Here is a 288,358-nt window from a genome sequence, read left to right as displayed (position 1 = left end):
AGTGCACCATAGAGGGAGGCAGTGAAATAGAATCTTTAAAATAATAACACAAAGGACACCAGAGAAAGAATTCGGAACTTTAAAGGTTCAGAATAAAAAGAATTAAAACAAAGAGAAAGCTACAGAAATTTCAGAGGGATGGAAAGGGAACTTTAAAGGCACTGTGTTTGACTGTTAGCCAATTACACCAGTAAGTCCCGATCTTTAACTTGTGAAGACTTTGAAGACATAAAGCTCAAAGAGTTATTATCAGGCAACAAGTTACAGTTGCAAAGAAACAAAATATGAGATGGAAACATAGCATAAATAAATAATGGCCCTGAAATATAGATCAGTCTAAGCCTGAAAAGGATCAATAATTTAAAATGGAAGTAATTAATTCCATTTGTAAACAGAGGATATGATTTTATAGTAAGTGGTCTCCATGCTTTGCAGTTTCAAAATGGTAAACAAGCAGAAAAGTATACTACCTTTCAAATCAACATTAGTGTCAGGTGTTATGTAATCCTATGTATGTTGTTCACTTAGAAACTCAATAGGAATTACTCTATGCACAAGATTGCAGCATCAATATTCTAAAGCAAGATTAGTGTTCGCAAATGAACTCTCTCTGTCTCTGTCTGTCTGTCTCTCTCTCTCTCTCCAAATTGCCAATGAAGTTTTAGATAATTAAAGCCATTAATAGATTACCCATCCCCAGTACAGCTCAACTTTATGTACTAAATTGGGCCTGTTGTTCATAATAAAAAAGATAACCAGATGTTGAATAAATAAATATTAGTACTCTCTCTACATAATATTACTTGGAAATGGTGCTGCATAGGATGGCACCATCTGAAAGGAAAGATGGCACCCCTCCATCAGACTGAATATTGAATCTTACTTCAACACTGGCAATGGAACAGTTTCTTTTACCACACATGAGGGCAGCACGCTAGTTTAGGACACACAAGGCTGGTCACACGACACACAGCTGTGTCCCTAACAACTCATCACCACTCCTTAGCCACCAGGATCTGTTATTTGAGGTGGCTGACTCTACCTAATAGTAGCCCCAGCTTTATATCAAGGAGAGGATTCAAAGACACCTTATTCCATTGGACTCAGAGGAACTACACATAGGTAGTGACTGAATCATTATCTAGGGATTTTGGGTAACTGAAGTTCAAGGAATGGAGGTGTGAAGCTACTTAATAGAACTGTATTTGTTCTAGTAAAAGTGTATTCATTTCACTGTGGGGTGAATCCAATACAAATGCTAAAGTCAGTATAAAACACCCCATTTCAGAATTTGATTCCAACAATATTAAAGCTCTTTTCTATAAATATCTGTGTTAAAATAAACTGGATATTAAGCAAGAGATCCATGAATTCAGAAGTCAGATCTGTGGGATATCTTGAAAGAGTCTTCTCAATGATGGCCCTGGTTTGTGGAACAGGATTTCTCATAAAAGCCATCAGTGCTCAAACCTGTATGTATCTGGAACAATTTTTAGGGTCTTGCAAGTTCCATCATCACTGAGCATTCATGATTATGCTTTCATTATACTGCAGGCTGCAGCTTCTTTTCTAGCTTTATCCCATGTACCTGCTTCCCTCGGATTTTCCTCGTAGTGCTAAACTTTCGCTGTTGTTGTTGTTGTTTTGCTACAGACGACAGCGATCCTTTGCATACCAGGAAGTGAGTTTAAAGGAGGAAATGTAAAAAAAATCATTAAAAATCAACGGATGACCCAATTCAATTCAAATTTGGTAGGCTTAAAGCTCTCCCTAATATCTATTACTGTGCCAAGTTTGGTGTCTTTATCTTTAAAGTTTACGTAAATGTAAGCATTTCTTTAAAATCCTGCTCCTGCGCCCCAGCAGTGGCTCGGAAGATACGCTCAAAATGTAGGTGCTAAATCTTTTTGCTTTATTGCACAATTAAGGCAGGATGCATGGGAGCACTTCACAATCAAAGCAGATTATAAGGTGGAAAACTTCTGAGTCTTTTACATGCAATTCACAGTGATTGCACAGTATAATGCTGGTGTGATAAAGCTCTGAATCTAGTTACTGATTCTTGTTATGCATTTTTTCTACCTACATGTGAATATATATAAGCTTACATCATAATAACCTATTGCAGAGGGTGGCTAGTATAAAGCTTATCTTCAGATTTAATAGAACTGGAGATGTTATATTTTAACAAAAATAAAGGCTCTTAATCTGGCAAATAAAGCAGTGGATGTTCTCATTATCTCTATAACTGCCTAATCCCTTTACAATCCTCTTAAGCTTCAATGATATTGCATGTTCCTGAGATCCACAGCTTGATTACTTTCCGGGCAGTATTGTACTGCATTCAGCACATTTTATATTTGCTTCATCTTAGCTTTCTCAAATACTCCAGATGAATTCTTGATCTATCTTCTTCAGGATATTTCCTTTCCAGATCCCTGACACATACAAACTTGTTCCTACCTCTTACATTTATTCAAAAAGAATTGAGCAGGTATACTAGTTTGAATAACCCTAACTAAGAGAGAGAGCAAAAGCTGGAGATCTTTGGCTGGGAGCGCGAAGTTGTTTTAAAGGGATATTATCTTTGCATATTGTCTGTTTTTATGTTTTTTAATTCTTGTATATCAATTTTTAATGTTTAAATATTTTGAAAAACTGCCCAGAGAGCTTCAGCTATGTGTTGGAATAGAAATGTAATGGATTTATTTATTTATTTATTTATTTATTTATTTATTTATTTTTACACTTATATACCATCCCCATAGCCAGGGCTCTCTGGGCGGTTTACAGAAATTCTAAAATTGAGATAAAAACAAGTATACAAAATTTAAAATTTTAAAACACAGAACATGCACACATAAAGCATTAAAAACTGTTTAAAAAATGAAGAAGAAGAAGAAGAAGAAGAAGAAGAAGAAGAAGAAGAAGAAGAAGAAGAAGAAGAAGGGGGGAGGGGGAGGGGAGGGGGAGGAAAAGAAATAGACAAATGAATAAATAAAAGTAGCATTTGTCAAATAAGGAGAGCAAAGTGGAAATGGCAGATTGGGAAGCTGTGCAACCATGTGATCTTGGGTGCTGATGACAATAGTGGGCCATGGGAATGGGAATGGATGGAGTTAGGAGAAAAGGAAGAAAAATATAGCAGGAGCAGCAATAATTACTTACTTCAGAGTAAGCACTGAAGCATTCTAGTTGGATGACAAAAGTTTTTTTTAAAAAATACTGTGGGCACAGGTTCCACAGCTGTGGTTACAAATTCAAAAATGGGGTCAAATCTTCATTAGCCTTTTTAACAATGAGATGCACTTCATTGTCCACAGACATCTAAAATAAAAGCCTTTGGATGGGCAATGATGGAGGGATGGAAGGGAGTCTGAGGCCTTAGCTAGAGCTATGGTTTATCCCGGGATCATCCCAGGGTCGTCCCTGCTTGCTCCCGGGATCCCCTGTGTGTCATTTACATGAACAGGGATGACCCCAGGACAATCCCGGGATAAACCTTAGGTCTAGCTAAGGCCTAAGTCATTGAGCTCTATCACACCAGCATTTTATCACACTTTCGTCCTGCCTTGTTTACCATTTTGCCCCGTGACCGTCGCATGATGTCATCCCTATCCTGCAGTCATCTTGCCTCTTCCGCACCATTTTACATGTTTTTACTAGGGTAGGGAAAGTGCAATATTTTTTCTCCACACAAGATGAAACTGCTCTTCTGTCACCATGTTTTGATGTCCTCACGCTATGTCCAAATGTCCTGCTTTTGTGGGGCCATGTTCATTGAAGGGTGTTTTTGCTGATGAAAGAGGAGGGCAAGGGAGGTTCTCCTCCAGCACACCCTTTGAATTCCTTCTCTCATTCTGCTTGGGGATGCATGCTGAGTCAGTCAGATGAACGGACTTGTGCTGAGTTGGTCGAGCCGACTTTTGCTGCTCCAACCGACTCTCATTGCTCTCTCATCCACCTGTTAGACCACAAAACCAGAGCGAAAGGGGCATCCAGGTCCATGACAATGTCCATCACAACCACAACAACCGATAAACTGCAGGGGGAAGGAGAAAGGGCGGGGTGGGGCAGGTGCAATAGTGGGAGAGTGAACAAGTGAAAAGACATTTCACTGCCACAATGGCGATACAAGGAAGCACAAAACAGTGCAGGTGAACAAGGTAAACCAGGCAAAGTAGTGCAATGGAGCTCATTAGTGGTTCCAAAGCCACCACAATATTTTTTAAAAGAGAATTTGGAGACAAGGCCTTGAAATTGGTACTTATCCCTAGAATTCTTAACACAATTCAGACATCATGTGATGATCTTGAGACCTTTAGTAGACACTTCCCAATGTTTGAGATTCTCTTTTTGACTACCTCCACTCTTGGACTCAGAGCTTATAACTCACACATAGCTTGAAGTCCTCTGCAAGACAGCAGAATGGTGGAAGGGAGCTGGCAAATTGTGCTGCATTCTGTTTGGGTAAGCAAGGCAAATGGATCTCTCTGGGCAAATGCAACAAGGAAAGTGACTCTGGCCCAGGAAACATGGGATAGACACCAGAGTGGAGCAGAGAATTTTACTAGGGATGAGTTAATTTATATCTGGACAGCTATTCAGGGCCATAGCAGGACAGTACTCAAAATTAAAGGTGTAATCAAGGGTACTGCGTGACTTTACTGACCTGTTTGCAAGGCAGGGATGCTTCAGGATTGCACCAGATCTCCCACCAGGGCTCTCAATTGGTTAAAGGTACACTTGTGGGTTAGCTGACTGCGTAGTGATATGGCAATTTGCATGTTTCTGCAGTTTCAGGGAGCAACTCCCTTTAATCTAATCAATGAAGGAAGCACGTACACACTATGGCTCCTATGCCTCTGCGGCCATCCAGAGCCTTACTGATGATGTTCCTGGCAGCCTGCCACGCTGTTCCCTCAGAGCCAAAATAGATTATTGAGCCAAGGTGTCAGGGTAATGTCATTTAAATACATAGCACACGTCAGACAGGCAGCACATCTGAAACTCCTCCGTAACTGCATATCAGCTGTTGCAAGCACATGTTTTTTAAAAAAGGAAAACGTTATTTATTCTATTATTTTGAAATTAGTATAGACAGTAATTATTTTAACTGTAAGGAATGTTGCACTGTAATGCTTGCATTTTGCTCGGTTTTGTAACGCTCTTTCTTACTCATGTAGAAACATAGGCCAGATCTACACCAAGCTAGATGTGACACTTTGAAAACGTTTTGAAACTGTACATAGAGTGTGTCCTGGGCCCCAATTTATTTATTTATTTAAAACATTTGTATATCCCGCCCTATATCATTAAGATCTCAGAGCGGCGTACAGATAAAAACATACAGTATAAAACAATAAATATGCACAGTTAAAAACAAATTAAACCATGATCCAAGTTAAAACAATATATAATTTAAAAGCAGTAAAAGCAGTTAAATGGTTGTCACTACTGTTATGAACCGTTTTAAAGTAGTATTGTAGATCCTGCCATAGGCTCATCACAAAGTGAAATAAAATTATGTTCAATGCAGATCTGGAAAAGCAACTTAGGCAAGAAAGAACAATTATTTGGCATTGTTGTGACCTATAAAGAAACTGAGAGTTATTAATGTAAGGAGGAGGAAAACACATGTCCATCTCTTGAGGAGAGCCCATCCATGTTATGTGACTATGTATACACAATTCCTGCTATTTCTGTCCCCTGTTACCACCTGGTGCATTAGGCAGGACTCAGACACATCATTCAGCTCCTCTCTACTGCATTCTGCTTTGATGTCAGAGGAAATGAATTTCTCACTACAGCTCATCTGTTGATTCTGGATTTCAGCAGGAGGTGGTAATGGGTCCACCCCTATTCCCCGGACCAGTTTGGGACTTCTTTTGAGCTTCTGGTTCCAGTCACATTGTCTCATCCTCCTCTGCACGCTTCCCACACAGCTCTGGATAGCACATGTAGATCTTGCTGATTTCAAAGCTGTGAAGGGTGTCATCCATGCAACATCCTGGACTCTGGGAGCCAGGTTCAAAATAAGGCTTGATTGAGCCATGTGAAGAACATGCTTTGCCCTGTGGTCAACAGTGGGTTTGGTTTTGGGAAAGGAAATGGCATGTCTTGACATGGAGCTGTTCTTAGCCAGCCTTAATGAATTTCCTTCAGAAGCTGAGGGTGCCTCTGACAGAAATGTTGTCAAGAAGGGGTCCGTGCCCTTGTAGTGCCAAGATATCTAGAAGCTAGAAGCAATAAAGATTTGGCCTGTTTAACCCAGGCAAGTGTTACAATCAGTAGTCCCAGTCCATCTGCAATGTATCCTAAACGAAGTTTCCTTAAAATGGATGGGAATTGCTCAAAAGCATTGGTTTGTGTGCGGCTCCCTCAGAAGTGTTTCCTGATTCTTGCATTCTGTGAGTCTTTTATTAGGAGATCTGCCAGTTTGTTTCCCATCTATAAAATGGGTTCTAGATGCTTCACTCCATGCATTTTGAATCCTGCCATAGAATCACTGGATGAGGTTAAAAAACTGGTCACCATTTATTAAAAGGTGCAAATGCAACCTACAGCATCTTCTAAATGACATATATGCTTAATTGAATAATATGTTCTGAGTGATTGTGTATGTGTATGATGGTTTTCATTTTGCCTACAATCTGGGGCTTGGCTCATCTGTTGGTTTGGTTGACTTGAATTAGCTGCTTTGTGCCCTTTTTAATTTTCTGCTTGCAGTCTGAATTGCTCAAGCCACTAAAACCTGTCCCTATTTCCATCTGTTGAAAAGTTAGAAGGTATGAAAAATGTACCAGTTGAGTAAAGAAAGATCCACACACTTGCTCCTGCTTGCATGATCACATTCTTCACATAGGGTCTACTGCTGCAATGGATTGCATGACACAGAAGTGGTTCCAATGCAACCAACTGTGTGTGTGAAAGTAGGGTGACCATATGAAAAGGCAGACAGGGCTCCTGCAACTTTAACCTTTGTGATGAAGAGGGAATTTCACCAGGTGCTGCATGCATATAAAGGACACCTGCTGAAATTCCCTTTGCTATGCAACTGTTAGAGATACAGGAACCCTGTCCTCTTTTCCATGTGGTCACCTTACATAAAACTATTTCCCCAAAATTTGAGATCAACACATGTGTTCAGTTCAACAGGTTTAGCCTTCTGTGCAAGCATGGGCAAAATTATGCAGTGTGGTACAATTGATTCTTACTAAACACACACACACACACACACACACACACACACACACACACACACACACGGAAAAGCAAAATGTCTAGTTAACTGTCATCAACAAAAGACTGCATTGTGCCTGGTGTGGGAAGGAGGAGGAATAGAAGGGTCACAGGTTGCCACAGCCATCATGGCATGGTTCTATGCCTGTAGTTTATCCAGGCCACCACTTGTTTACCAGCTAATAGGCTTTGTGCAGGACAGCCAGGGGAAGGGGTCAACCAGGGTGGACTGGTCTGGAGACTTCGCTCTTCTGGTCCACTACTGGGAGAAGGGCTAATTGGGGATCTCTTAGTGCTCATTTTGTCTGCCTTTCACCCCAGCCTACCCTGATTATTACTTCAAGTACTCTTCATTCACCTTGGACCTTACGTTACCAGCTACGGTGGACACATGGCCTACTTTACTGAGGAAAATCTTCTATTTAAAGGGCTTTCAGTTAACAGTGCTTTAGGTTTGAAGGCCATTCTAAGTCCAATTTAAAGATAAAGAACTATGAGAATGCAGAGCAGGGGCCTTGAAGTTGCCCCCTCAACACCATCTGGACAGCAGATACACAGGTCACCTGTCCACCATTTTCCCCACTATGTTGAGATTTATTGTATTTCTAATTAGATTATAGTAATTATTTCTAAATTTGTGTCTATACATATAAATTAGCATCTACAGATTTTATAAAATCTGTGTTTTCTTCTGTCCTGGTTTCTTTTGGCAATGTGTGAGTGCCCAAGTCATTAGCTGCCAGACAAAGAGGTTATATTTAGGCCCCTGAGTGGCAATTGTAGGAGTAGGGTGTTTCCTTGTGGCAAACAATTCTGGCTGGACATTGCTCATGATTACATCTTTACATATGACACAACAGGAACTCAGCCACCGTTTGGAGGTAAGCAAGGGCAGGCTTATCTCAAGGAGACTCAAAGGCAAGGACTTATAATGCCAGCCATACTTCCCAGATGGTGGTGGTAGATGGAAGGCTGTTTGAAGCCAGTCTTCCTGAATTTCTTTCCCATGCTGAGAGTGCCACTAATAGCAGAAGTGATGTCAAGAAGGGCTCCATGCCCGTATAGCACTAAAGTATCTGGAAGCACTAAAGTTGTGGTTTGTTTAACCCAGTCAAGTGCTGGTTTTGTCCTTTCTCTTCCTTCCCCTGACTTGCTTTATTTTACTCACTGCCAGCACAAGATTAAACACAGGCTGACACTCTGTAGGTCATTGACTGTCCTCACAATTATCTCTTCTTTGCCTTCCTCTCCACATTCCAAATGATAATGCTGGCCAATCTGTGTATATATGAACTTGGGTTTTGCACTGGCACTTATGATGGTCAATAAACAAAACATTTTTTCCCTGAGGAAAAAAATGGCAATTATTTTAAAAGCATTCCATGGCTGAACTCTCTATTGGAACTTACAAACAGTAGCTGTTCCTCTTCTAATAAATTTGTGGAATACCACTGTGAGGAAATGCTGCTGAGAAAGCCCCACTAAAATCATAGACATAGCGGGCAATGGTAATCCCATATCATAAGAAAGGTGAAGGGAGAATTATCCCGAACAACCTCTTAAGACCCAATAGAACCTGGAGAAGGGAGACCCCATTGGGCACTGAGAATCTCATTGTCCCCAGGATTGCTGATTCAGGGACTCTTGGTGTTGGGCAGTGAAGAACAAAGATCAGTTATAGAATTTTCTGATGTTTGCCCATCCAATAAGACTAGCAGGAATGGCTGTTCCTAGCCCTCACTTTGGTAGCAAGTGCATCTGCACTGAGTTTCAGGAAGTTGGATTTAACTAATTTAAAGTGTGATCCTATATTTTTTTGTTTATTTATTTATTGCATTTCTATACCGCCCAATAGCCGAAGCTCTCTGGGCGGTTTATATGTCTACTCAGAAGTAAGTGCCCAAGTAAGTTGGTTTAGGATTGCAGCCTGAGAATCTTGCTGGTCCAACATGTAAAGTAATAAAACTGTGGCCCATTACCCTACCCATTCATTTATTCAACCCATTATTCAATCCATTGACTGTCTCGTGCCTTATATTCCAGAGGAACAGGGGCAAAAATCATCATAATTTTCAAAATAAAGCATTCCATGCCTCATAGGAATATACCAGCTGTGGTAGATCCTCTTTTAATAAAACACTCACTAACCCGCTAAGCCATGGTTAGGCTGCTAACCCTTTTGCAGCAAATGGTTAGTGAGGGTGTTTAAACCATAGTTATGTAGCCAGCATGGTAAGGAATGGTTCACATGATATGCTAAGTCATGGATCACATGACATGCTAAACCATCATGTTCAGCTCAAAATGCTTAACCACCGTGGCTTGGCATGTCATCTGAACAGGGTCACAGAATGTAAGTATCAAGAAATGCTACTGAGGAAGCCCCAACAAAGCCAGTACTTTTGAGCAATTTCCATTCGTTTTAGGGAAACTTGCTTAGGAAGCATTGCTGGCAGACTAGAGCCAAAGGCAAAAGTTGCAGGACCAACCCCCCACCCACCCCTGCAAATACCAGTATATTTGAGCTTAAAGCTCTTACTGCCAGTAACTAAGCCCTAAGAGAGACATTTCAATCATTTAGAATGGGAGAAAACCTGTACAAAATCTAGCAAACCATGAAATGAAAGAGGGGGGAAGGGTGTGGCCATAAGGGGAACCCCAGAGGGGCAGACTGGGACTCCAGGCATGCTGGATTTGGCCCCAAGGCCTGAGATTTACACCCCTGCTATTAAGCAGTCCCTTACAAATCAGGAACAGCTTCACAATAAATCATTTGTGGGTTGCAGCAAGAGCCTGCTTAAAAAGAAAACACAATTTCATTTTCCCTTTGAAGGAATACTCAGTGCTTTTCAACGGAAGAAACTGAGTTCAGACAATAAGTACCCTAACTTTTACCATCTTTTCCTAGAAAAAGTGAAAAGAGCATATGGTTATGATTTTCTGTCTTCTGCTGAGGTTTAGCTTCCGAAGATTGTTCCATGTCTGAAGATATTACGGTGACTAACTGATCGATCTTTTTGACAAATTTATTTAAAAAACATGGGGGGAGATCATGCTGTCAGCCTGATCTTCAAAACCAAGAAGCCTGCAATATTTGATTTAAGTCAAGTGAAGCATTAGTTTCAATCCACTAGTCATTGCAAACATGAATTTAAGTCAATTTGTGGCATGATCCACAACCCCTATTGCACTCATACCAGTGTTGTTTGTTGAAACTTTCCCACTGAACTAAAAGTTCTCAGAAGACCATTGTAGCTTGAATTGGGAGAGAAGGAAGAATTTTATGAAACTGCTCCATCACTCCCTAGATTTGCCTTTGTTAATTCAATCATTCTCAATGTGAATGTTGGCTACTTCTTCTTTTTTAAAAGATCCTTCCATTCCTCTCCCTCTCTTGACAGAAGGCACTGCTTCTTTCTCGTTCTGCCCTCACTCTGCTTTGACTTCAAAATAAACGCCATAAGAGTGAGGAAAGCGATAGGCAGTAATGCTTCCTGTGTGGAGATGCAGAGGACAGGGGAAATAAAATCACAACTAGTGAATGGGACAAAAAGGTTACTGTTTGCAACTCTCCCTTACCAAAATTCCCCCCACCCCAACTTTGTATCCTGCAAGTGGAATGTTGAACTTGGAGTGAACATTTCACCTCATTCCTAGCTCCTTGGTAGAGCTCTTGACAGGCTTATGACAGGGTTTCTCCTAATCTATGGGAAGAGAGTTAGGGCAGAATCTGGAGGGTGGGTTGTCCTACAGGAAACAGTGTGCTTTTAATTCCCTATATATCTTAGTAAAGCACAGGCCTTAGCAACGTTTTCTGAGATCTGCTATCCAAGTTCATATGAAGCTGCCTTATGTTGATGGAGGCCATTGCTTCTAGTTCAATCTTTTCTACACTGAATGGCAATGTAGATGTCAACACACATGATGGCTGGGCAAATGCTGGGGCCAAAAGGCCACTGTGGCGTTTCTTCATTCATTTTTTAATAACCCAATATTGAGTGGAAATGTGCAAGATGATTCTTCCAGGGGTCGAGCAATCTGTTGAAGAAGCACGCAGGATGGGAGCGGGAATTAAAATGGGGTCACTGAACAGTGAAGAGCGTTATTTATACTGGCTACTTTTAACTAAACAATGGAAGAAAATAAAATGTTCCTGACAGCCTAATGACAGAAGCTTTAGGACATATTATAGAGTACATTTACATGTCAAGGTCAATCAAGATCCATAAAAGGCAAATATTTGGCTTTTTATTAAAACGTAAGCCATTAAAATGAATCACCAAGGGAACGATCTAGTGCAAGTGAAAACCTGAACTGGAGCCACGTTAGGTGTGAACTGTTGTGACCCATCTGATGTTACAGATTTTGAATTGTCGATCCTGAATTTCCCTCTTGATTAGCTATTCACGGCTGCCTTTTGTCAAGGATGCCACATTTTGCTAAGAATTTATTTATTTATTTTATTACATTTATATACCGCCCCACAGCCGAAGCTCTCTGGGCGGTTTACAACAATTGAAAATGGTAAACATTAAAAGTATGTAAAATTTAAAAAACATCAAAAACAGTATAAAAACAACAGTATCCATTTAAAAACAACAGTTCTGGGGTCCATTAAAAACAAACTTAATGTTGTTAAATGCTGTTAAAAGAAAAACATGGCCACAGAACACTACAGTATGTTGACTGTCTATCTTCCATAAAATGTTAATGTGTACAGCCATATCCAATGTTAGAATTATTTTATATTTTGTGAAATGTTAATTTATGCACTACAGGGTTGTTGTTGTTTTTATCATATCACGATTTCAATGGCAACATTTTCCATACCAGTATGCCCATGTCTTAAGATCTTCTATAGAGACCATTTTCCATGTACCCTCTTTAACAGACATATTTACTTATTGGAGAAAGATTCATTGCTGTATTTGCTGCAATATTTGATTTTCCCAACAAAAGGCAGTCTCCAATGGCTGGTTCTCATCGAAACTGAGATATTCAGGACTCAGTTGAAATTATTCACATGCATTCGTTTTCACTATTGGCCACCACTTTTGACTCTGCAAATACAACACTGACTATTTTCTGAGAAAATCCAGCCTCAGATGACCAATTAGAATCAAAGTTGGATTCAGTACCCCAAAATCTATCAAATGAGAGATGGGTCAAACATATTTACACCACTCTTTCTATGAATTTACCCTGATTAATCAGTCAAAAAACCATCTACTTAATCTTTAGTAGGACAGAAAATGCCTTAGAGCTGTAGCCAATGATGACTCATGAACAACAATACTTGTGGAAGAAAACAGTGATAGGAATAACACTCTGAAGTAGAATTTAAAATGCAAGATTTTATATGGGGGATCTATCATTTTAGTCACTAATTCTAATGATTTCTATTTTACAAATTGGACAGATATATCACATTAATCTTTCAACCGTGCATGTTTGTTAACAATGAAAAAACAGATGGTAGGCAGCCATAATCTAAACATGGATTTCCCTGTTTCATTGGTCAAATGTTGAAAACTGTCTTTAGCCACTGAAGTTGAAAGCTACTATTTTCACTGTAATGCCTGAAGCTGAATGATATGTTCAGACTGTCCCACTATGAATGTCAATCGGAGCCTCATGGGCACATTGGCTCGGATCCAGAGTTCTGTGTATGCAGCACTGGGCTGCATGTGAAGATCTACCTACAAAAGAGATGGTTGTAGTCAGGGGTGCTACCAGGTTTAAGGGGGCCTAGGCAAGGTATTTTCTAGGGGTGGTGGTCCCCATGGTTAGCCATGGTCCCTTTTGCCCTGCCCTGTTTGTTTTGTTCTTACCTAGTGGCAGAGGGGAGACTTCTTTCCCTCCTGCTGTACTCCTGCCAAAACAAAGCACCATGGTAACACTGCCACCTCATGGCACTTTTTCTTTACTAAGCTGAACCAATCAGACACTGCCTTTGTGGGTTCATGACCAATGAGGGAACCGGATCCGCAAAGGGCTGGTCTTCTCGGTTCTCTGGTGTCCTTGTTGGCTGCAATCTTTCTCAAAAGTGTTATTCCACGTAATGTAAAATGGCACGTCATGAGGCTACAGCCTTGACCAGCTGCCACTGCTGTAGTACTTTCCTTTGGTAGCAGAATGGCAGGAGGAGGAGGAGCCAGAAGAGCAGCTGCTACCCCGCTGCCCTCTACCAACAGCAGCACCTGCACCCTATGGGCCAGTCCTAGTGGCACTAGTGATCACGCATTGTGGAGAAACATTGGGACTGTATGCAGTATCATTCCAACAGCTATGATAGCACTGACAGATGTGCACATGCCCAATTGCTAGATCTGCAAGCAGAGACAGGCAAAACTCTTGATTCTTCTCTGAAAGATTTGTTTGAGCCAATCCTCCTCCTCAGTCCTAGTGACTCAGGAGGATTTCCTGACATTGTAGGCTGCACCGCACATGCGCAGGGGCTTTCTCTGTTGGTGTGGCAGGATGATGCAAACATGCCATGTTGCTACAGGAGGCTTCTTCACATGCACAAGATGGCTTACAGCCTTGAAGACCTGCAGCTGAGCCCACCAGATTCTGGTTGAATGAATGAATGAATTCCTTTATTTGCATCAGCCACAGGCCTTAGCATTTGAAAGGAAATGTACAAAAGAATAAAAGCAAGATTGTACTTGACCAAAATTACCCAAGTTGCATTCTAAAAAATTACATTAAATACAAATTCCAGAATTAATACAAGTCTTTACACATAAAACAAGGGTAAGTAAATATAACAAAGTAAATATAACTTCTGTTCAGTCAAAGGAGCTATGAGAAATTAAGACTCTTATAAAATGATAGATCTTATTTTGATAGCACCTGCTAAAAAAATGCAGTTTTTGCTGTCACCTGCTTATTTTGGTCTGCAAGAAGGAAAGACAGAAGGAATAACTGATCACCCCTGACCAGATTTTGGTTATGCCTAACTCTAATCTAGTTCTGGTTCATCCCAAATCTGCTCCTGAGTTTCAGTTTGAGAGGAATCCATGCATACGTGGAAACCCGTTTTTATGTATGGATTGCCCTGTTAGATTGAGTCATTTACGGTTTATGCTTTATTTATACCCAGCCTTTTCACATTTGGTGCACAAGGCAACCCCTTCATTGCTATAGCAGAAAGTAATTATGGTGGTTATATTTAGGGCCAAAAACGACATTACTTTAAATGTGTGTTTAGCAACTACATCTTTTTTTCCCTTCATTTTTACTCTAGTTCAGGACCGTAGTGTGAAGTGTAGGGGGCGGGCGTTAAAAATCTGGATTGAAAGCCCTGTAACTGCCCTAGAGAAAAATGAAAAGAAGGTATAGGTGCTTGACACATATTTACAACTAGCTCTTACATAACTGGAAGCCCAATTCATAAGTAGTAGCTAAAGGTAGTTCTCTAGAAGTAGGCCAAAAAAAATTTATCAGGGGGGCTCTTTCAATCTCTCACTGAGTCAAGTTACTTTGGAGGAAAGGCAACAAAGTTATAATGTGTGGGGAAGCCTAGAAAATGTGAAAGGTGAATGTAAGTGAGAAACTAAGAGCATAATCAGACAAGCGTTTTATCTCACACTCATTACTGCCCACTCATGTGGGTCCTTTTGATGACGCCCTCTGCCTCCCATGCATCTCCCCCTCTTTCTGGTCTTCTTTCCATAACAAATAAGACTCCGGTCTTTTTTTCTTTTCTTTTTAGCAAAACATGCAGGAAAAGCAGGATGATAAAAACGGCCACTCAATGGGCCACATGGTCATTGTTTACTTCCTCTTTCTTCCCCTGTGTGAAGAAAGAGGAAGTATCATGAGACAGAAGTGGGGGGAAAGCCGTGGTAAGAAAATGTGATCCCTATCCCTACCCCTACCCCATCTGATGATGCTGTAAATCACAATGGGGTTTAATTCTATTCTGAAACAATAGTCTTACATGCAAGGACAGGGATGAGAAGGTTGTTTGGCAGAGGCCTCAATCTCTGCATGGCTGCTATATTTCGCCACATTTCACAACTTTACAAGCCAAAAGTATTCTGAATCATAACAAAATATTTATACAAACCTACTATATACTTACTATATTTTCAGGGTTTTCCCCCCATTCTATCAGTTCACATAACTCTGATACTAAACTGCCCAAGGCTGCAATCTGGAGCACGTTGACTACAGGGTACATCCCACTGAATGCAGTGGAATTTCCTTCTGAGTAGACATGCATAGGATTTGGCTGCACAAAATCTGAAGCTGTAAATTCTTTTTGTTTTGACTATGGGGTAGGAAAACATCATGCACACATGGTAAAGCTTAATCCCGATGACAGATCATATGAAATCTGGGCTCAGAACAATGCCAAGATGAGGAAACACAGAAGTGTATCAAGGGTTGTGCCTGTAGGACAAAAATCAGAAACAAAGTTGAGAAATCATCTGCTCCACTTTAGTCTTTAATAAATTATTGCAGAATGGGATCTGGGAATATTTTTGTGACGCTCAAAATGTGTTTTTAATCCTCTGCAACGAAGAGATTTGGATGTATGGCTTTAGCACTTCTGCAATGCTGATTTTATACTGACTAAATCTACTGATATCAGTAAGTTGGGGCAGGCTGTCCAATCCTCTAGGACAGCCTGCCCCAACCTGATGCCCTCCAGATGAACATAAAAAGAACCATGCTGGATCAGACCAAGGCTCCATCTAGTCCAGCACTCTGTTCACACAGTGGCCAGCCAGATGCACACAGGGAACCCACAAGCAGGTCATGAGTAAAACAGCATCCTCCCCCCATCTCCTCCAGCAACTGGTGTATATAGGCATACTGCCTATGATACTGGAGGTAGCACATAGCCATAAAGACCAGTAGCCATCGATAACTTTATTCTCTGAATTTGTCTAACACCCTTTTCAAGCCATCTAAATTGGTGGCCATCACTACATCTCGTGGTAGAGAATTCCATAGTTTAACTATGTGCTGTGTGAAGTACTTCCTTTTATCTGTCCTGAATCTCCCACTGATCATTTTCATGGGATGTCACCACATTGGGGAGAGGGAGAAAAATGACTCCCTATCCACTTTCTCCACACAATGTAGAATTACAAATAATTCCCATTGTGGGTCTAGTTCTCCTCACAGATTTTTGCGGGTCCTATTCACGACATTGTCCACCTCCCGTGCATCTCCCACCCCTTCTAGCCTTCTTACCATGATAAAAAAGACCCCAGTAAGTCCAAATTATTTTAGAGATGGAGCTTGCTGCTCGAAGTGGCATGATGAAAATGGCCCACTGAATGGGTCATGCGCACGTTGTTTATTTCCTCTTTTCTCTCTCTGAGAAAGAGGAAGTATTGAGCAACAAAAGTGAGATCAGAGAAGTGATAGTAGGGAAGCATGATTTCCCCATCTGATGGAGCTCTTAGTTTACACAGCCTTTGCCAACCTTCAAATGTTGGGGGGGCACAACTCCCATCATCTCCAGCAGTGAGTATTGTAGTGCAACACATCTGCAGGGTACCAGGTTAGGGAAGGCTTCTCTGGGACACTGATAACATATTTACATCTAGCATATATGAGACAGATCGTTACTTGTTAACAGATGAATCCTATCTCCTGCCTTCAACACAGGAAATGAGATCTTGGCAAAATCACTATTCTGCTGTTCTTTCTCCAGATGTTTATAAAGGCTTTTAGTACAGTAAGATGTTATATTCTTTTAATATTGCAGAAGTGCCTTTCCCATTTCCCAGCCAAAATGCATCAGCTGAATTAAAGAGATTTGCATTTACTATTATTGTAAAATTCTGCATAGTTTTTTGACTCAGCCCTCAGCAAAGCGACCTCTGATGGACCTCCTTCTACATAAAATGTCCCCAACCTAAATGGGTTAGCCATCACAAGATTACCTGGACAGCAGCACTAATCTCCAGTCAGTGTTGGCCATCTGGGAAACACCCTTTAAATTTCCCATAATGGTGCAGTTATGAGAAGAAGGTTGGAAGCTTTCACTCTGCTTTTAAAGTAACCACAGTTACTTCTTATGTCTGAACCCAGACACACTTTGATTAGCTGAAATATAGTTAATGATCCTGCACTGTTTTCCCATCAACCATAGACAACACTGGCCACAATTCTCAGTTTGGATAAAATGAGTAACCACGGAAAGCTTTTTATCTAATCCTCAGACATGTCAAATAAAGAGCAGGGAAAGGGAGCATTGGAATCTGAGGCCTGCCTAGGCTCATTCTGGAAGCCCTAAACTATGGTTTAGCATTATGTCCAAATGCTGCTCCTAGTTATCTGACAATTCAGAGATTAAATTTGGAAGTTATTATTGGCTGGAGCAAGACTAAAACCTTAGACCTTTTTCTTCCCAATTCTTTTCAGTTTCTGCCTAGTGTATTCCAGCAATGAACAACCAGTTTTCTTAGTAGTTTTACTGATACAATAAAAGATATTGCTATACAAAACACACAAAAAGTTAAGTCAATTTTTTTATATATGTACATAAAAAAGCTCACAACATTGCAAATATTTAAACCTTTTAAAATATATAAACAACACCCAGAACAGATAGAAATATGAAATATTAAAGTTAAAATCTGAAAACCATGGAGAAAAAGCAGGGAAGACAAGCCATTCCTTAAAAGTCAACTGGAGTCATAAGGCACTCAGGGAGATATCTTCCCCATTCAATGTCACCTGCCACATTTTACTGACACAGATTACCAATTTACCAAGTTGCAAAGGTGGGGAAGCCTTACCACTAGTAAACCTTCCCACAACCTTTACCAAACATTAACATACATGTCCGAATAAAAATCACATCACATTTTCATTAAAACAGATGATCCATCAGCCACCCTGTGTCATGGGAGGCAAAGGCTCTGGATGTAGCAATGGAAGGGAAGAGAACAGATCCCTTGACCACGTTGTCCTGAGTCCCTTGTCTAGAGTGACCATATGAAAAGGGGGACAGGGCTCCTGTATCTTTAAGAGTTGCATAGCAAAGGGAATTTCAGCAGGTGTCATTTGTATGCATGCAGCACCTGGTGAAATTCCCTCTTCATCACAAAGGTTAAAGCTGCAGGAGCTCTGCCCTCTTTTGTATCTGGTCCTGCTAGGCAGGGCTCCTGCAGCTTTAACTGTTGTGATGGAGAGGGAATTTCACCAAGTGCTACATGCATACAAATGACTCTGCTGAAATTGCCTTTTTTGTGCAACTGTTAAAGATAAAGGAGCCCTGTCCTCTTTTCATATGGTCACCCTACCTTTGGCACTTTGTTTTCTGTGTGTGCATGTGGAAGTGTGTGTGTGTGATACCAATGTCACCAGTTCACACAACCCATTGTGGGTTATTTATCCGACAGTGAGGTACCAGTGCATGTAGCTGCCATTTGGCACATCCAACCCTCATTTGGGGGTTATTGTATCATGAGAGCTTGGTTACACAACCCTCACATAATCCATAGTCTGTTCTAGAGTTATGCAAGTGTTGTTTAAGCTTCATGTAATCCATGCTCACTGCACTTACATGACAAAACAACCTCCAAGTAGGGGTTGGCTATGTAAAGCGGTACCCCCATGGGTGCCGCAGCTCATTGTGAGTTAGTAGGGAAGCCCATGGCGAGACATATCATCATGTAATGTGAACTATGCCAATATATGTGAAGAGGAACTCCTTCTTGGCCATTTCAATAAATGTCATGACAACTTCCCTTCCCTTTTTAACTAAAAAGAAGTGAAAGGGGGAGGCGGGAATTGATTAAGGTAAAAGTCAACAGGGAAGTAGTGACAGGTGGATGTTCAACAGATATGGGTGTAAGAAGGGGTTATTAATCATAAGTGGGTATTCAACAGGTACAGTGTGTGGGTTTCATCATTGGTATTAGTCACAGGTAGATATTCAAGCATTTCAGCTTGCTATTTAACCATTACAGTGTGTGTGGAGAGAGAGAGAGAGAGAGAGAGAGAGAGAGAGAGAGAGAGAGAGAGAGAGAGAGAGAGAGAGAGAGGGAGAAGAATTATGGGGCCAAAAAAGTTGTGTAGGAAAAGTGTGTTCTTAAGGAGCACCCGGTTGAGGGAACCCAAACTCATGGCTAGGATTAAGGAACTGGAGGAAAGATGACAGTAAAAAGAAGAAGCTGTGCAGTGAGCAGCTGTGCATTTGGAGGATGTTTGTGTGAAAGAAGGAGTACAAAGAGAGCTTAGGCCTTGGTTGAACTTTCAAGACAGATGAAGGCAACTGATGGATGTGACAGCTTTAAAGGAATATGGTCTGAGATGCCAAAGCACAGGATACACAAATTCAGTGACCCAAAATGGATGGTTGGGATGAGGAAGGAAACTAATAAGTTTATGCAAATATTTTTGTTTTTGTTGGGGGTGGAGTTATTTTTCCCCCTATATTTGTTTCTTGATAATGGGCAACACTTGTCTGTTGATGGATATAATGTGTTCTTGGGGTATCTGCAAGTGGTTTTTAGGGAGTGTTTTGTAGATGGGGAAAAGGAAATAAGCATGGACTACTCGTCCCTCTACCCCCATGGCCAGTGCAGTTCAGGAGTTTGGGACAGAAGGAAAATAACAATTTGGTGAATACTCTACCATATCTTTGAGAGTGAAAGTGAAGGGAGATTCCTCATACCTGTTCCTTTAAGGCTGTATGGCTAAGAGGGAGTCAGATAAATCTGACTCACCTATACAAGGCCTTAGGGCAGGGTAGGCAACTTGTGGCCCTTGGGATGTTTTGGCCTACAACCCCTTTCAACCCTAGTCAGCATGTCCAACAGTGAAGCATCATGGGAGTTGTAAAATAAAACATCTGAAGGGACACAAGTTTCCCACCCCTTACTCAGGGCTTGAGTAGGGTAGGCATGATGCAGGTGGGCCCCTCTTGGCACTTGTGAGGACTATGAAGAGTCATGGCTAGAAGAAATGCTTGCCACTGGCCCTGAGGCAGGGGAGCTTGTCCAGGAAAGACTGAGAAAGGAATACTGGTCATTCCTCCATCTGTTAGGGACATACAATAAAGAGAAGGAGTGAATTAGTCAGCAAGTTGAATTTTGAATATGCAGAACACCCTTGTAAACATGAATAAATTTTGTTGCTCATTTGAATTCCAGTGATTGACTTCTGCCTCTAGAATATACCCTTCCTAATAAAATACCAAGTGCCATGTCTTTGAAAAGGGTTGCCTGGTGTGACTGCTAGTGAATTGAGGCAAAGTATAACTCTCCCTTTAAAACCTAAAGAGATATGTTGTAAGAAATTCATCTTCTGACTTTTGTCATGCCCTGGTGTCCCATGAGAGTTTTATTTTCCGGCATGAATCGGGTTATGCACCAAGGCAAAGGAGTTCAGTCTTTTATTTTCCTGAGGAGAATGTTTGTGTGCTACAGCTTGTTTTTAGATATTAGCCAAGGAACACAGCGTTCTGCGGAGAGAGAAAGTAACACAAGGAGATCTGGATGAATTCTCTAAGTGAAGAGAAAAACAACGCTTCACAGAGAACTAACCTAATAAGAGTGCATTCACATAGAGCATGCACCTGTAACCATGCTCTTACTCATACTTCCATGTTACATAAGCGGAAATCCACATGAAATGATGGCAGTGTTTAGAGAAACTTGTCATAGTTTGGGAAGCTTCAATCGATCCATGTCAGTACTCATTAAAAATATACTCATGGAAGCAGAAAGCTAGAGGGGTCCCAATGGGATAAATTCACTGCCATAAGTCAGGTGCTATAAGTATCCATCACAACCCATTTCATGAAAATCTTAAAGAAACAAGATTCTGCGGCCTTCATATTCCATTGCTCAAGCAATCTTGAACATACTTTTTATTGTCAATAAACCACACTTTTAGCCTCTTGCCTATGTTGTTGTTATTATATATGCTTCATATGAAGTTCACTGGGCCTTGCTACATTTTGCTACCTTGTACAGTAACTACCAGTGCAAAGTGTAGTACTAGGCTCGATCTCCATCTTTATTTCCAAGCATGCCTCTGGGTGTCATGGGGGCTCTTAGAAAATGAAAATGGCGGATGGTACCAGCTTCCTGGGAAATGGGTGTTTATGCGGGATGTTCCAAGTTCAAACATTGGCATCTCCAGTTAAAAGGATCAGGTAGATGGTAATGGGAAAGAGGCCCTGGAGAATTGCTGCCAGTGAGAGCAGACAATACTGGGCTAGATTGACAGTCTTATCTGGTAGAAGGCAGCTTTCTGTGTTCCAAGACCATCGTCACCAAAGACCAACCCACTGCTACTAGTGGGCTGGGGTTTTTAATGTTGTTTGTTAAAACATACATAACCCAACTACATTTCAGGAATATGAGTGAAAAAATATTGGTTTGGATCCAGGTTTAGTCATGCTTGGGGGAGACCTACTGAAATCAATGGGATTTATTGGGTCTACTCTTAGTTTGACTAAAACTGGATACAATCCATTGTCTGCTAGTAATTCTGGTAGATGTTACAACACCAAAATGTGAACCAGTGTTCAGATTATGTCTAGATGCAACTACAACAAAGCATTTAACACTGTCCTATTTCCAATATATATCCCTACAGTGCTAAACAAACTTTCCATCACTGAAGCCAGTCTTGCCCAATTGGGAGCCCTCCAGATGTGTTGGACTACAACTCCCATCATTTCCAACCAGCTGGTTGGGTATATAGTCCAACACATCTGGAGGGCACCAGGTTAGGGCCTTTTAGGTGCTGCTCATCCTCCCTTTGTCAAACATCCATCCATTTCATAACATAGTTTCCAAATAAATTAATAGGATGGAAGTCCAAATGGCACTTCTCAATTGTGAACATTTTGTGCCATCATTTTAAATGAAACGTACAGATGAGTCATGCCTAAATTTCTATTTCCGCCTTAGAAAATTATTCAGGTGTACCACCTTTTAGAGGTGACGATTAACACTGATGCCCAATTAGTGTCCATGAAAGCTGAGTGTACACCACCTACAGAGGTTCCATTAGTCATCAAGTTAACCCTAAAGGAAGCAAAAAGTTGACAGTAGCATGATCAGTATATTTATAAGCTTAGGCATTAAGCAACAGAAGAATTGTGATCTATCAAATATTGCTGTTTGAAACAGATGAGTTGATTCATGGTCTGTATTAAAAAAAACCAGAATTGAATCCTCATTTGTGTAGCAATACACATGGTAATACATCTAGATTAGATAGATAAATAGATACTTTATTTCTTTGATTCCAAGACAAACTTTTTTCCCCATATAAACATCTCTAAAAATGGGGTGCGTCTTAGAATCGCGAGTGTGTCTTGGGGGGGGGGGTTCTGTTGGTGGTACTGAAATTAGTGTGTGTCTTACAATCGATGGTGTCTTACAATCAAAGAAATACGGTAGATAGATTTATTTATTTATTTATTTATTTATTACATTTCTATACCGCCCAATAGCCGGAGCTCTCTGGGCGGTTCACAAAAAAGATAGATAGATAGATAGATAGATAGATAGATAGATAGATAGATAGATAGACGTGTGTGGTTTGTGGATACATCCAGGTTTTTCACACATCCCATTTTTGTTTTGTTGAGCAGAGCAATCCTAAGAAGTGGGGAATGGAGTTCCATGGCAGACAATCCACCACTTCCCAAACCCTGCTTGCTCACTATGGCCAGTGTGGGTGGTGGGACATGCTCTTCTCTCTCTGTTTTTTTTAAGTGGCAGATCTTTGTATTTTCCCCTTTCATCAACACCAATGGGAGGCAAATTAACTACACCAGCTTCAGGCTGATGTAGGGATGAGATCCAGTCCAGAGACATGTTGGGAGAGTGAGGGAGCTTTAGTTCTGGTGGTTCCAAGGTCAACCCTGATACACACCCGCAATGCACAGAATTGCCCCCTAATGCCAGCAGGAACACTGTATTCCTTTGCCTGCAGAGGTTTCCATGAGTGTATTGGGAGCATTCAGAATGGACATGCCACCCCACCAGCAGAGCACTTCTCTACCATAGGTGGGACACTGCCACCCCATCCTATTCCTCCTGAATGAACCTCGGGCAGGGGCTAGGATTGCCCTCTGATTCAACCACAAACACCCACCCAAGACCCTTCTATTTGCTAACTGCTGGTCAGGAGCTAGCCCCAGTAGAAAACAATGGAATATCCAATGCTGCATTACTGTTGTGGCTTGAGAAACTACCATTTACTAGGTTTTTGACTGCTTGAAACTGAATTCCAGTGAACTAAATGTTAGCAGTGTGGTGCTAATAGAGCTAAGAATAAAAATGAAAATCCAAGTATCATGCAAAGGATCTTCTTCTTTTTACAAGATGAACAAGGGTTTGCTCATGAGAACAAACCAGTCCATTGTTTTCAAAAACTGTGTCAGAACTGAACTTCACATGGAGTAAGAGTAAGCAAATCTCATTAGGCAGCCATGTTATGTTTTTCTCAGAGCCCAAATGACACATTAAGTGTGCGTTGGGGAGGTGGGCTCTAAAACCTGCAACCATGGGTGGATTTGATCAGGACCAGGACCAGGACCATGATACATTGTGAGGTAAATTATCCTTTTAATTCTGTACTGTCGGCTCAATGAAAATCCCCCTTCCCAAGCTGCAATTGGCTCTGAAGAAAAGGTGCTATTGGTTCCAATGGAATTCTTCCTCCCACGGGGAATAGCAGTTTTTGTAGGGCAATTATTATTATTAGGCAACGAAGGTGGGAAGGATTGACTTCCTCACTTCTTACTTCATGATATAGTCCCAGTCCTGAGTCCCCCCAGGTATGGCCATATTAAATAAATAAGTCGGGGTGGACAATCCAACCTGAGTAAGGGGCAGTATGTTACATCAGCTTCACTTCTTAGAGTATAAGGGCATGTCTGCACCAGTCATATATCCCAGGATCGTTCCTGTGCATCCAAATTCCACACAGGGGATCCCAGGAGCAGGCAGAGGCAATCCCTCCATTTTCCTGAGATAACCCTTAGGTGTAGAAAGGGCCTAAGTTTCAGGAAGAGAGTGATTTGTAGGGTCACCAGGAGAGGGAGTAGAGACTCTTCTCTCCACTCCTTCCCCCAGTGATCCTGAGAGAGATCACCATTTCCCTGCCCTGAACAACAGTGGGGAAAGCAAGAGCAATTTGCATGCTTGGGGTGGGGGGTGGGGGTTCAGCACAGCAGCATGGGGTGAAGGGAGGCATGATTCTGCCCTTTGGGACCACGCATAGATTGTCCACCGCTGACTTATACTTTGCCCAGTTCTTCTCAGGTGTCTGTCCTCTGGCTTCAATCACTCTCTTTCCCATGTATATGGGATTCATAAACACCCTAGTGATTCGTTCCCCAAATCCAAATATATAATGGTGAGATTGGGATAACCTTTATTCCTATGAACAGAGGAATCTGCCTTAGAAACTAGGTCAGAGAGTTAGAACAGATTGCTTTCGTGGATATTCCATGTAAACAGTTACATTACAGCTTACACAGTGGCATGCTTTTTAGCGGACTTTTATTAATTCATTGATTTCATTGCATTGATTTCATTGCACTGACTTCATTTCATTTCTATAGCATGCAATAGTTATAGGTGATTATATCATCTTTGGGTGAGTCACAAAAATTAAAACAAGCTGGCAAAATTCTATGTCCAGGCATGCTCTATCAGGAATCAGATTATTAAATCCCATAATAATTCATTTTAACATCATCTGCTACCAATACCTACTGTTGCTGAAGTTAGCGTTGATTGAATTTTCTACGCTATGTATATTTTTGCATTTGTAGTTTGCATTTATATTTGTATCTGCTAGTTGTCCTCATATATTGAATTTTGAGTTGCCGGTCTGTGAGTGTAATTAAATAAAAGTTAAAACTCATAATTCAACATAATAAGAACATAATATAACATATTTAATATTGAATTGAGTTTGTCTGGATTGAGTTTCAGATTATTGATACACACACATATGTCAGTAGAAATTAAAGTAATTTTACCTACAGGAATAGTGGAAGCATATCTTTCTCTCTGGCATATTGGAGTATAGAATTGTTCTTCCCAATTGCAGCAGTACACCCATTTGCCAACAGAATAAGGCCTATTGAAATCATTCTGAGAGGACATGTATAGGACTGTGCTGTTAACTATTTGCATCCTAAACAAGTAAAATATAATGTGTTGGATCCAGACCCTGACAGAGTAGACCCATTGAACTGGGTCTACTCTAAGTATGACTAAGTCCAGATCCAACTAAATGTCTAAAACAAAAGACCGAATTCTAAAAAACAAAACAAAAAAACAGCTTGCTCTTGTAGGATGATGTCTGAGTAGAATTTCCAAAGAAAGACAGAACCATTGAAAACACTCATGACTTTTATTCAGTTTGTTCTAGTCCAAATGAAGGGGTGGGGGAGAAACCACAGGAATTTTTATAAGCCCTCACATTTTAATCTATCACATATGTGTTTAAGCATATAAAAATAGTTGCTTTAGGAGATGGAAATTTGTTCCTAACTTCCTTTTAGTTCAGAGAGAAAATTCCAACCAGGTCCTTTAATGAACTGGATCACTGCTAGTAAACCCACAACATGAATTTCTGCTACTGGATTTATGCTACCATCTTGCCCAAGAAGCACTTACATGTGCCAAAAATCTATAGGTTAAACAAACCAACCCCCCCCCCCTTGCTTATAAATGTAAGGGTACCTTACTTGTAAGTATGTGTTAAATCTACTGTTATTGGCACAATAACACTACTGTTGTGAGCTGAGCAGCATAGAAGTAAACTATAACTATACTTTTGTAAACCGCCCAGAGAGCTCTGGCTATGGGATGGTATATAAATGCAATAAATAAATAAATAAGGTCATACTCCAACATGGAGTGAACATGCTGAAGACCACTGCAGGTGGTATGCACTGAAGCATACTTACAGTGGGGTCCTGTGCATGTTTACTCAGAAGTAGGTCCCACTGTATTCAATAGGACTTACTACCTGTTGTGTTTAGAATTGAGCATATATTTTGGTGCATTGTGGACACTGTCTGGTTTGACAACCTTAGAAATAGCATAGCATTAATAAGAAGCATTTATTAATATATTAAGACCAGTTAAAACGTGAAGGCTGCTCAAAAACAGTGATTGTAGATACACCGCATGGCAGGCATAACATTTAAAAGGCTTCTCTCCCATGTGCCTGTCTATAGGAATGCACCATTTGACTCCAGCGTACTATGAGTCATGCAGAAGCCATGCTTGCATGCCCATTGGCTGGTACATTGTTTAAGAGAATTTTAAACATTATGTAACTATGTGAATGCTTACATGAATAAGTGTTTTTCAACAGCTTCTACATTGTGGCTGTCATTTTTTTTAAAAAAAACTCAAGTACGTAGAATACATGGATCAGACTTTTTTCTGGAGGAAAACCAGTGTACGTCCCGAGTACCCTGTAGAAATATTTCTAGAGAAGAAGGCTGTTGCAATAAGCTGCAATAAGCAATAACCCCTGCCACAAATGAGCAGCTAGGCTGGACCGTTGGGAGACTTTGGCAGAAAGAGAGAGAGGGAGATTGTTTGAGGCTAGAGGCTTTGGTTTGGTTAGGCCTTAGCTAGACCAGGCAAAATCCCAGGGCGAACTCTGGGATCATCCCTGTGCGTCCCCATGATCCCTCCCTTGCCCTGGGATCTCGCCCTCCACTTTGGCCCCCGGGCTGAGCCCGAGACTGCGGAATGTGTGGCCCATTGCCGTAGCTTGACCCAGGAGCGCTGCACCCATCGGGGGTAGGGTGGGGGGAGTGGGGAAATTAAATTAATTTTTTTTAAAAAAAAAAACTTACCTTTGCACACAACCTTTTGTGCACTCCGTCTTCTTTTTTAAAAAATGGCAGGCGCAACACCTCTCCTCCTGAGGTCATCACACCTTACGTGTAAACGGAGGAGGGATCTTGCGTTAATCACAATGCGAAATCTTCCCTCCTCCATCATGGGATAGAAGGTAGGTCTAGCTAAGGCCTTAGAGAGAGAGAGACAACAGAGGCTGCACAGACAACCCAGAGACACTTGTTGTAACTTAGCCCCACGGTGCTGGCATGCAATGCAGGGCATTAGAAAGAGGGTCTCAGAGTAATGTGTTTGTGCAAGAAGTAAACAGGAGTTCAAAGTCTCGATGTGCAAAGTGGTGCCAATGCACAAGCCTTGAGAAGCTAAAGTATATAAGTGAGAAGTGTGAATCAGCGAAGTAGTGTCCACCGCCCACAACACCCACCCTAATGTTCAAGCAGAGAAACTTGTGACAGTCATACACAACTTTTTTAAAAAAATTGGAATTTAAAAATAAAAAAGCCAGCAAGCCAGCCAGCTGGCAACAAACCCCATTAACAACCCCCATCAAAAACAGTAATGAGAATGACCAAATATTCAAGCATATTTGATCACAAATCGTGCAAATAAATAATTTGCAACTAGTATTCATCAAACAGTAGGAGTGTCATCAGAAGGGGGAAATCGCATTTCCTTACCATCGCTTTTCCTCCACTTCTGTCCCATGATACGTCCTCTTTCTTCACACAGGGGAAGAAAGAGGAAGTAAACAATGACCACGTGGCCCATTCAGTGGGCATTTTTATCGCACTGCTTTTCTTGCACACAGCAGGAAATGGCAGCACATTTCGCTTCCAAAAAAAAATGTATTTACCTATGGCAGGATCTACACTACTGCTTTAAAACGGTTTATAACAGTAGTGACAACTGTTGGGGCCCAGGACACATTCCATATACAGTTTTCAAACTGTTTTCAAAGTGTCATATTCTGCTTGGTATAGATCTGGTCGAAGTCTTATTTGTGGCAGAAAGAAGATCAGAAGGAGTGGGAGATGCGCAGAGGGCATTATCAAAAGGTCCCGTGAAAAACTGTGATTGGGCAGTAATGAACATGTGATAAAATGCTCATCTGATGATGCTCTAGATGTCCAAATTATTTGGTACTTCTCCATGAGGGTGCACTGCACACAGACAGAGAACAATGGCAAAAATGCCATTAAAGTTCTCAGGGCAATATAGGTTCTATTCTCCATCTGAGTTTCTGAAAAGGGCTTGTCTTGACTGTACTCTGTAAAATTAGAGACAGATCTCAGTCAGTAAATCCCAGGCCTTGTGTGGATTTTTTTTCTGCTGCTGGCTCAGCTGAGAGAGGTATTTTACCCCCTCCCTCTGTTATACAATAATAAACCAAACCATCCACCACACTAGTTTAATGGGTTTCTCAAATTATATATAAGATAGGCCTCAGCACAGTAATTCATTCACACTTGTATAACAAAATATTTTTACCCTTCTCTTTACAATATCATTAATAACAGCTTCTATGAAAGAGATCCTATTTAGTTCCTTATTTGGGGGCCTGAAAGGTAACTATAAAATTAGGGGACGTCTCAGTCAGTCAGTCACAACTTCTTCCCTTCTGATTCTGCCAGCTGGACTGTCTGAGCACCAAATTAAACATTCTCCAAATCATGCATAATAGAGCTATGCATGATTTTTTAAAAAAAAGTTTAGTTTCACCCTGGGGTATTTTGCTCACCATACAGAAGATGATGTGGAAGCAGCTTTAGCAGAGCTACTCACCCCTGGTTCCATCTCAAAAAAGAAAAGAAAAGATGCAGTGAGTCATATACAATCACTGAGTTGGAAAAGAACAGATGAATTTGAACCTACATGTATTTTCTGCTTTGTATATCATATAAAGATTATACCTGTCTAAGAGAAGTTCTGTTCTCTGCTATACTTTATACATCATACATCTGTTTCCCAGGGAATGTTTTGTACTTTGTATTTTAAACAATAGTGAGCAAGTCCCCAACATAACAAATCTATCATTAGATATCTATAAATCCATAGACAGCCTGTTGTACTTGTCATGCTTTCTTTGAAACACTTAGCATTTCACACATTCAGAGGATCATGTGTGAGTGTGTAAGCTCCCACATCAAAGCTAAGCTTAGTTCAGAGGAAGAAAAATCACTATATCAACCAGAAGGAAACAACATTCCTTAAAACTCATAAAAACTATGTCATTATTGGGAGAGAGCTGGGGTAAATTCAGGTGTTTGTGGGGGGGGGAGGGGAGTTCCCTCAAAGTGTCCATTTGGGATGGTGACAGTTACCTATCATATGGGTTGGTTAGTCTCTGCTTGAGGTCAGTAATTTACTAGAAATGATAAACAAGGAAAGACCCGTAGGGTGTTCTTGTCTGTAAATCTCAATTGAATGAAACAGTGGGTCTGATTCGGGGTTCAGTGTTAACCAGTCCCCAGTCCTGAAAGTCTTTGAAGAGTCTTTCCATGAGGCCTAGAGATTAGATGACTAATGACTGTTTACTTCATGTGCTGAAAAAGGATGTAGTAGGGGACAATAGATTAAAAATTATAATCAAACCAAGAGTGTGTGTTTTTATCACACTTACGTTCCGTCATGAATATGTGACCATAAGAATTGCCATGAAATGGCTGCCAACTTACCAGATGGGCCCCCATATTGTGAAGGCAGCTGGGCATGGGCTTAAGGGGAGTGATGAGGCCTGGGAAAGGAGCTGGGGCTGGGGGAGGAAAGACAATTGGTGTGCTGGGGATGGAATTTCAGGGTGGAGCAGAGGGAAGACTTTCTCCCTCTGATCACATTGGGCTCAGATAAGGAGTCTGAGCCACAGCATTGGTCATAGCCATTGCTGGTTTCCCTACATCTGTTACTGGTGTTTCATCTTGCTAGGGAAGTCTGTTAGCTGACAGTTTATGGAGCCAGGAAGATTTTTTTTTTACCTACACAAGCTATTAGCCTAACTATGCAGGGTTTCTGCCTTCCCCATAGCAAGTTTATAAGTTATTGCACTACAGTGTGGCAGATATTGTATCAATTTTCCTAATGGTCATTATGGCACAATGTGGGGTGTGGAAGGCATTGGGCTGGATCCCTTTGTTGGAGAGAGCAGAATTACCCTCATAGAGGAGAAGACTATCAATGTCTACTAGTCATGATGCCTATATGGTAACTCCAGTACACCTATGAACACCAGTTTCTTAGGATCATGGGAGGAAGGATGCTGTTGCATTCATATCCTGCTCATGGGCACCTGTTTGTCCAATGCTGGACTAGATGGACCCCTGGTCTGATCCAGCACGGCTCTTCTTATGTTCTTAAAATGATTTCAACTATAATAACAATACAAAGCAATTAAAGCAACAGTAAAATTGTGTATTTGAGCAATTAATTACAAGCCAGAGAAAATCTAGATAAGCAAGTATATTTTCAGGAGGCATTTTCTGCCTCCCGAATTGTACAGGACAGGCTGTTCCAGAGGGTGGGTACCACCACGGAGAAGGCCTGGGAGAGTTGGTGATAGCAGCTACCAGATGTGCTGTGCAATGGATCCTTATTCAAGCTGTAACCAATAAAGTTGTGGACAGTTTATTAACCCCTTCATAGCTCTGTGTTGTCCTATTGTCCCCACAATCAAGAAGAAGAAGAAGAAGAAGAAGAAGAAGAAGAAGAAGAAGAAGAAGAAGAAGAAGAAGAAGAAGAAGAGGTGGTGGTGTACTATTGTTCCCACAATGAAGGAGGAGGAGGAGCAGGAATTGCCCAGCGCTATGAAATCCAGATAGCGCAACTAAGTGGAATTTAAAAAATAAAGTACCACTGGAAACTAGCCAAGTGGGTTTTGGGATCATTGCACTCTAATCAGTGAAACAAATGCTAATACTTGACTTGTTATGTTTTCACAAGGTTTAGTACTCTTTGGAGAGGAAACCAGATAAAAAGAATCTGTTCCCCCCCCCTTTTTTTTTTTTTTTTTTTGTAAAAGAGGTTAATTAGGAGCCACTCCTTCATGGTTTTATTATTTTTAATTTTATTATTGTTATTGTTGTTACTGCTACTGTTATGCATCATGGCAACAGTTTTTGGAAATAGCATAAGCAAAAAACAAAAAAAGATAGATAGATCCATGCCCTGAGGTGTAGAACAAAACAAGTAACTGCAATACACACACAAAAAATCATAGGCAAAAATTTACCTTTGAGCTACAGGACAACAAGATTTAAGCCACACTGGACGGTGCCTCAAGAAAAGCAATGTAAATTGAAATGATGCTTCCTGGCTTGCAATGCATTACATGAAATCAGATGTAAAAACACACACAGAGAGACATGTGACTGCAGATCAGCATCCACGTGAGGGAAATCATTGCTGTGTCAAGTGCCATAATGGATATTGTGATAGAGTCTATCTGATATGACTGGGGGATATGTGACAAAGGCCTCACTAAACTAAAGAGCAGGATAGCATTTTATATGCACACACAAACACACACACATGGTGTGGAACTGGAGAGGCTGCACCTGCTCAGAGAACAGAGGGAAAGAAGTGAAAAAGCCAGAGCCCTGTAAGTTACAAGGGCACAATTCAGCAAAGTTAATTACAATTAAGTCCCACTGAAAGCAATGGAACAGAACTTGGACATAATTAAAGGCAGACATGGTCCCTGGCCAGAACTACACCAAGTAGGATATAACACTTTGAAAATGGTTTAAAAACAGTATATGAAATGTGTCTTGGGCCCGAACAGTTCTCAAATTTGTTATAAACCGTTATAAAGCAGTAGTGTAGATCCTGCCCCTGTTTCAGCCAGGGACAGGTCTCCTGTATCTTTAACAGTTCTCTATAAAAGGGAATTTCAGCAGGTGTCATCTGTGTGCAAGCAGCACCTGGTAAAATCCCCTCTTCATCACAACAGTTAAAGCTGCAGGAGCCCTGCTCTCTTTTGCATCTGGTCATGAGGGTAAGGCTCCTGCAGCTATAACTGTTGTGATGAAGAGGGAATTTCACTAGGTGCTGCATGCATACAAATAACACCTGCTGAAATTCCGTTTTCTATGCAACTGCTAAAGTTATAGGAGCCCTGACCTCCTTTTCATATGGTCACCCTAGCCAGGGTCCTCTCTTGTGGCCAGCACAAGGTGGAAGTGAGCAGAAGGATGGGGTTGCCTCGCATAGCCAATGGGCAGGAACTGGCTTGGTAGGCCATAAGTTGTGCAAGACAGTACTAGATACTAGTACCACAGTATTACAGAGTCCCCTAAACCAGCCTTCCCCTACCTGGGTCCCTCCAGTTGTTTTGGACTGCAACTCCCATAATCTCTAACCATTGACCATGCTGTCTAGGGCTAAATGGAATTGTAGTCCAAAGCATCTGGAGACACCCAGGTTGGGGAAGGCTGTTGTGCTGTATATTTCAATAATAAATCCACTGAGCTGTTACTTCACAAAAGCTCTAATTTTTTTATTATTTTTTTTTTTAAAAAAAGCTGGTTGTGAAGGAGCTATGCTTAGTGGCTTTCTGCCCTGTGAGTTTTGCTGTCCTGTGTTCACCGATCCAAATTCATTTAAACAAGGAAAAACCTGCCAATTTAAATGGATTTCACCACCTATTTACCTATCATCCCATGTTCTATGGTCCGCACTAACAGAATCCTAAGGATGAGGGTAGATGTGATGGAGTAGCCCTGCTTGTTTTTCAGGTGTCTGTCTGTTCAATTCACATATCAAGTGGAGGACGGGGGGGGGGGTCTACATTATAATTTTAGTGGTTAAATGATGCATTATGTTGGATTTGTCTTGCACCCACCTCTAATGGAGAGCTAATTGCTCGAAATGTATTTGGAAATATAATGTGACCTGGACTGCTATATAAAATAAATTAATATCAGCACCTTTGGCATTTGCCTGGTCTAATTTTTACACTGAACACTCTGCCACCTTATCTATCCACACTGTTACATAGTCTCCCAACGTTTCATCTAACTTAGTTCCAAAATAAAACTTGGACACTAAGAGCTTTTCAACACCTGGCTTTTATTATGCACTCGTGATTGGTCACTTTTTTTTGTGTGTGTGTGTGTGTGTGTGTGTGTGTGTGTGTGTGTGTGTGTGTGTGTGTGTGTGTACCTCTTACATGGTGTTGTCAATCTCCAGGGCCCCTCCCATCCCTTCTGGCCATTATAATGGCTTAATTCTCTACAGGGAAAACATGATAAAAGATTTCAAATTGCAATAACTTTCCAGTGCAGTGCCATCTAGTGACTGTCTAATGAAACATATAGAACTTGCCCAGAAAGAAATGAAACCACATAAAAAGGAGCTGAGCTTAATCTCACAATAAATACATAAACAGAAGTCCCAGTAATTCAGAAGCAGGAGCACCAGGATTTTAGCCTGGTGTAGAAATGCTCTACCTCACCCACTTCATTTTTTTTCTACACAGATGTCCTGCCTTTTTCTCAACAGAGCCCAAGGCTGCGTACATGACCCTTCTCCTCTTCATTTTATCTTCACAACAACCCTGTGATGTGGGACAGGCTGAAAATCAGTGACCAATCCAAAGTCACCCAGTCAGCTTCATGACTGAGTGGGTTCTAGAACCCGGATCTTCCGACTCCCAGTCCAACACTCTGGCCACCACACCACATTGGCTCTCTCACTTAGAACATTTATGCCTGCAATTTTGTGTAAATGGTACTATTTGCAGCTTCCTTTTTGCCCCCAGTTTTTCACAAAATGGGTAAACAGGGATCCCCAAGCTTGCCCAACCCTGCGTATGCTCAGCCAGACCACTGAACTTGAGCCCCAATCCAGATTCCTCTGACATCCCTACCTTAAACATCACTCATTCGCCCATCCCTGCTTCCTCCATTCAGAATATTCCAGAGTTAATATCAACCACATATCTTGAGCAATTAGCCAGCAATAATAATAATAATAATAATAATAATAATAATAATAATAATAATTCTTACCCGCCTCTCCATTTGGATCGAGGCGGGAACAAGAAGTATAAAATAGATAAAACTGAATTAAAAACATAGTATACATTATTAAAACATCCTAAAAACACCCTAATTTCCTTAACAATTAACACCCATAACAAAAACTTTCCCTGAAGAGCCCAGGTCTTTACTAATCAATTTGCTTGAATAAAGAGCAGCTATACTGGGCAGATATGGAGAGTAGAAACCAATCAAACTCAGTAGTGAGCATTTTTAATGCAACCATTCATACCTTTGTAAATATTGACAACAGTAGGGTGACAATATGAAAAGGAAGTGTGTGTGTGTGTGTGAAGGAGATGACTCATGTCCCATTCACAACCCCAAATGTGAGCAGGAGAGCATACTCTCAGAAAATGCTTGCAAATTATCAAAGTTGTGTTCATGCTCGGAAAAAAAACTCAGACTACCTGGCAATTGAATAAAGGGGAGACTAAAATGGTTTAATTTTTCCCCCTCTTTCTCAGGAAGGACTGGGTGTGTTGTTATTCCCCTTCATCACCCTTCTAAATGTTAGATCTTACCTCCAGATAGGGTTCCCGAGTGGTCAGGCGACATGGGGGGGGGGTGTTCCCTGAGACCTGGCCAGTCCCCTCCAAATGGTCAAATCCAATTGGTACGAAACAAACTTCATTAAGGAAGCAACAAGTGAACAAGACACATAGGGCAATGAAGCAAAACAAAGGATACATAAAAACAACAAAATAAACTTACAAGTTGCCTGCTTTTACCTAACGTGTACCTTTTCCACTTACATGCAGAACAGCTCTCCCAGGGATCAGTTCCTGGTCCAAAGTGGTGTAGGCTCGGTTTTCCATGGACCCACCCCTCCTATTCTGGTGACATGGGCTTTCAGCCCTGCGGCAAGGCAATCATGCTGGTTTGCGTGTACCCATACCTGCACCTGAATAACCAGGCCAGAAGGTAGTAAGGAAAGAGTATTTTGGCCCCCATTCTTCAACCAGACACACTTATAGGGGAAGTCGCAGATTTCTAGCAAGAAGAACACCTTCTCCCCACAGAGATCATATTGTTTTCTGCTGATTTCTTTAAAATGCAGAGGATATATACTAACATCCCATTTAGGGTGGCCATGTCTCCTCTTCCTCCTTTTTTACAGAGGACAATAATCTAATTGAAGGGGCTGCCAGAGGACTGTCCTCTATTTTGAAGCATCCTCTATTGGAATGGCTGTCCAGTATAAAGACAGAGAACCATCAAAAGGATGTGAATTTGCCCACCAACAATACCTGGAGAACAGATGGAGCAGGACACCTGGTCACAGTCTCCCACATTATAATGAGATGTACTGTGTTTCTATTTAAATAACAATAGTTATTTCTAAGATAATTAAATAATCATCTATGCATACAAATCAGCACATGCAATTTTTATGCAAATTGTTGTCTTCTTTTGTCCTCTTGTTTGGTGATGCATGTCCTCCTTTTGATTTATTTATTACTCAAATGCACATACTGCTTTCTATGGAGGTATCAAAACGGTGAACAGCAAGACAGCGATAAGATATAACAGTAAACAATACAATAAAAACATTAATTAACAGTAAAATCACAAACTCTGATTTATCCTAAAGACCAGAGTTGGGTGGGTTACACTTCAGGAAAAGCCTGTGTAAAGTGATGGGCCTTGATAAGATGTCAAAGTGTAAGAACTAAGTGGGACTGTTTAATGAAAGTTGGTAAAGGTGTTACAACACTAAATGCTCTACTACAAGTACTCCTGCGGTAAACCTTAACCTCTGGAAGATGAGGAGCCCCCAGAAATGCTCCTTCTGATGATTGGAGAGATTAGGCAGGGAAGTAAGGGATGACGTGATCCCTAAGGTAACCTGGTCCCAAGTTGTTTAGTTCTTTCTATGTTAACAACAATGCCTTAAAATTGGCCATGTAGTTTACTGGGAGCTGGTGCAGTTCTTTTCACAAGGGTGCAACTTGCTGTCAGAAAAAGGCCCAAGTTAGCAACCTTACCAATGCATTCTCCACCAGTTGTAGCTTGTGGACCAAGCAGAAGGATAGCACCTCATAGAACCCATTGCAATCTTGAGGTTACCAATGCTGACTTTGGTGATTCATAAGTGCCCACACTAAAGCCATTAAACAAGTTATATTCTTCTTTTGAAGGGGAGAACTTTGGCTAAAACTTTAAATGGTCATGTACAAAAATATAAAGCCTCTCGACTGTATTTTATGATTTTTTAAAAAAGATGAATGCGTCACCTATAATTACATTTCCCACAGTGAACAGGAAATATGTTCTTAGTGTTGGATGCTATTTTTATTTATGATTTTTTTTCATTTTCTTTCATTAACGGAGCCTCTAGATTACAGACAGCTGATGGACAACTTCCTTTTTAATCTCCCATAAGCATTAAAGGTCAGTGGTATAGTTTAGATCAACGAAGATCAAGGTTTCAGATCATGAGGCCAGTGCTAATAAAATGCATAATGTAAACAAGTGTACCAGATTGCTTTTCAAAGAGGGTACACTACAAAGTATAATATACAGAATTTAAAAAAAAAACTCACAGAATTGGCACCAAAAGCATCAGTAAGTATTCTTAGAGTTGCTAAATTAAAATTTAGAAATAAAGGACATTGCAGACTTGTGATTGTAGTTCTTGGAAGCCGTAGTGCAGTTTCAGTGAATTGTGGCCATCCAGATGTTCTTGGACTTCAACCACCATCATCCCTCATTAAGAGCTATGCTGGTTAGGGCTGATGGGAGTTGCAATCCAACAACATCTGTAGGGCCACAGGTTGCCCACCCCGGTCTAGTCTTCTAAATCAAAAGCTGTCTATATGTCAATGGCACTGTGATCATCGGGAATAAGGCCCACACTAGAGGCATTCAAGAGGCAGCTGGACAACCCTCTGTCAGGGATGCTTTAGGGTGGATTCCTGCATTGAGCAGGGGGTTGGACTCGATGGCCTTGTGGGCAATTCCAACTCTGCTATTCTATGATTCTATGAAATGGTATCGGAGAAGAGGAACATCTAAAAACAGTATTGTTACATGTTCCCCACTTTTCTAAAGTCGTGAGAAACTCTGGGACAGGATTTGGCTTCCTGGGAGGAGAGATCACTGGAGTCTTACGGATTTTTTTAAAAAAAATCTTGGCAATATTTGGGTTATATACAGATATACAAGTAGAACATCGAGGAAGGCAAATAATAGTATAGTACTCTAAGCAAGCAGTAGATCTGCCACCTCACATCAAATGCCAAGACAGAAATGCCTGCATGCCTCAACCCTATCTCATCGTTCTGTCTAGCTCTGTCCCTTCCGCTGTTTTTTTCAAAAGCTGCTTTTATTGTTACATACATATACCTGCCGCTCCGTTCAGCTAGAGGAGGTGTCCTATCCCCAAACGGACTGGCTTTCTCATAGGTATGTATGAGAATTTTATTTTTGTTCGCAAAACATGTAAGCATGCCCTGTTTGCAACTTCTAACACAAGCGTGAGCATATGTCCATCAAAACTGACACTTTACCAAACATGTGCTCATGTTCAATTGGTGCAATTTCACTAAATTTACACAAATATCATACTTTGCACAAATTTCCCCCATAGACTGAAACAGCCCCGCTTTAGTTTAAGTAGTAAAGTTAGGAAATTTGCATAAAATTTAGAAAAGTTGCACAAATTGAGCAGGGGAAGTTGGGCAAAATTCATGTTAAATCGCTGCTTGTTTTGTGCAGCGATTCCAAATGCAATTGGAAATCGGGCATAAGATGAGCGGCGAGCTGATGAGCAGAGAATCCTGGTGATCTCAAACTAGGGATGGATGAACTCACCCACACCCACCATGCACTCTGCTCACCAGACTCCTGCAATTTATTTATTTATTTATTTATTATTTTATTACATTTATGTCCTGCCTTTTTTCCTCCAAGGAACCCAAGGCGACGTACATAATCCTCCTCCTCTCCATTTTGTCTTCACAACACACATAAAGCAACCATGGTTGCCTCATTGTGTCCAGTTTAGCTCTTTGACAATAACGTCTTGTTCGTCTTATAAGTGCAATACTGCAATAAAAACCCTGCCTTCTCTGTTTATATTAAATATTTATGTTGCATCATTATCATATACTGAGTAATTAAATCACTTGTTTTGACAGATGGTGAGGTGTGTTTGGCAGTTCTCCATGGTTACCTCACAGGGTGAACTGTTCTGTACACTTGTGGTGAGTGCAAAGTACCAACAGAAGTGGGCTTGGATTCAACCAACCAGCCAGCTACTAAGCATGAGGGCAATCGAGCAGGATGCTAATTTGCTACTTTAAATCTCAGAAGGGTTATAAACAAGATCGCATTTTTAAAAAACCCTGCACATTGCATATTACATACATTGCAACACATGTGCTCAAATAATTTTCAGAGGGTGGTGTTTACAACCTGACTTACAGCCCAACAGGAAACAAATGAACAGTAAGGTCATCAGCGCAGCAGCTCAGTGGATGCTCCTTCTATTTAAGAGGATGTTCTGAGGGCCAAAGTAGATAATGTGTTGAATGCATGATCATATCTACGTATTTTTAATTTTAAAAAATTAGTTTGTGGAGTTTCATAAAATCATAGAATAGTAGAGTTGGAAGGGGCCTATAAAGCTATTGAGTCCAACCCCCTGCTAAATGCAGGAATCCACCTTAACGCATCCCCGACAGATGGTTGTCCAGCTGCCTCTTGAATGCCTCTAGTCTGGGAGAGCCCATGACCTCCCTAGGTAAGTGGTTCCATTGTCGTACTGCTCTGACAGTCAGGAAGTTTTTCCTGATGTCCAAACGGAATCTGGCTTCCTCTAACTTGAGCCCATTATTCCGTGTCCTGCACTCTGGGATGATTGAGAAGAGATCCTGGCCCTCCTCTGTGTTTCCCTTCCCTCCAGACATTTTCTATCACCACAAATATAGGAGTCTGCACCAAAAACAGGATTCCGTTTGGGCCCCAATTTGACAATTCAGAAACTAGCCCAATTCACCTCAGACCAATTTGGAAACATGCACAAAAACAAATATTTAAGGACAATGCACATGTCAGAGCCCATTTTGTACCCATGAGTGTGTGTAGGTAGGTGTGACCAAATTTATCTCAGGATTGGGGTGGAGAGTCAACATTGCAAGCACAATCCTGAGAAAATACATTTGAGTCCAGTTCAGGGCTGGCCCTAGCATTAGGCAGAGTGGAGCAGTTTCATCAGGCAGCAGATGCAAGGAGGGAGCAGTAAGTTGTTGAAGGAGAGAGCTCTGTGCTACACAGCTTGCCCTGCACCTTCTAAGCCTGTTGCCCTTAGCTATGGCAGAGGATGTTGTCCCATCAACAATGTTGAAAAAAACTTCAAGTGCCAATCTAGTCAGGTTTTGTACATGGAATAGGAGACGGCACTATCTTGTTCTTTACCTCAGGCAGAAAAGATTGGCTCTGCCCTGGCCCAGTTCAGGTCAATTGGACTAGATTTCATTCCGTTGAGACTGCATTTTGTTCCACTTGGTCATCTTACTATCCATAGAAAGACAAACTTAATATCTGTAGAAAGGCCCATTCTTCATCCCATGGAGCTATCCATTCACTTAATTTTGTTTTGGGTGTTTTTTAAGGCTCCAACATTCTTTTCCTGTCTCAGGTCTCCTCTAAAATGATTTTAATTGCATTTAACCAAAAGAAGGTATATTTATCACTATAGGAGGGAGAATAAAGTCAATCCAACCTTAGAATCTCAGAAGCAAACAGGTTAACTGAACACACCTGTTATTTTAAAACAGCCTAAGTACACAAACGCGATTTCCTGACACAATACCTGCCTCTTCTGAACATTTGCCACTTAATCAAATATGCAGGTGCTACCAATAATTTTGGAGCCACAGCTGTAACTTCCTAATGAACATATACCTTCCAACATATCCTTTGACTGCAACAGACAGAGAGAAGGAAGAGTTGGGTCCATTCCATGGGCTTAGCTGAGAGGCCAGTTCCGATTGGCTCCTCCTGTCCCTGCATTATTTCCATTTAAGCTGATTATAATATGACCTTGTAACTTTAAGAACCGATATTCCTTTTCCCCTTTTATGCCTTGTCTTTTAGATTGTAAACCTGCGGGTAGGGACTGTTTTGATTTTATTTAACTTACTGTACATTTAAACCACCCAATAACCAAAGTTCTCTAGGGTGGTGTACAATACACTTTAAACATATGGCATGTTTTAATCTGTGTACAGCACATAGTAAATTTTGGGCACTTTATAAATGATCAATGAAGGTGAGGGTGAGCATCCGTAACCTTTTCTATTGTAGGAGCATATGGACAAGGCAGGCAACATAAGCAATGGTGACACTAATTTTCAATATTTATTTATTCATTCATGCATTCATTTGATTTGTACCCTGCCTTTCTGCAAGGGAGCTGTTATTGTAGTTTTAGGGGAAAGATGTTTTATGGTAACCCTATGGAAGGAGGACAGGGCTCTTATATCTTTAACAGTTGTATAGAAAAGAGAAATTCAGCAGGTATCATTTGTATCTATGTAGCACCTGGTGAAATTCCCTCTTCATCACAACAGTTAAATCTGTAAGAGCCCTGCCCTCTTTTGTATCTGGTCAATAGGGTAGGGGCTCCTGCAGCTTTAACTGATGTAATGAAGAGGGAATTTCACCAGGTGCTGTATGCATATAAATGACACCTGCTGAAATTCCCTTTTCTGTACAACTTTTAAGGAGCCCTGTCCTCCTTTTCAGATGGTCACCCTAAGCTGGTTGAGCACAGATAACTAAACATTCAGAATGCACCATGGTATATTTCATTTACTTTACTGTCATTTACTGTGTTTATTCCTTCAAATATAAGGGTGCATCTAGAGTTTTTGACATGAACTGCTACTAATATTTATGTAAAGAGCTGGCACAATAATCACAACAGCCTATGATCTCACGCTATTTAAGAGTTCCACTTCTTGGGCTGGGTTTTGGTTTGCAAATGCTTGAAACTAATTAAAGAGATACAAACCTTCCTCCCTGTGATAGGCCTGGACAGAGTCTTTCACTGTTCTTCTTCCCTCTTAGTTCCACCCTGCCATGCCTAACAGTTTCAGGGTGCTGTTATAAGGCTCCTCTTTCTGGTGGTAGGTGAAGAAAACCAAGAGCAAGCTGGGTAAGTGGTACACTTCAATTCTTAAACTGACTGAATTTTATTTCCTCTCTCCTCCCTAATCATGCTACATCCCTGGCTACAACAGCAATGAATAATACATTTCCTAAAAATGTTCAACTTGCTTGATCCACCCACAGTCACTTTCCCCCACTCCTGTTCACATCCACTCGCAGTGTCTAACTTAGGTCTGATTGATTCCAATGGGTCTACTTTAAGTATGACTAAATCTTGATCCAGCCTTATTGCACTTTTTAAAATCACTTTTTTTTTCTTATCCAAAAATTAACTAGTTAAATCAGAATTTTCCTTCATGGTGTGTGCTCTCTCTCTCTCTCTCTCTTTCTTATTTGAACCAAAGGACAGAACACCTGGTTGTTGAATTACCTACCCATAGGCCATCTTCATCGATCAAAGAGCTAAGTTCAGGTCCTCTGGAAGAAACTAACTTTGTAAGCTTGATTCCAAGAAGACTAGATTTATGTTTCTGTCACAGCAGACAGGTGCATCTGCAGTAAGTGTAATTTGGGTTCTTTTAGAGGTTTCATCTGACAGCAGCACCCAATAATAGATTATCAAAATAGTTTCTGGTTCTTTGTGCTATCTACTTAAGCGGGAAATTTTGGAAGGAATTGTGACAACCATTCCATTTTCGTAATCCCAAGCAACAGATTTCCATGGAAAATCTGGCATCTTCATCAAAATGTAGGTAGTTCCATATGAGCTTTCATGGTTTAGGTAATTTCATAGTTCTTGATTTATGATGTAATCTTACCTGCTTGCAGTCTCATGGCATCATGGATTTTGTAGGCTTAAAGATATACAAACACAACCTCCAGATGTGATTACAACTCCAAAAATGAGGGGAGGGCTGTGACTCAGTGGTAGAGCACATGCTTTGCATGCAGAAGGTTCCAGATTCAATCCCTGGGATTTCCATGCAGGGCTGGAAATATTCTTGCCTCAAACCTTGGAGAGCTTTTGCAAGTCGGTGTCAACAATAGCGAGTGAGTAGAAACCAATCAAACTCAGTAGTGAACATTTTTAATGCAACCATTCCTATCTCTGTAAATCATTAATATCTCTTGGCAACAGTAGGGTGACCATATGGAAAGGAGGACAGGGCTCCTGTACCTTTAACAGTTGTATAGAAAAGGGAATTTCAGCAGGGGTCATTCGTATGCATGCAGCACCTGGTGAAATTCCTTCTTCATCACAACAGTGCAGGAGTCCTGCCTAGCATGACCAGATACAAAAGAGAGCAGAGGTCCTGCAGCTTTAACTGTTGTGATGAAGAAGGCATTTCACCAGGTGCTGCATGCATACAAATGATAACTGCTGAAATTTTTTTCTATATCCCCCATCAAAAAGAAAGTTATGGCAAGCCCATGCATTTATTTATTTATTTGTTTATTTACATTTATATACCGCCCCATAGCTGAAGCTCTCTGGGCAGTTTACAAAGATTAAAACAGTGAACATTCGAAACAAATATACAAAATTTAAAATCAGAAAAACAGACAATATCTATTTAAAATAATTATTCTGAGGTCAGTTAAAAGCTCAGCGTATGCTATTAAATGCCTATAAAGCCTTACACGGCTTGGGACCACAATACCTGACGGAACGCCTCTCCTGACGTGAATATACTCGGTCACTACGTTCAACATCTAAGGTCCTCCTCCGGGTGCCTACTCCGAGAGAGGCTCGGAGTGTGGCAACGAGGGATAGGGCCTTTTCGGTGGTGGCCCCCAGACTATGGAATGATCTCCCTGACAAGGCTCGCCTGGCACCAACGCTGCTATCTTTCCGGCGCCAGGTTAAGACTTTCCTCTTTGCCCAGGCATATGGCGGCACATCTTAATCACCCACATGTTTAGTTTTTAACGGTTTTTAATGCTTTATGTGTGTATGTTCTGTGTTTTAGAGTTTTAAATTTTGTATACTTGTTTTTATCTCAATTTTAGAATTTCTGTAAACCGCCCAAAGAGCCCTGGCTATGGGAGCGATATATAAGTGTAATAATAATAATAATAATAATAATAATAATAATAATAATAATAATAATATGCTTGGGAGAATAAAAAAATGTGGGTCACTGTGTCCTTTTGTACTTCACTTACCCTCTCAGAAGGAAGCTGTCTGCCAAGGGAGGCTTCCTGGAGCCACACTGCAAGAAAGAGGATGCCTGGCAGGACCCCAGCATGAGCAGAGTGGAAAATGGTCTGGAGCAGGCTCAGGTCAAGTCTGAAAGTAGCAGCTGTCCAAAGAGCCAGAGGCAAGCAGGGTGGCCTCAGGCAGGGAAATCAAGGCTATGATACAAGCCTAGAGCAGGCCAGGCAGCCTGCTTCTGGTTCCTTGGGTCACCTGATCCCTCTGGGCTGAAGTGCTGTAGTATCCCATTATATAAGTGGCACTGCAATGCCGCAAAGATAAAAACCAATCACTTCCTTGGCTTGAGAGTTGCTCCAGCAGTGCAGGTAGTAAGATGCTGGCCTTGCTGCCAAAGTCCACAGTTCATATCCTCTTGTGCCTTGCAATTAGGGATGTCTATCACAGGGAAATCCAGAACTTTTGGGGCTTCCCAGATTTTCCTGGAGTCTCCAGCTGAGCTTGCATTTGTGGGCATTTTCCAGAACTTTCTCAGAGTTTTCTTTTTCCTTAAATCATCATTTTGGCCATAATTTGCTGGGGGGGGGGTTTGCAAACTGCAACCATAATAGGCTTAATCTTGCATAAACTGCACCCACAATTTGTGTAAATTGCAGGTTCAATTTGTGCTAATTAAGCATACAACGGCCGCAATTTGCGCAAATTATGGCCAAAATGTGCATGAGTTACACAAATTGCATAATTGGCAATTTAAAGAGGAAAAATCCTTGAAAAGCTGGGTTATTACACATCCAGGCTTCTACTACAAAACTCTAAAACTGGCCAGCCGAGCCAGGGCCAGCCCAAAACCTTTTGCAGCCTGAGGCAAAGAGCAAGACAGGCATTTCCATGCTACTGAAAAGCCAAAAGCCAAACAAAGAAACCCCAAAACAAATATTTGGAAAAGAAAGCGAGAGTCAAAATTGAAGGGTATTGCCAGCCGAAGTTACTTGTCTGCTTTGTCAGAGATTGGTAAGCTACCAATTTAAACAGAAAAGAGTTTCCACAGAGAGGGAATTTGCTCTCACATTTTCTGAAGTAATTGACTAGGACATGTGTTTGAAGAAGTACATTAAAGACTTGTTGTGTCTGGAAGGGCTGACATCTAGGAATTAAGCTATTAGTTACTCCCTTCTCCTTCTACCCAAGAAGCTCAGCAATGCCAAAGTGTCAGGAACAGTTTACTGGTGTTACCCTCAAGAGGGTGTCCATGTTTTAAAAAAAGAAAGAAAGAAAAGAAACAATAATCACCCAGCTGTTATATAGTCAATGTTTTTATATGATTAATGTTGTATAGAAAATTGTAACTCCCCTTTGCAATGTTAATGAAGCTCTGTTTGGTAGAAACAGCTTGCGGGGGTTTCACAGCTGTTTACAGACTCATTACCCCGAGGTAGCTGTAGACTTCAGAAATTAAGCTTCCTTTCACCTCCACTTATGCTTTTGTAATCCCAATAAAGTCATTAGGCCGCATGCATTCCCCACACAGCTGTAACTGGGAACTGGAGGATATCCTCCTGTTTAATTCCCCCCCCCCCCTGCAAAATTGCCTCCTACTGAGTAAGGCATCAGCTTAGCATCTTCTTTTATTTCTCTAAATTGCCAGAGAGGGTGCTCTTGTGCTCAGGTCCTGCTTACAAGCTTCCCGTATGCATTTGATTGGCCATTGTGGGAATATTGGACTAGATAGGCCTTTGTTTTTCTGATCTCAAAACTACAAAAGAAAAGAAAAACCCATGTCTTCATTGGTCTTGTACTAATTGCTTATCTCTTGACCTCAGGGTTCCCCCACCTTTGACCAGGTCTTTCTGCAGCTCTGCTCAGGGCCAGCCCTTCCATAGGCAGAGGGAGGTAGCTGCCTCAGGCAGCAATTTCTGGGGGACAGGGAGCAATGGAAAAGCTTTGTTGGGTAAAGCAGGATGTGCCTACACCACCTGCCCTGTGCTCCCTATGCTACTCTGCTATCTTCAAAGGCAGTGGAGAATGCTGCCCTGTCACCAATGTTGAATTCAGGTTCAAATGCCATTCGTTAGCTTTTGTAGACAGACTGGAGGAGGGCACCAGCTTATCCTTTGCGTCAGCTAGCAAAATGTCTTGGGTCAACTGGCCAGGTTTTTGGTAGAAGCCCAGATCCATAGTAACCCTGATATAGATTTATGCTCATATATGCAGGTTGTCCCAGTGGAGCAATAGATAACTGATAGCCAAGCCATCATGGTTTTTATTTAAATCCACCCCCACTAAGACACTTTTTTCTCTGGCTAGTTCACCTTGGAATTCTAATAAAAAGTAGATTGCACAACTCTGAAGTCTACCCATCCCTGAAATACAGACCCTCAAAATGAAATCCATTAAAATTCCATGTAATGCCTGTTTCACCTAACTCTTCATCAGAGTTCTGGAAGATGCTCTGACTCTGACTTTGATAAAGGAATTCTTCAGTTATAGAATATCTATGTATAGAGAAGTTTGGGCAGATGAAATGCAGCTACAGGCTTTGCTTTTCTTCACCTTGATCAGCACTATATTTCTAATTCTTTTACTTTTAAAACCGCTGACGATTTACCTTATCAAAACAAATTCCAAAGTGTCTCTCTCTCTCTCTCTCTCTCTCTCTGCGCATGCTGTGCTGTGGCATCCCGGTTGTTGAATGAACTTCCCAGAGAGGCTTGCCTGCTGCCCACACTGGGCTAGTTCTGGCACCAGGTGAGGACCTTTTTATTTTTCCAGGCAATTTAATTTTCAGATTGTGTTTTAGATCTGGCATTGTATTTTAAATCTTTGCACTGTGGCTAGGCTCTCTTTGGTTATTATTTTTATTTTTATACTGTCATTTTAAACTTTTAAATTTTATCTTGTATTTTATGGTTTTAATTGTTGTGAACCACCCAGGCTGCTTTCACTATTGGGTGGTATAGAAGTGTAATAAATAAATTAAAGAAGTGTGTGTGTGTGTGTGTGTGTGTGTGTGTGTGTGTGTGTGTACGTGTACTGTCCAGATTTATATGAAGCAGGATATAGCACTATAAAAGCGGTATATGGTATGTGTCATGGCCCCCAACAGTTGTCAGTGCACTTCAATACCACTATAAAGCAGTACTGTGGCGCCTGCCTCTTATATACTGCTTTCATAGTGCAATATCCTGCTTGGTGTAGATCTGGCCCCTGTCTTATCTGCCAAATAAACATCATGACAACTATATAGAGAGAGATAAATATAGATATAGATACAGATATAGATAAACACATAGATAAAAACATACTCACTCACATACGTATACATGTATACACACGCAACATATATATACACACATGTATATATACATATATACAAAGCACATACATATTTAATATGTATATGTAATACATATTAAATATGTATGTACTTTGATTTGTAGAACAACAATAAAAGTTTGTTATGGGGTCCATCAAAAACTCCAACTATTTCAAAGTGGTCTGTGTGGGGGTGGGGGTAGGGAGTTTGGGAACTGCTGCTCTGGGAGACATTTGTGCTTGCATTGCCAGTATTTATTCATTAAGTGTTTGGCCTATTCATGAAAACCACCTCACTGTGTTACTATAGCAAGACTACATTTCTATCATTAAATGCCTCATCAAACGTGCAGCATCAAAAGTGGTTCCCCACCCCCCAATATTATTCATTCTCTTAGCTCCATGCAAACTTCCTTCCCTTGCAATTTGCAGATGGAAATGTGATTACACAACGTCACTATACAGTACTTTGGAGGTGAGAGCAAACATCATGAAGTGTAGAATAAATGTAGCAGAAATATGGCAGAGGCTTTTGCATTCCTAATGGTTGCTTGGAAGTAAAAGTGTGTGTGTGTGTTTGCTTGCAATGTAAAGATAGTATTTTATCTTCAGAGTCTCATGAGGAGCCTTCTATTCATGCAAAAGAAACATCATAGTGGTTATGAGAAACAACACCCCCCTATACTCTCTCTCTCTCTCTCTCTCTCTCTCTCTCTCTCTCTCTCTCTCTCTCTCTCTCTCTCTCAGATCTATGTTCACATCATCTGCCAAGAAACAGAGCTTTGCTAAAGGAACAAGATACTGGATACATGCAACACCATACAAATACATTCCTCTTCCTTGCCTAGCATCATGTTTAAATCAGGGCTAACTAATAGGTTTCATACATTGTTCATATACGTTGATTCTTCCAAATGACTGATAAGAAGATTCACCCAAATGTCCTCGATTTGATTTAAAGATCCAAATTTAACTGCCGAAGGCTTCTACGCATACAAGAAACAGGAGGAAAATAGTTGTGAAGTCTAGGCATTTGAGTTGTATTCAGAGATAAAACTAAAACTAAAGGGAAAGAAAGGTAATTCGCTCCAATATTAGGCCTAGAGGACTGTTACTATTGTTAAAGCATCAATGGGGCTGCTCCAAATATCACCCAATAGTGATTGCAGAATGAAGAAATAAATATTTTCCCCAAACTGAGAATATTCACATTTTTCCATACCTGTTCAGTACTAATGTTTTTCCAACATGCTTCTGTTCTGATGCCATTGTTTCACCATCTGGCTATTGCTTTTTCCTCATCCGGGATCAGTCACATAGGGGACCCTGCCTGTCAGGGATCACAAAGTCACCATGACAACTTCAATATGTAGCCAATCTGATTTTATAATGTGATAAACATGGCCAACTTGAGAATGAAGGCAATACTTCTTGGATAAAACACATAGCTATTCCCCTCCTCCTCCCTCCTCCTCCTCCTTCTTCTTGTGCTTTCTCCTATTAAAGGTTACTATCATTACAGCTATTTTTGCTTTAGGTACCTCTGCTCTTCTCTGAAGTTGTGTAACCATGATGTTATGTATTTTATACTTGCTGTTGTTCCCCACCTCGATCAAAATGGAGAGGCAGGTAAGAAATATGATGATGATGATGATGATGATGATGATGATGATGATGTTCGTCAATTTCGCCTTGTGTATTTTTCTCCTCGAATAATGTGACCAAGATATTACAATTTTCTTCTTTTGATCATATTTATTGATTCTGTTGATTTGTTTACCCTACGTAGTACATCCTCATTTGTTATTTGATCCATCCATGGTATCTTCAACATACATCGATAGACCCACATTTCCCAGCCAAGCAGAGGTTATACAGTGGAAAAGATAGTGTCACTACACTACATAGTCAACCCTGCTATCGCTACAGGCAAACATAATCAATTGAAAAGAACATCTTCCAGGACTTCCAGAACAAAACAACACCCAAAACAGTGGATATTTTTTATTCATCTCTAGATTACAACTACTAGTAGTATTTATAAAGTGATTTTTAAAGTTACAAAAACATTTCTCATTATGCTTCTTCTCGTCTTTCCCGATTGGTTTCCATTCATCATTCTGCGGCTAAGATTATTTTTCTGGCTCGTTCTTTTGATCACATCACCCCGCTTCTAAAATCCCTTCACTGGCTCCCTCTCTCCTACAGAATTCAATACAAGCTTCTCCGTTTGACTTTTAAAGCTTGTCATGGTCTGGCTCCTCCCTATCTCTCGTCTCTTATTTCACCTTACTATCCTGCTTGCACCCTTTGCTCTAATAACACCATGTCTCTTACTCGCCCAAGAGTTTCTACTTCTCTCGCTCGTCTTTGTCCGTTTTCGCTCGCTGCCCCCTATGCCTGGAATTCTCTTCCAGTGCATCTGCGAACCACGACGTCGATCAGTTTTTAAATCTTATTTGAAAACTTTTCTTTTCTCAAAAGCTTATAATCTGTAGTGTGATGATACTAGTTTTTATTATTTGTCGTATTGTCCCCCATGCTGGTTGGCCTTTCCCCTCCCTGTTTGTTTGTTACTGTGATTTTAGAATGTAAGCCATATGGCAGGGTGTTTTGTATTTTGTTTTATTTTGCTCTGTACAGCACCATGAAAATTGGTCGTGCTATATAAATAAATACAATAATAATAATAATGTCAGTAGCCTTTACAAGGACCCTGTAGAAACTAAGATAAAATGACTAATCTGGGACCATCTAGGGAGTTAATGGCTAAACTGAGATTTGCACGGTATACTTCTACCTCTTGATTCATGCTTATCAATATTCTGCTACACCAGGGCAGGATCTACACTACTGCTTTATATCAGGTTATAACGGCATTAACAACTGTTGAGGCGCAGAACACATTCCATGTACCATTTTCAAAGTGTTATATCCTGCTTAGTGTAGATCTGGCTCAGCTCTCTGCAAAAATGTGTGCCACAGTAGTGCGCTCTTAAACATAACACAGGGCACAACATAATTGAGGCTCTGATCTACAATGTTCTTAAGAGTAATGGTTAATCCAGGCCTCTGAAGAGGATGGCTTCAGACAACACATTTTATTGCTTAATTTCAAGGATTTGTTTGTTACAGTTATGGCAGTCAAGATGAGAAGTGCTTCAGCCCTTACCAGCACTGAAGCTGTCTAGATTCCAGTGTTGAATAAGGAATATTCAAGCCTCCAATACATTTAAAAAGTAATACATCAGTTGAGTTCCTTCCATACTCTACACTCAACATCTAAGGGCTCATCTACACCTAAAGGTATAGCAGGAGGGAGGGGGGAGAGTCTCGGACTTACCTGCTTCTGCTATCCTCCCCTCAGCTTCTATACGGCCGTGTGATGTCCCAAAACGGAAGAGGGATGTTGGGGCAGCATTTGTGGGGGGGGGGGGGGGTTATAGAAGAGAAGTTTAGAAGAGAAGTTTTTTTTAAAAAAAAAACAAAAAAAAACCTCTGTAGCCAACCCTGCCCCCCACCATCCCAGGGATGGCCAAATTGCTGCCTCCCCACCCCCAAAGAGCATGGAGCCCCTCCGAAAAGCTCCGTGCCTGTTTTGAAAGCCAGAGAAGGAAGGAAGAAGCTGGGATGTGCATCCACAACCCCGCGGACCTCGGGATTTTCCCATGGGAAAAATTGGGAACGTCTCTGCCCATCCCTGGTTGCCCACAGGATCCCCTGTGCATCATATGGACGCACAGGGAGGCTCCTTTGCTGATCCCAGAATAACTGCATGGTGTAGACATGGCCTTAGTTTCTCCTCAGAGTGCCTACACCAAGGGAAGCTCAGAAGGTGGCAACAAGGGAGAGGGCCTTCTCAGTGGAATGATCTTCCTGACAAGGCCTGCCTGGCATCAACATTGTTATCTTCTCAGCACCAGGTTAATGAGCCTCGTGTGGCGCAGAGCGGTAAAGCAGCAGTTTCTGCAGCCGAAACTCCCCACGGCCTGAGTTCGATCCCAGCGGAAGCTGGTTTCAGGCAGCCAGCTCGGGTCGACTCAGCCTTCCATCCTCCTGAGGTCGGTAAAATGAGTACCCAGTTAGCTGGGGGAAAGGTAATAATGGTTGGGGAAGGCAATGGCAAACCACCCCGCTATGAGGCCTGCCAAGAAAACGTCAGCAAAAGCTGGCATCCCTCCAAGAGTCAGTAATGACTCAGTGCTTGCACGAGAGGTTCCTTTCCTTTCCTTTTCAGCACCAGGTTAAGACCTATCATTTTTCTCAGGCATTTGGCAGCATATAATGACTTTTTTTAATGATTGACTGCTCAACGTTGTTTATAGATATACATTGTCTCTGTGTATACTGTTGGTTTCTCTGTTTATGTCAATGGCTTTTAGACTTTGTATACTGTATTTTAATGGTTTTCATCTTTGCAAAAGAGCTTCAGCTATGGAGCCATATAGAAATGCAATTCATCATCCTCATTTTCATGCATTTTGGGCCAACAACCAAACCTAGACCACTTTCCAACCTACACTAGGGTGACCATGTGAAAAGGATTACAGGGCTCCTGTATCTTTAACAGTTGTATTAAAAAGGGAATTTCAGCAGGTATCATTTGTATATATGGAGAACCTGGTGAAATTTCCTCTTCATCACAACAGTTAAAGCTGCAGGTGCTCTGCCCTCTTTTAAATCTGGTCACTGTAGTATAGCTCCTGCAGCTTTAACTGTGGTGATGAAGAGGGAATTTCACCAGGTTCTCCATATATACAAATGACACCTGCTGAAATTCCCTTTTCTATGCAACTGTTAAAGATACAGGAGCCCTGCCCTCCTTTTCATATGGTCACCCTACTCTACACGATCATCCACCTGAATTATTAAGTCATTCCTATTTAGCAGGTTAAGGAATCCTTTGGGGAGGGATTACTTCAGTGAGAGCAGTGTTTCAGCAAAATTGCAAATCACCACCTTCTTAAAAAACAAAAGCCCAGTGATTTTTCAGTTGGATAGGAATATGCTTTAGCCAGGGTGTTTGCAAGTAAGAGCTAAGACACTTTTGAAGCCCCATATGAATCAGAATAGTTGATAAGGATTGTGCTTTGAAGATCAGGACATCCCACCCTTTAGCCAGGAATCCTTCAGTCTGCATTACTGATTTTTCAAACTACAAGTAAAACTCATCCAGCTGCTGTCTTTCTGGCTGCCTCTTTAAAGAAGCAAACAATATTAGCAGCAGCAGCAGCTGAAATTAGCCTCTTCAAAATATTCATACTGGAGGGTTCTTATGAATGAATTAATGAATGCAGCGAATTATGAAGGTCTGATATGTCTGTTTTGCTTTGCCTTTCTTTCTGCTAATGAGATATAATCCAATAACCAGTTCTACCATTGCCAGAGTCTAATTCACTTAAGAGTCAAATGTCACATTAACTAAGAAATCTGTATTTTGGATTAATTTGGCAAACACACAAAAGCATATATAATACACACACAGTTGTGTTGCCTATATAGAAAAGATCAGATTTCGATTGCTTTAAAGAAAATGCTACACACACACACACACACACCACACACACACACACACACACATTCCACCCAGTGTGTGGTCTGAGTAAACACGTTTTCCAATACATTAGTATTACATGCAGCTTGTGGAAAGGATTTCATAGAAGGGTAATCATTATTTCATAAGAAAGTATTTGATTTATACCACAAATCATAATGCACAACACATGCTTTACACTGCAGTTCTTGGGAAGGGCTCAAGAAATGCTGGTGAATATAGAAAAGAATTCTATGCTGTGTCTACATGTTGTGAGATCATAATACAGACATGAAATCTCTGGCAAATGCCAAATATAACATTCAAAGATTTTCAGCTTTAAAGATCAAGTTCCTAGCCCTCACAGCCAGAAAAAAGAAATGGTTGAAAATTGATTGGCCAAGACAATGAAAGATTTTTTAAAAAACAAAACAAAACACCAGACCTTTGGATCCATCTTTTCCTGTCTGCCATGAACACTGTGAAGGCTCCCTAATACCCCTCACACAATACCGCCCCACCCTCTATCACCCCAGAGCACTTGCTCTCACTGTTCCCCTTTGATCTACATGCCTAACTTCGGGCAGGCAGGAAGAGGAAATTTTCCTCTGTTGGTCAATTCATCTTCTTCTTGGGGCATGGCTAGATGAGGGGGGGTAGAGGGGGATGATCTTGCAATTTTATGATCGCGAGATTGTCCCCCTCATTTACAGGCAGCACGTGATGTCTCAGGAAGAAGAGGACATTGCGCCTGCTATTTTGGATTTTTTTTTCTTTTTTTAAAAGGGAAAATGAGCGCACAAGCACTCGAATGGAACTGTGGCCAGATCTACACTAATCAGGATAAAACACTTTGAAAACGTTTTGAAAACTGTACATGGAGTATGTCATGAGCCTCAATATTTGTCAAAAGTATTTTAAACCATTTTAATGCAGTAGTGTAGATCCTGACTGTAAGTTGTCGTTTTTTAAAAAAAACAAAAAACTCGTGCTTCCTCCACCTCACCCCCAATGGGCAAAGAGCTCCAGAGGAGCTCCGTGCCGTGTTCCCGGCTCCTCGCAGGAAAAAATCAGAATGAAAGGGTAGGGCGATATCCCAGGCCAAAAAAGGGATGATCCCTCCCTGGTCCTGGGGTGCCCTGTGCTACATTGTGTGCTAGACTTGGAGCATTCCAAGAAACAACCTTGTGGGCTCCAATCTTTTTGGACACAGGGGACTGCACTGGGCCAGATCTATACCTTGTGTCAAATCATTACAATCCCATCATGGTACTGCCATATCCCTCTTGTGAATTTATACCTCATAGGACACACTATGACATTTGTTGTGGTATTTCGGATAATGTGGAATAAAAAGCAAGAAATAACATCATGAAAGTAGTACATGGAATGTTTAATGTGTCCCAACAGTTACCAATGCACTTCAATACTGCTATAAAGCAGTAGTGTAGATCTCACCCTGGTTCTACCTGATGATAAACAATGTATGTGCTGGCTGTGGTTTCTCATCCTACCTAAGCTGCCATTCTGCTAATAAAGTTACCACATGTTCGCCATGACACTGTGAGTTTCCAAGGAAAATAGACTTCCCCTGCAAAGACTGCCCAAACAACCCAATTCTAGCAGATGGAGGAGGAAACAGCATTATTTATTTTCACAGTTTGATGCTGGATTGGGCTGTGGAGCTGGCAGTAGCCTCGCCTCTATACAACTACCTATCATATTGCAGCGTTAGGTAATTGGTTGATCTAGGCTGGGACCCTGGGAACCTTCCTCTTGGCATTTCTGGGGAAATACCATGAAGCGACATGTATCCCTTATTTTGTCATTAGTTACATTCCCTTATGATCTAATGCTGTGTCCAGGCTTACTCTGGCCATTGTAGGCATTGCCCCTTGAGACACTATTGGCTGATGCAGAAGCTTTAGTATAAATTACTTGTGTTTCCTTTTCCTAATCTTCATTTTAGCACTGGGGTTTCTTGGAGCACAGCCTATTTACTCAGATCTTTGGAATGCATTCAGCAGTGGCAGATACTTTCTTATAGGATCTAAAGAGAAAATGAGGATCTCTTATGCCATGAAAAAAAAATTCAGCAACCCGGGCTCAGAGGTTTCTCACAGCTCTGTAACCCTCATTGATACCTACCAACATTATAATGATAATTTCTTAGACTTTATTCATTGTGCCTCCTTAGTTATAATGGTCTCCACCCCTCTATTTGAATAAACAAGCCTTCTTGCTCCACTCTGACTCATTTCATGTTAGCTGTTATTGAAACTGTGTACTGAAATCATTTTTAGCTATTTTAACTGTTTTAAATTTTGTAACCATCTTAGACTATGTTTTATTATAATATTGTATTATGTGATGTTGCGTAATGTTTATAATGTTGCAGTTTCGTGTGTGTGTGTGTGTGTGTGTGTGTGTGACAGAGAGAGAGAGAGAGAGAGAGTTAATTGATAAATTTATTTCAACCTTGCTGTTTTAAATTTGAATTTTAAATTTGTATTTTTGCATTGCTGCTGTTTTTATCTTGGTTGTGCTTTTATATTGTATTTTATATTATGGTTTTATACTGTTGTTTTGTTTTGAATTGTCTTAATTTTGTAAACTGCCCAGAGAGCTTCGGCTATTGGGCGGTATTAGGGTGACCATATTTTGGAAACCAAAAAGGAGGACAACATGGTCGCCCCCAAGGGGGCGTGTCTAGCACCAAGGGGGCGTGCCCACCCAAACATAGCCTTGGTCAGATATCTGGTTTTACAGCGCACATTTAAGACAAATCTGTTCTATATAACATCTTAACGTTAAAATCACTGAAATAAAGAACAAGTGAGAGATTCAATGTATCTGAAATTAACTTCACTCACTCCTACTTTTGTAGGTTTTGCTGTACTTTGAAGCTTTTGCTATACTCTGTGTGTTACATTCTCCCCTTCCCTCAAATATCTTTTCTGACTGTATCTTCACTCATTGCAAGCTGCTGTTGTTGATAACAGGATTTGCTACTGGCCCCAGATCTGTTTCAAATTTGGCATGGCTAAAGCTCTACCTAAAAGCTATCATGGTGCCAACTTTCAGCTCTTTATCTTTAAAAATGACAGTTTAAAAAATAATAATTTTAAAACCTCATTTTTAAAAACATTCCTAAAAAATCAATGGATGAACGGATCTGTTTCAAATTTGGTGTGGCTAAAGCTCTACCTAAATCCTATCATGGTACAAAGTTTCATCTCTTTATAGTTAAAAATGATGATTTTAAAACCTCATTTTTTAAAAAAAATCCTTAAAAATCAATGGATAAACGAATCTGTTTCAAATTTGGTATGACTAAAGCCCTTCCTAAGAGCTACCATTGTGCCAAGTTTCATGACTGTATCTTAAAAAATGACGGAGTTATAAGCATTTTTGTTAATTCCCATTAGAGCTGCTCTTTGAAAAAATCCGGATTTCCCCTCCCCTCCCGGATTTGCCGCCAAAAACCCGGACAAATCCAGGCAAATCCAGTCATATGGTCACCCTAGGCGGTATAGAAATGCAATAAATAAATAAATAAATAAATTGAACCAGGCAGCTATTAGGAGGTATAGAAATGAAATTATTATTATTATTATTATTATTATTATTATTATTATTATTATTATTATTATTCCTCCATAAAAAACCAGACAAGTGGGTGGGCAGCATACAAACAGCAGAGAAAGAAAGGTGAGGGACAGGCCACCACCATTTCAGGAACCAGACATGGTGACAGCATCACCAGTGGAAGAGGGAGTGCAGTGACAAGGGGGCAGCAGAGGACCAGCAGCAGCTGCCTGATGATACCACCTGGTGCTGCTGGGTCTGTAAGGGAGCAACCCAGAAGGCAACTGAGAGGAGAGAAGAAAATAAAGATGGCTAACAGGAAATGAATCAGAGTGGAGCAAGAAGGCTTGTAAGGGAGATGAAGGACGTTTATTCAAATAGAGGGGTGGAGACCATCATAACTAAGGAGGCACAATGAATAAAGTCCACAAAATTATCATTATAATATAAAAGTATCAGCACCTTAGGAGGAAGGTGGTATGTGGATACTTTGTTTTGGTTTTGACACTGGTCCTTTCTCCCATGCTCCAAACTGCTCTCCTGAATAAAACGTCTATTCCTTTGAAGCACTTAGGGCTCATCTACACCAAGCAGATTATTCCGCTATGAAAGCGGTATATAAAAGGCAGGAGCCACACCAAGCAGCATATAGCAGTATGAAAGCGGTTTATTTAGAATGTCTCAATGGGCCCCAGCACCGCTATAAAGCAGCAGTGTGGCTCCTGCCTTTTATATATCCCTTTCATAGTGGAATATCCTGCTTGGTGTAGATGAGCCCTTAGAAAAATATATACAAACTGTTTTATTAATTTTGCAGTGTGTGTGTGTGTGCCACAGCTGTAATCTATTGAGACCCACCACTGTTCGCAAGCTATTTTGTAAACATAGCAAAAGCATTGCTTATAGTAATTAGGATGGCTTTTTTCCCAGCTTCTCTTTCTACTTTCCTCCTAATTAAATTTTAGAGAGTACTGTAAATAATGTGCTTTCCAGGAAAACCAAAACACTTATCAAAAAAATAAAACACTTACTCTCAAATGAATAGCTGATTCTTCTTTTTTTACATCATAACAAGCTAAAATATCCAGCATTGTAGTATAAAGGTATTTTATTTTCCAAGGTATCCTTGCAGGTTAGGCCTAAAGGCATTGCTGGGCAGTTAAACTAGGGTACAGGACAATAGAAGAATGAGGAGATGGAGGTGGTGGTGGTGATGGAAAGTGCAAGAGACTACAATGTTGTTACATTAAAAGGCCATTGGGAGCTTATTTTCTTTTGTTCACCTTAAAGTCCTTGGCTTACACTGTACTTCCTAAAGTAATTGGCAAAAGACATCCCCTTCAGGTTGAAAACCCCCCACTGAATTAGCAAATATTTTCCCGGGGTTGCCAAATTCTGTATGACATCAGTGCATTCCAGGTGAGCATCACCTCCCACTGTGTGTTGCTAACACCTAAAAAATTGTCATGATTGCTGCATTCATCTACCAAGCCTCAAAATGATAGAATTTGAGATCACTCGTTGACTGGGAGCAGATTCAGAACAGACACCCCCACACACACACACACACACACAAAAGGAAAGAAACCCAGGTAGTTCTTCTATGTAATTTACTATTGCAAGATATAGTATGTATTAACATGTAATTTCCTACTGCAAGATGTAGTGGTGTCCAGTAGAGTAGATGCCTTGAACATATCTCAGAAGTTAAAAATACTGCATCCTTCAGGAAACAAGTATTCTTTAGACATGACTTAATAGTTACATTCTTATGTTTTTAAAGTATATATTTAAAAAACAAACAAAGAGAGAGTGTTGAAGAAGAGGGCAATGCTGATCCAGAATGAATAGCTGATTTGAGAGGGACCATTGTAGAATATATCTATCTATATATACATATAATCAGTTTCATTCATCTCTGAACCTTGAATGAAGTATGTGCGGTGCTAGCAATATCCAATCCACAGATAAGGAATTGGATCCAGAATCTGCCTTCTGTGAGAGGAAGGGTTCTGTTCATATTAGACTCCACCATCTGATCTTTGGGTGTTCCCCACACATCACAGCTCGCCACATTCAGCAGTGTTTCCTGCCTCTCTCTCTAGCATTTTAAGGGAGCTGGAGGAGGTGCTGTGGGAAAGTCCACTTATACCTGCGCAATTGACCCAGCATAAATCTGGATCCAATCCGAGATTCAGGCCATGGCTAGACCAGGCCTATATCCTGGGATTGTCCCAGGGTCATCCCTGTTCATGTAAATGACACACAGGGGATCCAGGGATCAGCCAGAGACGATCTTGGACGATCCCAGGATATAGGCCTGGTCTAGCAATGGCCATAAATGAGGGAGGTATGGATAATTGAAGGTTTCCATACTATTTAAAAGTGCAAGGAAGACCAAAATAATTGATTTCACCCTCATGGGCTCTGCATTTAGGAAACTGACTAAAGGCATCTTTAGCTGAAAATATCTAAATCAATTATTTCCTGGTTTAGCCTGCCTCAAAGGGATCATTTTAATTAGGGTACCAGCATTAGTAGAGATTGCAGATTGTATTTCATTTGAACTTTTTAACTTTATAAATCCCTTTTGGATATTATTATTATTTTGTGTTCTTATTTTTCCTCCAGTTTATGTTTTTGATATCAGACTTATTAAAATGTACAGTATTCAACACTGATTACAGCACATCTGATACTCCCACAATGTCAAACTTAATGAAGAACATACGTTTAAAATCTTTTAGTACATTAATTGTGTTTCCACTATGACTATACATATTCATTCAAAACCATTTCTGGACTATTCCATAGAGCTTCCATCAGGAATTAGCAACTGCTAGAATTTAAAGTTAATTGGTAATGTGTATAGATATAAATATAGATACAGATATAAACTCATTTTAACAAAGAACAATAGCCTTAAATAAAAAGCAAAATAAAGTATGGGTTGAATCCGGACATAGTCATGCTTTGAGTATACCCACTGAAATCAATGTAAACCTTTGTTGAATCTTTGTAAACTGCCCAGAGAGCTTTGGCTATTGGGCAGTATAGAAATGTAAAAAGGAAGAATGGGACTGTGGCCACAGCTAGACCTAAGGTTTATCCTGGGATCATCCAGGGTTCGCCCCTGCCTGAGCACTGGATCCCCTGTGTGTCACCTAGATGAACAGGTTTGACCCCTGGATGATCCAGGGATAAACCTTAGGTCTAGCTATGGCCTAAGTTAGACATGACTAATTTATCCTATTGGTTTCAATGGGTTTACTCAAAACATGATGTTTATTCAAGATCCAACCCTATGTGTTGTAGGGAGGAGAGAAACACACACACACTGAGAGAGAGAGAGAGAGAGAGAGAGAGAGAGAGAGAGCAGAATGAGGACCAGGACAACGGCAAAGCAAATTTACTATAAAGTCATTACAACAAGTTAGGGCTCTATCACATGTCAGAAAACACGCTCCCTACCCTCGCTTCTCCACTCCTGGTTTCATTGCTCAGTTACTTCCTGTTTCAAAACAGGAGGTAAACAAGCATGAGGCCCATTCAGTCGGGCGTTCTAATCACGCTGCTTCTCCTGCACACAGCAGAAGAGAGCAGCAACTTCCGGTTTTAAAAATAATTCAGACTTTCTGTTTTTTCTTGCAGCGCAAGGAGGGCCAGAAGGGGTGCATGAGGCAGACAATGTCATGTGAGGGACCCGTGAAAAATCTGTGAGTGCCCAGTAACGAGCGTGCAATAAAAAGCTCATCATTACTCAAGCCTGCATTTCATATGAGATAGCACTTTAGTATAGTAGCAGGGCTTTCACTTTGCTGTGTCTGCTTGCTACCTTCACTCCATTACTCAGAGTTGGAGGAAATTAAGGGGGGGGGGAAGAAACTGAGGTTTTATGGGAAAATAAGGAGCCCAGAGACCCTAGAGCTGGGAGCAAAGAATGGATGAATCTGTGGTGTAGTTGCTAGTGATCATTGGGACATGGTGAGTTGGAGATGCAAGCAGCAAGAATGTAGTGGTGAGATAAAGAGGTACCAGAGGCCCTAGACATGTCTACACCATGCCTATATCCCAGGGTCATCTCCAGGTCGTCCCTGTGCATCCACATGATGCACAGGGTATCATGGGGCAACCCGGGATGACCAGGGACTTTTCCTGGGATATCTGGGACAATGGATTTCCCAATATTTCCACAGACCTGGGACCATCCCGAGAAGCCTGGGTGGTGTGACAGCTGCCTTCTTGCCCGTGAGTAGTGGGGTTCTGGAAATGGGCACAGAGCTGTGCGGGGGCAGTCCATGCCCATTGGTGGTGGGGATAGGGAGCAGTTGCAAGGGTTTTTGGTTTTTTAGAACTTAACTTCATGGTGGAGCACAATTGCACTCTGTCTCAGTTCTGGGGGTGAGGGAGTGGCAGCCGCGATGTCCCTCTTCCCTTCTGGATGTCGCATGGCCATCAAGGCACTGGGGGAGGATTGCGGAAGCAGGTAAGTCCATGATCCTCCCCCTCCCTCCTTCTACACCCTTAGGTGTAGACATGCCTCCTGTTTCCTTTGTTAAAAAGGAAGCAGTCCACTCAGTTCAACATATAGCAACCCATCCTAGAACCGACCACTCTGAGCTAGAGAGGAGTATTCAAAACAGGAGAGATTAAATTGAAAAAGAGAGCACACATCCATGCTCAAATAAAGTAAGCCCCATTTTGAGTAGTGCATACTCATCTTCAAGCAAGGCCTGACTCAAATTAGGGATAACACCTCCCACATTCACTCTTCTCTGGTAGCCCCTTCATTGCCTGCAAATTATGTGCAATTTCCTACTGGGGCTTATGGGGCTTATGGTCCAGTCACACACAAAGCAGGTCCTAGCCTTAACCAAACACAATATGCTAAAAAAACACAAGAAAGTTAAGGTATTAATTGATTTATAGCGAAGTTTTGCGTTAAAGTAAAATACAAAAAAATAAAATAAAGGAATATATAAAGAACATAAAGAGCACTCAAAATGTACAATATACAAAAAGTTAAAAAATACAATATAAAGGTGCTCTGTAAACTTGAGGGTCTTGGCCAGACGCGTTTCAACTGGAAGTCTTCTTCAATGGCCTATTACACCGCTATTCCACATTAAGGGAACTAGCTTCAAAAATAGGGGCTGACTTAAGGAATTCCCAGAGATAAAGGATTAAACACGTCACTCCCCTGCAGTAGTAAGTCAAGGATAACAGAGTTTCAGCTACCGTGGGTGACAAATTGTCATCCGCTTATGGCCCAGTCCCATGAATCCCAAGGGGAAAAGATGCTCCACAACATGTTATTTACCACCAGGGGGGCGCGGGGGCATCTATTTGATGGCCTGTCCAATCCAAGTCTGGTTTAAAGATAAAGAACCCTAAGGAGGGGGTTAAGGGACTGTCCTGGATGTGCTTTTTTTTTTTTTTTAGCCCCACATGAGTGTGAATGTGTGGATTTTATTAAACAAGTGGCTGGGAGTGACGGTATAAACCTCCCCAACTGATATGTGTGTGGGTGTGGGTGTCCCAAACTGAACTGGGGCTCTGCATACTTATTTTTGGGTAAGAAAGAAAGAGAAGGTCAGCTATCCAGTATTTATTTGATATATTGTGTAGTTTGACTCTAAGAGGCAATATATATATTCCACCGTGGACTTGATGATACAATAACGTAGCTCTGGCATTAACAGCCTTAGCTCTGCTTTATCTGCAGCCATCACCATAAGCAAGACAGAGTTTGCTAGAGAAGAGTTTCGCCTACAGCAAAGAGTGCACAATATATATATATAACAGCAGGATAGTTTAATCTCATTCTGGCGTTCAGATCCAGAGGCTATGTTTGTTGCTGCTAGGTATCTGGCATTTGAAAACCGTGTTTATAATTACATCTCAGGAACAATTAATGGAACAATTTGTTTAACATCCTGAACTCAAAAGTGTTCAACTGTTTGTTTCCTTCTTTTTCTTTTCTTTTTTCCAGAGAGCTTTCTCCAGGTAGCAGTTCTTCTGCCAAATGAGATAGGGTATCCATTTGCGAATCACCAAAAAAGAGGCTGAAAGTGGTTAGCGATTTGGATAAATTTTGCATATGCTGATTGATATGTATAGATACAAATGTATAAATAATCATGATAATTTAAATAGAAATAGATTACATCTCACCGTAATGTGTGGGAGACTGTGACCAGGTGACCTATGGGTCTGTTTGTTCAGTCTGCAGGTGATGGACAACTTTATAGCCCAGCTCTTCCTTCTGGAGGTTCTTTATCTTAGACTGGACAGCCCTTCAAAATGTCTTCAAAACTGGATGTCTTCAAAATAGAGGACAGTCCCGTAGCAGTCCTTCAATTAGAGGACTGTGTTCTGTAGAAGAGGATGTGTATAGAAGCAGAGTTATGATTCCCCACCTAGTACGTAGAAAGCTGGCTTATACCAGGGTCAAACTATTTGTACATAGAATCATAGAATAGTAGAGTTGGAAGGGAGCTAAAAGGCCGAGTCCAATCCCCTGCTCAATGCAGGAATCCACCCTAAAGCATACTTGACAGATGGTTGTCCAACTGCCTCTTGAATGCCTCTAGTGTGGGAGAGCCCACAACCTCCCTAGGTAACTGGTTCCATTGTTGTACTGCTCTAACAGTCAGGAAGTTTTTCCTGATGTCCAGCTGGACATCTAGACCAGTATTTTTTTTTACTCTCACTGGTAGTGGTTCTTCATAGTCCAAGTTGGAGAGGATGCTTTCCGCTCACCTGATCCTTTTAACTTGAAATACCAGGGACAGAACCTGAGACCGTCTGTATGCAAAGTATGTGCTCTATCACTGAGTGATGACCCCTCCATAAAGAGATAGATAGATATCAGAAAAATGCAGAAAATATTGTGTGTGAAGGGGCCCCGTCCATCTCCCAGCTTTGGGGGGGGGATGGAAATTTGAGGGAAGAGTGAAAAAAGCTCCAATATGATATTTTCTCTCTAGACTGATTTTTCAGAGAAGAGTCACTCGAAATGTGTTGTATGGAATTGTTTATGTGTTATGCAGAATTGTTAATTCTGCAGCATTAGAGAATGGTATTTCCTGTGTATAACATAGAGTTCAGTGTTTTTTAATGTCATTCGTTTCAATTTTTGATATGAATTTAACAAAATTAGCCATTTTGTTAATCTCAAAGAATTTGAGATTAAAACAAATGTGGGAAAAAGCAAAAGTGAGAATTGTATCCATTCTTAGCTGACAGCGGGCTCATCTACACCAAGCAGGATATTCCACTATGAAAGCAGAATGAGTGGTATATAAAAGGCAGGAGCCACACTACTGCTTTATACTGGCATTGAAGTGCACAGACAACTTTTGGGGCCCATTGATACATGCCACTTTCATACTACTTTCCTAGTGTTATATCCTGCTTGGTGTACATGTGTTATGGGCCCCAACAGTTGTCAGTGCACTTCAGTACCACTATAAAGCAGTAATATAGATCCTGCAGTGCACTTCAATACCCTTATCAAGCAGTAGCGTGACTCCTGCCTTTTATATATCACTTTCATAGTGGAAAATCCTGCTTGGTGTAGATGAGCCCAGCCAGTCTAATGCATCAAGGAGACACAGGTTCATCTCCCTTATTCAGCTCACTGTATGACCTTCAGCCAGTTGCTACCTCTCAGCCTAACTTATGTTTCAGGGTTGCAATGAGATTAAAATTGGAAGAGAGCACATATACCACTCTGAACTTCTTGGAAGAGTGGTGGGATAAAAACGAAAATAATATTAATAAATATATTTTAAATTGGGTGTTCCTCTTGCTTTGGAGCTTCATAGCATGTGTAGAAAGTACCTTGTGTCTGCTGTAGCTGCAGAGTAAACCTAACCACACACTCATTGGTGCTGTGTTTTTAAGCAAACGTACGACACTAATATTATAGGAGTGGGAAACAGGAGCTGTCTGGACTGCAATGAAGCTTTTAGAGAAGCAGTCTGCCCTATGGAGAATCAGCACCGCGTGTTTGTTTTATGCTGCCTTCTTTCTGGAATTCCACTTAATGTGCCCAGAATAGAAGTAGTCAACAGGAAACACTTGGCACCATGCTCTACGTGTAGGATAATTATTATACTACAGTAAGCGAGTTCTGTCCACAGTGAACTGCCTGCTGGGGCAAAGAATTTCCATGATGTCTAAATAAATTAGCATATCAAAGTGAAAAGTCCTAAGCAGCCAAAGCTTAAGAGAACTTCATTTTGTTTCATAATCCCCGTTTCTACCAGTGGTGAGAATTTCTAGTGATAGTTTTGCAGAAGCTGTTTACTTAAAGGGGGAAAGAGAGGTCTAATATATTCGCCATATGCTATAAGGCAGGGCCAAACTTTAGAATCATCAAAAGTTCAACCCATTTTTTATGTCTTACTTTGGTGGGGGTGTTCATAACCAACTGATGTAAATATTAAAAATATATATACCTTCAATCATTATATTGTAGTTTTCATTCCGTTTCTGTTGAGCCTCTAAATCCCAAATTCAAGTATAACCTGATGGGATCTGAGCTATCTGTGACCAACCAAGGAAGAGATCATGGCATTGTGGTGGTCAGTTTGATGAAAATGTCAACCCTGTGTGCTGCTGCTGTGAAAAATCTCACACTCTCAAATGGAAACGAGGACCAAAACTCAGTTTTTCTTTGAAATTCACAGTTCTCCGAATTTTGCAATGGAATTCTCCAGTAAAAAAAAAGTGTGCAAAAATGTATATACATGGGGACAGTGCACATAAAATATGTGTATTCATGAAAATAACATTAAAATGCATTATATTTGGGAAATTGTGTATATTAGGTTAAATCGCATGTATTAGGAGAATGCAAATATTAGGAGAAATATACAAAAATGCATGTACTATGAGAAATGAGCCCTCCCCAAAAAGATACAGATGCATTTTGATGCAAAGGTAAAAAATAATAATCATTAAACAAGCCAGAGGAAGAGGATTAAAAATCAAGAACTTTCCTTCTCAGTTTAGCAAGCCCAAACGTCCACATGCACAAATATACAAGGAATTACATTTGGAGATGCCCTCTGTGGCTGCTTTAATGAGAGGCTTATCACTTTCCTGGAATGGATTTATCTAAGGACAAAAAGTTCTAAGCCCTGCTCTTTTCATGGTATTTAAAATACAGTGGACTCCATAGAAACATTTCATAAAGTCAGAAGCCTAACTAGCTTCACATACTTTTCTTGTTCATTTGGGGCATTTGGCTCCCATATGCATGCAGTTAGTTGTTAATAGCAGAGCTCATTGTGTGTAATGAACCAAATCTTATCAGTGATGGACTAAGAGCATTTAAATGGATCAACTCCCCGTTTCTGATAATTGCCCAGAGTTTGACTCTCTGTGTGTGTGTGTTTGTTTGTTAATCACATTTCATATCATGGTGTACTTGTCCTCCACAATGAAGCTGATTTTTTTTAAAAAAAAATTCTATTAATACACCAGAGACTGAGAAGTTGAGATGTGGAGAAGGTGGGTAGGGAGACATTTTTCTCCCTCTCTTATGATGCTAAAACCAAGGTCATCCCATGAAGCTGCTTGGTAGAAGATTCAGAACAGGTGAAAGGAAGTACTTCTTCACACAGCACCTGGTTAGACTGTGAAATTCGCTACCACAAGATGTAGTCATGTCCAACAATTTGGACAGCTTTAGAAGACAGACCAATTCATGGAGGAGAAGGCTATCAATGGCTACTAGCCCTGATGGCTAAATCCTACCTTCAGTATCAGAGGCAGTTTGCCTACATTCACCAGATGCTGGGAAATGTGGGCAGGAGGGTGCTATTGCACTCATATCCTGCTTGTGGCTTTCCCATAGGCAGTTGGTTGGTCACTGTATGAACAGAATGCTGGACTAGGTGGACCCTTGATCTAGAATTCAGCATGGCTCTTCTTATGTTCTTATGTTTAATCACAGTACAGGTAAGTATACACTGGAATAAGATGAAAAGTTGAGAACATATTAGATCTGATAAGTGTTTAGCAATAATCTCTCTAGCAAGGATGGGAGGACTCACTGCCATCCATTCTCATCAGGTGCTCACTGAGCTGTGCCACCACCTGCTCACCGCATCATGAGAGCTGCTGGATGGCCTGGTGAGCACACGATGAGTAAAGGGGCCATTTACACAACTTTACAGGCATCAACAGACCCATGAATGGCCCCTTTACAACCACCATTTACGCAACATTGCATTTCTAGAAAACCCTGAGCTGCCGTTTTTATGTAAAATGCTGGCTTGCTAAAGGACAGGGGACAGGAAGCTAAGCTGTTGGCGGGGCGGGGTGGGGGGAGTCCACCAGATCCCAACCCTCTCTCAAACTTCTGCAACATCTCTATTCTCCAGAATTTAAGTTGAGCAGATGGTAGTTCCCCCACCTGTAGTGGTATCATTGATATATGTCATAAAGGGAAATCAAGTAGCTGTGAAAACATCTTGTGTTTCGATCCCTTTTAGGACTCTCATTGTTGTTATTCGATCAATTAATCCATAACATTTATTGCATTAGTCCTTGGACCATAGCAGCCACAACCAAATAACAAAGGCCGTTCCTAGACGAGGGTTTAGCCCAGGCTAATACCCGGGCTCACCCCTCCCTTGGCCAGGAATAACCAACACTGGCTGTGGCCCAGCTCAGCGGAAGGTCTAGCCTGTTCCACAGCTTTTCCCAGTTATGCGGCTTACTCGCGAGTAGCCAGGAGGAGCCACACACTGGGCACAGCGCAGTGCCCATCGGGCCGGGGGGGAATTGTGGGGAGGAAGGAGATCGGGGCCAGTGGGGAAATCACTGGGGGGAGAGATGGGGGCCGGGGGGGGAGAGCGGACCTGGCAGGAGAGATGGGGAGAAGAGTGGAGCCAGGGGAACATCGGGGAGAATCGTGGCCCAGGGGCAATGGGGGAGCATCGGACACGGCGGGGGGAAATCGGGGGCAGGGGGAGCGGGGAACCCTTTTTTAAAAAAAAACCAAAAGCCTACCTTATCGTTGGTGCACTCCTGCACACATGGCCCCTTTAAGCTTGAAAAAAAAATGGCCAACGGGGCTGTCCTTTACCCCATCGCATGTTACATGTGGACAGGAGCAACAGCCCGCACTACTTCTAGCGTGGGCTGGCCCCTCTACACACCGGGATTTAAAGGTACGTTAGGGTGACCATATTTTGGAAACCAAAAAGGAGGACAAAATGGCCACCCTCAGGAGGCGTGGCCACCCCAACATGCCCACCCCCAAAGCAGTGCCAACTCAACATGTCCGGCCTCCAAGGGGGCGTGGCCTCGGTCACATTTATTTATTTATTACATTTTTATACTGCCCAACAGCCGAAGCTCTCTGGGCAGTTCACAAAAAGTAAATGATAGCAACCAATGAGTAGCAAAGGCACACAACTACTATAATAATATACTAAATACTAAAAAAGGAACTTACACTTATATAAAACCATTTCTTTATTTTTTATAACATAATAAACAACCACAACAGTCATAGTACTAGGGTGACCATATTTGGGAAACCAAAAAAGAGGACACCTAGTGTGTGTGTGGGGAAGCAGCTTTCTGAGTCCTGCAGAAAGTATGTTATTCCCCTGCCACCTTAAAGAACCCGATTGGAGTGGAGGAGGGGAAAGGATTTCATTCTGCACCACCACCATCCACTCCAATTGGGGCCTTTTCTATAATGTCCACGAATGACCCACTTTCCCCTTTAAGACCTCAATTGGAGCTCGGGGTGGGGGAATGATGTGCCTCAAGAAAGCATGTCATTCACTCCTGCCATGCTAATGGCAGTCTTAAAGGGAAAGGTGTGTCATTCCAGGACATTATTGAAAATTATAGAAAATCCCCCCTGACACCATGGAAAGAACAAAAACCAGGACAAATCCGGGGAAATCCTGACAGTTGGTCAACCTAAGGTAGGTCTAGCAAGGCCCAAAGATTTCATAAGTTTATAATACAGTGATCATCAATTAGAGTTGTTAAAATAATTAAGGTTAAAACATATACTGCTGGTTTAAATCAGTCATTAAAATTAAGGCGATTAAAACATATTCCTAAAATAAGAAGGGAAAGGGGGCGTGTTGGTGGGTGGGGAAGGGAGGGGGTGACTTGCGACATATCCCCAGGCCTCCTGAACCTCCTTCCACTTCCCAACACCTCAGCTAGACAGGTAAAAAAAAGGCCCTTCTGCCTAAATTGTAGAAAAGGAGACGCAGTGGAGGCCAAGATCACCTCTGCTGAGCCTCCTGCTCTGCATTGGATACTTATAAGCCTCCAAGTTCAGAAGCTTATGAGGTTTAAGGGCAGATCTGATAAGATTGCACTTTTATTTTATATTATATTGGACCGCAATGTAATACCATTAACAACTAATTATGCATTATCACCTGCTGAGAGGCATGAAATATATTATGATCAATTTATGTTTTCATACTTTCACTTTTCAATTCTAATCTACAGGAAGAAACAACAGATCATAAAAAATAATTCTCTTGTGATGGGAAACACAAGTATCAATTATGTGATATGTTTGTGTGTGTGTGTGTGTGTGTTTAATATATTCTGTTGAGCGTTTTTCTTTTGTGACATAATCTTTAGAATATTAACAGCACGTTAGTCTTACATCAATTGCAGATACTATGAGCTTCATCACACCAGGGTTATACTGTGCAATCACTGCGAATTGCGTGCAAAGGACTCCGAAGTTTTCCACCTTATAATCTGCTTTAACTGTGAAGTACTCCCAGGCATCCTGCTTTAATTGTGCTTCTTAGGCAAAAGAACCAACGTATTTTACTACCCCTTTAGGAGAGAATCTTTTGTTGTACTTCGAGAGGCCACTGGGGGTGCAAGAGGAGGACTGAATATGTTTAAAGTACAAATTAAACAAATGCTTACATCTGTAGAAGTTTTAAAGATAAAATATCAAAATTGGCTCAGTAATAGATATTAAGGAGGGCTTTAAGCATACCAGATTTGAATCAGATTGGGTCATCCATTGATTTTTTATTTATTTATTTACATTTCTCCCCCTTAAACCCTTTTCCTGGTATGCAAGGGATCTTAGGAGTGCCACCGCCTGGGGTGTGATTTAGCTAACAACAACAACAGCTTTATGCTATGGGGATAAATCGAGGGAAATGGGTACGTGGGATGAAGCTCTATTAGGAGTTGTTACTAAATAACTACTCCTATTGCAAATTCCAGAACTATTATTATTATTATTATTATTATTATTATTATTATTATTATTATTATTTATTTATTTATTTATTTATATAGCACCATCAATGTACATGGTGCTGTACAGAGTAAAACAGTAAATAGCAAGACCCTGCCGCATAGGCTTACATTCATTTGCAGGGATTTATTTAAAGAGATGGAAACAAGGTCTGTGAACAAAATAAAGAGTCAGGGGGGAAGCAGACATATATAGCGTAACTAAATGTGGCTCTCATGTTGCTGAGTGAAGTTAAAAGGTGAATCCCAAGTCTGAAAAGGTTGAAGATTATTGTTTTAGATCATCCTTGTGCCATAGAATAAACTCCATTTCCCATCATACAGAATCAATCAGATTGTTACTAGAACATAGGAAAGTGATTTTCAATTTCTAAAACAACCCTCTCCACCTCTGCACATATTCCATACCCGACAGAAATGTGATATGAAAAAAATAGATATTGAAAAAGCAAAAAGAAATAAAAGATCAGTGACATCTGACTATATTTCAGGGCATTTTACGACCTGCACACCTCACCATTCAGCTCATTTTTCTCCTCTACAAAGTGACAATAAACTGTATTATATCCAATTTAGTGCAATCACTTCTTTCAAATAGTTCAAATAGTAACAATTGTAAGAGCATGATTGCAATGCTGCTTACAAAAATACACCAGTGTTTACAGTCACTAAAGCATTCCTTTAAAGTTCATAGGTTTCTTTATGCATTTCCATAGCTCAGTGGCCGGGCAAGCAATGGACTGGGAGAACTGGGAACTACTGGGGCAAAGCTGATAGAATGGTGGCCCTGGAGACTCACTGTGGTGTTCCAGAGGACAAATCTCTACTTTTCTCCTGAAGAGTTCAATGCCCCATGCCCGCCACCTTGTGTTTACTCATGAGGAAGTGAGACAAAACCGGGATGGCCAGCCACACTTCCCGCGGTCTTGGGACGATCCCAAGACTGTGGGGAAAATCAAGCTAAAAGCCATTCTGGTTATCCCAGGGAAATGGAGGGATCTTCCCTCCCTGCCCCCAGGATCCCTTTTGTATCATGTGGATGCACAGGGATGATCCCGGGACGATCCCTGGAATAAGGCATGGTGTAGACATGCCCACTGACTTTCTCAGAAAAATGTCTTTTGAAAATGTTTGATTAAGGGCTTGTCTATGCACCCTGTTTAGCCCGTGGTGGCTTCAAGTTGACATTGCGTTGTTTATATGATGCAGCTGCCAACTCACAGCCATCTGGGCATTTCCCCCCCCCCCTCAAAAACTGCATTTTTTAAAAGCCATTTTTTCCCTTTGCTCCGAGGCCACCACCTTCTTTCCTCCATCTATTGGTGGTGACTTTGCTTTGGGCTGAGTCTGGGGGTGTTCCAAGAGCAGATGAAAACCCACGCTCCCTCTTGCCATTGAGATTTACCATTCCCACCCGCTGCTGTGATGCCGCGGGTATTTGAGGGAACAAGTGACCAAAGCAGCATTGCCAAGACACCCTCTCAGTCCTAACAGATCCCTCTGCCCTCAGCTCTTAAATAATGCTAATCACTACACACACACACACAGAGAGAGAGAGAGAGAGAGAGAGAGAGAGAGAGAGAGAGAATAAATAGTTCTCTCTCTCAAATAGTTCTCTCTCTGACACATCCACACACAAAAGATGCCAGAAATGCCCTCCCCACCACACCATTTTCTGTGAACTTGAGAGATGGAATAATTAGGCTTCACTTTAGCTACATTGGATCACAATTAAGCAACAATCTGATGTTGCTGCCCCAGAATACAGCATGAAAAGCAAGCATAATTTGATGTTGTGTTAGCAGAAGCACTGTTTCTATGCGAAGGAAAGTAATTTTTCCAATATTCTTAGGACAACTCAGGTCAGAGCTGGAGTGCTGTGCCAGGTTGAGGATAATTGCTTTGAAGAGGAAATTGACATGCTACATGGGTTTCTGGGGAGTTAAAGCATAATAAAGGGGTTTAAAGTGTGGTTAGCTTTGAATAAAGAAAGGCACAGAGATGGAATTTCACAGGACTTTTCAAACATGAAAAATATGATATAAATAGATTCATTACCTGTGGCTGAAAGAAGCAGCTAGTGGTGGAGGCAATGTTAGAAAATATGTTGAGAACTGATAGGTAGGATCAAATGTCCATCTAGACCAACATTCTGTTTCCCACAATGGCCAACCAGATGCTTCCCACAAGCAGCCTCACTGCCCACCCCCAGCAACTGGCCTTCAATGGCTCACAGCCTCTGAACCTGGAATATTCCCCTCTATTTCTGCTGTCCAGGTGTGGGTGCCATTGCTTGTATGGCCAAAGAGCACCATCCTCACACAAGCAAGGGTATGAAGAGGTGTGCAGAATCACAATGTGTGCAGAAAAACAAAGTACTCTTTAAGAGGGGAAGGGGATTATGGGGGATAGAATGCCTGAAACAATCAAATGAGAACTGAGCATGCTCAGTGGTCATGAATAATAAGAGACGATTGGGGACGGGGAAGGCAGAATTCCAGATAGAAGGGGGAATGGAATGGAGCACCTTGGAGAAGGTCGTGGCTGAGTGCAACATTTTGTTGCAAATTTTACTTGTCCTAGATAAGAGCTATTGATGGACCTCTTCTCCATGAATTGGCCTAATGTTTTTTTTATCTTTAACAGCTGTATAGAAAAGGGAATTTCAGCAGGTGTCATTTGTATGCATGTAGCACCTGGTGAAATTCCCTCTTCATCACAAGTATAACTAGAGTGACCAGATACAAAACAGGGCAAGGCTCCTGCAGCTTTAACTGTTGTGGTGAAGGGGGGATTTCAACAGGTCCTGCATGCATACAAACGAAACCTGCTGAAATTCCCTTTTCTATACAACTGTTAAAGATACAGGAGATCTGTTTTCCTTTCCATATGGACACCGTACTTGTGCCAAACACCACACCTTTTGGGTGAAGGGTACTTACTTTTGTCTTTTCAGAATCTACTGCCTATTAGTTTCATTAGGTTACTGCATCTAAGGGGAGTGGTCAGGGCAGAGGGAGATCTCTCTTACCTGTTTTCTCCACACCATACATATCTTCACGAGCCTCTATGAACCTCTTTATGAGCTTCATATCTTTATGAGCCTCTCCTTAGGGTGCTATCCTCAGAACTCTTACTTGGGAGTAAGCCCCATGGAACACACAATGGGACTTGCATCTGAGTAAACATTTGCACAGTAGGGACTGGTGTCTCCAATGTCAGTGGGGCAGTCAATCCTCTCCATGTTTTAGTCAGGACTCTATAAGAGCTTTCTAAAGTGCAGGATGGATAGCCTTGTTAGAGTTCTGACTGGTTCTCACCAAAACCTGGAGCGGATTTACCACCTCACTGATATTGGAGTCATCAGCCTCCACTGCATTTGCAGGATTGCATGCCTATCATCTTTATTCTACAGTAAAAAGCCCCAGGCACTTTAACCTTCTCTCAAAAGAAAGATGCCTGAATCCCATGATCATTTTGGTTGTCCTTTTCTGCACTTTTTTCAGTTCTACATTATCCTCCTCTGTAATAAACCGACAGTGAAGAAAGAAAAAAATGTATGCTAACTATGTAAGGAATGTTGTCACCATAAGAAGAGTTACACAATGGAAAATATTACCCAAGGAGATTATGGATTTAGAATGCCTATAAGACTGCAATTATTTAACCAAAGATAAATCAATGACATTTTTAGTACTTAACTTTGTATCGATCATAATATTTCCCCTTCTTTAGAAAGGGTTAAAGTAAACATCTGTTTGAATATTAGTCCTGCTAACTAAGCATGGATGCTGAGTAGAAGGGTTTTTTTAAGGTTATTGATAAACCAATCAGATCTGAAATATAGATTTGCCTTCTTGAATGCTAACCCTCCTGTAGGTCTCAGAATACTGAAGTTAAAATGTATGAAAGTATGTTTTTAAATAAGTTTTAATGAATTGTTTATCTTACATTTTTATTAAAATGTTGTTTTTTATTTGTATTTGATTATTGGTAGTATTTGATTATTGGTAGCTTCCATTAGTGCCAGATTTTGTGGAAAGGTGGGATATAAATTAATTAATATAATAATATAATATAGGAAGAAATACCACGTTTTTCTTGAGTTTTGCTCACATGCACATCCCCTGCAGATTGGTCATATCCTTACAGCTTCTTAGTTTGTCTATCATCTGCTTAGTTCCCAGTGGCATTTTAAATAGGGTGACCATATGAAAAGGAGGACAGGGCTCCTGTATCTTTAACAGTTGTATAGACAAGGGAATTTCAGCAGGTGTCATTTGGAGGTCAGGCAGGCTCCAACCTTGTACTCCTTTCGGTGCCTCCTGAAAACATCTTTATTCCAAGAAGCCTTTCTTTAACATGCAGCCTTGGATTTCTGTGTTGTTGTTTTTTGCTTCTTTTTTTAAAAAAATTTAACTGTTTTATTCTGTTTTTATTTTCATTTTTACCTTGTACACGAAATTTTTCAGTGGGGAGCGGTATATAAATAATCTAAATAAATAAATAAATATGGAGAACCTGGTGAAATTCCCTCTTCAACACAACAGTTAAAGCTGCAGGAGCTATACTAGAGTGACCAGAACTGTTGTGATGAAGAGGAAATTTCACCAGGTTCTCCCTATATACAAATGACACTTTCTGAAATTCCTTTTTCAATACAGGAGCCCTGTCCTCTTTTTCATATGGTCACCCTATTTTAAATACATTTTCCACATGCAGGCAGAGCTTAGGCTGATATAAATTCTTGTCTAGCATTCTGCAGATACTAGAAATGCATGAGAAATTCATTTCAGTTTATATTTAATCAGGATTTACCCAGTTCACACCTCCTAGACCGATTGTGGACTTGGAGCGTCATCACATGGGGGGAAATCGCATTTCCTTAACGTCGCTTCTCCGCACTTCCTCATACTTCCTGGAGGGGAAAGAGAAACTAAACAAAGACCACATGCCCCATTCAGAGGCTGTTTTTCTTGCTCGTTTTCCCTGCATACAGCAGGAGATCGTAACACATTCTGTTTTTTAAAAAATGGTCAGATTAAAAGAGATCTATTTTGTTACGGGAAAATGAGCGGGAGGAGCAGTAGGCACGTGGGAGGTGGACATTGTTGTCTAAAGAACATGCACACATCTGTAAGTGGGTAGCAGCAAGTGTGCGATAAAATGCTTATCTGATGAACCCCTTGGACACAATCTGCAGTCGAGGTCTACACGCTTGCAATGTGATTGCTGGATCAAACCAAAAATGCATTCAACTGCGTGAAAATACACATAGTTTTGGAGAATGTGCAGAAATACACTTTAATCAATGGGAGAAGAATGCATACATTTCAAAGTTGTGCACAACTGATGCATATATTTGGGGCAATGTGCACTAAAATATGCATGGATTTTTGTGCAAAAAGAAAAAAAGCTCACAATTGGATATAGACTCAAGTTGGAACAAGCTTCAAGATGAAGTTGGAAAACTTCAGATAGCTTGAGTTTTGCTCACATGCACATCCCTTGCAGATGCTCAACCTACTCATATGGGGAGAGAAGTAAAAGTGGGGAGGGGATGTGAGAACACCTGTGACTCTCACTCCCAACCTTCCCTCCCCCCACCTGCTTAGTACCTCACTTTCCCATATTGACCGGAGAGGTCTGGAGGGGGTATCTACTTGAGTTTGTTTGAATGTAAGCTTTATCACACCAGCGTTAGTGTGCAATCACTGTGAATTGCATGCAAAGGACTCAGAAGTTTTCCACCTTATAATCTGCTTTGATTGTGAAGTACTCCCAGGCATCCTGCCTTAATTGTGCAATAAAGCAAAAAGATTCACCATATTTAGCCCCTACTTTTTGAGCGTATCTTCTGAGCCACTGCTGGGGCGCATGAGCAGGATTTTAAAGAAATGCTTACATCTGCGTAAGCTTTAAAGATAAAGACACCAAAATTGGCACAGTAATAGATATTAGGGAGAGCTTTAAGCATACCAAATTTGAATTTAATTGGGTCATCCATTGATTTTTAATGTGTTTTTTTTACATTTCCCCCCTTCAACTCACTTCCTGGTATGCAAAGGATCGCTGTCGCCCGGTAGCAAAAACAAAAACAACCGCAAAAGCTTAGCGCTATGGGGATAATCCGAGGGAAGCAGGTACATGGGATGAAGCTATATGAGTAGAAGACTCAGTGGAATTGAGAACCCCAATACAGCAGTGTTCCTGACAATGCAGAGGTTTCTACTCATGTCCAAGCAAACAGGAGTAGAAGCCCCCTTCTGAGGCTGGCCCAACACATTTTGCTGCCTGAGGCGAAGCAGCAAATAGTGCCTCCCTCCCAAGTCAAAGTATATGGTAGCTTAGGCCGGCCAAGTCATTTTGAAACATGAGACAGTAAAACTCACAAGCGTCTCTCCCCCTTCCTGGGGGTAAAAATGCAATCATCATAAATCGAATAACTAACAATTTGCTGTCCTTTCATGATGCTCAAAACCTGCTGTGTGTGATGGCTGCCTCACTCTGCCTAATGGTAGGGCTGGCCCTACCACCTTCAAACATTCCCCCTCAACATTTATTTATTTTATTTATTTATTTCATTTTTATACTGCCCAATAGCCGAAGCTCCCTGGGCGGTTCACAGAGGAGGTGGGAATGGAGTATTTGAGGTGGGGCTTGGATGCACACCAATTTTGCCTTCCAACATGAGCAGCTGAATGCCTGCCAGGGATTTCTCTCTGCATGGAAGAAGACCCAGAGATCTGCCAAAAAAAAAACCCTACAAAGTAGCTAATACATTAAATTCTTGTTATTATGAATATATATTTTCCTTCCCTTCCTTCATGGAGCTGTGGGCTGAATATATCTTTTATTTAAAAGATGTTTATGTGGTAGGGGATGGTCAGAGATAGTGATGGACCCACAGTCACCAAGTAAACTTGCAAGCTCAGCAGAGATTTGAATCCAGATTTCTTTAATCCATAAGATTCTTGAGGCACTCAGGAAAATGAAAAGAAGTACCCTAAGCCAAGTATTGTTTTATTACTATAACTTTACTATCAGACATGTACATCTTGCAGTAGATTGAGTTCTACAAGAATCTTCCATGGCTGGCTGTTCAGGTCTAGCTTGCGTAGAACTCCTCCAGTATGATAGAACACAACCAGATGCTAACATGGAGTGAACTTCTAAACATTGCAAAGTCCAACTACACTTTACTGGTTCACCAAGTACTTCCTTTATGAGAGTCGTTGGTAAACATAGGAAGGAATCCTATGCCCCCCAGACATTGTCTGATGGGCTATAGGATGGCAGGGATTCCCTCTTTCAGAAGGGCGAGACAGTCACCCTCCTCCTCACAACCGGAGAGGAAAGAACTGTGCCAGATGGCCTCCTAAGTCCAAGGGAGAGAGGGAAAAGGGGGCATTTCAGTGGCTGGGGAGAGGAGGAGACTGGAAAGGCTAGGATATGAGCTAGCCTGAGGCCTCTCCAAGCCTCTTTCCCTTCCCCTCTCAAGCACCATTGCTAGATGGGCAAAAAGCCCATCTGTGAAAAATGCAAGGCACAAAGACGGGGAAGTGAAGATTGACTTTGCTACCCCTCCCGCCTTGGATTCAATTATCTGAAGCCTCCGAGTTTGGGGGCTTCCAGTCATCAATGGGGCAATCGATAGGAATGCACCCTTACAGAGCAAAGTGAGGGAATAGAGGAAGAGTGGAGGAAATGTAGAAACAGCCAATGAACATCCTCACCATACCTTGTGAACTAAAGTGTTAGGAAGAAAAACTTAACTATACATTGCTAGTTATTGATTATATTAGAAGTGATTTGGGATTAATTTAAAGTAAATAGGAAGCTCATTGTTGGAATTCTATGTGCATGGTTAATATTAATAGCTGTTCGATTGGCAAAGAATAACAGAGCAGAGATAGAATGGCAGTAACTCCATTTGCTCCAATAGAGTTTCATCCGGGATTAATTTAGCCCACTATTGTTTACAAGTGATGGATGTCCTATTTAATTCAGATTCAAGAGAAAAATAACAGAGTGAACCAGACCAACCACAGTGAGGTACAAGGAAACAATTACGGCAGTCATCACCATCCTCAAGATGTGCTAAAATAAAGGTTGGAAAAATTATCAACAGCTTGGGTTAATACGAATACTGGGAAAAATACTGCAATAATGAATAGAAAATTGGGCTGGAGGAAAATGCAAGAGAACATACTAATTAATTAGAAACAACAAAATGTACTTGAAAGAGACCAGGTGATATAAATAATAGGAAGTGATCCAACTGAAGTCAAACACATTTTAAGCATATTCTGAGTTCTTTCCCATTCAAAACAATGGAACTTACAAGTGCTTAGGTTTGGCTTGATTGTGCTCTTTGTATTTTACCTTTAATCAAAGTCATGGTACTAGCTAGGTGTCAGTCTTGGGATTCTTATTGAAGATTTAAGAGAACTGTCTATCTGAGAAAGGTGCCTAGCAGCCAATTCCTCTATGCCAAGGGCACTGAAAAACATATATAGAACACAACCTTTGCGTGCAAGAAGTCCCACCTTCAATCCCTGGCATCTCCATTTAAAAGGGCTCAATTACCAGGTAAGTGTGGTGTAGTAGGAAGGGATGGATCTTGAAGCTGTATGAATGCACTAAAGGAAGGTGTGCATGCATGTGGGTGGTGGTACTGGTGGGTGTTTGATTTTCCACCATGCTGGCTTGGAAAGCAAACAGAAGCAGGCAAAGTGCAATTGATCTGCCCCTGGAGAGTCATGCCTGGCTGCCATTCCATCCTCCTCCCTTATGCAATGACAACACCCTCCTTTCCAACTTACATCACATGAAAAACAAGAAGAAAGAGAGATAACATTTCTCTCTTTCCTTCCCCCCTCCCACCTCTGCCGCTCTAACCCATCCTGCAGGAGTAGCATCAACAGCAGAAGCAGCAGGTCCACCCCAGGGGCAGGCTCAATGAGATGAATGGCCACAGGTGCTGTGGCTTTTTCAGCTGGAAAGCCCATGCTCCCTCCTGCCAAGGAGATTTGCTGCTCCCACCCTGCAGCTTCGATGCTACAGGGTTTGGAGGTAACGAGCAGCAAAGTGTCATTATCAAGACACCCGCTTTGACTAGGACTCGGGAGATCTGGGTTCTAGTCCCCGCTCACCCATGAAGCTCACTGGGTGACTTTGAGCCATGTCATAATAAACTAATTTTCCTTCATTCAAATGTTGCATTTAACTGGTTCTTTGATCCATGCAAGTAGTCATCCCCTATGAGAATGAGTGACTCACTAATTTACAGATTTCAGCCATGGTAGCTGCCTTAATGAATGCAAGGAGGCAGTGCCTTGAGGGAGAGTGTTGTGGTCTTCTAACCACTGCAACCAGACAACCAGTCTCCCTGGGACATAGGAGACCATGGCCCTTTCTACACCTGAGGATTATCACAGGTAAATGGAGGGTTCGTCCCTGCCTGTTCCCAGGATCCTACGTGTGTCATTTGGATGCACAGGGATGATCCCAGGACAATCCCGCGATATAGGCATGGTAGACATGCTACAAGTTTTTAGTTCCCGTTCAGCCATGAAGCTCACTGGATGACTTTGAGCCAGTCACTGATTCTCAGCCTAACCTACATCACAGGGTTGTTGTGAGGATAAAATGGAGAGAAGGAGGACCGTGGTAACTCCCTTGGGTTGCTTACAAGAAGGGAAAGGGTGGAATATAAATGTAATAATAAAATAAAAATAGGAATGACTTCTTCCAGAGAGCTGCTTCCAGAGTAGAAAATATTGGGTTAGATGGACAAATACTGTAACCCGGTAATAAGCAGCTTCCTATGTTCCTAAAGTAAACTCAAAAGAGCTATGAGTTCATTGGGGTATAGGGGAGCAGTCTAAATCTCATTGGCCTTCATGATCATAGGATTCTGAACCCAACCAAAGGAGAATGACAATTTTGTTTGTTTGTTTGTTTATGAAAATATTTCTAACCCGCCTTCCCTCAAACGATCTCAGGGCAGGATACCATCATTAAAAACAATCTGACATAAAATCATAAAACTACATCAAAAAACAAAAACAAAAACTCACCCTATAATCCAGTATAAAATTAGCAGTAAGTCAAAGGAAGCTATATACTCACTGAGAACTAAACATTCAGGTGAAGAGCCAGGTCTTGATTTGGTGCTGAAATAAAACCAGAGTTGGTCCCTGTGGCGTTACACCCCACAAGTCAGTTCCCTAATGTATGTCTAGAATTTGTAAGTCTATTGTGTTTAGAATTTTGACCTGAGTGGGTGGAGACTGAATATCTTAGGAGGGGGGAGAACGATATATAAGGGAATGACTGAGGTGATAGGGGATGTTTTTTAAGTACTTGGGTTCGAGGGAGAATTACAGGATCAGGACAAAGAGGGTTGTCTTTTGAGTGTAGTGTGCAGATAGTTGGTGTATATTAAACAATCCTGATTATTATTATTATTATTATTATTATTATTATTATTATTATTATTATTATTATTATTTATATAGCACCATCAATGTACATGGTGCTGTACAGAGTAGAGTAATAAAGAAAGTTCAAGTGTGAAGGTGTGAGAGAAAGGAAAGTGTGTATAACAGAGAAAGGATTGGATGAGAGGTTTTAACAAGGGTCTGAAAAGTTTTATTATGACACAAAGTTTGTGAACATTGAAATAAATTTTTATTCAGTTTGTTTTACTACCACAAAAATTCCACGTGTCTCCTTGGCATTTATCATCTGCAGTTATATACATATAACACCCGGCCTGACATTAATTCACCATCAGCGCATATAATTCACAGTGCATTATTTTATTCCTGAAATTATTCCTGTTTAATCCCTTTCTCCACATAGTTTGTAGAAAGGTGGTGTTTGTCCCTCACCTCAGGCTCATAAAGTGGTGGCACTTAGCTTGAGCAGGGAGTGTCCGCAGACAGGCTTGTTGTAAAGAGCCTGTGTCGTGGCACAGTCCCAGCTAGGCTTCCAGGTGAGAGGTTGGAGAAAGTATTCCATAACCAGGGTGCCACAGCAGAGAAGGCCCTCTTCTGATCGCCACATAATGTATTCCGCCCCTCGTGGTGGGATGCAGAGGAGGGCCCACTCACTTGGGTATGCAGTTCTGTGTAGATAGGGCTTCACAGAACTTAACAAAACTGCCTTCTTGGGATAGGTATCATATCCTATAGAGATGTGTATTCTAGATAGTGTGTCTATGACTTGGAATGAAGGATACTCACAGACAGGAACTACAAGAGAAAGGCACAAGGTGTTCGTAGGTGGGATAGATGACTTGGCAGTTTATTCAGTAAACTTATATGTCAATGTTTGAAGCAACTAAGAGGGTCTGATGCTATTGGTACAGGACTTGGGCTTTCAGAACAGCTATTCATGAGCAACAGTGTGGTCTGCTATCATCATTCAGATTGTAGAGATGGGAAATGAACAAAAACAAAACACTGTGACTAGTAGCCATTGATAGCCTTATCCTCTATGAAACTGTTCATTGAAATGCAGTCTACAATACTAGATCATGGATGGATCAAGCCCGCCTCTATCTGAAAACCTGGGCAAGATGGCCTACCTGCTGGACAGTTCCTTCCACTCAGCTTGATCATAGAGAAATGTTCCAGACATGAAGATTATGGCTACACCCGCCTCATTCTTTCTTTTCTTTCTGTTCTTTCTTTCCTTTCCTTTCCTTTCCTTTCCCCTCCTCTCCCCTCCTACATGTCTCAAATATGCCTTCAGTAAGAAATGCTGATTGTGCAAAGAATCTGTAAGGGAAAGGAATGTTGGCATTCCTTTCTCATTCCAGTGGTATCTCTAACAAGAAATTCAACCAAATCTTCACCTCTGGATAAACACTTCCACTTTAATAAATACAAATTACTTTTGTCCCCCGTTAGTTAATCATAAAAAGATGGAGCTTCTAACATTGGCATATATATATTTTTGAGAGAGGTATTTTATTTGCAGAAATCTTAGCACAACATAATCTGCCTCATGTTAAATGAAAAATATTACATCCGCATCATGTTGCACAGAAGTAGGGAGGGGGTGCAAATCACTCACTGTGACTGAATCACTACCTCCAGAAAATTCATCTTGTGCAAAGAAGCCATGTAGTCCAGCTTTCCAAAACACCAAAGTGTAAAAAGGGTGGGGGGAGGAAAAAATTGAAATGAGGGAAACACAGAGCCGTATATGCAGCCTAAGAACACATGAAGTTCAGCATACTGTTATGAATTTCCTATCAGATTTCTCTGATTAGGGCTAACAATGGGAGTTGCTCCAAATCATCATCTGCTCTTAACAAAGGACTGTTGATATCCCATGATGCTCCAGAGATATGTCTCCATGGCAGCTATGAATGCTAGGTGATAGTCAGAAGAGATTATTCATACAGATCTTCCCACTCACTCCAGCCAGGGGGAAGAGGGCAAGGTGTTTGTGACTGCCATTTGAATGAGACTGAGAAAGATACAGACACAATAGCTGGGTTCACACACAACATGTTAACCCATCCAGTATGAGTTGTTGTTGAACCATGGATTATCATGTTGCCTGGATGCTTTTTTTTTCTGCAGGGTGATGAGTTATTGTGTTGTCTGAATGCAGCATGTTTTCCATGAAGTTGCTTGTTAACCATGTAATGAACAACCCAACAACAAGCCATGGGTTCTCAAGGTGGCTTGCTTGAGAAAAACAAACCATGCTGCATGGTTAACAAGCCATCCTGCTGAAAAAGCACTGTGTTCAGACAACATAGAATCATAGAATTGTAGAGTTTAAAGGGGCCTATAAGGCCCTTGAGACCAGTCCCCTGTTCTATGAAGGAATCAACCTTAAAGCATCCCTGACAGCTGCTTCTTGAATACCTCTAGTGTGGGAGAGCCCACAAACTTCCTAGGTAACTGGTTCCAACATAATAACCCATTGTGGGTCAGCGTATTGTGTGAACCCAGAGAGATGAATCTGGGCTTGGCAGGCCTGTTATGATGTCTCCCTCCAGATCTGATGTGGGATCAGGGAGCTCTGTCTGTCAGAAAGTTTAATCTGGACCTCCATCTATGCTCAACCTGTAAGTAAATGTGAACATTCTAAAATGCCAATAAGCCTCCAGTGAACTCCTTCCAAAGAAACCCAGGGTAAACGCTGCACCTAGAACTTCTCACTAATCAGGGATGTCTTCCCTCATTGTCCCTTTTTTTTCTTTTTTGGGTGTTGTAAGCTTGTGGGCAGTGACTGACTTGTCTTATTAATGTATCTAAGCTGCTCTGGGAGCCTTTCTGGCTGAAGGGTGGGGCAAAAGTGCTTTAAATAAATAAATTAAATTAAAGTGGAGTGTCTCCAACTAGCTTATTTACTGCTGGGGGTGAAGGGAGAGACCTGTGATATTCCTTGGAAGACAATCTAAAGTTTCTTTGAATTTCTGACTTAGCAAACAGATGTGCAGGCACATGCTGCCAGATGTACTCCCCACCGAATACACATGAACAGCTGCTGTAGAACATATGCCACTCCAGTTTCAACATTAGTGGAGAACTGAGGGTGTGTATTTGTAAGAGATTAATACCATACATCCACCACCAACATCATTGTTAAGTTTTATCCATGCTTAAAGATGTCTTATCTAATATAGTAGCCTTCACCCACCTGGTGTCCTCCAGATGTTTTGGGCTAGAGCTCCCAGCTTTCCTCACTATGGGCCATGCTGGAGCTGATGGAACTTGAAGTCCACAAATGCGAAGGGCTCTAGTGGGGTTTTCTTCTAAGTAAACAACATGTGTAGCATCGGGCTATATTAGTGTGAGATGTAAGACAGGAAGTTTCTTCATCAAATACCTTAGCCATGAATTCACTATCCCTTAGGGCTTTTCTACATGAGGCATGTATCATGTATTCATCATTCCCTACTCATGGTTGTTTATAGCTGTTTTAGATGACATTGTAACCCTCCAGTTTCACTTTAGTGTCTAATGAGCATTTTCAACTGTTTGTTTTTTAGGGCAGGGAAAATGCAGCATTTAATTGTGAAAGCGAAAGAAAGCACCATTTCTTCTTCTTGTGTGTTTGTGCTATTCTGCTATACCACAGTGCCACCTAGAGGTTATGTTACAGCAAAGGAAATGCTCGTCCTGTAAGATCTCAGTTCTGCAGCAAGATTGAAAGTAGATACAGTGGATTAATAGCCGATTAACAGACTCATATAGAAAAGCCCTATGCCTCATATTTGCAATATGGGGCTAATTTCAGAGTTGTATTAAAAATTGCCAAGATAATATATATGCAGCATTGTGCACACTCAAAATGTTGATAAATAAAGTGAGGGTGATAATGGCAACATTTCACCTCTGTTTAGTGGTCCATGGCTCCCACTAGTTTTGGCCACCACAAGCCCGATGCCCACCCAGCCAGGACTGCTTGGGTGGGGGACAGCTTTTGCGAGGGGGAAGGCATTGGAAGATAAGCTCATATGCATGCAGCCTCGGGTGGGGGCGGAGCCAAAGGATATAAAGGCTAGCCCTGCATGGCCCTCGGCCTATTTTGTTTCTGGCCCCACTCTCCCTTCCTATCAACCAGTATGGGAATAGCCAGTCGTCGTCTTTGCAGGGGGGCTGAGTAGAACTTTCCCTGACATTTAGTAATGCACAGGTTTTTGCCTACTCCATTTAATCTTTAGAAGTGGAGGATAAATAGTTTAATTGGTGAGTGACAGGGTTGTGCAGGAATTTTGGGGAAGTGAGAATAGGGACAGTGAGCACTCTGGCAGCTTTCATGTCTGGATATGGTTTGCCTTCGGGGACCTTCTTATCTCATCTACTCAGAACTGTGCAGCCCTGAGTGGGGATGACGCAAGTCAGTCTCACCAAATGCTCAAGTGTAGTTGGAAAAAGGGGGCGGGTTACCCAATCCCTGTGTTCAACTGAGTGGCTCACCTTGATTGGCAGGCTAGATGCATGAAGGCAAATGAACTAGATTCCTGCATGTTCACGCACAGATCCATGGAGGGGAGAACTTTCCTGTTTAAATAAAGAGGCCCTAGTTTATCCCAAGCTCTGGTGTCCGTGTTTTTATTTCTAGGCTTCCTTCTCCACTCGCAAATCCATAACATGTTTTCTTTTACTACTAATAAAATGGGCATCATTATATCGCATGTACGCAATGAAGGCTTGCATGCCGCAAACACACACACATGCACTCACAAAGTGGGCTAGGGTGCTATGCATCTCTATAACTTTCTGGAGACATTCAACTGTCTACAGTGAATGTATTGTGGGGAGGGATGCTGATTCAGTGTACAGACTGTACACGTGTAATGCTTGTCCACACAAACATGGCCCCTGCTTTTTGCAGGGCTCCCATTCATGGGAACAGAGCCCACAAATGTTTAGTTTCAGTCTGCATACATGGAGGATTCTATACAGACAGTGCCACCACTCTGACCCTGCATGTGTTCACTGCCCAGAGTTTGCATAGGGCTAGTTTGCTCTTTGTAGAGATGTATAGGTCTTTGTTGAGAGACCACCACAGCATCCCTGATTGGTTGAGCTGACACTCTCTATGAATGCCTGAATAGGGCTATCATGCATATTCGTACTACACTCCTCAAACTACTTATACCAGAGTTTGAGGCCCCAGCTAGACCTAGTGGGATGGAGGGGTGAAGATCTCATGATATTTTTATCACAAGATCTCCCCCTCGGTTTACACGCAGTGCACAATGACATCAGAAGGCGAGGAAATCGCGGCCATCATTTTTAAATTTTTCTTAAAGAAGAAGAGTGCACGAACACTCGTGCGCAGAAAGGAAGGGTTTTTTACTTTAAAATTAATTTTTCCCCTCCCCCCACCCCACCCCCAATGGGCGCAGAGCTCCTGAGGAGCTCTGCGCCCTGTGCGCAGGTCCCAGCTCCTCGCGAGGAACCACAAGGAACCAGGACAACCTGTGATGCCAGCCCACACGTTATGCAGTCTTGGGATCATCCCAAGACCACAGAAAAAGCAGGCCTAAAGCTTAGGGAAAGATCCCGGGGCAAGGGAGGAATCATCCCTCCCTGATCCCGGGATCCCCTGTGCATCATGTGGAGGCACAGGGATGATCCTGGGGATCACCCCGTCTAGCAAAGGCCTGAGACTGCCTCTGCAGCTATAAAATGTCCCCTTTATGAACATAGTAAGACCAAGGCTGGAACTGCTCTAGTACCTTATTTGGACTGGGTTTTGTTGTGGTTAGGGTAATATTAAGATAGTGCTTCTGGCTGATGAGCATGAGGGATAGGGCCTTCTCAGTAATTGCCCCCTACTCTGTTCTAATTGACGTCACCAAGGCCCCATTATTACATGTCTTCAAGCAGGTCATAAAGACTTACCTTTTTACATCATCATTATTATTATTATTATTATTATTATTATTATTATTATTATTATTATTATTTATATAGCACCATCAGTGTACATTACTTTGGCCTATAAGTGAGCTAGTTAATTGTGTGCCCTTGTGTAGATGGTGCTAGCTGGTTTTAATTGTTACATTTTGATATTTTATTCTTATTTTATTGTTTTATAGTGTTTTGTGGATTTGATTAGGCTTCCCCTACAAGATGGCCTATTAACTAGGCATGTGCTCCGCTCCGATTAGAAGCGCAGAAGCAAGAGTGAATTGGCCTGCTCCGCCTTGCCCAGAGGCGGAGTAGAAGAGGACCGCGGACCCCTAGAAGCAAGGCGAAGAGAAGCGCCCATTTTCGGAGTGCTCCGGTTTCCGCGTTCCGCTTCTATCGCCATCTTGAAACATTTCGCCCATAGGATTGCATTGCGGAAAAGAAAGGGGGATAACTGTGTTGTTTTTGAAGCTATCTTTCTAAAAATTCTTGTGCTTGGAGAGTCGTGGATGGGGGTCATTTTGAGACTACTCTCAGCTCTCTGCATGGTGCGGGTCGCATGCTAGAATTTTTTTAAAAACCGGCGGGAAAAATACCTTTTCCGAAGGGCTGAGGGGCAGAGTCAACTCCCGGTCATAATCACATGATCCCAAAGTTGGAAGAGGGGATAGGCAAAACGGGTAACTTGGGATTCTGGGAACTTCTCTTTCTTAGTCTGAACAGACTTTTCCCAGTGTTTTTTAAAACAGTAGCCCCACCAAATGCACAAACACAACCTGAAATACTAAGCCAATAATAAGAGATAGAAACACAGCACTGCTACCCACCCTAACTTTGGGGAACAACTGAAAAGATGTGGTGCAAGGGGATGAGCTCCCCTAGGGCATCCCATGTGGACGTGCCCCCACTCTCTCCTGTACTTGGAGGGCCATTAGAGCCTTCCAAAGAGAGTAACCCGGTGGAGCAATGCCTATCATGAGTTGAAGTGACAGTTCCACTTTTCAGAGCTCTCGTGGTGGAGCAATGGCTTTCATGAGTTGAACTGACAGCCTTGCTTCTTAAACGACTGGTTGACCACCAGTCAAATTGGCAGCTGCTGCTTCCCCCTCCCCTGGGCACGTCCCCCTATTGCTGGTAAAAGACAGATATAGCCTTTTTTAAAAAGTTCTTGTTGTTGTTTATTCAGCAATACTGCTGCTTTTAATTCCACCCCTCCTTTGTTTATTTATTTATTTATTCCATTTTATATGCATTACTGGCTTATCCTTGGCTCACTTCCTTATGCCCCCAGAAATGCCAGCTGCATGCCTGCCTGCCTTCCCTCCCTCCTCCCCTGCCCACCTCGCAGGGATGTTGTGTGTGTCTGGCTTTGACTCAGGGGAGAAGTCCTTCCTGCGCTCACTTGGAGTTTTGGAAGTTCCAAATCCATTTTTCAAGTGTGGAAGAAGATTCATACTCCCCAATTCATGGCATGTTGGGATTTCCTTTGAAATGGCCCCATTGAGATGTCTGCAGGTTTAAGCCCCGCCAAAAAACAGGGGATGATGGGACTGCCTTGAGTCTGGGCATGCATGTGTATCCCTGGATAAGCTATCATGGTGGCGAGTTTGAGATTTTTAACGTGCAAATTGACGGAGCTATGGAAAGGGGTGTGAATGGGGTGCCAGATTTTCATAAATTCCCCAAAATCAGGGGATGATGGGACTGCCTTGAGTCTTGGCATGCATGTGTATCCCTGGATAAGCTGTCATGGTGGTGAGTTTGAGGTTTCTAACGTGCAAATTGACGGAGCTATGGAAAGGGGTGTGAATGGGGTGTTGGATTTTCATAAATTCCCCAAAAATCAGGGGATGATGGGACTTCCTTGAGTCTTGGCGTGCATGTGTATCCCTGGATAAGCTGTCACGGTGGTGAGTTTGAGGTTTCTAACGTGCAAATTGACGGAGCTATGGAAAGGGGTGTGAAGGGTGTGAATGGGGTGCCCGATTTTCATAAATTCCCCAAAAATCAGGGGATGATGGGATTGCCTTGAGTCTTGGCATGCATGTGTATACCTCCATGAGGTGTCATGGTGCCAAACTTGAGGTTTCTAACTTTCACAGAAAAAAGTTGTATACTTTTTTAGCTCAATGCAAGCCTATGGGGGGGAAAACGGAGCTCCGATCCGGATCCGGAGCTCCGAGCGGAGCGGAGCGGACATGGGCGGAGCGGGGGTGGAGCGAAGCGGGCCGATCCGCAAATTGCAGATCTGGAAGTGAAGCGGAGCGGGGGGTCCGTGCACACCCCTACTATTAACATGCATTGGTTATTTCTCGGTTGGACTACTGCAACCTTCTTCTCACTGGCCTTCCTTCTTCTCACATCAGTCCATTGGTTTCTGTTCACCACTCTGCTGCTAAGATCATTTTCTTGGCTCGCCGCTCTGACCATGTTACTCCGCTGCTGAAATCTCTTCATTGGCTTCCAATTCACTTCAGAATCCAATATAAACTTCTCCTGTTGACCTACAAAGCTTTTCACTGTCTAGCTCCTTCCTATCTCTCCTCTCTTATCTCACACTATTGCCCCGCTCGTGCTCTTCGCTCCTCTGATGCCATGTTTCTCGCCTGCCCAAGGGTCTCTACTTCCCTTGCTCAGCTTCGTCCATTTTCTTCTGCTGCCCCTTATGCCTGGAACGCTCTTCCAGAACATTTGAGAACTACAAGTTCAACCGCAGCTTTAAAGCTCAGCTAAAAACTTTTCTTTTTCCTAAAGCTTTTAAAACTTGATTTTGTTCTGACTTTATACTGTTAGTTTTACCCTACCCAGTGCCTGTTTACCCTACCCTGTGCCTGTTTGCATTCTCTTCCCCTCCTTATTGTTTTATTATGATTTTATTAGAATGTAAGCCTATGCGGCAGGGTCTTGCTATTTACTGTTTTACTCTGTACAGCACCATGTACATTGATGGTGCTATATAAATTAATAATAGTAATAATAATAACAATAATAATAATAATAATAATAATAATAATAATAATAATAATAACAACAACAGGACTGGCCCAACATGGGCTGGCCATTTTGCTGCCTGAGGCAGGAAACAAGATGGTACCCAATCCCGTCCCATGATCAAAAGCTGATTGGGCTGGCAGATTAATCTGTCTTCAGTGCTGATAATGGGGCAGCATCTTCCATCACACCTGAAGGCAGCAGGCTAACTTAGGGAGTGCAGAGCAGACTGCATTTCTCTCCTCCAACACCTTGTTGCCATCTCCCAGAATCTGCCACCTGAAGCATCTGCTTCACTTTGCCAAATCCTAGGGCCATTCTTGCCTATAAATATTTTAAATAAATAAATAAATATCGTTGGTATTGTTTTGGAAACCAAGGGTGAAGCTATTATTTGAATGTTTTATCATCCGGATATTGATCTTCTGGTTCTTGCTTTTAAATTGTCATGTCATCCGACAGGATATGAATCCAATCAAAAAAATAAATGCATAGATCAATATCACTGAAGTCAATAGAAGTAATAAAGAATTTGGGGGCAAAGGGGTGCTGGCTAACAGATCTCCTTGAAGAAATGTATGTGTAGTACTACCATAACAATATTTAGATACAATGACTCACATGGACCATTTCCCCTAGAAACACTTTATAAATGACATCTTTCTGATAGCATATCTTGGTCTAAATTCAGATATTAAATCTTACAAAGTTGGCTTGAGAATTCCTATCTTAAACAAAGCAGTTGCAAGAGTAGAATGATTTGAGGGTGGGGTCTGGGTGAGCAACTTATTTACAGCACAATCCTATGCATGCCTACTCAGAAGTAAGTCCCATTGGGATTTACTTCCAGGTAAATTGGCAAAGGATTGCTGCCTTAAACTGTAATCCTATACACACTTACCTAGGAATAATCCCCATTGAACACAGTGGAATCTACTTCTGAATAAACTTGCCTAAAATTGTGCTGTTAATCGGTTTTCCCAAGTAATGTTTAAACTATTGTGGTTTCTGTTTGGCTTTTGTATTTTCTGTGATTCAAACAAATGGCCTCCGTTGATTAGAATGCATTTATTTATTTATTTATTTATTTATTTATTTATTACATTTATATACCACCCCATAGCAGAAGCTCTCTGGACGGTTTACAAAGGTTCATAAGAACTGCCCTGTTGTATCAGCCATCCAAACATCTGAGGTCCATCTAGTCCTGCAGTCTATTTATGACAGCTGCCTCGTACAAGGAGGGTGGGAAGACAACAGATTTTCTGTTTTGTTTAATCCAAACAGCTGATATTCTGAAAATGGAGGTTCCATTTGAAAACCACTATATTAAACTAGTGCAGCCTTCCCCAAACTGACACTCTCCAGATGTATTAGAGGGTGTCTATATAACAACAATCTATAGCTGATTCCCTCAAAACCCTGCAGCATCGTTGCTGCAAGGTGAGAATGATAAATTTCCATGGCAGGAGAGAGTGTGGGCTATCTGGCTGGAAAACTGCAATGCTGGCAGCCATACGGCTTGTCAGACCCACCGCTTGCCTCCGGCCCTGTGCTTGCGTGCATACCTTGGACTTGCATGCACCCACAGCAATGCCCACTTGGCCTAACCCAAACCGAGGCCACCAGTGACAGATGGAGAAACTATGTTATGGCCTCAAAGCAAAGTAAAAAAGGACACCTCAAAAAAGCACAGGGTTTCGGGGTAAAAGCCTAGTGTGGCTGTGAGTTGGCAGCTGCATCATATAGAAACATTATAACGTAAGAAATGCCATGCTGGATCAGACCAAGCGTCCATCTAGTCCAGCACTCTGTTCACACAGTGGTCGACCTGCTATTGACCAGGGATGCACAAGCAGGACATGGTGCAACAGCACCCTCCCACCCATGTTCCCCAGCAACTGGTGTAAACAGGCTTACTGCCTCAGTTCCTGGAGGTTGCACTTAGCCATCAGGACTAGTAGCCGTTGATAGCCTTCTCCTCCAGGAATTTATCCAACCCCCTTTTAAAGCCAACCAATGTGGTGGCCGTCACCACATCTTCTGATAGTGAATTCCATAGTTTACATATGCACTGGGTGAAGAAGCCCTTCCTTTTATCTGTCCTGAATCTCCCACCAATCCGCTTCATGGGATGACCCCAGGTTCTAGTATCATGGAAGAGGGAGAAAAATGTCTCCCTATCCATATTTTCCATATAAACAATACAGCACCACTGTGCAGCCATGATAGGGGTAAATAGGCTGTATAGACATCCCCTTGGACTGCCGCTCCCATGATCCCCAAGCAACATGGCCAATGCAGGTCAGGTTAGGACTGGGGAGAGCAAGGTTCACATCCCCACAACATGCCACCACAATTTGCACCTCAAGAGAAATGTCAAACTTCAGATGCAGTCCATTTTGGTCAGTTGCCTGCTTCCAGACCAGCAGGAAATATATCCCAACCTGAAACTAACATGTGTATTTAAGTCTTTTCTATATGTATCTTTTCATATATTTATCTACTATACCCCTGAAGAAGAAGGCCTGTGGTCAATTCTGGTTATTCTGGTACTAAATGATATTGTACAATTTGATTTTACTGTCTTCTGTTGCTTACAACTGTATGATTGTAACCTGTATAGATTTATTGTATTTATTTATTTATTATTGCATTTATATTCCACCTTTTTTCCTGCAAGGAACCCAAGGCAGTGTACATAATCCTCCTCCTCTCCACATTATCCTCACAACAACAACCCTGTGTGGTGGGTTGGGCTGAGAGTCTGTGACTGGCCCAAAGTCACCCAGTGGGTTTCCATGGCCGAGTGAGGACTAGAACCCAGATCTCCTGACTCCCAGTCCAACACTTTAGACACTACACCACACTGGCTCTCACTACACCACACTTTACCCCCAAAGCAGTGCTTAGACACACCCACCCCATATTCTCCACAAATGGTTGAGATGCTGAAACATTCCACACACACACACACACGCACACACACACACACACACACACACAGAGAGACAGACAGACAGACAGACAGACGCCCCATGTTGAGGCTGAAGGGGACGGGGTGGGGGGCGGTGAAAAATACTATGCACATCAGAGAGTCCATGCGAAATGCCCAGATCCGAGAAGCTACTCCAAGGGGAGCTCTCCTGCGCCTCCAGAACAACGTTGCTCTCTCCTGGGATGCTCAACGCCTTGGACGCCGATTAAGGTGTGAACCAGAGGTTTCCTCTCTGTGGTCTGTTTGGAAATCTGTGCGCTTCATTCAGAGGAAGAGCGGTGTAAGGTCCGCGTTTTGCTTTCCTTGCACCTTGGGACAGCGACAAACACAGGAGTTGAAAAACAAAAATCAATTCTCACACTTATGGAGTAAGAATGGAAAACTTTGCAGATGGCCAACTTGGAATCTTCAATCACACACACACACACCTTTCATCTCCCCACCCCATTTAAAAGTTCTGGAGCAGCTGAACGGGACATGTCTTGATCCGAACGCGGCTGATGGGAAAGACCAACTGAAAGTCTCCCCGTGGGCGGCCCTCTGTCTCCACGGCCCTCGACCGGCTCCAGGCGAAAGAGACGCATGGGTGTCCATCGCCAGCAATTTCATTAGAGGCGCTTGGGGCGGGCGGAGCGGGGGCTGGAATCCAGGCTGCATCGTGGCTCGGGAGGGGAAACGGGGCGGGGAAAGACGAGGAGACGGCCAGAAGGGGGGGGGCTCTCTCCCACGAGGGAGTGGGGCGGGTGGAGGGAGTTAGATGAGAAACCAGCCGCGCACCAACCGACCGTCGACGTCCCTGGCTATAAATCCAGGGGTGAAGGAGACGGACCCGAGCCAGAAGACAGCCCACTGCTCACCCAAGGGACTGAGCTGAACGGGGCTGCTGCTGCCGCCGCCGCTGCCTTGCAGCACAAGGAGCAACAGCGCGCCCAGGGAGGTGGGGAGCATGGCTTACCCCGGGGCCAGAGGGTTCTTCTACTAGTTCATGCCGCTGCCGCCCAGCCCGGCCAAGAGAGAAGAGAGGAAGGAGCCCTGTCCGCGATTGCACAGCCGCTTCCAGCTCCTGCCAGGCACTGCGAGCCGCGCGCGGGCTGTCTTGTAAGTTTCACCTCTGTCCTTGTAAGTTTCCTGCATCTTCAGCGCGTCTGCGTCCTCTTCGCCCCATCTCTGTCAGTAACTCAGAGACTCTTCAACGCATGGCTTTTCCCTCTCTCCCCTCCTCCCCTCCCTCCATGATCACATCTATGGGGTCAAGTAACATATAATTGTTAAAATAATAATAATAATAATAATAATAATAATAATAATAATAATAATAATGACTAAAAAGGCCAACCTTCTGCAATTATTCTTGTTGTTATTATCATCCTTGGGGCAAGTTCTATTTCCTCCTCTTCTCTCTTCACCTTTGCTTAAGAGATCTACACGTTTCTGTGAGACTTCAGCGACTTGATTTCTATATTTCTAAAACCTCCCTCGCCCCAGATTGCAGTTGCTGGCTTCATTTCCTATTAGCCCCAGCCAGCATGGCCAATGTTCAGGGATGATGGGAATTGTAATCCAAAACATCTGGAAATATGTAGGACTGGGTTGGGTGGGAATGGAGAGCAACAGAACTTGACTTATTCCCTTTGGAATTTTATATTGCACTTCAGTGATTTTCATGTGTGTGTGAATATGTTTGCAATACATACAGTCCAGCCAAAGTTAATCCCTCTATTTACTTTTCCCCTGTAATGCTTAACTCTCTCCATTGGTCAATTAAATCTAAAGGTTCTTAAAAGTTGCAAGGATTGTGCACTAACGTAGTCTTGTTGCTGCTGGTTTATTATATGCTGTTATCGTTTTCAGCTCTCTCAGATACTCATAGTTAGATCCATAAACATGCTTCACCAAAAGAGAAAGAGATATAAATTTATCTGGTTTTCCAAACCCTTATAGTTGGCATACTCTGTTTGTGCAGAGTTCAAAGTGGGATCTTATCAATCATTACCAACAAAGCAATAGTTTAACAAATGGCCAGAGCCCACATTGAGACAGCTCCGCTGTTTCAAGGCCAGCTCCTTGAAATGATGCCACAGATTTATCTGTATGCAAAAGACAGAGCGCATGTGTGCTCAGGGCCATATCATGTGAATCCTCTCATATTTCTTGTCAACAGGTCCAAGGCATCACTTAACAGCACAAGTGGTGGACCTGTTACCAGTGGCAAACTTTCCAAATCAGTACGACCGCTAATATAACAGGCTAAATTCTCAGCCCTAATTTTGACTTGAAAAATCAGTAAAAGGGGAATGGCTGGTATAATCTGTCCTGTTTTCACAACACCCAAAATAACTTTTCTGCCTGGATTATATCTAAGCTAAATTGTCTCTCTGTATTGCAAGATTTTATCTCATTTCCTGAATAATGCTGATTTCAGAGGGCTTCAATGTGCTTAACAGTTGCGTTAGATTGCTGTCAAATGTTGCAATCCTGTGTCCAGTACGGGATGCTTAAACTCCATTGAAATTAATGAGATTTAACTAGCCAAACTATGTGCAGGATTGCAGGCACATATTCTAATTCAAAAGCCTCTCTCCACACACACACATTCGTCCATTTTGAGGTCCCCTAATTTTGGGACTGGCAAAACTAAAGATGGGGGGGGGTGGTCAGCTAACAGGGACCTGGACTCTAATATACTTTTCATCTGAAAAGCTCCATGGATAGAATGTCTATTATTCATAGGGTTGGGGTTCTGACTAATATCAAACATTGGGAAGGAATTTATCCCCGAACTAGAAGAATTCGATGGCTTCCATTGAAATGTGTAGCTTGTCTCACTTGTTTGAGTTACACAATTTTGCTTATTCTCCATATGCTCTCTGGCTGTGGTTTTCAGAGTTGGTTTATGTTGGTAGGATAAAGGCAGATTTGTGAATAGAACTACCTTGCTGGACTCAATGGCCTTTGGAAACCTTATAACCCAGTGAATCTATCATTTTAACACAAAGTCAAATGCACAAGTAGATTGACAGCTAATAAGTAAAATCTCAGAGTGTGTTAAGAATAAGCTGCATCTTACATCTTGTGCTTCAGCATGATCGGGTTGCATCATGTTGCCCTGGTGACATCTGAGACCACTTGGGAGAGAAAGATTATATGACAACTCAACATTTCATACAGTGCAGTATAGGATCCGACCACGCAGAAGTAGCAATGACACTGCTACTGTGACGCTTACCTAACACATCAGGATCAGTGGTGTAGCAGTCAGCTTTGAAGCACAGGCAGCCCACTTCAAAGTTTCCCACGAGATCACTGATCCAGACAGCCCTATCACCACACCCACACCCACCCTAAGAGCAGCAGTACATAGCATAATACTAACTTTATTAGGATCAGCTAACATCATAGAATAGTGAACTGGCAAAGGGTAGTAGTGGTTAGCATGTTGGACTTTGGCTGGACAGACTGAGACTGCACAATAAAGGTAAAGAGAGGGATGCAACCTGTTCTCCAAACAGCACAAGACCACTCACTCAAGGTTTTTCAGGACTTAATTTTTCTAGCACCTGGGAGAAACAAACCACTTCTAGCAGTTTTCATATCCACCAGGAGTAGGTCTTTTGTAAAGCTAATGTGTCGTATTACTTGGTATACTGTATTTTAATGGTTTTTAATCTTTGTAAACTGCCCAGAGAGCTTTGGCTACGGGGCAGTATTGAAATGTATTTTATTGTGATTATGATTATGATTATATTTGCCATTCAAGACCAGGTCATCTCCCACCACCACCACCAAATTGCAATACAACAGGGATTGTTCACAACAATATATTGTCGCTGGGGGGAAATCTATTTATCTGCAGCTACAGTGAGGATTGCAGCTAAACTCAGAGGGAACAGAGAAGTCTGATGGAGGTAGCAGATGATGTGATTTGTCTGTGCTAATCAAAAAGTCCCAGCACTTTGACTCTGTGAGTTCTGCCTCCACTACACCAGGTTCAGGATGTAAGCATACTCTTTGCTATGTGTTCAGCAGTGGGAATAAACACTTGTTGGTTTGTGTTATGTTCAAATCAACATGCACAGAAGATCAAATGGTATTCTTTTTATGCCTCTGCTCTTAATCTGAAATTAATATTGCTGCACGAGCACATCTGGCGGCAGTACTGGTCCCATGACCTTTTGAACAAATTTATGGGGTTTCTCAAGATGCTGACATTTAAAAAGAAAGAAAAGAGGGAATGCCTAAAAAACAAATACAGAGATCATTTCAGAATCCTGGAATGCTAAGATGTTGATTACTTTCTGTATGAAGCGTGGACATCCCAGGAGTCTAAAAGGAACAGGGATAGCAGAGAGTAGGAGAGGCCAACGGTAGGGCCCCCTTACACTTGCAGAAAATGTAGAACTTTTCCCCACCCCCAAACCCATCAAGCAAGGCCTAGGTGAAGAGATAACTCTGGCAGCAGAAGGCCACATGCAGGCAACAGACCTCAGCCCACAAGGTATGGGGGGATTCTACTGGCCAAGTGGGAAGTGAGCACAGCCAACACAAGAAGGGGAAGGCCCATGCTTCAGTGATAGAGCCTCTGCTTTGCATGCAGAAGGTCCCAGGTTCAATCCTCGGTATCTCTAGGTAGGTCAGGAAAATCTCCTGCCTGAAACCCTGGGGAGCTGCTGCCAGTCAGTGTCAACAATACTGGGCTAGATGGACCCATGGTCTGACTCTTATAAGGCAGCTTCCTATGTTCCTAAGAAGCAATCCAATTCCCCTTTCCCCCATGCAGTTGGTTTGGAGGCAAAGAGAGCCCAATTGCTTCTGTCACCTTGTAAGCGACCATGGGGCAGAGCAGACAATTGGATCCAGACACAGTGGTCTTTGGCGTATTAGCACAGTATCCTGAGCCCAATTCCACCCATCTCGCAACAGTTGCTTTGCAATGCCTTTTGGTTCATTATCTCTGCACCCATTCTCTCCTCCCTTCTGCCCAAATAGCAGCTTTAAGGACAACCCTCTTTAGTTCCTTTCTTTTCTCTCCCCAATAGTTACGTCAGGGCAAAGGAAGGACTGAGCCTTCCCTTCACCTCTACGTTCTTCAGGAAGGAATTATTACCAGAAGAAGATGAGTTCTGTACAACTTAGAAGCTTGCTTTTGTCCTGGTGAGCAGCATGATCCTAAGCAAGCTTACTGAGAAGTAAATCCCATGGAGTCCTATGGGACTTCGCTCTCTAGTAAATGTGCATAGGATTTCAGCCTCAGTCGCACCACAGTTCTGGGCCAAGTATTCAAAAAGAGGGTGTGACATTACACATCTGTATATATGGAATCTGTAAGTATAGTAATGTGTTCCTGTTGTGGCTATGGTGATGCATTCATGTTATATTTCTGTGTTTTTCATGGTGAATATTTCTAAGGAGAAAGGGAGATGGGAGGCTGGAAGAATGGTGGATTTGCATATGTGGGATGATTGGCTGAGTGTATGAAGGGGGTGAAATGTATGTGCTGCATGAGACAGATAAGGGTAGGATAGGGAGTTGATGTGATCAGAGATAGGGTTTGGATTCGAGAGAGATTGGATGAGTTAGGAATATAGTGAAAGTCTGTGCTGGTAGTGTAAAGATTGATTGAGTTTGATCTGGGATATAATGTATGAGGGGACGTCCATCAATAGAAACGTTAAGTGTTGGTTATTTAGTATTCAACAACATTTTGCTGTAATTAATAAAGTTTTATTTGTTTACACAAATCTGATACCTTCTGCTCTTGGCTGCATAAGGGGAGTTTAATACAGGTGATAATAAAAGTCTGTGTGTCCTCGCAGATAGAGGACTGACTGTGGATTGAGGCTGAACCTAAAGATCCTGGTGGCAGTGGAACGAAGCATGTGTTGGGGGGGAGTGTTTTCTGCTGGGGTGAGAAAGGCCTTAAACAAGGGAAATTCTCACTGGTAAAGGCAGGATCTGTCAAACCCCCAGGAATGGGTCTCACAGATCCACCCAAACCTGATTAAGACAGCAGATTGGTCTTTGGGACCAAAGTGGAAAGAACATTCCTAACTATACTATGTCAGGCTTACATTTTATATATTAGATTTATATATTCAATTTTATTTATTGTCCTCCTTGCATATGTTAGTAATCAGAATTTGACTGGATAATTGTTCTTAATAACACCAATAATTTTTTTTCACAAATTGTTCTGGTAGAGTGTTCTAACAAGAAATAACCCTGCATTAGCATTGTAGTAGCACATCTTCCCAAAGTTTGAACGATATCCTAATCTATTACCTCCTACAGCACTAAGGCCATTATGTATGTCCTGAGCTACTTTACTGAAAGGGAGAGAGTCTTTTCAGAATGTTGGGGATTTGAATAAGTAGTTGGCTTATTTTTCTTTCCACATTAAGAATTGGGATGGGTGAGAAATGTGCTCGGTCGAGGGTTGACATTTTTTGAATTATTTTTTAAACAGATTTACCCAAGCTGCACTTTCAGGAACCGAATGTGGAAAGAGATGCAATTTGTGTTTGAGAACTCGTTCATTTCCCTGCTTTCAATGTATTCCATGAAAGAGAAAAATGCATTTGACAAAATGCACATATTTGAAAACTGTGCAAAAAAACCCCACACCCTGTACACTACCAAACTGTGCATAAATGTGTTTTAGTCAATGGGGAATAAATGCATCCGTTAATGAGTCCATCAATACAAGCATTCATCCATTCATTTGTAAAATACAGTCTGCACAGATCAGGGGGGAATCCGCACGTCGTACCGAGACCGCTTCTAAGCGACCCCAGTGCAGCCCCAAAGCGATCGTGTAACTTGCCTGGAGAAGAGACGAGAAAGAGGCGTCCTTGCCGCCGCCGCCGCCGCTGCCACCCACAGACCTCCTTGCCGGCTGGGGTGGAGAGCTCGGGGGAAGAAGGCGGGGTGGAGAGCTTCTTCCGCTCTCCACTCCACCTTCTTCTGCTGAGCTTTCCTAGCCGGCCGGTGAGGAGGGAGTTGGGTGGCGGCAGCGGCGGCGGCAAGGACGCCTCTTTCTCGTCTCTTCTCCAGGCAAGTTACACGATCGCTTTGGGGCCGCACTGGGGTCGCTTAGAAGCGGTCTCGGTACGACGTGCGGATTCCCCCCTGGAGGCAAAAAAAGAGGAAGTCTGCAGCAATGGACTTGACCGATCCACCCATCCCCAGTTAAGAAAGCTGATTGGTTGAAACTGAGGTGATGTCTGATAATGCATGCTGGTGTAAAAGTCAAGCAACAAACAGTGTCACTTGTCTTGGAAGAGTGCCTTGCTCTCTATACTTGCGATGCCAAAAAAAAAGCTGTTTTGTGGAGATGATGACAGCCCAAAGTGTTAGAAGCCATTACAATGAGACAGTTACATGCATGTTTGCTATACTCCCTGCTTAAAATGTCACTATTTTTCTCTTGTTTTCACATGATAAAACACAAGAAGGATGCTTCATTGGCAGGCTTCAGTGAATACACTCACCATGCTTGTGATGGTGAGTGTAGCACCACCCACTAGCAAGGGCTTTAAGTGGCCAGCCTGCTTCCCAACTTTGAAGCTCCAGAGATTGGCACGATCATCCAAGGAGCCGTGCAGTGATTTCTGCCACTTAACCAACTCCAAATTTGGGGTGAAAGCTGGGTATTGATTGGTAGTGGTGTGGCAATGATGTCAGAAGAGCCTTAGCCATACCGGGTCAAACTGGCAACCCATCCCCTCCAAACAGTGATTTGTCCTGCTTTGGAGCATCATGCGTAAACCGCCCAGAGAGCTTCAGCTATGTGGCGGTATATAAATGTAACAAATAAATAAATATTTGCACATCATGTGCCTTTGGGAAGCTGCACCCAATTGTGCATGTGGCTACCCCACATTGTCCAGCCTTTCCTTTTGAAAACTATGAATGGGAGGAAGTTTCAGGTGTTACTGCTCAAAAGCACTCTATGCAATTTCAGGAAGTGTGTATCCCAACAGGAAAGACCAAATTTGGGGAGGGGTGGGGGATGGGGAGAGATGAGCACTAGGGTGACCATATGAAAAGGAGGACAGGGCTCCTGTATCTTTAACAGTTGTATTGAAAAGGAAATTTCAGCAGGTGTAATTTGTACATATGGGGAACCTGGTAAAATTTCCTCTTCATCACAACACGCTCCAGGTGCCCTGCCCTCTTTTAAATCTGGTCGCTCTAGTATAAATTCTGCACCTTTAACTGTTGTGATGAAGATGGAATTTCACCAGGTTCTCCATACATACAAATGACACCTGCTGAAATTCCCTTTTCTATGTAACTGTTAAAGATGCAGGAGCCCTGTCCTCCTTTTCATATGGTCATCCTACACTAGACACTACTTCCAAAGGTGCATGGAGGAGGGACCAGGTGTGTGGGAGTGTTGAACACACCCAACAAACAGTACTTGATCCCTCTTGCTGGCCTTACTCTCCTTCAGAAGGGAGAAGCTAACTCCTGAAGAGCAGGACTATAGTTTAACTTCTTTATAAGGGATGAACTAAGTGCAGAAGTGAGTTAAAAGAAAGGAAAAGAATTCTGAGTTAACTCAAAGACTCTTGACTCAGCTTTCTTTTATCCCAGGACAATAGATCCAGTTAATGGAGTGCAGAAGTACACGAGCCTATAAATTTAGTTAGTTGGTTTATGTTTTTAGAAGACATGTGTATTGTTCTTCAGAGTTATCACTCTCGTGTGGCTTGCAGAAATATAAAACAGTCTGAATAAAACAAGGCCATAAAACCAATCATTCAAAGACAATTAAAACAATAACAAAGCAATAAAACCATAGCAGGAGGAGGAGGATTAAAACCAACTATAATGGAGAAAGAAGTCAATAAGTTTGGGGCTTCAGCATTCCATGGGATGTATGGGTTAGGTGAAATATCAGCTGGATGCTGAGAGCAACATTTTAAGATGATAGTTAACAATGGTCACCATGTTTAATGTAATTTATCATGTACAGGCTTCTTCTTCTCTTTTGAGTTGAAGTGATCCCCAATCAGTATCTGAAGTTAAGAACTTGAGGGCCTGTTTAAGCAGTGGTAAAGTACCTGGGAAGGATAGGCACAAGATTTGATGCCAGGTGAGACTTTCTGGGAAGAGCAGTCCATATGTGTCCACCACAACTTAAAAGGTCCTTTCTCAGTTGCAGTCTACCCAACTCCCAAAGTCAGGTGCACCTGTAGCAGGGCCTCAGTAGATGAACTTAAGCAGGCCCAGCACTACCATGAGGAATACACAGGAAGCTGGTGGACCCCAAGCACTCTGTGAGGGTCCATCTTTGATGTCTAGGGTGGCCATGTAGGCATCACCCCCAAAAAGAGGACAAAACACCAGGTCAATTTGAATAAAATTTGCATTTGAAAAAGCATATATATAGGTGCATATTTAGAAATAAAAACTATAAATAGAAGTGCAATACCTCTCATCCAAGCAGGGAAGACTGTGAACCGATGTGCCTGCCCAGGTGCTAATTGTGGATGGATAATAATAATTAATAATAATAATAATAATTTATTTCTTGTCCACCTCTCCATTCTGATCAAGGCGGGGAACAACAATAAATGATAAAATACATAATACTCAATTAAAACATAATAGCACCATGTACATTGATGGTGCTATATAAATAAATAATAATAATAATAATAATAATAATAATAATAATATACATTGTTAAAAACATCTTTAAAAACATCCTAAAAACATTTTTAAAACATCTTAAAATTCAAGACCTGTGCTGCTCTCCCTTTCTTATGGTTCTTTGAATTTAAACCAGACTTGAATTGGGCCAAATCTACATCAGCAAGGAGTATATAACACTAGGAAAGTGGTTTGAAAGTATATGGAATGTGTCATGGGCCCCAACAGTTGTCAGTGCACTTCAATACCATTATAAAGCAGTAATGTAGATCCTGCCCTGGACACCTATTAAAATACAGGATACTTTTGAACAGAGGGCTTTCCTCTGCCAACTCTACAAAATAGAGGACTGTCCTTGTAAATTAAGACACCGGGGGAGGGGGGGAATTAGCTACATTTTTTTTTATGACAGTGACCTTTTCCCCACAAAAACATGGCAGTAGCTATCTTCCCCCACCCCCAAATAATGTTCTGAAATTAACTTCCAATGTGTTGGGACAAATTTAAAATTGTGGCCAAAAGCTAGGGATGGATGGAAGTGGGGCTCACAGGGCTGCACTTCACTGTGGGCCTGGGTGGGAGCTCCTTCAGCTATCCAGGTCCCAACCCTTATAGGGCTTTAAAGATAAACAAAGATGGAAGAAGAAAGTAAATGGTCATAGAGCACCAACAGGAAAACAACAATAACAGAGGAAAGGGGAAATCTGGGCAGACAGAAGTGTATTTTATTAGGCCCACATCATTTGAATTCAAATTTTCTATTAGGAGCACTGTCAGATCACAACAAATCTTAATTTTTAGTCCCAGCGATTCCACAAGCATTATGCCTGTGGGTTTAGAGCAATTTGGTACTATCTGAAAGTGTCATTAGAACGTTGCTTTTCAATGAGCAATTATTTAGAAAAGCATGTTAAAGGTTTATTTACTCAGCCAAGAGTCAGAGTGTGAGATACAGATTCCCGTGCAGTGTGTACAGGAGCAAATCATATCAGGGTTTGTCAACCGCAGCAACTCCTTGCTGTTAAGGCACAGGAGGCATCTGTTCTCCTCTGCATCTCCCAGGTTTACAAACCAAAAGGTCAAACAGGATTACTTCTTTCTTTTTTCTTTTCTTCTTCTTCTTCTTTTTTCTTTGTGTGTGTGTGTGTGTGTGCGTGCGCGCACGCACACACACACACACACACACTTAATTCTATGGAAACACAAAGTAGAAGGAAATTTAATATCCATTCCAGAGTTGCATTAGCTTGACTGTGAAGCTCTTTCTGGTGTAAAAGAGAAAGTAAATGCTAATGTATTGAGGGCTTCATCCTATCACACAACATATATTTGTTGTATTTTCTCCTTGGCCATTAAGTTTGCCTGGAGGTAAGTTTTTGGCTAAAAGTTTTATTTTCTTGGAGAAAATCTTAGAGAAGGTTGCATTTCCCCAGAATTTTCCTGCAGTTTGGAAAGAATACCCAAATTTGGCTATCCTATCATCATCATCATCAACAACAACAACAACAACAACCCTTTGCAACCCTTCTTTTCCCACATCCTTCAATCTTCAGCATTATAACAACCATCTGTAGCCAGTTATTCCAGTCCTTTTTTTCAAATGGGTAGTTGAGGCCAACAAATGGGAGTGTTTTGTGACCGAAAGGCAAGACAGAAATCCCAACATAAATAAGTTTAAATTTATGTTGCCCACCCACATGCCCACGCACATTTTAAGGCCAACCATACATTCATAGCCAATGTGGGACTTGAAAATGTGTAATCCAACCATAATTCTCTCTACTATAGCATACTGGCAAAATGTACCAGATTTTTTTTCTTCTAAATTCTTCCCGTCCCCGGTGAGGAAAGACCAATATGAAAACATTCCATGAGGCGAGACTGACTTTCTATAAAGCAAGAAAGCTGAAAAGCACAGCACACTCTTCATACCGACAGTCTGCAATACATACTGGAATGGGTGGATTTAGACGTTACCCACAGCCCTTTTTTTACAGCAGTTATCATTTGTTGTCTGCCTTACCATAACTGTAACACTTGCCTTTTGGTGGGAATGAAATTGCTGTAATTTGCTGAGACTAGTGAAATAAATCATTTTTTGCTTGTTCGTTTTCCTGATCGCTTTTTCCTTTTGTGACACTTCTATTAGGCTATAAGCTGATGGAGAAAACTTTCCATCTTAAGACTGTAACCAAATGCAGACTCCATGGCTTTAACAATAGCCACTTTTGTCCTCCCCGGGCCCGCTTTTTGTTGCTTTGTTCACTAACTTGGATGATTTGGGCCTTAGCTAGACCAGGCTATATCCCAGGGTGATACCCAGGATCGTCCCTGTGCGTCCAGATGATATAACCTACCCCTTCAAGCCTGCTTTTTCCCGCAGTCTCGGGCTCGTGGCACATTTTTGTGGCTTTTCCCAGCTCTGCGCGATTACTCATGCAGAGCTGGGAGCCGCGCATGGGGCACAGCACTCCTCAGGAGCACTGCGCCCATCGAAGCTAGGGTGGGGGGAGCGGGGAAATCATTTTTTAAAAACAACAACCTACCTTTAGTCGCTTGTGTGCTCAAGTGCAGCCGGCCCTTTAAAACTACCAAAAAGAAATGGCGGGCGTGATGGCTCTCTTCTTGAGCTCGTTGCGCCTTGCATGTAAATGAGGGCGACATCCCGCGATACTCACATCACGGGATTTCCCCTCCTCCATCGCGCATTTACCGGTAGGTCTAACAAAGGCTGAAGAGTGTTGCAGAACGTGAAACAGTGGAGGCTGGTGGCTCTGGTGTCAGTAGGGTGGTGAATCTGCTCCAAGTTGCTGGGGAACATGGGTGGGAGTACTGCCTTGTTGGCCAATGGCTGTTTGGCCATTGTTTGAACAGAGTGCTGGAGTAGATGGACCCTTGGTCTGATCCAGCATGGCTCTTCTTATGTTCCTATGTTCTTAGGTTTCAGTCAGAACTCTAAAAGAGCTATCCAAGGTGGTTCCTTTAAAGTTCTGACTGGTTCTGATTGAAAGCCAGAGCGGATTCACTGCCTCACTGACATCAGAGCCACCAGCCTACACTGACGTGAAAGCTTGCACAGAATTTTGTAAACTTTGAGTTGGCCCAATAAAGGTATTGTGCTCAGACAAACTTTAGCATTTTTATTTTGAAATCTTCCTTGGCCAACATGGTTATCTTCACTTTTTGTCACCATATTCCCGAAATGCTTCTACATTTCATCAGATCTAACTGGAAAGTTGTTTTAAGCCAACAAACGTTCACCTGTCATTAGTAGAAATTAATGTGTAATTTGTTGCTGATCATTAGTTAGACTCATTATTTTCCATCTTCATTTGTAATTGCCTTTAGTCATTCTCTATTTCAATATTTAAGGAACTACTGTTTTGTAGTTTATGTCAGTGGGATTGCAAAATAATAAATAGCAGAGGGCTTAATTATCAATGGCAAAGTATGAATTAAGAAAATTAGTCAAAGTAAATTGGTTTAGGATAAGAGCATTAAACATTCAATATTCATCAAAGGTAATGAATGCACTAATAATGTGATTTGAGTGGTCACCGTATTGATTTCCTGCAGCAAACCCCACCACCACCAAAGAATATTGTTTTGGGGGCCAAACTGCACGTAGCTTGAGAGATTTCATAATCGGTTCTCTTGCAGTACAATCACATACGTGTCTGCTCAGAGGCAAATCCTGTTGAGTTCAGTGGGCCTTACTCCAGGGCAAGTAGGTATAGGATTGATGCCTCCAAGGATTTTCTTTTACTCAGATGTGGTCAAGGGAAGGGGGTTATCAAATTCCTTGGATAATGGCCAGAGGAAAGGGTGTTTAATTGCTCTCTCTCTTCCCCCCCCATCTAAATAATCTCTCCAAAGCATCTGAGAGACCCTGATATGGAACCGATACAGTGCCTATATTTTTATTTATAATTTTTATTAAAATTTGTCACCCTACAGTTTAATATATGGGTTTTTTCCCCTCCATGGAGCTAACATTGGGGATGGGATGACAACTTCAGGGAGCAATTTTGATTGAGAAAATGGCATTGTGGGGGGGGGTGTTAAATATTGCCCAATAGCACCTCTCACCCATGGTGCCCAAGCAAATGGGAAGTCTCCTGAAACTGCATTTGTGTAAAGTGGGGAAAGGTGTGGTGCAAGAAAGCAGTGGTACAACTGAGCCTGGGCCTTGTGGCCAAAGTCCAGGTCCGTTCAGCTTAGAGGGTGCCCAAGTGACCACCCAGAGAGCAACAGGTGATGAGGACAGGGGCAAACAGCTCCAACATCAATGGTTGGGCAAGCCAAGGCCCACCCGGACTGACACTGATCATCACAGTGGTAAGAAATAAGCTAAAGTAAAAGAAGTTAGAAGCCCTGAAAAGGGAAGCAAACAGCTATAAAAGCAGTCGGGGAGCAATCCTATACGTATTTAGACAGAATTCCCAGGATCCGCCAGCCAGAATGTCAACCATGCCCAGGATTGCACTGCACCCTTAACCACGAAAAGCTTCGGAGTCAACTAAGGTCTTAACCTGTTGTCAGTATGATAAAAGCATCAACACTTCCCTCACCTGTCTGGGAAGGATATTGGATATAGGAGGCGGGAGCACCGCTGGGCATGTCCTCTCTCTCTCTCTCTCTTTCTCTCTCTTGTTGCCACACACCTCTCCTGGTGCAGGCACCCCAAGGAGGACCTCTGACTGGTGCAGATAACCCATTGTATCTTTGTATATTACCAGGCCTCTATTTTTCTTTCTTTTCCTCTAATCTTCAGCTTCCTTCTACAGCTATAATGAGGGAGTCATTAACAAGCCTCCATGCTGTTTCTGTGGCTCTTAATCTTTTACCTTTTTGCTTTAGGCATTTCCTAACATCCTTACTTCTTATCTTCTCCTTTTTTTGAAGTATTATATTTCAGTGAGGTTTCCCCCCAACAGTGGGGCTGTCATATGTAATGATACGAAGGTCATAGTTAGCAAAACGTTGAACTGCACTTACATCCTAACCAACTCCTGTTATTCAGGATGAAGTAAGCACATATATACATACACAAAGAGGCAGAGATTGAAAGACATGGGCTTTTAAAATCAGTCCAATGACTAGTGCTGTGCCTCAGGAAACTGATGTTTTGTCATTTCAGAATTTATTAACATATAAGGTCAGCTCCATTTGCTCCAGCCCAATCATTTGTTTAGGGGTGGGGGGAATCATACTACAAATGACATAATTTCATCCTGTTGTTCATGTACAATTTATTTGCAATAGACAGCCTGAAAGTTCTTTAACTGAATGGTTGAGAATGTGGTGCTAAATGTTCTTTGGCTTTATAAACATGCCTGTTATATCTTACAGAAAGGGAGAGAGAGAGCTTACAACTTCCTAGGTGTGCAGTGTGTGAATACTCTGTGCATGAATAAAATACTTACAGCCCAATCCTATGCATGTTTACTTGGAAGGAAGTCCCGCTGAGTTCAATGGGATAGCCCATATTTTAATTTTTTTTAAAAATAGATGTAACTCTCAAATTAGCTTACATAGATTACACCCATTCACAGCAAATCTGCATATCAATGGAGAATTAGGTGCCAGTGAATGCAAGGAGAATGCAAAAATATGTTCCTCAGGTTCAAAAAGACTTACCGCTCCTGAAGATTTGCATTTTCTGGTTGGGGATTTATGTCAACCCTTTTTTGGAGGACATAAACATCTTTTTGAATCTGAGGAACATATTCAATAAATCCTCATCTTTCCCCACCCATAAGCATTGTGATGTTGTTGTGATATTCTGACTCTGATGAAGCATTTGCAGAACAGGTGGGAAAAAAGCCAGAGGCCTATAATTGCTCAGTTATTGCAAACTATTTCTGCTCATTGCTCAGTTATTGAAAACTATTCAGTCATCATTCAGTTTACATAAACTATTGTAAACAACTTGATCAGTTTCTGTAAACTATTATTGTACTATTTTTACACTTGATAATTAATACATTACATAAAATGTTTGTTTACCTCAGTTCTTTTGATATAATTTAATATTCTAGCAGTTGTGTGCTGGTTAGCATCATTCTATTTCGGCAATTCCAACTGCTGCCTTCTGTGTAGTCTAACAACCCAATCATTTCTCTGCACTCACTACTTGTTCAAAACTAGAACCTTTCTCCTGTTTCCCTGTGAACAAACCTGGCTGTGAAGAGGACTGTGCTTATTGAGATGATCTGAGAAGCCAGATAAGAGCTGGAGTTCCAGCAGTTTGGGTAGCGATCACACCACTGCCTTGCACAGCTCTCATGATGAGTAGAAACACACCAACTTGTCCAAAATGATCATATACGAATAGTCAGAATTCAGCTCTTCTTGGACAGAAGTTTGGCTACCTGGTGCACAATTTTGATTTGTTGTTATTTATTATCCCCAAGTACACATGGCCCAGTTTATGCAATATAGACATTAATTATGTAGGATTATGTTTTTTAAAAAACAAACAAACAGAGGATCCATTAATATAAAATGTCTGTATTTACTCACTTTTTTCATATGGTCACCCAATGTTTATAGAGGAAGATACAGTTCTTAGAAAAGTGTTTTAATGCAGTGTCTTTACTCGTTTTACAGAGCATTTGCCTTACAGTAAAATATGCATTATCCCAGACATTGGAACTCATAAGCACTTTTATAGCTGCCCTTTGCTGAAACTTACAGCTCGCAATTTAAACCCCCAATGCCAGTCCAGCTCCTGTCCCAATGAGAAGGAGCTGCAGTGTGCTTTTGAAGACCCAGGGGGAAGGCTTTGCGATATTCAAGAGCATGATCCTATCAATGGCGCCATCAGGGCACAAGAATAAGGCTGTTCTCAATGGAATGACCAGGAGGGACCCTAAATGCTGTCTTACCATGATTTGAAGTGAATGATGCAATACACATTACCATCTAAAGAGGACCGCCGCCGCCCAATAAGGTCATTAAATACAGAATGTATAATTACAGAACTGCTTGTGTATGTAGAATTTTTTTAAAAAACAATACATTTGAGGGGAAATCCTGTCTTTAGAATTATCACCATTTTTAAAAAAACATTGGAGATACATTTGTCATTTGATGTTCTATATGAAAGGTCCCATAGGTTGTATTCAGTGATGGCTTTGTTTGTGCTAGTGGAGAGCACATCTGCACGCAGAAGTTGGGGGCACCCAATTTTTGCCAACCCCCCTGCCTGCTGTCAGATTCCTACCCCTACCCTATCCCCACACACACACACACATACAAAAGCTGCTCTTGTGGTTTGCAAGGCCTTCTGAAATTGTATAGGATGTGGTGTGGAGGGCTCGGGGGGGCGGAAATAGGCACCCTGCTTTGGTAACCTAAAGTGCTTTCTGCTAGTGCAAAGCTGCGTTAGATGCCGCCCCTTAGGAATGATAGGAAATGGTACATATAGTAAAATTTCCTCATGTGTTGTACGCAGGCACAGTGAATTCACTGTATACTGTCTTCTTTAGTATAGTACCTGGGACTCCATTCTTTCTTTCCATGGACTAGCAGAAACCTTGCTTCAGGTCTGCATTAAAAGCCATGAGAGAAAGTTGCAGCTAACCATGTTCAATAAATGTTGCCAGTGCCTGTGTGGGTCCAACAGTTAACCCCGTCAACATAGGGTGGCCATGTGTCCTACTTTACAGAGAGCAGTCCTCCATTTGAAGGAGTCCTCAGCTGTCCAGTCCAAGTCCTGTTTAAATTCAAAGAACCATAAGATGTGGAGAGCAAGAGGGGCCTTAAAGTTATTCATCATCAGTTAGCAGCTGGACAGCAGGTGGAGCAGGCACACAGGTCAACTGGCCTCATTTTCCTTATCATGGTGAACATATATTGTTCCCCAAATAGCCCCACCCCTTCCCTGGCTCTGCCCCCTTTCCCCAATCACTGACCATTTGGGGGGGGGGGTTCCTGGCTTTTGTGCAATGTTTTTTCCCAATCTAAAAGATTGACGTGCCTCTCCAAAAGCTTATTTACTGGCAGTAAGATCTTTAAGCTATAATACAGTGCCATTAAAAAAAATTGGCACCACCCATCTATACATACAAACTGGTATAATGCAAACCTCTGCCCTCTTTTTTGGTGATGTCTCTCCTTTGGTGGTGGGTTAAGTGTCCGTCCTACTTTAATAACTTAGTGGTACACACTAGCTAGGTAAATATTCATCCTCTCTAGGATTTATTTATTTATTTATTGCATTTCTATACTGCCCAATAGCCGAAGCTCTCTGGGTGGTTCACAAAAAGGGAAGAACAAAAATTGGAACAGTGATCGCTTCTTAACCTATTTAAAATTTGCCCAAGCTTCTGCCTCCTTTCGTATTGTTGGCAAACCAACGTTCTGCACTTACTCAATGGCTTTCCTTTATGTCTTTGGAGGACTACAAATTGGAAAAGAAATATGAAGCCACAGAGTTTCACATAGGTTTTTAATTGGTTTGACGCAATTGTTTTCAGTAGAATTAAACACAATTCATAGTGATGAAGATAAAAAGCAGAAAATAAGTCAACGTCAGCTTTCCTCTCCCACTGGCTTATGTGTGGGAGTCTCTGATTTGGGAGGATTGTTACATCTTTGCCAATAAACAAGCATGCAATAGATTAGGGCAATATATCTTAATGTTGCAACTGGAAAACAAAACAAAGAAGAAGTGAGTTTTTGAACATCAGTTGGGGGAAATAAATAGTATTTAAAACCATTTGCCAGGGGGTTATATGAAAAAGGCAAGAAACAATAAAATCCAGTTTGACCGGAGAGCTAGAAGACATGGGTTTTCTCCAGAATACTCAGGAATCCAGAGTGTTGTTTCACCCTATATAGTAACAGAGAACTCATTCTCTGAGTATGGGTCAATGCACATGAGGGAGCTATCAAAGGCTTGGAAGAAGGTTTGCAGAAGTAAAAGAAATCTATAGGGGAAAACACCTTATGAGAAGGAGAAAGAGTCCATAAGAACATAAGAAGAGCCATGTTGGATCAGACGAAGAGTCCATCTAGTCCAGCATTCTGTTCACACAGTGGCCACCAACTGCTCATTGGAAACCCAGAAGCACGACATGAGCACAACATCCTCCTCCTGCCCATGTTCCCCAGAAACTGGTGTATACAGGCCTTCCCCTGTGCTGAAAAAACAAATCTGAAGTTCGAAGTATTATCTTGTTAATACCTCCCCAATATGTTGGAGCATTTCACAAGTATGTGCTCACATTCCTGCCATTAAGTTTCCGAAGAAGTCCATTTACCAAAACTATTCATGTTTCAAAAATAGGCAGGGCTACATGGATGCCACAAGTGGAAGCAATATTCAGAATGTAACCTTCTGTGCATAATTTGGCTCCTGAAAAAAATCAACTTTAAAAAAATAAAAAATAAAACTAAGTTTTTATGCCCTATAATTACAAATATATATTTGAAAGTTTGTGGGCATCTACTGAAGTCTCAGAAGACAGCGGGTTGGCTGAATTCATGACCAGCAAAACCAGAAGAAATTATGCAAATATGATCAATTTGCACATTTCACACAGGTTGTAAAAGTCCCCGTGTTGCAGAATCCAACTTCTCTTGGTACAGAATTTGGATTACCTGGTGCATGATGTTTTTTTCTTTTAAAGCTCAGAATCTTCACAACACCAAATATAGGCCATCTGATAATATACCTCCCCAATATCTTGGAGCATTTCACAAGTATGAATACACCCTAAGCTTACAACATACTTATGATAAAAATAGACTATAAGCCTGCAAACAAAATATTGGCTCATGAGTTCAAGTGATCGGTGAGATTGCTTCGATTCTCTATTCCCTTTTCCCTTTCCCTCAAGCTCCCTTCTTCACCGCCTACCCTTCCTTTAGACTCCTGTTTCTCAGTCCATTGCTTACTTTGCTCCTTACACCCCCTTCAGCTGCCTTGCCTCTGGACATCTTAGTTTTCTGACCCAACCGACTCCTTTCTGGTCTTCAGCCTGCTTCACAAAGCTATTCCTAGGGTCTGTGCAATGTTTTAATCCCAGCTACACTGATAACTTCCCCTTTCCTCAGAGAAGTGGTACTGCAGTGAAAGAAGTAGTACTGCATTCTGTGCCCTGTCTGCCACCACACCAGCTAGCACTAATCAACCTATTGGTTCAACATTACAAGCATAATACTGTATAGATAAATTTATCCTCATTTAAAAGATAAGAAATCAAATTATTAAATAATATAGCACAGCTGAAGTGCCCCATGCTTTCGTTGGAACCTTTCTGTGGTCATCTGTAGCCCTTAACTCTTTTGTGAGCCCTTTTTTTTTATCATGTTATGACTCAACACAACCTCACATGGAGTGCATAAGACTTCAGTCCCAACTTAATAGTCTTGCTATGCTTTATTCTTCAGCACAAGACGTGACATTTTCCTTAATCATTGACTCATCTGCAGATAACAAATGCTGAGGGTGATAAAGTTTCCCAGCATGGGGGAATGGGAGAAAAATGGATTTTCTAATAGCAGTCTATTAAAATAACACATTTTTGCTAGTTTATGGGAGCAGTCATTTGTATGGCACTAGATTGATCTGTATCAAAATTTCTCACTTAAATCAGACAGAAATCTAGGGGGAACTGTATCGCCGCACCATATCAAGTACATTTTAAATTTTGAGAGTGAAACTTAAGAATTGATACAGTGGCCTTAGCTAGACCAGGCTATATTAGGGGCAAACCCTGGGATCATTCCTGTGCATCCACATGACACACAGGGGATCCGGGATCAGGAAGGGATCATCTCTCCCTTGCCCTGGGGTACAGCCCTACACTTTGGGCCTGCTTTTTCTGCGGTCTTGGGCTGAGCCCGAGACCATGGAGCATGTGGCCCATTTCCGTGGGTTTACCCAGCTCCGCACAATTACTCACGTGGAGCCAGGAGCGCTGCGCCCATTGGTGGTACGGTGGGGGGAGTGGGAAAAGTAGTTAATTTTTTTAAAAAACTTACCTTTGCACACGACCGTTCGTGCACTCTGTCTCCTTTAAAAATAAAAAATAGCGGGCGTGATGCCTCTCTTCCTGAGGTCGTCACACCTTACATGTAAATGAGGGCGAGATCTCAACCCGAGGTCTTTCCTCCTCTCCCCCGGACTTTCATGTAAACAACTCTCTTACTCCCTTAATTACAATAAAAGTGTGACCCAACATTTTATTTATTTTTATTTATTTAAAACATTTCTTATTGCCTTTCAGGCAGAAGCCCTCCCAAGGCGGCTTACAACCATATTTAAAACAATATAAACATTAAAAGCAATAAAAACATAGACAGTAAAATATCAGTTAAAAACAATAAGAAACTAACAGTAAAAACTAATAGTACAACAAGGGCAGTAGCAGCAAAACAGTATTCATTTATGAGAAGGCCACAGTAAAAAAAATGTTTGTAGGGCCTTCTTAAAAGCCTGTAAGGATGGTGCTTGGCTGACCGCCGGTGGGAGTTCATTCCACAGGTATGGTGCCACTGCTGAGAAGGCCCTCTCACGTGTGGTGACCCACCTAATTTCTCTCACTGGTCGGCAGGTGAGAAGGGCCTCTCTTTTTTATCTTAAAGTGAGGGCAGGCTTCTGCGTTTTTCAGTACTGTTAGATGCAATGTTGGACAGAGTACCAAAAAACTTCCCATCAAGAGTGGTTAATGATGTTTTCACCAGCCTATAATCAGTCACCAATACAATCTGAGTAATTTATATTCTTATCATCAGGACAGAATGTCAAAATAAACTTTGAAAAATATGAAGGGCAGAGTTATTTATTCATAGGTTTTATGTTGACCTCATTGGATCCAATCAAAATGCCCCATGCTGGCAGACAAAACACTTAATACGCTTAGTATTAGTATATTTGTTGTTAGCAAACCTCATAAAAATATGGCTCTCTATCTATGGTAGAATTTGACAGCAGACAAGCAGAATATATTCCAGCTGTGTTTTAACTCATTCTCTAGTCGGCTATTTTGAACTTCTTCTGACAGAGCCAATCAGGAAGGATCGTATTTTCATGTATTTACATTAGGACAGAGCCCAAAGTTCTCAAATGGGAATCTCCCCATTAAATTGTGTGATGGGATGAAATTTGGTGGCAACATTGTTTGTAAGGTTCAGTGGTGGGGTCTTATATTTATGATAACAGTGATTTATGGTTCTCTTCTGCTGCTGCTGCTGCTGCTGCTGCTGCTGCTGCTATTTTCTGCAGCAGTATCAGTAGAGCTCTTCTCAGTAACTGCTAGCTGATAGCCACCATTTTTCCCTCTAGAATGTCCTGTATTGTTCCATATCCTTCTGGGAAAGGAATGGCTACTTGCATTGGGGACCACAAGCTTTTCAATTGAGTGTCCTGGAATGATGCTATATTAGAACGTGGGATCATCCTACGAAGTTGATTGGTAGGAGATTTAAGACAGATAAAAGGAGGTGCTTCTTCACATAGCACATAGTTCAGCTATGGAATTCGCTACAGCAGGGCATAGTGATGGCCACCAGTTTGGATGGTTTTAAAAAGGGGTTAGACAAATTCATAGAGGATAAGGCTATCAATGGCTACTAGTCCTAACGGCTATGTGCTAACTCCAGTATGTCTATGTACACCAGTTGCAGGGGAATGTGGGCAAGAGGGTGCTATTGCACTCATGTCCTACTTGTGGATTGGCCACCAGGTGAACCAAATGCTGGACTAGATGGACCCTTGGTGTGATCCACCATGGCTCTTCTTATGTTCTTATAGCCATCACCCCTAGGGGTATCAGGAGAGAATGACTGTCAACAAACCAACAGTTTCTGAGAGGAGGCCTGCTGCTGCCATTGCCAGGGGTCACAGAAAAATATAGTGAAAAAGAAATGTCCATACTGCTGTCAACTGAGGTATTTCACTTCTCCCCACAAAAATAGATGATGATGATGATGATGATTGTTCATACTATCCACACAACCATCTTGTGACGTAAGAAATGGTGAGCTTCATGATTCAACAGGGATTTGAAACTAGGTGTCGTAATTCCATTCCAAACACACTACTACATTGACAATCAAAAGCTATTTATTATTGTGGTCATTTATTCGATTTGTACCCCCACTTCCTCAAGGCAGCTAACAATCAAAGGAACTAAAAAAACTTAAAATAAAAACTTGCTTAACACAATAATAAAACAAATACATTAAAAACACAGTTTAAACACAATTAAAATATGGGCATAGCCCATCACATTCATTCTTCATAAGCAAAGGTGGATGGATTTATCCATTTCCTAGTCTGTGTCAGTTTTGTACATGTTCAGTCCTAAATGCCTTCAGTCCTGTTTTCAGTTGTTATTGTTTTTAAAAACACATGAACATTCCCACTTAAAGTGTACATATTTTTTCTGAAATATGCAGCTTTGTACACACGTCCCCTTAAATACACATTATTGTATGTATTTTCCACAAAAATGCACATTTTGGTTGCATTTTTTGATCCGGGAAATACATTGCAAAGTCTAAGTAGAATGCAATCCAAAGGATAATTGCATCCCAATCCATCTATTACCCCAGGAAGTATGAATTAGGCCAGTTTGCTTAAAAATTCAGGCTGAAAAAAAAATCTCCAACATCCCTAGAAGTGAATACGATGTTGTATGGTTGCAACTTTAAAAAAAGGTCCACGCCACAAGACTTAGTAGGGAAGGGGATACTCACTTTGTGAGAAGTTTAAGCAATTGTGGTCTTTGAGTATATAGCAGCAGTATTTTTCTACCACAACAAAATAATAAGCCATCTTGTGCAAGTGAAGAAGTTTCGCAAGGCCTAATCAAAATTCTAGCACATTCTTTGCCAGAAGAGAAGGAATTTGCTTTCTCGCTATCAGTAATGTCCACATCCACTCCACAACTCAAGTTGCTCCTCATATGGGCTTGGAAAGAAAATCAGCTTGCAGTTAACATATCTATTTTTATATCAACTGAGAGAGACATTTAATGCTGGAGCCATTATGACAATTTATGGATTTAAATAGAAAGAGTGAGGAAGAGATCATCGATCAAGCAAGGCTGAGGTTCCAAATATAGTGAAAAATAAAAGTTCTAGTGATCTCTTAGGTCTCCGCTTGGTGTGGATATAAGAATTCATGAGAGCATGCACCAAAGCTATTCTAGAAGGGGCAAAGCTGGGCTAAGAAAAGCAGAACCAGTGTGGCATAGTGGCTAGAATGTTGGACTGGGAGTTTGGGAGATCCGGGTTCTAGTCCCCACTGGGCCATGGAAGCTCACTAGGTGACTTTGGGCCAGTCAAAGACTCAGCCCAACCTACTTTGCAGGGTTGTTGTTGTGAGGATAAAAAGGAGAGGAGGGGGATTATGTATGCTGCCTTGGGTTCCTCAAGAAGGAAAAAAGTGGGATATAAATGTGATAGTAAAAATAAAAAGAGCCATTCTAGCTGCTGCTACTGGCCTTGAGGAGTGCAGTCAGTCCACCCTTTCTTGGACTATCAGGGTGGGCAGCCTATTCTACGCTGCCATGTGCTGAGCAAATGTTCTAGCTGTCACACACTTGCACACACACCCAGCAGTGTAGCACAGGCAGAGCTCACAGAGAGGCAGCACCAACACATTTTGATTGGCAGGGATGCTGACACCATCTCTCCCTCCGCCAGAATTCCCTGTTCACTCTGAGGGTAGCTGCAGTCCTCACCACAGCTGCTGGGGGAAGGGGAGGATAAATTTTCCCAGCAAAAATATATTGTTCCCTATTGTAATGCAAAATATTTTGGGATAGCTTGGTCCTGAATGGGATTTACAAAGGACCTGCTCCTGGTGGAGATGAAAACTGCTAGAACCGATCAATATAATTGCCTGTATTTTGGGACTCTCTTTATGGAGGTGGCTATGGGGATTGTTATGAGTATCTGTAGTTCAACATGTACCACTACACCACTATCACACACACACATAGAGGATATAGGAGAATCCTGTCATAAATTAGTGCAAGGGTCCCCAACGCAGCACCTGTGATGCCGTGGTGCCCATGGGCATCTCCAGTGGCACCTGTGAAGAGATCAACAATGTGGTGCCATAGGCACCAGCAAAAACGTTTTATTTCCTGCAATTTAGGAACTTGAAAAACCAGAGTTCTAAATTCCACAGAGAACCTCCACAGATAAAGGCAGGTCCCTGCTGCAAACAGTTGCCCTCTGCACATGAAGGATGACAAGAATGGAAATGAAGAGGAGGCAGAGCTAGCCTGCTTGTCTCCACTTCCCCCTTGTATCTTGTCCTAGGGTGACCATATCGAAAGGAGGACAAGGCTCTTGTATCTTTAACAGTTGTTTTGAAAGGGGAATTTCATCAGGTGCCATTTGTAGGCATGCAGCACCTGGTGAAATTCCCTCTTCATCACAACAGTTAAAGTTGCAAGAGCTATACTAGATTGACCAGATATAAAAGAGGGCAAGGCTACTGCAGCTTTAACTGTTGTGATGAAGGGGGAATTTCACTGCATGCATACAAATGACACCTGCTGAAATTCCTTTTTCTACACAACCGTTAAAGATACAGGAGCCCTGTCCTCCTTTCCATAAGGCGACCCTAGTAGACCCTACTCATGTTTTCAAAAGCCATTCACTTTCAATTATATTCATAACCCTATTCAAGCATGATAGCACATGTAAAAGGGGTAGTCCCATGCATGCAAGCCAGCCCCCCCACACACACACACACACATGTCCTGCCCATCCCCAGGTTGAGCAAGGAAGTTCTACTTGCACTCACTTGAACTCACTTCACAGGACTGGGAATCCTCCTTGACCAAAGGATTCTATTCACCTTCATGCTAATATGGGCGGAAGACATCCACCCACCCCAGACATCCTTGCTCAATACGGAGAAGTCAGAGACTTAAGGTATTTAAACATCACCAGAAGAGGGGACAAAAAAGGACAAGATTTGCATGAAATTTGCATATGCTGATTTATATGTATAGATGCAACTTTGGAAATCATTACTATAATTTAAAAGAAATATAATACGTGTCACCATGATGGGGAAGTTGTGCTTGCTCAGTCACCTATTGTCCAGGTGCTACGTGGGGATGGGCAACTTTAAGGTCCCTCTCTCTCCTTCTTATGGGACTTTGTCTTTAAACCAGACTTGGACCAGGCAGTGCCTCGAATAAAGAATGCTTTCGAACAGAGGACTGTCCTCTGACAGCCCTTCAAAATAGAGGACTGTACTCTATAAAGTAAGACAACTGGTCACTGTAGTGATGTAGGCCAAGGATTTTGAGGGGCGGCCACTGTATATGGCCCTGTGCTTCTTAGAGCATTTCTACAAAAGGCTTTTATTGCACAGTTGTGATGGGCCACTCACAGAGGTTTGCAGTTCATTTAGACAATGCTGTCAACCTCGAGGACATCTCCCACACTTTTCCCCTTTTATCCCGCTTTCAAGAAGGTCAGAGATAAACTGTAATAAAAGTTAATGTTGCCATAATGGCAGTGTGAAACGCCAGCATTGCACTATAAGTCAGCCACTAGATGGCACTGTTTCATTGACAAAATAGAGCATTGCCAAGAAAGGAAGTTTTCGATTCCAAATAGAATCATTCTAAAGTAACTTTCTAGCTTACTACACAATTAGCTACATTATTATGCAATTTTGAGGTGGGGCAGTGTACATGTAAACATGAATACAATTTTATGAAAAGCTACGTGTCCAGAGTACAAAATGCTGGCAGCAATACACCCAACAAACATGGGGATTTTCCATCTGCGGCTTTACATATTTACTACATTGCTCAACAGAAAGAAAAACATAAACGGGTGTGTGGTTGGGGGTAGATTAATAATAATAATAATAATAATAATAATAATAATAATAACAACAACAACAACAACAACAACTAATTCTTACTGGTGACATAATTTCTACATATGATTACTACACTGCAGATTTATTTTAAATGGTGTCGGAAACTTGGCATATACATGTCCTGAATGATACACCGAGGCATAATTAAATTGTTATTGTTGATTGTAATTGCAACAAGATGTTGATTCTCCCAAATGAAAGCATTTCTGTATTCAAGAAGAAAGCTCATTATTGGACAGTCTTGCATTAAAAGCATTAAAACGTGTCAAGGAGCAGGGCAAGAAGGAGTGAAAGAAGGGGAAATGACAAACAAATGCTGTTTTGTCTTCTTCTCTAAAACACTAGGCTGCTGGCAGGTTTTCTTTTTTAGGGGCGCTTTATCAGCAAATGCTTGGATCGCTTCTCGATCATCCCAGAGTGCAGGACACAGAATAATGGGCTCCAGTTACAGGAAGCTAGATTCCGGCTAGACATCAGGAAAAACTTCCTGACTGTTAGAGCAGTACAACAATAGAACCAATGACCTAGGGAGGTTGTGGGCTCTCCCACACTTGAGGAATTCAAGATGCAGGTGGAGATCCCCCTGTCAGGTATGCTTTAAAGTGGATTCCTGCATTGAGCAGGGGGTTGGACTTGATGGCTCTTCCAACTCTACTATTCTATGAGTCTATGAAATGCATTAAAGCCCCACAAATTACCCTAAGCTGAGTCCATTCTAGTGGATTCTTCCATCTACATTTCAGAAAGGCTACCTTTAGGCAGAAAGTGGCAGCTGCTTGAGCATTTGATGTCATGAAAAGGCAGCAAATGTAGTTATTTATAGGGGTGTGCACGGATCCCCCGCTCCGCCCCGTGGGCCGATCCGAAAATTTCGGTTCAGTCCGCTCCGCTCCGCGTCACTCCGCCCATACTCCGCTCCTCTTCGCCACGGAGCTCCGGCTCCGAATCGGAGCTCCACAGTGGAGGGGAGTGGCACCAGGTAAGGCCAGGAGAGGAGGGCAGGGGGGCTTACCGGGCCCTGCCGCTGTCGCCACCTGTGCGGCGACGGTGGCAGAGCCCGGTAAGGGACTAAGGGGGAGGGGGCCTTACCTACCTCCGTCCGCGGTCCCGGCTTCTTCAATTGAGCCCGCGGTTCAACCAGGACGTCTGGGCCGCAAGTGCCCACACGCAAGTGCGGCCCAGACGTCCTGGTTGAACCGCGGGCTCAATTGAAGAAGCCGAGGGACCACGGACGGAGGCAGGTAAGGGAGAGGTGGGGTTTACCGGGCCCTGCCGCTGTCGCCGCATGGTCGACAGTGACAGCAGCAGGGCCCGGTAAACCCCACTTACCTTTCTGGCGCAGCTCCGGATCGAGGCGAAGGATCCGCCTTCACCTCGATCCTCTTCGCCACGCTCCGCTGGCCCCCCAATCCTCTTCCCCTCCGCCTTAAGGGCAGGCGAAGCCCCCCGCTCCGCTCCTGCTTCTCCGGTTCGAGGAGAAGCAGAGCACATCCTTATTTATTTATTATTCTTTAATTTTTACTGCCAGGGAAGTGGTGAGGCACTTTTGGGACTTCTTGCCTCAGGTGCCATATTCATTGGTCAGATTTGGCTACCATGTACCTTGACTTGAGGGTGGAATGGGGGGGAAGGTACCATTTCCTGCTCCACCTCAGGCAGCCAAAGCAGTGGAGGCTGGTGGCTCTGATGTTAGTGGGATGGTGAATCCACTCTGGCTTTCAGTCAGAACCAGTCAGAACTCTAAAGGAGATATCACCAGCAAAAGGTCTTGCATCAGCCCTGGCTATAAAGCCCTGGCTATGAAACTGGATCAGAACAATTTCTTGTGTTGACACGTTTTAGGAATTCCACTGAAAAAGCATTTCAAGTCATTCTGTTTTACTTGACACCAAAGCTCCTTGCCAAGGGAGCGTCTTATCATAAAGGCTGTAGAACAATAGTTCTCATCTATTAGAGAACTTTGTTGCTCTTCCCAAACGTTGAGAGCAAAAAACATCTTATAAGCTGCTGACCATCTCATGTCAGTTTTGTGAACTGGGCATGTGCGCTCAGCACACATGCTCGGAAAAGAAGGCAAAATGTAAGGGGGGCAGAGGCAGAACCGTGGAGGGTGATCTTCTAGCTGCTCCTCTGATACAGAATTTTCAAAAGAAAAAGTCCTGAGGCTCCAGTCCCCGCTCACTCTGCCTCCAGCCAATTGGAATGAATCCCCTTCTTCAGAATGGAGGCAAGTTAATGGGCACCACTGGAGTCAGAGCAAGAGCCACCAAAGAGAGGGCGTGTGTGCTGGTGGAATCAAGAGTAAGTGAGAGGACGGGGTTGCTCTCTAGTCCTCCCTTCCTTGATCTCTTGCTTGGTGAACTGGATCCACTGGATTTTCAAGTTTAACAATGTTTTTTGAGTGTGCTGGGAAATAGAGGTGTTGAAAAATTGGGGGGGGTTAGCAATTAGGAGATTGCAAATATGTGTTGACGTAAAAGCACTGATTTGAATGAGAGATACGGTCTTGAAAGGGCTGCTAGAAAAAGAAGTTATATTTCACCCACAGCTGGGTGAGCAAAAAAGGAAAGGAATTTCATGATTCTGTGCTGCAGGAGTTAAAATAAAAACCTTCTTCACTGAGATAAGCTGGAGTGTTTGGGGGGGGGTGTGTGTGTTCCTTCCTGTTTCTGAAGTAGATTTCCAAAAGATGCATGCTCCAAGACCCCTCCCGGCTTCTTTTTCCTCGATTTTTCCACAGTATATTCTCATTGAATTTTGCTGGGCAAATAATTAAAACAGCCCATTTCAAGAAATGCAATGACGCCCCAAATAAGTATGTGAAGTTCACATAGCCAAGGGGCTGTTAATGATGTTTATTTATGAGTATGAGGCAAGCTATGACTGCAAAATGCAGAGTTTAGGTTTTTAAAAAAGAAAGACCTATAAAATGTAAAACTTCATAAACTTATCTTTTTCCCTGCTCCAAAACAGGGTGAGATTTTAAAAGGCTGAAATATAAATATTGTCAATAGTGTTGATTGTGAAATAAAAATAATAATAGTGCTAGAAGTAACCCCCTTCTAGTTCAATGGAAACTTATTCCTAGGTAAGTGTGCATAGAATTGCAACTGTCTAAGGGTGCAATGCTATGAATGTATAGACGGGGGGGGGGAATGTCCTAAAACTCCCAGCATTCCCCAGTCAGGCATGCTGGCTGACAAACACTGGGAGTTTTAGGACTTTTTATCTTTATAAACAACGTCCATAGGATTGTGCCTCAGAAGCATTAAGAATTGAAATGTAGATCTATATATGACATGGCATGGAGATATGTATATTTCTTCAAGTTTCAGAACAGATAATTCCTGAAAAAGATGGACTCGGGCTAAGTAACACCATCCTTCCTCAGCACGTACTCTGTCCCCTTCTATTGCCCCAACAGAATTCTGCTATTTGTACCTATTTTGGTGGCATTATCAATGTGAGGTAGAGTGGATTTTAATAGGGCTTGCAGGCAAAAGGCAAAAAAGAAAATAATCATGCTACTCTCTGCTTCTGGTGGCTTTCCCCTCCAAAACTACCAAGTAATTTCTTTTTCCACCTTTCAGTCACTGAAAACCAAAAGCAACATTGCCATTAAGCTATGAAAAAGAATGGGGGTGTGAGGGAGAAACTGGGAGTGCCTGGGAGCATCGTCACATGGGGGGAAATCGCATTGGTTACCGTTACTTCTCCACCCATGCGTTTGCCCCTCATTACTTCCTCTTTTGAAAGAGGAAGTAAACAACGTGTGTGTGGACCATTCAGTGGGCCGTTTTGATTAGGGCTGTGCACGGACTCCCTGAACCACATCGTGGCCCGATCTGGAACTTCCGGATCAGGCCCGAACCGCTTCAGGCTGATCCACCCATCCCCCACTCCGCTCCATGGAGTGAGGTCCAGAGGGGCGGATCGGGATTCCCCCCCCCGCTTCCCTACTTACTTGCCTCTGTGGCAGATGGCAGAGGCAGGTAAGTGGGGAAGGGGAACAAAATGGGGGATGATAAGCCCAACTCCCCCCCACCCCTTACCCGTGTTCGTCGCGCTCTGTCACAGGCTTCAATTGAAGCCGGAAGAGGAGGTCTTGGCCTCTTCCAGCTTGCAGCTGAGGCCTCAATTGAAGCTCACGATGGACTGCGACGAAAGCAGGTAAGCCCCCCTCCCCCCTGCCCCCTTACCCTTCTCTGCCACTGTCGCCGCAGGGACGGTGGCGGCAGAAGAGTCAGGTAAGCCCAACTCCCCCCCGCCCCCTTACCTGTGTCCGTCGCAGGCTTCAATTGAGGCCCCGGCTTCAAGCCAGAAGAGAAGGCTGTGGTCTCTTCCCGCTTGAAGCCGGGGCCTCAATTGAAGCCCGTGATGGACTGTGATGGACACAGGTAAGCCCCCCCTCCCCCTGCCCCCTTACCTGGCTCCATCGCCGTCGCCGCACGAACTGCGGTAGCAGTGCCAGGTGAGTCACTGTCCCCCCATTTACCTGCGTCCAGTGCTCCAGATCGAGGTGAACGACTTTGCCTCGATCTGCAGGGCCCCCCGACCCAATCTGTCTCCGCCTTTGTCGGAGGTGAATCAGGCTACTTCGCTATTGCTTCTCCAAAATGAAGCAGAGCGGAGCACAGCCCTAGTTTTGATCCTGCTGCTTCTCCTGCACACAGCAGGAGATAGCGGCACTTCTATCACAAAAAATAAGCCAGACTTACTGGGGGCGGGGGGGTGAAGAAGGCTAGAAGGGGCAGGAGGCGCACGGGAGGCAGATGACATCATGAGAGAGACCCGCGAAAATCCATGAGTGCTCAGTAATAAGCATACAATAAAACACTTGTCTGATGGAGCTCTGGGTGTTTCTCTGTGTGGGTGTGTGGGTGTGTGTGGGTGTGTGTGTGTGTGTGAGAGAGAGAGAGAGAGAGGTATCGTGAATGGGGAAGGGATATTTGTGGCCTTTGATCATACACTGGGACCAGAGCAGTGATACTAGTTCTCGAAAATATTTGTTCAAATCACCTTGATGTGTTTTTTTAATAGAAAGGCAGGGTATAAGCATTAAAAATAAATAAACGATATGACTATTTTCTTAGCTTGACTCTCTCCCCCACTAAACCAAGTAAGACTTAATTTGGGGGTGGGGAGTCAGGGAACTTGTCATGGCGCCCTCAAGTCTAAGGGCCAAATTCTGTTCTACGTATTTGTTTGCTTCCTTATTCCAATCTTTCCATAGAAATATTCTCTAGTGTGGAAAGGTTAGAGGGTGAGTAAAAGAAAATTCCTTGCAGCCTTCCATTTCTAAAGATGGACAAAAATGTCTGCCGTCATCACCACTGGAACAGTGAGTACTACTGTGCTGCCTTATTCAAATAATGTTATCACTTTGCAGCGCTTCAGGAAATCCATGTATTCCTTCTCTCAGCATCATTTTCTCATTAGAAACTGGGGAAGTGTCCATAGTTGATTTTCAAATCCTTCCTCATGTTTTCTCTCTCTCCAAGAGACAGGTTACACCCATTCAGTTCTTACACCACAGATGTGCAGTCACACCACTTTCTATTGCTTTTTCCAAAATATTCCTGTTCTTACTGACTCTGGAGGAAAGCTACTTGGTACTTACTTTTTTTTTCTGAGCGCAAATCCCCTAAGTGCACATGTATTTATTGGCAGACATAACATAGGTCCCATCATTAATACAAATATGGGCCGTGGTGCTGAAAAGAAAGAAGAACAACCCATTTATAACTGCTTGTCTGGCATGGAATAACGAAATTCACTTACATTCCTTTTCGTTCCTCCTTTTTGTTAGGCACTCTTCCAGTCCCTGTAACAATAATAAACATTCTCACAATAATACTCTTTGCAACACTGTGATTTCCCAACCCCCTTCTGAATTGATGTGGTAGGCATGGGCAAAGCTCAAGAGAAGAATAACCCTAATTATACGTACTGAAGAATTGCCAGACTGAGCGAAAAACAAAAAAGGACGGTAAGCTAGGCCAATGCGCTACTAGAGTGTTGGGTCTCGATGGGAGAGACTGTGTTGTAGGGATAAATTAGAGACGTGGGTTCAGAGACGTGCCTGGTACAATTTCATTGCTGAAAATGAGCAGATTTAGGCTGGCCATTATGGATCTCTGCAGTGAATCTGCTCCAGGTTTCAGTCAGAACTAGTCAGAACTCTGAAGGAGCTGTCCAAGGTGCTTTGCACCTTAGATACCTCCTTTAGAGTTCTGACTGAACCCCAAAGATTCACTGCTCCAATGACATTGGAGCCACCAGCCTCCACTGGATCTCGGGGAGCCCCAGGCACACAGTGGTGTCATCAGGGAAGGACTCCAGGGTCTCACTCTGCAGAATGAGCAGGAGGACCCTCCAGCAGAGCTTGTTTAGCACAAGGAGTAATAGATTACCTTTTTGAAGGGAGCAGGAGCATTAGGACATTTCTACATGAGACTTTTATCTTCCACCTTTTATCCTGCGTGAGGCTTCTGCTTCCAGACTCGTTGAGGGATTAACATTAGCTCCTTTACACGTGCTGTTTCATGCAGGGGGGAGTTTTCTCTGTCTTTCTATATATTTTAATATACAACCACAGTGTGGTACAGCAGGATTGCACAATTACATGAGAACCTCATTCCACCATTTCTAAATAATACCAGAGTTTCTTCATTAAAGAAAAAAAACTGTGATAATGGTTGCATAGCATGGGAGAGGATGACAATGATGTATAGAGGACCCCAAACTAAAGTGAGTGAGAAATCATGAGGGCACATAAAAACCTTCATGTAGAAAGGCTCTTGGACTCTGGACATTACAGGAGTGGGCAACAGCCCCCTTACCCTTCTGCTGCCCCTGCATTGCTGAAATTTGGTGGTGCAGCAGCAAAAAAAAGTCATTGCTTTGCTGTCAAAATTTGGTGGCAAACTGCTACAGAAACTCAAAAGTGCCAAATTGATTGATTTATTGCATTTACATCCCACCTTTTTTCCTTCAATGAACCCAAGGTGGCATACATAATCCTCCTCCTCTCCATTTTATCCTAACAACCATAACCCTGTGAGGTAGGTTGGGCTGAGAGACTGTGACTGGCCCAAAGTTACCCAGTGGGTTTCCATGGCCGAGTGTGGACTAGAACCTGGATCTCCCAACTCCTAGTCCAACACCTTAGCCACTATACCACACTGGCTCTCAAATTTAGCTTGCTCTTAAACTAAATGAGTCCCCTCTGAGTCACCACAGCAATTTGCTGTCAAATTTCAATGGCAAACCACCAAATCTTTTACAGCAAGAGGGTCCAGGGGCTAGAAATTGGCCCCAGAACCTCCAAAATTGCCCATCCCTGGCCTAAACTTACCTAACTGCACTACAGCATGCACACTGCTCTGAGCCTCTTGGAGGAAGACTGAGAAAAGGATGTAATAAATAAGTAAAATGCTCTCATAATATACACAGATGCTGTAGAAGTTATTAACTACAATAAAAACAGTAATGCGGCATACTTATCTCATCAGTATTTTAAGAAACAATGTAAATTTGGATAAGTAAAGTGAAAATGGCAGCTGTAACATTAGTTCTGCAACTGATGAAACACCAAGAAATGCGATAGAACATTGACTCCTGGAGATTATTTCCATGTTACTCCTAAAACACCAGAAGTGGGGCATGAATCTTTATAAGTCATTAGGGGATTTGGAGCTAAATGCCATCAATACGCTGATGACACGCAGTTCTATCTCCCTGTGACAACTGAATCAGGTGAGGCTGTGCAGGTCCTGGACCAGGGCCTAGACTCAGTAATAGGCTGGATGAGGGCCAATAAACTGAGACTGAATCCTGGCAAGACGGAAGCCCTGTGGGTGAGTGGTTCCCGAGTCTGGGAGACAGGCTCCTTGCCTGTTCTGGATGGGGTTGCACTGCCTCTGAAAGATCAGGTTTGTAGTTTGGGGGTACTCTTAGATCCATCTCTGTCGCTGGAGGTTCAAGTGGCCACTGTGGCTCGGAGTGCCTTTTACCAGTTTCAGCTGGTTCGCCAACTATGGCCTCTCCTGGACAGGGATAGCTTGGCCACGATGGTACAGGCATTGGTAACCTCAAGATTGGATACTGCAATGCATTCTATGTAGGCCTGCCCTTAAAGCTGCTCCGGAAGCTGGAGCTAGTGCAGAACACTGTAGCTTGGCTGTTGTCTGGAGCTGCCCCTTTCCAGCATGCTGAGGGAACTGCACTGGCTGCCAATTCACTACCGGGCCAGGTTTAAGGTTCTTGTACTTGTGTACAAAGCCCTAAACAACTTGGGAACAGGATACCTGAGAGAGCGCCTTCTCCCCTACCAACCTGCCCTGTCACTGAGGTCATCCGTGGGCATGCTCCTGGTGGTTCCACATAGCCCCATCCTCCGATTGGAGTCCACCAGGGGAAGAGCCTTCAATGTGGTGGCCCCCCTCCTATGGAATTCCCTGCCTCTGGAGGTCAGGCAGGCACCAACTTTGTATTCCTTTTGGCACCTCCTGAAAACGTCATTATTCCAGGAAGCCTTTCCTTACTGTACATTTTGCATCTTTTAAACTCTATTTTAAAGTGTTTTATTCTGTTTTTATTTTATTTTATTTTGTACACCGCTCTGAAATTTTGAATGGGGAGCGGTGCATAAATATTGTGAATAAATAAATAAATAAAATAATGCCAGAATGGCTATATCTATGCATATCTGCATCACTACCAAAGGCATTCCAGAGGTTCCATGTGTCACACATGCCCTGGACTATCATAACATTACCCAGACATACATGTCTTCTCTTTGGCCATTTTAAAACATTTTATAAAGACAAAAAGGTAAAATAAACCAGCCCTTTATTCTTTAAAAATATCAGTAGATGGACTCAAGGAGCTTCCCTTTGAAAGAACCATGAGTTGGAGATGTGGGTTATAGATTAGATGAATCAGTAAAAATAAATGTTTAAAGAGATTGAACTCTCCTAAATGAAATATATGTCCTTAAAAATGAATTGGTGCCAGTTATGAGTGACCCAAAAGACATTTTCAACCATTTTTAACAATCAGTATATTGGATACTAAATAAGAAAATGAATATAGGAGTCAATAGACTTGCCTAAAAGAAATCCTTCCTGTATGGGTGAGAAGGAACTCTACTGTATAATTAATCAAAGGTGCTGGATGTTAAGAAGCATACAAAATATCATTTATATGGCAGACTTGTGCATTTGCAGCATTAATGAAAACTTTTTCTTTCTTTTTCTTGTTGGGCTTTTAATATGGCAAAGGCACACATTTTTTTCATAATTGGGTTCAGGATGTTTATGGACTACAAGTTCTATGTGGCCTTCCAGCAACAGATGTCAAAATCTCAGGCCATGATTTACTAGAGCAGGATATTAGGTTAAATGTCAACAAATCAAGAATATACTAAAATAACAGCAATTTGAGAGGGGAAAGATCTATTATGGCCTCTAATCTGACCCGAGATTTAATTTTCTCCTCCCTACTATCTTTCATGCTATTATTAGTTGTGAACAATGGAGAGATTTTTTAAAAACACAACTATGGACTAAGCAATGATTATTCACCTTTTAAATTAAAATAAACTCTTTTTAAAAGTATGAAATACAGACCTCTAGTGGTCAAAGACATGTACTTGAGGGGAAGTTGATATTTATATCGAATGAAAACCCTTTCATCCTGTAAAATATAATTGCTCTCATTCTATAGTGAATTAACTTTCAAAAGAAAAGAAAAATGTGACCTAACTGAAAATACCTTTACTATTTTAACCTCATATATTTATGGTTTCAGCAGACATTTTCCTATGAAGAAGACAAAATAATGAGCATTCCATTTCTGATGGTTTTAGAAGCCAGGATTCAAGGTACCACAAGGACAGCTTTTCCATACTTGCACAGAGATTATTCAGCACTGACCAGATACAAAAGAGGGCAGGGCTCCTGCAGCTTTAACTGCTGTGATGAAGAGGAAATTTCACCAGGTTCCCCATATATACAAATGACACCTGCTGAAATTCCCTTTTTTATACAACTGTTAAAGATACAGGAGCCCTGTCCTCCTTTCCATATGGTCACCCTTATAGATCACATCGACCATAGTAGCTTGTATGGTCAAAATACACCAAAGAGTTATTATTTATTATCAGCATTTTTCAACAACCTTTCAATTATATTCCCAGGGTGGAACATTTGCCCTCTCTTTACCCTGCAGGGATCATGAGATCAGCTTGGGAATTATTACTCTACTGCCAGGAAGGACTGTAACTTTGTAACATGAAAAATATGATGATCACAAGTTTAACCCCTGACATCTAAATGTGAGGCTGCCAGTCAGTGTAGGCATTACTGAACTAAACAGACCAAGTGGCCACCAATTTGGATAACTTTAAAAGGAGGTTAAATAAATTCATGGAGAGAAAGCTACTAGTCCTGATGACTCTATGCTACCTCCAGTATCAGGTAGTAAGCCTATGTGCACCAGTTGCTGGGGTACATGAGCAGGATGATGCTGTTGCACTCATGCCTGCTTGTGAGTTTCCCCTTGGAAGCTGGCTGGCCACTGTGTGAACAGAATGCTGGACTTAGATGCACCCTTGGTCTGATCCAGCATGGCTCTTCTTAATTATTCTTATTTGTAATCATTGTTTTTGTTGAACTTTGGTCGTGTGTGTGTGTGTGTGTTTTAATAGTAGTTTATTTGATCTTGTATGCTAACTTGGGAGGGTTCCACCTTTAAAGGTAACCTAAAATAGGTTGAAATGAAGAAAAAATAGAATCATTGTGGGGTTGTGATGCTCTCCTCGTATTTGAAATGTGCATTATGAATCCTCTTATTCCTGGCAGGGGAAATGAAAGTTTTGGTGATATTATTAATTGTCAGGTTCATGGGAATACTCTTTGCAACTATTTGCTACTGGTGTGTTTACATGCAGGAAATGAGGATAACCTCAGGATCATGCAATAGGGAAAACATGAAAATTTTAATAATTGTAGGACTAAAGATTCTGATTGTGCTGCATTAATGCCACTGGCAACAAAAGAGAGACAGAGACAGACTGGAGAGAGAGGAGAGAGAGAGAGAGAGAGAGAGAGAGAGAGAGAGAGAGAGAGAGAGAGAGAGAGAGATTAGTTTTCTGGCTACAGTGGCAGAAATGGATGAAAGGGAATAAAATCCATAGTTTAAAATATTCCTTGCATAAAATGGATCATTCGATAATAATGATGAGCTAAATTTTCTTCAGGTTCAATTTTTCACCTTAGGATCTACACTATTGCTTTAAAATGCTTTAAAGTGCTTTGTAACAGTTTTGACAACTGTTGGGGCCCAGGACACACTGCACGTGCAGTTGTCAAAACTGTTATAAAGCACTTTAAAGCAGTAGTGTAGATCCGGCCCTTGAAAGTAATAATTCGGGGTAACTATACCAAAATTCTTGATCATACCTCTTTATGTGGCTTTGACAGCAACTCTTTCCCGACTGTTTTTCTGTTCCGCTGCTGGTTGGGCACTCTGCGGATGTTTCGGGTTCGTTTGTTTGTTTTTCCATTCCTCAAAGGATCTTGGCCAATCAGCAATTGTCATATAGTGGACATGATAATGTCACAATGATATGTAGCAAATTAGAAATAGCTATGTGCTGATGTCTAATGAAGTGCATTAGAGTGAAGCCAGTTTTCTATACTGGTCACATGGGCAAACCCAAACAGTGGAGGACCGCCCTTGGAACCAAACAGTTTTGTAGCCCTTGTCTTTTAACAGCAATTTAAAAATGTAAAATTCCATGCACATACATTTTGGTTCAGAAATATTACTCAGTATTTTCCATTCTTCATTAAGAAAGCTAAAGAATCAGGTTGGCATGTATCCTGAGAACCAGTTTGTGCAAAAAGAAACTATTCCAACTATACGAACACCCACAAAGAGCAATGTTTTCATTCCATTTGCAAGACAGCAGTAATCCAACATTAGGTAGTGACAAAGACTTTTACATATTGATGCTCAGGCAACCTTTTGACAGTCCATATGCTCACTTCTTATCAAGGAAGTCCTTGTTGGAAGGCAGACACTGCATGTTTACGTTTGCTTGAAACCTAGCTTGTGGTCTTTGGTTACGCAATTGCTGTTAATGAAGTTCTCACAGGAAGCTGCAGTCACCAGGATCTCATCTTGTTTTTCATTCAGCAAAGCACTGTTTACCTTGTAGAGAGGCCCAGCATCCTCTGTTATCTGAGGCAGTTTAATTAGAAGGCATGATCGTCCAACATAGGAAATGAGCAGCATGCTAAATAATAGTTGGTGGAACAGTCTGAAGCAGCACATTCTCATCAGTGACTTATTATAATCATTGTAATTAAAAAAAAATAAAGATAAAAGGTCAAACAGGACAGTCATGTACAACAGGGATTAGCAGCTCCCCGGATAATACCTTGAAAAACTGAGCCCCCGGTGACCCCTATGCCATTTATAGATAGTTGCTTGAACGTGTACCTATTAACAAAAGCTACTTTGCCTTACCAGACTTAAAGAGGTCGATCTACTCCTATGCTATTGTTGTCAGGGTCTCAGTTGGAATTCTGCATCTATGGGATTAATTTGCACTGATCACGTGTATTAGTCAAAGATACAAGAAGACAGAAGAAGCAGATGGGCATCTATAATTATGATGTGTGCCCAACTAAAGTTTAGACATTTCCTCAGAATACTTACGCAGGAAAAACATGTTCAGGCATTAGGTCTGAACTAGAAACAGCAAAGGATGTAGGGAAGTTGGTGGTGCATGATCTCTCCACAACCATCATGCCTGACTACCTCCTCCACATTGAGCTGGAAGGTCTGAAGGGGGGTTCTGCATTCATTCACCTAAAGTGAGTAGGACCCTCTGCACGATAGGGAACCGTGCTTTATGAGGGTGGTTCACAAATCCCCCCTGTGCATTCAGTGAACATTCTTATGAGCTAGACCGGCCACCCTCACAAATGTGCACAGACTCCCATCTCCCCTGACAAATACCCAGTTGGCTTTTGTGAAGATGAGTTCTCCGCACAAGATCTCCTACACTCAAAGAGGAACCCTGATGTACCATATGTACATGGTGAGAACTCCTTCTCACAAATGTCCCCTCATGAATGTTTATCGGGGAAGGGCAAAGTGATGTACAGGCAGTTGACAAAGTTAGCCTGTGCATCCCCTTCCATGCATTCTTTCAACACATGGAGGGAATCATGTGTACTGCCTATCAGTGTTCCGAATCATGTGGAGACTCTTACATGTGTTCAAGAGAATGTGTGTAGAAGCCCTTTTCACCCCTTCCAGCTCAACAGGTGGGGCCAAAATGCACAAGGTCATTAGGGGTGGAGCAAGTATGTGCACCCCAGCAAACTCTTCACCAATAGTTTTGGTGTGTGTTTTTTTAACTTTAGCCCTGTTGTATGATTCATTTATTTATTTTAGGATACGTTCAGTGAGCATGGAGCCAGCTTTGCTCTCGTAAGATCAAACCAAGGGTCCATCTAGTCCAGCATTCTGTTCACACAGTGGCCAGCTAGCTGCCCATGGGAAACCCACAAGCATGACAGCACCTCCGCCCCATGTTCCTCAGCAATTGTACATAGGTATACTGCCTCTGATACTGGAGGTAGTATCGCCATCAGGACTAGTAGCCATTGATAACCTTCTCTACCATGAATTTCTGTAACCCCCTTTTAAAGCCATCTAAATGGGTGGCCATCGCTACATCTTGTGGAAGTGAATTCCTTTTATCTGTCCTGAATCTCTCAGTTCCATGGGATAACCCTCATTCTAATATTATGAGAAAGGGAGAAAAATGTCTCACAAGCCTTCCTGCCTTCTGTCCTCCTCTCTTTAATACAACATGTTTAAAAATAATAATCAGTTATTACTAGTCTAACCATAGTAAATATTACCTTGGATGGATTGCACTCAAGATTCGCAAGGTAAAAGCATGAAATTCAGGCTTAAGTCAAGTATGTCCCAATAATGTCACATGCATTTACAACAACACAACTACAGTACAGCCTTCATTTTCCAAAGTGGCCTCAGAGACAGTGGGTTGGCTCTAGAGTAAGTGCCTCTAATGGAGGAACCCCTCCAACAGAGGAAGTTCCTCTGGATCCAACTACTCAGGTTGTGTTATGATATTTGGAACTGCTGCATAGAGACATAGGACACAGAAAAACAAAAAGTATTATTTACCGAGTGGCAACCAGCCGTGGTGTGCATGCACCCATGCAAAAAGCCAGTTGTTTAATGCCCAACAACTAAGTGGTGAAAAGATGTTTACCACTTTTCTACCCCCCTTGACTTCTATGCAGATAGAATTCCCCCTCAACATTTGACAGGATGTTACAAACAATGAACTCGTAGATCAGACTGAAGCATTGAAATACAAAGGTTAATCAGTAGATCTCCTTCTGTGGTCTATGCTGAGGGCTGCAGTTTAGTCAGGAGGACATGGCATACTTTTCCTCTGCAACAATATTAGTTCGGACTTCAGGTGAGGATGGATGCTACCTCTCCCCCTCTGAATTAAATCAAATAGTTCCATCCAGGCAAGACTTTGGAGCAGAAGTCCCAGACCCCTCTCAGCGGAATAACCAGGAAAGCTCACAAATGCAGCAAGGCTGTCTTACCACATTTTGTAGTAAATGAAACCATCTAAAGACTGGGGGCCCTCTGCAAGACCATTAAGTACCTAACTGCATCACTGGTAAAATCTGAAGCATCTGATGGAAGGAAGCCAAATGGACTAAATCTGTGCTGTGGCTGCTATCCAAAGGACTATAGCGCAGTGCACACACTCTTCAGTTATAGAGTACAAAAGTTTGGACAAGAATAATAGATTTTTGAAGAAGCGTTTTCCGTGAGATTTCTGTGATTTCCAGAACGGAAGAAATATTGGGCTGTATTCTGGAAATGTTCCTTTGCGGCCATCTTTTAATTGTACTTGATTTAGTTATTCAACAAAATGGGAGCATGATGGAAGCAGACTTGAAGGCTTATCAAAGAAAATGCAAATAAAGAAATAATTGCTTGATTGCTTCTGGTTAATTAGATATCTGGCTCTGTGAGGCTCTTTACACTGATTTCCTGATAACAACTAATTACAGCATGAAATATCAAAATACAAACAAAAAGTAAAAAGGTCCAAGGCCAAATTGTATTATTTGCCCCTTTCCTACAGTTAGTGAACATTAAAAAAGAGACCCATTATTGGCATGGAATTTCAGCAATTCACTTCTCAATGAAAAACAGAACCCTCAATGATTGTTTTAATGGGGCAGGTTGCATCCCAAATGTATTTTGATCAGCACAGATCTATGCTGCTGGATAATCTGCCCCTGCCCCTGAAATCCAGAATGCAGCCATGAAACATTCTTGATAATTTGATAGGGTCCTGAAAAAGAATGCTCTTCCAGTTTTAAGTGTCTTTCATACATTGTCTAGAAAAATTTCACACTGTCTCTAGATTAGTGGTGACATAAATGAAATGCATTTCACTAGATGGAGCAAACTTCATGCTCCCTGGTTTTCTTATAGCTAAATCTTCATGTTTTCTAGCAAAGAAAAGGGATAATTCAGTGCAAAGCACAGATATGTCCACAGCTCTCATTTTCCATCACATTGGTGATAGCTGCCATCTTGATTTTCCACTTCAGAAAGAATGTGTTTCTGCTTCAGTTGTTAAGCTTGTTACTTACTTTCAGATTTCTCATACTAGTGCAACGGCTGTGAATTTTCCAAGGAACAAATTTTATTGGTGCTACCTTTAGAAGCGTTAGAAGTTCTATTCACTACAAAAATCCAATTTGGAACTTAGCAATGGCTCCTCAATGCAGCTTAAATACTGGGCCACATGGCCATGATGCAACAAAGTAATATAGGAACTCAAATAAATAGCTGGCAAGGACATACAGGTGATAAGGTTACAAATATATTTTAAAGTTATCTTATCGTGAGAAAGTTACACAGCTGTGACTTTTTAGGAATCTACAGAACCAAATAAGAATTCTTAATCAAACAATGGTACAAACTATACTTTGTGCAATTAAATATGTGGCAGCCATGCAGGAACATACAAAAAGTCCCAAAATCAGATCAATGGTCTACCTAGCCCAGCATCTTGTTTCCCACAATAGCCAATCAGATGCCTCCAGGAAGCCCTCAGGCGGGCAGGAAGGTGACAACCCTCCTCATTATTGCCCCCCAATTAGTATTCAGTTGCATACTGCCTCTGAACATTGGGGGCGACCATTTATTCAAACCCTCAATATTCTAAACCAAGGCTGTTTTGTTCAGATATTGTATTTATTATCTTCTCTGCACCATCTGGAACAGCCTATCCCAACCTTGGGTCCCCAGATGTTGTTGACTTACAACTCCCATCATCCCTGACTATATGGCCTGTTGGCTGGGATCCTGGGAGGTGTAAGTCAACAACACCTGGGGATCTAAGGTTGGGGAAAGCTACCTAGAACCTTAATCCCCAGGTAGTCTGACTGAAATCAGTAGAGAGCTATCAAGGTTCTTCAAAAGGTAAAGATGCCAGAAAAGCAAGCAAAGAAGGATAGTTGCTGTTATTTCTCCCTCAATGGATTTATTTTTGTCATTGTGTGTGGCTTAGCTGAATAGAGCACTTTGATGCTAGGCTCTACCTAAAGATCTGGCAAAAGCATCTGGACACTATCCTTCAGCTCCACCACTGATCCTCCTCATAGCTTTGTACCCTGGGACAGAGCATGATTTCCCTACCCACCCAGGCCCCACAATTTTTGAGTTCTACAGCTGGAAACCTTAGGGTTTATTCAGAAAAGCAGGACATGATGGCTCTGAAGAGAATCCCCACCATGAGACCTATGCAATGTAAGCAAATAATCATGACAGAGCTGCCAGAATGAAAGGCCACTTGTGAACAGGTGGAAGTCAAGATATGTATAGGGGAAAGGAGGAATGGGTCGCCAGGACACTAAAGCATGTTGTGTCACTAACATGGAAAGTGTTATCACATGCTGATGTTACATTCTCCTCACTTCCTTGAGTAGCGAGATGTTCTGGACAAAATGACCTGGGTTTGTCTTCATTTTGGAGGAGAGATCACTGGAGACTTATAGCATTATTGTAGCATCTGAGTAGAGCATAGGTGGAGGCAAAGACGATGAACTCTCCTAGCAAGCAGTAGATACTCTGCCCTATATCAGTCCCTAGAGAGAGGCGTCTCCACCCCCAAGGTACCTTCCAATCTGAAGCTCACAGATTAACTCTCTCTGCTTCTCTGTGTGTCTCCATGTCTCCAACTGCAATTTCTTTAACACAGAGACCTTAAAATTCACCCTTAGTTCTGTGGCTGGGTTCACACAACACGACAAGCCAAAGTACAAGTTGAGGGTGGGTTGACATTGAACCATGGGTTGTTGTTGAATTGTGGGCTGTTGTATTGTGTGAACCCAGCTGCACTAACAAACTATGGTTTGTCAATCTGCAAAGACAACCCATGGTTTGTTGTTGGACTGTGAGCTGTGGGTTGTTTGTGGTTAACAAACCATGGTTTGTTATCACAACTGGGTTCATACACAACAACACACAATTCAACAACAACCTTTGGTTCAATGACAACCCACACTCAGTCCATAATCTGGGTTGTTGTTTAGTGTGAAACAGGTTAGCATGTATGGGGAGCTAGCAGGAAGGATGAGTCACCTTTCTCAAGATGCTCCCACATTCCAGGGATAAAGAAAGCAACCTCTAACAATTGGTTCCCATAAAGAAACATTCCCTGGACATCTTGGCTCAATAATATTCTATTTCCCTAACAAAGAATGTGGCTTACATGGCATGGCTAGTAGTCATTCCAAGAAATGAGGAGATGAAAGCCTGCTAGGAGTAACAAACTGCAAGCAAGGGGATCTATGGAAGCCTGGTCAGGATATCTGATGGGTTGTTCTAACCAGAAATCAAAAGAGCAACAAGAAGTTGGGCTGCCTTGTATGGGCATTCTTCTCCATTTGACATTCCTTTTGCACTTATGCTTGGAGGCTCCTGCTCTTCCTTCCTTCCTGTTCCCCTACCTGGCACTGTGTCAGGCCTTGTTCATACCATTTCAACCTGTAGGCATGGAAAGTCTAGGGACTTCTGGTTGCAAAAGCTCATGATCTTGCTCGGCAGATGATATCAGGTAGGCAGTACATATTGTTGTGGCTGTACATGAGACTGTAACAAGACATTCTGCCTCTTGCCAACTCACACAGGATTCTTTCCCAAACTCTGAAACAAACTGAACTCAACTAACACAAGTACAATTATATTTGAAGCCAAATTACATGCCGTGCCAATTCCACCTGAAAAAGACAGGTGTGTGGGTTTTTTTTTTTTTCCATTGCATACCTTTTCTATAACTGAAACCATTTTTACACATAGCATAAGCATTTGCATTTTCAGACCTTTCCCCCAAACCTTCATCATTCATTCTGAATTCTGTTGAGATCCTCTTCGGGATTCTCTAAGTGAATTGTTTATGTCACGCCATGCCTGAATTTCATTACAGTTTCTTCACTCCTTTCATCCAGTCATTAGATGTGATGTTCAAACTATTAGGTCCTTCTGTTTGGCAAATTATGTGCCAGAAGAAAAAAGAGTCAAGGGAACTATAACTCTGTACTGCAGATATTTTGCTTAAGGTATATTTATTGTCGAAGGCCTGCCACTACTGAATGCAAAGGCTGCAGAGAGCTTACATCAACACTACCACCATGTCTTTAGCGTACCTTTATACCCAGACCTTAATGGCAGGGGTGGGCAACTGGTGGCCCTCCAGATGTTTTGGCCTGTAACTCCCATCGACCCTAGCCAGCAGATCCAGCAGTGAGGGATGATAGAAACGTCTGGCCAAAATTGCTAGATGGTTACACGTTGTCTATCTTCACTTTATGGTATCCCTTACTCCAACCCTATTCACATGATATGGCATCTATGGGGAATGCATGTAGGCAGGACATGTTCATACTCACTAGACCCTTTCCAACCTACATGCATTCAGTAGATCTCGTGAACACACTGGCCTTAGCTAGACCAGGCTATATCCCGGGGTGATACCCGGGATCGTCCCTATGCGTCCAGATGACGCACAGGGGATCCCGGGATCAGGGAGAGATCATCCCTCCCTTGCCCTGGGATATAGCCCTACCATTTTGCCCTGCTTTTTGTGCGGTCTCGGGCTGAGCCCGAGACCGAGGAACATGTGGCCCATTTCCACGGCTTGACCCTTCTCCACTCAATTACTCGCACCAAGCCGGGAGCCGCACATGGGGCGCAGCGGTCCTCATGAGCACTGCGCCCATCGGGGCTAGGGTAGTGGGAGCAGGGAAATCAATTTTAAAAAAAACTTACCTTGAGTCGCTCGTGCGCTGCTGGCCCTTTAAAAATAAAAAATGGCAGGCGCAACACCTCTCTTCTTGAGATCGTCACACCTTATGTGTAAATGGGGGTGAGATCTCATGTTGCTCACAACGCGAGGTCTCCCCTCCTCTCCCCCGGACTTTACAGTAGGTCTAGCTAAGGCCACTGTCTACACATACAGATTGTATGCACATGGGTTCTATCCAAACAGGCTTGGATCCTGTAAAAAGCAATTTAGTTTATATCTAGGGTCTTTTTCAAAAGGATCTATTGTGTAAATCAGGAGATGCGACCACCAGATATGATCTGCTACATGAGCAGGTCATACATGAATTCATAATACAAAGGGCTCTCATTCTAACAGTGGAGCCACTTTTCCATTACAGGCAGCAAAAAACTATACAGTTTATCCAAACAATTATCCATTATAATCAAGGAGAAAAGATATTGTTCTATTGATTTTGGCTCATATTTATTTTACTCATAGTGACTTCACATATCCAAAGTGCCTGTAAGAATAAAGCCAACATGCTTGCTAATCAGACACAAATTAGCAATTGGCAACGAATCCACACCAGTTCAGATAGGCAAGTTTCTGAATGCCAAGTGGTTTTGTTTTCATTAATAACTAGTAAATCTCTATGATCCAAGACAACCTCTTAAGTGATTCACTAAAAACACATTTAATTTGGTTGTTTGTCTTGGTTTCTAAAGAACAGCCAAAATATGCCCTATGAAATAAAGTTATTCAGATGTTTACAGTATCTATCCATAATGTAATAGAAACAGAACACCAAGATATCAGGAATCTAGCAGTTGTGCTATATTTAGTGTTTACATTGATAAGATAATGCAATGGAAAGAACAGTGATGTAATGTCCAGGCTTTTAAGGTCAGTCTGATTACACTTAAATTTAAGAAATGATTAAAATGTATTATTAAATTTATGCCAAAGACGTCAATCTAAGGCTTAGCCCTTAACGTCTGCATTCTTGCCTGATGCAACAAAGTAAATTATTAGAAATAGAAGGACTGGAGTGCAATACTGAACAAGAATCTTGCTTCAGGAGTGTCGTAGCAAACAACTCCACCACAAATACTGTCCATCTTGTCCCGTAATGCCTATTCTGATTGGCGGCAATGCTTTAGGGTCTCAGTCAGAGAAAGAGTAGTTGCCGTCATTTTATAATTTAATTGTTATTTGTTTATTTCATTTTTATACCACCCAGCAGCTAAGGCTGTCTGAGCAGTTCATAAGAATTCACACACAAAAAACCTACAGTATTATAAATATTATCAAACAACATTATAATAAAATATGGTCAAAAAAAATTGAGGTACAAAATTTAAAACTATTACCTGGCTAAAAATAATTTCAGTACACAATTTCAATAACAGACCTGTTCCAGACAGCTGACATAAGTGCCCTATCATATGCCATTAAATGCATGAGAACAGAGGGCAGTCTTAACCTGGTGATGAAAACGTGGTAGAATTGGTGCCAGGCAGGCCTTAGTAGAGTCAGAAAGCCACCACTGAGAAGGCCCTCTCCCTTGTTGCCACCTTCCAAGCCTCTCTCAGAGGAGGCACTTGAAGGAAGGCCCCAGTTCCTGATCATACTGTCTGTGTAGGTTCATGTCGGGAGAAGCATTATGACACGTATTATGGTCCTGAGCACTGTAACACTTTATAGGTTAAAACCAGCACCTTGAATTGGGACGGTATGCATACAGGCAGCCAATACAAGTGGGCCAGAATTGGTCTTATGTACTCAGACTTTCTGGTCCCAGTTATTAAGTTGGCTGCCAAATTTTGCACAAGCTGCAGCTTCTTGACAGTTTTTTAGGGCAGCCCCACATAGAGTGAATTATAGTAATTTATTTTAGAGCTTACTAGAGCATAGATTACTGAAACCAGGTTATCCCCATCCAGATAAGGGCATAGTTGGACCACCAGCTGAAGCTGGTAGAAGGCACAATCCTATGCATATTTAGGCACAAAGAAGTCCTACATCTCCCAGCATTCCCCAGCCAACAATGCTAAAAAAAAAAAAAAACTAAAAAAAACCCTACAACTTTCCTACAAAAACTCCTTTAAAAGCCCTACAAATCTCAATATTTCCTAGCCAGCCATGTTGGTTGGGGAATGCTGAAATTTGCCTAAATACGCATAAAATTGCAACTCTATCCTTTTTAAAAACTGAAGATGCTAGTGATTAAAACAAAAGAAACTGCAGTACTAGGTTAAGTATCTGGAGCAAGTATAGTTACATCATACTGTTTTGAACAACTGCCCCAATTGCTGTTAAGGAAATTTTGAATGAGTTTTTTTTTTTACTATATATAGGAAAAACAAAAGTAATAACTTTCTCATTTTTCTCCCTCAGATGAGATTGGTATCCATTTTCCAAATAGCCTCCAGCTGAATTGATCAAAATGAACCTGAATACTTCTACAGAAGAGACGGTTAAAAGAATTCACCTTGACTGTAACAAGTTGGGAAGATACAACTACATATTAATTATGGTTCCAACTATTTACACAATCATCTTCATCTTAGGGATATTTGGAAATGGCTTGGTAGTAATTGTCATTTACTTCTACATGAAGCTGAAAACTGTGGCAAGTATCTTTCTGTTGAATTTGGCCCTGGCTGATTTGTGTTTCTTAGTGACTTTGCCATTATGGGCAGCCACCACAGCCATGGAATATCGCTGGCCTTTTGGCAATTGCTTATGCAAGTTAACTTCGGCTGCAGCGACCTTCAATCTATATGCCAGTGTGTTTCTCCTGACATGCCTTAGCATTGACCGATACTTGGCAATAGTACACCCAATGAAGTCCCGGCTTCGGCGCACAATGTTCGTTGCCCGGCTAACCTGTATCATTATCTGGCTAATGGCAGCCCTTGCCAGCTTGCCTGTTATTATTCACCGTAGTGTATACGTCATTGAAAATGATAATATAACGGTATGTGCTTACTGGTATGACACCACCAGCACGACAGACAGTGAGACGGTCAGCAACACAACCAGCAACACAACCAGCAAGCCAACCAGCAACACAACCATCAAAGTTGGATTAGGCCTATCCAAAAACATGTTGGGATTCTTAATTCCCTTTGTGATCATTTTAACAAGCTACATCTTAATCTGGAAGACCCTGAAGAAGGCATACCAGATTCAGAAAAACAAGAACAAAGGAGATGACATTTTTAAGATGATTGTTGCAATCGTTCTTTTTTTCTTTTTTTCTTGGATTCCTCATCAGATATTCACTTTTCTGGATGTGCTGATTCAGCTCCGTGTGATTAAGGATTGCGATATTGTGGATATTGTGGATACAGCCATGCCTTTCACCATCTGCTTAGCTTACTTTAACAACTGCCTGAATCCTGTCTTTTATGGCTTTTTTGGAAAGAACTTTAGAAAGTACTTTCTCCAGCTTCTGAAATACATTCCCCCAAATGTCAGGCATGCCAGTCTGACAACAAAAATGTCTTCCCTGTCCTATCGGCCTTCAGAAAACTTAATCCTGACTGCCAAAAAACATGGGGCCTTGGACATTGAGTGACGGCTTGGAAGCACATGTTTTCCACAACTGGCTGGCCAGAAGGAGGAAACCCACCCAAGTATCCCAACTACCACAGTGTAAAATATTCAACCATCCAAGGCGCATCATCTGTGAAAACTAAACAGTTGCCTTTCATTTCGTGAAGAGGATTGTTGGTTGTTTACAGCAGGCGTTAACAAAAGTCGGTGGACAGCAGTGTTCATCAACGTCCTGCCTTTTTCATCCCAAAGCTTGGGGGAAATGCTACGTGGTAGAGTTGAGAGGGTCTTGAAATGTGCTGCAAAGTGTGGTTCAATTGCATATTTCATTCAATCTAGTCTATGAGACTTGATTGTACTTGTATAAGCAATTCTGACCTTGCCTTTCATGGTCTTATGCACAGGAGTAGGATAGAAACTTTGTTTTCAGAGTCATGAAATGAAAGTAAAAGTCAAGCAGTTTTTCAAGAATGTGAATTCTATGTCTTGTATCCTACTTGAATGTAATCAAAATTTACCTATACTACATTTTCATATATACACGCAAATCCCATTTTTATTTCAGTTGGAAATTGAAGGTTGTCAGGATAGGGCCAGCATACACTTGTACATATGCAGTAGAATGAACCCACGTTTGCTAGATATGCACATAACAAATGCAACACATTTGAATATATCATTGTTTTCTAAGGATCATTGAAAAGTGCTTCATTCTATAGATCTTTTCCTCTCTGACATCTGTGGAACCAAGAGCTGTTGGAAATATATATGGAAAAGGTTCTATTCTATATATTTTCAAGAATATTTTAGAAGTAGTTTATTTAAGGTAGTTGTTCCTTTTGATAATTTGGCCCCTATGCACCATTATACTTTTGAGAGCACAAATTGCATGGCCATTGGTTGGGGATGATGAATGTCGTTGTCCAACACATTTAAAGGGCAACAGGTTGGGGAAGGTTGGTTTATAGCAGGGCATTGGCCCTCCAGATGTTGCTGGGCTGCAACTCCCATCAGCCCTAGCCAGCATAGATAATGGCAAGGGATCTTGGGAACTGGAGTCCACCACATCCAGTTACACATCCCTAATTTATAAGGAAGAATGAGAGTGTATTTCACCATGGGGAGTGAAATAACTCCAAGTTTCAGGAGCAAACCATGTAATTTGGGGGAGGGGGAATTACCAGTCTTAGTTCAGACTACTGAATTTCACAACGTGGATGATAGACATCATGAACTGGGAGCCATGTCCTTGGCTCTCCCACACCAGAGGCATTCAAGAGGCAGCTGGACAAGCATCTGTCAGGGATGCTTTAGGGTGGATTCCTGCATTGAGCAGTGGGTTGGACTCGATGGCCTTGTAGGTCCCTTCCAACTCTGCTATTCTATGATTCTATGATCACACTCATGGCGGAAAGTGCAGCTGAAATCTCAGAAATGGGCACTATATATTATAATTGTTCAACGAATGCAGGAAACGGCCATGGGGCAACACTACATAATGCTACCACTTATGCATGTTGACCATACGCCCCACCAGCCATGTTAAGGGATATTGACAGTACTGACATAACATGTGTAGGGCTTTTCCATGCAAGGAAGAATCCTGCACAGGTTCATTCTTCACAAAGTGCTATTGCATGGAAGACCTCCAAGATTCACATACAGTTGGGGCTGATCAATGCGTATGGGGCACCATGGCTCCATTATACATTCATTTAACACATGAGGGGGTTGAATGAACCCCCTATTATCACATGCATGGTTACATGGAGAAATCAGTAATATAAAAAGCCCTTTCACAACAACAACAACAACAACAACAACAACAACAACAACAACAATAATAAATTTATTTGTTACCCACCTCTCCCTCTGGATTGAGGCAGGGTACATTCTACAGATTGCACCAACTAACTACCCTCATAATTGCCAATACTCATGATTACTTTCCATTGATCACAATTGGCCTGTTCACAAGCCATGACATCCCACCAAGGGTTAAGTTACCCACATGGGCTGTTGCTTGTGGGCTCCATGTTTGCATGGTGCCCATGTCATGCAAACCCAGGTAGCAGGGCTTGTTTGAGGGTTAGACAACACTCAAATAACCCTAAAATAAGCCATGGTTAATTAAGCCACAGTGGGCTGTGTCATGTCGCATGAACTTGGGCATCAAGAGTTCTTCAGATGTAAAGCATGTTTTGAATTGCGTTCACTTATAGTAACAGTATATACATTATGCATTAAGTTTTATTGTTACCTTCATCTCAGAATTCTTGTTTAATTAATGGATGGCCCACCTGCCAAAGGAGGAAACATATAGATTTGAATAAAACAGGAATACTTTTTCCCAATCATTGCTACCTACCTGCATACAAAGAATGCTTTTCTTTTCTGCTGGCAGAATTCTTTTTAAATGTTGCCTTGCTGAAGTTGTAAATAAATGTATTTATTTCTATTTAATGTATAATAAAGCTTTATTTGACTCAAGTTTCATTTTCTCCCATCTTAGATTTAATGCTTTTTATCGTAAAGACATATAGAGAGAATATGTATGTGTGTATCTATACAGATATAAAGATAGATATAACTTCATATGTGTACTAATTTACAAAATGGTAGCAATCACTTGGTGGTACAGGAAATATTATGTCTAAAGGACTATATTTTTGTTAATATTGTGCTGGCGTTTCCAGAACAGTGTTTGTTTGAAGGCACTGGAATTTAATAATTTCACCCACATGTAACTGTATATAGGAACAGTAAGTGTTCAATATATCCAAAGTTTATTTTTGTGTTTGATAAATGTGACATCAAAACAGTATAAAAATAGTTGCTATTATTTTGTGTGATTCATTGGTTATATATACAGTGTTAAAACATTTGTCACAACAGTATCTATAGTATAGATTCTATGTCTATAAAAGCTGTGAAAGACATAGCCCATATTATAAATTGGTATTTCGAAGCATCGTTATAATTGTTCTTGTATCTGTATTATTATGGATCATTTTACAACTTAAGCCCCAAACCTATGTTATTTTCTGAAACAAGTAAATATTCTGTCTGTGCTCATATATGATTCTTTGGTACCCTAATAAAGAAGAGAAATGCTAATACAGAGATCCATGTACACTTCAATGCACAAATGGATGTCACCCATTTGCTGACATAATCATTTCAATGCAGAAGACGGGGGCTTCTACTACACCTTTATTAAAGTGGGTTGTAAAGCCCTCATAGCTGAGGGATTTCCGTGCACTGGCTGGAGTCACTGCGCATACAAAGGATCACTTGATTAGAACACAGTGGTACAATGTCTTGTGTCCCTTGTTTTGGCAGGCTTGTTTCCATCAGTTTAAAGCCCTAAACAGCTTAGGGCCATGAAGGGCCACCTTCTCCCATACCAAGACCTTAAGCTCTTTAGAGGCCTTATTCTGGGTGCCCCTGCTGATTGAAGTGAAACAGATAGCCATCAGGGAAAGGGCCTTTTCAGTAGTAGCACCCCAGTTAAAGAACAGCCTTCCCAAAGCGGTCTGCACAGCACCTCCCCTGCAGCCTTTTGGGCACCAGGTGAAGACCCAGGCCTTTTTAATAACTCATATAGTCTGGGCTTTTCAACTTTAAAATCTGTGATTTTAATTTTGGGTTGCTGTTAGTTTTGTTTCTTGTTGTATTTCACATTGCTTCAGTGGAGGCTGGTGGCTCCGATGTCAGTGGATCTGCTCTGGGTTTCACTTAGAACCAGCAAGAATTCTAAAGGAGCTATCCAAGATGTGGAGCACCAGCCTCCACAGCATTGCTTTTGGTTTTATGATTTTTTTTATCTGTTTGTTTTTTAAAATGATTGTTTATGGTGAGCTGCCCAGAGCATCTTATGTGATGGAACAGAATGCAAACAACCTAAATAAATAAATTGTTGAATTAATTCAGCAGTGCACAAACACATCTGAATTAGCAAATTCACATAAAAGAGAGAAGCTCGGTGCAAAATGTGAGCTGCTTATAAACTCCTTTCTAATACTACTTACTAATAAGTCAATGGAAGAATTTGTGAACCATATAAATCACAGCTTTAAAACACGAGTTTTGTAAAGAGGACTGCATCCTAGTTTTGTGACTACCTTCGTTTGGCACTATAGCAATGTATTGAGCCTGACTACTTAACTATAGACTTCTTGACATTTGTTTAAAAGACAGTGAACAATAATGCCTGCATCTGAGCACTACCACATTAACTGTACAGGTTAGGGCAGACTTCCCCAATTTTGCACCCTCCAGGTATTTTGGACAACAACTTCAATCACCTTTGACCATTGGGCATGCTGGATGGGATTGATGAAGGTTGTAGTCCCACCAGGTTGAGGAAGTCTGGGTTAGGTTTATGCTTACCATGAAAATGTGTATCAGCAACATGAACTAAATGTTAGATGTCTTCTGTGGTGCATTTTCTTCACATGCAATTTGTAAATGGCATATGTTAATTGCTGTGTAGTTATAAGAGCTATTGAACAGTGTATATTTCTTGATCATTTGTCTGCTTTATGGATAGTATCAGTTGTGACATATTTAGTGGTTTGTTTCTATCATCCATAAAAAAGAAATAGCACTTATATAGGCAAAAGCTTTCAACATATACTGACACGTTTAAAATATTTATCTCCTACTGAAAATAGTGAATAGTGCTGATGTTGACATTGACCTGGTTTGCACCTAACAACAGCCCATGGTGTAAACAAGCCATGGGCCATTGTGTACAAGTGGGAGAAAGGGAGAGTGCTTCCGCCTGACCATTTCCACTTTTAACTAAAGAACCTACGATTGTTGAGTGTGACATGAACCTGGAGCTCAGAGTTGTTTAGAGGCTAAACAACCCAGTGGTTAACCCATGATTTGTTGTTGGGTTAACTGCTGGGTTGTTTAGCCCCTAATGTAGGGCTCTCACCTGATTGCATGTCACACTTAAAGTGCAAATGGACTGATCATAGGTTGTTGATTAAAAGTGGAAGTGGCTGGCACAACAGGCCCACGCTCTCCTGATCCTCCCCGACAGCCCATGTGTTGTTTATCTCATGGACTGCCTATCATAACATGTGAACGGGATCATTAAAAGATAAGTGATATAGAATGAAACAAACAGAGGGTTCACTCGCAACACCTGCCAGGCTAATAGCTAAGGCTGTTAATCAGAGATGTTGTGGCACCTTTATGCCACTTTTGAACGTCCAGTGTTGACAAATGTAGGGCTATCACCTGATCAAATAAACCTTAGTGGAGCTATCTATGAGTTTTAATTGATTGTTTCATTTATTAAATCTGCACTGATTTGTATGTAAATAAAACAATAGTTCTGAAGAAAAAAAATGCATCCCTTCCTTGTTTTTAGATAATACATACAGTACACATGTCACAGCAGGTGTCATTTTAGGAGAAGTATTTCTGACATTGGTTAAGGGAAGGGGGATTACTTTTTCTAAGATGGAACCTGCCAAGTGTGGAGGGGGAGTTGGGGGCAGTGTAAGATCCTGTATTAAAAAGTAATCCCTTTTTTAATGCTGGCTTAATTGGATGCACATTTTTAATCTGACTAAATCTCTGAACTCAAGCTGATTACTGATTGACTAAACAGTGCAACTCCATTGTTCTGTTGAGACAGAGCCTCATAAATTATTATCAATAAAGTTCCCAGCCATATTTTGGCCCAAGTACACACACACACACACACACACACACACACACACACACACACATGCATATATATGATACACACTACAGAACTACGCACCTACCAAGCCAAAAACAGTCCACAAAATGACCCTGTTCAGACGACATGCTAAGCCATGGTGGTTAAGCATTTTGAGCTAAGCATTACAGCTTAGCACGTTGAGTGAACCATGACTTAGCATATCATGTGAACCATTCCAAACCATGGCAGCTACATAACCATGGTTTAAATACACCCATTAACCATTTGCTGCAAAGGGGTTAGCAGCCTAACCATGGCTTAGTGTGTTGTCTGAACAGGCCCAAAATATACTCTGGCCTCCCCCATGCTTAGCACATCCAGTTTTTTGAAGTTCCAGGCAAACAGCAGAAATGTGTAGGAGATGGTGGAGTTTTGTTGAACTGCTACTTCTGCAGGCCTGGTGACACACAATAATGAAAACCAACAAAGACATCTCAGGGCTAGGCTGGCTACTAAATAAACCATCTTCACATAAAACTGGAACCACATGGACCAGTCTATGCCGCATCATTTTCAATATGTCACTGCAAAGAGCCAACAGGAATATTTTCTGGTTGCACAGAAACAATGGCAGCTGATCTGTTGGAGACATGCTGCAAATAGATTGGCTCCCATCATGTGTAACAGCCGCTACGTGGATGCAATTGCCTGAATCTTTTATGCAGCAACGATTTCATGTGAAGCAGGCCTAAGAGACACTACCCTTAGATCTTTTTTCTCACCTGTATTTCCTAACAATCATAGAATAGTAGAGTTGGAAGGGGCCTATAAGTCCATGAAGTCCAACCCCCTGTATTTTTAAGTCCTGTATTTTTTCAGATGATTTTAATTTATTGTGAATGAATAATACAGTTTTCTTTTTAACTTTATTCTCCTTCTTTCTATAAAAGAGCAAATACTATAAAAGAGCAAATATTTCCTATTTATAAGTGAATTCCCCAAAATGGAAAGAACTGGGAAGTTCTCATTTACATAGAGCTTCATCTGTACATCAGACCCTTGAAGCTTTAGTGTATAGCCATAGAGAACAAGTAGTGAAATATTAAGCGCAGCTGAGAAACCATATAGAATCCTAACATGGAATATACGCATCATGGGAGTTGACTTTTTCCTGTATTAGAAGTGCTATAAAAGAGCCTTTCCTCACCTGGTGCTCTCCATTGGCTGGAGATTATTAGAGTTGCAGTCCAAAACATTTGGAAGGCACCAGATTAAGGAAGACTAACATAACAGATTTTAGCATGATAACATACTCGTCCATTCTTATTTTTTTTAAAGTAGAGGGTCTAGTAATGGTTCATTTTTTTTAAAAAAAACTCCTAGAATCTAACTCTTCACTGCAAGCATATAAAGCGTTTACAAATCCAGCAGTTCCTGCTATGGATCTGCAGGCTGACTGGGAAAGAATGTACATTACAGTGTATAATGTAAGCACAATTTCATCATTTTTATATGAGTTGTAAATTTATGGAAATAAACACTGCTTATTTTGAAACAAAGCAAGGGAACTTTTGTTATTCTGTAAATCCTAAGAATCATTGCACATAGTAGTGACACAACTATAAGCCTTTATGTTGCATCTCTGCCAAATCCAGACAATTTTCATGCTGGATACAAAAGATCCAAATAATACCCAGTGTTCTGGATCAGAGCATTTAGCAACAAAGAAAGAGAGAACCATACCCTCATGTAAAGAGATATATATCCACGTATCAATACTGCACTTCACATGACCAAAGCAGTGGCTCCTTGTAAATGGAGTCCAGTAGGGATGTAAGAATCAGCCTATATTTGGTCCATGTTTGATTCAAATGCATCCAATCATGTCCATTCTGTCCAATTCCCACATCATTCTGTGAATGTTTTCTTATAATAACACACACCAAAAAATTCATTTATTTATATGCAACTTCCCCTGACACATGCATTTTATATAAGCGTATCTTTCTCTAATATATGCAGTTTGATGCAATTTTTGAGCCAAGAACTGCAGGAAAAAATTCAGGGAATCCAAACAGTAACTGTCTCTGATCCATTTATTAGTCCGGGAAGTGCAAATTAGGCTGACGTGCTTAAAAATGAAGACTGAATGAAATTCTCTGGCATCCCTGGAGCCCAGCCACAAGTCCATGAGCAAATGGCAAACACTTCCAACAACATATCTCAAACAGAATGTAGATAGGTGTTGTGGAAAATACTTTTCCAGCTCTGTTATAGGAAATATCTCATCTAGAGAACAGTGGTATTCCATCTGAGGATACATACATATAAAGCATGCATTCAAGACAACCCTGTTTCCATAAAGTACTTCCATTTTTTATGGATTCATTAAGGAATATTACTTAAGAATATGGAGTTTGGGGGTGGGATGTGCCATTAGATTCAAAAATCTTGAGTTCCAGTAGTGATTTTTTCAAGTTCCTAACAGTGGGTAACTTCCAAAACTGTACTTCATTTCTTCACTAGAAGCATTTAACCCTTTATGTATGGTTTATAGACATTGCTTCTTCTATGGTGTCCGTTTCACCACTCTGCCTTCCATTAGGCCAGGTCTTTTAGGAATTATCCTCAGGGTCACAATCTTTGTTTTGTAGACAGGAACATGACTAGTGTAGGAGGCAGAGCTGCCATGTCTACCATTATGGGTCCAGGAGAAATGTCTTAGCAAAGAACACGTCCTCCCAAGATGGACACCACTCTAACAATCCCACAATCGATTTAGCAGAAAGCTGACCCAGTCCCCTTCCACTCAGAGAATAAATTTCTCCCAGAGGAACACTTCTCCTAGAGGTTCATATTGGTCACAAACAGGCTCGGTGGAAATATTTTTTATCCAAAACAGCAACAACTCACATCACAAACACACAAAGAGAGAGAAAGAGAGTGGGGGGGGGGGGAGAGAGAGGGAAAAAGTCATCATAGCTTAAAAACTTTTTTATTGGCACTTAAGCATATTTTTCCCTGATTGAAGCAGAATTCATGAAACAATTACAAGTCCATGACAAAGCCTACTAATGATTAGCCTTCAAGAACTGCTGTTGTTTTCTGACAGTTCAGAAGCTGTTTTTGTTTATTTCAGGGAAAGGAAGCATCAAATCTTTTATGGACTATCCAAACTGAAGAGACAGAATAGTGACTGCTAATTATCCATTGCCATCATTTCACTAAAGCTCCCACTGTAGAACAGAAGACTTACGTAACCATTTAGAATTCTAATTAATTCTTGTCAGCAAGTAAGGCTTCTTTGAAGTAATAACATGCACTTTACTGCTCGGCGCTGGTATTATGTCACACAAAGGTGGCAAACATATAACCCAATTAGAGGGAAAAGATTATAAGGGGCAGCAGATGTGGAACAATTTTATTAACTAAAGCCAAAAGAAATTATGACAAAGAGGAGGGAAAATGTGAGAAAGACAAAGGTCACAGTAGCGTCACAGAGTCTGTTTCACATTAGTTCTTACCGTTTTAAATTTCCATTGCCAAAAATAACAGTGTAGAATTTTTTTGTCATCACACAAATGAATGACACATAGAGGTAGCAGCCCATATTATTTGTCCTGGGGGGGGGATCTACACTATTGCTTTAAAGCACTTTGAAAACATTTTGAAAACATTTTGAAAACTGTATATGCAGTGTGTCCTGGGCCCCAACAGTTGTCAAAACTGTTATAAAGCACTTTAAAGCACTTTAAAGGAGTAGTGTAGATCCTGCCCAGAATGTTGGTCACAGTTTGATGGAAGTAGTTTAAGGAAGTGATTGCCTAATCCTGGGAGAAGACTTTGCGGGAAGGTATAGTGCGGAAATAAAGAGGTGACACAAGTTTGTTGGGTTTAAACAAGGGCCAACATTTATTTGCTGGAACTGTAGAGGGGAACCTAAGCAGGCATCGATATTAATGGCATAAGCCACTTATAATCATGGTGAGACATTTCGAGCTACGGGGGAGGCCTCTACTCATCACTACCCCCTGGCTCCCCCATTTGGGGTTGTAGGCCTTCCGGTGTCACCCCTCCTCATGCCGCCAGGCACTGAGTGGGTGAGAAAAGATGGCCTCAAGGGTAACCCTTATTTCAGCAGCTGGGTCACAGGGCTTGGAGCTGCTGAGCCTCAGGCATTACCCATCACCATTTGGTGCCATTAGATTGCTCACCGACCCTATCCAACCGCAGATGCCTGCCTACCTGCCAATAAATGTGACCAAATTAATTCCAATTCACCTATTTAATACTCCCTGACCTGTCTTACAGTATGAAGTAGGCGAAAAATCTCATAACCAATTCAGATTATGAGCAAAAAAAATCCTTCTGAACGGGCAACCAGCAAGCCCATAGTGCCTACAGGGAAGGAAGGAGGGAGCCACTTCACGAAGAATGGGGAAAAGGAGGGGCGTGAGCTCTTTAAGTAAGCGCATAGCCCCCTCCCCTCTCCAGTGGCATGAAAACAGCCAACCAATAGCTGGCTTCCATGCCGTCCTCTTCCACCCCCACCTGCACTTGGCCTCCATGCACCCAGGCTATGCCGGGCACGGCAGAATAACATGTGGATAAACAGAACAAGTGCACATATAGCAAAGCAGATGGAATACATCCTATGTAAGTTATTCAATGGGGGAATTCACACATCATGCTAAGCCACCATGGGTTGATTAGTTGCTTGCTTGCTTGCTTGCTTGATAACCTGACAGATGATTGTGCACTCTGTGGCTTGCCATGGCTTGTTCCCCTCTCAGTCCTACTACCAGCTACCAGCATGTATCCCAGGCACCTTTGTAGCAGAACCCCTCATTTCTTCAGTTCCTATGTCAGCACCCTTTCTACAATTGGTCCACTGGGTTCATTGGCTCGCAAGGGAAATTCCCTGACCCCCTTAATTTTCCCTTAATTTAATTAAAGGAAAATTAAATTCCCTTAATTTTCTAAGCCCTTATGAAAGTGTTAATATGTTCACACTTTTTTAAAAAAAAAATAATAATTCAGGGTCTTCTGCAAGTACACAAGAGTGCAAGACTGCCGGTCCACTATTTAACCAAACATACTGTTCTCCCCGTCTTGTCACCATCCTCGTCCATTTCATCCTCCCCTTCAGAATTTCTCCTATTAGTGAACACCTGTTGTTGTTGTTGTTGTTGTTGTTGTTGTTGTTTTAAAAAAGGCTGCTTCACCTACTCCTGAAGTAAGTACACCCACCTCAAATGATCCTTCTCCTGCAGCTGCCTGTCACTTTTGGTTCCTCCACCCCCTTTGTGCTTGTAGCTTCCTTCCAATGATCTCTGAATTTAGCTGTCCAATACACATGTGGGTGGCAGAGAAACAAGGTGTGTCATTAAACATATGCAAATTTCAAGGCACAGCAGAGCAGTGAGGCGGCTCAGTGAAGATATGCAAATCTCAATACAGAGCACTAAAGCTGAGGGGGAAATTAAGGAAATTTAATAGCAGTGGACTTTCACATCTGCACATTTGCGCAAGACTGAAAACATAAAATACAATGGGGTTGCAAACACCTTCAGGACAGCCTCTAATGTCCTTACTTCTCAAATTTTAGGAGCACAGGGTGGAGGGCACTACCAAGGGAAGATGGAGGATGGTGGCAACACTAGCAAGATTGCGAGGAGCAGTAGGGGTTTTCGTTGCTTTTACCAGGTGGCTCTTTAGTTGTTCCCAACAACTCACAATGTAGTTGCCTTGCTGGGTTCAGATGTGACAACAAGCCACTCAGAAAACAAGCCACCATGACCAACCCAACAATGACTCAGTTTGCATGTAATGAGAAGCCACTATGGGTGAATTTCCCTGTGGGGTTTCTTGTCATGGTAGCAACTGCCATTTTGAATATTTGATCCTTCATGAGGGCATGCTACAACTTACCATTATGTGTGAACACAGTGAGGGTGGGTTGTTGGGATGGCTGACAAGCCCCCCAGAAACCACGGGCTGTTCTAAGGTTGCTGGTGTCTTGTCCTTCTGCCAATTCCCTGCATGTATCCCAGGAGCCTTTGTGGCACAACCTGTCTTTACTGCTGTTATGACTCTCCCCACCCCACCCCTTTCTTGCCTTTGCGAAGCACCTGAATTAACATATGCATGCCATATCTTTGGAGTGGAATGGGAGGAGGGTCTTGCCTTACTGTACAATGGGATGGTGGAGATTTTTTATTTATTTTCTTACTTTAACACTTTTTTTAAAAAGCCTCCTTGGCTGCTCTTCACAGCCCGTTCCTCTTCCTAGGCCAGCTATGCATATATGAGTGATTGACTTACCTCTGGGTAAGCGTGCAAACACCCAAACCAGGATTCAAGAGGAGGGCTTTAAGCTCCCCAGCTCCTGTTTTCATGCCAAAATTTCTGCCACATACATTTCATTATTATTATTATTATTATTTATTTATTTATTTATTTATTTATTTATTTATATAGCACCATCAATGTACATGGTGCTGTACAGATAACACAGTAAATAGCAAGACCCTGCCGCATAGGCTTACAATCTAATAAGTTGTAGTAAACAATAAAGAGGGAAGGAGAATGCAAACAGGCACAGGGAAGTGTAAACAGGCACCGGGTAGGGTGAAGCTAAACAGTATAGAGTCAGAACAAACTCAATATTTGAAGGCTATAGGGAAAAGAAAAGTTTTTAGCTGAGTTTTAAAAGCAGTGATTGAGTTTGTAGTTCTCAAGTGTTCTGGAAGAGCGTTCCAGGCGTAAGGGGCAGCAGAAGAAAAAGGACGAAGCTGAGCAAGGGAAGTGGAGGTCCTAGGGCAGGCGAGAAGCATGGCATCAGAGGAGCGGAGAGCACGAGCGGGGCGATAGTGTGAGATGAGAGAGGAGAGATAGGCAGGAGCTAGACCGTGAAGAGCTTTGAAGGTCAGCAGGAGAAGTTTATATTGGATTCTGGAGTGAATTGGAAGCCAATGAAGAGATTTCAGAAGTGGAGTGACATGGTCAGAGCGGCGGGCCAAGAAGATGATCTTAGCGGCAGAGTGGTGGACAGAGACCAGCGGACTGATGTGAGACGAAGGAAGGCCAGAGAGAAGAAGGTTGCAGTAGTCCAACCGAGAGATGGTGGAAGCTTAAATCCCCCCTCCTGAAATGCCAAACCAGATGCCCAATCACCATTGGGCATGCCTCTTCCCTTGCCCTGCCCGCAATCCTCTCCCCATGCCCAGGCTGCGCCGGGCATGGCAGAATGATCAATGACACCACTGTGCTAGCTCAACTCGCAAGGAGATAAAGCCAGTCACTGTCAAATGAAGCACTGAGTTGTTGGAGGAGGAGCAGAGGACACTGTGAAGAGTGGTAATGTTTTTCACTTCTCTGGCTAAGTGTCCTTGTAGCCCTTTCAGACAAGCCCTGCAGAACCCACTTTGCCTGGTTTGGATGTCCCAACAAGTTACCCTAAAAGCAAGCTATGCTGAACATCTCAACTGCAAGCCATGGCTTCTCAGGGTGGCTTGTATGTAAAAAAAAATAAGCCACCCTGGGGAAACCACATCAGGTTCAGACATCATGACAAGCCCCCAGGTTGATAACCCACGGTAGGTTATCCTGAGACTGGATAGAGAAGATGTCCTTGGCAGACCCTGTCCTTAACTAGGCAGATTGCAGGGGGTGGGCAGATAAGGGCAAGCAGAAAACTATATCTAAATTTGCAAAACTCCAGAAAACTGCTGCCAAGTACTTCAAGGACCACAGCTTTTACTGGCAATGATGTGAAGTTGCCTAAGCAACCATTTCTTATAGTGAAGGACCAGATGTGCAAGAATAATTAGTATGGAAAAGTCAGGTACCCTTTTGTCTGGGCCATCCCAGCTCTAACAGCAGAAAGCCAGCTGGGTCTCATGAGCGCATCCTATTCCTGACATAAGTGTCATGCAAATGTTGTCCCCATAAGGTACAACATTTAAGATACTCATTAAAACCAATGGGAGATATGTCACTGGGCATAATGGGACATGGATGGCATCTGTAATTTGATGAGTTCATTCCTGCTTACAATATTATCTTATTCTATGAACAAAACAACAAAAAAATAGCAAGATTTTAATACTATCATTTTAAACTCTCTGATAAGGGGTTGCCATCTCACAGTAAATGCACAGCTGCAAAATGAGAATGGACATGCCAGTCGCTACAGCCCCACGGAACTGTTCTGGAGAAAATTATGGATTTTGAGCATTTCATTATCTTTGTGTTATGCCGAAAGACAAATTTCTATGACGATGGCACTCACACAAGAGTGGGGAGCTGAACTGAAGACATGGAAACAAATATGGATAATTTGGGAGGCAAGTATTTGTCAAGGTAATATTGTTTTTAAAAAGTCCATGACCATGTGAGAAGAAAAATCAGCTTGTGCTACAAACAAAACTCAGTGTGTCAAAGGGTTTGTGTGAGAATGGTTGTGTCTTGGAATGGTTGTGTGTTGTGAGAATGGGTGCATGTGTGTGTGTGTGTGTGTGCGTATGGGTGTGTGTGAATGTGTGTATTCGAATGGGGGTATGTGTGAGAATGGGGATATGCAAAATGGGTGCATGCGAATTGGGGTGTGTGAATGGGTGTGTGCGAATGTGTGTATACAAATGGATATGTGTGTGAGAATGGGGATATGCAAATGGAAGTGTGTAATGGGGGTGTGTGAATGGGGTGTGTGAGAAAAAATAGATGTGTGTGAATGGGGGGGGTGAATGAGTGAATGTAAGGAGTCCTTCTCCCCATGAATAATAGTTTGTTCATTATTAATTTTAGAAAATTATCCCACTTTTCTTTCAATCAGAACTCAAAGTGGCAAACAGATAAATGTAAATAAGATCAAAGCATAATAAAACAGCAAATAAACAACAAAAGTAATAAAGAGCAGCAATAAAAACCAAACCTCTAGCAGAAATCAAACACACACAAGCCAATAGCAACAAGACATAGTTATCAGGACAAATGTCAAAAGCAGCAGCCAGCTACCACCAAAGGCCTCATGGAACAGCAATGTTTTAACCTGGTGATGGAAGACCACAGGTGATGTGGTCTAGGCAGACTCCCTTGGAAAGGCATCCTATCATACCAGTGCTGTAGCTGAAAAGGTCCTGTCTCTTGCGGACATCCCTTGGACTTAAGTCAGCAGAACACAGTGAGAAGCCTTTGTGCTCTTTCTAAAGCAGGACACCTGGACGCACTTTTGCAAGGTGAGTTGGGAACCTTGGAAGGCCGAACCAGACATTACCTTAAATATGTATCTACCAGCTATGTCTCCTTTTTTTCATTTTTACTCCAGAGTAGGCATAGAGGGACTGATCTGAATCTCAAAAGTGCCCCTCTCCCCCATCCACATACTCCAGAGTGAAAATGAAAAAGAAACCCCATGTAGCTGCTAGATACAGATTTAAGGTAATGTTTAGTTTGGCCCTGAGAGTGCTTTTCCAGTGGTGGCACCCCAACTCTGGAACTCTCTTCTCAGTGAGATTCCCCTGGCATCAACCTGACGTCTTTCCTGCACCAGGCAAAGACTTTTTTTCAATTTGTCTAGGCCCTTTACTGTTGTGTTTGCATGTGCTGTTTTTATCCTAACTCATAGTCCCCCGGGGGGGGGGGGGGCGGTTGCTAAATGTATATCTGGAAGCATTGTGCTGCATTAGTTTATGTTGCCGCCCACTTTTTGAGACTTTAGCCCATTAAAGCATGAAAACAGTTATTTAGGGTGCAATTCAAGCCCCACCAGAAAGTCAGCTGAGGAGCCATAGGAAGTGCCTTTAGAACCCACATTGACAGATGTGTCAATTAGAGCCGTGTGTAAGAGGCCTCTGAAAATTTTCCGCCCCATTTGAAGGTAGAGAAATTGGAGGGACAATTTCACTGAATGTCTCCAGTGGGAGGAGAAATTCTCCAACAATTTCTCACAGGTAGGCATCACTATTGGCAAGGGTTGTAGAACAGCTTCTTCCCTTTTTTCCTATGGGTTTGGGAAGGGGGCTGCACTGCATCATCTGTGTTGGCAGCCTGGCCCCCGTTTTGCATCCTCCACAATGCCCCCGTACTTAGCATCACTCCAGATCATTGAGAGGAGGGAATTCAGCCGCCATAAAAAATAATGTTGAAGAAAATGTGGCGAAAATACTGAAAAGTGTCCTTTAATTTCTAGTAGGTAAGAAAAGAAAAATCTTAGGAATTTCCTGAAAGTTTTTGTCCCTCATGAAAGGGACAAATGCCCATTTTTTCCAGGGCATTTTATAATTTATTTTGAATGTGTGTTGGTGGTGTTTTTTTATCTTACCTAATTACTGTGATGTGTGGCTGAGGGGACTGTCTATATTTTCTTTCTGTTACACATGTCACCATTGTTCTACAGTCTTCCAGGCTGCCTGCACTTCCTGATCTGAAAAGGGTCAGATCAGGAAGGAAGGAATTCCTTGGGAGGAATGAATTCATGATGTCTTCCCTTGGGTGGGAAGTGCGGGAAGCCAAGCAGGCTACAGTGAAAGACAGGACGCTCATGCGCACTCCTCAGCCATTTCATAAGTAAGGTAAGCACAAGAACCCCAAACCAAACCCATGAAAATTTCTTGAGAAGTTCTTCTCCTTCAAATTTCTTTTTGAAAGCAATTTCTTTTCTATCAAATTGAAAGAGAATGGTCAAAATTCTTGTGGGGGGAATTTTTGGCACGGCACTAATGTCAATGGGATGATACTTACACCACCAAAAGTCCACACACATACCAGTTGTGCAAATGTGGCAAATGCTCCACCAACAGAGTAGGGGGAAATGGGGCACAAAGGAGCATAGCAGGCATGTGGTAGGGGTAGAGATGAATAAGCCATATCCAAAGCCTCTTGGGGCATGTCTACATGGGGTGATGCACATGATGCACAGGGGAACTTGGGAGCAGAGAGGGATGATCCCTCCCTTTCCCCGGGATATCACCCTACCCTTTAATCGCGTTTTTTTCTGTTGTCTCGGGATGATCCCGAGACTGCAGGAGGTGTTGCCCGCCATCGTGGTTTCATCCCAGCTCCTCAAGAGTAACCATGAGGAGCCGGGAGCCGGGCACAGGGCATGGAGCTCTTCAGGAGCTCCGTGTCCATCAGGGGTGGGGTGGAGGGAGCAGGAGGGGTTTAAAAAACAACAACACATACCTTGTGCACTGGAGCGCTCCTGCTCTCATTTCCAATTAAAAAAAAGGGGGTGGGCACAACGGCCTCTTCCTCCCAGGACGTCATGTGCCGCATGTAGACTGAGGGGGAGGATCTCTTCATCATCACATCACAAGATCATCCCCCTCGACCTCCCTCATGTAGCCATGCTCTTCATTTTTCTGACATGCTCACAGAAACAACATAAGCCTACTCCAGCCCTGTGGCTGTTAATTCACTCCCATTATAGTCAAAGAGAGGGGGAAAGAAAAGAAAATTGCCACCACATCTTCTGCCCTGCCCACAGTGAAACAGAAGGGCGATGGATATGATGGGTGTTCTGCCAATGTATCTCCCCCACCCACTCCCACTGTAAATATATGGCAGGAGTGCTCTGTTAAAACTGGAATACACATAATTTATGTTGTAAGGGTATGTTTTATTCCGATGGCTTCTGAACGATCCAGTTTTGTGTTGTCTTGTTTTTCATTTTGGGAGTAAACAAAAAAGCAGCCAACTCACTGCTAAGTATATCTATTATCTGTTTGGGGTGTTATTTCCCTCAATTCATGAAGTAATATTATAGATCAGGGGAAGTAATATTATAGATCAGGTCTTACTTACCATCTCCGCCTAAACCAGTGTATTCAGGAGGAAGTCCCTTTAAGTTCAATACGACTTACTTCCGAGCCACTGTGCTTGGAAATGAAACTCTTGTCCAATGAGACAAGATAGAAAGTATGAGTCAGGGAAAAAACGCTCAGGGTTGCTTATGTGGATAAAGCAAAACCAGATGCTCTGATACAAGAACACAGGATTCAAACAGTTGCACGTCCGCCAGTCTCTGGAGTCACATCTGTTTTACTTGTATTCATGTAAGAGCACATTGATATGTTTGATAAGCCAAATGCTGCTCTCACTTTCAGGGATGCAGCTCCAATGAATTAGGATTTGAACACGTGCAACTTACGTCAGAGTCTGGCCAGCTAAATTCCCTCTATAGTTCTTCAGAATTCACGCACCACCTCATCTCATAAATACAAAGTCATATCCAGCCAAACAGCCCAGGTCTTTGATTGGTTTTGCAGTTTAACAAGTTGAGAGAACCAGGCATTAGAAGGGCCAGAGCTCAGAGGTCGAGCTGTGAAAACGATCTCCAGGAAGGACTAGGGAGGACTGGAGAGCAGCTGCCAGTCAGTGTGGACCAGGGATGGGGAACATGTGGTCCTGCATTTATTGTTGTTGGATTACATCTCCCATCATCCATCATCATTGGCTTTGCTGGCTAATGCTGATGGAAGTTACAGTCCAACAACATCTGGAAGGCCACATGTTCCTCCACCCCTGGTGTAGACAATACTGAACTAGATGATGATGATTATGATAATGATGATGATGATGATTTATTGCATTTTTATACTGCCCAACAGCCGAAGCTCCCTGGGCGGTTCACAAAAACTAAAACCATTCAAAGTATAAAACAAACAGTATAAAAAAACATGATATAAAATACACATTTAAACCGATTAAAAACATACCATACATGATTAAAACATCTTTAAAACATTAAAACATCTTTAAAACATTCTAAAATTTCACTGGATAGGCCAATGATCTGACTTGGACGGGATCTACACTAGTCAAGTTAGAACATGTCTTACCGTTTTAAAGTGTGTGTTTGGAAGTATTTCGCCACATGATGTTCAGTTTGTGACGTTTTATTGTTGTCTGTTCTCTGGTTTTTATTTTGAACTTCTCTGAAATAAGTCGTTCTATTTTGTATGATGTGACCGATTTCATCATATTAAATGGGTTTCCTGTAGTTCTTAATTAGCCAATCACATTCCTGGGGGCATGTTTATGTAATTTCCGTGCCCAAAGTTAGAGCCGTTATTTTCTTTCAAGCCTCTTTTTTGCAGACTTTTTTAGTTTCACTTTTGGGAGGCTGCTTGTTGGTTTGTTTGCCAGTGGAGGATTCTCGGAGAGAAGAGGAAGTGGGAGGGAAAATTAACAGACATGGGGGGGGGAGAATAAACGGATTTCTTTTCTTAGTGTGGCCAAAAGGAATGCATTCCCACGGAAAGAGAAAAGTAAGTAAACATTCTAGAAACTACTACATTTTAAATCATTCAAAAACAAAACATTCAATAATTGTAAAAACAACATTTCATATACTAGTGTAGATCCCCACTTGGTGTTAGCCTACTTCCTGTGTTGAGCTTTGGAAGCCATAGTATTGCCATATCATGGTAGCCAAATGCCAAGTATCAACTTAGCATAGTCTAACTCCACTGGTATAGTAGTGCAACCAGAAACCATTGAAAAAAATATACACCAAATGCTTCTTTTGGTCTGTTATTCAAATAGGGCCCTAGTTGCTGCTGCATTTAATATGAAGATTCACATTTATTTTATTTTTTCTGAGGGATTCCTTTTTAAAATAATCCTCCTCCTCCTCCTCCTCCTCCTCCTCCTCCTCCTCCTTCTTGTCCTCCTACTCTTTCTCCTTTTTTCCCATCCGCAAGTTGTCAGGTGGACATACAGGTTTCATCTTTTTATACACAGTGAGCAATGATGACCTGATTGCTATTCTAAATATTTCCAGTTGTGGAAGAATCCTTGCAATGTAACTGGCAATTACTTGTTTCTAGGTCACATGAATAGTGTAGCTGAAGACTAGAGCCCCATGCTTCAAAGGGCTCCCCTTTGCTGCCTATAAACAGCTGAAGTTCTACATACACAGAGAAGGTGTTATGAGAGAAGCACACTTGTAACTGTGAACCTGTATTACTGGATCATGGCCTCACCTCCCAATATAGAGCCCTATGTGTGCACAGAACTCCGACTTAAAATGGCACATGAAGCATTGAAGTGAATAGAGAAGCTCTTGCCAGCCAGGGAGTTCCCAGTCACTAAACTGGGATATCTCAGTGTAGCTTTTATCTAAAACTCCTCAGTTGCAAAAAAGAAAACAGCAGAAAGCAACCTTGTTCCAGATTATTGTTCCTCTGTAAAGATATTTCTTTATGTGGTGTCCCAGGAAAAGAGCAGAAGTAGGTCAGAGACCACTTGTACTTATTCTTTATTACAGAGAAAAGCTGGATGCTAGCTGCCAAAAATCAGCCTAGGGGACCATAAGGGAAATATGTATTTAGCAAGATTAATCCCTATAGATTTAAATACAGATCGGAACATTTTAACTGCCAGTTAAATTATATGTGCTATGTTTTCCCTCTTTTAAGGTCAAGAATGTGGCATTTGGAAAACAAGCTATCCGAAATATGATTACGGAAACGAGAGGAAGTCATTATTCCCTTGAGACATAGTAAAGGATATAGCTTCATCTTGTCAGCCGAATGTTACTTTGAACTCATGATAGCAGAAGGAAGTATTTAATTACAACGGCAATACAAGCCATGGTTTGGATTAAAAAACACATCAAGAGGAACCATTAAGTTAACAAACCTATAACTCTATTCATGGATCACAGAAGAAAACAAAACAGTTTATTTTGCAAGACCCACGTTTGCTCATTCTCACATTATATATGGCAGCACCTCCATTAGCTAAGCCTTAGTCTTGCAAAACATCCTCAACTACAGTAGGGAACTCCCCATGTTGGGTTTGGTTCCACGTGTGCAAAAGGGGGTTAAGTGGGGTCAAACACCCTCCTGGCTATAGTAACTGGAACAATCTCTCCCAGAGTCTGATCTGTACATGCCTCTTTTAACAGATGGTTCATTGCATGCCATGACACATATGACAGAAACATAGCTGATTGGTAGCAAGTTATTATTACAGATGCTGTATGGCTACTTTCTGTTATGCTGCTGGATGGCTAATAGTCTAATATGATCAGCTGATGTTTAAGAGTCATGTTGTTGTTGTTGTTGTCTGGAAAGGCCACTCTACTGCAAGGATAGCTATTCTTAGAGGACTTATGGAGCACCACGGAGTCAGCACAGGACTATGATGTGGCCGCAAGGAGGGTATATGATTCAGTGTATGGAAGCATTCAAATCTCCATGCCATTAAAAAAAGGAACTCTACAGTTTGTGGGCACATGTAGGAATCTGTGTCATCTAATAGCACATTCTTTATAAGAGTCATAAAAAGTACCCATAGAAAATGGCTTAGGCAAAGCTTCCTATTTTCCCTTTTGTTCTCTGGAGTACCCATGCAGGTCCTGTCCTTGATGCTCCTCTCTCACCTGATGCAAAGCAATGTTCAACTCCTGCTTGCTTCATCAAATGAGGGGAAAAAGTGATTCTAAATGACAGGATCCCGGAAATGCCTTAGAAGCATAGAATCGTAGAAGCATAGAATAGTAGAGTTGGAGGGGGATTATAAGGCCATCGAGTTCAACCCGCTGCTCAATGCAGGAATCACTCCCTATCCCAGCCTTCCCCGAACTGTTGCCCTACAGATTTTTTGGACTACAGCTCCTATCATACCCAGCAAGTCTGCCCAATGCTCAGGGGTGATGGGAATTGTAGTACAAAACATCTGGAGAGCAGCAGGTTGGGGGAGACTGTTCTATCCATTGGACCAGCAGTTGGCAACCTGGAGTCCACCAAATCTTGTTGGACTACAATTCCCATCATCCCTGATGCTGGATGGGGCTAATGAGAACTGAACATTTGGAGGGCTGCAGGTTCCCCATCCATACGCTGGTTGGCAAATTTCTATTTCTCCTCAACAGCTGCTAGTCATCTATTCCTCCAATGTGCTTTTGATATAGTATGCTTGAGACAGCTGGAAAAGCTTGGAAGTGATTTGGAAAAGCAAGTTTAAAGGGAAACGAATAGACTTGCAACATTTTCACTGCATTGCATCTTACTTGATGATTTCCCACTTATAATTGAATCAGTAGAGTAGTGTTTATTGTCACATGATGATTTTGTTATTTGGGATTGGTCAGGCTTCCGATTAACCTTTTAAACTTTGTGTGCACTTTTTGTTCCAAGCTGAAAGGTAAGAGAATGTTTGTTATTTTTAATTCACTATCACTACCATCTTCCTTAGGATTCCTGCAGGAGGACATGATAGACAAAAGGTTTCGTTGTCCTGAAGATCAAGCAGATGAAAACAATGAATTATACCAACATGGAATGGAAGTGAAGTAGGAAAATATTAGTCCTGGACTACAGTTAAAAGAGCAAATGTTTATTCCACATGACAATCAGTCCTCTCAATTGATGTTATTTCTGCAAATCAGTACAAGATGTGTTTAATTCCAAAGGCTAACATTTCCAAGCAGGACTCTGGAGAAGTAGCCTGGACAAGACAGGAACATGTTATATAATTTCCAGAGGCAAGTCAAGCTTGAACTTTGGTGAACATCAAGAGAAAATTCTAGGGCTGAGGAACAATTGCTCAACATGAATTTATATATCTCAATATCATTCTAGCTTCATAGATGGGCGATGGAACTCTCAGTGCTATAGAAAAAGGAGGAAGAGGTGGTCTCTTTGCTGTGTAATATGATACTGGCACTGATGTAATAACCTAGCAGTTCATCAGTAGGTCGATATTAAGGGAATATGGCTTCAGACAATATTCTGATTTAAGTTGAAAGTTAAACATAAGAACATAAGAATGCCATGCTGGATCAGACCAAGGGTCCATCTAGTCCAGCATTCTGCTTACACAATGGCCAACCAGCTGCCCATAGGAAACCTACAAGCAGGAAATAAGTGCAACAACACCTTCCACCCATGAGTGTACATAGCAACTGGTGTACATAGGAATACTGCCTTTTATACTGGAGATAGCATATAGCTATCCAGACCAGTAGCCTTTTAGTCTTATCCTCAATGAATTTAACTACCCCTTTTTAAAGCCATCCAAATTGGTGGCCATCACTATATGTGTAGTAGCGATTTCCATAGTTTAACTATGCACTGTGTGAAGAAGTACTGTATTTCTTCAATTCTAAGACACACTTTTTTACCCATATAAACATCTCTAAAAACAGGGTGCGTCTTAGAATTGCGGGTGCGTTTATTATTTCTTAGACTCAAAGCTTTTTTTCTGTTGGTGGTACTAAAATTAGTGTGTGTCTTAAAATCGATGGTGTCTTAGAATCGAAGGAATACGATAGTTCTTTTTATGTGTCCTGAATCTCCCACCAATTAGCGTGCTGGGATGACCCCTGGTTCTAGTATCATGAGAGAGGGAGACAAAATGTCTCCCTATCTACTTTCTACACATCATGCATAATTTTGTACACCTCAATCATGTCTCCCTTTACTCATCCTGTTTGGATGTTAAGAAGTTGCAAGCATGGAGGGTAGCAGGGATGCACATTCCAACTTCACTGCCTCCATTCGTTATGACCTCTTCATGTTGACAGGACAGATGTGCAAAAGAAATGTAACTACATTCAAGTGAATGCATTGCAAAGCTCTGCACAAGTGTTCCCACTCTGCTCGTGCTTGCAACTTTTGAATGCCTGAACACAACTGCCTTTATAAAAAATCTCCTCTTAAAAATCACCCATCTACCAAGTTAGAACCTTGAAACACAGAGATCCATGCTGGATAGTTGCTCTCCAGTTCTGGAACTTTCTCTTAATGTTCACCAGAAAACACTGGGCCCTTCCTGAGGAAGATAATCTGTGCAGCCTAGTTTCTTTCTGTTGGAATGCACTTCTAGGAAGAAAGCCTATATCAGTGGGTAGGGACACCATAGTGTTCAGCAGCTAGCAGCCATTAACAGCTAGAAGGTTAGGGGTAGGAGGCAGATTAACATCTAAGGATGAAATGATATGCATTTTTTTGCAAGGGGGGGGAAGCCCTACAACTCGCAGCATTCCCCAGCAAGCCATGCTGAAATAGGTTCAGCACCTGGGATAGCTCCTTTAGAGTTCTGACTGAAACACAGATTCACAGCCACCAGCCTCCACTGGCTCATTCTATGTATAAGAAATTTCTTTCAATTTGCTTATTTTATGAGGTCTTTAATACATAAATAATAAAGAAATTATACTCTCTCTAATCAACTCACCCACTATTAATCTTTGTCTCATCTCGAATCTATTGTTTACCTGCATGCCTGTCTTTTATCACAGGCTTATTTAGCATAGAATCGATTTACCTTACCAACGTTATATGTGTATCTTGAGAAGTAGAGTGGCCATGCATGAAAAGAGGAAATCCATCACCAAAACAAAAGTTGGTACAGTCTTCCATATGAAGGGACATCCTGTCCAATTCCAGTTTAAAGATAAAGAAACCATCAGAGCTGTTGTCCATCACCAGTTAACATCTGGGCAACTGACTGATCAGGCAGGCACCCAGGTCACTTGATCACAGTCTTCTACATTGTGGTGAGAATTACTGTATTTGTACTTAAATTATAATAATTCTTTTTAAATTTGCAGAAGGAGGCAACTAAAATAATCAAGGGGCTGGAGCATCTTCCCTATGAGGGAAGGTTATAACAGCTGGGATTGTTTAGCTTGGAGAAAAGAAGGGTAGGGAGAGACATAATAGAGGTATACAAAATTATGCATGGTGTGGAGGATGGGAATTGGGAGACATTTTTCTTCCTCTTTGAAAATACTAGAACCCGGGGTCATCCCATGAAGCTGATTGGTGGGGGATTCAGGACAAAAAGGAAGTACTTCTTCACACAGCACATAGTTAAACTATGGAATTCACTACCACAAGGTGTAGTGATGGCCACCAATTTGGATGGCTTTAAAAGGGGCGTTGGATTTATTCCTGGAGGAGAAGGCTATCAATGGCTATTAGTCCTGATGGCTATGTTCTACCTCCAGTATCAGAGGCAGTAAGCACTTGCACTATGTCCTACTTGTGCGTCCCTGGTCAACAGCTGGTTGACCACTGTGTGAACAGAGTGCTGGACTAGATGGACCCTTGATCTGATTCAGCATGGCTCTTCTTATGTCCTTATCTGTACATATAAAATAGCATCTGCAAATCAGAGTACTCTTTTGTTCTCTTTTCCAGTAATACATGTCCCCTTTTTTTGGTGATTTGCCACTCTACCTGACAAAAGATTTCTAGTTTATTGTGTCTATGTATATTGTGTCTTTCATTTCCTTTAAAGAGGGAACTTCTTCACCAACAGACTCTGATTCTGACTGACCCACCGCTTGATCTAGTAAGAGAATTGCCTCCAACAAAAGGTCACCCGCAACATGTTAGAACTAGCTGGAGTTGAAGGTACCCCTCTTGCTTTTAACGTTATCATACTGAAGGATCACAAACAACAGATAGAGAAGAAGGGAACCTACGTGATTTACATCATCCATGAAGGCCAACTCTCATGGAAAAGCAAAACAAAACTGTAAATTACTGTGAACCAGATGGAGAAATTTCAACCCCAGAAGAAATCCTCCATTACTCTTCTCTAGTCTGAGAGCTCAGCTCTCACTGCTGTAGTCGGGGAAATTTGATAAGCCTACCTATATAGAATTCTGAGAAGTGGTTGACAGGAGAGGCAGCAATCATATAGCCACATACTTGGGAGTAAGCCCCATTGAACTCAAGTGTATAGAAGCATGTGTGTTTATACTGCGAAATTCCTACATCTGTGTCCGCTTGCAATCTGATGCATATTTGTTCAGAAGCAAGCCTCACTAAGTTCAGTGGGACCTGCTTCAGTGTGTCTGCAGTTGCAGCCTTAGCCTCTCCACTGAAGCCTTGCAACATTGAAGAACAGCTTTTTACAAATAGATTATTACAGTGCAATCCTATGTACATCTACTCAGAATTAAGTCCCATTGATCTGCAGCCTTACAGACAATACCAAGTATTAGGGTAGGGTTAGCAGGGTTGTAAATATATGTGCCATTTATCTGCCATGAAAAGATGAAGTAGTTACTAGCGATGTGGTAATAAATTGTGCCAGATGCTAGGTATGTTTTAACAGCACTTTGCGCTGCATTTTTCATCCACGAAAAAGCTTCATATTTTTGCTTGGGGGTAATTTCAGATTATTTTATTTTATTTTATTTTTGTATATATAGGAAAAGAGAGAAAGCAGAATCCATTATATCCTGCCCCCTTCCGTTGCAATCCCTTGTGATTTCTTAGAATCTTCTTGGCTTTTGTTACAAAGTATTTCTCTAGGAATTCCAGAGAGACATGAGGGAAGCCAGTTTCTTTCCCAGAAGCTCTGAAACTGCTCTGCCAAAGTTAAGTAAATGTTTGCAAGTGCCGAACATAACATTTTCACCTTTGACTATTCCCAGGCTCTCCAATGACAAGAAAAAAGAAGAAAAAAGAAAGAAAAGCAGATACTACTACTATCTCTCATCAAGTCCATGTTACTCACCTCTTAATTTGTTAACTCTTCCATTTCAATATGAGGCAGTGATGGAGGCACTCTGAGCAACTGCTCAGTGTTACAGCCACAGAAGTGGAATATTTCATCAAATAAATGAAATATATAATAGAAGAGAAGCAGAAAATATAGGATACCACAAGAAGCATGTAGGATGGGCAGAACATGTGGTTTTATCCTGGTTGCGCTTTTTATACTGTATTTCGTAATTGTGTTTTAACTTGTTGGGTGTTTTATTGTGGTTTTAATTTTTGTGAACCGCCCAGAGAGCTTCGGCTATTGGGCAGTATAAAAATGTAATAAATAAATAAATAAATAAATACATGTGTGAAATCCCCACATCAGAGCCATAGCTCCCTCAGAGCCAGGGGCACTGACATGGAAACAATTTACATGGTCTGCCCACCCCATATTTTTTCATTTATTTAGATTTTAACAGAGTGATAGGAAATCCAGCCTTGAGGGTGGAATGACAGCTCTCAAACTCATGAAATGTGCCCTTGGAGACACATTCTCAGTGGTTGCTGCACTCTTCTGTAACTCCCATCACTGGGTGGGTGGGTGGATTTCACCAATGAGAGCCTTAACGTATTTCAAAGATCGTTGGCATTTGGTGGTGGTCTTTAATGCTGTGAGTGGCGGGGGGGTATGGTTGTTCTTTTAATTAGGGGTGTGCATGGACCCCCCGCTCCGCTTCACTTCCAGATCCGCGATTTGCGGATCGGGCCGTTCCGCCCCGCCCCTGCTCCGCCTATGTCCACTCTGCTCCGCTCGGAGCTCCGGATCCGGATCGGAGCTCCGTTTCCCCCCCCCCATAGGCTTGCAATAAGTTAAAAAAGTATACAACTTTTTTTCTGTTAAAGTTAGAAACCTCAAGTTTGGCACCATGACACCTCATGGAGGTATACACACGCACGCCAAGACTCAAGGCAATCCCATCATCCCCTGATTTTTGGGGAATTTATGAAAACCGGGCACCCCATTCACACCCCTTTCCATAGCTCCGTCAATTTGCACGTTAAAAATCTCAAACTCGCCACCATGAAAGCTTATCCAGGGGTGCACACGCACGCCAAGACTCAAGGCAGTCCCATCATCCCCTGATTTTGGGGGAATTTATGAAAATCGGGCACCCCATTCACACCCCTTTCCATAGCTCCGTCAATTTGCATGTTAGAAATCTCAAACTCACCACCATGATAGCTTGTCCAGGGATACATACGCACGCCAAGACTCAAGGCATTCCCATCATCCCCTGATTTTGGGGGAATTTATGAAAACCGGGCACCCCATTCACACCCCTTTCAATAGCTCCGTCAATTTGCATGTTAAAAATCTCAAACTCACCACCATGAAAGCTTATCCAGGGGTGCACACGCACGCCAAGACTCAAAGCAGTCCCATCATCCCCTGATTTTTGGGGAATTTATGAAAACCGGGCACCCAATTCACACCCCTTTCCATAGCTCCGTCAATTTGCACTTTAGAAACCTCAAACTTGCCACCATAATAGCTTGTCCAGGGATACATACGCACGCCAAGACTCAAGGCAGTCCCAGCGGCAGAGCCCAGTAAAGGACCAAGGGAGAGGGGGACCTTACCTGCCTCCGTCCGCGGTCCGTCGCCGTCTTCAATTGAGCCCGCGGTTCCACCAGGAAGTCTGGGCCGCAAGCGGCCCAGACTTCCTGGTGGAACCGCGGGCTCAATTGAAGATGGCGACGGACTGCGGACGGAGGCAGGTAAGGGAGAGGAGGGCGGGGAGGGGGGTTACTGGGCCCTGCCGCCGTCGCTGCATGGGCGACGGCGACAGCGGCAGGGCCCGGTAAACCCCACTTACCTTTCCGGCGGAGCTCCGGATCGAGGCAAAGGATCCACCTTCACCTCGATCCTCTTCGCCACACTCCGCCGGCCCCCCAATCCTCTTCACCTCCGCCTTAAGGGCAGGCGAAGCCCCCCGCTCCGTTCCTGCGTCTGCGGTCCAATTAGAAGCGGAGCACATCCCTACTTTTAATGTTTTGTTGATGTTACTTTGTGTGTTTTATTTATTTTTTAAATGCACCAAGCAAGCTCCACAAAAGAAATCTAATTCTTTAAGAGTACAATCCTATACATGTTTAGACAAGGGGGGGAGTTCTACAACTCCCAGCATTCCCCAGTCAGCATGAGTGGCTGCGGGATGCTGGGAGTCGTAGGATTTTTTCCAATCCTATACCTACTTAATCAATACTATTTACATCTGATTAGCCTTCCATAGGATTGCACTATAAGTGTGCAATCCTATGCATGTTTCTTCAGAAGTAAGCCCCACTGAATTCAATGAGACTTCCTCTCAGATGAGTGTGAATAGAAGTGCAGCCTAAATGAGTTGACGGTTTGAAAACTAAGTGTGAACAAAGCACATCCATGGGATCTTCCTGTAGAGGTAATATTGCAAAATGAAGGAACTCCTCTGTCTTTGTTCAGTCATGACACCAATGTCATTTTACATATGGATATGAGGGAAAGATTGGTGCATATTAATGATATATTGTTTTAAAATAACAGACAGTGTTTCTGTGAAGCCACTAAAACAGACTGCTTTGGCCTCAAACACTGAGGCAGAGGTGGGGGGGGAGGGGAGCAAAAGCCTTTGATTTAAATTAAAAGGATGTGCTATTAATAATATATAAGTGGAGAGAAGTTCTCCTCTAAGCAGGGCAACATATGGTTGAGGGCAAACTCAGCAGTACACAGTCTCTTCAAAGACCCCTCAAAGGTCTCTTGAGCACATTCAAGAGCAATGTCTGGCAAAATAAAAAAACACAATAATAACAACAACAACAATAACATGATGCAGCTTATAGAGGATGATTTTTGACAATTGAATGGACTAAAAAACCCTCCCACACCACATGCAAGACAACAGATGGCACAGGCCAAGGTTTAAGGAACTATTTTCTTAAACCCTCAGAGAGGTGAAAGGAACTTTACAACACACACACACCCCTCTGAAATGAATTAGAGGCATGCCACTCTTATGGTCCAAAAGCATTTCCTTCAGAGCAATGTGGGGAATCTGAGGTAGGGTGACCATATGGAAAGGAGGACAGGGTTCCTGTATCTTTAACAGATGTATAGAAAGGGGAATTTCAGCAGGTGTCATTTGTATGCATGCAGCGCCTGGTGAAATTCCCTCTTCATCGCAATAGATTATTATTATTATTATTATTATTATTATTATTATTATTATTATTTTATTATTATTTATTTATATAGCACCATCAATGTGCAAACTGCAGGAGCTACACTAGAGTGACCAGATACAAAATTCCATTTCAGAGAAGCTGAGGGGAGGGCAGTGGTGAGCAGGGGCTAAAGGCAAAAGGGTGGGGGCAGCTTATTGTAGCATAAAGCTCTTACAGAAGGGTGACCATATGAAAAGGAGGACAGGGCTCCTGTATCTTTAATAGTTGCATAGAAAAGGGAATTTCAGCAGGTGTCATTTGTATATATGGGGAACCTGGTGAAATTTCCTCCTCATCACAGCAGTTAAAGGTGTAGGAGCTATACTAGAGTGACCAGATTTAAAAGAGGGCAGGGCACCTGCAGCTTTAACTGTTGTGATGAAGAGGAAATTTCAATACAACTGTTAAAGATACAGGAGACCTGTCCTTCTTGTCATATGGGGGAGGCAGCGCTGGTTTTCCAGCAGCCATTAGGCTCACCCCACCCTTCTCCCACGGCCTCCGGCGACCAATAGAATGTTGCCTTCCACCTGGGGAACCCACCCCACCCCCGAGTGGCTCTGAGTGAGGACAGACCAGCAGAAAAACCACACTGACCTTCTCTGGCTGGAAAAATCAGGGTAAGTCTCCAAATTTTCAGCTATGCATCTCCGCCTCTTTGCCCCAGGGTGGCTTTGAATTCACGACCACATTATCTAACTGACACAGCGCAGATTCAGAACCACCTCAGGGCAAAGACGATGTCAAGACAACCCCCTAATTTGCAGAGAACAGTCTGCTATTCAAAGGCATCCTCTCTTAGCTTTCCTCCACCTGATACCCTCCAGAAGTTTACAACTACTACTCCCTGGATTTCTGCCCATTGGCCATGCTGGCTGGGACTGAACAGAACTGAAGACTACAACATCTGGAGGGCACAAGGTTGGCGAAAGCTGCTGTGTTTGACGGACTGTCTGATCCAAATCCAATTTAAAGACAGAGAACTATAAGAAGGAGATGGCAAGCAGGGACCTTGAAGTTGCCCATCCACAGTGAGTACTTGGACTGCAGACTAGCCAAGCACACAGGTCACCTGGTCACAATCTTCCCCACTATGGTAAGATGTGGTGTATTTCTATTTAAATTATAATAATTTTGTATCTTTTCATATAAATTAACTTATGCAAAGCCATGTTCTCTTTTGCTCCCTTTTTGGAAGGTTGATATGTAAGTGATCACCTAGTGGGTATTTTAAGCTCACAGAACCCTTAATTTATGCACATATGCATGCATCCATGCAAACTATTATCTTGCCAGATATCATTTAAGAATTACTGATCAAAGAGACATCATTTCTGTTTTGGGGAAGCAGCTTGCATTACCCTTGTGCCAAACACAACAAACAGCAGGTGAGTGTGACATTACAGTGAACCTTTGAGTGCACTCACAAGGCGCTGATGGCACACTTCCTCCAAGTTGCAGGGGGCGGGTACACTCTTCTCAGCCACTCACCAAACGTGATGTTCCAAGCAGATCCACTTGAAAATCAACTTGTCTCCTCAAGGCTAAATAGAAAGTCAGAACGGGCAGACTCATCTACACCAAGCAAGATATTCCACTATGAAAGCAGTATGAAAGCGGTATATAAAAGGCAGGAGCCACACTACTGCTTTATAGCAGTATTGAAGTGCACTGCAGGATCTACACTACTGCTTTATAATGGCACCGAAGTGCACTGACATGGGGCCCATGACACATCTACACCAAGCAGGATATAACACTATGAAAGTGGTATATGGTATGTGCCAATGGGCCCCAACAGTTGTCAGTGCACTTCAATACCACTATAAAGCAGTAGCGTGGCTCCTGCCTTTCATATACCGCTTTCATACTGCTTTAATAGTGCAGTATCCTGCTTGGTGTAGATCTGGCCACAGTCATTCAACCCACTCTCTGCCATTGCCATTGCTACTGAAACATTCTCCAGAGTCTGACTTTACAGCCCAGGCCACAGTGTGTTCACAAAGCACTGATGACACTTGTTCTCCAGGTTGGAGGGACATGATAGCTTTCCCTGAGAAGGGAGTGTTTGCCATGGACAACAATTAGAAAATGTGATCTTCGCCTGCTTGCATTTTGAGGTGGTTTAATCATAGAAAGACTCCACCATATGCTTTTAGTGAACATTCTTACATTAGGCTTAATTTACATGTGCAGCAGAATGAGAAGCCTTAGATCAGGGATAACCAAGTGAACTTTGAATTTTTTTTTAAAAAAAAACCCATTATTTTTGTGTGCATTTCTCCTAATACATGCATTTAAGTATGCATTTTATGTAATATAACATTTTTTGCAAGCAATTATCCCAACAGAATGCAGTTTTAACATTATTTTCAGAAATATATACATTTTATGTGCTCTTTCTTCTAATATTTGAAGATGGCCTTCATATCAACACTTCACTATCTCTTCTCCAGGGTAAGATATTCAACTCCTTCAACTTGTCATTGATCTCCAGGCTCCTCACTCTCTTGGACCTTGCTCTCTTGGACTGGGGAGCCCATAATACCAGGAAGCTTCACAATTATTTCTGATTTTCTGAACCTTTAGCAGAAATGTTCAAATTCTCATTAATCTATTTTGATTTCTTTCCTGCATGTTAAGGGTCAGTTAGGGGGAAATGGAAACTCTATGCTAGAAAAACAGATTCTGCAATACAACTGTGCATTAAAAAAAAAAATCCTGCATCGTACTTATCTTGAATTGGAATTTTTTTAAAAAAAAAATCAAAATCATTTTCAAGTTTATGCAGGCAGCATTGTATGAATTGGCCATCCGATAGGCTGCAGGCTGGTAATCATAAAATGGAAAGAGCAGATGGTCTCCCCAAATTTAATTTTCTGTTTGATTATCTCTATGCTGGCCCTTTACCTTGCTTATTTTGAACATTTATCTATTACAGGATGAGAAGAAAACCCAAAGCCATTTAGAGTTACTTTCTGAGATAAATTGACAAAGAACCAGCAATCCTTTATACAAAATGAACCATTTCAATGGGATTCCACGTCACCAAGTGTTTCTGACCTAATCTTTGATGAAAAGGTGTCTGTCATCAAAAATTACAATATTCCATATAGCTTGCCAGCTCTGTAGTTACCAGTGGCTAATGATGCGTTATAGATTGTTTTTCAAAAATGGTCTCCAACTGCTTGCAAAAGCACAAAGCATCTCTTAAAACTGTATTCAAATGCAGGAAAATCTGACAGACTTCTATTTCCGAGTCTCTCCCTGCCGCTCAACAGGGAATGATGACATCTACAATTTGTTTGATTACTCCTTTTGATCATTTATTTATTGCAGGTTCTGAGCTTGATCACTCTGCATTATTGTCTCTTCACTATGTTTGTGAGCCTGGTGAAATTGTATCAAATGTTGTGGATTTCATCATCTTCAAATTAAAAGTTCTTAAGTCTCTGGGCTGCTATTTTGGCAGCTCCTGTAGTCACCAGGCTCAGCAGACCTGATTCCATTTTCAAGCAAGAGACAGCTGAGAAACTGCATGTAGTGCAACAAAAATTAGGCCAAATTAATTGTAAATTCAGTTGAGGTTTATTTTGGCAAGATGACAAATTCAAAAGCCTTTGCATTGAATGTAACCATCTTTAACAAGCTCCTAACTCCATTTTCAGTCAGATTTTAGGATGCAGATAGATATAGAGGACACTATTGGCTAATCATATTTATGCATGACCTCAGATGTGAGTTTGTTCTACAGATCTCCTAGAGCAGCCTTTCTCGAGCTTGTGGATGGGGAAATATTTTTCTCCCTCTCTCATAATACTAGAACCTGGGGGTCATCCCATGAAGCTGATTAGTGGAAGATTCAGGACAGATAAAAGGAAGTATTTCTTAATACAGTGCATAGTTAAAGTATGGAATTAGCTACCACAAGACATAAGAATGGCCACTAATTTGGATGGCCTTAAAAAGGGGTTAGAAAAATTCATGGAGGAGAAGGCTACCAATGGCTACTAGTCCTGATGACTATGAGTGTCATCACACAGGGGGAAATCACAATTACTTACCATCACGTCTCCGCCCATGCGTTTATCCCTCATTACTTCCTCTTTTGAAAGAGGAAGTAAACAATGTGTGCATGCCCCATTCAGTGGGCTGCTTTTATTGTTCTGCTTCTCCTGCACACAGCAGGAGATAGCAGCAACTTCAGTCTTTATTTTAAGTCAGACTTACTGGGGTGTTCTTTTGTTGCACGAAGAAGGCTAAAAGAAGTGTAGGCATGCAGGAGGCAAACGACGTCATGAGAGGAACCTGCAAAAATCCGTGAGTGCCCAGTAATGAGCGTGCAATAAAACGCTTGTCTGATGGAGCTTGAAGAACTACCTCCTGTTGCAGAGGCAATGTGCCTATGTACACCAGTTGCTGGAGGACATGAATGAGAGGCGGCTGTTGCGCTCGTAACCTGCTTGTGGGTTCCTGGCCAATAGTTGGTTGGTGATTGTGTGAACAGAATGCTAGACTAGATGGACCCTTGGTCTGATCCAGCATGTCTTTTCTTATGTTCTTATGTGAGAGGAGAGGAAAGGAGCCTGCAAAAGTACCACAAATGGTAAAATCATAGTTTGGCATTATATCTTACTTGATGCAAGAAAAGAAGGAGTGTGAAATAATCTATCAGGAATTTCCCAACTCCAGTCTTGTAATCCATTAGCAACCCGTGAGATTTTTCTTTTCTGTTTCCACAGGTGAGCCATTATATACATACACTATAAATAGTCTACAAACAAAACAAGGCCAGGAGAGTAATTAATCAATGATCAAGTGGTCTGAGTTTGCAGTTTTATCTGTCAAAGATAAGGAGCAGTAAATTATAAAAGTAAGTTCGAGAATAATTTGGTGCCTTGTCATTCCAAATAGAAAACAAGATGTGGGTCTTTCTGCTTCTTGTGGGTGTCACAGCAGCTTTTGCTGAAGTGTCAGTTCAAAGATTTGATGGGTAAGAAAACATAATATTCTTAACTTGCATATTTCAGGAGATTACAAATGTCTTTTCTGGTACAAATAATTCCTTTCTGCTATCTTTTTTAGGGAGAAAGTCTATCGGGTAACACCTCACCATGAAGAACAAATAGATGTCCTCCATTACTTGTCCAACAATATGCAGGTAAATTGAAATGGGGATACTGATTTGAAGAAATTTTCAATCTACAGTATAGACCCATCCAGAAGACACCTTAAACCATGGCTTTAACCACGTTGGTTAAGCCAGAAAGCTGGGCCATGTTCAGAAGACACCTTAAACCATGGCTTTAACCACAGTGTATAAGGCAAGCCTTATTCACCATGGTTAAAGCCGTGGTTTAAGGTGTCTTCTGAACAGGGCCACCATCATGCTAATAATTCACAAGGTTAGCCTTGTTTTCATTGCTGTCAGAAGACAGCTGGCTTATCAGGAGAAATAAACACAAGTTGCAACAAGGTTGATTTTCTTGCCCAGAAACTTTGAGCAATAGAACACAGTGGTCCTGCCCAGTCTGAGGGGGTCTTCGTCAAGTCACAGAAAGTTAGAAAAGAGGAACAGTAAATGGGAAGTGGAGGTGGAATGGAGTGTCCTGGGGCATGGCTGGCTGGGGTGATGGAAGTTGTAGTCCACCACATCTGGAGGGCACCAGGTTGGAGAAGTCCAGTTTAGGCTCATAATCAACTTCATCCCCTTTTTAAAATTCCCTGTGTGTCCTCTTCTCTTCCATGAATGTTCTCTAAACCTCTTGTCCATTCCAAATTTGTGTTTTGTGACCTTGATGTAGATATATTATGGCAGGAGAAAAAACAATCCAAGATAGCAGATCTGTTTTCAATATTTGCACGTAGCTTTGATGTTGAGAAATAGCTACAAACGAGAAGAGGGAAAGGCGATAATCTCCACCATGAGATGTGGCATTTACAATGATATACAGATCTAGACGGGCTTTTCATTGACCATAGGCCATTGTCAAACCCTCTCCGCCACCTAACTCTGCTCTTCATTATGTCTTAAATTCTATGTTCATTCAAATTAATGGGAGTTTTGCTATTCACGGCTTTAAAGCCAGGGAGTCAGCCAGGTGTCATGTTGATTTCTAAGCATGTTTTATAAAGAAGTGAGCAAGTTTTTGCTTTGCCTTTGGAATCATGGATCTGGAAGATCAAGAAATCCCTGTAGCCAAAACTACTCCTAACTGGTGGCATCCAAACGTGTTGGACTACATCTCCCATCTTCCCAGTGGCCATGCTGTATGGGAATGGTGGTGTTTGTAGTCCAACACATCTGAAAGGTGCTAGGTTGGGGAAGGCCCCTCCACTCCTATTTCAGCAGCAAAGTGAATGCACCAGTTGCTATACCCTCTTGCATAGACAGACACCAATATCTCAATAGCAAAGCATATGTTTCGCATCCAGAAAGACCCAGGTTTGATACTCCATACTTTGATTAGACCCATTAAAACTAATGGGACTTGAGTTAGTCATAATCTGACTCATACATCATAATCCAGTGCAGAGTTAAGCATACTGAAGGCTTTAAGTACCTTCTTACCTTCTTCTTCCATTACTTAAGTTTAATTAGATGCAAGGAAATGAGAAATCAGCTAACGTTTCTGAGGCATCTAATGAAAACTTAAGGAAGGCAAGAAGACAGAAAGAAGGTACACAGTCTGGGAACTTAAATAGTAACAAATAGTAATACAATCTTGGATATGGTTCATAAAATTGTCTGAATGCACACAATAGCAGCATATATGTGGATGCATTTTACAGCTGCACATTTGACCATTAAATAATAGTCTTTAACTAACACAAAGTGCCGTAGGCTGCAATTCTGCATACACTCACTTGGAAATATGTACCATTAAACTGTGGGACTTACATCTGAATACACATTTATAAAATTTGCTGTTAGTCATCTCACTCTGTGATGATGTGATAACTCACAACGAACTAGACTTCATGGTCTATTGAATTTGAATTCCCCAACTATAAGTTTTCAAATTCCTCTTTCATAAATCCTGTATAAAGAAAGCATGCCTTGTGCTATCCTTGTGGCTGAGTTGCATTGAAAGTGCATAATAAACAACACCCATTTAAGGAATGGTATGATTCAAGTGTGTGTGAAGTAAAAGAGAAAAGATTAAATAAATAAAACAAGGCCACAACAAAAGCAAGGAAGGAGGCACAGTTATTTTTAATTCCAAAGAAATGACATTTATGTTTAACTTAAGAAGAGAATTCAAATTTACCACAGTATATTTAGATGACAGCTTTCTGTTTATAGGATTATAATCCCTGAGGTAATAATATTTTGTTCACTGCTTAGATACCGAGGCAGTAGACACCTTTTGTAAATGCTTTACTCACAAGAAGTCCTTGCTGATCCATTTTGTCCATCCAAATGAAACAAGGACACAAATTCCTAACAGAAAGACATGCAAATGTCACGCTGAGGTCATAAATTCACAAGTCGTTTGATTCTCATGAGTGACAATGCTAACATGCCTCTCAAGTTTGTTCCTCACTGGGAGGCACATCTGAAGTCTGGCCAAATCCCACCTGTCCTCCAGCTGTTGAGAGATTTAACTGTCTGGACATACGAATGGTTGGAATGTCAGCAAGTCCATGAGATAAGGTTTTGGAACAAATGCAGATATGGCTTTGAAAGTGACCACAGCGTTACACAATAGTGGCTTTCATGAATTCTGCATAGTGATACTTAAAGAAACGTCTTTTTCTATATGATCTGCTTTCCTCTGTGTCCCAGCAATATCTGTACTGTGTTTGGCTGGAACAAGGGAGAAGCCCTTGTCTGTGGATACACCCGTGCTAAGGAAATCCCTTGCAAAAGACTTTGCAGAAGTCATTCCACAAGGTGTAGCACAGGGCATTCTGCAAGTCATTCCACAAGAGCCCTATTCTTAAAGCATGGTGTTTAAACATGCAAGGAGGGGGAGATCACTATGCCTGCCCCCTCCCTCTTCACTCTCATTGCCCTGTATGCGTGGAGGGCGACTGTCTGAAGTGGAGAGCCTCCTCCATCTGTGTGGGGCTGTCCACATGATCTGGAATATTGATTATCCAGCATTCTGGATTGCATGGAGAGCCCCTATGGATAGAGGAGGTTCTCCACTTCAGACAGTCACCCTGCATGTGAACAAGGTAATAAGAACGATGACATTTAAATACTCTCTTTGTGTGATTAAATGACATACTTTCAGAACTCCCAAATAGGGCTGTGGTGTTTCACAAGTTGTTGCACAACTCATTACAGTTCATTATGTTATGTGTGGCTTACATTAGTTGTGCTAGTTGGTCTGCTAGCTGTTATGCAAGTGCTAGCAGAACAAAGCCAACTCCTGCCATTTTTCTGCTAGAGTAACATCGAATACAGCCAATTAACTTCAATAAAACCTCATGTAAGAGATCCATGAGTTCTATGGACAGCATTTTTGTGTTGGCGTCTAATTGGCCATCAGCTTAGACTAATAAGTCATAACAACAATGCTATTTGTACAAGGCTAGGAGATGGCACAAGCCAGCCAAATCCACACGTACAGCCAGATCCAGAAGGGAACTACGTGTTCTTTTTTTATGGGCTTCTTTGTTTGGTCCTCTTTTCAGATTGATTTCTGGCGCCCAGATTCTGTTGAGCAAGTGACAACAGGAATGACCATCGATTTCCGAGTCGAAGCAGACAAGTATTCTGAAGTTGAGAGGTTCCTGCAGCAGAATGGACTGGACTATGAGTGTGTTTTTTCTTACAATGTTTGCTCCATTAATATATGTGGATTAAATTCTAGACAGATCTCCCTTTAGATCAGCTGTGGATAAGTGTGTGTGTGTGTGTGTGTGTGTGTGTGTGAGAGAGAGAGAGAGAGTCCTTTTCTTTGATGATGTGAAAGTGGATACCATGCCATTACACCTGTGCATTGTGCAACAGTTGAATACACTGGAGGGGTCCTGAGCACCTCTCCTGAGGTTAAGGCCTTACAGCATGTGTGCATCCATGTGGCAGCCTTAGGGGAGTACCGGCATCTCTTCAGAGTTTGATCTTTTTAAACTAGCAAGTTAAGATGAGGCATCTGACTGAGACCCAATACAAAATCAGAATGGAGGTTAGTTCCAAGAAGCAATTCAGACAGGTAAGACAGGTTTGGAAAGAAGTGGATAGTGGACTGGAAAAACAGGGGAAAGCTTGCAGTGAAGCAGGAAGAGGGAGAGGCAGAGTGTGAAAGGAGTCCACAAATTGCACACAAAGCTAAACTATGTGTGATGTTAAACTTGCAGCTTAGTACTTATAATTTAGCATGTTGAAAACTGCAAATAGCAACCCTAGAGGTGCAGGATTAGGAACAGGATGGCTTCATGCAGGGAGTGGAGAGGGGTTAATATTTTTCTTGTGCCATTTAAACACTGATGAGACATGTCACCATTTGCTGGTCCCAGTTTGTAACCTAAAAGTAACCTTGTATACTCCTTTGATGAAGCACAATTGTCTTGATGACATAGGAAGAGCTCCCCTGCCATGTGCTGAAACACTTCCTCTTCTAATAATGAATGTGTTCAGTCTGCTGCACCAAAGAGCTGTCTGAGTGATTGTCCCTGATAAAGTTCAGTGAAGTGTCCTTGCTTGCTACAGCCAGAGGAGATACAAGCCTTTGATGTGCAGCTGCAATGCCCTGACATCATGTCAATGTAACCACTTCAAGCATTCATTATGAAGGCTGGGGGTGCATTGCAAACTGACCTCTCTCACTCTCCCAATCCAGATCACACTGATCAAGGACATCAAATTTTCACATTGCTTTACCCAACCACCATTTTATTCAGGCTATGAAGGGAGAGGGATTGGGGACAGGGGATTTCTCTTGCTCCTGCCCAGTCTGCATGCAGACAGGTCTAAAAATAACTCTGGGAAATCAGTTGACAATGACTTTAAGAGATCGCACAATGGTTTGAGAGAGATGTTTTGCTTCCTATAGTTTATACAAATCTGAATTGACAGGCAGTGATGATCTCTCTTTCAAACTTCCTCTACCTGTCTGGAAATCTCTCCCCAGCCTAGGAAGCCGCACTGCAGCTTCTGCATAGACATACGGAGGCTTGCTGTATTTATTTGGGAGAAGACATCATGTTCATGCTTACTTCTTAGGCAGAATCTACACTAGTGCTTTATAACAGTTTATAACAGTTTTGGCAACTGATTGGGCCGAGGACACATTATATATATCATTTTCAAAGTGTTGTATCTGCTTGGTGTAGATCTGGCCTGAGTAACCATGCAGAGGCATGTCCTGCTTAATTGTGAGAAGGCATGGTAGTCATGCTTCCTTTTCAGTAGACATGCAAAGGTTTGGTGTTTGGGATGCCACTGGAAAGTGCTACTGAGTGAGGCTTCCTGCTTACTTTTGAGTAGAAATGCAGAGGTTTGCCCTGCTTGTTTAGGAGAATAAAATTGCAATAATGGAATTGGGGAGTGAGTGATTGCCAGCCTTGCCCCCTTTTACCAATGGCCCCACCTACCACTCAAATAAGCCCCCCAAGAGCTTCTCCAAAATGGAATATGGCCCTTGGGCCAAAACACATTCCCCACTTCTAGGGCATGAATAAAGTGCTTGGAGGGAGAAGGGAAAGAAGCAATGGCTAGCATGCTCCTAGTGGTCATGTTCAGACTCTAGGAAGGCCTGGGGGCGGAGTGCCAGTAGCAAATGAAAAGCCCCATGTTTTCTTGTCCTTATTACTGCCTTATTGCAGCATTTTGATCAACAACCTTCAGGACGTGCTTGATGAGCAGTTTGACACTCGTGTTCGGTCTGCTGGATACCAGTATGAAAAATATAACCCATGGGAAAAGGTAAAAGCCATTCACATACGAAAAATCCTCCTCCACTTTCCCATGGGAAATTGTCCTTGGGAATGCAGCTTTGCAGCAGCCACAGTTCCAGGGTAGCGCACATGCCTGGCATGTATAAGGTTCCAGGTTCAATCCCTGGTGTGTCCAGTTTAAATCCTCTTCAGTAATACAGCTAGGAAAGATCTGTGTCTGAGACCCTGGAGAGCTCCAGCCAACAACATAGGGCAAATATGTATCTCCAAGCCTCTCAGTCAAGAACTCCAGACTCTTCCCAGGCCATGCCCCCTCTTCCCAGGCCACACACACTGTCTAGCCCTGCTCTGATATTCTGTACTCCATCCTGCTCATCGATGGAGAGAACCTTGCACAAATTGGAAAAGGAAAATGCCGGGATGCAAATATATTTTGCCCATTGTGTCCTGAGCAAGGGTAAGAGACACATCCATAACACTGCTCAGAGGCAGTTCTATATTTAGGGCGAATGGGGCAGAGAACTTTTGCCTCTCCCCCACCCAGTTGTAGCAAAAGAAATCCCCCACAACTAGGTGTATTTGCTCCATTTTAGGGCATACACTGCTGTAATGTGGTCCCAGATTATTTTCAACTGAGGTAATGCAGACCTCAAGAGGAAAAATGGTTCCCCACTACTGACATGGACAGTACTAACCTCCATGGGGCATAACGTACACTTATTTATGTGTTTATTTTTAACTCAACAGATAGAGGCTTGGACAGCTGATATTGCTAATGAGTATCCAGGTCTTGTCTCCCGGTCACAGATAGGAACAACCTATGAGGGACGCTCAATGTACCTCCTAAAGGTATTCACTTTTTATTTCTTTAGCCAATCTGTTCCATCTTCTCTTGGCAGGTAGGAAATAACAATATTTATTACACCCTTACAAAGTCCAGATTTGTATTTTATTTTATTTTTAATAAATGCTTTAGGAAACCCAGCAGATTTTGTAAATTCCTTTATGGTGACATTTTTATCCTTTTTGATTTATAGTAAAGGCTTCCTAAATAGCACAGACCGTAATAAAAGCTTTGACAGTTTGCACGTATAAATTTAACCATGTTCCTGTAAGCAAGGTAAATGGTAATCTACCTTTGTGTAATTGCATACTCCATCTGTTGTTTGTAAACCTATTTGCTATAAAGCAATCTATAAACTTCAATCCCTTCCCTCCCCGCCACCCACCCCCACCTCTCTCTCGCTCTCTCGGCAATGGGAAGCAAACAATTAATCAGTTTTTCCCTGCTTGAGTTGTTCATACAAACTCAGACAAACAAAAGAAAACTGTTTAGCCATCCACTTATTTCGAAGATCAGTTCAGTGTTTCAGAACTTCAGATCTGTACTGTCCAAGCCATGCCCCCACAAGCCTACACTGATGAGAGGAGACAATGTGAGAGCCAGGAAATGCATCACCCCCCCCAAAAAAATTGACAAGGAGGGTACTGAATTGCATACAATTTGCATATGAAACTTCAAATTGATTCAAACCTAAATGGTTTGGGTCCAGGTTACCTGCGGGATCGCCTTCTCCCATACAGTCCGCCCCGCACACTCAGGTCCTCTGGGGAGAACTTACTTCAGTCAGCCAAGACTAGGCTGACATCAGTTTCCCAGAGGACCTTTTCTTCTGTCGCCCCTAGATTATGGAACAGCCTGCCGGAGGAGATTCGTAATATTAACTCCCTCTGTGATGGCAGCTTTGAAGACTAGCCTTTTCTGGCAGGCCTACCCAGATTAATGTAAAATCAAGAATTTTAAAGATGTGTTGATTCCTGTACTAATGTTGTTCCCTGCCTCGATCCAAAGGGAGAGGCGGGTAAGAAAGAAATAAATAAAATTATTATTATTATTATTATTATTATTATTATTATTATTATTATTATTTGCTAATTTATAGCTCAGGAGTCAGCAACATGTGGTCCATGCATGAGCCACGTGCAGCTCCCACAGTCCCTTGATACAGTCTCCGGTGCAGTCTCTGATACCCCCAATGCAGCGAAACATGATAATTAAAAAAAAACAGAAAAATGGCTGTGTTAGCACTGTAATGCACTAAACAAGCCAAATCTTAGCTTGTTCTAAATCTGACCTATATCGCACTCCATAGCCACTACAGAAAGCTGTACAGATCAAATTTAGTTTCCAAGCAAGCTAGATTTGGCCTGCTTAGCATTTTGTGCTGCCATCATGGCCATTTTTGTTGTTGTTGTTAAAAAAAAACACCAGGTATCCCACAGCAATGCACAGAGTGCAGCCCACGGAGGGGTCCTGGATCCCTCAAAGTTGCCTACCCTTGGTATAGACTCATCTTTGAGTCTATACTCAAAGCTTTGGAAATGATTACTTTGATTTAAATATACAATATGTGTCACCAAAGTGAGGAAGACAGTGACCTGTGTGCACCTGCTCAGTCTACATTGGTCCAGGTGCTTTTGATGGGTAACTTGAAGGCCCCACCTGCTCTCCCTTCTGATGGTTCGTTATCTTTAAACCAGACTTGGATTTGGCACACCATCAAACAGAGCATGCCTTCAGACAAAGGACTGCCCTCTGACAGCCCTTCATAATTAAGGACTCTCCTCTGAAAGCACTTCCCCTTTACATGCTACAGTACCAAGACAAAAGTGCACAGAGCTGCAATTCAAATGTAGTATCCTGAACTCACACACAGAGGCCATAGCTAGACGGGGCGAAATCCCAGGGTGATCCCCAGGATCGTCCCTGTGCATCCACACGATGCACAGAGGATCCTGGGATCAGGGAAGGATGATCCCTCCCTTGCCCCGGGATCTCGCCCTCCCCTTTAGCCCCGGTTTTCCATGGTCTCTGGCTGAGCCCGAGACCGCGGAACATGTGGCTGGGAGACACGGTTTGTCCCGGCTCCTTGCAGTTCCTCAGGGGTGGGGTGGGGTGAGCAGGGAAAGTCATTATTTTATAAAAAAAATCACTTACCCTTTGTGCATTCATGCACATCTTTCCCTTTAACAAACAAACAAAAATGGCGGGCGCAACACCTCTCCATCTGAGGTTGTCGCGCACCATGTGTGAACGGAGGGAGAGATCTTAAAAAAAATCATGAGATCTTCACCCCTCCATCCTGCTAGACCACTAGGTCTAGCTAAGGCCACACATGTAGAAGGAGCTTCCTAGGTGGTGGGAGAACCTCCTGTAAGCCACTGCCAGAGCACTGAAAAGAAATATAATCTGTCTGCTTGTGAGTAAAAACCTAGTATACCCAAAACCTTGGGGGTTCTCACTGTATTTCCTGTCTGAGGCCTTTTTCGTGCAATAATTTCTGTGCCTAGCAGCTCTGTGCTAACTTCCAGCAACTTTAGTTCATGCTGAGTACATTCCATCATCTCAGGTGGAATTCCAGCCAGATTCTGCTTTTGCAACACAGACTCCATTGCTTGCACACATTTCAGGAGTTTGCAAGCAGTTCATAGTTGGCATGAATGCAATAAATGGCTGTATTCATGCTAATGTGGCAAGGAGTCATGAATGCTGGCCAAGCTGTGCCAGCTGCATCCTTTGTTAGGGGAATAGTATGTTAATGGGCTACGATGTTCAGGGAATGTCTCTTTTTGGGAAACAATTGTCAAAGGATGGCTTTTTGATCATTCCTGGAATGTGAGAGTCCTTTGGGGAAGGTAACTCATCCTTTCCTCCTCCTCCCCAAAATACACACATAGCTAAGAGTGAGTTTTAAGATCTCTGTGTTAAAGAAATTTAGTTGGACACAGGAGACACATAGAGATTCAGAGAGCTTTCTGCTGTGAGCTGCAGATTGGAAGGGACCTTGGGGGTGCAGGTCTTTTGGGGAGGTGACTCATCCTTCCTTCCTTCCCGCCCCCTGACCGGCTTCACACAACACAATAAGCCAGAGTACGGGTTGAGTATGTGTTGAGTGTCAGTTGTCATTGAACCATAAACTGTTGTTGAATCATGGATTGTCGAGTTGTGTGAACCGAGCTGTGCTAACAAACCATGGCTGGATCTACACTACTGCTTTAAAACGCTCTATAACAGTTTTATAGCGCTTTAAAGCAGTTAAAGCGCTTTATAACTGTTATAAAGCGCTTTAAAGCAGTAGTGTAGATCCTGCCCATGGCTTGTTAACCCCAGGAAGTCACAGTTCACAGCCCAACATCAAACCATGGGCTTTCTTAATGGGTTGTTCATGGTTAGTAAACCATGATTTTTAAGTATGGCTGGGTTCACACAACACAGCAACCCATGGTTCACTGACAACCCACAGCTCATTGACAACCCATACTCAACCTGTACTCTGGGTTGTTGTGTTGTGTGAGCCAAGCCACAGAGTTAAAGTTGAGTTTTAATTGCAGTTGGAGACACACAGAGAAGCAGAGAGAGTTCAGCTGTGAGCTTCAGATTGGAAGGTGTCTTGGGGGTGCAGATCTCTTTGAGGATCTGATATGGGGCAGTGAATCTATTGCATGCTAGGAGAGTTTATGCTCTTTGCCTCCACCTGTGCTCTATTTCTACATAAATCACATGTTACAATAATGTCATAAGTCTCCAGTGATCTCTCTTCCAAAAGGAAGACAAACCCAGGTCATTCTGCACAGAACTACTCATCCCTCAAGGAATGGGGAGCATATAACATCAGCATGGGATATGGTTTCCATGTTACTGACATGTGGTTAAAAAGGTCATGAGAATAGGCCCTCAGTCATTAATAGATACCCACAGGGTTGACTTACAAGAGCATTTCCTAAGGGTGCAATAAACCAAGTAGTGCCCTTTCATTTCAACTTGCTTTTTGTGAGACTGAGTGAAATGAATAGATGAGTCACAGTACCAGTGCTTGCTGGATTTCAACTTTAGTCTTCAGGGTTCTTTCTTGGATCACTCTCACCTTAACCCAGATAATGTGACAACACAAAAGGTCTCAAGGACAGTTTCCAGGTGAAGAAGGTCTAGAAGTTAGTATAAATGAGCTATCCACAACTTCATGGTCTCCAGATGTCTTGAGTTACCGTTCCCATTATCCCGAGCCAGCATGGTCAATAGGATGATAACAGTACAACACACCTGGAACATACCAGGTTAGAGAAGGCTGGTGTAAATGGTAGTGGGCGGGTCACTGCATATTGACTTTAGAGAACTCAGGCAAGGTCTTAGGTATCGAGTCACTATCAAAATCATCACCTTTACCAGGTTTATTATAGGACTGAAGTAAAATGGCCACCTAAATTTGCCACCCTATTCACAAGTGGTGAATTGGGGAGGATTTTGTCCATTTTTGGAGGTGGGGCAAAAAAAAATTGAATGATTTCAGGAGGATGACAGCAAGCGGTAGCAATTCCCTTTTTTATAAAAATTGTTTTAAAAAATTGTCTTTTTGCTGCCTGTGGCAGTGGCAAGAGCAACAGATGAGATTCCAGAATTAGTTACCATCCCTTCACCACACCCTGAATGGCCCTGAAGTTGTGCTGTGGCATTACAAAGGGTGAGGATGGTTTGAAAAGCCATTCTGTTGTTGCCACTGCTGCCACCACAGTTAAAATAAATAAATAGAAACCACTGATACTCACCACCACAGTAAGCACACATGCACCCCAACCATTTTATAACCCACCCCAAAACTGCTCTGTGCATGCACCAAACCTTTTGCTGAAATTTTGAATGATTGGACTTGCAGTCTGGCCCTACTGTATTGATTGCATCACAAATATGAGTATCAATTGCAATAAAGAGTTGATTTTGTGATGTGTGTGAAGTGTGTTTCAGCATCCCAGATAGAAAACGCATTCCTGAGGTGACTGGCTGGAAAGGATGGTGCCTCTGTACCTTTTAATAGTTATGCATTACAGCAGATGGAGTTGACCTCACTCCTACATGACAAACTTCCCTCTTGCGTGCAACTGTTAAAGATAAGTGAGCCCTATCCTCTTTTGCATCTGATCTCCCTATGTATTACTCTTTTAAAGGTATAGATAAGCAATGTAGGAGAGTTAACCAGACTCTAAAAATACAAAGTTATCAGAAGGGATAAAATATGGATCTAATGTGCCACTTTCTAGAGGTGAGAAAATATACTCAGTATGGTGTTTCAGTTCCAGCAATGAAACTCTCCCCTGCTAAGTCAGGCTCGGGAATCTGAAGACAAAATCTCAAATATTTAGATTATCACTTCCTCCATGGTCTATTAGTATTAATAATTAATTAATTACTTAATTACAGGTGGGAAAGCCTGGTGTTAATAAAAAAGCCATCTTTATGGATTGTGGCTTCCATGCCAGAGAATGGATCTCGCCTGCATTCTGCCAATGGTTTGTGAAAGAGGTTGGTGAGCGTTGATACCACTGCAAATGAATTATTATTATTATTATTATTATTATTATTATTATTATTATTTAAAGTTATTGGCAGGTCCCCCATTCTAGGTTCCTAGTATCATCCGTGAGGTTCACAAATCCTCTTCTGTCCTATAAAGACCCATTATATTATTCTTTGATTTTTAATTTGGTTTCTAGGACTAGATTTCTGGGATTTTCTTGTAATGTAATACAGAATGTAAAACATATTGAGCTAATTCCCCTAAATTTGCCACTAAACAACAAGACCTCTTGGCTACCCTATTTGCGAAGGAAACCATGCTCTGAGATATTTCTACACTAGGCTTCTATCCCACACCTTTACCAGAGTTTCTGCTTCCAGATTCTTTATGGGATTAAAATTGGCTCCTTTACACTTTTTTCTGGGGGGTTTCTTTTTCTGCCATTCTATAAGTTTCATTATACTGCTACTAGATCAAACTGTGGTATAGCAGAATTGCCAATTACATAGAGCATTTCAGGATATACCAGACGTTGCTCAATCTAAAAAAAAAATATGTGATGATGTTTGCAAAGCATGGAAGAGGCCCTGGAGGAGGAGAACATTGTGTAAAGGACCTGCAGTGCAAACTACCTTGAATGAACAATCATGAGCCCACAATAAAAGCCTCTTAGAATCTAGAGAGAAATCTGATGCAATTATGCAAAAGGGTGGTAGACCTTCCAATAAAAAAAGGATATCGAAAGCTCCATCCCACAAGTGTTTTATTGCACGCTCATTACTGAGCACTCACGGAGTTTTCTTAGGTCCCTCACATGATGTTGTCTGCCTCCCACCTGCCTTCCACCCCTCCTCACGTGACAAAGAAAACCCTCATTAAGTCTGATTTTTTTTAAACTCGGAATTGCTGCTCTCTCCTGCTGTGTGCAGGAGAAGCAGCTCCATTAGAACAGCAGACTCAATGGGCCTCATGCTCATTGGGTACTTCCTCTTTTGAAAGAGGAAGTAACTTGAGGAAGGAAAACATGGGCGGAGAAGCAAGGTAGGGAGTATGTTAACCCCCAGTGTGACGGAGCTTCAAATGGAATAACAAATGGGAGAGGTCTCATAAAGGTATATCATTAGAATATAATGATTAGGCTGTTCCATATCAAGTTTATCTAATCATAAACAAACAATTCTAAAATAGTTTTTTAAACATTGCAAATTCTCCAAGACCATGTTAGTGTTGTTAAGAATGAGGACTGCTTAACCTTCTGTTCTTGATTCTAGTTGTTGATTCATTACCCCAGCAGAAAGTCTATTGACCACCACCATCCCAGCCCCTTTTCTCTGATCTAAGAGAATGGCTGTAGGCCTTGTTGGCAAAGCCCATGCCTGCCAAATGTCTACCTTTCCCCCTCCTTAATGGACCTGAATCGGAGCCAATTTCAATTATCCTCACAGAGGCAGCTGACCAGCAACCATTGGCATTTGAGAGTGTGTGGAAGAACTTCTATTGTGTTAAAAAAAAAAAAAAAAGGAGGGGGGGAGCCTGTGATATTTGCAGCTGTGAAGTACTACTGGGTTTGCTTTGACAGAATAGCCTTAAAATGCAAATTCTAGCTGTCTTGATTATCATTTTTAAAGGTTCCTGCACTAAAAAAAAAAAACTGCAAGCAGAAGTACCAGTGGCAGACGGCATTTAAAATCCAAATCAAATAGGCTAAAATATTTGACTCTAGAATGTTGGCAGACACCCAGCGGTGACAGGCCTTCTTCTCGTGTCTGCTCGGATATGTATGCAAAAGTAGGCCTGGAAATTGAAAGTGACACTCCAATCCTGTCTTAGGGAATGCAATCTCCTTATCTCTATCAGTTAACACAGCAGAGAATAAAACGTTGCCTCATTTAGCAGTTTGAGTTACTACGACTATCAGTGTTGCCCTTTGGAACAGTCAATCCCTGACTGTTGCAATAGTGCCTGGTTTTAGGAAACAGCTTAAATAGCTGACCTGAGACCTACCTCATATATTCCAGTGACTTTAATGGAATGCATCTGTAGACTGGACTGCAACCAAGAACCTGTTGTATAACCAGTTTCACCTAGAGATTCTTTCCTTCTTCACTGGTCTTCCTACTAGATACTACTCTTCAAGGGAATGGCTGTAGCTCATTGGGAGAGCACGTGGTTTGCATGTAGCAAGACCCAGGTTGTGATGTTTTAAAATTTTTAAATTGCTTTTACGTTTTAATTGTAAGTCACTTTGAGGGCCCTATTTGGTCCCAAAAGTGATGAATGGATAGATAAGATAGATAGATGATAGATAGATAGATGGATAGATAGATTATCTATCTTTAGCATCTCCAAGTAAGGTAAGAAATGGCATATCTACACCAGCCCTATATCCTGGGATCATCCCAGGATCGTCCCAGGATCATTCCTGTGCATCTAAATGCCACACAGGAGATCCTGGGAGCAGGCAGGGATGAATCTTCTAGCTCCTTCCTATCTCTCCTCTCTCATCTCACACTATTGCCCCGCTCGTGCTCTTCGTTCCTCTGATGCCATGTTTCTCACCTGCCCAAGGATCTCTACTTCCCTTGCCCGGCTTCGTCCATTTTCTTCTGCTGCCCCTTATGCCTGGAACGCTCTTCCAGAACATCTGAGATCCACAAGTTCAATCGCAGCTTTTAAAGCTCAGCTAAAAACTTTTCTTTTTCCGAAAGTTTTTAAAACCTGATGTTGTTTGGACTCTATACTGTTAGTTTTACCCTACCCTGTGCCTGTTTACCCTACCCAGTGCCTGTTTGCATTCTCTTCCCCTCCTTATTGCTTTACTATGATTTTATTAGAATGTAAGCCTATGCGGCAGGGTCCTGCAATTTACTGTTTTACTCTGTACAGCACCATGTACATTGATGGTGCTATATAAATAAATAATAATAATAATAATAACCTTCCATTTTCCTGGAATAACCTTTAGGTGTAGAAAGGGCCAAAGACTCCTTTCTCAAACTCTGAAGAGCCACAGGAACTTAGTATAGAAGAGCCACAGCAACTTCGTATACACATCATTGTGTTAGATGCACCAATAGGTACACAATATAAGGTAGTTTTCTATGTTCCTAACAACCCAGTCCTGTATTTACTCGGAAATAAATCCCATAAGACTGCAGCTTAAAACACAAAACCTTAAACTGTAGCTCAATTTTTGGCAGAATATCACTTTTGGAAGGGACTATATTGTCATAAATTTATAAAGTTCCTGGAATAAGTAGCATTTAGTGTCATAACAAAGCATGGTCTTCCAGAAGAGTTTGACATTCAAGACTTTAAATTAGTGCACCAGGTTGCACTTTGAGCTTGAAAGCAGCAGCAAAATGTTCTGATTGTTCAGAACAACATACACTTTTACAATATTCCATAGAGATCAGGGTTTCCTAATTCTTTTTTTCCCCACTTTTAAAAAATATTAAAAGCAAAACTTTATACTGCCTTATCATTGTGTCTACATATTTACAAATTATCACACAATTCTTGAATACAAACTCAATTAATAAAATGAATTTATGTAACATGATCAAAATCACCATCATATAACCTTTGTGCTCATAATCTTAACACACTTATTGACACCATATTTTATAATATATATTCCAATACTGAAAGAAACTGTTATTATTATTATTATTTATTTATATAGCACCATCAATGTACATGGTGCTGTACAGAGTAAAACAGTAAATAGCAAGACCCTGCCGCATAGGCTTACAATCTAATAAAATCATAGTAAAACAATAAGGAGGGGAAGAGAATGCAAACAGGTACAGGGTAGGGTAAGCAGGCACAGGGTAGGGAAAAACTAACAGTAGAAAGTAACAGTAGAAGTCTTATTATTATTATTATTTATTTATTATAATAATTTATTATTATTATTATTATTATTATTTATTATTATTATTATTTATTTATTTACTGTCCATTATACCACCCGATATTTCAGTGATTCCTAATTTTTTAAAAGTTTCAACTATATGGCTGCGCCAAATCTTTTCTAGCATCTATATTTGCTTAGGAATTAGCTTATTTGATGATGACGATCTAATTACTGTGGGGAAACTAATCTTGCCAAACATTTGCATTGTTTGGTGCTTTTTTTATTTCCTGACTTCTATTTCTGAGCACCCTTTAATACAAAATGAGGCCAAGAGCTTGGGTTTATCCTAAGTGATCATCTCATTGTTCTGTCCTTAGGCTGTCCGAACCTATGGAAAAGAAACCATCATGACCCTGCTTCTGGACAACTTGGACTTCTATATCTTGCCTGTCTTGAATATCGATGGCTATGTCTATACTTGGACTACAGTAAGTCACACACCTCTTTTATGAATAAAATGCTCAATGCTTGTGTGTCAGGAAAAAGTTCTTCAAAACAGTTCCCTGCGCCAGGTCTTTGAGGTCCCTCAGCCAAGACACCCTCAATGGGCCCCCTCCCTCAGTGAATCCACCATTGTCACCAGGTGCTATTGCTCCTCATCCTCGTTCTCATCATTGCTGCCACTTGCTGGGTTGATAGGCAGAACGCCCATGAAGAAGCCAAAAGTGGCATCTACTGCACCTCCTTCTCACCAACACTGTTGTCTGGGCCAGAGTGAAGGAGGTTACAGTGATGAAGAGGAGGGGGCCTAATCCAGGGGACTGTTTCAGTGGGCCCCTGATGGGGTGTGGGCCCTCAGCAGGTGCCCAGCCATACCTACCCTTGATACCAGTCCTGCTTCAAAATTTACATTCACAAATATGTTCCATTTCAGTCTCGCATGTGGAGGAAGACTCGTTCTGTAAATCCTGGCAGTAAATGCATTGGCACTGATCCCAACAGAAATTTTGACGCTGGATGGTGCAGTAAGTATATCTTATAACCTGCCCTGAGAAAAAATAGATGGCCCAGTTGCGGTGCGGAGGTCATTAAATAACGAGACGAGACACGTATGGTTGGGTTTAAATAGGGCCTATGTGGCTATACCCACCTTTCTGTCCCTTAGGTATGTCTGGTTTGTATGTTTAGTGAGTGTGGAATGTTTGACTGAGTGAGTGTGGCTAGTGATGCGGTGAGAGGGGGGAGGGAAGAGTATAAATAGGTTGGCTGAGGGGATTGTGAGTTTGGGTTTTAGTTTTGAGGTTTGGTTTTAGTCTGGGAGTTTTTAGTCTGGTGTGAGGAGTGAGAAGAGATAGAATTTTAAGGGATTTGGGATTGTTGTTTTAAATATAAGAATATGCAGGTTTGATCTAAATTGAAATACTAAAGATTTGTTAAATTTCAATAAACTTTACTTTGTGTTCTGTTACCACAAACCATGCGTCAGCTCGGATTTATTACCTGCTGTATTACCCAGTGTAAAAACATCTAACAATATACCTGCAGTTCAGTACCTCAGTAATAGAACCTATTTTCCAACCCTTTACCTTGTTCCCTCACATATAAGGGAGAGGTTGTGTTGTGTTTACCCCCTTCCTCAGGCTTTTCAAGAGGTGGCACTTGGCTTGAGAAGGGTGTGCTAGGCAAGGCCTTCTGTGTGAGGTCGGTGCCATTACAGCCACATTTATTAAAAATCTGCTAAGGTGGAAATCCTATAGGGCATCCGGTATGGCCTGTTTCCAGGCCCTTCTAAGTTAGATGAGCCATTCATGGCCCGTAGGTTGGCGCTGAGCAATTCACCTTCCCCATGGGCCTGCCCCTTGTGGGGTAGGGAGACCTTCCGGTGTCACCCCCAACCCAGGCCGCAGGGCTCTGGGTGAGTGAGAAGGGTTGGCCTCAAGGGTAAGCCTTATTTCCCAGCCAGGCCGCGGGGCTCAAAGCTGGGTACCCTCAGATCTTTCCAGTCACCCTAACAGTGCCTGTGAATGTTCACCATTGCAAAATCCCGCTCTGGATGCCTGTAGCTAGCCGCCTATTAGCAAATGTGACCAAATTAAGATTCAGACAAATCAACCTATTTAATACTCCCCCACTGTCTTGCAGTGTGGAGTAGGCAAAAAAACTCATGAACAATAGAACATGAGTAAAAAATTCCTAGTCGGCCCCCTAATGGCAACCAGCAAACTCACACTGCCTAAAGGGAGGGAGCCGTGCAAACCAAGAGGAGGCTGGGAGGGGTGAGCTCGCTTTTATAGCCTCAGTATCCCTCCCCCAGCCTGGTGGCCCAAACAGTGCCCAGCCAATAGGTGGTGGGCACGTCTCGTCCCTCTCCCCCACATGCAAAGGCCTCCCCACGCCCAGGCTGTGCTGGGCATGGCAGAATGGCACTTCTAACTGACTCATTCTCAGAGCTAGGAGTACCAATGCTAGTTTGGTTCCAAGTCCCTAATTCAACCTCTCAAAATCCTAGCCTTCATGGAAATAAATAGCACAGGCTGAGCCGCCAAACATGAAACGTAAAGTTTCAAAGAATGAAGATTTTATTAAGACTGTGACATTCTCCTGTGGAAAGAAACTGAAATAGGAAGAATACCTGTGAGATTAAACACCCATGGAAACTTAGTCCAGTGCTCCATGGTTTTGAGTCCTTGAAGCTGATTCCATGTAATGAGGAAACAGTCAGGGAAAAAGAGATACAGATCTTGTGTCTTAAAGTGCAACCTTATATATGTCTGCTCAGATTTAAGTCCCATTGAGTTCAACATGGCTTACTCCCAGATAAATGGGTACAGAATTGCAGCCTTAGGGCATAATCCTGTGGAATTGCTGCTTTTTAGACAGAAGTCTCTAAATTTGGAAGCCTCAGAAAATTCTATAGCTTGCTGGGCTTGAAGGGCAGGAAGCATGATGGAGGTGAATTCATATCCCATTTCTCCTCACAAGCAGAAATATCAGCTAGATGGGCCTCTGAGCAAATCTCACTCATTTACCAGTGGTGGGTGGGGACAGGTGTGAGACGTCATAGGATCCTAGAGACTGTGGCCTCTCCCCTCCTCTTCCTTCCCCACCCACTAAAATACCCCTTCCTTCCCCCCCCTTTCTTTTTTACCTCTGTGATGTCATCCGAGGTTGCTTTTCTAACCTCAAAAAGCAGCTGCCATGGTGCTTTCCAGGGGAGCAGGTAGGGATAGAAGAGGGGGGAGGATCCGATGTTGGATTTCCCCCTGTTGGCAGGGCTTCCCGAAACATGTGGAGGGGCTTTCTGTGATTAAAGGCCTTCTGTAGAAGGCAGAAACCCAGGGCTAGATCTTAAAAAACAGGAAAACAGCTGTTGAGGGAGTGGTGTTTTAATTGGAGAAGCAGAGGAAAGTAAACACACATTTATAACCATGAGCTTTGGGAGCCACATGGAGGGGCTGTTTAGAGTGGAGAAATGGTGATTATGAAAAATAAATCAAGTCCAACTTCCAAAATGACTTTCCTTTTTAAAAAGTACTGGGGCTCCATTGCACACATCTGCATGTAACATGAGAACTGGTGCAGTGTAGTGTCTAAGGGCATCTCTACATGAGGCATTTATCATGCACTCATGATCAGTCCCTCATGGAAGTTTGCATGTCCTTTACACAATGTCGTCAACCTCCAGGTTGTCCCACAGCTTTTTTTTCTTTTCAGGGGAAGTTGGCATCTTGTATTATATTGCCATAGAGGTCTAGTGTATTTATGCAATTCCACTATACCACAGCACCATCTAGCGGTTGTATAATGAAACATCTACAATGACTTAGAACAGAAATCCCTCAGAAAACTACATGTGTAAAGGTGCCCTTCTCTTTCCCACAAAGAATCTGAAAGCAGAACTAAAGCCCTGTAAAGGTGTCGGATAAAAGCCTAGTATAGAAAACCCTAGGAGACTGAGCCATGAATGAGGAAGTTTGTTATGTTTTAATTAAGATTTTGTTTTTAAATCTGGATTTTATTGATAGCCACCTTGAATGTGCTTTTTGGGCAGAAAGGTGAGATACAAGCTAACTAAATAATATGATATAATATAAATATAATATAAGTAAATAATATAAACAAATACCTCCAGTACCAGAGGCAGAAAGTTGTTACCTCCAGTAGCAGAGGCAATAATTTGCTACCTCTAGTATCAGAGGCAGTATGCCAATGTACACCAGTTGCTGGGGAACATGAATAGGAGGGTTCTGCTACACTTGGGTCCTGCTTGTGGGTTCCTGGTCGACAGCTGGTTAGCTACTGTGTGAACAGAGTGCTGGACTATATGGACCCTCAGTCTCATATTCTTATATTCTTTAATAAGTATGCATTTTGTCTGTGCTACTCACTAGCTAAGCTTAGGTGAGCTGTTCTCACTCTCTGTCTCAGTTCTCCAATTGAACCATATCATTGCCGAAGCAACCAAATGGCATTGGGCCAGCCGTTGCCCCCCACCCGCTTGCTTGCCCACAGGAGTTACCTGAGGCCTCTGTGTGTGCCACCAAGCCACCCAGCCTCCTCTCTGGGCTGTCTTAGATTTAATATTGTAAAGGAGGTTTTGTGTAGAGAACTCTGGGCGGCTCGCCAGCATGCACAGAGGCTTCAGGTAAGTCCTGCAGGTCAGTGGCCAGATGGGCGAGGGGCAGTGGCTAGGAGTGAGCAAGGGGGAGCGGCTGGGAGGGAGCAGGGGAGAGCAGCTGGGAGGGACTGGGGGGAAGAAGCTGGGACCGGGGGAGTCCAATGAACTCTCAGTCAGCCTTGCACCCAGCTTTCCCAGGTGCCCACAGCAGCCACCCCTGTGTGTATAACAAAATCTATAATACTTAGAAATAAAATACTAGCACGCAAATGCTCTCTGCACGAGTCAAGCTGGTAATTACATTACAGAGTTATAACTAAATAATGCCTGTGAAGTGCTTTTAACACTTGAAAGTGATATGCAAACATGAAACATTGTTCTTCGTCCCCACAATGCATTTGATCTTATTCTAAATTGATAGGAAACTTGAAAAATAACCTTCTGCTGACATTTGGGACAACTACCTATAACAGCCTTGCTCAACCTGGGCCAGATCTACACCAAGCAGGATATGACACTTTGAAAACATTTTGAAAACTGTATATGGAGTGTGTCCTGGGCCCCAACAGTTGTCACTACCGTTATAAAACATTTTATTTATTTATTTTTTATTTATTTATTTGGTTTGCACCAGTTATCTGTCACAAATTTCTTTTTTTATATATATAATTTTTATTGCTTTTCCACATTACTTAAACATACATCATTACAATAAAACAACAACAACAATATACTACATACATGTTGAATAAATGTTGATTACAGAGTATCGTATCATAACATAATCAATCTTAACATATAAGTGCACCCCCCACCTCGGGATCTCATTCCTGATTCCAAAATCTCATACTTTCTTCTGTTGGCGGTTTCCCACTTCCCTTAGACAACACAAATATTAGGAACTGTTTCCAAATTCCTTCAAAATCATTTGTTTTAGCTATACCTCTTCTCCACTTAATATTACAAGTCAATTTATCATTAATGGCTATATCCCATACTTCTTTATACCATTCTTCAATAGAATATTCCCCTTGAATCTTCCAGTTCCTAGCTACCATCAATCGTGCTGCAGTCAGCAAACTCGATATCAATTCTTTAATTTCTTTTCCACATTTTAAATCTTCAAATAGTGACAGTAATGCAACTTTTGGTGTTTGTTCTATCTTCATTCCCACTATTTCTTCAATCTCCAAAAACACCATCTTCCACAATCTTTGTACATATTTGCATTCCCACCACATATGTAAATACGTTCCTTTTTCCCCACAACCTCTCCAACAGTTTGCTGAATGCTGATTATTTATCTTATTCAATCTTATCGGGGTTAGGTACCACCTCCATATAATTTTGAAATAATTCTCTTTTATTCTCACTGACATACTTCTCAACACTCTTTGTTTCCAAAGTCCCTCCCAGCTCTGTTGTCCTATTTGTACATTCAAATCTGTCTCCCATACCATTTTTCCTGAACTATCCATCGACCCTTTCTCCAACAATATTTTATATATTTCACTCATTAACCCTTTTAACACTGAACTTTCTCCCTTACATTTTTCTCTTTTAACTATTAGTTCCTCAAACTTCGTCATTTCTCTACACTCTCTATTTTCTCTTACCCACTTTTTAGTCCACTGTTCCAATTGCCTATACTCTAACCAGGTTAATTTTTTTATTTTTTAGAACCTCTTCCATATCTTCTCTTGTATTCATTTCTCTCAACCAATCCTTTAATTTCATTTTATTTTTTTCTATTTTTTCTATTTTTTTCCCTGGGCAGGATCTACACTACTGCTTTAAAATGGTTTATAACAGTAGTGACAATGGTTGGGGCCCAGGACACACTTCATACACCGTTTTCAAAATGTTTTCAAAGTGTCATATCCTGCTTGGTGTAGATCTGGCCCTGGTCCTCTTCAGATGCTGGAGTGTAACTTGGCCATTCTGCCTGGGAATGATGGGAGTTGCAATCCAACCCATTTGGAAGACACCAGGTTGCGGAAGACTACTCTATAACTTGGTTGTTGTGCACTTTGTTCTACTCATTAATGTTTTCTCTTGCTGCTGCGTACAGCTGTTGGTGCCTCAAGAGACCCATGTTTTGACACTTATTGTGGCAGTGCACCTGAATCGCAGAGGGAGACCAAGGCGTTGGCTGATTTCATTCGTGAACACAAGTCAACCATTAAGGCTTACTTGACCATTCACTCCTATTCCCAAATGCTGCTGTATCCTTACTCTTATACATACGAACTGACAAAGAACAATGTGGAATTGGTAAGTAGAAACTAAATGGCTATTCTAAAGTTAACGTGGCTGTGGTGAACCTTTGGTAAATTCTTTGCTTAGCTCTAAAATGTCCTTCAATATGAGGCTTTGTTTTTTACTCTTTGAACTCTGAGAAGTTAAAATAATTGAGATATATACTTAGGCAAGGGCAGTATTAATGAATTTTATTAAAAAGGAAATTCAGCACATTACAACAGAGACTGACCTACCGTTCAAACATAACTATGGTTTAAACATGCTCACAAACTATTTGCTACAAAAGGGTTAGCAGCCTAAACATGGCTTAGCGTGTTGTCTGAACAGCCCCGCTGTTTGCAATGTACTGCTTTTCTGTCATTTTATGTGTGTCGCCTTAACAGGATGGAGGTGTGGTTTATACTCTTTAAAAATTAATATGACTTGGGGTTGAGTTGCAGCCCTTTGTAGATTTGAACTCTAAAAGATAATCCGGACAGAAATGGGAGCAGAATGCTAAAATGATTGGGGGAAATGTGATGAAAAAACTGGTAGTAAGCCAATGTGATCACGGCAGATTCAGACACAGTGGTAATATATATATATATATATATATATATATATATATATATATACACACACACACACACACACACACACACACACACACACACTTGCTCTGTTTGACTCCATTCTGCTTTTGCTTATAGTGTCGTAATTCAATATATTATAGTTGCAACGTCAGAGTCAAGTGTTTTCTATACAACTTCTGCAGTTTGCTCAAATCAGCTTTCATTCACACAATCACATAAACAGTTACAAAAACATGATCAAGTGCACAACCACATTTTAATAAGCAAAACTCCATTATTCAAATGCTTTGCTTTCAGAAGTGGGTTGTACTGCATTTCCTAGTGTATTGAAAATAGCAGTTTACTTTATCTTGCTTGCATAGGAGGCCCAGTTTATATGTCTCATAAATTCAAGAACATAATTTCACTTGTTGGGGGAGAGAAAAACCAGATTTGGAACCCAGGGTTCAACACAGTGGCCAAATTCACACAATCAATTTGATCTTCTCGATCCTCCCAGAGTGCAGGGCACGGAATAACGGGCTCAAGTTAAAGGAAGCCAGATTCCAGCTGGACATCAGGAAAAACTTCCTGACTGTTAGAGCAGTACGACAATGGAATCAGTTACCTAGGGAGGTTGTGGGCTCTCCCACACTAGAGGCATCCAAGAGACAGCTGGACAACCATCTGTCAGGGATGCTTTGAGGTAGATTCCTGCATTGAGCAGGGGGTTGGACTCGATGGCCTTGTAGGCCCCTTCCACTTCTGTTATTCTATGGTTCTATGAACCTTGTTGCCTTATTTAAGCCAACGTGACTTTTGGCATGTGCCAGGTGCCCACATGCACCCATTCTGTAACCCAGCCCACACTGGTAGATTTTCATGTTGTCCAAACCTGGCATGGGTGGGTTGTTCAATTGTTAACAAACCACTCAGAACCCAGGGGCTGTTTTAGGGTTGCAGATAGTTTGTTAACTATGCCAACAACCCAGCCTCACCAAGTTCAGACAACATGAGAACCTATGAGCAGGGTTGGGTTACAGAACAGATGCTCATGGACAGTTAGCATGTGCCACAACTCACTGTGGCCTAAAACAAACTAGTTTTTTTGTGATGTACAATCTGCCTTATCATTTTACAATGCAGTCCTAAGAAAGTTTACTCAGAGGAAAGTAGCACTCAGTTCAATGGGACTTACTCTATAATACATTCCACATTCTATAATACATTCCACCAACTGTCACTTCTAATATTTTAGCACTCATATTTAGCTCCAACTGGGAGCTGAGTACTACGTAGAAGATGTACAATGACAAAGGAAAACAATAGTCCCATTTTCAATTAATCCTTCCAAACTTCTATCAGTCTTTTAATGTAAAGGGACACCCTGAGAAGTGGAATTCGTTCACTAACTATCTGGGCTGATTCACAGAAATAGCAATGGACGTATATTCCTTGTGAAGAGATGTTCAAGACATTCCCTTGAAATGCTCAAAGCCTAGGGCAGGCTCTAAACTACTGCTTTGAATGGGTTTATAACACTATTAACAACTGTTGGGGCCCAGGACACACTCTGTATACAGTTTTCAAAATGTTTTCAAAGTATTATATCCTGCCTGGTGTAGATTTGGGAACATCATATACACTGATGCATTTTTTCATTGTTAATAGATTTTTTTCTGAGGGTGGTCCCTTTTCCATTTAAAAGAGCAATAACATTCACAGAAGAAAATTACTTCAGTTAAAGAGTAGACGTTGCTGGCACTAAACACAACATGACAAACAAAAAAATCAAGAGCATTTTTAATTCTCTCATTCAACTGCCAGAGGCCCAAGGCCAAAACCAAAATCTGGCCCTAAACTGCTGTTGAATTCTGACAGATTTATGATGTTTCCCAAGTGGAAATATCAGGATTTTGAAGCTGAAATGGAGCGTAAGGACAGATTAATGGTTTTGCCCTGGACATCTGGCAAGAGAATCCTCTCTTTTTCCATTAAAAAAGAATGGTGTGTGTGTGTGTGTGTGTGTGTGTGTGTGTGTGTGTGTGTGTATGTGTGTGTTGTTATACTAGATGGTGTCTTTCTGCAAGCTACAAAGTTTTAGTTGTGATTATTCCAGAGAACTGGAGTCGTTTCTCCCTCATTCTGTTTTTCTTTAATTCTGACCAAAAACATAAATTTGTTTCTAATTTCACACATTGTTGTTTGGTCTAAGTCAAAAGAGAAACATAGGCCAGGATCCAAAAAACTACTTTAGGCATACTCAAGGATCTGAGCATGATCAGTGGGAATTTTTGATGTTTTTTCACTCCTTTCAACAGCAGACTCCCATGCCATGTTACAAACTATTGCGCTTGAAAGTCCACAGAGTTTTCAAACTGCTTTGCCATGTGGCGTGATATTCAATAAACCCAAGCCCAAAGTCTCCTTAGGTGCATGAAACTAGTTACGTACTTCTTAGAACTGAATCTAAAATGGCAAGGTGTCCTCCTTACAGACGACAGTCCCCTTTTTTTGGAGAGCTGGCAAAGGACAGTCCTCTGTCCAAAGGTATTATCTAGTTGATCGGCTGTCCAGTCCAAGTCTGGTTTAAAGTTGGAGAACCATAAGAAGGAGAGACCAAGGAGGGCCTTAAAGTTGCCCATCAACAGTTAACACCTGGACAGCAGACTGAGCACAACACAGCTCACTTGATCACAATCTTCCCCACTGTGATGAAATGTATTGTATGTCTATTTAAATTATAGTTATTACTTCTAAATGTGCTGCTAAACATATAAGTTTGCATATGTAAATGTGATGCAGACTGGTGTCCTCTTGTTTGGTGATGCACTTCCCATTTTGGATGACCACCCTAAGTGGATTCCAGACAAAGCATGTCCCACAAAATGCATTAATTTCAGATTCAGAAATTTCTTAATGTTCTTTTGCACAGTTTTCTGGATCATGTCCAAATATGACCAAATACATTGCTCCTGTGATTTCCTGCTCTGTGGCTGTTTACATAGCTGCTGGCTTCTACCTTTACCAAAGGCTTCTACCTTTTTTCAAATTAGATGCAAAGTGGGAAGTGAAGATTTTCTTTTTGATTCTTTTTTATTTTATATTTGTTCTGTATACAAAACAAGGGGATCGCCTAAAATGAGCAGATACTTTTTTAGCAACTAAAGACAATCTCCTACCTCTATGTTATCAAGAGCTTCAGAAAGGGAGCTTCATGGAGTTTTTGCAAAGTGTAAATATATTTACATTTAATCTTTTGGTTGATTAATCAAAAGCCAGAAAGTTCAAACTTTAAAAAAATAAATTCTGACAGCTTAACCAAAATACAGTAGCAGAAACAGAGTACAGTCCAGATCTATATTACAACGAACCAATGGGAATCTTGCCATTGGCTTCAACATTATACGGAATCGGTATGGGAGTTTTGTGCATGTGTTTTGTTTTGTTTCTGTTTTGTTTGAGTGGTGTTTTTTTAAGTCTAAGAAATGAGAAAGATGTCACGTAGTGTGATATATTATATCGTAAATGTTACTTGCAGCGGAAGCCTATACATCTTTGGTTCGTTCGGACTTATTGTGGTGACGGGTGTGTGTGCATAGGATTGCAGCTTTAGGTTGCCCTCAAATGCAACCTTCCTATAACTGGCCACACTGAACCAAGTGACACTTATTTCAAAGTATTATTATTAATAATAATAATTATTATTATTATTTATATAGTGCCATCAATTTTCATGGTGTTGTAAATATGCATAAGAGGGGAGATTCTGAGTTCTGCCTAGAAACAATTCTTAATAGGGCCATTTGTAGCCTTTATGTGAATGTCCCATAAATCATTCTGGAAGATTTATCAAAGCATTATCTTATCTTGTTTTTATTCTGACATCTAATCCGTTAAAGAAAACAGAGGCTGCCAGTTCATCTTTTTCCACGTGTGATAAGATGTGTGGTCAATCTACAGTCTTTGACATGCCCGTTTATCATTATTAACATCGCTTTCCACACTCATATCTTTTTGAAGCTAGCTTAATGCTTTTGTACATATGAAGGCTCGAGATCTTTTCAAATGTTCACTGAGATGCATGGGGAAGAAATAAGCTCACACTCACTGCTTCCAAATTCACCTGAAAGTCAGATCAGTGCCTGGCATACATTTACACGGTTTGTACTTGCGTAGGCTCTGTGCCATGCAATTGTTATATTTATCTATTTGTTACATTTATATCATGCTTTTCCTCCCAGGAGTCAATTATCCTCACAACAACTTTGTGAGGTAGGTTAGGCTAAGGGTCAGTGACTGTCCCAAGTCATCCACTGAGCATTATGGTTGAGTGGGGATTAAGAGACCTGGGTCTCCCAAGTCCCAGTCCAACACTCAAACCACTCTGCAACACTGACAAGACAAGACAAAACAAACAAAACAGCCATTTACTACTACAAAATAGTAAATCAATCAAATTTAGCTTGAGAACAAGCTAAATTGGGCCGCTTTATATCTCCACGGTAGTTTGCTGCCATTTTTTTTTCTTTGCTGCCACCCCATGGAATTCTGCAGAGTGCCGGCAGCAGGAATGCAGCCTGCAAAAGGTTCCTGGGGCAGGGGCAGAAATCACTGAAGCTGTCCAGTCTTGCTTTAGATGAATGCACAGAAGTGAGAAGCACAGGAAACGAGCATGTTTTAATTTATTCTCCCCCTGCTCCACATTGTATTCAGTGAATGTCTGAAAGAGGCTATGCTCTTGAGATGCCATCCTGGGAGAATACATTTTCTTTCCTGTGAGGATTTCTTAAGAGGAGATAGAAAAGCATGCACTGGGGCATCCATTTTGTAGTAGGTTGGCCCTAATGAACCTCAAAATTCTTTTAAACTCCTTTGATATTTTCAGACACCTAAGTTCTGTCTGGTGAAAAAAACAGTTGCCATGAGTCACAATGTGAATATGAACAGTAACAAAGAGTCTTGTGGTGCCTTAGACACATTGTGGCATGAGCCCTACTTCATCAGATGAGGCACTTCTTGGTCTTTCATTGTATTAAAGAAAATGGACTTGAGTTGTCCTGGATTGTCTTTGCATCAGACAAAATAATGCACCTGAGTTGTGACACATTGTCACCCAGTTGTAAACTTCCCATGTTTCCCCATAATTTCTTTAATCTTTTTTTGTTTTTGTTTTTACCACAGAAAATCCATTTAGAAAGAAAAGATGAAGTAGCTCCACCATGCCTTCTGATAGCGCTAGGACCCCTCTGTCTAGAAGTAGCTCCAACCCAAGTAAACATTTTCAAATGATGGAATGCAGAAATAGCTGCTTCCTTTGTTTTCCAGCAGTCCTTGTTTTGAATAACTCATAGGGTAGTCTAAATTCCTCTGAGGACTGCCTCGTTGCCAAATGCTTCCAGAATAGAGACAGCCAGAAAGAATCCATGGATATTCCCAACATTATCTTTAGAACCATGAGTCACACCTGGCTCCTTCCCGTAAACCTGCATGCTTCCACAAACCGAGTACTTGTGTTTATGAGTTGAACACAAAGATAATGGCACTCCCCACCCCCTCTCCCCACACCAATGCAGGAGAAGATGGGGACACAAGATTTCTCACATACGTTACACAATAGGTTCTTGGGGGGGAAATGTGTAATTGATGAAAAGTACATTTCCTAGATTTCACAACTCCTTCCACAATTCATTTTATTGCACCCCTGACACTTGCATGTGTATGCATCCACTCATATGCTCACATGGACACACACAATAACTACTATTCAAAAATGTTTCCCCATTGGATGAACTAAAGCAATCTTCCTTCCCACAACTCTTAAACAATACTCTTTGGTAAGAATCAACTGTCTGTGTTGTCTTTGCAACAGACTTTCCTTCAGTTCTTTTAAAAAAATATATATTTATACTGACCTAGGAAAAAAACATGTGAGTATATTTAATCCCTTCTTTCTGAGAAACACTTCAGATTTTAGTTTGAAATTGCTCATACTTTGGCCAAGGTTCTTGTTTAGATCATCCTATGGTCCCATCTGTTCCAGTGAATATGAATCCAACTTGTTTGGCCCTTACTTGTGTTTAAATGAGAGAGAAATAATGATTGGAAACTTTATAGAATGGAGGATACCTGGTTGTAAATGCCAAAAGTCTAAAACTAAAGTGATATCTGATTTCTCTGTAGAAACCGAGGTGAATTGATGAGGAATTTCTGGACCTGAGGAAATACCTAACTTCTTTTTTCTAGTTACAGAAACACTTTGTTCATTTTTCTCTTTTTCAATTAATAGGTATTATCCACTTCATGACATAGAATTTCTGATGCTTTCAGGAATATTTCCATATTTGTATGATATATTTTTATGATCATTATTTGGTAATGTTTCTCAGAGTATGGTAAATCCACCAACAGCCTCAGTTTTTGTTAGGCTGGCACTATTAGAGGCTAGGTGGACTAGATCAGGGGTGAGCAACTTATGGCCCTCCAGGTGTTTTGGCCTAAAATTCCCAGCAAAGCCAATTGTGAGGAATGATGGGAATTGTAAGCAAAAACCCATGGAGACTGGTGGCTCTGATTTTGATAGAGCTGTGAATCCATTCTGGATTTCAGGAACCAGCCATAACTCTAAATTGGTTATCCCAGCAACGCCTAGTACAGGGGTGAGCAACTTGGGGCCTGCCAGACGTTTTGGCCAGTGGAGGCTGGTGGTTCCGATTTCTGTGGGGCTGTGAATACATTCTTGGTTTCAGGCAGAACCAGTTTGAACCTATTCTGGGGATATGGTTCAGAACATTGGATGGCTCCTTTAGAGTGCTGGCTGATTCTGACTTAAACCCAACCCTGGACTAGGTAGAGCTTTGATCTAGATTAGCAAGTAGTTCTGATGTTTCTGTTATACATTGGTACCTCCATTGCCATGTGTGCTATGTAAAGCAGCCACAAATTCATCAAGATTAACCTAGGAGAGAGGCATACAAATCCATGTAGCACACCTTTACAGAAAACAGAGCCAGATGAATTCCCATGGTCTAATCAGGATCTGAGTAGTGGTGGTGCCAAAGTAATTCCCCCTTGTCAATAATATACAGCAGCTTCATAATCAAGTTGTTAGGCTTCAATGTTGGACCTAGACAGTTGAGTTGTGTCATTCCTCACCCCCACCCCATCATGAAGATCAGTGTGCTAGATATAACAATGGCAGTTTAGTTCAAACAGCATCTGACAGATCTCAATCAGTTTCCTGGTGAAGTTTAAACCAGCAGTGGTTTCACTATAGCAAACCTGAACTGGTAATATGGGCAACAATGATAAAGCTATTCCTTCTAATCTATTAACTGTCCAAAGGCACAAAGCTGTTTAAGTGCAAACTTCAAGATGCAGCAAGAATATCGGTAAACAACAACAATGTGTAGTTTTCTTAAAAGCCATCCACTATCTGTAAATCTGTTTTATGTACTGTAATTGGTGGAGGGGGGGACAGTCAAAGAGGTGAGTACTGTATTAGGCTCAAATATTTTTTTAAATTGTCAGGAACCATACCAAGTAAGCATTTTTTTAAAATCCTCATTAGTTTGAAAATTCTAGTGTCCAAGCAAAAATATTTGGCAGAAGACTCATGTCTAAGAGCCTGGGATGACATTGAACTTACTGCTGGAATCTCTGGAATCTATTTACGTTAGTATGCATGTGTGAACATATGCGTGAACCTGCATCCTACCACACAGGCCAGATTGCCATTTTTGTGATCACAGTGGAGAGCAAGTGGCCTATTAATATGACTGCAATACAAACAAAAGGTAAACGTGGCTAGACATCTCATAATAATGTGAGGTTTGCAGAGACAATCATTTACATCAATTATTTTGTCACTTTCCACCACAGCACTCCCATTGACACTAGTAGAATTACCCTGGAGGTAAAGGATTGAGAACATGAATATGTCTAAAACAAGAACATGTATAAAAAACACAAATAATTTCTGGTTACTAAAACAAACGAGCAAATTTTGGCTCAGATTTTGTGAGTAAACTCCTGAATGCCTAACATTGCTTACTTTCTCTCTGTAGAATGCCCTTGCTAAAGCTGCCAGTAAAGAACTAAAGACATTGCATGGGACAGAATACACATATGGTCCAGGAGCCGCAACTATCTGTAAGTATTACTCTAATAAATAATATTACTCTGTAACAGGGGTGGGCAACTTGTGGCCCTTTAGATGTGTTGCCCTACAACTCCCCTCAGTGTTAGCTGGCATAGCCAATAGTGAGGAACAATGGGAGTTGTAGGCCAAAACAGCTGGAGGGGCACAGGTTGCCCAACCCTGTTCTATAATAGTAACTGTGAACATAGGAATAAAATAGTAAAAAGATTGAAAGTTTAAAACAGCATTTTGAATTCATCAATGTAAAACAGAATACCAATAAAAACAGTGGTTGGTCAGTTGAGGAATGTTTTTCAGGAGGCGGTGGAAGTAGCACGGTGTTGGGCCTGCCTGACCTCCAGGGGCAGGGAGTTCCATAGAGAAACGGCCACCACACTCAATGCTCTTCTCCTGGTGGACTCTACTCAGGCCATAGGTCCATGCGGAATCACCTCTAATAAACTCAGAGAGTGGGCAGGTTGGAAAGGGAGAAGGCACTCTCTTCGGTAATAATAATAATAATAATAATAATAATAATAATAATAATATATTTCTTACCCACCTCTCAACTCGGATCGAGGCAGAGAACAACAATGAATATAAAACACATTAAAAACTCATTAAAAACATACCATACATGATTAAAACATCTTTAAAACATCCTAAAAACATTCTAAAATTTCATTGGATAGGCCTGCCAGAATAGATCAGTCTTTATTGCTTTTTTAAATTCCAAAAGACTGTCAAGTTGACGAATCTCCTCCGGCAGGCCATTCCACAGTCTGGGAGCAGCAGAAGAGAAGGTCCTCTGGGTAATACCTGTCAGCCTGGTTTTGGTTGACTGAAGTAGATTCTTCCCAGAGGACCTGAGTGTGTGGGGCGGACTGTACGGGAGAAGGCGATCCCACAGGTAGCCTGGACCCAAACCATGTAGGGCTTTAAAGGTACCGTATTTCTTCAATTCTAAGGCGCACTTTTTTCCCCATATAAACATCTCTAAAAACGGGGTGCGTCTTAGAATCGAGGGTGCTTTTATTATTTCTTAGTATCAAAGCTTTTTTTCTGTTGGTGGTACTGAAATTAGTGTGCGTCTTACAATCGATGGCGTCTTAGAGTCGAAGAAATACGGTTATAACCAACACTTTGTACTTCGCCCAAAAACTAATCGGCAGCCAATGAAGAGATTTTAAAACTGGTGTAATGTGGTCACTATATTAACTTTGATCTGAACTTCTGCAATTGATAGAAGATAATAATTTACCAAGTGATAACTTACCTCGATGTGTATGTAACCTCCTAGTAGGCTGGTTGTGTCTAGCATCCTGCCATGTGGTAAGAGGCAGGGCTTTACTACACATCCATACCTGATCAGAAATCAGATGAAGCAGGAATGGTAATATTCCATTTAACACTCAGTTAATAGCTATTAGAGTTTTGATAGCTCTTTTAGAGTTCTGAGAGGTTCTGACTAAAACCTGGAGCAGATTCAACACCCCAACTGACCTTGGAGCCACCAGCCTCCACTGATCAGTGCCTCCCTCCCCATGTTGTGATACTATAGTATGTGAAAACTTGTGAAGTTCAACTGCATTTGTCTATGCTACAGTTTTCTAAATATTTCCCCCCTTTTTTATCCTTGTAGATCCTGCTGCAGGTGGTTCTGATGACTGGGCTTATGATCAAGGCATCAAATATTCCTTCACCTTTGAACTTCGTGACACGGGCCGATATGGTTTTGCTCTTCCTGAATCTCAGATAAAGGCAACCTGCGAAGAGACCCTGGTTGCAATTAAATACATTGCCAATTACGTCCTTGAACATCTGTACTAAAATAACATTTCAAGAATATTAAAGAAAGCTTTCATCACAACTGCTTTCTCTCTCTTTTTTTCTGTCATGGGTTATTTTGAGATCTTGAATGATCCTTTACATTTCCCTTTACATTCATGTCAATGGACCAGTGAGGGCCGTTTCCTCCATTTCAGTACATGAGTATCACACAGTGGATTATTACAAAGCAGGGTGGAAAGCAGGAAGGAAGCATCATTAGGATCTTATCTGATACCCTGTGTGGTTCCTATTCAGATGCATTGCAGATTAGCAGCTTAATGCAAACTGACACGCTTTTACTTAATAGCAAGACTTTTATTTAGTCTATATGTTCAGATAAAGCATATCATGCAAGCCAGGGGGACAGGTGGCCATTGCTTTCTGCATGAATTAATGCTTTTAGCATGAAAAGGGGTTTTTGAAGGGCCCGAAATGTTCCCTGGAAGAGCCTCTCAAATCTACTTTTTTTTTATGCCTCTTTATTTTATTTATTTATTTATTTAATTACATTTATATACCGCCCCACAGCCGAAGCTCTCTGGGCGGTTTACAACATTTAAAAATAGTAAACATTAAAAGTATACAATTTAAACACACACACACATAAAAACAACAGTATCCATTTAAAAACAACAATTGTGGGGTCCATTAAAAACAAACTTAACGTTGTTAAATGCTGTTAAAATGCTGTTAAAAATGCCTGGGAGAAGAGAAAAGTCTTGACCTGGCGCCGAAAAGATAACAATGTTGGCGCCAGGCGAGCCTCATCGGGGAGATCATTCCACAATCGGGGGGCCACCACTGAAAAGGCCCTCTCCCTTGTTGCCATCCTCCGAGCTTCCCTTGGAGTAGGCACTCGGAGGAGGACCTTAGATGTTGAGCGCAGTGTACGGGTAGGTTCATGTCGGGAGAGGTGTTCCATCAGGTATTGTGGTCCCAAGCCATGTAGGGCTTTATAGGTTAAGACCAGCACCTTGAATTGGGCTCGGAAACATATAGGCAGCCAATGCAAGCGGGCCAGAATCGGTGTTACATGCTCAAACCTCCCTGTTCCAGCTATTACATTTATATACCGCCCCACAGCCGAAGCTCTCTGGGCGGTTTACAACATTTAAAAATAGTAAACATTAAAAGTATACAATTTAAACACACACACACACACACACATTGCTTCCTTCATTGTTTGCTGCCTCTTGCAGCCAACGCTTGCACAAGACATTTTGCTGCCTGTGATGAAGGGTAAGATGGAGTCCCCCTCCCCATTCTATGTACAGAAACACACCAGACTGGCAGTTGAATCTTTCTTTAGCAGTGGTCATAGGACAGTGCCTCCATCACACCTGAGGGCAGCTTAGGGGGTGCAACACAGGACATGTCACACACCGCTCTGTCTTCCGACAGATCATCATTGTAGTAAGATAAATTCAGGATCACTGAAGAGCTAGGAACAGATTGTGGAAGAAGAAGCCCTGGAGGGAAAAGAACAAAACTGGTACAGAAGCAATTCCTGTGAGCAGGAATGGTCCTACCACTAGGCAGCGTGAGGTGGATGTCTCAGATGGCAGATCCTGGGAGATAGGGAATGTTAATTGGGATTACGTTAAGGAAAAGGTACTTTAGGTAGGCTAGAACACCATGTCCCTAACATTCCTGCTTTCCACAGTCAGGGAGTTTTGATGTAAGGGTTCATTAAAATATGGTTTCCCCACTAGATTCTTAAGTGGAACAGTTACCACAGGGATGTCCCATATGTTCTGTTGTGAGAATTCTGAAGCACATGTTTCTATTGACAATTTTTAAGATGTTGGACCACAGCACTGCTAAATATCAGCAACTGAGTGGTTTGTTTTTTTAATAAATATATGTTTTATAATTTTAATAGCCCACAAAATAGTGTCATTTAAGGCATATGACACTGTTTTGTGGACTATAAAGAATTCTAAAAGACATATTGAAACAGGAAAAACAATTCAAATGTTTAGCAAAGTTTTGTCCCAGCTCTTCAAAATCTGTGGTTCATGTGTTAGATCTGCAATAAATACCTCATTCCACCAGATGGCAGCCAAGCAACTCTTAACTGCAATTCAGAATTGTGTGTTTTTTGAAGGTAGGTAGATACTGTTAAGTGTTTCCAACTTTACCAGAGTTGGAAAGCTAACTCAAGAATAGGTTAACCAGATGACCTGGAAAACCCCGGAAACCTCCAGAAAAACGTGGATCTCTGGGGCAACTGGGGCTGGGCCCCAATTTACCAGAGAAAAGGCCCAGAGGATGTGTTCCCAGAGTTCTGGGAACGCATCCTCCAGCCTCCAGCCCCAACGCCTATCTGGCCTTCTCCTTGGCCAGCCCGATTGCACCAGCCAAGGAGAAGGCCAGGATCAATGCTGGAAGGACCTAGAACGACGCGTTCCCAGACTTCCAGGGACGCGTCCTTCCACACACACACCCTTAGTGCTGATCTGCCCTTCTCCTTGGCTGGCATGATCACGCCAGCCAAAGGAGAAGGCCAAATAGGCACTGGGGGTGGTGGATGGAGGATGTGTTCCTCTGCATGGCAGTCCTTCCATTCCTCCCTGGTATGTGTGCAAATGAGTTTGGTGGTGGTGGTGGTGAGTCCTGAAGGCTATGTACTACCTCCAGTACTAGAGGCAGTATGCCTATGTTCATCAATTGCTGGGGAACATGGGCAGGAGAGTGCTTTTGCACTCACATCCTGTTTGTGGGTTCCCCATCAACAGCTTGTTGGCCACTGTGTGAACAGAATGCTGGACTAGATGGACCCTTGGTCTGATCCAGCAGGGCTCTTCTTATGATCTTACATTCACTAGAGCTCCAGTGGATCACAGCCATATGAATTTCTGGATTGGCCTAAGGCATTTGTACAATTGTATGCAATTGTACAAATGCCCTGTCAAATCCCTTGAGATCCATGATCTCATCTAGATTTCCTGTATCGCTGGTCACTTCTTCTTTTACCCAGTCTTATCTATTCCAGATGTTCTTGAGATGTGAAATTCAACAGTGAGATATTATGTTTAAAGGAAAGTCATAAGTCACAAAGAGCTCAGGATCAAAACATTAAGCAAGCAGCAAAGAGCATATCCCAGTTATTGTGGGTGATGAGACAATGCTAAAAGCTGCTGGGTAAAAGTTTTTAAGCACTTTACTGTGTTTCTGAAACACTCAAGTCTGAGTATGATTAGATCAGCTTTCCCCGGCCTGTTGCCCTCCAGTTGTTTTGGAATTCAACTTCCATCTGCCCCAGGTAGCACAGCCAATGGCCTGGAATGTTGGGAGGGTTTTTTTAGGATGTTTTTAGGATGTTTTAAAAATGTATATTATGTTCTTAATCAGTTTTACTGTTGTTCCCCACCTCGATCAAAATAGAGAGGCGGGTAAGAAATTATTATTATTGTTGTTGTTGTTGTTGTTGTTGTTCAGAATATTTGGGGGGGCAAGTTGGAGAAGGCTGGGCTATACTGTGCCACTTGAGTTGCTAATTTTGTCAAGAGGAGGTCATAACACAACTTTTCGTCCATTATACAAATCATTAAATAAGTGTAGCTACTTAACTTTCAACAAACCTAACTAAAACAACCCACATTCATCTGGTGATGGTGAATTCACAACATGTTGGATTGTGGAAGGTTGTGCATGACCTCTTATTGTAGCACTAAGACCCATCTACCTGGAAGCACCCACTTAAATTCTGAGTTCTGTAATGCCCCTGTCAAGGAGCTATTTCCAAAGGTGTGGAGTCAGTTACCAAGGAATGCATAGAAGAACAGTGACCACGTGGTAGCAGGACCTTCTCTAGAATGTCGTTACAGCACTGTGCATATGGCTGTAGAAGCAAAGTTGAAACAGAACATAGCCCTGCTGTGTTACCTCCACTGAAACAGGTAGTCGTTCCCACTGCCACATATAGAGCCCAGCTACAGGGAAAGGTGCCAAGGAGCATGTGGAGGACCTAAAGGGACACTGCTCCTCCCTCAACTCTCATCACCAGCAGCCATTCCAGCAGGCTATACAGAGAGAAGTGAGAAGGAGAGCAGGGACACAGTTATTGTGAGTTTTCGCATGAATTTGAAGCAACAAGATATTGATTTTGAAAGGAAGACACCAAAACCTTAAAGATCTGTATTCATGGCATGCCTATTTACTGAAAGAATAGTGCTTACAGGCTAGTGATTATGACTTGTTTGATCAAATACTTGTTTAAAGTTTCAGCCCTATGCATTGAAGATGCATAGGACTAGCCCTATGGTTAGATAAAGTGAGGCAGCAAATACTAGGAGCACATGGGGCAGCAGCCTCCCATATCTGCTCTAAGCCCCATAAACTGTCCTGCTGCCCTCAGGTGCCGTAGAGGGCAGTGTCCTGTTGCCAGTAAGATTCAACAGACAACTCGAGTCTGATTCTCTACGTAGAGTGGGGGGGGGGGGTCCATCTTGTCTTTTACCTCAGGCAACAAAATGCCTCCAGCCAGCCTTTGTTCTAACTTGTGAGTAAATGCCACTGGAACCAGTGTGAAATAGTTCTGACTATACAGAATTGCATATGTGTTCCAGTACCCTGTGGCCCTGTTTATCTCACACCAAAAAAAAATAATCTTTCACATGCTGTTCTAGCAATGGCATCCGTCAGTTGTTTGAGTCCCTGTGGGTTTCTTTTCCTTTTCCTTTTATCTTTATTGCTCAGATTTTGCAATGCTGAGTTTCCTTTAAAACTAACATTGTAATAAAGAATTTTTAAAAAATAAAGATGCCATCAAATAAAAGCATCAGAGGAAGTCACCTGGTTGCTTGCAGCCTTTTGTAAAGGATATATACAGGGCAGGGATCATGGTTTGTGGCCAAAGCAGAATCATGAGGACCATTGTTTTGTTTTTAGGGCTCCTGGTGGCACCTCAGGCTGTTATCCTCACTCGTCGCTTTGACAGGTAGAAGTTTCTCATTGTGGTAAATCACTGAAAGAAAAATGTTACCACAAACCCCTTCCTCATTTATTGTAGACCCACTGGGTACAACTATAGACTATTACAGAACACACCATCTGGCAGAATCTTGTGTAAGCCCCACTGAGAAGAAAGGAGGCTGAGCAACCACACGATTCAAAGTCCGTACCCTCAAAAAACTGAAGATAGAGGGGAAGGAAAAGGACAGTATATGATTTAGTTTAATTATATGATTCTTCCTGTTTAACTATATTTCACTTTTATTGAAGTGAGAAAGTGTTTCGGGTGAGACTTCAGAATGAAAACCAAGTCAGCCTCCTAAAGGAACTGGCCTCTTCAGTGCAGGTGAGATCTTTCCAGCATGTCTACCTACCATTATTCTTATTTTTATATTTCCCCCTCTGGTTTTTGCAATAGCTTTTCATTTCTGATATGCAAGTATTATACAGCATCATTGCAGGACATGGAAACAAATGATGAGAAGATATCCCTGGTAGCTTCGCTAATAAGATCTTACATGTGTGCCGATGTGCAAAGAAATCTTTTGTAGCTGAAACAGACTTTCAAAACTCACCAAGTTGTGTTTTGAATGTGCAATTTTTCATTGTGAAACTTTATTTCAAAATTCAAAATATGACTGCAGTAGACTCATTGGAATATCTGGCTTATTTTAGTGATAGCTGTCAAATATGAAAACTCTTAAGTGTATGGTTATAACATTCTAAATAAATAGAATTACATATGTGCTATCCAATACTACGTGTTATTGCACATCAAACATTAAAACACTGTCAAATATTGTGATTAAATATCATTGGATATCAAATAGAGATATAAAATATTCATTGTTGGGTCATATTCAAATATTTAGTGAATATTTGGCATTAACATTTGCAGAGAATTTGAGGTAAACATGTGGTAGAGCCTTGAATCGAGGTATAATATAATATTTGAAAATGTAATAAATAAAATTTTAATAATAGGAAACTTCAGGAACATTTTTACATCTGTACAAATGTGCAAAAAAAGTATGTTCAACATGCTCCAAAATTTAGAATTTGAAAAAAGCATACATGAAGGAATCTCCCTTTCTACTCAGCTGACACTTCTTTGTAGCCATTGAATAGCCACAATTTTTCCATTGGCATTAATTTTTCTTCCAAAAGCACCGTTTCTTAATATATTCATTCATTTCCTGCTCGTTCATCCATAGCCAGGCATAGCAACAAATCATATTATTATTATTTATTTATTATATTTCTATACCTCCCCATAGCTGAAGCTGAAGCTTTCTGGGCAGTTTACAACAAATCATAGAAGTACAAAATACAACAAAATAAAAATAGTCTAAAAAAATTAACATAGAAAATTTAAAAGAATATATACAGCTAAAAACAATTTAAATAAATGATGTTTTTCCTAGACCTGTTCTAAAATAGCAGACCTGGATGTCTCATCATACACCATTAAATGCTTGGGAGTAGAGGGTGGTCTTTACTTGGCACATAAACGGTGACAGTGCAGTGCCAGGCAGGCCTCTGTGGGGAGCTCATTCCATAATCACCCCTGAGAAAGCCCTTGCTTTTGTTGCCACCTTCCAAGCCTCCCTTAGAGGTGGCACTCAGAGAGGGGCTGCAGATGTTCACCGTAGTGTCCGGGCATGTTCAGGTTGGAAAAGGTGCTCCATCAGGTATTGCAGTCCCAAGCCATGTCAGGCTTTATAATACATCTGAAAGAATGGAAAGAGGGTTTTTTCCCTCCAGTGGCTACAGAATCTCTTCCCCAATCTAGTACCTTAAATAGACTAATTCTTAATGACAAACTCACCACGTTCTTCCACACAGCCTGACTTCTGGCATCCTCATTCAGTTCATCAAGTTGTCATTGGAACAGATGTGGATTTCCGAGTCAATTCAGATCAAACAAGCTTTGTCCAGACGATGCTGGAGCAGAACAAGATACAATATGAGTATGTATTTTTTTAGTGAGGATTGTAGATTATGTATATAGTAATGATCTGCTTAGTGAGAAAGTAGCAACCACTTAATTAAAGGTGTAAATGTAATCAAAACAGAATTAAACTCATATAGATATCTTCTTTAAAAGATAAGAGAGCTCTCCAGTAAATCAAGAACAATTTTAAGTTAAGAGAAATCACACCCGGGCCTAATCCACACCAAGCAGGATATTTCACTATGAAAGTGGTATGAAAACAGTATATAAAAGGCAGGAGCCACACTACTGCTTTATAGTGGTACTAAAGTGCACTGACAACTGTTGGTATGTGCCCATTGACACGTATCACATACTGCTCTCATACTGCTTTCATATAGTGCTATATCCTGCTTGGTGTAGATTAGGCCGTGTTTTAACCAAAGCATTTCTATAAAGTGCTGTACTTATTTCATACTGGCTTATTACATGTACATATTATATATCCTATACAGAGTTATCTGGGAGTAACCTCCATTGAAGTCAATGGTGCTTACTTCTGAGTAGACATGAATAGGTTTGTGCAGTAAATCCATTTGAAATCCAGTTTCCATTTGGTTGCTAGTCCCAGCCATACTTGAAAAAGTGCTGATTAACTGTTGTATTAAATGAAAGGCTTTGACATTTTCTTTTATTTTTGTCTAAGGTCAGATTTTTCATTTTATTTTCTGTACTCTTTATAAACATACGTATCTGATATGCTTTTTTTTAATCCATGATACCCTTCTACTTTTCCAAATATAATATACAGTTTTAAGTTGTGGATTCAACTTATTGGTTGTGTATTGGGTTGTACAAAATTTAAATCTGGATGAAATCCAGACAAAGAAATCATTGGGCATTCTGCCCCAGTGGGTTTACAATCTCAATTCAATAGGTGGACAATAGAGGGAGGAGAAGGGAGGGTGACATGAGAATCCATGTGAGAAAATACATTTACATGTATGTATGTAAAGTATGTATGTGTATGTATTTGGGATTAGGACTAAGGGGTTAAACCAGAGTGATGGAAAAGAGTCTTGGGTGAGCAGGGCTGTATGTAGGATCTAATGTGCTGATGTTCTTTTATTTATTTATTTATTTATTTATTTAATTATTTATTACATTTATACACCGCTCCATAGCCAAAGCTCTCTGGGCGGTTTACAGAAGTTAAAAACAATGAACATGAAAAACAGATATACAAAATTTAAAAACCACCAAAAGAATATTAAAAAAAACCAATATCCATTTAAAACATGAGACAGCTTTTCTCTTGGCTCTTCGCTCTCAGTCCTTTTGCCAGTTCCTACCCGCTTCCTATATGCAAATCTCCATCTCTTTTCCTGCTATAGAATTTTATTCCATAATCTACAAGAAGAGATTGACAACCAATTTGATAGAGGGAGACATTTCCACAAGAAGTACAGCTACACAAGATACAATGACTGGGAAAAGGTACCATATACTGAGGGCCTGTTTTTTTCTTAAGCTACATAGGTAATAGAGGTAATACTCACATTTCATCCCATTAATATTTTAACCAAGAATAAGTTGGTGTATTATTTTTACACTGTCCCATTAGATTGTTGCATGGACTGACAGAATGGCTAAAAATCACCCCAAGCTGGTCTCCCGGATCCAGATTGGAAAGACCTATGAGGAGCGTCCCATGTACATTCTTAAGGTACGGGTCTTGGTTCAACTCAAGTGCTATTAATAATTCTCCATTTAGAATGATCAATGAGACAGAATGAGAAGACAGCTTAAGAAACAGTCATGTTATCAAGTTGAGGTGGCTACAGCCAAGGTCTAGACTTAAAAATGAGAAGAGAAAATTGCTAGAGGAGTTATTTATGCTTGCTCTCTATAAGAGAAGCAAATAGTTGTTTCGTAACATCCATGGGCAACCTCTGTCTATTCCTAAGTTGTCATTCTTACTTTACAGAGAAGAGTCCTTTATTTGTAAACATCCTCTGTTTGTCCAATCCAATTTCAGTTTAAACATAAAGAGCTATAAGAAGTGAGATCAGAGGTCTTGATGTTGCCCGTCTACAATTAGCACCTGGACAGCAGACTGAGCATCCACAGTCACCTGGTCCCCACCATAGTGAGAAGTGCTGAATTTCTATTTACATTGTAGTCATTCTTTCTAAATTTGCATCTATACATTTATAAACTAACAAGAACAACTTTTATGCATATATTTTGTCCTCTTTTGTCCATTATATAGTGATTTGTTTCCTGATATGGGGCAACGCATTACTAGCGTAACTGGAATTATCTGTTCCACGCAGGCCTCCGAGCCATGAAATATCATGTGGCCCTTCCAGAGGGCCACATGATATCTTCAGAGGGTATCCACTGAAATGAACCCTATTCCTGCAGATGAGTCCATTATTGTGCATAGAGAAAATGATGAGAATGTTTTAAATAATACCTCCTGATAACAGGTTGGGATGGAGAGTGGCAAAAAGAAGGCCATCTTTATGGACTGTGGTATTCATGCACGAGAGTGGATCTCACCAGCCTTCTGCCAATGGTTTGTAAAACAGGTCAGTTAACCATAATTTTTATTCATTTGTGCTGTTATGAACAGCGAACATGACAACTCACTCAACCAAATTATTATTATTATTATTATTATTATTATTATTATTATTATTAACTTTTCTAAACTGCCCCATAGCCGAAGCTCTCTGAGCAGTTGAGTGTTACATAAATGTTTGATACATGATATTCTTAGTCATGTATCACCTTAAGTACTCATCTGAATAGTTTTGCATGAAAGTGGCATTTTTAGGGGATGAAACATTCATGCACATGCGTACACATACAATGGCCCAGTTTGCATGCAATAACAACCCAAGTTGTTCATGTGGCTGAATTGCTCTAATTGCCAGTGGGAGTGCCTAAACAACCCTGGGATGTTTAGCATAATGTCCGGACCCAGAACTCTGGCATATCTTTCCTCTGACAAGCCAGAGTTCTGGATTTGGATGTCACATTAAACAACCCAGGGGAAATTGTCAATTGAGCTGTGTGATCTAGCATGCTGGCTCATTCACAACAAACTAGAAGGGTTGTTGTTGTTGTTGTTGTTGTTTAAACTGGATTTTCATTGCACATGAATTTCACCCATGCCTGCTCACACCAGTTTCTGCTCAGAAACTGCTCAGAAGTGTGAGCAGAGGTTCAGATCAACACATAGAACACACCAACAGATGTGATCCTGCTTTCTCACTTTCCATGTTTTTATTGTACATGCTGTGTCATGTGTTCAGTGCTATAGATTTCAGCAAGATGATTGGCTTTTGACATGCAGAAATGTCAAAGCTTTTTTACAATGAAGATTTCCCACCACTACCAAATACCTCCAAAAAGATTGTTTGCTAGTAATTTCATTGTACTTATTGGCTCTTCTGAGAATAAAGGCATCTCTCAAATGTTTTAGAGGACAACACAACTACCTCTTGGTCTAAATTGGACACATTATAAATGCTGCCCAACAGAATAGTAGACCTGCCAGGTTTCTTCATTATTTCAAAGCCCTCATACAAATCAAATTGAAGACAAAAGTATCTCATTGTTTTTAAGGGGTGTAGGTTGCACCCTTAATTTTTTGGGCATTTATTGTGCACTTGTGACTCCTTACTCATGGTTGTTTATGGGTTCTTTAGACAATGTCGTGATCCTCCAGTTTTGCTTCTGTTTGTTCAGATCCCTTTCCAAGTGTTGTTGTTGTTGTTTAAATGGGGAAAATGGGGTATTATTTCTGAAAGCACTGTTTCTAGTGGTCTATTTGTGCTATTCTGCTATAGCACAGCTCCACCTAGAGTTTATGTAGCAGAAAAACCGGAAAGGAAGAGCTCTTTGTGTGGAGCTCAGATCTCAATTCTATGATGAAATTGAAAGTAGGTACAGTGATTAACAGCCTCATGTAGAAAAGATCTGAGGAATGCCTTCTCTCCTAGGAACCAGCCCCAATCCTAAAATAATCTCCTGAGGTCTATATGAGGTGAGGCAGATGGTGACCAGAGATAAGATACTCTTGGCTGTGGCACCACATCTGTGGATCTCACTCCCAAAAGACGTTTTCCTGGTGCCAATTTTGTTATCATTTAGGTGCCAGGAAAAGGCCTTTTAGCTGTGTGTACTTAAAGTATTGTAAAAGTTTCTTCAGCTTTTTAAAACGTATTATTATTATTATTATTATTATTATTATTATTATTATTATTATTATTATTAGATTTTAGTTTTTAAATTATTATAAACCATCCTGAGATCTTTGAGTAAAGGATAGTATTAAAATTGTCTATGTTTTGTAACACTTCCAAACTTCTCATCCAGTTGAGAACTAAACTGCATACAATATATTTGTCTCTTACAGGCTGTCAGAACATATGGAAATGACGATGTCATGACAAAGCTATTGGACAATATGAACTTCTATGTCCTTCCTGTGTTCAACGTTGATGGCTATGTCTGGACATGGACTAAAGTACAGTCCACATTTCTTTCCTCTTTAGTTAAAGCTAGTTTTTCTATAAAGAATTAAGGTGACTCCAGAAAGTCTCGGAGGAGAATTTGGGGGGTGGGAGTAGAACATAATCTTTATTGAAGGTTGAAAATAGGATTCACAGGAGAATACAAAAATGAGTGTGCATGTCTCCAACATTAATGCTGGCTAAATAGTTTTGAGATAATATATTGAAACAGTCACTGGACAAGTGTCCATATTTGTCCAACACTCCTATTTTGATGTAGGGTCTTGAGTGACTTCAGACACAACTCCTGTCCACACCCTCCAATGGTATGGATGCATTCCTATTTCCCCAATATCTGTACCATTTGCCCTCCCTCTATCTCAAGTCTATGCTCCCTTTCCTTTAGGTTGTGCTACAATGATTGTGGTGCAGGAAGTTAGGGAGAAAAAGGCTTAGAGATGGCAAGAAAGTGGTATTTTTTTATTTATTTTTTATTTTTTTATTTATTTTCATTTATTTCTTGCATGTATATCCCACCTTTCCTTCAAGGAGCCCAAAGTGGATGACATGATCCGCTTCCCCTCCATTTTATCCTCACAACAACTCTGTGAGGTATGTTAGGCTGAGAGTCAGTGACTGGCTCCAAGTCATTCAGTGAGCTTCATGGTTGAATGGGGACTAAAAACTGGGTCTCCCAAGTCCCAGTCCAACATTCTAACCTCTGCACGACATTGGCTCTCCAGTTGCAGTGGTTAGGAGACCACAACATGGTCCCTCAAGGCAAGGATTCCTTGGACTCATTAAGGCAGCTGCCATGGCTGAAATCTGTAAGTTAGAGGTTCACTCATTGACTGCTTGCATGGAGTTAACTACTTGCATGGATCAAAGACCTGGTTCAATACAATACTTGACGCAAGACAAATTAGTTTATTGTGACAAGACCTTTTGCAGACTGTAGTTTCCTTCATCTGCAAAGTCTGAAGAAATAGTGTTGGCATGACATTTCATCCCACAATCATCCAGGTTGTCTATAAAGGTGCTCATTAGCTGTATGCAAATTTCAACACAACTTTGGACTATTCCAATGTCAGTACTGGGGCAATGGGATTGTACCTGTACTGGACAACCTCACCACTATATTTTGGGTAACATACACATACACGATGCATACAGGTCCAGTGATCCACAATTGTTACATGACAAAATCAGGGGATAAGAATTAAAGGTTATAAGGCCTAGGTGCATACTTGTCACAAACATGTTATGTCCAATAGGCAAAGGCAAGTTGGCCCTAGGACAAGGCATGTGGAAGCAAACCATGGTATGTAGGGCAATCTTTACATTACCTGTAGTTTGCAAGCATGTGAATAAAGATTCTTTTCTTTTAAACATTTCAGGATTAATATGAACCATCAATATGTCAAAAACAGATAATAGTCATTTTGCCCTGCAGGATCGCATGTGGAGAAAGAATCGTGCCAAGAACACCAACAGTGATTGCATTGGTACTGACCTGAACAGGAATTTCAATGCCTCTTGGGGCAGTAAGTATAATTTTAGTAGTAGTAGTAGTAGTAGTAGTAGTAGTAGTAGAAGAAGAAGAAGAAACCAAGGTATAGTCCGTAGCAGGACTGTTAAACCTCTTCAACAGTGGACTCGATGGCCTTGTAGGCCCCTTCCAACTCTGCTAGTCTATGATTCTATGATTCCTCAGCCCATCCTATGTCACATCACAGAGTTGATAAGAAATACAACCTCATTTCCAGAAACATTTAACCATAGGTGTGTGCAAGGGGTGTGCTGGGTGTCCCTAGGCACACCCTAACGTCTCAAGCAATAAGCTCCAAATTGAGGGGGACATTGAGTAGGGATCCAGAGGGGGATCCAGACGCAGTTGGAATGGTCCTCCAGCTGCCTTCTGGCTGCTTTGCTGCCACATGAAAAAAACCACTGCCTCAGAGAGTACCATTGCGCCCACTAGCAGGAGTGAAAAGTAATCGCTTTACTGGGAGCTTCTCTGCTGGGACCCACGCCTCAAAGAAGCCAGGTGGAGGGCCCTGGAGGTTAATATTGCCTCATAAGCCCCTCCTCTGGCCAGTGTCATTACAAAGCCCCATGAATGTTGGGCTTGGGGAGCGTCTCCTCATTCCCCACCACCACCTGCATCCTTCAGGGCATCCATGTCTACAGTGTTTAATAAATAAATGAATAAAATAATGTCCTTTATGACTGGGTATTCAATAAATGTTCACCTTTTTTAAAAAAAAAAATTCCCTGGGTGCACACCCTAATGAAATGTGCTGCACATATCTATGCATCTTTCTTGCAGCTGAAATCGAAGAGTACACACACGACCCTTGCGAAGAAATATACTGCGGTCCCTCTGCGGAGTCTGAGCCAGAAACAAAAGCAGTTACAAACTTCATTCGTGACCACCTTGCCTCCATCAAAGGATACATAAGCTTCCACTCTTACTCTGAGATGTTGCTGTATCCTTATGGCTATACGTACAGAAAAGTACCAAATCATGATAAACTGGTATGTAGAACAAGTCATCTGTGTTCATGGGTATATAACAGGGGTGGGTAACACATGGCCTGTAGGCCAGCTGCAGCATCCCTGACCATTTTGAGGCCCCGCTTGTCCCACTGCTACCATGTGACTGGATATTGTTTGCAGAAATTCAGTGCTGAAGTGGTGGCAGCAGCAGAAAAGGGGATACTTTAAAACACAATAGCCCCTTTTGCAGCTGCTGCTCCCCCTCCACCAAAATTTGGCAGCAAACAACTAATTTTCTTTTTAAAGAGGCCTCTCCACACACACACACACACACACACACACATACACACATACACATGCTGCCACACCAGCAAATTTTGGTGGTGCAGCAGCATCAGGCCAAGTAGGGGCATGGGTGTGGCCCTGCTAAGGTCCAGGGAGCAATGTGCCCTACCAACCCATGGAAGCTGTCCACCTCAAGTCTGTAATAAGAAATATTAGGTTGGGTCAAATGAATCCCTTCCATTAGTGGACAAGCCTATGATCCAGTAGAGAGTCATAGGCCCATGACCATGTACCCTTGAAAATCTGTTCCAGAAGTTTGGGGCACCCTCTAGAACAGGCTGGGAAGCAACGTAGCAGGTCACAAGGAGAAGGGGCACCCATGAAAATCCCCTCCCCACTTCCATTGGCGTGCAGACAACAGGTTCAAAGGATTCAGTTGAACACCCTAAGCCGCTGCTGCCACTATGCTGCAGTAGCAGGGCCAGTGCTAGCTGTAGGAAAGAGCGACAAATTTAGCTGCTCCCCACCCTGCTCCTCCTCCAGAAGGCTTTTTTCACAGGTGCAGCTGATGCCTCCCCCCAGCTTGCTTGCTCGCTCGCTCGCTCTTTCACTCACTCACTCAGCTGCTCCCAGCTGCTCTGCCTGACCTCTTGCCACAGTTGCTGAACAAGGTGGGAGCAGCAGCCATGCTGGGGCCAGGAAGCAGCACATGGTGGAGCTGAGGAGGGGAGGCGGGCAGCAAAGCGCCCAGGCAGGCTGGCTGGCCCACTGGGTGAGGAGCGGGGCTGTTTCTGTAAGTAGTAAGATTGCCCGGAGCTGCGGATTGGGGCCCTCCCCCCTTCGGAGCTGCTGCCCTCCTGTCATCATCAGCCCTGCAGTTACTGTAATGTTTGGGAGAAAGAGAGAGAGAGAAGCTGTATGTTTATGTGCCTTCTCTCCTCATCGCTGCCCCACCGCCCACCACAATCTGGCCTCCAGCAAGAGAAAAGAAAGGGGGGAAACTGCAATGTCCCCCAGGACCTCCTGGCTAAGGAGGGTTCATTCAGCAGCACATTTTTCAGGATGCTTGCTAAAACAATTCCTATCTGCCCTTGCTTATTTTAGGGTGTCCAACTCCCTTTTTTCAAGCCATTCTTTTGGTAAAAATGGTACGTGTGTATCTTGTGTCACTTTAAAACAGAGCTGCAGCACAATCCTATGTACGTCTACTCAGAAGTAAGCCCCACTGAGATCAATAGAACTTACTCTGAGGTAAATGTGCATAGGATTCAGCCTGAAAACGAAGAGAGGGTGAAGAAAAGACAGGAGACAATGAATTGTAGAAATAGAATAGCAAGGTAACTGTGGGATGTTTAACCATATTTAAAGACAATAAGTACAGTAAAATTAGTGCTCCTCTACTTCAGTCCCAATCAAATAATTACAACAGTGCAGTACAGATTATTTGTTAATTAAAAAGATACAGTTTACTTCAGTTTTTGTTTATTTTGTTTGTTTGATGAATGAAAAAAATGTCCTTTATTACTGTATATTCAATCAATGTTTACCTTTTAAAAAAAATATCCCTGGCCGAACCACCTAATGAAATGTGCTACGCACTCCTATGCCCACTTCCACTTCCTGGAACTTCTGTTGGATTAAAGGCCCTTTTGCCAACCAACAGTGGAATATTGGAAGATTATCTTTAAAAACAACAACAGCAAAGAAGCCATATATCTTTCTTGTGTTATTTGCAGGGCATTGATGAGCTAAATGTAAAACAAAAATAAAACCAGGAATAATATCCTTAGAAAACCCGTGGAAGCTAAACATTGATGTCATGATTCTATCGCCCAGAAATCCGTGACATGAAAACAAAGATGGCGGGGCATTGACAAGTGGAAGCAGCGCAATACAGCAAGCCTAGGGTGTGACAGAGGGGTGTTAGGAAGCAACAGAGGAACAGAGGAAGCTGCCTTATGCTGAGTCAAACCATTGGTCCATCTAGCCCAGTATTGTGAACCGCCCAGAGAGCTTCGGCTATTGGGCGGTATAAAAATGTAATAAATAAATAAATAAATAAATAAATCGGCATGGACTGGCAGCGGGTCTCCAGGGTTCCGGGCAGGATTCTTTCCTAGCCCTACCTGGAGAAGCTGGGATTGAACTGGGGACCTTCTGCGTGCAAAGCATGTGCTCTATCCCACTGAGCTATGGCCTCTCCACTATGAGAGGTTGGATGCAAATATCTGAGTCTGCTTTTAGCATAAATCCAGTTTGGGATTTAGTTACAGCCCCTGTCATGTTCAACTGCGACAGAGGTCAGCTTGACCCAGGCTACTGCAGATTTTACAAGGGTACAGGCATCATTGTAAAATGAGAACATAGGAAAAGGAATATGTGCTAATGTCAGAGAGGGGGTGTTTTTCCCTCTTCCAAATGTCCTAGTGTTTCCTAGTACTTCCTTTCTTTCCTAGAGCTAGCTTGACACCTGCTAGCACCATACAGCACCATGTACATTGATGGTGCTATATAAATAAATAATAATAATAATAACATACAGGGAAGAACCCTGCATAGGAAAACCAGCTTTCCTAATTTTGTAGATGTTTTAATGGAAATGTTGATAAAACAATGCTGCCCTCTTGTGTCTTATACATACAGAGGGAGATACAGGAACCTAAGTTTGTGCTATTATTATTATTATTATTATTATTATTATTATTATTATTATTATTATTATTTTAATAAGCTGCAATTACATTGTTTTCCTACAAACCTACTGGACTTTAAAACACAACACCTGGAATGTGAAAGGTCCCAATATCTCCTAGCTCCATCCTTTGGTTTTATTTCGATGGCCAACACCAAAATAAAATGTAGAGCTGGGGTAGTGCGCTCCAGATGTTGTTGGACTGTAACTCCCATAATCCCTGACCGTTACACATGCTGGCCATGGCTTGCCTACGTAGAATTTGGTTTGGAAGCAACCAATGCCAATTTCCCTTTTTTGAGGGGCCCTTGGGCAAGGTGTTCACACAAGGCCTGAGCCTACTTCTTCCCTTTTGCCGCTCTTCCCACTGGCATGTGGAAGATACTGCTCCATTTCCTCACTCCACTCATTGCTTTCTCACTGTGAGAGGGCAGGTGAGCAGGAAGAACAAGGAGGAGAAGGAGGAGGAGGGGGGCCAGGAGGAGGTTCATGGATTCGCAATAGGCCCCATACTGGGGCATGGGCCCTGGTGAGTGCCTAATGATACCGACCTCTGGAAGACCCCTGGGGGAAAAAAAGTATTGTAAAAGCCATTTCTCCAGCTTCCCATCAAAGTGCATTCTAACACAAAGTGCATAGAAGCTTTTAAAACAGGCTGTACTTTAATCACCTCGCTTCTCACATTCAAAATGGGATGCTTTTCTTTATAGAAACAATTTTGAATAGTTCTCATATCCAATGCAACCAGATGCCAACAAGTATCATTTTCCATTGGCATTGTCTAGTGAGAGACTATGAAAGTATGGAAAGCCCAGACTAAGAAACAACTTCATTATATAGCCCGAGGCACTGAGATACCCCAGTGACGATCAGAAGCTCACATTCTCAAACAGAACAGAACAGAATGACAGGAATAACCATATTGTACATTTCTAGTCCACAACATGTGATGATTTTGGATTGGCCCAAAGAGTTCATATGTAGCAGAAAACAGAAGGTACAATTTGGGGGTAGGGGGTGGTGGGGACACAATTGTTTGCCTATAAGAACGGAAATGTCCTATTGGCCAGAGCCCGTAAAAAGGGAAGCAATCAAATGCAAATAAGCTTCAAAAACGCATAGCAAAAGCCATCTGTTCTCTCTCACTGGGTTGAAACACAACCTCCTTGTGAAAGTAGCAAACCCCAGTCAAAGTGCGTCAGTCAGCTTACATGATAGTATGATTAATATAACTAATAATAGAACAGGGTAGCAGCATAATAACTGGGCCCCATCCAAAGTCATTGGAAACAGCACCAGCTTGTAATGGCCATCAATGGATGACAAAATAGACGGGCTAAATTGTTCAGAGTGTAAAGGCTCTACTGCTATCGCTACAGCTGGAAGCAAGTATTGGAAATGCTATGAGTCCTATCTTAAGGTTTAGTTCTCCGTATCTGGGACACCCAAGATAAAGCTTCTTTCACCAAGGCAAAAACATATCAGTTGTCACCATACTCATTACAAAATAACTGAGCAAATTAGCATTTTTATACCTCTCTTCATCATACCAGTTTTCACAGCAGTGTAGAGCATAAAACAACTACCAACAGCACAAAACAAGAAAACAAAGCAGATAAAGCTCTGAAGCAGACTAAAACATTAAATTACTGAAATCTGTTTTAAAATCTGGGTACATTGAAATGTTTTTGCCAGGCACTTAAATAATAGAAATGTTGGTCCCAGGTGAATTACCTTGGGGAGGGCATTCCATAATGGAGTGCCACTTCTGACAAAGTTCCCTCTCTTACAGGCAACATTTGCACCTCTAGTGGGAGAGGGATATGGAGAAAGGCCTCCACAGATGATATTGAAGAACTACCCTGCGATAGGTGTTATGAAGCGAGGATATATACCTTGATATATAAATACCAGTGGTTGAGTGTAGGTTGTTGTTGAAAAATGAATCGCTTTTGAACCTCAGGGTAGCGTGTAGTCTGAACCCAAGACATTTCCTGAAGGGTGGCTTGTTAACCATGCAGGGTGTTTTGTTAGCCGCCCTGAACAACAAACCATCAGTTCTCAAGGTGTCTTGTTCAAGAAAAATAAGCCACACAGCATGATTAACAAGCCACCCTGTGAAAACTGTCCTGGGTTCAGACAACATGCTAACCCACGGTTCAACAAATAACCCACAGTTCAACAAACAGTTCAACAAACAACCCACAGTTCAACGAACAATCCACACTCAACCACAGAGGATGGGTTAATGTATTGTGCGAACACAGTCAATAAGAAAAGATCAGATAGAAAGTGATGAAAATGACCTTAGCCTGGGCTAGATGAACGAATATAGTTGTATCCAATGTTAGTCTAACTTGTTCCATCATTTAATTTGGTCTACTCTATCTGGTCTAATCTGGTATAAGGCAGCTTTCTATATTTTAAGATCCCTTCCTTAAAACATTTGACAGAGATTGAATTCACATGGAGTTCAGTTCATTGAGAAAGGAAAGGAGGAGTATTAATCCAAATATATATTTCTTTTAAACACAGAACGAAGTGGCGAAGGGTGCAGTGGATGCCTTATCTAGTCTCTATAATACACAGTATGAATATGGGCAAATTGCCTATACAATTTGTAAGTACTATTCAGAGCAAAATTTTGGCTTTCTTCAAACTTTTGGCTTTCACCACACCAGGCTTTTTATTCTGCAATTTACCCAGCCCTCTGCTTCCAGATTATTGGCAGGATTTAAATCAGTTCTTTACACAGCCAGTTTTTCTTTTACTGTATAATGTTACCTGCTGGTGGGTAGAGCCTGGTGGGATGTTATCGGATGTTGGCAGCATTGTACCACTGTCCAGCCCCTCTGGCATAACTCTCCCCATTCTTTGCATGAACTTCTCCATTTCAACTTCCTTGCTTCCCCCTTCACTCCCACTGCCTCTGATCCTCAGCTCAGCAACTTCTATAAACAATATGTTCACAACTCCAGAAATCTGCTCTCCCCACACACACACACACACACAAAGTGCACAACTCAGTGTTGCCCTTCTAAAAGCAAGCAGTAACACTTTTCTCATTTAAGTATACACTGGGAGAGGGGATTGAGTGGAAACAGGCTGCAACATTCGGAGCAGCAAGTGAAACACCAATATATCGCCATGCTGTACTAGTGAAATGCTGGAGAAGGGGTCAGAGGTCAAGGAAAGCCCGGGAGGATGATACTCCCCCCAAATCGTTGTCACTAGATGACATCAATACTGCACCACCCAACACCAACCTACACAAAGTGTGCCATACCTAAGGATGTACAAATTGTGTAAACTCTGTTACATCTGTGTTTTGTGGATTATGCAATGTTGTTTATTTCAGCATCCGTTCACAGAAGGATTCGATTTTTTCTCTGTTATGCAGAAAAATATGCAAATAATCCCATAAGCAAATTTGCAACAATTTACATAATTTATGTTAGTATGTAACATTTAGCATATTGTCCCCCATTCCATTCAACTTTTCCCTGTGTATATTTTCCTGCATGTCATATGCCTCAGCAGAAACTTAAATAATTTCCTGTGAATTAATTTGTATCAATTTTGAGAAAGTTAAAAAAAACCTGGAGGTCCATGGACTCCATGCAGCCTGGGGAGGCCAGTTCATAGTGGATTCCACAGATGGGATTCCTAGAAAGCCAAACTCATTTTAGTCCATCTCAAATTTCTCCAGCGTCCCTAGCTGTAATGCAATGTCAGCAATACATGTTCAGGTAGTAGAATATCCATTGTATAGCTGCAAATAGTACATTTTCCGTGAACATAAATATCACAGGGAAAATAGGGGGAAGACATGGGACAGCTGCTGCAGGACAATGACATCTTGTATTGTGCACAGGAAATACACTGCATGGAGAATTACAACTTTTTTTGTGCTAAGGAAAAAGACAAAAGAAGCAGTAGGAAAACACAGCTGGACCTTCTGAATGGACTGAAAATGTTCTACCATTTTACCAGGGCCCTTTCCATGTGGGGGAAGTGATCATCTACCTCCTAGCCCAGCCTATTAGAGCAGACCTAGCTGCTTTATCCTGTCCTTTGTGCCCGAATTGCCTTTAATACTACTTTTGGTGTCCCTGTTTTTCAGACCCTTGTTCCGGTTCCTCTATAGACTGGGCTTACGATGAGGGTGTTAAGTATGCATTTGGCTTTGAGCTTCGTGACCATGGCCGATATGGGTTTCTTCTCCCAGAGTCAAAGATAAGACCAACCTGTAAGGAGACGATGCTGGCTGTCAAACACATCGCCAATTACATCCTCAGCCCTGCTCCATGAAAGCATGTTCACATTTGCTTACAAAAGGAATGTTCTCCCCTCTGTCCTTACCATTTCCCCTCCTTTTCTTTGATCTAGTACCCTATGGAATTTTTCCCCACTGCTTTTTGTCAGTGGCTTGCTTCTTTTCCATCAAGATAGGCAGACTTCTTCTGTAACATGGGGCATGTCTATACCTCCCGGCAATCCGGGAGGGAGGGGGGAGAATCTCACGATATGCTGATCACGAGATCCTCCCCCTGTGTTCACATGCAGTGCGCGACGTCCAGGGAGGAAGGAGGACGTCGTGCCCACCATTTTTATTTTTATTTTTAAAAAAGACACGTGCTGGAGTGCACCTGCGCTCCAGGCAAAAAAGATTTTTTTTAAAAAAAAAAGCTCCAACCCCACTCCCCACCCTCAATTGCCCTGGACTCTTCCCATCCTGTCTCCTTCCCTCAGATGACCCCCACTACTCATGGGGAAGAGGGAAGAAGCCGGGACATTTGACCACACCACTCGCGGTCCACGGGATCATCCCGGGACCACAGGAAAAACTGAGAAAAAAGGGTATGGTGATATCCCGGGAAAATGCAGGGATCATCCCTCCCTGCTCCCAGGATCCCCTGTGCATCATGTGGACGCACAGGGACGATCTCCGGGATATTGCCTGGTGTAGACATGCCCATGGATACCTAATCAGGTTTTGTTGTCTTCCCCTTTGCTACAGAGCATCAGTAAAAATAGTATGAAAAATATCACCTGAGTCAATCTTCCCATTTGATACTACAGTTGAGTTATGCATATGCCAGGGCAGAAATTCAAATGTAGAATTTGAATTGTTGGCTACAATGTACATTTAATTTAAGATTGGTTTCCTTCCACTTTCTCTCCAACATCAATGATGTTCACAAATGATGTGTTTTGGAGTTTAGTTATCATTTGGTTAGCCTGGCCATCCTGGTTGTAACTTCCTAGCTGTCCCTGAAAAATGAAATGGCAAAAGCTTTGCCTTTGAGCACTCTGTGTGTCTTTCTTCTCATTCTTCTTCCCATGCCCTGTGTGAACTGTTCCTGCAATTGCTGTCCATTCCAAATTTAGTTTTCCAGCCAATACGATGTTCCTGGACATAGTCTTCCAGTTCTCTTTTTTCACTGCAGTTCTGGACGCGCACACATTGAACTGCATCAGAACTATTTTTGTGTGATGCTATCTCATGTAGTTATGATGTATGTTTATGAATATCACACAACTGTGCACACACAGCTGATCATGCAGTTCTTTTCCATTCAGTTAACAGCCTCCTTCCCACAAGAGTAACGATCAGGTGAAGAAAACCAAAATGATTGGTTCTACCTGATTAACTACAATATTCACATACATATTGCAGTTGCATGAGATAACACCATGAGCAAATGGTTCGAACACAGCTGGGTGTGGGTGGATGAGCATAGGAGACTTGTGTGTGTGATCCTGTCTTAAGGTTTCTGAGACAGTCTGTGATCAGCTTTGATGAATTTTCCCCAAATGTCCTTTGGTAGCTCCATTCCGGTGTGCTTCCAGACATACGGCCTCTAGAACTACCAATCAAAAGGTATTGTGCGCCTTTCCCATCTTTCCCACCTTAACTGATTTTTGAGTTAAGAAAAAAAGACAGAAGAAGAAGCAGGAAAACACAGGAAGGTTACAAATGGAAAACAAGGTCATCTGGACCACTTCCATGAAAAAGGTGGGGTGATTGCACAATAAAAGCCTTCTCTGGAAGCACCCAGTATGACAATTTAGTCATGAAGTTATAATTGATTCATCAGCTGTCCAGATGCAGCTCAACACATATTTCATGCACTGCCACTGATCTACTTTACAAGAGAATAAATCAACAGCCCGTATACAGAAGGCTACCACAATATTGGCTGAACTGTATCATGGATTAAGCCAATCCATATTTCATCTGCAATCCAGTAAAATGAAGTAGATCTAATTTGGTGTATGTAGAAGAAAAACATGTTATCTTGTGTAGAAAATAAACCTATGGCCCTATTTTAATCTACTTAAAATAGTTAACAGAAATAAGTTTTGATGAAAACATATGTTTTCTTTGTTCCTAGTTACATTGCCTTTCACTTTTTAAAAGAGCAACGAACTCTGCAATTTTATATTGATTTTTTCTCTTAATAAAAACTTTGCAACAAGCTAAAGTCTTCATAAGTATTCTGAATAGAACCATCCTAAATCGAACTGGTATGTTCGGTTCAACTATGGTTGGAAACTAACCTTATTATCCTTTATATGAGTTAATAGCTATAACCGCTTCAAAAAGGGTTCTGAGCGGTGCTGTATGGATTAGGTCACAATTACTGCTGTAATCAATCATCTCTACTTTTGCAGAGAGTTTCCATCTTACGTATGGCATGCTTGTCCTTACCATGGAAAGGGTGCTTTTGCACCCACGAGCTTGCGGATTTTCCATAGGAATTTGGTTGGCCACTGTGGGAATGATTATATTTGGTCTGATCCATCTCCTCCTCTTCTTGTGGAGGGCAAGATGCCTGGTGTAACATAGTGGTTAAGAGCATGAGTTAGGTTCAAATTTTAGCTCAGCTGTGAACTTACCATGTGGGCTTACGCAAGTCATTATCTCTTGGACTCCATCACTCCCAGAATGGATCTACTGTACAGCTTTATAGCGGAATTGAAATGTACTAATAAATGCCAGGGCACATTACACATTCCATATACTACTATACCATTTTCATGGAATAACTGGTTGCCCAGCTATTCTAATTTTCCCCACAGTCCCGGGACCATAGGAAGTGTGGGTGCCCATCCCAGCTTCTTCCTTCATCCCTCGAGTAGCGGGGCTGGGCATGGAGCTGTTCGGGGGGGGGGCTCCATGCCCTTTGCGGGTAGGGGCGGCAATTTTGCCATCCCAGGGATGTGGGGGTTGGGCACAGTGTTTTTTTTTTTAAAAAAAAAACTTGTCTTTCTTGCCCCACACACACGCGGCTCCTCTTCTGAAAAAAAAATGGCAGCCGCAACATCCCTCTTCCCTTCCAGGATGTCACGCAGCCATCAGATGCTGGGGGAGGATCACAGAATTTATTTTATTAAGAAGCAGATAAGTCCACGAGCCTCCCCCCTCCCTCTCCCTACACCTTCAGGTGTAGACATGCCCATTGTGTAACCTACGTGGCATAAATGTGCATGATGGGATTGTAATGATTTGACACAAGGTGTAGATCTGGCCCCAGACTGTAATATGGGGGTAATAATAGCGGCCCACCATCCATGATTATTGTAAAGATTACTGAGATCATGTGGGTGAAGTCTATTAAGTGTTTTTGAAGCAGCACCAAATTAATAGTAGTTATTGAGAGGGAATGTTGGTAGGTGCAGCTTGCCACAGTAATTTACAGATGGTACACACTGGTGCCTCTGAAATTTTCCTTTCCACACAATTGTTATAGCTAGAAGTACTGTTTTCTATTACATCTGGTCATCCTACTTGAGAAAGGGCCATAACAGAGTCTCAATCCCTGTCATCTCCAGATAGGGTTGGGAAAGGCCGCTGTCTGAAATCCTGGAGAACCGCTGTCAATCACAGTCAGTGCAGACAGTAGGGATGGGTGAGAATTTTGTTTCAGTTGTTTAGATCAGAATGTACCAAACTTCTCAAAGTTCTCTGTATCTGGGACAAAAAGGACTTGAGGTTAAAAATAGTGGGAGAAACTCAAACTGACAGATTCATCCCTCCAGTCCCAGGGCTTTGAGTTTGAATCCCTGTGTAATCAACCATGTTGGTGCTTAATTGGGGTTGCCACCTCTTTTTTCTGACAGGCTTCTCGCCTTTTACAGATGTATGGCAGACAGGTGCAATGTCCTCTCCATGCTGGAAACGCCTCTACCTATTGAATTTGGCTGGGACATATGGGTTAGAATTTCCTTTCAGCTTGGTTCTGATAAAAAAAAACAAAAAACCAAAATTCACAAAGAGCTATTCTACAGGCACATTTATTGTGCACTCATGATTGTTTACAGGTTCTTTAAATGATGATGTGATCCTCCAGTTCTGCTACTGTTTTGAAGAGCACTTTAGCAGGGTTTTTTTGGGAAATGAGTTTTAATTCTGAAAGCGAAAGAACTTGTGTTTTTGCACTGTTCTGCTCTAGCACAGCACCACCTAGAGGCTATGTAGGAGAATAGCGGGAAAGGGAAAGCTCCTTGTATAGAGCTTGGATCTCAGTTCTGCACCAAAACCAAAGGTAAGATACAGTGATTAACAACCTCATGTAGAAAAGCTCGAATTCATATTCACGAGAGAAAGAACGTGGGATTTAAAATATAAGAATGCGGTAGGAAGAGAAACTGACAGATTCACCCATCTCTAATAGACAGCCCTAAACTAAATGGACCAACAGGTTGATTAAGGGTAAGTCAGTTTCTGTGAAGTCTGGCTCTGCATTGGGATAGTCTGCAACTGGAGGACCTATTAAGATAGCGGGGAAAGCATGTGAAATGGCAATTTAATGGGGAATGGTTTTAACTAGCTCTGACAAGACTGGGAACATCAAAAGGCTTCCTGTTTTATGGGTTTGGAGAGCAGACAATACATGTGCTATTCAAAAAATCCCGATGGGAACTATCTCCCCTGGCCAAGAATGCTTACAGCTGTCGAGTGCTGCTGGTCCATTCAGCTATAGGGAAGTGGATGTTGAGAAACAGCTCACATCACATGTCCCCATCCGAAAGTGGATTCATGATGTTTTCTCCCCAAACTCACTTCCAAAAGGAACAGCAGAATGTAATAAGACACAAAATAAGGTGTAACAAAAATGAACTGATTACAGCTTATAAAACAATACATAGCCATCAACAAATAAAATAACATCCAGAACAAAACAGAATGCATAATGCTAAACAATATATGGTTTAATTCCCACAACTACCATTGCCGACTTTGCTCTCAAAGAACTTCAAACAATCTGGTTGTCTTCAGAATGTCTTTCAAGGTTTTTTGCAATGTCTTGAAGATACTGTGTAATTAGTACAAAGAATGTCAAGCAGAGTGCAAGGTTGATGAATGCTAGTAACTATTTACCTAGTTATATTGGTAACTTACCATAGTGTGCATGCAACTACCTGGGGTTAGACCCAGATTTAAACTGGATCAACTGTCCTGGTAGAAGTAGACTTACTCACTCACTCCTTCCCATGGAAGCCCCTCCAGCCCCTTGAAAAATGCTACACAGAGGCCTTGTTCACACAATCACTGCAGGCTGCAGTGCCCACAGATGCCAAGTTGCCAATTCAAGTTGCCTGTTGTGGTGTCTCATGTCATCTAAACCCAGCAAGGGTGGTTTGTTGAGCTGGTTAAAAAAAATCCCACAAACCTAAAACAGGCCACGGCTTCTGGGTGGTTTGTTAACCACCCCAACAAGCCACCCTTGCTGGGTTCGGATAACATAAAAAACTATGCCCAGAGAGGGTAATTAGGGAAATGATCCAGCATGCGCAGGATTGTTAACGAGCCACTGTGGATTATTAAGCACCTTCATGTGAGCCAACTCAGATAGCTGTGATGTGCTGGGTGCGTGAATCCCCAAATTTATATGGAGGGATCTTCCTTAACAAGAGCTCTTCCTCTCAAGGAAGATTCACCATGCACAAGCTGGTCATTTCATAACTTTCTGCTAAATGATGAGGAGAATTTGAGCTTTCTGATAAACTGTAGAAGTATGGTATAATTTTTGGCAGGATGAGACAGACCACAACTTACCAAGTGGTTACATGCTCTTGGTAAGTTACCCCTTGATCAATGCACTTCTGTATTCAGCTAGCTGTTGGAGCTGTTGGAGGATAAGCAATAGCTATATGTATAGAATGTCGGTAGAGTATTCTTTGGTTGCTATGACATCCATGTATATGTGTACCAATTTAAAGGAAAATGGCTTTTTTACATTCTTTCTGGACAGACATAAAACAATCAGAAACATTTAGGTGTAGTTGGATTGGTTTCTTAATGGGATTTCACACATTTCAGACTGAGATGGGGCCAATTCAGAATATAGCATGGGATTTCTAGGACAGCATAGTTCCTCTCATTTTTATCTTGCCTTCTTGGGAGACTGTTTCAACTGTGTTTTCTGTGAAGATACCTAAAGAGGAGAAACAGAGAGCTACAGGATATCTGCTCATTTCCATTAAAAGGGCCCATCTTCACAGGATGTTCAATTGAAAGGGTTGTACCCATGCTGGATGACTGAAGAAAACCAAAAGAAGCTGGAAAGATAAAAGATCAAGACAAATAATCAACTATTCAAGAGATTCCAACACTCTTTACCCCATCACCATTCTCATAGGATGAATTCAGACATCATCTCTATCTCATAGCACAACTGTGGTAAATGTCAATAATCTTGCCTATTTTCAGTGAAAGCTGGGTGTCATGAAAATAGGGCTACAATGCTTTATTGATTGATTGAATGATTGATTGATTAGATTAATTGGTTTCAAAACTTTTTATCAACCTCATGGCTTATAACAATTTTTGGCTGGCAGCTAATATCCCCATCTTGGGTAAGATATTTGTGAAAGTGCTGGCTGGACAAATCCAAGTGCATTTAGATGAGACTGATTATCTGGACCCATCTCAATCTGGTTTTAGACCTGGTACATAAATTATTTTGGTTGCCTTGATGTATGATGACCTATGCTAGAACAAGGACAAGGGAAGAGCAACTCTGCTAATTTGCCTGGATCCCTCAGCAGCTTAAGATGTTATCAACCATGTTATATTTCTGGATAGCCTCTCTGGGGCCACAGCTAGACCTAAGGTTTATCCTGGGATCATCCAGGGTTCTCCCCTGCCTGAGTACTGGATCTTCTGTGTGTCACCTAGATGAACAGGTTTGACCCCTGGACGATCCAGGGATAAACCTTAGGTCTAGCTATGGCCAAGGTTGGGAGTTGGAGGTGTGGTGATACTGTGGTTCCACTTCTGCCTGGAAGTCCAATTCCAGAAGGTAATGGTGGGGGACTTCCGCTTGGCCCCATTATATTTATGCTCTAGCATTCCAAAGGTTTTATTTTGTCCCTTGTGCTCTTTAACATGTACATAAAACTGCAGTGAGGGGTCATTCAGGGATCTCGACTGAGATGACTTCAATATGTTGATGACACCCAGTCCTATGTGCCTTTTCATCAGATTCAGGTGAGGCAGTGGGAATGCTAAATCTGTACCTGGAATTAGTAATGGGCTGGATGAGAGACCTATAAACTGAAACTCAATACTGATAAAGTGGGGGGTCTGTAGGTGGTACATCTGTTCAGAGAATTGGTGTTCAACCTGTTATTATCATCTGTTTAAGATTGTAAGCCTATGCGGCAGGGTCTTGCTATTTACTGTTTTACTCTGTACAGCACCATGTACATTGATGGTGCTATATAAATAAATAAATAAATAAATAAATAAATAAATAAATAAATAAATAATAATAATAACTTGTTCTGGATATGGTTGCACTCACTCTAAGGTCCAAGTTCATAGACTTGGGGTACTCCTCGATCCAGCTTTGTCACTGACGTTCCAATTAACTTCTGCAGCAAAGAGTGCCTTTCATCAGCTGAGACTGGTGCATCAGCTGTGGCCTGATCTCAGTTTTTCTTGCTGTGGTGTTATCTGTGATTAACTACTGTGATGTATTATAGGTTGGGCTGCTCTTGAAGACTGTTTGTAAGGTTCATTGAGTTCAAAATACACAGCCATGACTGCTGTTGATTGGGGCTGGTCAGTGGGAACGTAGCTTGACAGCACTGAAAGAATTTCACTGGCTTCCAGGCCTTCAGTCTGTTTCCAAGCACAATTCGAAGTGCTAAACTCTACACAGCTTAGGGTCCAGGTACCTCTGAAGGAGCGTCTGCTCCCATACCAGCCTTGTTGTGCATTTAGGTCATCTTTGGATATTCTCCTCCGATCCTCTACTGCCATCTGAGGTGGGAGGGGCAAGAACAGAATGCTGGACTAGATGGGCCCTTGGTCCATCCACCATGGCTCTTCTAAACTTCTTATAAATGCTTCTTTCCCACCCAAACCAACGTTCATCATTTGGAGTTGTAGTGGGAAACATCTGGAGGGCACTAGGTTAGGGAAGACTCAGGTCATTATGGGGAATGAATGGAAGGTCTGTGAATGCTTCCTGTGTCTAATTACTTATGCATTACCTAGTAGGCCATATATGATGGAGTCTTTTGAGAGAAAGATATCTTCTGCGGTAATCAGAGATGCCACGGGGAAAATGTCAGTTAGAAAATATATTGATAAGTGGCTGTTAACATCTATAAAAAATGAAGTACCAGATAAAGGATGCTTTAACTCTGCAGGCACATGTATGATAAAATAAATTAGAATGAAGATAAAACTGATCCCAAACATATATTTAAAAAAACATTTTAAAAAAATAGTAGCATGGGGTCATGCTCCTTGCTTTGCCTGGACTCAGGCTTCCCACAGTAATGATAAAGGGGAACAACAAAGGAGAATTAATTGCTTTCTGATGTGGAATTGCAATACAGGACCAAACAAATGATAAGGGTGCGCTGAAGGGCTTGGGAGCCATCCTGGGAGGCAGGAAAGGAGGCAAGGAATTAGGCACAGAGAGGCTCCTCCAGACTGACTTCTCTTGGCTCCATAATTTATCTCAAGGAGTCTGAACACGAGGAAGACATTATACTTCCTTCTGCACTAAGGATGCACTCATGCATCCTCATTTACAGAGGACAATCCTCTGCTTGAAAGGCAGCCAGGGGACCATCATCTCTTTGAAAACATCCTATATTTGAAGGGTTGCCCTGTCCAATTCTGGCTTAAGGATCTTGGGTGGAATTCAGCAGGGCACTTATGCCCCTGCCGATGCTTTTCTGTCCAGCCAATTCCCTTCCTCAAGTGGTGGGTCCTGCCAATTGCAGTGGGCAAGTGGGACCCACCACTTACGCAAAGGAGATTTAGCATTTCCTAGGGGGAGCCCCGAAACAAGCAGAAACACTTGTTTCTGGAAGGAGGCAGGTCAGCAGAGCTCCGCCAACCTTCCTTCTTCTATAAACGAGCATTTCTGGTCACATTGGGATACCTTAGAGGTGTTAATTTGTCATTGCACAACTGAATCAGTGGGATTAATAGGAGTTGTAATTACAATGCAGGCAAAACAACAGAAACCTCTTGTCATCCAATGAATGCCCCTGTGGAGGTCAGCTGATCACCAAGCAGAAGTATAAAGATGACAGAGATTCGTTGGTGCCAAGGAAAAGAAACATGAAGTCCCTGATGGCTTTGGGCTTAGTTGCCACAGCAATTGTCCTCACTTCTGCTCGGCGATTTGACAGGTAGAGCCATTTCTCTTTAACATAAATAGAGTAGGGAAATACTATTGCCTGTTCTCTTGATATGCCATTCATTGCTTGACTTTGTGTTCTGAAGTGCAAAGGTGTTCCGTGTGAAGCCTCGAAATGAAAAGCAAGTGAGCTTCATGAAGGACTTGGCAAGCGTCCTACAGGTGAGACATTGTAAGATCTTGGATTTATTTATTTATTTATTTATTTATTTATTTATTTATTTATTATTACATTTATATCCCACCTTTTTATCCTCCTTAATGAACCCAAGGTGGCACACATAATCTCCTCCTTTCCATTTTATGCGCACAACAACAACCCCGTAAGGTAGGTTGGGCTGAGAGTCTGTCCAAAGTCATCCAGTGAACTTCATAGCTAAGTAGGCACTAGAACACGAATCTCTTGACTCCCAGTCCAACACTCTAACCACTGCACATACTGGCCCACACTGCATGCTTTCTTCCCCCTTGTCTTTAGGGTCTTATTGCTAAATATATTGTAAGAATCAGTGAGGACATTTTTAAAGTGTTTAACAATGACTCAAAAGATTAGAATATTTTGAGCTTGCCGATATATTCAGCAGCATATATAACTGTTGGGAATATTGCAACCTCATCTCCAAGTTACAGAAGGGGAGCCGTGTAGCAATTAGCTAGTTAATGCATGGGAATTTGGGGCATAGCTGGCCTTAGAATCTCTGTAGGCTATAATGTGGTTTCCTGTTCCTCCCCACCACCACTTGCTCTCTCACTCCTGCCTGTGTAATGGAACAAAAAATGAACTGAACAAACTTTCTTGAACCTCTGTGCTGAGCCTGCATTTATATTTATATGTGCAATAATACTTGTGAGTAAAGCTCTTTTCTGTCTTCACTAAAGAAAGGTGCGTACGCTCATTCTGTTCTGTTTCTTTGTTTGTTTTTGCTAAACTGCCTTTCTAAAAAGAGGCAGCAATACCAAATAATCCCATCACTAACTATGTAATAAGCCCATTATTCAGAGACCACTTCTAACAATGTTTATAGTTGGTGCACCAATAGCAGCTTAAGGACTGACAGTGAAGGTTTACACTGCGAGAACAAGGAGGTCCCCAGGAGTGGATCATCTCCTCCACACATGGACCTCTTCCCCATCAATCCTTATGTGGATTTTGAAATGCTACTTATCTGTGTTGTTAGTCTCAGAGTCAGAGAACTATGATCCAAATGGCTGTGTTAAGATGTGTAATTAAACCAAATTTGTTTGTTTGTTTATTTATTTATTTATTACATTTCTATACCGCCCAATAGCCGGAGCTCTCTGGGCGGTTCACTCACTGTTTGTAAGGTAGTGAGTGACTTGTTGAGATGCAATGTCTTCCTCAAGCAGAAATAAGGAGAAAGCTGTAGTGAGTATAAATACAGGGAAGAAAGCCTACAAATTAGCAATATTCACTCCTAATGAAACTGAGCTAGGTACTCTAAGAAATGTTCTGAGTGTACATCTCTTGAGGTAATGGGCCTGTAAAAGATGACTGGGAGACTAGAACGTAAAAGGTACAACAAATTACAATGGATCTATCTATATATGGGATTATGCTCCAGAGCTGCACATGCATTGCCTAATAAAAATTATCCCCACTGAACCATTCTGGATCCTACCAATCCTTCTGGATCTGGAGCCTGGAAATGTAAAAAGCCTGTTATGTAAAAATGTAAAAAGCCTGTAAAAATGCTACCCAGCATCTCTGCCTGTGACCACCTCAGGCTGCCTATTGGTAGGGCTGGCTCTTGGGCCTAGAATACTTTTCAAAACAAGAGGGAAGAAATGGCCGGCACTTATAAAACAGTCCAATATATATAGCAGTAAAATTGCTGTTAGTTGGGTTTAGACCAGTTTTCAGTGTTCTCATCTTAGCCTGATTTTACCTCTGGCCGCAGAATAGGCAATGGAGACAGAAACTTTGCTGTTCCCACCTTTTCATAGGGAAAGAGGTGTTCTCCAAAAATTCAGTGTAAGCTTACACCACTGGTGTTACAGCAGAGAGCCAGATCCCAGAAGAATGGATAATTCACACTTCAGCGCATGCACACAATTCTGAGTTAGTTTTATTCTCAGAAATAGACCAGAAGAGAGATTCATATCCAAAAGAAGCCAGACAACAGCACTTCATTTTGACCCAATTTCCATATCGGTGTTGACTTCAATGATGAGTGATTTGCATTTCTTCTTGTGCAGCTCGACTTTTGGTATCCAGACACTGCTTTGCATATAGTCAACGAGATGGAAGTGGATTTCCATGTAGGCGCTGATCAGACCAAACATGTCGAGACTCTCATGGAGCAGAACGACATGCATTATGAGTAGGTTATACTTATCTGTTCCTCCACACTGTTGCTAGCCATTTTGAAAATTGTAACAAGACTGCAAATGGGAGTTTTTAAACAGAAGGTAAAGACTTTTGCAACATTTCTGTTACCATCTCTTTATATATCAGTATGTTGCAACTGATCCATATCTTATCACAGAAGCATGCACTCACACTTGTAGTTGGTGTCTCCTAAAACTATTCTACTTAGAGCAGCATTATGGAACGACCAAGTCACCTGGCTTGTACAATTACCCATTTCCAGGTATGGCAAAGTATGGCTCCATGGGCCAAATGAAGTCAGCACAGTACCCGGCTAAACTGGACAGCACGGTACCCTGCTAAGCAGGGCAGCACACAGAAGTTGTGCATGGCACACTTATGGCAGAGGGTGACAAGAGAGAGGGCTTTTTTGGTGATGGCCCCCCCAGCTCTGGAAAGATCTTCTAAGGGGAGTTTGCCTGCTGCCTACATTGTTATCTTGTCTGACTCATACTAAGACTTTGCTGTACTCCCAGGCTTTTAAAATATTCCACTATTTTTAATGTTTAGGATCTGCTATTTTAATCCCTCCGGTATGGTTTTAATTCTTGCACCTGGTGGTAGTCTTAGTTTTTGCATGTATATTACATTGTATGCTGATTTTATTATGATTTTATTACATTTTAAATTATACTAAACAATGCCTGGAGAAATCTGTTTTATGATACATTTAATAAATAAAATTAAATAAATAAAAGATAGCCCCACACCTCTGATATCCATGCAAAAGTCCCATTGAAGTCAATGGTATTTATCAGCCATGCATAGATAGTGGGAGGAGATTACACTCTAAGGGCATGTCCACACTGCACACTTAAACTGCTTTAATTGCCATTCTCACTTCTCAGGGGATCTTGGGTACCCCAGGGACTGTTGCTGGAGGAACAGGGAAGGGTACACTCAGAAAATCCTCACTACTTCCACCAGACTACAGTTCTTAGTATTCTCTGGTGGCACCGATGACAGCTCAAGTGACATAAACATTACATAAGTCTGTACTTTTCTTAACTTGTCCTTTGAGTCCTCATTTCATGACGGTGCATTTTGAGTTATATATGGTCCAGCACATTTTCTATTCTTAATTAGCTACTGACCCACCACCCAAGACAGTTGCATCTGTTCTGGTTTGTTTTTTGTTCTGGAATTAGAAAGGCCTTATAGCTCATGTCAGATAAACCATGTGTTTTCTAACCCCAGTGGCTTTGCAACTAAAATCCCACTAAAACCAATGGGAAAAGTTTGTCACAACCTGTCTCATCATTTTGTGGGGGGAGGGGGGATCAACTAAGTTTAGCAAGATCAGGTCCCCTGATTTTTAGATTAAAAGGGGTACATGTTCTGCAAGCCTCGTACAATAATAAATGAAAGATATGTAACTATAAAATAAATTCAAAAGTGTAAGTACACTGTGCATAACTTAGAATTTTCTTACAGCAAATATGATTTTGTTGTTGTTTCATGTCACTTAGAATTTTATTTCAAAACCTGCAAGAAGACATTGAAAAACAGCTTGACAATGAGAGGAATGCTGCTGGCAGATACAGTTATACAAAATATAATGACTGGCACAAGGTACAGGATACATTTAATTGTCTAAAAAGTTTTTAAGATGCAACAAGACTCTTGTTTGGTTGTGCACCTGAGTACAAAAAAAGTCAGAATTAGAATAGAATGGCTTCAGAATTAGAATAGAACCATTCTTTTTCCTTATGGTTTCTCCATGTATAGTAAGGTTCTGGCAGGGTACCAGAAAAATCCTAAGAATGAAACAAAATAAAAGACTCCAGTGGAGAAAGCTGTGGAGAAAGGGGTATAGATATTTTTATTTTTATTTTATTTTGCCCATGTTGCTTCACAATCGGAGAATATCACTATAATCAGGATAGATACTATGGTTCAGCTTTCTGAACAAACAGTGAAGAGTTGAAGAATTAGAACGATAAGGCGATTCCATTGCCTATTCTTCTTCCAAAGGAGGTGGGGTTGCCAATGTTTTTACAGGCTTTTGTTCTGCCTTTAACAGCAGCTTGATCTGAAGGCTTGAGCAGGTGATAGTTCTAATTGCCACATTGTAAAAAGTGCCATCTGCTGATTTCTGCAGATCAACCTGCTGATAGAGGCACAAGAGTGGGCCAAGCAATGTTTGAGGACAGAGAAGTAAGCTCAGAAATAACGACACAGACACCAGAGCTTGGGATAACTAGGGCCTCTTTATTTAACTGGGTAACTCACCCCTCCCTGGATCTGCATGCGAGAGTGTGCGAATCTAATTAATCCTTTCTCCAGGCAACTAACCTGCCATTATGGGCGAGACACTCGGCCAAGCCAGGAGTCAGGTAAAAACTGGCTCCATTCCTGAGCTACACTTGCATGCTTGGGGGAACCACTCCATTTCACCCCTGCTCAGAGCTGCACAACCCTGAGCAGGTGATACAGAGAGGTCTCCAAAGACAAGACATATATCCTGAATCGTGAGCCACACAGCCCATTGAGGATCAGGCCTCAGAACTTGCCAGTCACCATAAGATGCCAACGAGTGGTCACCAAACTTCTTCTGATGTCCTAAGAGGCCAGGGAGCATGGGGAGCATGCCTTTATAGGCTTGTCCCACCCAAGCTTGACACGTCCACGTGCCCAAGGCATGTGGAGCATTCTTTCCTCCTCCTACCCGCCTGCAAATGTCCCCTCCTGCCCAAGTCGTACCGATAGGGCAAGAATAGGGCTTCTCTGGTCGTTTAGCAACCCTAAATGAATGATTGGAAGCTGCAGAAGGTGTTGCCCTTCAGTATGCACTAGAACAGCTTTTCCCAAATTGATGCCCTCTAGATGTGTTGGACTACAAGTCCCATTAGCCCCAGCCAGCTAGAAGTTATGTGATCACTTGCCGTTCTCATCACATGTTTTAGTGGCCTGGTGTCACGAACATCATTGCAATCAGAAAATCATCTGTGGGGCATTTTATCCTCTGCTAGGCGAGCAATTGTAGATCATTCTTTAATCCAGATTTCTGCATGGACTGCCAGAATTGTGAGAAAGAACCCAACGTTGGTTTCCCGCATCCAGATTGGAAACACCTTTGAAAATCGACCCATGTACATCCTTAAGGTACGAAGTTCATTTCAGGGCAATATTTATTTATTTATTTATTTAAGCATTTTTATGCCGCCATTCAGCCAAAAAAGGCTCTCACGGCAGCTTACAAAAGTATTTCTTGACAGTCCCTGCCCACAGGCCCAATCTCATTCATGTTTTCTCATAAGTAAATTCCACTTGGAACTCCCTGTTGAGGGAGGCTAGCTTGGCTTTCTATCTCTTTCTCATTGCTGTCCTTCTACCTGCAGGCAAAGACATTTTCATTCAAGCAGGCCTTTGGCATGTAAGCTTGTCTGTTAAATTGGGTGCTGTTTTTAATCGGTTATTGTTGTGTTTTTAATTGTGTTTTTAATGTATTTGTTTCATCGTTATTTTAATCAACCTTTTGTTTTATTTTTAAGTTCTTAGTTCCTACAATTGTAAGCTGCCTTGGGTAAAAAGACAGGGTTCAAATCAAAAAGTTTAACAGTCTGTTTGACTTGTTCCAGAGTAAGTGTGTATAGTTTTACACAGTGTAAACTTTTCTGTTTCTGGCCTAATCTACACCAGTGGTTCCCAATGTGGGCAGTACCGTCACCTTGGGCGGTAGGATTGCATAGGGGGGGCATTAAGAGGGAAGGGGGTGGCAGGGGGTGCTAAGAGGCAAAGGGGCGGCAGGGGGGCATTTGAGGTGGTCTTTTTCAAGAAGCACCTCTCCAGAAGGTCTTAAAACCTAGGGACATTTTTATGGGAGAAGGTAGTATGGTCCCAAGCCATATAGGGGAAGAATCCACGCATGTATTAATATCATTTAAGAAGCCCATCCATCACATTAAGAATTTACAGGATAGTGAGGTACTCTACCCTAGTTACTAAATGTGATATCTAATATTCTTGCTAAATGACTATCAGACTTTGAAAAGATGATATCACTGGATCAAGTTCATCAATTATGTTTAATTGAATAAACTAAAAAAATGTAATTGGATTTTGAATAAATATTCAATTAATTGTTACTGTTTTGAATTTTATTGTTATTATCTTCCTTAGTAGGTCATTGAAAACCGCTATTCTGAATAATGATTTTTATAGTGTAGGGTAGGGGGCTCTGGGCATGAGTTTGTGGAACCAAGGGGGCGGTTAACTGAAAAAAATTGGGAACCACTGATCTAAACCAAGCAGGATATAGCACTATGAAAACAGTATAAAAGCGGTATATAAAAGGCAGGAGCCACACTACTGCTTTATAGCCATATTGAAGTACACTGACAACTGTTGGGGCCCATTGACATGTACCATATACAACTTTCATACTGCTATATCCTGCTTGGTATGGCTCCTGCCTTTTATAGACCACTTTCATACCACTTTCATAGTGCAATATCCCCTTGATGTAGATTAGGCTTATATGTGAAATTTTATTTTTCTGAAAATCTCAGAATAGAACTGTCATATCAGCAAGGAGCAGTTTTTTTATATATAGCCATCCCTCCTTGAAAATTATTCCTCATCTTGGGAAAATCTCTAAAAAGCAGGTTGGGAATCAAAGCGGTACAGAAAAGGCCATCTTCATGGATTGTGGAATTCATGCACGAGAGTGGATTTCACCCGCCTTCTGCCAGTGGTTTCTGAAAGAGGTTGGTTAACTTTTTTTTAATACTCAGTATTTCTTTTCTTTCTTTTTTTCTACAATTTTTAGAGGCTGAGTTTCAGAAAGTTTCCTTCTCGATGTGACATCAGAAGTTCAATCCAAATTTTATGAATACACTTGTAAAACAAAACAAAAAACAAAGTCCCTTTTCCAAAGTTAAATAAATTGTGAATCACTTCAATCCTGTTCAGCCAACTGAGATATCAATGTAAAGTTGATCTTTTGCCTATGGATCTGTTTTAGAAAAGTAATCCATAATTATTAGAATTAAGTAGATTCTACAGATGATTTGCTATGATGAAGAATGATGAGCTGCGATTAAATTGCTATTAGCAAAGTGGGACTTACGTCTGAGTAAAAATGCATACAATTGAACTGTAACTTACTTTAATTCTTAAGTAAAACTAAATCCACCGCTATATCATCAGGCCACCAAAACCTATGGAAAGGATGAGAATATGACAAATATACTGGACAATATGAATTTCTACATCCTTCCTTTATTCAACGTAGATGGCTATATCTGGAGCTGGACTCAGGTACGTGCAAATATTTTAGCAGCAAAATTTGCTTTTAGCAGTTTAAAACTTTAAAAGGGCTCCATACTATGCAAATAGATCCCATTATGGATCTTAGGCAAAGATGTGCAAGGAGATGAGTGGGGAAATTAAGACAGCAAAAACTCTGGAGTTGTGAACAGTAGTGAAACTGGGATGTTTATGTGCCTTACATTGCTTGGCACGGGGAAGATGGTTCAAGATGAGCAAACAAAAAGTATTTGTGACTCTACCTGGAGGCTCCTGCATATAGGGCCAAATGGGACTCTCCCCCCACCAAAGAAAGAAGAAGAAATGCATTTAAAACCTAGGCTATATCAGTGAGTTTTCTTTTGATGGTCCAATCCCATTGCTTTTCTCTCATGTCTGAGTCTCCAGTCTCAAGCTGGCTTTTCACTCAGGCTTCTCTGGTGCTTTCAGGGCAAGGAGGAGAGGCCTGCAGAGTAAAGACAACAAGACTCCCTGGCTCCAGTCTTGTCAGACGCAATTACTAATTTCATTTTTGAGAGCCTCCTCTCAGGGAATTGGCAAAACTTTCAGCCAATTGCTGCTGGGGCTACCTGTAGTTGTAAGGCAATGTTCAAACAATCACATAAATCCAATGAACTTTGAGTGGGTCGTGCCCCTCAGATACCAGCTGATACAACTTTGCTAAGTTTGGCTCACTTTTCTCTGTTAGGGCAGGACCATCTTGGAACCAATAACCATTTTAAGGAGAAAAGGCACATTTCTTAAGAGCAGATTTCTCCACCCCTGTGTTTGCAAGAGGCCTAATAATTAGGGGTGTGCACGGACCCTCCGCTCCGCTTCACTTGCAGATCCGCCATTTTCCGGATTGGGCCGCTCCGCCCCCGCTCCGCCCACTTCCGCTCCGCTCCGCCCGGAGCTCCGGATCCGGATCCGGAGCTCCGTTTCCCCCCCCCCATAGGCTTGCATTGAAAGCTAAAAAATTATACAACTTTTTTTCTGTTCAAGTTAGAAACCTCATGTTTGGCACCATGACACCTCATGGGGATATACACACGCACGCCAAGTTTCAAAGCAATCCCATCATCCCCTGATTTTTGGCGAATTTTTGAAAATCGGGCACCCCACACACAACATCCCTGCGAGGTGGGCAGGGGAGGAGGGAGGGAAGGCAGGCAGGCATGCAGCTGGCATTTCTGGGGGCATAAGGAAGTGAGCCAAGGATAAGCCAGTAATGCATATAAAATGGAATAAATCAATAAATAAACAAAGGAGGGGTGGAATTAAAAGCAGCAGTGTTGCTGAATAAACAGCAAGAAGATTTTTTTAAAAAAGGCTATATCTATCTTTTACCAGCAATAGGGGGACGTGCCCGGGGGAGGGGGAAGCAGCTGCCAGTTCAACTCAAGACAGCCACCAACAGCTCTGAGATTAAGAAGTAAACGCTCACTTCAACTCATAACAGGCATCGCTCCACCACTAAAAAGTGAACATTCACTTCAACTCATGATAGGCATTGCTCCACCGTTTTACTCTCTTTGGAAGGCTCTAATGGCCTTCCAGTGCAGGAGAGAGTGGGGGCACGTCCACGATGAGATGCCCTAGGGGAGCTCATCCCCTTGCACCACATCTTTTCAGTTGTTCCCCAAAGTTAGGGTGGGGAGCAGTGCTGTGTTTCTATCTCTTATTCTTGGCTTAGTATATGATTTCAGGTTGTGTTTGTGCATTTGGTGGGGCTACTGTGTTAAAAAACACGGGGAAAAGCCCGTTCAGATGAAGAAAGAGAAGTTTCCCAGAATCCCAAGTTACCTGTTTTGCCTATGCCCTCCTCTAACTTTGGGATCATCATGACCGGGAGCTGACTCTGCCCCTCAGCCCTTTGAAAAAGGTATTTTTCCCGCCGATTTTTAAAAAACTTCTAGTGCGCGACCCGGACAACGCAGAAAGTTGAGAGTAGTCTCAAAATGACCCGCATCCACGACTCTCTGTGCACAAGAATTTTCAGAACGATAGCTTAAAAACCAACCCAGTTATGCCCGAGTCTTTCCCTCAATGCAATCCTATGGGCGAAAAGCCGAAAACGCCGTTTGAGCCGCGCGGTTGACCCGATTTTCACAAAAATATAGCACCCGACCCAGACAACGCAGAGAGGTGAGAGTGGTCTCAAAATGACCCCCATCCACGTCTCTCTGAGCACAAGAATTTCTAGAACAATAGCTTCAAAAAGAACGTAGTTATGTGCGATTATTTGCCGCAATGCAATCCTATGGTGAAATGTTTTCAAGATGGTGACCGGAGCGCTCCGCCTGAACTCGGAGCTCCGAAAAATGGCCGCTTCTCTTCGCCTTGCTTCTAGGGGGTCCGCGGTCCGCTCCTACTCCGCCTCTGGGTAAGGCGGAGCAGGCCAATCCGCTACTGCTTCTACGCTCCTAATCGGAGCGGATCACACCCCTACTAATAATAGCCCAGTTGGTGTAAAAATGTAGAGCTGGCTTAGAAGGCCTTTAGGTTCAAATATATACCCCATTGTTCCCTCCCTCCCTCCCTCTAAGGGGGTGGGTGGGGAATCTCCAGGAATAACTTTGGTAAGAGTTCATTTTCCTATTCTACACTGAGGTCATGGGGAGTTGTGCTCTGTATTATCTTTATACTGTTTCCTCTTACAACCCCCAATATCGAGGGTGTTTATCGTACTGCATTCAAGCTGAAAGTGTGAATGTACCTACAGTACAGTAAAGTTGAAGTGTGTCTGTATGTTCTTATGTTTGCTTTGTAGACACTTCATCTTTGAGAAATATGGAAATTGGTATTCAGTATGGAGAACAAGAATAGTATTTATATAATGTTTCTGAGTGCTCAAAGTACTTCACTGGTATAATTTCATTAACCGTGAAAAAGGTTACTTGGAGAAATGGAATTAAGTGATTTCAGGTTGGCTACATATGAAGTTCATGCAGACACTATAGGCTTGAGTCTGGAATTTAAGGAGATATCCCTTCTTTATCTTTATTTGAGATTTAAGAATCTTGGCCTTGGGAAGCCTAACTATTTACAAAAATGCAAATGAACAAAGAACAAGTATCAGATTTATTGTGATAATGAAGCAAGAAGTGACTGCATCAGGCCAGTGAAGGGTTTTTGTTTGGAACACAGTGTTTATCTACATCTCTCTATCTACACTATGTAGACAGGATTTACAGTTTGGGAATTAGGCTGTCAAAGACAAGTTCACGTACCACTTTCATGTTAACGACATTGTCTTACCCGTTTGAAAGATGAAAGTCTGAGTTTTAACCATGTGGGCTTTATGTTCAAAATCAGTTTATTCCATTCACTATTAGTATGAACAAGAAAAAGAAGAAAGAGATGTCCGTATGTAAGTTTGAAGTTCCTCAATTATTTTGTCAAGCAGGATCGCTTCTGGAGAAAGAATCGTTCCAATACATCCAAAAGTGCTTGTGTTGGTGTTGACCTTAACAGGAACTTTGATGTTGCATGGGGCAGTAAGTAAACTTTCCAAACCCACAGCCTACTTACTTCAGAGAAATCTCATTGACTTTCATAGGACTGACCTGGAGTATTGTCTTGCACATCGCTGTACTGATACGTGCAATTGCAAGCTTTCTGACAATGCTCAGTACAACCATCAGGGTTAGAAGACAGTGATGGAGCTAAGTAATCTTAGACATTGGATTTAATAGACTTATTGGGATTGGGGGCCTTCAGATTGGGCTTTTAACATGTTGGTTGTTTTATTATGGTTTTAATTTTTGTGAACTGCCCAGAGAGCTTCGGCTATTGGGCGGTATAGAAATGTAAAAAATAAATAAAATAAATAAATAAATAGATGGCCATGTTGTATTACTTCAGTTGTGAAGCATTTCCTCAAACCACCATTCTACATTCCTGATATGTTAGAACAATAACAACAAAATTGGTTGCCAATCCTTCAAGAAATACTGTGCAGATTGGCATTTTAAACTTACTAAAGTCATAGCACCATTATGACTCCAGGAATTGGGGCCTTACCTAGACCTAAGGTTTATCCTGGGATCATCCCGGGGTCGTCCCTGCCTGCTCCCAGGATTCCCTGTGTGTCATTTACATGAACAGGGATGACCCCGGGATGATCCCAGGATAAACCTTAGGTCTAGCTAAGGCCAAAGTGGAGTTTGCTTCTGTTGCCCTGATGCCCTCATTACCTGCTGCTTTATGGGTGGTCATTTGAGGGCCCTGGACTTTGACTCCAAGGTCCACTCCTAGCTGCACCACTGTGAGATGGAACAATAGTACTTTTCATAACCCAGGAAGGTAAAGATGAAAGGTGTAAACTGGGAGAGATTTACTACTTTCTCCTGAGAGGCAGAATTAATCCGGGGATAATTTCAGCTTGTGAACCTAGAAGGTGCTTGAAATGTAACAAGAAAGTCACTATATAATGGAGATACTAGGTCATTGTCCCATATTTAGAAATGCATTGGCTCATAAAATAAATTATTAACATAAGAAGAACCATGCTAGATCAGACCATTGGTCCATCTAGTCCAGGGGGGGATCTACACTACTGCTTTTAAAGCGCTTTAAAGCGCTTTGAAAACATTTTGAAACCTGTATATGCAGTGTGTCCTGGGCCCCAACAGTTGTCAAAACTGTTATAAAGCGCTTTAAAGCAGTAGTGTAGACCCCCCCCCCAGCATTCTGTTCACAACATAGCCAATCAACTGCCTATGGGAAACCCACAATTAAGACATGAGTGCAACATCACCCTCTCACCCATGTTCCCCATTAATTCATGTACATTGGTATAAATAGGTATACTGCCTCTGATACTGGAGGTAGCATATAGCCATCAGGATTAGTAACCACTGCTAACCTTCTCCACCAGGATTTTGTCTAATCCCCTTTTAAAGTCATCCAAATCTGTTTTGTGGTAGCGAACTCCACACTGTGTGAGGAAGTACTTCCTTTGTGTTCATACTGAATGAGTTGGGCATCTAGAACGGATACAAATACTACTTAAATACTACTAACCAGAGTTATTGATTATTTCTAAGAAGCATGAACTTTTATACGTCCAATTCATCCATTAAAAAAAAATATATAAATCATGACAAGCAACTTTATCCTATTAAGTTGTAATGTCTTAAAATACTTACATTTCAATAAAAGCAATTCCTAAGTAGGCCAGTACAGGATGCCACTGTAAGTGCACTTTACTGGTTTTCCCACCCAACCCAACCCCTCAACCAAATATTTCAGTTCAACTACTTTGGGCTAATGGAGGAAAGAAAAACTTCAGACGTTCATACAGCTCATACAATTAACACGACGTTCTTTTTTGGTTTGTTTGCTAGATATACATCAAATAAACATGCTAAATTAGTGTTCCATCAATTTAGAGCAATGAAACATTTTCTGATTCAACTTTTTCTGGAAAATCTACATCACTGTGCTGGTACAGATCAAGTGAAACTGAATGCAAGTATTCTTTTCACCAACAGCGTTTGATGCTTCCAATAATCCCTGTGAGGAAGTATATTGTGGATCTTCACCGGAGTCTGAACAAGAAACTAAAGCAGTTACAGCATTCATCCGCAGCCACATTTCTTCAATCAAGGCCTATCTGACAATACATTCCTATTCTCAGATGGTGCTGTTCCCATATGGCTATACTTTTGAGAAGACACCGAATCACGATGAACTGGTATTGTGAAAATGAAAATGTCTCCTTTTCTAATATCTGTATATCTGCTCTGTTGTTGTTGTTGTTTTTAAAAAATCAGGCTTCAAATCCAAAATGGTATGTAGCTGATAGCCCTAGAGCATAGAGTCACAGTTTAGGCATGGCCTGTTCTACCTACACAGTGCTCAGGCAACACATCTTATTTTAGGAACCCTGAAATTACCTCTTATGCACAACTTCTAAACCTCTTTGCTGAATTCCTTTCAGCTCGAGCGCTGAGTTCCATTTCGGAAAAGCCCCAAAACGGAATTTTGGAGGGGTTGATTCCAGTGGTGGGTGGGTACAGAGGCAAGGGGGTTAGGACCAGTGGCAAAAGGGGTGGAGCCAACATTTTAAAAAATACCAGCATATTTAGCTTAAAGCTCTTACTGCCAGAAATTAAGACTTAGGAGAGCCAGTTCAGCCTTTTAGAATGCAGAAAAACCAATCGATCAGTGGATAGGGAGAATGGAATGGGGCCATAGGAAGGGGGCATGTCCATCTGGGGAACTGCAGATGGATGGATTAGGGCCCCAGGTGGGCCAGATTTGGCTCCCAGGCCTAAGGTTCTGCACCTCTGTTATAAAGGCATCAGCATGAGTAGGGCCATAGCCACCATACCTGGAACTCTTATTTGCTCCACCAAAAAATCATCATCATCATCCCAAAACAATGCACTTCAATTCCTGACATTTCCATTCCTTTCATTCTGTTTCTTTTTATAATAGGAGCATTTTTAGTTTCAAATAAAATCTGTGCCAGCTGATAGTCCAATTGCCTGTGCCAAAATACTTACATCATAAGGTTCAAACAGTTTGGCTATTTGGACATTTTACAAAAGTTATAGCATCTCCAAAGCTTCCAGCCTTATGAGCAACTGTTGGGATGTTTAGGGAGTGGCATATCCCCAAAAACCTTTTCCAAGGCCAAAAACAAACAAACAGTATCTGTTGTGTACACAATTCCAGACTGTCCATTCTGACTTTTTGGAGTGTTTGCCAAATTCTGACCCTTCTGAAAAGGGGTCATGGGAACCATTAATTACATCATTAGGTACAAACATGGCTGAAACTGTTACCTTGTTGGAAGAGATTACCTTCCTGCATCTTAAGATATCCTATCTGACCGCTTTACATGGGGTCAATTTCCACTGTACTGACGTTTTGGAGATGCCACAAATTTTGCATGATGTCTAGATTTGCATCTTATGACATAACTATTTTGACACTAGCTCGTGGTCTCTTATACTACCCCCAAGTGATAGTCCTCCAAACAGCACCCACCTGACCAGCTCAGCCAAGATTCCTCCTTGTGCCTTTTCCAAGATCATTATCACCTTTTTGCTTAAGTTATCCTGAAAAGAAAAGAAAGCTACAGTAACTGTCAGCAGGATGTTTACAAGGGGAAAACAGGGATAAGGATAATGTACGTTTCAATGCTCAAAAATAAGTGTCATTGAGTTCAATGGAGCTTACTCCATGGTAAGTGGGTGTAGGATTGCAGCTTTGAGGAACGTATTCTTTATTTAACAGTACAAGCTTATATGTATTCATTGTGTTCAATGGGCCTTGCTTCTTAGTAATTGGTATTAGGATTGCAACCCAAGAGAAGATGTTTGATATAATTAGATAGAAACAGTTCCAAATCATGTTATATGTTTCTGATGCTAACAGTTCAGAGACACTAAAATATGCATAGTCACATGGGTTTGGCAGATGTTTACGTTGGTTGTGAGAAAACCACTGGTTTTCCATTCATTTCTTTGAAGTAACACCCGGAAAAATGGTTGCCCTGCCTATCAAGGTGAAGGAAGGCCCTGAGCATGAGATGGGCAAACTTATAAAGAGAAATGCAGAAAATGTATTATAAATGTATGTTGCGCTCATGTTCATGTTTCTCTCATAAAAATAAAAATAAAACAAGGGATTTTGTTTGTTTGTTTGAAACCAGAATGAACTTGCAAAGAGAGCTACTGAAGCAATACACAGCCTGTATGGTAAAATGTATACGTATGGGACATCAGCAACTACAATTTGTAAGTATTTTAAATATGTTCACCAAGACGGCCTTGCATCCCTTTATAAATACATCAAATTCACTACATTTAATAGTGTCAGGGCTTCCTAACTTCACATGTAGTCCTGGGGGAAAAGTCACCTGCAGAATTTCTTCCTGTCATGAAGCTGTTAAAGGCAGGGAAACCCCACCAGACCAATGTCTGTCAACAATATTTTGTAACAACTTAGGGTGACCATATTTGGGAAACCAAAAAAAGAGGACCCCCGGTGGGAGCAGCAGGAAAGCACATTTTCCAGGGCTTCTGGAAGTGGGTCATGTCCCCTGTTAATGACAGCCACCATTAGCATGGCGGGGGGGACATGCTTTCCAGAGGTCCCAGAAAGCATGCTTTTCCGTCCTCCACTCCAATTAGGGCCTTTTCTATAATATCTGGGAATGACACACTTTCCCCTTTAAGGCCCCAATTGGAACAGTGGGGGCAATGACACACCTCCAGAAAGTGCATCATTCCCCCGCCATGCTAATAGTGGCCTTAAAGGGGAAAGCTTGTCATTCCAGGACATTATAGAAAATTACAGAAAATCCCCCGACACCCAGAATAGAATAAAAACCTGGACAAATCCAGGGAAAGCCTAACAGGTCACCCTATAACAACTTCAATGTAGAAAGGCCACCATTTGACCCATCTTTGGTTCAGTTCTGAGCTTGTCTATACCTAATGCATCATGATCCCATTGTGCAAAAGTGCTGATTCTTACAAACAGTTAAGTTTGTACTCTGGCCTGATCCAGGACTACTGAGGAGAGAGGCCTAGAAATCTTTTCAGACCAACACAAACATTTTGTCTTCTTTTTTATTTATTTATAACCCACCGTTTTCTTTTTCTCTAACTATTCATGCCCTGTTTTCTGTGTATGTTGGCAGGGACCAGCATGCTATATACACAAGATTGCACCCCTTTCTACTCTGTTTTAATTGGCCATAACTTTTGTTTCCTTGTTTGTATTCATTACAAATTGTCAGAAGATTAGAATCCCATATTCACAAATAACCCTGCATCAACAGCTTGTATCAACAGCTTTTATGTAACTTTGACCAATTTTGTTGCCATGTTTTACAGATCCTTCCTCCGGTTGTTCTGATGACTGGGCTTACAATGAGGGCATCAAATACTCCTTCACCTTTGAGCTTCGTGATAAGGGCAGATACGGCTTCCTCCTTCCTGAATCCGAGATCAAGTCAACTTGCCAGGAGACTATGCTGGCAGTCAAGCTCATTGCGAATTATATCCTCAGCCAGGCATTATAATTTGGACTGGTACTTTCTGATGGATTGCAGAGATTTGGAAAGTAATAAATCAGAACGTTTACAGAGAAAAGAATCTGTGGTCTTGGATCCGGGAACAGCAAGTTACTTAAGGTACAATTCTGTGCATGCAAGACAGACAAAACATACAACTCCCATCATTCCCTACACCAGCATGACTGACTGGGGAATGCTGGGATTTGTACGACAGTTTTCTGTCTATATATGCATAGAATTTTGCCCCTAAATCAATTTCAGTTTCAAGCATAGCAGAAGCAGCTTTTTAGAAAACCACTAGTTAATCCTGCAATTAACCTTCTGTTTTTGCAAACCTCTTCTAATGCTAAAGAGCAGTTGGGCCATTACAGAAAGAAAGAATGTGACTTCATGTTCAGTAGGATCATCAAGTTTTGGGGGTAAGGGAAATGTGCAGTTTCAACTATTTTCAGAGATGCACCAAAAGATTTAAGTAGTAAGTTATAATTACAAATGTTTGTTTAATTTAAAATATGTATATGCTGCCCTCCATAAAATATAGTTTCCAAAGTAGTTCACAATAATACAACAATTAAAGAAAAAAACCAATAAAACCTAGACTCATAACCTTAGAGATCCATGAATGAGATGCAAAAGGAAATCCTTGCTATATTTATTGTCAGTTTCCAAAAATTGATAAGTTAGTTGTTAGACTAGCTATGCCTAGGGATATACAGATTGCGTAAAATCCATTCAATCTGACAGGCACCTTTTGTTCCATTGTCCATCCGTCGTTGGGACTGGATTTATTTATTTTTCAGTTTCTGAATTTGCACAAATTCACCCCCAATGCAGAAATTCTCCAAAATGTGTATTTTCATGCTTCAGCCTATGGGGGAAATGTGGATTTGGGCTGGGTTTTTTTTAAAAAAATTGCTTATTATTCTACGATGAAATTTGCGCAAAGCTCCTGAAGGTTAGGAAAGTGGTCCACAAGTCTGTGGACTTCGCCTGACAAGGGAAAAGCCTGTCCGCTGCAGAATCCATTAGTCAGATTCATAAAAAACTGAATTCATTTGGTTCTGCTGTGGATTTTTCTGACATCCATAGCCATGCCATACATTATCTCTTGCCTAGCTCAAAAAGGATGTTCATTTCTAGAGAGTAGCCATGTTAGTCTACTGCAGCAAAAACAACAAAGAATCTTGTGGCACCTTAAAGCCTAACATATTTATTCTGGCATAAACATTTGTGGACTATAGCCCTCACCACTGTGGCAGGTTATAGTCCATGAAAGCTTATAACAGAATACATTTCTTAGTGTTCAAGGTGTCACAAGATTTTTGTTGTTCTTTAATGGAAATCAGATGAGAGAGAGCAGTTTTCTACATAAACAAAGTTGCCTAAAAGCCCGGATGTGGTTAAGCTGTTACTCTACATAACAGGCACATGGAGGAACTAAATGAGAAACAACTAAAAAATATGCCAAAATATATGTGATGTGTCACTTTAACTTGCGTAAATGTTTTTATAGCTGGAAACAGCAGCTGTGAAGGAGAGGGCATTGTGAGAGGGGGTGTAGCTCTATCTTCCCATGCTATGGTCCTGGAAAAAGTGTCCCCCAAGCTGCCATTTCCATTGGAAGTGAAGCTTCCACTGATGCCAATGAAAGCTTTGTTCACAATACAAATAGCAGCTTTGGGGAGCGGGGTTGTGACATGATTGTCATTGAGACTGCAGTGTGGAAGAAAAGAGTTACTCACCCTCCCCAACCAGTCTGATCCTGATCCTGGTTTTTCCAGCAACTTTTTGCAATGGTGCAAACATTCACACAATTTAAAATGACCCATTTAGCATCTTTTGTAGTCTGATCCTAAGAGATGCAGATGGTAAAACTGACAGTAAACCCAATTTTTCAATCCTCAATTCTATGTCTTTTCATAACTTCTAAGCACAGGAATGTGTCCAAAACTGACATCCACTTAATGCATTATCTTTCTTTCCTTGTGGCCCCTCCAGCTGTTTAGGCCTACAACTCCCATGATCCCTCACCACTGGTTATGCAGGCTAAGGCTGATGAGAGTTGTAGGCCTGAAACTCAGTTGCCCACCCCTGCTTTAGGAGATCTGCTAGCACATTGTAAGCTTTCACACCACACCACACCACACCAGCAGCCTGCAGGGGCATGCGGTGGAGAAGAATTGACTCACAGCATGGCCAAAGCTATGGGCAGGTGATGGGGACAGGACGGAAAAATCCATGATGGGACAATGTCCCATCATGGAGAAAGTAAAGCTAGTATATCGGGAGAAAGTGACACAAAGACATTGTTTTCATCAGTAACCTTAAGAACACAGAGAACATAAGAAGAGCCCTGTTGGATCAGGCCAAAGGCTTATCTCATCCAGCCTCCTGATTCCCATGGTGGCCAAACAGATGCCCATAGGAAGCCTGCAAGAAGGACATAGTGGAAATAGACTTCTCCTACTGCTGTTCCCAAGTCACTAGTATTCACAGTCATACCACCTCAGATCCAGAAAGTAGTATATAACCACCATGACTACCGACTGTTGATAGACTTACCTTCCATGAATTTGTCTAATCTTCAACTGTCTAAATTGCTGGCCATCACCAAATCTAGGGGAAACAAATTCCATAGTTTAACAACTCACTCTGGCCTTAGCTAGACGGGGCTTTATCCAGGGGTGAACCCCAGGATCGTCCCTGTGCATCCATATGACGCACAGGGGATCCCAGGATCAGGGAGGGATCATCCCTCCCTTGCCCTGGGATATAGCCCTCCCCTTTGGCCCCAGTTTTTCTACAGTCCCGGGCTGAGCCCAAAAACCGCAGAATGTGTGGCCAGGTGCTGCGGGTGGGGGGAGCGGGGAAAATAATTTAAATTTTAAAAAGGACTTACCTTTAGCGCACTAACGTTCGTGCGCTGCTGGTCCTTTAAAAAAAAATGGCGGATGTGACGTCTCTCCTGCTGAGGTCGTCGCCTGTCACGTGTAGACAGAGGAGGGATCTCGCGTTAAACACAACGCAAGATCTTCCCTCCTCCGTCGCAGGGTAGCAGGTAGGTCTAGCTAAGGCCTCTGTGAAGAAATACTTCCATACATCTATCCTGAATCTCCCACAACTCAGCTTCAGTGATGTTCTAGGATTATAACAGAGGATACAAAAAAAAAATCTCTATCCACTTTCTCCACTCCATACATAATTTTATATTGCCCCCTTTATCTTTTTACTAAGTAAAATATTCCAGGACTAGTTAGAGGTATAAGACGGCCCCAAAGAGTCCTGTGGTGGACCCCCTGTGATGGGCCCTCTCAGGCATACCTGGCAAAGAGGGTGGCAGCATCAGTGCTGGGAGCTGCCTTTTTGATTTCCCACAATGCCTTGAAGTGCCCCATGTAGTATCACTCCATTCTGGGAAGTTTAAGTAGTGGCTTGCAGACTTAGCCACCTGACGTAGATGGCCCAAAGCAGGTATCAATGCTAGTGGGCCCTGCTGGATCCCTGATAGCTCTCCCAGGATGCTAGCTGCTGCACCATGCCTGAAAAAGCCCCAAATGTTATAACCTTTCCTCATAAGCGAGTTACTCCGCCCCACGCCGGATCATTATGATTACCCATTTCTGCACCTTCTTCAATTCTACACTATCCGTTTGAGGTGCAGTGCCAAAACTGGACACAGTATTCCAGATGTGTTCACACGATACACTTGAGTAATGTGCACTGGGTTTGCTGTAATGTGTATTTTGGCCTCCAGGGATCAGCACAACTAGAAAGCAAAATTATACAATGGTTTTATGACTGTGCATATACTTTGACTACTGGCAGGGGGGTGGGGGTGGGATCCATTCATTGCAGAACTGCCTTAACTTATAGGGTAGATTGTCGCTCTTCTATGGAATGCTTTCAGTTGCACCAAAATCTAGAACTACTGTAAATCAACAGTGACACCTTGTGGGCAGGATGTGGTACAATCTGATAATTGCTTTAAAAGGATGTTTTCCCCAAACTGAGATGAGGTGAGTTGCCCCTGAGCAGAGGGCCTTTTCACTTGTGGAACTCTCTTCTCAGGGAGACTCACCTGGTGCTATGTTAATGTCTTCCCAGCACAGGCAGGTCTTTTAAACTTTTAATAGTGACTGCTGATAGATCTATCTGCTCTTTTAAGCTTATTGCAGTTTTAAGTGCATTGTTACATCTATTATTTATTGTTTATGTGATTGATGCAAACCAGTTTGCAAATATTTCTACTGATGGGCAACATATAAATTTGTGGAATAAATAAAGCATCTCCACGTCAATTCTAAGAAATCAGTGGTGTAAAGTAGATAGGTACAATTACACAGTTCATTGAACTAATGCAATAGCTTCATCAGTAAACACTGGAAACAAGCAAATGGCCTTGCTGAGAATTTGCATCCTTTCAAGTTTTTTGCATGAAGTTAGAAAGTTTATAATTTCTAGCTGAATAAAAGGCATCCCCTTATCTATTTTTATATCTCATAGCAATGTAGAGCAAGCAAAAACCAAGACATTTTACTACTGGAGGTGAAGAACAAAATGGCAACCACAACCAGAGTTCATGTTACATATCTAAAAGCTGACTAGACTCACAGCTGCAACTTACTTCAACACTAGCACCTGAAGGCAGCAGGCTAGCTTAGGGGGCACAGGGCATGCCACATGGCAGACACAACTCTGTGTTCCAACACCTCACTTCTGCTCCTACTGCCCCTGCTCAGCCTATGCTGAGGGGGAAGGGCTGTAGCTCATTGACAGAGCACCTGCCTTTCATACAAAAAGTTGCAGGTTCAATCCCCGGCATGTCCAGGTAGAGCTAGGAAAATCCTAGAGAGTGACTGGCAATTAGTTTTGCCAATATTTGGGCTAGATGAACCAATGGTCTGGCTCAATATAAAGCAGCTTCCTGTGTGCTGTCTAAGGTAGGCACCTCACTCTACCTAATGGTATGGCAGGATCTATAACTTACAATTTATATATCCTCCAAAATTATGAGGAAACATTTGTAACATCCCTACCTCAGGATTACAGCTCAAAAGACCCAGTGCATGTTGCTGAAGGTTGGATTCCTTCTGCTGTATCAGAGCCATTTTGCTGCCTGAAGCAAAGAAGACAATTGTACTCCTCCATTCCAGGTACAAAGCCAACTAGAGTGACATTTGAATCTTACTTCACCAGTGGTAATGGGACAATGTCCTCCACAATGCCTGAGGACAGTAGACTAGCTTAGGAGACACAAGGCAGACACACCATGCTCTGGGCCTGTTCAGACAACATGCTAAACCATGATTAGGCCACTAACCCTTTTGCAGCAAGTGGTTAGTGTGTTTAAACCATGGTTGGGAATGGTTCACATGACACACTAAGACATGGTTCACATGATACGCTAAGCCATAATGCTTAGCTCAAAATGCTTAACCGTAATGGTTTAGAGTGTGGACTTAACAGGGCAATTGTCTTCTAATAACATGCTGCCCTCCCCGCACCATAGAATCATAGAATAACAGAGTTGGAAGGGGCCTAAAAGGCCATTGAGTCTAACCCCCTGCTCAATGCAGGAATCCACCCTAAAGCATCCCTGACAGATGGCTGTCCAGCTGCCTCTTGAATGCCTCTAGTGTGGGAAATTCCATTGTCGTACTGCTCTAACAGTCAGGAAGTTTTTCCTGATGTCCAGCTGGAATCTGGCTTCCTTTAACTTGAGCCCATTATTCCGTGTCCTGCACGCTGGGAGGATCGAGAAGAGATCCTGGCCCTCCTCTGTGTGACAACCTTTTAAGTATTTGAAGAGTGCTATCATGTCTCCCCTCAATCTTCTCTTCTCCAGGCTAAACATGCCCAGTTCTTTCAGTCTCTCTTCATAGGGCTTTGTTTCCATCTACCGCCTGATGGAGCTAACTCACCCAGCCCTGTGCTATATATGATATTTACTTGCTTTGCAATTGCCTGTTTCGGTTTAAAAATTAAGGAGGTATTTGTTATAAGCTTTAGGCTACATATATGCTGGGAAAAACACAATTGTCCTGCAGTCTATATTCAGCCATTCAGAAGAGAGCCAACTTGTGAAATGGCCAGCTCTGCACTGTGTAGTGCCTTGAGACAAGAAGCATCCAGCCCCACACAGATATTTCACCTCTAGTGATCCTGCTTAAAACTCCTCAGTTTTCCATAGGTCAGGCTACACGTTACATTAATGACCTGATGCTATTGTTATTAAAGACTTCACCCAAATTCTAATATTTTATATGTTTGATGTTAAACCAGCAGAGGGCATTATCCCCTCAAATTGATGCTCTGACTATGAATAAACATCTTGTGCGGAAAGTATCAATGTCTTCAAAGCTACCTATGGCTATGAAAAGTGATGGGCGGAACTTAATCCTGGGAGAATTCTTTATTTACTCAGAAAGTAACAAATTCATCCATGGGAGCTCGGACAACAGTTCTCCTTTAATATGAAATGTTGTCCCTTGTATATGAGTTTTTGTGCATATGTAGTGTCAAAGTGCATCTTGGGAGCTGTAGTTTAGGATCGCATCGTGTGGCATGATGTCATGCGTCATCACATTGTCTTCCCCCTTTCTGATTGGTTTCTTTCACATGCCCTGCCTGTGTGATGATATCATATGAGGTTTACCCGTCATTACCAATTGGCAGGCTGAAGATGGACCCTCCTCCTCCTCCAAAGCTGCAGTGGCAAGGGAAGCAGCTAATAAGACTGCTTCAAGTCAATTTTCTGGGAGGTCAAGGTAATAGGACAACTGAACATTTAAGGTGGGACTACTTTATTGTGCATGCTCCAAAGCTCACAATCAATTTCAAACTTCGTAACTAATTTTCTATACATCAATCCAGATTCACTACAAAAGATGAGCATTAGAAACAGACGCATTTCAATCAACGAATCGTGGAATTCAGTGGCATCACTAGTTATGCATGAGACCATCCAAATGGAGTTAGTACTGGACATGCTGAATCAGCAAAGTCTGCACTCACAATTCATAAAGGGATGATGTTGGGACCAGGCTTATCACTGCTAATCTAAACGGTCCAGCAGGATCTCCACAGCCACCTGTGGGACTTACCTTCACTGTCCATCCTCCTCCATTAGAACTGAGATTTAAAAGTCAGATGGGAGCTCTGTGGTTTTCATAGATCTATGGTTACAAACTATGGCCAGGAGTTCCATTAAGAAAAAATGCAGGCTAAAAGCAGATTCAGGTAGGTTTGCAAAGGTCAGTAGCACAGAGGTGCTGGCATATGCAACTGTTTTTAACTTTTATAAGCCGCCCAGAGAGCTTCGGTTATGGGGTGGTATATAAATGCTATAAATAAATATGCGGGGGCTAGGTGGTGGCCCAGCATCCCCCTCTGCCTCAGAAGCTGAGCCCTCTGCCTCTTCAGGAGGCAGATTCAAAATCACCACCCCTGACAGTCCCGGACTACCTTGAGTAGTGCCAGAGTCTTCTGAGGGGCCAACTGGCTCTGAAGGTTCTGGCTCCTCCCCTGGAGATGACTCCAGTGGTGACATGACACCTGGGACCATGACATAAACCATGGGATGGCAGTGGGAAGGGCAAGGAGCCATAAGATCATTAAGTCTCATGTCTAAAACAAGACCAAAACAGCAAGGGCTGTGTTCCACAGTTGCTAGCAGTACTAATTTAAGAAAAGGAGAGGCGTTGGGCTCAAATTTGGCTACATGTCCTTCCTCTTATCCCCTGCAGCCACTGACTGTGGTGACTTAGGAATGAAGAGAAGACACTGCACAAACTCACCAACAATGATTCTAGGGTTGTGGGCTTTTTTTTTCTTCTTTTTTTTCCCCAGTAGGGCAATTGTGTCTTGTACAACTGTACAACAGATCAAAATTCAGCAGGTGAAGCCTTCTGCAACACCTCATTTCTTATTTTGGAGAAAGCATCACCTGTCAGTCCTGCAGCAATTAAAAGTACATGGTGGGGCTGGAACGCTGGCAGCCCTAATCGACATTTTCATCCTGCCAACCTGAACACACACAGAAAAAAATAATTACAGGGAACAAGGACCCAGATCCTTCAGCCCTAGGAATGGATTTCAAGGCCCAATATTCCCATCATCTAGAGTGACTACTTAAGCATCGTAACAACAACAACAATAACAACAACAACAGAGGAAATGCATCACCTAAAAAGTGGACAGAAAAGGATGCTAATTTGCATAACATTTGCATATACAAATTGATGTATATAGATACAAATTTAGAAATAAATAGCTATAATTTAAAAAGAAACACAAGACGTCTCACCATAGTGGAGAAGACTGTCTAGGCTACCTTTGTGCCTGTTCAGTCTGCTGTTGTCTAGATGCCAACTGTTGATGGGCTACTACTTCAAGGCCCGTGCTGCTCTTTTTCCTTATAGTTCTTTAACTTTAAGCCAGACTTGTACTGGCCAGTGCTTCAAATAGAGGACACCTTCAAACAGAGGACTGTCCTCTACCAGCTCTCCAAAGGACACCTGACCACCATATAACATCTTGCGTGTTGAAATTATCTTTCCAGCTTTGCCAATGATCTGCCTGAATAAAACTAGCAAGAGGATATGTTATGTTTCCCTGACCACAGCAGGCTCTGGAAGTGGGAAAGAGCCATGGCTCAAATTGTAAATCTTGGGTTGTAAGTTCGGGCACTCACAGAAGAAGACCAAACCACCAATAAAGTTCAGCCCTTGAATGTGTCATACTTGGTGGCTTCTATGCCTTGAACAGCATTGTGCACACAATTGACATTTGGTAAACCCCAAATTAATGTCAATTAATTATTATGAAAGACACTTTCATCGATCCCCACAAAGTTGCTGAAATGTATGGCAACACAATGCAGAGTTATTTTGCTTTTAGATATCTCTGTAGGTTTAGGAGTCTTGTCTCCTAGTAGCCACAATTCTGGAGTCAGATATAATTGTTAGAGGAGCCGTTCAGTCATTCTGGAGACAGACTGTACTCATCAGGCTGTATGCTAAATGGCATACTTTTCCTGTATCCAGTGATGGGAACTGGACTTAGTCCAGTTGTTTATGCAAAGATGAAACCACCTCCATGCAGTTTGGAAGAAAGAGTTTTGTTGAAAGTCTGAAACAGACAGCTTAGTCTTACTATGCTTTAGAGAGGAATGGTCAGCATCCATGGTTTGCGGGGGACACTCAATAAATTATGTTGCAGGGGTGCAGAACCCCTTTCAACCCGAGGGTTGAATTCCAATTTGGAGAAGCTCTTTAGACCCACCCAGTGGTGGGTGGGTTCAAAGGCAAACGAGCAAACGTAGGGATGAACAAACGCACCCACGTTCAGCTTCCTTGGGCTCGCGGAGCTGCCACTCACCCCTGCTCAAGGTGCTGTGCGAGCTTCTCAACACCTCGCTGAGTGCTCAACGAAGCTGTGGGGCCATCCATCCTCTTACTGAGCTGCCCTTTTGAGCAACAATGGCATCTTTGGTATTTCCAGGAAGTATTGTGGCCATAAAGGTGGCCGTAAAGGAGCCATTTACACAACATTATAGGCGTGAATGGAGCAGTCACACCTGTAATGCTGCATAAATCACCCCTTTACAGCCATCATTTACACAACATTCCCTTCCCAGAGATGCCCAAGACACAACTGTTGCGCAAAATTGTGGCTCAGTAAGGGGTGAGCGGCTTCGTTGAGCTCCCACCGAGCCGTGGGGCACTCGATGAGCAGGTCTGCAGATGCCCTGTGGCAGCTGCAGGTGTCTGTTGAATTCCACTGCCCTGTAGACTCTCGCAACATCCCTAAGCAAAAGGGGTGGAGCCAAGAATACCAACAATGCCAACATATTTTAGTTTAAAGCCCCCATCTTACTTTTAAATTGTGGGTCTAATGGTGGAGGACAGGCAGCAAAGGTAGGTCCCATGGGTGGCAGCTCCAGCTTTGGAGTCGAGTGGGGAGGGAGGGGGTGAGTGGGAAGTCCAGTTTTTCTGGGTGCTTGCCATGTGGCCGCACAGGAGATTCCCAGGAACCCTCAAGAACTGGCCTGCTTCAGGGGGACCAAACCTTGTTTCAGATTCAGTTCCAAAGCAAGGCGGCCCAGCCCCAAAGCACCCCAAGTCAAATCGGGGCTATTTCAGATGCTCCAAAATGGCCTTCGAGGTGAGTCACGTTCTTTCAAGGTTGCATAGATTTGCTCTCTGTGCACCAAATACCAAACCAGGCCCTCATCTTGATGACGTCAGGTCTGTAACACGGGGAGGTGTGAGGCTCTCGGCCTCATTGGCGCTCCTTCTGACCATCTACAGCAGAAGGAGTGCAGTTGCATGCTTCCTGGTAGGCGCTGCTGCCATCGCAGCTGCCCACCTGAGCCCACACATGGCAGTTCCAGGGCACCTGGGAGCATCTGTGCCCCCTCTTCCAAGGTTACGCTTTGTTTGTTTTAAAATTGGCCTGTTTAGTTCTTTTTCTTTCTTTCTTTTTTTAAAGCTGTAAATGTGAAGGATTGTATTTACAGCTAAATGGGGTGGGGGGACAACGGAGGAACAAGGGGGGAGGAACAGGGTGCTCCCTCCCTTGCAGAATATCCAAAAAAAAAACCCTTTATTTTTTTTATTTTTTATTAACAATGGTCCTCAGAAGCGCTGAGCTTGCTCCAAGCTAAAATAGTCAGGGTAAGTGCCCCCACTTTTTTAGAGCAGAGCTTTGGGGCTTTGGCCCCGGATCGCTTCGGAGTGGTGGTTGCATGATGTAGATCATCTGCCCCCACTCCAAAGCTACCGTGGGGAAAAGCGCCCATCTAGACAAGACATTCTTGGTGGCTGCTACTCAGATGCAGAATTCGCGTCCAGGACTTCCCAAGTAAGAATACCTGGCTTCTGTTGGCAAGGGCTAAACTCGTATATTGGTAGAGTTCTTATCATTGTTAAGTTTTAGGCTACACTCTGATATCCAGTTACCTGGGAGTAGGTCCCATTGAACGCAACAGGGTTACTCCTGAGCAAACATGCCTATTGCACCATTCAATTTTATCTGGCTGTTTGAATATGTGATTTGAATGCATTCCTGTCCTGGGTCTTCAGGGTGAGATTATTACAGTAAAGACTTTTGTTTGAAACTATTTGGCACCCCAGTGCTGAAAAGGACATAAGTGGAAATAAATCCCATTTATCTCCATGGAAATGAAGGAGATTCAACTTCCATTGGATCCCACCCAAATCATTATGGAAATCCCATAAGAAACATGGTCCTTTAATTATAAGCTTCCAGAAATCCACAACCAAAGTCCATTTGTTAACAGGATTTATTGATCCTAATCACAATACTACTTAGCATGAAGCCTGGCAAAAACTAGCTGCTACGGGTCGGAGCCTTAGTATATGCAGTTCATGTGCCGCCAGCATTGCTATATCTCTCGCTCGTGGCTGTTCTGCACGGATGATTTTCAAAAAAAAAATGAGGCCCAGGTTCAGCTTTAAATGGAATAAGAGCACCTCTGTCCCAAACAGTTCTTTTTGCTTCTTTTTCTTTTTTGAGAATGACCCCTATTCATTCGCAAGGAGCTGCTGGACGAAGTGGATGAAATCTAATCTGAGTTTGTAGTCAGGAAATGACGGGAAAGGTTAGGGTTAATAAACTTTTTGCTGAAACAACCCATAGTGCAGCTGAACAAGAAATGTGGTCTCACCTTAGCTCACCAGTAGCCATCTAGGCCAGCCTTCCCCAACCTGGGACCCTCCAGATGGCTTTGGACGGTGACTCCCGTATTTATTTATTTATTTATTTGCAATATTTATATATCGCTCCCCATTCAACATTTCGGAGAGGTGTACAAGATAAAATAAAATAAAACAGGATAAAACACCTTAAAATAGATTTTTAAAAGAAGCAAAATGAAAAATAAACCATGAACCGTTATCCCCAGGGATGATGGAACTATAGTCCAACACATCTGGAGAGTGCCGGTTGAGGAAAGCTGAATGGAAGTTTCAAAGGACTAACACAACCATGAAAACTCATAAAATAAAGGCTCATGTTTGAAAGCTGAATGGAAGTTTCAAAGGACTAACACAACCATGAAAACTCATAAAATAAAGGCTCATGTTTGAAAGCTGAATGGAAGTTTCAAAGGACTAACACAACCATGAAAACTCATAAAATAAAGGCTCATGTTTGAAAGCACTGCACATACAAAAAAAAAACCAAAGAGAATTTGCAACCTTTTTTTAAAAAAAGAGCTTTATCACACCAGCGTTATACTGTGCAATCACTGTGAATTGCGTGCAAAGGACTCCGAAGTTTTCCAGTTTATAATCTGCTTTTATTGTGAAGTACTCCCATGCATCCTGCTTTGATTGTGCTTCAAAGGCAAAAGCCTCGCTGTATTTTGCTACTAGTTTTCATTTGTTGTTTTCCGAGCAGCCGCTGGGGCGCAGGAACAGAATTTGAAGAAAAAATAAAAAAATGCTTACATCTGTGTGAGCTTTAATGACATCAAAATTGGCACTGTAATAGATATTAAGGAGAGCTTTAGGCATACCAAATTTGAATCGGACTCGGTCATCCGTTGATTTTTTATGATGTTTTTACATTTCCCCCTTAAACCCATTTCCTGGTATGCAAAGGACCTAGCCGCCCGGTAGCAACAACAACAACAACAGCGACAGCTTAGCGCTGTAGGGGATAATTCAAGGGAAACAGGTACGTGGGATGAAGCTCAAAGAAAGAAATTGTAAAGGGTAAAACAAATTTAAACGGCATTTAAGACAAATCCCAACGGGGCCTCCCTGTCCTTTTTAAAGCCCACATTTCACAGATAGGTGATTTGCTACATTGGACATTCTTTAGGTTTGTTGAACCCTCATGTTGGCCATGACTTTTCCGGTAAAGTTCTTTGTCCCTGCCTTACTCTGAAACTGGTATGCATAGGGTGACCATATGGAAAGGAGGACAGGGCTCCTGTATCTTTGACAGTTGTATAGAAAAGGGAATTTCAGCAGGTGTCATTTGTGTGCATGCAGCACCTCTTGACCAGATACAAAAGTGGACAGAGCTCCTGCAGCTTTAACTGTTGTGATAAAGAGGGAATTTCACCAGGTGCTGCATGCATACAGATGACACCTGCTGAAATTCCCTTTTCTATATAACAGTTAAAGATGCAGGAGCCCTGTCCTCCTTTCCATATGGTCATCCTAGGTATGCATGTACCTGTGTGTTTGCTTCAGCATGCAGGCTCTTCTACTCTGAAGCTTCCAGTTGCATAACAGAGACTCAGGCACAAAAGACGACAAATGGATAATTGTGCCAAAGGCTCATCATGAAAGGGGACAGGGAGGGAAGGAAAGTGTACCGATGAAGAAACTGACATTGCACCTATACAAGTGTTGCAGTTATATTGAGCTCCATCTACCGAGTGTTTTATTGCACGCTCGTTACTGGGCACTCACGGATTTCTCGGAGGTCCCTCACATGACGCCATCTGCCTCCCGCACGTCGCATGCCCCTTCTGGCCTTCCTTGCGCCGCAAGAAAAACCAGGAAAACTCCAGTTGCTGTTCTCACCTGCTGTGTGTGGGAGAAGCAGCGTGATTACAACTAGAGGTGTGCTCCGCTCTGATTAGAATCTGAGAATCAGAAGCGAATTGGCCTGCTCCGCCTTTCCCAGAGGCAGAGTAGAAGCAGACCGCGGACCCTTAGAAGCATGGCGAAGAGAAGCGGCCATAGGAGAAGCGCTTCTCTTTTTGCGGAGCGCTCCGCCTGCCATTTTGGAAAATTTCGCCCATAGGATTGCATTGCGGAAAAGAATAGGGGATAACTGTGTTGTTTTTTAAGCTATCTTTCTGAAACTTCTTGTGCTTAGAGAGTCGTGGCTGGGGGTCATTTTGAGCCTACTCTCAGCTCTCTGCGTGGTGAGGTTCGCTTGCTAGAATTTTTTTAAAAAATATGTAAAAAACCTGGGAAAGGGTAAAAGTGGCGGGGTTTTTTTGTTTTTTTTAGCGATGACAGGCACATTCAGCTCCCAATCCTGATGAGAATTGATCACTTCATGAAGCATCCTCCAATCCCAGCATTGGAGGGGGGACTAAGGCAGAGCCACCCTGAGACCTTTCTCCTTTCAGTCTCTTTGTGGGTTGGCGTTCGTGGAGAGAGGAGTTAGTTATAGGTGCTGCTGCTGTGTTTGGAGTTGGAGGAGATTAGATTAGGATTTAGCTTGGGTTGTGTGTGTGTTTGTTTGCTTGTTTCTGACTGTTTGCTTAGTTTGCTCTGTGTTTTTCCCTTACTTTGATTTAATATAAACTTTATTTTTAAATTTTGGAGTGTTTCTTTGGTTGGTTGGTTCCCCCCCCTTCCCCCTCTTAAAGCCTGACTGTGTTTCATCTTCCTTCTTTCTTCTATATAAAAAAAATACAAAAAAATACAAAAAAAAATATTATCTATTTCTTCTCTCTCTGTGTGTGTATGTGTGTGTGTGTTTCTTGGACTGTGTGTGTGACTGTGTGTTATTGTGAGAGTGTGCTGTGTGCACGGCTTGTGAAGTGCAAAAAAGCCAATACAGTTTGAGCATTTCAAAACCTATTTGGGCAAAACATACACACTTGTCCCATTTCCCTAAATACATATTAGTATTAGTATTAGTATTAGTATTAGTATTAGTATTAGTATTATATTATTATTATCATGAGAAGAGGGAGCAGGCGCACGTCTGTGGCTGGGCGTGCTGAAAGCAGCGGTGGTCAAGGGAAGGCTCAGGCTGGCACCAGTAAGCAGGCCGCCTCTCCTGCTGTGAAAATCAAACGGGCAAGTCCGTGGTGGGGCATCTGCCGGGACTGACTCCCCCATACTAGATCTATGGCGTATCTCTGCCTGGCTCTCTTCCCGCCTGTCCTCCTCCTCCTCCTCCTCTGTGACCGCCTCGCAGGGATGGTTTGCACTTTGCAATGTGTTACCGCTGGCTTAGAAAGAAACAAGCCATCCTTGCATCACTTCCTTGTGCCCCCAGAAATGTCTGCTGCCTGCCTGCCTGCCTTTCCCCTGGTGTGCTGCTGTTGTGGGGCATCTGCAGGGGCTGACTCCCCCATACTAGATCTGCCCGCCTGTCCTCCTCCTCTGTGACCACCTCGCAGGGATGGTTTGCACTTTGCAATGCATGACTTACTGCTGGCTTTGAAACAAGCCATCCTTGCATCACTTCCTTGTGCCCCCAGAAATGTCTGCTGCCTGCCTGCCTTCCCCCTGGGGTGCTGCTGTGGTGGGGCATCTGCCGGGACTGACTCCCCCATACTAGATCTGCCCGTCTGTCCTCCTCCTCTGTGACCGCCTCGCAGGGATGGTTTGCACTTTGCAATGTGTTACTGCTGGCTTAGAAAGAAACAAGCCATCCTTACATCACTTCCTTGTGCCCCCAGAAATGTCTGCTGCCTGCCTGCCTTCCCTCCCTCCTCCCCTGCCCGCCTCGCAGGGATGGTTTGTGTGTGTGTGTTGCTTTGACTCAGGGGATAAGTCCTTCCTGCGCTCACTTAGACTTTTTGAAGTTCCAAATCAATTTTTCAAGTGTGGAAGAAGATTCATATAGGTTTATCTACTCCCCAATTCATGGCATGTTGGGATTTCCTTTGAAATGGCCCCATTGAGCTGTCTGCAGCTTTAAATCCCTGAGATACTGGGGTGTCCGATATTCAAAAATTCCCCAAAAATCAGGGGAGGCTTGGATTGGCTTGAGTCTTGGCATGCGTGTGTATACGTCCATGAGGTGTCATGGTGCCAAACTTGAGGTTTCTAATGTGAAAATTGACATAGTTCTAGCATGGGACTTGATTTGGGGTGAGTTAAAAGGTTAAAGCCCTGCCAAAAATCAGGGGATGATGGGATTTGCTTGAAACTTGCCATGAATGTGGATCTAGATGGCATCTGTGAGGGTGCCTGCTTCCAAGTTTTTATCTGTCAAAATGTCGGAGAACAGTCCATGTCTGAAAATGGGGTGTCCAGTTTTCAAAAAATCCCCAAAAATCAGGGGAGGCTTGGATTGGCTTGAGTCTTGGCATGTGTGTGTATACATCCATGAGGTGTCATGGTGCTGAACTTGAGGTTTCTAACATGAAAATTGATGTAGTTCTAGCATGGGACTTGATTTGGGGTGAGTTAAAAGGTTAAAGCCCCACCAAAAATCAGGGGATGGTGGGATTTGCTTGAAACTTGCCATGAATGTGGATCTAGATGGCATCTATGAGGGTGCCTGCTTCCAAGTTTTTATCTGTCAAAATGTCGGAGAACAGTCCATGTCTGAAAATGGGGTGTCCGATTTTCAAAAAATCCCCCAAAATCAGGGGAGGCTTAGATTGGCTTGAGTCTTGGTATGCATATGTATACGTCCATGAGGTGTCATGGTGCCGAGTTTGAGGTTTCTAACATGGAAATTGACGAAGATATTGAAAGGGGTGTGAATTGGGGTTACGGGTGATGCGTTAGAGGTTAAAGCCCCGCCAAAAATCAGGGTATGATGGGATGTGCTTGAAACTTGCCATGAATTTGGATCTAGATGGCATCTGTGAGGGTGCCTGCTTCCAAGTTTTTATCTGTCAAAATGTCAGAGTAAATCCCATGTCTGAAAATGGGGTGTCCAATTTTCAAAAATTCCCCGAAAATCAGGGGATGCTTGGATTTGCTTGAGTCTTGGCATGCATGTGTATACGTCCATGAGGTGTCATGGTGCCAAACTTGAGGTTTCTAACTTTAACAGAAAAAAGTTGTAGGGTTTTTTGGATTTCAATGCAAGCCTATGGGGGGGGGGGAAGCGGAGCTCCCATCCGGATCCAGAGCTTCGCAGCAAAGCAGAGCGGGCTATAGGCGGAACAGACCCGATCCGGAAGTTGTGGATCTGGAAGAGAAGCAGATCAGGGGGTCCGTGCACACACCTAATTACAACACCCGACTGAATAGGCCTTGTGCTCCTTGTTTACATCCTGTTTTCAAACAGGAAGTAACTGAGTAACGACGACGGAGAAGTGGCAGTAGCCAGCGTTCTTTCCCTAGGTGTGATGAAGTTTATTAAGAAATGGAGGAAATTAAAGGATGGAATTAAAGGAGCATCCAGCTGCTTTCAATACCCAGAGCAGAGGCTTTTCTAGGGACACAATCTTATGTACATGGTTAGACAGGGGCGGTGTTAAGGGCTGTTTGGATCTCGTCCTTGGGTGAAAAGAACATTGATCTAACAGCGGGGGGGGGAGTACTAAATCTGACTGGTAGAAAGTTGGAAATAATTGATCAATGGGGAGACGAGGTGTGGCTATAGAGTCTCTTACCCTTGCAAGAAGCAAACACACACACCCCTATTTGCCAGCAGTTCCAAACCATACATAAACTACAGAGGCACATTGTCAAGGGGGTGAAACTGTAATTCAGGATCTGCAAACAAGGTCTCGAAAACCACTGTAGCCACTGCTGGTTTTCCTGCCCAGCTGGAGTACTTGCAGGCTTGGCACACCCCATCGGCACGTCAGGCTGCTTGCAGGAACAAAACGCACACTGCTGGTTAAAGCTGGTTCATGTCCAAACAGCAAAGGGGATACTGTCCCTTTAGGAATGTCTCCTACCCTGATATGGAGCCTTTGGTAGCCAAAGCTGCCTGCGGTAGCAAATAAACTACAGAGTCTGTACTATATCAGTATAATTTATCATTTGGATAGCAGTTTAATATACGGTGTTGCTTCACAATGTTTCTTGAGTTTGCACTCAGAGAGCACCCCCATGAAGTAGGATAGGTTTGTTTACGATTTCATGATCAGGGTGCGAGGGGGGCCTTGGCAAAGTGCCCTCTGGTCAGCCCCATCTCTATACATGGGGGCTCCTACCTGGCTGCAATGGCAGCACCCACAAGTAGCACAAGACAGCAAGGTCTGTTTTCCTTAACATTTCCCACAATGCCTTAGATCAATGCAGTTCAGGGGCATTGTGGGAAATTAAAAGTGTGGCTTATCTGCCTAGCACTGCTCAGAGTGATGGGCCCGGGAAAAAATATTTAAGAGGGAGAACAAGGCAGGCTTTAGCAATGGACCCTGGAAAATTGTCTAAAGATGCCACCAGCTTTATCCTCTTTTACAGAGGACAGTCCTCTACTTGAAGAGCTGTCAGAGGTGAATCCTTACTATTAAGGTGCCCTCTTTCTGAAGAGGCATCCATTCTAAGTCTGGTTTAAAGTAAAAGAACCATAAGAAGGGAAAGCAGCAGAGGACTTGAAGTTGGCCATCAACAGTTCACACCTGGATAGCAGACTGAGCAGGCACACAGGTCATGTAGTCAGTCTTCTCCACTATGGTGAGATGACTTGTACATCTGTTTAAATTATAGCTATCATTTCTAAATTTGTACTTAAACATATAAATTTACGTATGCAAATGTCATGCAAATTAGTGTCCTCTTTTGTCCTCTTTTTGAGGGGTCTTTTCTTTTTGCAATGTCTAATGTGAGCCCTGTTAATGGTAGTTAACCAAGCATCTTTTTAGAGGATAGCTTTATTGTACAGCTAGCAAAAAGCCCATCATTGTTCGAGATGAGGAGCAGACTATTTTTTTAATCCTGTCTCAGTTATATCTGAGATTGCAGCCTTTGTCACATAGAACTCAATAGGAACCACTGAGAACCAAGCCCACATTTATCAGCATATCTTTTCACCTTGGTTTGTATTGCACTGTTCCAATTCCTTTACCATTTCATAAACCATTATCCCTGTATACTACAATGAAGAAAAAGGGAGAGCTAGCTAAATGAGCAGCCAAAGGGTTACTTATTTTCATAATCTCTGGCATAGCTACAAGGCCAGAGTAAATTCAGCAAGGCCTGCATACCTATTTTGTTTGTTGAGTCTGAAGTAGTGATTCAGGATGCAGACAGGTACTAGTACTGTTTTGATCATCCCACTTCCCCAAACAGCAAGATGTTCCAGGGGGTACATGGCTTATCCAGGATTGGTTCCCTTTGGAAGTAGATCACAGGAGACTTAGGGTGTTTTTGTAATATTTGCATTTATTCCCAAATAATCTACAGGCAGAGCATAGGTGGAGGCTCAGTTTATACACCACGTCACATAGCCAAATTCCACTTTTCCCAGGGGAGTAGCCGCCAGTATCCCAAAATTCTGTTAGCTTTTCAGAGTCCAAAAACAGAGCTCTGTAATAGATTCAAACTGCAACCCTACTTGCCCCCGACTGGGGTGGGGTGGGGTAGAATAAGGCTGAGTCATCTCTGCCCATCACCTATGCCTTATTGGCCATCTTAGTTCCCATGGGAACATAATGATTGTGATTGGACAACACAATAACCCACATTCAAGGGTGGGCTGTGGGTTGTTGCTGAACAGTGGGTTGTTGTTGAAACATGGATTATCGTGTTCTCTGATCCCTGCCCTGCTAAGAAACCATGGTTTGTTTAACATGAACAACCCATGAAGAGAACCCATGGTTTGTTATTGGGTTGTGAATTGTGGGTAGTTCGTGGCTAACAAACCATGGTTTGTTATCGTGGCCGGGTGCAGACACATGATAACCCACATTTCTACATCAACTCATGGTTCAATGATAACCCACAAACCCATCCAAACTCAATCTTTAAGTGTGGGTTATAATGTTGTACGATCCCAGCCTATATCATCAGGCTATTAACCTATCAAAAAGGTCTGGCCAGGGCTACTAAGGTAATCTTCTGTGCAAACTGTACTCTTAGAATCATAGAATCACTGGAAGGGTCCTGGAAGTCATATAGTCCAACCCCTCTCCCAAGCTTCCAACAGTATCTTAATATATTTATATTAGGGCTTCTATACAGCTCTCTGGCAAGGTCCTTAATGCAGGGCTGCAGCAGGGTTTCTTCTGAACAAGACAAGGGAGGAGTGACTAGAGGCTGGGTTGCGTTTAAGGAGACTGTGCAGTTCACAATACCTGAAAACAACACAATAACCATCTTTAAACTGTATGTTCTTCTCGCCCAACTAATTAACCTAATCTCAGTCCCTATACTATCATTGCAGCAGAAACAGTATTTATTGTAGCAGAGTTTGTATCAGAAGACATAGTTGTGGAGATCATTAAATTAAAAAATACCTTTTCAGGTACAACCTCCACATTCTTTCCTGGTGTAGTTCTCTATACCATCGTGAACAGCAGGTCACCAAATAAATATAAACATCTCTTTCATAAAAATAAAAATTGGCACTACTGACTGTCACAACTCAAGAGACACTTTCTATAAACTCCAAAGGTATGCAGCATGACCACTGCATCAATGACACCCTTAATCCCTCCAAAATCAACATTATTCACATAAAAATATCTATTTATTTTTATATTTCTGAAAGGACAGAGAGGCACAGAGCTGAGCTCTTGGGAAGAATACGCCTCATTGCTCCACCCTTCAACCAATAGTGGACGCCTTCTTCCTTCCCTGCATGGAGAATTTGTTTCTCACACTACTGCTTTGTTGAACTTTTTCTGCACATGAATCCTCCTTGTGTGTCAGGGTTGTGGTCTCCTTCCTCCCCTGCCTCCAGCTGATAAAAATTCTGCATATTGGAAGAGTATTCTGAACAACAGCATGTCTAGATATTTCTGGGCATATAAAGAAGAGGGGGCGGGAAATACTTTCATCTGATTTCAGAATTTGATGACCAGGCAAAGCTTCTACAAGATGTAGCAATGGCTCCCAACCTGGGTGGCTTTACAAGGGTATTAGCCCAACTCATGGGGGATAAGGATACCAAAGGCTATTAGTCATGATGGCTATATAATATTTCCAAAATCATGGTTATGAGAATGAGTATGCATGAGTTCCTCCCCTCCCCACCTAAATTCAGTTTCCTATCTCAGATTTCTGCAAACCATAGTCTGCTGTTTCATCCTAACCTGGAAAAGTGTGCTTGGTACAAACCATCAGTTGCTCTAATCCTGGTTAAAAGGCAAACTATGTTTTATTTAAACCATACTTTTATTATTAGGGTCCAAATGATTAAACTATGATTTGTTACAAACTTTCTAATCTCCGCGTGCAAGTGGAGAAGGGAGGGAGACATAGAAGAGACTTTTACCTGCTCATTCTCATATACCATCATTTAGCTTTACATCTGAACAGCTCCGTAGGGACTGTTTAACCCCCTGTATCCTTAGTTTTCATCATTTCTGTAGCAGGAGAAGTGAAAAAAAGTCTTCAAGTCGCTTTACCTATGGATACAAGTTGTAAATCTGCCATGGCAATAAGGAATTACTGCCTACAATATTTTGCAAACGAAAATGACCACAAATAAAACTATATATTTTGCTGTTATTGTTGTGTGTTGATCCCTACCATTCCAGTCCCTACATTAGTACTGGGTACTAAAAGCCAAATGCAATATATTGCACTATCTACGCTCGTCAATATTTCAAACGAAAAACGAAGTGCAGAGATAATATCTATTGCTAGAACAACATGGAAGCATCTTTACATGGACGTTAGTAGGCACATAAAGTAGAATACACTTTCAAGAGACTACCTGTCTTCAGCTCTATTGTTCTTGCATTGATTCTATATAAATAAATGGTTCCATATGATGGTTTCATTTTCAGTAAGAAATCCACTAATGAGTAATACTCACAGAAACATTAGGAGTAGATCCTTGCCAAGTGTAAATTGGTATTGTTCCATTAGCAGCAATGGAATGATGTAGACATACTCCATCAGAGCATCTGAATAATCCTGAACTGTGATCTGTGGATGCAGAGATATGTGACTAGGCACAGAGCTGCTTCCTTGGCTAATGAAAATAGAATTAAAAAATAGTAGAGTTAGAAGGGGCCTATAAGGCCATCGAGTCCAACCCCCCACTCGATGCAGGAATCCACCCTAAAGCATCCCTGACAGATGGTTGTCCAGCTGCCTCTTGAATGCCTCTAGTGTGGGAGAGCCCACAACCTCCCTAGATAACTGATTCCATTGTCGTACTGCTCTAACAGTCAGGAAATTTTTCCTGATGTCCAGCCAGAATCTGGCTTCCTGTAACTTGAGCCCATTATTCCGTGTAATGGATTTATTTTACTATTCATGTAAAAAGGAGCACATTGTCCCTTTCAAGATTTCACAGATGGATAATAGCTTTATTACGACCACCAAAATGCCACAAAAGTGTTGTAGTGGGACCCACTGGAAGACCTTTGTGTGGCAAGGAGGATTTGATGCCTGCAATAAGTCTTCTCTATTCCTAAGTCTTTGCTGTATCCAGGAGTTTGGGGGTAGAAACAATGATCTACTCAGTGTCACCTGTGTGTTACCAGTAAGGCCAAAACATCAGTATGGTGAATAGGCAATTTACATAGCAGTCACTGGTGGAGGGAATATAAACCCAAAGACTGGCCTCAAAGTAAACCTCATCAAGGGTTGAGATTGTGAATGGTGTCATGGCATGCTGGCTTAGGAACTACGTCTGTGTGGATTCATGGGTTCCATGCTAACGGAAGGAATGTGAGTTTATATATCTGTTTTTCTTTCTTCTTATGTTGTGTGTGATTTATCCTCTTCCTTTGAAAAAAACAAGCTTAAAGAGGAACTTTCCAGTGTATTCATTGCCTAATCTGAATCTGCTCCCCTGGCAGCCCAGTGTACAAGCTTTTGTGTGCTCCATAACTCTTCATCAGGCTAGGTGGTACAAGCAGCAGGAAATGTTTCTTCCCCCATCCCCTGCTTTTTGTACCATCTAACTTAATGGTTTTTGACTGGTTCAAACCTGAGGTCTACCTCAGACTTCCAACCTGCAACATGGGACCCACTTTCACAATTACCCAACATGGTGGTGATAGTTTTGCTGTGCCCTACCTGGACTGATTGCATGGCCCACTTTGGGGGTTGGGGACCACTGGTTAAAGACTGTTTATCTAGCCAGATGAAGAGTTCCAGAGAACCTGAAAGGTTGCACTTTTTGTGGCATTTTTACTGGTCCTAATAAATGTATTGCCCAATTGTGGGGAGTTTTCTCATGAACCAACATGAATGTCGCTGTTTTTTATGTCTTTTCCATATTGTAATTGTTAGGTTCAATGTAAATGACAAGTGACAGATAATCTTAAATTTATATCAGATTTCAAAGTTTCTTCACTGGGATCTGCAGTAAGGAAAAGACTGGCAGATCAATTAATTCATTACCACTGCCACAATATCTTCTATTTACATGAGGAGCAGCTAAAGATAGTGCTAAGAAATGAAGAGCTTATGTTTCATATCTAGCAGACTTTATTTATTTATTTATTTTTATACCGCCCAATAGCCGAAGCTCTCTGGGCGGTTCACAAAAATTAAAACCATAATAAAACAACCAACAGGTTAAAAGCACAAATACAAAATACAGTTAAAAAGCACAACCAGGATAAAACCACACAGCAAAATTGATATAAGATTAAAATACAGAGTTAGAACAGTAAAATTTAAATTTAAGTTAAAATTGTGTTAAAATACTGAGAGAATAAAAACGTCTTCAGTTGGTGACAAAAAGAGTACAGTGTAGGCGCCAGGCAGACCTCTCTAGGGAGCTCATTCCACAACTGGGGTGCCACAGCGGAGAAAGCCCTCACTTCCTTTGGCAGAGGCTCACAGAGAAGGGCCCCTGTAGATGATCTTAAGGTCCGGGCAGGTACATATGGGAGGAGGCATTCCTTCAAATATCCTGGCCCCAAACCGTTTAGGGCTTTAAATGTCAATACCAGCACTTTGAATTGGGCCCGGACCTGGACTGGCAGCCAATGAAGTTGTAAAAGGACTGGCGTAATGTGATCTCGCTGGCCAGTCCCTGTTAGTAAACGGGCTGCCCTGTTTTGTACCAGCTGAAGCTTCCAGACCATTTTCAAAGGCAGCCCCACGTATAACGCATTGCAGTAATCCAATCGAGAGGTTATCAGAGCATGGATAACTGTAGCTAGGCTATCTTCCGTGAATATGTCTTCTCATCACTACAAAATGGATCAGATTCACAGAATGCCCCGTTGTTGATAGGCAAAATAAACAGCAGAAATGCAAAGTAGGCAAGAGGGAAGAGAATACATCTAGTCAAAATGGCGCATAAACATTAGAGCAGATACACTGTTAGAAGTATACCTAGGCCTAGCTGTTTGTTTTATACTGAAAAGAATTGTCAGGTCTCCATTAAAATTTCTTATTCCAAATTCTCTTTCAGCTGCTAAGATTGTGTATGCTCAGCATTGGAATTTAGCCACTTTACCTATAGATAAAGAATACTTAATAAAAGTACTTGAGACTGCTGAAACAGACAACCTTACAGAGAAAATCTACTCTCCCCTTAATAGTTACTCTCAAGACAGTGCAGAGAAAATAGGGAAGGGGGCATTGCTCAGTGGTAAAGAACATGCTTTACCTGCACAAAATTCCAGGTTTGAACTCCAGTGTCTCTATTTAAGACTGTATTGAGTAGCACAGCCTTTCTCAAACTGGTACCCTCCAGATGATTTGGACTACAACTCCGGCCAGTTCCAGCTAGCATAGCCAATTGTCAGAGATGATGAGTTGCAGTCCAAAACATCTGGAGGTCAACAGGTTGGGAAATGCCAGAATAGCAGGCTGACGAAGAAGACCTCTACCTGGGATCCCTGGACAATCACTGCCATTGAGCCTTCCCCAACCTGGTGCCCTCCAGATGTTTTGGACTACAACTTCCAACATTTCTGAACAGTCAGTCTGCCGACTGGGGCTGATAGGAGTTAAAGTCCCAAATGTTTGGAAGGTTACAGTCAACAATATTGGTCAACTGTACTGGAGTCAACAATACTGGGCTAGTCTGACTTGCCTAATAAATATGATGAACATAAGGAGAGACATGCTTGATCAGACCAAGGGTCCATCTAGTCCAGCATTCTGTTTGCACAGTGGCAAATCAGCTGCCTGCAGGAAATCCACAAACAGAACATGAGTCCAACACTATCTTCCTGCTCTGTTCCCTGAAACTGTTGTTCATAGGCATATTGCCTCAGTTACTGGAGGTAACATATAGCCATCAGGACTAGTAGCCATTGATAGCCTTATCCTCCATGAATTTGTCCAATCTCCTTTTAAAGCCATCATAAGTGGTGGCATAACTATGTCTTGGGGTAGCGAATTCCATTGTGTGGAGAAATACCCCCTTTTATCTGTTCTGAATCTCCCATCAGCCAGCTTCATGGGATGACCCTGGGTTCTAGGAAGAAGAGTCATGTCTACACCATGCCTTATCCCAGGGATTACCCCGGGATCAACCCCATGTGTTCACATGATGCACAGGGGATCCCGGGGGCAGGGAGGGATTATCCCTCCATTTACCCAGGATAACCAGGATGGCTTTTAGCCCGATTTTTCCCACTGTCTCGGGATTGTCCTGAGACTGTGGGTGGTGTGGGCCGCAGTCCCGGTTTCATTCTGGCTCCTCAGAAGTAAACATGGGGAGCCAGGAACCGGGCACAGAGCTCTTCAGGTGCTCCGTGCCCATCGGGGGTGGGAGGGGGGAGTGCAATCAGGTGTTGTTAGTTTTTTAAAAACACACCTTACTTTCATGTTGGAGTGCTCATGCGCTCACCTTCAATTAAAAAAAAATGGTGGGTGTGACATCCCTCGTTCCTCCCGGGATGTCACACACACCATCTGTCCAAAGGGGAGGATCTCGCAAGCAGAATACAGTGAGATCCTCCCCCTCCCTCCCGGAATGCCAGGAGGTGTAGACATACCCAGGGAAAACCTTAAGAATGTCCCAATCTCTCAATCTAACAGGGCTGCTGTGAGGATAAAATGGGATGATATTGTGTACACCACCCCTCACTCCTTGGAAGAAGAGTGGGATGCAGACATGATAGATAAATATGAATAAATAAGAAGAAAGTCTGTGTAATAGTTTGCACCAAAACAAAGAGATCCACTTCTTTGGAACTATTTGCATTAATAAATTAGGCTCCTCCCCATTTCCCCTTTGCTGAAAGTGTGAAAAGCTGCCCTGCCTGATGGTCACATAAGTAATGCTCTTGGGTAGCTCTGTCTACCCAAATGGGCTTTCTGAACATAAGCCATATTGGCATTAAGTGCTTAATACAATACAGACTGGAAGATACACTCTCTTAACAGGTCTATTACATTCATTAACATTTCATGAAACAACTTCAACATTACCCTTTAAGTGTTTGTTACATTGCTTTTCAAACTGCAATTGTGATATACACTATCAGTCATTAGAAGCTATGCAACACATTTTGTATCAAACCAATTTTCTCTTAAGATTTTTCAGTGTAGAACACACACACAAAAGCATCAAAGTCCAGGATTTCCTAAGAAGGCTGTGCAACTTCAAGATATATTATCATATTGACTTTGTTTATACACCTTGTAGGCAAGGCTGGTCCAAAGTCCTATAGAAACCTTTACAAACATCATCAATACTGGAAATTGATTGTGTGTTCTTAAGGATGGAAACAACCATTTTTAAGGGAATTGAAGTGAATATGACAGATATTATTTCTGTAGAGTACTCATTAATTTCTTTTATCCCACCATCATACCTTGTCAAACAATTTTTTCAGGCTTTTGAAGTACTTTGAAAATCTGCAAAACCTGTGAAACGAGGCAATAGGAAATGATCGTGCAATCATGCCTCTGCCATGCCACATTCAACTCTCTGGAAATAATTTTGTCTCCTTTCAGTGAGATGCAGGTTCCTATTTTTCACAAGATAAACTTGCAGCAGGAGAGAATTCTCCACTGCGGTGGTTGGCAAAAGCTGCTTTCCATGTTGCATTCATGTGAATAGAGGAGTGAGCCTACATGTGATTTTTCAAGCTAGAAGTAACGAGAGAAGATTTGGGCAAAAGGTGGGAGACAAATAATCATAATCTTCATCATCATCTCTTAATCAGAAGTTTCATCATGACTTTGGGACAGAGGGCCAGGGCCACTCAGCAGCATGAGATGACACCTCCCCCCGCCCAATGCGGCAGTTACCATACTTTGAAATAAATGAGATAATACAGATAACCCTCTAAAAAGCCTTCCCCACTGCCATAAAACCATTAAATCCAGAGTCTAAAATTCCCTAACTGGATGTCTGCACTTACTTCTAAGATTGCTGCACTTAAGTGTTCATGCATTGAAAACTGGTCCTAGCTGTAAGCCCTGGCAAATCCTAGTTTGAGTTAAGCTCAGCCTTCTCATCAAAAGAACTCATCGACTGGCAGATGGCTGATAGAAGTGGATGGATGATCTGAAGGCATTTGATGCAGCAACCTTGCTGAAACTAAGCAAGTTTGTACCTGATCAGTTCTCTGGTTGCGAGGACTGCCAGGGAACCTCACTGTGTTCTATGATAGGAGAAAAGCAGGATATAAATTCAATAAACAAAATTAGAACTCATAAGAAGGGTCCTGCTGGATCAGATGAAAGGCCTATCTAGTCCAGCATTCTGTTTGCATAGATGCGCACGAGAAGTCCCCAAGCAAGACATGAGTGAAATAGTATCCCAGCAATTGGCATTCTGCCACTGATACCGAAGGTAATATATTGGCATCGAGCCTAGTAGTGGTGGGTCCAGGTTTCTTGGGGTCTTTAAACAAGACACCATCAATGGTTTCCCTCCCTAGTTTCCCTCCGCTATTGTCACCAGGTGCTGTAGTTCGTCATCCCCTCTCTCAACATTGCTACCACTTGCTTGCTTTACAGGCAGGGAGACACTGAGTGGGCAGTGGCATCTACTGCTCCTCCTTCTCATCACCACCATTGTCTGGGCCAGAGCAAGAGGCAGGAGAACAAGCAGGCTTCAATGGTGAAGAGGAGGAGGAGGAGCTCCAGGGAGCTTTGGTCAGTAAGCCCCTTCTGGAGTCTGGGCCTGTCAAGAATAGTTAAAGACTCAGCATAGCCATTGAGTTAATGGTATAAGAAGATACCTTAAACCACGGCTTTAACCACAGTGGTTAAGCCAGAAAGCCAGGCCATGTTCAGAATACACCTTAAACCATAGTTTTAACCATGGTGAATAAGCCCTTTTGCCTAAGTCACCATGGTTAAAGCTGTGGTTTAAGGTGTCTTCTGAACACAGCCCAGCTTTCTGGCTTAACCACCGTGGTTAAAGCCGTGCTTTAAGGTATCTTCTGAATGGGGCCTCTGTGGTGAAAATTATCCTGAACAAGAAAGAAAGAAAGAAAGAAAGAAAGAAAGATTTTATGCTTCAGTTATGTGTAACAAAGTACTTCCTACCAAAGGTTATATTTATTCTTGGGTCTACAAGCAAAGTAAAAACAGCAAATCCTTGACAGTATTGTCTGGTCCATAATGATGATTCCTAGGGAAAGGACAAATCAGAAAGAACTGAGTGTTTCTTAACTTAATTTGCTCCCCACCTCAACCAAAGTATTTGCACAATTCCTATAAAGCCCTGTGTGGATCTTGAAGTTTCACTTCCAGAAGGGACTACTGTTTAACACAGGAAATGAATTCAGGCCTTTAAGAAAGGCAGAGTGGGAGCAGGAACAAAAATGTAACAGGTATTTAAAGTGATGAAGCTGAGACCTTGTAGATATTTAGGGTATCTGTCAGGAAGCTATAAAAGTTAATATGCTAGGAAGTTGTTTCCTATACAGTCCAAATCAAAAGGAAAAATTACAGAATGCAAAACATCAATTTAAGTCTTCAATCCAGTTTAGGAATAAAACCTTTACTTCCCTATCCACACACGCACCCCAAATGTTTTTCTATATGGTATCTACTTTTAGATCATAAACTCAGAACATTGGGAAAGTTGTTGTCAGCAAGTATATAAAAGCAGATTGTGTAACGGGCTCCAATTTATTCTACTATGCCAGGCCATGGTGGTGACAACAAGGATTCCTTTGCTTTCCAGTCATCGACTATGATTAACAGCTGCAGTCACACGAGCCTACTCTGTGTAGGACTCGTTTTCGAAAAGAGATAATTGAAAATGTGCATGTAGTAACAGAAGCAGAGAAAGAGCAAATAGAGGGAGGACCATCCCAGACATCTGTAAGAAATAAGGGCAATTGGCAAGGATACACTTACTGACTGGGTTTTGCATGATCGCGGGGGTAAAAGAAGCCATCTTGGCTTCTTCCGTCACCCCTACTTGTGCCGTGCAACACCATTGTTTACATAGTGTGGCTTGGTGTGGTGTCCGAACCTTGTGTGCAGCATGGCAGGGATGGCTTCTTACCCACCCCACAACCCCTACTGCACATTGTGTGTTGTAGGGTAGATATGAAACCACTTTTGCCCCACTCCAGATTTGCACAACATTCCAACCGGCACTGTAGCACGGGTAATTATGTAAACAACTGGTGTGTGGATGGAACAAGTGGAGGTGGGGGAAACCATGATGGCTTCTTTTGCCCATCATGCGAACCAGAAACATGAGGATGTTTTTATTAACAGGAATGATGATATCAGAATTTACCTGCTGCAATTGTCAAAGTAGCTGGTAGGAAAATAGATCTATGTTGCTGTGAGCTATGCCTATTGTAATGCAAATATTTGGGGATGGCCTGGTCTTAAATAGGCAGTTTTACAAATAGATCTGTGAAAGAGTCTTTCTACATGAGAGAGCCTTTCTACATGATTCCTTACTCATGGTAGTGTGCAAGTCCTTTACACAATGTCATCATCCTTCAGAGCCTGTCCTATTCTTTGCAACCATTATCACAGGATTTTTTTGTCAGTGGCATTATGGAAGCCTCATATAGTTGCACAATTCCACTATATCACAACCTAGTGGTTGTGTAAAGGAACATATAGAAATGCAGAGAAAGAAAGAAAAACCCAAGGAAAAAACACATGTAAAAGATCTTAATCCTGCAAAGAATCCGGAAGCAGAAGCCCAGGTACAGGTGTTGGTTAAAAGCCTTGCCAATAGAAAAGGCCAGGGAGATCAACACAACTGCCTTTTGGCCTCTCCTTGTGGGATGGCTATGGAGACAGTCATGATGAGCATTTCAAAATTAACCACTATATATTCTACTGTTTCTGTGACTCGACTTTCAGGATGAATCGACACAAGCTGAAGTAGCCTGTTCCTTACCCTCCATGTCTGAGAACTTCCCCCATTGATATAGTATACAAAACAGGCTACTGATGGAATAGTTTCCCACACAGAATCAAAGCTATTCCAGTATGCAAGCAGGAACACATATTCCATTAAGCTCATTTATAATGAGTACAACCCTGGAAGCAGTTATTCTTAAATTTCAATTCTGGGTGGTGTCACTGTCTCTGTGTCAGATAGGATCAATGCTGTATTACTCTTAAGGCTGGAGTAATGCCCTTGGAGTTTATTAAGGTGGGCTCAGATCCAAAGTCCCATGCAAATAATTCTCTGCATCCAAGGAGTTTTTAAGGGTGTACTTTTTAAGCAGTCATCACTTACATGCAAACATTTTTGGCCACTCTACATGACCAGCTACTCTAGGAAAGAAAAGGAGTTTCAAAATCATTTTGGGATCCTGGTACTGGGGTCTGCTCCAAACAGTAAAGTTGTTTATTTCAATGGCTGTGCCTAAAGTAGCTCTTTAGATCCCAGCTTTTAACTCCTAAACACCACTAGATCCATTTAGTAGGCTTTACAAAAGGAAAATGCTAAGAGGACACTGTTAACTAAGTGCGTGTTTTCCTCTTTCCTTTTCTCTTGTTCGCCTCTGCCTTCTCCACACTAAAAGCTAAGCAGGCGTTCTTATGAAATAGTTATTTTCATTTTATTTATTGCATTTATATCCTGCCTTTTTCCTCTAAGGAACACAAGGCGGCATACATCCTCCTCCTCCTCTCCATTTTACCTCACAACAACAACCCTGTGAGGTAGGTTGGGCTGAGAGTCTGTGACTGGCCCAAAGTTGTCCAGTGAGCTTCCATGGCAAAGCAGGGACTAGAACCCAGATCTCCTGAATCCCAGCCTAACACTCTGACTGCTACACCTCACTGACTTTCACACCACATTGGCACTCTCAGATATGTAGGATACGTAAAGATGTGTAATTATTAATCGTAGCTGGTGATGAGTAGAAAGCAGGGAATACTATGGAATTCATAAAGTAAATATGTACAGGTGAGAAACTATCCTAGATAAGGTTCAAGTGAGCCATTGGGTGTTAGATATGGTAATGGACTGGATGAGGACCAGTAAACTGGTTTAATCCAAATGAAATGAAATATCAGTTAGGTATGTGCTTTGATCTGTAGAACAAAGAAATAAAAATATATTAAGTGGTCTGCTGAGAACCCCAATGGTATTTAAGTGATCCATGGGAGGAAAAAAAGAGTTTGAAAATTGCTGCTTTGGTGATTTGCACTCTTCCCCACAGGGCCACATTTTGCTGCCTGAGGCAAGGGACAAAGCCGCCCCCACCCCTGCCACTTCCATTCCATTTACAGAAACCAACTGGACTGGCAGCTGAATCTCCCTTCAATGCTGGCAATGGCATAGCATCTTCCACTGCACCCAAGGGCAGCAAGATAGCTTAAAGATGGTGCAGGACAGGGCCTACGGCAAAACCAGCTCTGTTCTCTAAGGGCTTTTCTACACAAGACTTTTAATCCACCACTTTACTGAGACTTCTGCTTCCGGATTCTTTGAGGGATGAAGATCGGCTCCTTTACATAAGTTTCCCCACCTAAGCCCCAGTTTTCTTTCTCTGCTGCTTTATATGTTCCATTACACAACCACTAAGTGGTGCTACGTGGTATAAAAGAATCGCACAATTACATCAACGTTCCATAACACCATGCAGAGAAATATCAGACTCTCCTCGTTAGGGGGAAAAAAGGGGGGGAAACCTACGTTATAATGGATGCAAAGGACTGGAGCGGTCCAGGAGGATAACATCATTGTGTAAACCACCAGTGAATTACCCACAATAAATGTCTCATGTGGAAAGGCTCTGAGAGGAATGATTAGGGAATTCAGGTAGAATGTCCATAAGGCTGCTGCTTTCCAATATGTCCTGTCTGAGGCAGTTGCCTCACACTCACTAATGATAAGACCGTTCCTGCTTCCACACTATCCTATTCATTTAGCCTTTCAAAAAAGTGGACATCAACAACCCTGCAACATTGTGCCATTATGTCACCCTTTTCCTTTCTAGGGCTAGATCATATATCCACTCTCAATAATAATAAAAATTTACAGGACTGACACACAATTAACTGTGGACACCATACAGTTACTATTCTATGTTGTTTATTCGTTCAGTCGCTTCCGACTCTTCGTGA

The 288,358-nt window shown here is 41.9% G+C and overlaps 3 protein-coding genes across 6 annotated transcripts; all 3 read left to right on the top strand.

The window, feature by feature from the left end:
• The first annotated feature begins 92,250 nt into the window (after positions 1–92,250).
• On the top strand, positions 92,251–208,889 carry LOC134402568 (type-1 angiotensin II receptor-like). Of its 4 annotated transcripts, none has more exons than XM_063132089.1 (11): positions 92,251–92,583; positions 175,491–175,566; positions 179,052–179,176; positions 181,185–181,284; positions 182,004–182,105; positions 187,510–187,611; positions 191,843–191,953; positions 192,400–192,490; positions 198,155–198,357; positions 206,963–207,047; positions 208,679–208,889. In XM_063132089.1, exons 1-11 carry the CDS (start codon positions 92,471–92,473, stop codon positions 208,864–208,866), a joined length of 1,296 nt encoding a protein of 431 aa, XP_062988159.1. In that variant the 5' UTR covers positions 92,251–92,470; the 3' UTR covers positions 208,867–208,889. The 4 variants fall into 4 exon arrangements, with proteins under 4 accessions (XP_062988159.1, XP_062988160.1, XP_062988162.1 ...); XM_063132093.1 differs by lacking the exon at positions 92,251–92,583 and adding an exon at positions 175,322–175,398; XM_063132090.1 differs by lacking the exons at positions 175,491–175,566; positions 179,052–179,176; positions 181,185–181,284; ... (5 more) ...; positions 206,963–207,047; positions 208,679–208,889 and adding an exon at positions 139,836–142,598 and having other exon boundaries at positions 92,506–92,583.
• A 4,845-nt stretch (positions 208,890–213,734) lies between these two features.
• Positions 213,735–231,071, top strand: LOC134402563 (mast cell carboxypeptidase A-like). Its single transcript, XM_063132083.1, has 11 exons — positions 213,735–213,808; positions 214,093–214,168; positions 215,668–215,792; positions 217,150–217,252; positions 217,380–217,481; positions 218,248–218,349; positions 220,185–220,295; positions 221,735–221,825; positions 222,611–222,819; positions 228,293–228,377; positions 229,881–231,071. The coding sequence occupies exons 1-11, from the start codon at positions 213,735–213,737 to the stop codon at positions 230,066–230,068; spliced, it is 1,266 nt and encodes a 421-aa protein (XP_062988153.1). The 3' UTR covers positions 230,069–231,071.
• Positions 231,072–239,339: 8,268 nt separating this feature from the next.
• Positions 239,340–256,631, top strand: LOC134402142 (mast cell carboxypeptidase A-like). Its single transcript, XM_063131482.1, has 11 exons — positions 239,340–239,425; positions 239,520–239,595; positions 241,651–241,775; positions 243,292–243,394; positions 244,826–244,927; positions 246,430–246,531; positions 246,974–247,084; positions 250,482–250,572; positions 252,571–252,773; positions 254,742–254,826; positions 255,931–256,631. The coding sequence occupies exons 1-11, from the start codon at positions 239,355–239,357 to the stop codon at positions 256,116–256,118; spliced, it is 1,257 nt and encodes a 418-aa protein (XP_062987552.1). The 5' UTR covers positions 239,340–239,354; the 3' UTR covers positions 256,119–256,631.
• The last annotated feature ends 31,727 nt before the right edge of the window (positions 256,632–288,358 follow it).

Source organism: Elgaria multicarinata, chromosome 8 (genome assembly GCF_023053635.1).
Source record: "Elgaria multicarinata webbii isolate HBS135686 ecotype San Diego chromosome 8, rElgMul1.1.pri, whole genome shotgun sequence".
Classification (NCBI taxonomy): domain Eukaryota; kingdom Metazoa; phylum Chordata; class Lepidosauria; order Squamata; family Anguidae; genus Elgaria; species Elgaria multicarinata.
Note: the sequence above shows the minus strand (reverse complement) of the source record. Positions and strands in the feature narration are given on the sequence as shown.

Coding starts and splice junctions, on each gene's coding strand:
- LOC134402568 (XM_063132089.1), top strand. CDS start 92,471: ATGCCGCTGCCGCCCAGCCCGGCCAAGAGAGAAGAGAGGAAGGAGCCC. Junction 181,285..182,003: donor AATATAACCCATGGGAAAAG/GTAAAAGCCATT, acceptor TTAACTCAACAG/ATAGAGGCTTGGACAGCTGA. Junction 191,954..192,399: donor ATGTCTATACTTGGACTACA/GTAAGTCACACA, acceptor GTTCCATTTCAG/TCTCGCATGTGGAGGAAGAC.
- LOC134402563 (XM_063132083.1), top strand. CDS start 213,735: ATGAGGACCATTGTTTTGTTTTTAGGGCTCCTGGTGGCACCTCAGGCT. Junction 215,793..217,149: donor CAGAACAAGATACAATATGA/GTATGTATTTTT, acceptor TTCCTGCTATAG/AATTTTATTCCATAATCTAC. Junction 222,820..228,292: donor TACCAAATCATGATAAACTG/GTATGTAGAACA, acceptor TTTTAAACACAG/AACGAAGTGGCGAAGGGTGC.
- LOC134402142 (XM_063131482.1), top strand. CDS start 239,355: ATGAAGTCCCTGATGGCTTTGGGCTTAGTTGCCACAGCAATTGTCCTC. Junction 239,596..241,650: donor ACTTGGCAAGCGTCCTACAG/GTGAGACATTGT, acceptor CTTCTTGTGCAG/CTCGACTTTTGGTATCCAGA. Junction 254,827..255,930: donor GACATCAGCAACTACAATTT/GTAAGTATTTTA, acceptor CATGTTTTACAG/ATCCTTCCTCCGGTTGTTCT.